The following is a 281,407-nucleotide window of genomic DNA, read 5'->3' as shown; positions in this document are numbered from 1 at the left end:
GTGCTCTTAACCTGTGAGCCCCAGAATTATCTCTCTTTGTTTGTTTTGTTTTGTTTTGTTTTTTGAGACAGGGTTTCTCTCTATAACAGCACTAGCTCCCGGAAACTAGCTCTATAGACCAGGGTAGCCGTAAGAAATCCACCTACCTATTTCTCCAGAGTGCAAGTGTAATGATTTTTTTTTATTACAGAGTGAAGTTGGACATTTATACATTTATTAGGTGTGTTACAGAGGGTTTAGGAAAGGGGAGAAAAGAAGAGACAGAGAGACAGAGGGGGGGAGAAGTGGGGAGAGGCAGAAGCTGCTTCTTCCAGAGGAAGATGGAGAAGACAAAGGCATCAAGCAGGGAGGGAGTGGGCATGGCTTGTCTCTTAAAGAAACAGAACAACCATTACAGCTAGGACTACAGGCATGCACCACCACCACCAGGCAAACTCCTAATATGCTGATTAGAGGTCTCTTTGTGGCTGTCATGATGTGAAACAGCCTCTGCATGATGACTCTCCTCTCTTTACACAAGAGAACCAGCATCTCCACACCTCAAGCCTCTCCTGCCCACAGTCTCCTGCACACATTCATGCCCAGCACCTTGCTGCTGTGTTCTTTTCATGATTGAACAACTTTGTCACTACTTATTGATTTTACACACCTGAGAAAATCCAAGATTGGAGAGATTAGTACCGATTTTAATGACACTCACAGAAGTTGTGATATAAAATCAAACCAGATCTCCATCCACTGAAAAATGGATAAAAGACCATGTAGTACATTTACACAGTATAATATGACCTCACTGGGAAGGAAGGAGGAAGGGAAGGAGGGAAGGAAGAAGGGAGAAAGGGATGGAGGAAGCAAAAAAGAGAAGTGAAAGTGAAAAGAAAAGAAAAAAAGAAACCTAAGAAACCTGCCAGTGAATGGATGAACAGGGACAACTCTTTTGGAGAAATTTCTGAAAGTGTTAACATCACTGTGAACAAAGTCGAGTTGCTGGGGAAGGTGCTCTCAGTGGCTCTGGAGAGAGAAAAGATAGATGAAGTGAAGAAGCAGGTTCTTTTTATTAATATTATTACTTTATAAATAATACCAACCCTAAGTCCCACTTCCTCCCCTCCTTCTACTTCCCTCCAGCTCATTCACACACCCTCCTGTCCAACATGCTCAAGCCCTAAGAGAAGGCAAGGCACCCTGACCTGTGGGGTGTTCAAGGCCCACCCCCCTACATCCAGGCTGACCAAGGTATGCATCCAAAGAGAATAGGATCCCAAAATGCCAGTACATGAAGTCATGAAGTAGAGACAAATCCTAGTGCCATTGTCATTGGCCCCTCAGTCGGCCCCAATTGTCAACAGGTTCTTACGACCTGAGTGCAGCAGATCAAGGGGATGGAGGACGGTATGAAGCTGGGAGAGACCAGTCGGAGTCCGGTGCTAGCCCAGACCCTCCATTATTTCACTTGACCAGACCCCAACATACACTATCTGTCTCTCTGGACCAGCGTGGAGATGTGGAAATAAAGACACAACTCACATGGCTTTATCAGGATGGAGATTTTCAGTGGTGCATCATGAAGTCCTGAGTTCACATCCTGAAGAATTCCTCTTGCTTTATTCTCCAAACAGCTTTTATATCAAAACATAAACTGAGTGGAAATACACCAGCATTCTGTTTCCTAGGTAACCAGGTGAATGGCTTTTGTCAAGTCCACAACTACCTGTCTGTTGCGGGAGGTCCTTCCGCTCCTCCAGCCAATAGCCGCCAAGATACCAGCCCATTGGGGCGTGGTATCTTTCCCTTTAAAAAAAGCGGCCACTTCCCTCCTCTCTCTCTTTACTTCCTGCTCCGGTCGGCGACTAGACTTCTTCCTAATTGCGTGCGTAGAGGGCTGTTGTCTGGGACGGTGATTTGTAAGTTTATTCCCTTTTAAATAAATACCACCCTATTAATCACAATTCCAAACTGGTGTGGGATTGTTTATGACTTGCGCCTTCATCTGGCGCCCAACGTTTGGTTTTAGAACCCCTCCTTCCCCCGCTCGGCTGCCGGCCGCCAGTTCGGCCGGCCGCGGCAAGGCAAGGCCTGTGCCTTGCGGCCTGTGCCTTGTGCGTGGAGCCAGCAGTTTAACATAAATCATCACGCAGTGGCTTTTCTTGCTGCAGTTCTTTATATTTTCCCTTTAGACACCTCAGATTGACTTCAAGTCCCCACGCAGCCTATCGTTTGCCTCGCTACGTGGATTTAAATTCCACAGGCCCGCGTAGTCTCTGCCCACGTGGTTTGCTCTTTTCTGAATCGTTTTCAAATCTCCCTTGCAAGCGCAGCTCTTAAGCGGAGCGAACCAGAGCACGCGGTTACTGGTTGCGGAAAGCTGCAACCCCTTGGGACGACACTGTCACGTGGAGGCATACACGGCTTCCGGGTTACTCTTCTCTACCCCTGGATTCTGGGTTTATGGTTCCGTGTACGGAATTGATTTAATTACATTTACTTTGTTGAGCAACTTGCATTTCCCAGTTTTTAACAAATACTAGGCGGACACTGAAACAGGACCCCGTTTTCGTCGCGACTTGGGAACAGCGCCACCTGCTGGATAATAGGTAATATGGCAGTTTTCGTTTCCAACATGAATTTTACTATTTTGACTACCAAAACAATGGGTTTTTTCATGCAAGGTTTATACGACTATGGAGATAACTTAATTTACTGGTTACTAGGTTTCAGTATTCTTTTGAATATTCTATTATTTAGGAAAAATATGGTCCTAAGAACCATACAATCTTTACCAGAAACTAATACAGGTCAGGAGATTCAGGATTCAAAAGCTTTGAAATCACAGGTGCAGAATGGGGACCAAAAAATTGATACCTCAGTGAAATCACTAGAAACACATGTAGCTCAGGAGATTCAGGATTTAAGAGAGACAATGATAAAAAGACTTGAAATGATTGAAGAAATTATTGGAGCTGGTGAACAGAGTAAGAAGGCACAAGGACAGGATACAATGCCACCACCAGCTATTAGATCTGGCTTACCCAGGGTTTTAGCGACATACCCTGTAATTCATTCTGACAAAGCGTCAACTTCTAAAGGCTCAAAGGGAGTCAGAGAAGCTAGATGGATGCCAATAGCAATGAATGATCTAAAAGAAATTAAGCAGGCAATTGTTACCTTTGGCTTGCACTCTGCATATGTTAAGGAAATGATAAGGACTTGGGCTTCTAATGCTAGAGCTACCCCCCACGATTTCCATCAGTTAGTGTCTGCAGTCTTAGATAATGGACCTTCCTTGATGTTTGGAATCTATTTCAGAGAAGAATCCAAACATATGGAACAGCAAGGAAGAGCAAAAGGTGTGGAGGTTTCCCAAGATCAAATTCTTGGTGTAGGAGAATATGCTGACCCACAGGTCCAAGCTCTTTATGATGATGAAGTACTGTGTTTATGTCACCAAGCAGCTTTAAATGCTTGGAATAGGCTACAAGATCCAGCAAAAAGGGTTGAATCATATACCAGAATTAGGCAGGGACAGAGAGAACCCTTTATTGACTTTTTGCAAAGATTAATTAAGGCTCTGGACATAGGGGTAACAGACCCAGAAGCTAGACGACTACTTCTTGAATCTCTAGCTTTTGAGAATGCAAACATAGAATGCAAAAATTACATGGATGACATCTTGTTATCTGATTCAAATAAAGATACTTTATAAAGGATGTTTGAAGAAGTAAAGAAAATCTTGCCTAGGTGGGGATTACAAATTGCCCCTGAAAAGATTCAAAGAGGAAATTCTATTAATTACCTAGGTTACAGAATAGGGTTAGAGAAAATTAAAACGCAAAAGGCACAAATTAGGCGAGACAGGTTAAAGACTCTTAATGATTTCCAAAGATTGTTAGGAGACATTTCCAGTCTACGACCAGCTGTTGGGATAACACCTGATCTAATAGTTCATTTAAACAAAACCTTAGATGGTGATAAAGATTTGAATAGTCCAAGAAAACTGACAGCTGAAGCAGAAAAGGAACTGACAATGATTGAGGAAAAATTACAGGAGGCACATGTGGATAGGGTGAACCCAAATCTTAGCTGCATCCTAGTCATATTGCCTTCCAGAATTTCTCCTACAGGGATTCTAATGCAGAGGGAAGATATTATTTTAGAGTGGATATTTATACCTAATAAACCAAGTAAAAAATTAAAAACTTATGTGGAAAAAGTCTCTGAATTAATTATAAAGGGTAAACTGAGACTTCGTCAACTAGCAGGTATAGACCCAGCAGAAATTATAGTGCCTTTTACTACTGAAGAAATAAAAAAGTTATGGGAAGACAATGAACCATGGCAAAGAGCTTGTGCTAATTTTTTGGGAGAAATTAATAGCAACTATCCCAAAAGTGGTAGACTTAACCTCATAAAGAGAACTTCTTGGATTCTTCCTAGAATTGTACGTGATGCTCCAATAACTGGAGCCCGTACATTTTATACTGATGCAAATAAATCAGGGAAAGCAGGTTATAAGTCAGATGAATTGAGTAAGGTGGAACAAAGCCCTTATAATTCTGTCCAGAAGGCAGAATTATATGCCATTCTTATGGTGCTAAGGGATTTTAAAGAACCTCTTAATATAGTTACAGATTCACAATATGCAGAAAGAGTTATCTTGCATATTGAAACTGCTGAATTTATACCAGATGACACAGAGTTGACTTCATTGTTTATCCAGGTACAAGACATAATCAGGAACAGGCTTTGTCCGATGTACATAACACACATCCGGTCCCATACAGGTCTGCCTGGTCCTCTAGCACAAGGCAACGCTGAGATTGATCAATTATTGATTGGAAGCGTGTTGCAGGCCTCAGAATTTCATAAGAAGCATCATGTCAATAGTAAAGGCCTAAAGAAAGAATTTTCCATTACATGGCAACAAGCTAAGGACATTATAAAGAGATGTCCTACTTGTTCCTTCTATAATCAAACACCGTTGCCTGCAGGGAGTAACCCAAAGGGTACTAAGAGAAATGAAATCTGGCAGATGGATGTGTTCCACTTTATGGAATTTGGTAAATTAAAATATGTACACCACACCATAGACACGTATTCAGGTTTTCAATGGGCTACTGCCCTGAGCTCAGAAAAGGCTGATTCAGTAATCACACATCTATTGGAAGTTATGGCCATCATGGGAATACCTGCACAAATAAAGACAGACAATGGTCCAGCATATGTATCTAAGAAAATGAAACGCTTTTTTGCTTATTATAATATAAAACACATTACAGGTATACCACATAATCCCACAGGTCAGGCAGTTATAGAAAGATCAAATCGTACTATAAAGGATATGCTGAACAAACAGAAAGGGACCGAAAATACCCCCAGAAATAGATTACATAATGCTTTATTGACCCTGAATTTTCTTAACGCTAATGAGAAAGGAACGACAGCAGCAGAAAGACATTGGATAATGGAAAAGTCTGCTGAACTAAATCAACCAATTTATTTCAAAGATGTGCTGACCTCTCAATGGAAGCCAGGAGATGTGCTACGTTGGGGAAGGGGTTTTGCTCTTGTTTCCACAGGAGAAGAAAAATTGTGGATACCATCAAAATTAATAAAGGTTCGATTTGAAGAGGAGAAACCTCTTGGAAAGGAGAAATGACAACTCATCCACAATGATGATATTCCTACAGGTGGTAAGAAAAACATATAGAATGGGGGCAGGGTTCTGTTCTTATCTCCACAGGAAAACACTCATCTTTGAAAAATTCAAGGGATCCTGGAGGTTTGAATACTGACAGATGGAAAAATACCTGCCCAATAGGAACTATCAAGAAAACTGAATAAGTTGTGTAAGTAAAATATACTAAACCATATTTCTAAATTTATAGAGCTGGTTTTGAAGTTGGACTCTGGCTCAGTCCCTCTCCAATTCCAAGCCTGTTGGTAAGAGAAAAAACCCAGAGTTTCTGGAGTTTCTGTCTCATGTCAAGAGCCATGATAGGGGACAGAAAGAAATATGAGTTTAGAAAACATCTTTGCTTTTCTTCATATCTATCATACTTTTCATTGAATATATCTATCATTCCTTTCATTGAATATATATATATATGTGTGTGTGTGTGTGTGTGTGTGTGTATGTCTATATGATTAATGTTTAAGTTTTTCACAATGAACAATGAGTTTTTCCTGAAGTGACATTTAAAGTTTCCAGGAAGAAGATGGGGCCCCATAACAACGACTCCACCTGGTTGATATGACGTCATGATACCGATAGCGCTACTACAAGACCTGTTTTGGGTACCAGCTGCACAAGACGATCCCAACTTGGTTAGCTGAAATGGTGCACCTCTTATACAACATTCTGGCCAGACCTGCACAAAATACTCAGAGACTATTTGCAATTTTAAAAGACATCGATCTTGAAATTTAACCATCATTTTACTTTCACAGGATCCCCCAGAAAGAACGTCGCCCCCATGACAGCTGGAAGTAACTCTAGAGGACGACGTCCCCTCTCCCAGTAAAGTTTGCCCTTGGGTTTAGGGACATCATTTAGGGGTTGATTATAAATTGGTATATGGTTGAGGGTTGGGGAAGGAATTTTATAATAAGCTCAGGGATCATTTGAAAAAAAAAAAAAAAAAAGAGGGATAATAGATTGGTACTTGTTGGTACTTGTGAGTTATTGTTTTGAGACAAATGTATTGGTATCGATTCTTATATATTGATACAAAGTGAAATTATATTGACTATTGTATGCATGCATGTTTCTACCTCTGTTTAAAAACATTTTTTATGTATTGACATATATTGTATTGATATATATTGTATATATTTACCATATTGCAGTGTACATTTCTACCTCTGATTAAGATATTTACATATTGCTTGTGTATTGATATATATTTACCATACTGCAATGTATATTTGTACATTGCTTATATTTGGAGGTCATTGTCCTCATTTGTTTCACAGTTATTTATTGTCTTAGTCTTTAAGTTAGATAGGTATTGAGAATTATATAGATCAATAGTATTCTAAGTTTGTCATTTATAATTAGACTAATCAGGTTCTTTAGATACATAGAGATTATACTCAGTATAGATAGATAATCTTCAACCTCTTCAAAGAGCTGTAGAAAATGGCCTTTAATCTAACTCAGAGTTTTGTGGTAGTGAGACACAATTGCTCCTGGCAACACCACTCTATTCCCGAGAGAATGTTGAGCACCAAAGACACTCCACCCGGAGCCTTTCTTCTTGGCTGAACTGGCCTTTGGGTAAAGAAATGCCCATACCTCAACCACTGACAGAAATACAGAGTATCTGTGAATGGAAAAAACAGGACTGTCATATCCTGCCAAGACAGGGTAAGATAGTTTTGACAAGTTTCTTGCCTTTGAAAATGGTGTGTCAGTTATGTTAGGCCTTAGCCAAAGTTGGTTGCTTCAACGCTGCAAACGTGACCTTGGGTGATTGCCCAGGTAGCTAGTTGTCTCTGTGATTTGTTGCATGTTTTAGAAGTTGTTTGATTGCACTTCCTAATTACTCAGGTAACATTATTTCCCTTCTCAGATCTTCGATGGGGTTGAAGACTATATAAATGTAGTTACTTTCGACTCATGACTTAGCCAAGCTATTTATTATATAAGACCTAAGCTAGTTAGAATAGGATATTTATTGTATATAATTTCATAGTAGGTTTAGAACTCTCTTACTTAAATAAAAGGGGGAGGTGTTGCGGGAGGTCCTTCCGCTCCTCCAGCCAATAGCCGCCAAGATACCAGCCCATTGGGGCGTGGTATCTTTCCCTTTAAAAAAAGCGGCCACTTCCCTCCTCTCTCTCTTTACTTCCTGCTCCGGTTCCGGCGACTAGACTTCTTCCTAATTGCGTGCGTAGAGGGCTGTTGTCTGGGACGGTGATTTGTAAGTTTATTCCCTTTTAAATAAATACCACCCTATTAATCACAATTCCAAACTGGTGTGGGATTGTTTATGACTTGCGCCTTCACCTGTCAGCTCTGTATGCTAGCTGTCACTTAGGTTTGAATTAGCATCTCTATGAGGTATCCTCCAAATTACAAAGAAAGGAGCAACAACATCTTGAACTTTTCTTAGGTAGGGAAAGCCTATTTGGTAGGCTACGTGACCATCCTCAGATAGTGACTATGGCTTTAGAGCTTGGCTGCCATACCATATAGAAATATGGACCTATATACACCAGGCACAAGACACCTTCACCTAATCCCCCAGTGTCCTGCAATCCCTGCCTCACCCAGTAAGGCTTTTCTGTGGTCCCTAACCTCAGCAGAGATCTGCATGAATCAGGATGAGTGTTGGGATCCTGCTGAGAGTAATAAAGGCCATTGCCTTAAAATAAAGGGCTGTTGTCCTTGATGGGGTGTGATTTCTTGGAGAAGACTCTGGCATAGGGTGTGAAAAGCTGGGCTAGATGATGACACAAGGGAAAATGGGGACAGGGACCGTGCAAGCTCCACTCCAGCACACCTGCCTGAGTGGGCTTTTTCCAACATGGTTTCTATAATAAATGACATCATTTCAATCAAAAATATTTTGAGAGATATCCAATTAAATTTAATGATACAGCCAAGCATGGTGGTATACACCTTAAAACAGAATTTTGGAGACACGGACAGCCAGCTGTTCGTGAGTTCGAGGCCAGCCTGGTCTACATAGTAAGTTTCAGGGCAATTGGGACTCTGTAGATAGAACCTACCAAGAAAAAAAAAAAAAAAACTCTCAATGATTCAACTAAAGTCTGTAACCTTTTGTAGTTGCTTAATTTTTATATAAAAATTTTTAATTTTTAAACTTTCTTCTATGTATATCATCATTGTGCTTGTATACTTCTTACTGCCTTCTCTAATATGCTTCTCTTCCCCAACTGGATTTCTAGTCTTCTCTCTATCTCTCTCTTTGTGTCTGTCTCTCTCTGTGTCAGTCTCTCTTTCTCTATCTCTCTGTCTCCTCTTGCTTATCTACAAGGTCTCACTATGCAGCACTGGCTGGCCTTGAACTTGCTCTGTAGATTAGGCTTGTTTCAAGCTCAAAGAGCTACCTACCTCTGCCTCCAAAGTACTGGGATTAAAAGAATCCACTACACCCAGCCACCTGTCCTTTGGGGCTGTCTCTTTTGTATGCAGGCCTTTAGTAGGTGAGCACCACTATGGGGTGCTCATGGTTGCCATGGCCAAGTCATAACCAGCAGACAGCGTTTCATAACAGTGCTGCTCTGGATCTTACAATCTTTGCCCCTCTCCTCCCAGTATTCCCTGAGTCTTAGAGAGGATGTAATAGATGTCACGTTTATGAATCTGGACTTAATGGCCAGGTATTCTCAACACTTTGAATACTTAGGAGTTTCTGTATTAACCATCCACCTCTGATAAGAAGTTTCTCAAATCCAGGCTGAAGCAGGACTTGTCTGTATAATCGTAAATATTTGGAAGGCCAAAAACAGTGTCTGTTTTGCAAAACTTAGCAATCTTAGGGTAGAACTCTATTCTTCAGCAAAGCATGTGATATTTTGACTATGTATGAAACTATGACTAATCCACATATTCTGTGGTCAAAATAAAGCTTCAAGTGTAGTTCCATGTTGTCTATGGAACCTTAAAATACACTGTAAGAGCAGACAGCACAATGATCTCCAATAAAATATTGCAAGTGGTCTCGGTGGCCCTGCTCGGTGCTCAGCTTGGTCTAACAGCTATGATAATTCCCACCACTGTCTTAAAACTTTTAATGACATTCTCAGTCCTCAAGTTTACTTTCTGGTGTAGTTCATCTTGGGAAAATGCACATCTTCAGATACAGACTTTACACTCAGCCTACTAAAGTTATCTGAGATTCACATTCGTCTGGGAGAGTAAATCTTTTCCTCTCGGGTGCATCAAACGATGCACAGTAAACAAGGTCGTTGACTTCATGGGTCACAAGCTGGTTTGTGTCCACTGGGAGGAAGAGTCCTGTCATCCTGTCCTTGATTTCATCATGGCTCCTGCTACTAAGTAGAGTTTCCAAGAACCTTCACATCTGTGGGATTCACAGGGCTGTGAGTGAGCCTCTGAGAGCAAGAGAGAGGTATGATGACCGCACCGCTCCTCTTCCCCACTCTGTCCTTTCTTAGACTTAGGATTTTTCTTTCATATTTCTTTTTCTCACGTTTTTCTCGCAAGTTAATTAAATTGTGTCTTCTTGTTTTTTTTAGCAATCTTTGTTTTTAATCCGTAATAGTTTCATCTTTTCCTCCTTTTATGTATTTCCATCTGTTCTAGATGAAGATTCAATTTCATGAGGATCATCGGCACTTATTTCTTTCTATAATTCTTTTTTTTTTAATTTATTTATTAAAGATTTCTGCCTTCTCCCTGCCAGCACCTCCCATTTCCCTCCCCCTCCCCCGATCAAGTCCCCCTCCCTCGTCAGCCCTAAGAGCAATCAGGGTTCCCTACCCTGTGGGAAGTCCAAGGACCACCCACCTCCATCCAGGTCTAGTATGGTGAGCATCCAAACTTTCTAGGCTTCCACAAAGCCAATACGTGCAGTAGGATCAAAAACCCATTGCCATTGTTCTTGAGTTCTCAGTAGTCCTCATTGTCCATTATGTTCTTTCTATAATTCTGAAAAATTGCAAAAGAAATTACAGCTCAAAGAAATTTGCCCTTTCACACAAACTTCCAAAACTTATTTCATAGATAATTATAATATAATCTTGTAACAAGTATTTGCAGTTTTGCAGTTACTATCCCCAACATTTTTGTTTGTCTGGTTGCTTTTCAAGATAGAGTTTTTCTCAGTGTAGCCCTAACTGTCCTGCAACTCGCTTTGTACACCAGGCTGGCTTCAAACTCGCAGAGAACCAACAGCCTCCTGAGTACTGTGATTAAAGGTGTGGCACACCACACACAGCAACAACATTTGAATCCTGATGCTGTCTCGACAAGGATTGATTGACTTTAGATTTACGTCTCATTCTCAGTTGTTTCCTATTACTCTGCTTTTGTCTTTGGATTCAATGCCCTATCGAAGGGTCCATTTTTAATTTCACTCTTAATGTCATTGCATCTTCAAACCTCTCATCCATTATCCACACATATTCTTGTCACAGAGACTCTGTAATTCCTTTCTTTTAAAAAAATTATTTAAGAACAACTAATTTACTTTTATTTCATGTGTATTTATGTTTTGCCTGTGCATACATCTCTGTGAAGGTGTCAGATCCCTGAAACTGGAGTCAGAGGCATTTCGCCAGCCCTGTAATTTGTTTTCATGATAAGGTTATTCATTACATAATTACTAATATGTGATTTCTGTTTTCAATGTACTGAGAAATACTTGTGTAATTTCTCTAAAATTCATAATTGCTACAGAAAAGGGCAAATGAGCTATGACTTTCAGTGTTGTTTATCACCCCCATCTGTGTGTCTGATAGAGACAGATCTGTATTTGTAGTGATTGTGCTATGAGAGTTACCTATCTTAAAGATATGAATGGTCTCAAGACCAGGGATACTGGAACATGCCTTTAACCACAGCACTCAGGAGGCAAAGGCAAGCCAGTATGAGGCCAGTCTGATCTACATAGTCTGGACAGCCAGGGAAACTTGGGGAGACCCTCTCCTCGTGTGTGTGTGTGTGTGTTTGTGTGTGTGTGTGTTAGTTATATAAATGGTCTCACTCAGACCACTTAAATGCTATTTCTCTCATGTCCTTTAGTTTTGTCAAGTATTGTAAGACTTCTTGAAATATCCCATTATATGCTTTCACTCTGTAATTTTCTAAGTTTGATATTCTGTATAAAATCACATGTCATAGTATTTCTGTACCTGATAAATTTTTAAAAATGCCATACAGCAGGGCTTTCATGGAAGGTTTATTGGAAGAGGAGAGAGAAGGGGCAGAAAAGGGGACAGAGAAGTGTTCAGAGACTGGTCTCAGGGGTCAAAAGTAGCAGAAGAGAGAGAGGGAGAGAAAGAGATGGAATGTGGGCAAGACCCACCATTTAAAGGGGAACATAGATAATGTACACAGGGGGTGCTCTAGTAGCTGCAGCTGAGGAAATATCCTTCAGGACCCCTAGGATAGGCCACTACAGATGCCTGAATGCTAACAGTGAAAGACCCCTGGAGCAGGGAGACTCTCACTCAAGTCTCAGGATAACACGACCCCCCAGGAACTCATGAGAGAGCATCCTTGCTGCAATCACACCAGGTTTATTGACAGGACAAGAACCAGTGCACTGGGGCCGAAACTCATTTCCCACACAGGGGTAGAATTCAACCCAAGTAACTGGGAGAAGGGATATTTAAGGGAAGAAACCATAACCCAATAACCCAAAAGGGGTAGGGGGACATCATTGGAAAATTCCAAAAATACTAGTGATAATCACAAGGGGGTAACTCCCTGTTTCTCAAGGTTATAATCTAACTCTTTGGTCAGCTAGTTCCTAAAACAGAATCACTGAACCAGCTAACCTAGATTTTTGGTTCTTCTCTCCCTGCTAGATTTTTGGCTCTACTCTTTCTGCTAGAGGGGTCTGAATTTATCCAGGTCCTTGAACTGTACCCAAATTTAAATTTTCTATAATTAAAGACATGGAAATACAAGGAATGCTGGGAATGAAAAGAATAGTCTTCCCAGTGTTGAGCACAGCAATTTGTTGTCCAATATCAAATGGTCATCCCTGAAAACATGCATGCAAGTAACATTATAGAGACTGAGCAGGTCGTATTTATGTACTTAGGAATTCCACACATTGTAGGGCCATCTTATACAGGCCCATATTTTTATATTATGGCGGCCAAATTTTTAGGCCACAGTTTGCACCTGGCCACACAGGAGGTGGTCACCTTGCCACCATCCTAAACAAACTGAAGCCATCCTAAACATTACCAGGATATGCTAATGTTGCTCTGCCCCTTCTTTGTAATTTGGGAGATCACCTAGAAAAGGGTGATCCTTGGCTACCTAGGAAACAGAACGTGAATGAACTTTTTGCTTGGTTTACATTTTTGTAGAAAAGCTGTTTGGAGAATAAACGCGTGTGAATTTTCAGGATGTGAACTCAGGATTTCATGAGGGACCCCTGAAAACTCCTCCCGATAAAATGATGTAGTTGTGTCTTTCTTTTCATGCCTCCCCGCTGGTCCAGAGAAATAATTTATGGTCCAGGATGGTCCCAGACCACAATACATACATTATATGAATGTACATGACAGCAATTAAAGAAAAGAGGCCATGAATTTGAATGAGAGAAAGAGAGAGGATACATGGGAGGATAAGGAGCGAGGAAAGAGAAGGTGAATTGATGTAATTACCTTATAATCTCAAAAGAAAAATATATATATTAAACATTAATAAGAAGATAAATAATACAATTTGAATGTAAAAAGGACATGGGATTGCTTAAGAAAGTAATTCTTTTCCCTTATCAGTATCCTTGTGTGGCATTATTTATTTAAGATGACATATTTCTGTTGGTTTGTTGAAAAACATTTTACTACTACTTTTAATCCATCTTCTGAAATGTTCATACATTTATACAATATGTTTGGATGATTTAGACCCATCACAACCTCCTACCCACTCCCCTTGTGACCCCCAAGTCATTCCATTTACTTATTTATTTGTTGATTTGTGTATGTGTTTATTCAAGGCAGGGTTTCTCTGTGTACTCCTGATAATACCAGAATTCACTCTGTAGACCAGGCTGGCTTCAAACTCAGAGATCTGTCTGCCTCTGCACCTGCCTCCCAAATACTGAGATTAAAGACATGTGCTACCACTGCTTGGCCATTTCTTTCATTTTATGTCCAGATGTTTTGCTTGCATGTATATCTGCAACCATGTGTGCAGTGCCTGAGAGGCCGAATCCCCTTGAACTGGAGTTACAGAGGGTTGTTTGCAGCTATGTGGTTGCTCCAAACTGAACCCAAGTATCTTGACCACTGAGCCAACATCTCTCCAGTTCCTTTGTCATTCTTTTTCCACCTAAACTGTCTACATGTTCATTAACATTAAATCTCATACAGCATATGCAATGTGGTAAAGAGCAAATATCTAATGTTCCCTTGAGAACTGGAGTTATGTGCTCATCAGCATTTACACAATGTAATTGTACCTAACAATGACCTCTGACCTGTTTGCAATTTTGTTAAATCATGGATATAATAACAGGTAGCTGGAATGTCATGCTTGAGTGATGATATATGCTACATTTGAAATATGATAGAAAAATCATACGTTTATGATGTGGGATTTTCCTCTGTATGCTGTGATTACCATAAATGAATAAAGACAACTGGCTGGGCCTGATAGGTTAGAACAGAGCTAGGTGGGGAAGACAGAACTGAATGCTTGGGAGAAAGATGGCAGAGTGAAAGAGAAGCCATGTATCTGGAGCCAGACGAAACTTTGGCCACTAAGGCACAGCCACGTGACAATACACAGATTAATAGAAATGGGTTAAATTATGTAAGAGTTATACAAGAAGAAGCTAGAGCTAATGGGCCAAGCAGTGATTTGATTAATACAGTTTCTGTGTGATTATTTCAGGGACAAGCTGCCGGGAACAAACAAGCACCCTCCTTGCTACACATTTAGTCTCTGTAGTACAATTTCAGCTTTGTTATTGTTGTTAATTTATTGAGCCTTTATGAAGGCTTATTGGCAAATACATACCACATTTGCACGTTTTATTATGACATTTACACATATCCACAAACGTGACTTTCATTATACTCTCCCATGGCTTACATCACTCTCCAACCTCCATTGCTTACACACGGCTAAGAGTTTCCCATTGGGTCTGTAAATTTCTCTACCAGATTCCACATGTGAGCACATATATGGTGTTTACCTGTGTGAGACTGCCTTATTTCACATAACATGATGACCTGCAGTTCTGTTCATTTCCTGGCAAATAATAGAAATGGTGACTGAAAATATATTTCTCTGAGAATGTGTTCAACACTGGGGCACGTATAGTAGCAACTGTCCCTTCGTGTTCTGCAGCTCTTCACAGGGACCGAGCTCCTAAACTGCTTCAGAAATTTGCTAATGACCGAGGACTGGACTCAGAGACAAAACCCAAGTGGAGAATCTACTTTGGGGGATAATTGTTTTTATTCTTTTTTTTTTTTTACATGTACAAGTGTTTTACCTGCAAGTATGTTTGTGTGGTATGTGCATGTCTGGGGCCCACAGAGGCCAGAAGAAGGTATCAGATTCTCTAAAATTGGAGTTAAAAATAGTAGTGAGTCCCCCAAGTGAATGCAAGGAATCAAACTTGGGTCCTCTAGAAGAGCCACTAGTGCTCTTAACTGCTGAGCCAACTTACAGCCCCTTTACTGAGAATTTAAAGATAAATACCTTGGGAGAGTGTTGCATGCAATCAAAACTGTAAAGATGTTTAAATATTCATGTTACTGTCTCTGTTTTACACAGTCTTCTTGGGAAAGATCAGACCTTTCAAACAGGAAAGAAGCCTCTGTCACAATCCCAGCACCCCCTGCTAGTCTCGGCTCTCCAGGCTCTGCTGGCTGCAGCAAGTGGAGCTTCCACCAAGATATGGAAAGTGCGGATATGTGAACGGGTCGCTCCAGCTGCTGGTTAGATCGAGGAGCATATTGGGGAAGATAAAGTGTTTTTCTTTTTCATCCCCAGAGATAACTCAGACAGACATTCTCCACAAAATAAAGAGGCGGGAGGGTGAATTGAAAGACCTCAAAAAGTAACTGAAACTCTTAAAGCAACAAGGCACGGAAGTTACAAGGAAGACAGTCAAAGATTTTGTACGGGGGGGGGGGGGGGGTGTAATTGTTCCTAACTGGGAACAAGCCAAGTCAGATTAAAATGAGAATGTTTGTCTTCATCCCCAGAGATGCTCTGAGGGAATCCCTCTGGAAGATTGGCCAGTAGGAAAGAAATAAAAAGGAGGCAGGAAGGTGAATTGAGGGCCTCAAAAGATAGAATGTGTAGAGATATATGTTTTGTGTTAATTGTATTGACTTTTGTGTTCTGGACTGGAGAAAGACATTTGATTCTGGGAACTGCTAAGAAAGGTATTTTGACTTTAAAGTACAGACCTAAGAATTTGATGCTTTGGAAAAGAGGTTCTGCTTTTGTCTCCACAGAGGATGAGAACCTGTGGATTCATTGCAAATTTATGTGGTTTGAATCACTGAGAACCCCTGAAATGTTGATGTAAAATACCCCCAAGAATGCAGCCCCCCTGCTCAGCAGGAAGTAGCCAGACAGGTTGATGACGCCCAAATTCCCTAAAAGATTGTTAAAGTGGAGCCCCTTCAATGGTTCCGGAGCAGGAGCAGTGAGCCTGCTTCCCTGAGTTTTGATCCTCTTCATGCAGCAGTTTGGATCCAGAGTGAGTGCGGCTGGGGCCAGAAGGCAGCTGGAGCAGAGCTTTGCCACCACAGCTACTGCTGCCGGACTTGCTCTCTCACAGACTGTGCAGAGGCTGAGACTGTCAACCAGCAGGCTGAAAGAGTCAGCAATGCTTTGGACGTTCAAAATGATCTTAATGAACATATTCGATCGGGCATATTGACCTTAAACCAACAAGTAGGTCTGGTTCAGGAGCAAGTGGACTATTTTGGACTTTTCAACAGTTAATCATGTTATATGTGTAACTCATGGCACTGTATTGCGTGCTTCTGTTACTGTTATGGAACTTAACGGTCATAGGAGAGGGCTTTGGAATATTGTTTTGTTAATTTTACCACCCAGTTAGTGCATGCTAGATGGTTGCAGTGCTGGTCTGGCTCCTTGGCACTGTCAGTCCTGGGGATACTTGGTTTAGGGTTATGTGTCTGGGTAGCCACGGACTGGCAATACTTTGGGGCAGGATGCCACCTAAGACAGGGAATATTGTGGGTTATTCCCCATTACAGGCAAGATATTATAAAATAAAATGGGCGGAGTTGTTGTGATCCAGCTGCCCTCACTCAAGCTGACTGACAGCAGAACTTCCTTGTGGTCTGTAAATTGACAAGGATGTTTGTGTTCTTTATGGCTGGTGAGTCTCTACAGAAGGAGTAGAGGTATAAAAGGTTGCTAGGCGAAATAAACCTTGCTGTTCTGCCACTTGAAAAGAAGCCTCTGTGTCTCAATCCCGGAACCCCCCGCCAGTCTCGGCTTTCAAGGCTGAGCTGGCTACAGCACAAACTTGTATATCCATTTTGGAAATCACTATGGTGATTTCTCAGAAAATTAGGAAACAATCTACCTTAAGACCCAGCAAAACCGCTGTTGGGTATATACCCAAAAGACACTCAATCATACCATAAAGACAGACATGTGATCAACTACATTCACAGCAGAATTGTAATAGCAAGAATCTGGAAACAATCTAGATGCCCCTCAACCAAAGAATGGGTAAAGAAACTGTGACACATTTACACAATGGAGAACTACACAGCAGTAAAAAACTGACATCTTGAAATTTGAGGGAAAATGCATGGATCTAGAAAAAAATGTTGACTGTGGCAACCCAGACCAAGAAGGACAAATATAATATGTACTCACTCAGAAGTGATGCTTAGACACAAAGCAAAAAAAAAAAAAAAAAAAAAAAAAAAAAAAACAGCCTACAGGTCACAACCTCAGAGAACCTAGACAACAAAGAGGACCCTAAGAGAGACATACATGGATCTACATAGGATGGTGAAAAAGACAAGATCTCCTGAGGAAATTGGGAACATGGGGTCACAGGAGAAGGTAGAAGAGGAAAGGGGAGGAAGGAAGGGAAATGGAGAAAATTTACAGTTAACTAAAAAAGCTTTGAAAACAGAAATGGTTCTTTGAGAACAATAAAGACTGACAAACTTGTAGCCAAAGTATTGAAATGATGGAGAGAAAAGAACAAAATTAATAAAATTAGAGATGAGGGGCTAGGGCTGGAGAGATTGCCCAAAGGCTAAGAGCACTGCTACTATTCCAGAGGACCCTGGCTTGATTGAGACCCAGGACCTACATGGTGGATCACAACCATCTGTAACTCCAGTTCCAGGGGTTCCACTGCCCTCTTCTGGCCTCTGTGAGCATTGCATGCATCTGCAGGAAAGACTTACTAAAAGCATTTAAACACATAAAATAAAATAATAATTTTTAAAGAAATACAAAAGAACCAGACAGTGGTGGTGCACGCATTTAATCCCAGGACTCAGGAGGGAGAGGCAGGTGGATCTTTGTGAGTTTCAGGCCAGCCTGATCTACAGAACACGTTCCAGGATGCCTAGGGATGTTACACAGAGATATCTTGTCTCTGAACAGAAAAGAAAAGAAAAGAAAAGAAAAGAAAAGAAGAAGAAGAAGAAAAAGAAAGAAAGAAAAAGAAAAAAAAGAAAAGAAAAGAAAGATGGACATAAGGAAGACAAAAGAACCAGTGTAATTACTTGTACCTTCTCAGATAATAGTGCAATAAAACTAGAAATCAGTAGCAAGAGAAATTGCACAAAGATGTGAAGGTTGAACAATACAGTTGTGAATGAACAGTGGGCCTTTGGAGACACCAACAGGGAAGTGTAGACTTTCCTGGCATCAGATGATAATGGCTGCGATAATTTCCACAGCTGCGTGAAAACTTTTAATGATTTCCTAGATTGTAAAGTTTCTTTTCTGATGTAGTTCAACTTGGGAAAATGCACACACATCTTCAGACAGAGACTGCATTCTTATTTAGTTGGTTTAGTCAATTACCATGGGATCCACATTGAATTGGGAGAGTGAAATTTTCCTTGGAGTGCATCAGAATGATGCACAGTTAACAAGGCCACTGGCGCCATCGATGGCAAGCTGGTCCATGTCCACTGGGAAGAAGAGTCCTCTTATCTTGCCCCTTATTTAGTCATAGCTCCTGCTAGGCAGCCTTTCCAAGACCCTTCTTGCCTATGATGCTTCGTGGCTGTGGGATTCACACTGCCCTGAACAAGACTTCGCAGCCTCAGCACTCAGAGTGAGAGGGAGGTATGGCAACCTTTCCATTGCTGCTCTCTTCTCCCCCACCCCCCTGTCTATAATCCCTACACTTTGTGTGTTTTGTTTTGGTTTTAGATTTGTATTTCCCATACTTCTCTGTCAGTTTAGTCTATATCTGTTATTATTTTTCTGTACAATACTTCTCTTGATCGTCATATACTTTTACCATTTTTTGTTTTTAATTTTTATTCATGTATATTATTGTGGGGTGATTTTCCTGCATGTATGTCTGTGCCCCACACGAGTGCAATGCCCCAGGAAAACAGTCAAAGATGTCAGATGCCCTAGAAGTGGTATTACAGACGATTGAGGGCATCTATGTGGTGTTGGTAATCAAAGCCAGGCTCCCAGGCAGCCAAGCCAGTACTCTTAACTGCTGAGATATCTCAAGCCCCCATTTTCCTTCTTTGTTAATACTTTTTCATCTGATCTAGTCAATGATTCAATCTCATGAGAATATTGCCCATCTATGACATTTTAGAATTCTACAATCTTTGGAGGGACGTTACATCTCATAGGATTTTGCACATTCCTCTTAAAACCTAGGTAGTCATAACATAATCTTTGAAGGTGCATTTGCCGTTTTCCAGACGCTGTATGCAGCACTCTGTCCGAGTCTCTGTCTTTCCTCCCGGACAACAGTGCAGTCTCACAGAGCAGTGCTGCAGTATTCCCTTCAAGGTGGTGGCCTTGGCTTTATGTTTCCTGTATATTTCTGTTGTTTGCTATTGTTCTGCTTTTATTTATTCAGCTCCTTTATTTTAGATTTCATCTGAAATTCTTTCAATATGTTTCCATTGTTTCCTAACATCTTTTATCTATTCACACACACATTTCTACAAGAGACACTCTACAGTTCATTTTCATACTGGGCTGTTTTCATTCTGTCATTGCCAAGATATTCGTTTGTTTTTAACATGATGGGAATTGGGAGTTTTTCACTTTCTTTTTGTGTGGTATATGCACGTATGTGACTGTGTGATCGCTTGTTCGTGTGTGTACAGGACAGACACTGACATCATGTGCCTTCCTCTACCTTCTCCTAATTTTTTTGAGACAGGATCTCTCATTCAGCCTGGAGCACATCAGTTGGCTCAATCAGCTGCTCGATGGGCTTCGGAGATCCACCTGTCACCAGCCTGTCTAACCCACCACACTCAACCTTTGCACCGGTGCTTGGTGTCTGAGCTCACTTTCCAGTGCTCGCATGACAAACACTTTGATCTCAGGGTCTCTCTCCAACCCTACTAAGTTCCTCTATAACACAGCATTATAGACATAAAATTTAGTCTAACAGCAAACTAGACCATTGATGACCCTTTCTTTGACATTGGTTACATAGTCACATTGGCTTCTCAATTCATAGGTCCTGATGTCAAACCATTGCTCCTTTACCATAACCGGGCTGTTTTGTTACACAGTTCTCCAGAATAATTTTTTAAGACTTTTTTATATAATTTATTTAATTTTTATTTTATGTCCATTGGGGTTTTGCCTGCATTCATGTCTGGATGAGAGTGTCAGATCCTCTGGAAATGCAGGTACAGACAGTTATGAGTTGCCATATGGGTGCTGGGAATGAACCTGGATCCTCTGAAAGAGCAGCCTGTGTCTTTACCACTGAACGATCTCTCCAGGTTTTCTAGATCAAATTTTGATATCTCATGTTCTCTTATATCTGTTCACTTGGTTAACTGCAAGAAGGCGTTGGCAAGATTTTCCATCAAGGTGGGCATGCTGACAAACACTTTGACTTCCAGCACTGGAAGGCAGAGAGAGGCAAGCAATCACAGTTCAAAACCAGTCCGGTCTACAGAGTGAGCTCCACGACAGTCAGGGCTACACAGAGAAACCCTGTCTTGAAAAAAAATTCCATCATATTGCCCCTGATCATTATGCCTCATCTAATGTTCTAAGCGTGATGATGTATAGGTGATATTTGTGTATTTTTATTTTCAAGTTAAGTTTTATGTTGCTGCAAAAGTTGGCTTATTGCATATATAAGTGTGTCCCCTTGGCACTTCTTTTGTGAAATATAGCTTATTTAAGGTGAAATTTTTCTTGTAGTTTGAAAATGTTCTTCAATTTTTTGATTTAGCATCTTTCTTAAATAGAATCAAATCCATATACAACGCAAGCAATACGGCAAAAACTAATGTTTCCCATGTTCACAGTGACACTCTAGCTGTGGGCTGATCATCACTTGCATAAGGGAACTTTATCCTCTCCATTGTGCTTGGTATATTTGAATTGATGGAAAATGGTGAATCTTTAGCACTCAGACAGAATGTGGATTTTTTCATTCTTCCTCCAATGTGCCAACATGCTGACGGTTTAATTCTCAGAAAGAAAAAAGAGAACACTTCCAGTTTTGCTCTCAGTGAAATTCAAATAGTCTATTTCAAATTATATGTGTCCTCTGTATTTTGTGGACTCTGAATGTGATTGAATTAAGATTATCGCTGTTATATTTCATAACATACATGAATTTTCACACAAGTGGATAGGTTATTTCTCTGTTTTTAATGCATCTATATATTTGCTGAGGTTAATTTTTACTATAAATTTATTTATGATAATGTGACACATGTATAAAATTAAGTATGATAACATTTATTTTAAATTTGTCACATGTTTTTACGTACACATAGCAGTTGCTCTGCTGTTTAGGAATATGCCTATTCCTCATTGTTCAAATGTCCTTTTCTTTTTTGCTTGTTTTTTTCCTTGTTTTTTGAAACAGGATTTCTCTGTGTACCACTAACTGTCCTGAACCTCGCTTTGTAGATCAAGCTGGCCTCAACCTCACTGACATCCACCTGTGTCTGCCTCCCACAGGCTAGAAATAAAGGACTGTGCCACCACAATTTGGCAAGTTTCATTTTTATTAGTGTCAAAAATAGGGAATGATAATCTTTTTAGATTCCATTTTCCATTGATAGCATCTTCCTGCGCAAGTCATAGTGTGAGTCTGTTTCATCTGGGTTCAGATGACAGCCTGGCATTTTATCCCAGAATTCTTATTCTTTGTGGGAAAAAAAATAGTAAAAACATGGCTGCTGGAGGGAATTTTCAGGACCGTGCTGAGTAACAAAATTATGAAAAGTTAGGGCATTTAAGGGGAGATACAGAGCAAGAAGAAAAGATGAGTAAAAAAATCTGGTGAACGGCGAGGAGAATGACAATCAATCCAGGATAACACTTGGGAAGATGTGAATGATGCAAGAAATAAATGTGGGTCAGCAAAAGCCATATGGCACAGTAGAGAAGAGACGTGTTTTCAAAGCTTAAAGGAGGGCGGGTGCGGTCTAACTATATAATGTGTGACAGTGGCAGACAATGACAAGTCATGAAACAAGTTGAACACTGATATAAGGCATAACTGGGATTGGGGAACAACAATATCTCTGTGTAGTGGAATTCATTAAGTAATTTAAATGTTGATCACTCATAATAAATACCTTGGCTATGGTAGGGACTCATGTCAGTGCAGAGATTTGTGGTGCATGGAGAAATTCAGACGGGCACACTGAGAAAAGTCTAATAGACCTTGTCAGAATAAAAGAGACTGCTGAGGAATTTACAGATGTCTACCAAAGAAAAAGGTTTCTATTTCAGGTGACAGAAAAAATTAGATCAGTGGAGGAATGGTTCTAAAATTGATATACAGTAAAACTCCCCCAAATCCATTGAACATGGGTGACATTACAATGCTGTCAAATTTAAGGTCAAACTTCATGAGTATCATGTCTTTGCTACTCTCTGTGTAACTGTGGACCTGAGATCTCTGCTTCTGCAACAGCAAAACAGAAGAATCTTCTAATGGAAATGTAATTCAGGTGTTGCAAAATATATAACTCTTTGTTACAGTGTTATCAGCCAGAATCAGCCTGATTGTTTTCATGACCAAATGTCACAGGAAGCACACTTTTGTGAAGATGTGCTCAACACTGTGGGAGACGCAGTCTCACCCTTGCTGTCACTGCGTGCATATCAGCAGCTCATCTCTAAGTTGTCAGCGAAATAGACAAAATGAAAAGAAATGCTTCAGGACGTGCTGGTTACCCTGTAAGGTGAAATGAGAGGCAGAGTCCCACATGGAAAGTCTGAGTATTTGCTCATCACTAAGCTACAGAAACGTATCTGCAGCCAAAACACTGACGTTCAAGTGCACATGTTACTATATATGTGTTAGAAACAAATATTGCTATAAACATGGAAACAATATCAACGGATGAAGGAAAATTCCTGGGGCTTAAAGGGATGGTTTCACAGTTAAAGACTGTTGGTTGCTCTTCCAGAGTGCCAGGGTTTGATTCCCAGGCAAGCATAGAGTGCACAGACATGCAGGCAAAGTGCCCATACACAAAAATACATAACTTTTAAAATTCTAATAACATACAAATTTGACTTTCACCTAGGTCAACACACCCTTCATCCTGACAAAACAGTGTTCAGGGTATCGGGTGGATTCCACTGCCTACTTTCCAACACTTTATTCTATCCTCTAAGATGGTCAAGAATACCTGGAACGCATTGCTAAGAGGTCATCTGTGGACCTAAACTTGAAAGGATTTGGATATTTTCCCAGGTGGTGGGGCACAGGCCTCTAATTCTGCCACTTAAAACAAAGGTCCATGGATCTCTGTGAGGTCAAGACGAGCTTGGGATACAGAGCAAATTCCAAGTTCTAGGACAGCCAGTGATACTTGGAAAAACCCTGTCCAAAAAGACAAAAAAGAAAAGAAAAGAAAAGAAAGGAGTTGGACATTTCATCATTTATCAGTTCTGCTCCTGAGCTGGCAATCATTAATTTTCCCACAATTGCCGTTTCAAAAATAGATTTATGATACAGTCCATTTACCTGTCACTCCAGGCCTAACACATCCAATGAACATCATGCTTATAAGTAATGCCGTCTTGGGGGTCTTTCTCATATCTCAGTTATGTGTTGGTGTCATAGGGAACACATCACTGTTCATTTTATACATTTACATTTTCTTCTTTAAGCCTCATTTTAAGAAGTTGATAGATCTGTTTTTCATGCACCTGACAATAGCTAATATGGTGACGATCATGTTCATTTTGATCCCGGATATCGTGGCATCCTTTGGAGTACCCAATTTTCTGGATGATGTTGGTTGTAAGATTGTTTTATGTATATACAGAATTTCCCGCGGTCTGTCCATCAGTATCACCTGTATTCTAAGCACATTTCAAGCCGTCACCATCACTCCCGGTAATTCTCAATGGGCTTGGCTTAAGCCCAAACTCTCAACGTGGACGTTTTCTTCCTTACTCTGCTCCTGGCTCATTAACCTGGCCATCTATGGATATATGGTTGAAACGGTAATGGCCAAAACCAATTCTACAAAAGTTGGACGTGTATATTTACATGCTTACTGTCAAAGCAGGAATTTGGGGAACCAAAATTCAGGACCATTTATAAGCATCATATCCATGTACGATCTCTTTTATGTGAGCATCATGATGTGGACCAGCCTGTACATGGTAATTCTCCTCTACAGACACCGCAAGAGAGCCCAGTATCTCCGCAGCCCAAGCCTCTCCAGCCAGCAATCTCCTGAGCTCAGAGCCACTCACAGCATCTTGCTGCTGGTGAGCTGTTTTGTGATCTTGTATTGGTTAAACAATTTCATCACCCTTTATGGGTTTTATGCACAAACAAAAATTCCAAGATTGGAGGCAATTAATGCAATTTGGGCAACATGCTATCCAACCATCTGCCCTTTTTTAATAATGAAGAATAATAAACTCATTTTGCACTTCACTTCTTCCTTTTCAGCACTGAGAATGACCTGTTTTCAACGTGCACTTCGTGGATGAACTGAACCCACACTTTCTCATCGTTTGAACACTTCTTAATGATTTCCCTGAGATGAAGAATTTGAATGTGGACCTCGAATACCCGATATGACCTAGTTATAACTCAGACATTCTGTACAATATTGATTCAATATTGTAATATTATAAAATTCAAGGAGCTAACATTTTTCTTCAATACAACTCTGTGTTCATGAGTTTAATAATTTCAGCATTTACTACCCACTCAAATTATGACACTTTGGGAAAAATAAATTCATTTTAAGTATTTTGAACAATAGTCTACTTCTTAATTTTTCTCTATTAAAATACTTCTAATCAAAAATTTAAAATACCCTTTGGAGCTAGGGTTGCTTTTGGTGGAGTGTTCTGTCCTAAAAAATGTCTTTTAACCATTGAACAAATAAATTTCCCTATCTTAACTGTTACCTAGCTAAGGTACTGCTGTGGGTGGGACTCTTTAGTGTTATAACTGACAGGTATACAAAGGATGTCCTAGTACCATCGCTGTCTTAATTTCCTCTTTCAGTATGCTTTTACTTATTTCTTTATTTTTGAAATTATGATATAACTGCAGCATTTCTCTTCCTTCTTTTCTGCCCCTCAAACCCTCCTGTCTATGCCTTTTTTTCTCTCTCAAATTCAAGGAATATTTTTTCATTAATTATTGTTACATACATGTGTGTATGTTTGTGTGTGTGTGTGTGTCCCTAATTGCATAAATACTACCTGCTCAGTCGCTATAATGCTACATGTATGTATGTACTCGGAGCTGACCACTTGGTATTGGATAACCAATTGGTGTGCTCTTTCCTGGGGATGACTCTTTCTCCACTCTTGACTTTCCGTAGTAGTGTACAGTTCTTTGTGTAGGATGCAGGCCTCATAAGTGTAGTCTTCACACAGCATCAATTAAATTTCTCTTTGCAACAATGGAGATCATTACAGAAAACCATAACCATTCAAAATACAGAAGGGGGGGGCTGGAGAGATGGCTCAGTGGTTAAGAGCATTGCCTGCTCTTCCAAAGGTTCTGAGTTCAATTCCCAGCAACCACATGGTGGCTCACAACCATCTGTAATGAGGTTTGGTGCCCTCTTCTGGCCTGCAGACATACACACAGACAGAATATTGTATACATAATAAATAAATAAATATTAAAAAAAAAAAAATACAGAAGGGTGAAGCCCAGTCCCAGTGGCTGTATGTGCAATACAGCTTCTGCACCTAAGGTTCAGGGAACATTGATGAAGGCAGGACAGAAGGTTTATAGAGCCCGTGGATGAGGGAATTGGCTATGGGATTGTATCACCTGAAAATATCAGACGTTGCGCCCATGGAGTATCATCAACCTCGTTGTTAATATTTGTTGTATTTTTTTCTTTTTTAAAAATATTTAATTGAAATAGAATTACATCACTTTCTCACTGCCTTTTCTCCTTCCATCCTCTCCCAACTACCTTTTCTCAAACCCTTACTTCTCATATCCTCCCATACACTCTCAAATTGATAACCAATTTTTTCTTATTATTGTTACATACACATATATGCATATGTATACATACATACACAAAAAGATATAGATACAATCTGATAGGGCTGTTTCTGTTGTTTCTATAATATTTCAGTGTTGACCATTCTGTATTGAACCACAAGGAAGGGGATTCGTCCCTAGGTGAGAATAATTTTGTCCATAGAGACAAAAGCACACAAGTCACCAAAACAGACATCCTACATATAAATCCACAAAGAAACAACCACTTGACTCACAAGAAGCCAAAAATGTAGTGTAGAAAGAAACAACCTCTTTGACAGTGATTAAATAAAGACTGATGATCCATGGGTAGAGAAAAAATGTTGCATTCAAAAATCATCCCCAATTAGATTTTAAAGCTTGAAACAGGACCCCATATTCTAAAAGCATTATAAGAAAAATAAGGGAAAGCATGCAGGATGTAGACACCGGAAATGTTTTCTGAATAAGACTCCAGGCCCTCAACATCCAATGTAAGCCATTGACAAACGTGATCTCAGATAATTAAAAAGCTTCTTGACAGCAAAGGAAAGTAAATGAAGAGATAGCACACAGAAAGAGACAAAACCTTTGCTAGCTATACAATTGATAGAGGATGTATAAAGAATAAACCAAGTTAGAAAAAACCCTTAAGGGGGCTGGAGAGATGGCTCAGCGGTTAAGAGCACTCACTGACTGCTCTTCCAAAGGTCCTGAGTTCAATTCCCAGCAACCACATGGTGGCTCACAACCATCTGTAATGAGGTCTGGTGCCCTCTTCTGGCCTGCAGGCATACACACAGACAGAATATTGTATACATAATAAATAAATAAATAAATAAATAAATAAATAAATAAATAAATAAGAAAAAACCCTTAAATAAAGATATCAAACAACCAAACCAAGGAATGAGCTACTAAAATGAACAGACAGATCTGAAAACACAGAAAAGGAAAGGTCAATGAGCAGCAGGGCAGTGGTGGTGCACACCTTTAATCCCAGTACTCTAGAGGCAGAGAAACGCAAATCTCTGTGAGTTTGAGCCCAGGCTGGTCTACAGAGTGAGTTTCAGAGCATCCAGTAGTACACAAAGAAACCCTACCTCAAAAAATAATGAGAATAATAAGTCAATGAGCATATGTAACAATAATAACTGAAGAAGACAAGATCATGAGTCTCAGATGGAGCTGGAGAGGAACATAAGAAGCGTTGGAGGGGAAAGAGGAAGGGCAGAAATGATGTAATACAACACGCAGGTAGAAAATTCTAGACAGAGATGAGGGGAGGATCTGAAATGAGTTGAGGGAAGAGAAAACATGATCAAAATATAGTGGATGAAAAAACTGAATTAAAAAGTTTGTTTATTGTATACTTTTTACATGTATATGTATATTTAGATGCATTAGCCATCAAGTAAATGCAAAACTATAGTGAAATTCATCTTACCCCAGTCAGAATGACGTCACTTTCTTCCTCCCTTTCCTCCTTCCAGACTCTCCCAGCTGTTCTTCCTCAGACCCCTCCCGTGACCTCCAACTCTCAAGTTTGTAGTTTCTTTTTATATTTTTACATAAATATGTGTGTATGTATACACAAATAAACAAGTGTGTGTGCCATCAGTACTTATATATATGGGAATATATACACACACACAACATGCAGACAGCCCAACCCCAGAAAGAAAACAACAGAAACTGATGACAGCTTGGAAAGGGATAGCTACCTTTTCCCAGGTATGCCCCTCCGCCATAATGGGTTGTCCAATGAAGAATGGCCAGTCTTGAAACCATGCACAGAAATAATAAACAACCCTTTAAATAAAAACTAAAAACTAAAAAAGAAAAAACGACATACTTTGTTACCCAACTGTAACATTCTTTGATATTTATCCAAAGGGCTCCACATAAACATAGATCATAAAATGCTTTCTGAAGCCGGGCACGGTGGCACACACCTTTAATCCAGGAATTCTGGAGGCTGAGGCATACAGATCTCTGTGAGTTTGAGGCCTGCCTGGTCTAGAGAATGCGTTCCAGGACAACCAAAGGTACAAAGAAAGCCTGTCTAGAAAAACATAGATAGATAGATAGATAGATAGATAGATAGATAGATAGATAGATAGATAGATGGATGGATGGATGGATGGATGGATGGATGGATGGATGGATGGATGGATAGAAAGAAAGATAGATGATAGATAGATAGATAGATAGATAGATAGATAGATAGATAGATAATAGATACATAGATGATAGATAGATAGATAGATAGATAGATAGATACATAGATACATAGATAGATACATAGATAGATACATAGATAGACAGACAGACAGACAGACAGACAGACAGACAGACAGACAGACAGACAGATAGATAGATAGATAGATAGATAGATAGATAGATAGATAGATAGATAGATAGATAGATAGATAATGCTTTCTGCAGAAGCATGAGGCCCGGAGTGGGATCCACAGCTCATAGGCACAGGGTCATGTGTTTATGGCTGCGGAAATAGGAATGTGAAGACATCAGGATTTCTGATCCTCCCCGGCAGTCAGAAGAACCGCACTGATGATACACATGTCTCATGGGAGACCTTGTCTCTAAAGGAAGGAGTGAAGGAGGCTCATTAAGGACACAAAGCTGGATAATAAGGAAGAGCTATGTGGGTGCTGACCCTTAGAAGTGAAATGGCTGTTGAAAATATGAACTCACAGCAGCTGTGATGACCTTCACAAAAACAAAACAATTAAAAATTCTTGCATGGGGGGCTGGAGAGATGGCCCAGGGATTAAGAGCACTGCCTGCTCTTCCAGAGATCCTGTGCAATTTGTAATGAAATCTGGTGCCCTCTTCTGGACTGCAGCTGTACATGCAGGCAGAATATTGTATATGTGGTAAAGAAATCTTGGGGGAAAACACCTAACTTAGGGTCAATCATGAGTCCTACACTTTAATAATAAGCTATTGATAGTTGGTGGCTTCTAATAGAGATAGACAGACATTCTTTACGACTGTGGCCCTAGTGAGTTGACCATTCTCCAGTGGATGGCCGCACAACCAGGAGCTTATAAACAACACAAATTGGAACCATCCAATATTTTAAGAGAATGTGAACTTGTAAGGAGTGAGTGAAAGATCTGGGAGGAGTTAGGGGAAGATTGAGGAATGAGGGGCTGGAGCCATGACTCAGTAGTTAAGAGCACTGGCTGTTTTTCCAGAAGGCCTAGGTTCAATTCCTAGCACCTACATGGGAGCTCACAACTGTCTCTAACTCCTGTTCCAGAAAACCCCACACCCTCACACAGACATAGATGCAGGCTAAACACCAATGTACACAAAATACAAGTAAATAGCTTTTTTTAAAAAAAAAAGAGTGAAGCCGGGCGATGGTGGCACATGCCTTTAATCCTAGCACTCGGGAGGCAGAGGCAGGCGGATCACTGAGAGTTCAAGACCAGCCTGGTCTACAGAGCTAGTTCCAGGACAGGCTCCAAAGCCACAGAGAAACCCTGTCTCGAAAAACCAAAAAAAAAAAAAAAAAAGAGTGAAAATGAAGATAATCAAAACACAAAATGTGAATTTTTCATCATAGATCCTTCATTGAGTAACTGATGGGACCAGATGCAGAGATCAACAACCAAATATAAGGCCGCACTCTGAATCGTGTCAAAGAGAGGGATGATGGAATACATGAGCAAGGAAGGTCAAGATCATGATGGGGAAATCCACAGAGACAGCTGATCCAAACTCATGGGAACTCACGAACTCTACACAGACAGCTGTGGGGCCTGCATGGGATAGAACTAGATCCTCTGCATGTAGGAGACAGTTGTATAGCTTGGTCGGTCTGAGGGGCCCCGGGCAGTGGGACCAGGGTCTATCGCTGGCACACAAGCTAGCCTTTTGGAACCCACTCCCTATGGTGGGATGCCATGCTCAGCCTTAAAGGGGGCAGGAGGGAGGCTTGGTCTGTCCTCAAGTTCTGTACCAACCTTTGTTGACTCTCCCATGGGAGGCCTTACCCTTTGGGAGCAGTGGATGGGAAGACGGCTGGGGGAGGGAGGTGAGGAGGGGAAGGAGAAGGGATGGAAGGGAGAACTGTGGTTGGAACATAAAATAAAATTTTAAAACAGAAATAAATTAAATTAAAGATTTAATAAAAAAAAATATTCTGAGGGCCTTGAGAGATGTCTTAGTGGTCAAGGGCACTATTTGCTCCTGCAAAGGATCCATTTTCAATTCCCAGCACCTAAGAGGTGGCTCACAACTATCTGTAACTCCAGTTCCAGGGGTCTGACCCTCTCTTCTGACCTCCACCAGCGCCAGGCAGGCGTGTGGGACACATATATTCATTCAAGCAAAACATTCAAATACATAAAATTAACAAAAAGAAAATATTTTTGAAGGGCTCAATAGATGGTTCACCAGTTAAGACCCCTTGCTGCCCTTCCAGAGGATCCAGGTGCAGTTCCCAGAACCCCACGTGGAGGCTCACAACAGCCAACAGTTTGTTTTTGATTCTTTGTTTTTGTTTTTGGAAAGAGGCAGCAGAGAAAGGACATGGAGTTGGGTGGGTAGGGATGTGAGGAGGATCTTGGAGGAGTTGGCAGAGAGGAAAAAGCATAACCGAATATATTGTATGAAGAAAATAATTTTTATTTTCTCTAATTTTTTTTTTTCGAGACAGGGTTTCTCTGTAGCTTTGGTGCCTGTCCTGGAACTACCTCTTGTAGACCAGGCTGGTCTCGAAGTCACAGAGATCCGCCTGCCTCTGCCTCCCGAGTGCTGGGATTAAAGGCGTGCGCCACCACCGCCCAGCAAGAAAATAATTTTTAAAAACCCAGCAGGGATGAGAGAGAGGCTCCTAAAGCCGCAGGCGTACACATGGGGCTATGGACTGTCGATGGCTACTGGATCAGGACAGTGGTTTCTCTATAAGAGAGTGGCCATTAGCAGACTGCCCAGGCCCTAGTGAACGGCCTCAGACCAGTGCGCATAGGGGCAGCACTGAGTGGATGAAATGAGTTAAGTTTTTTTTAAAGCACATGAAGTTAGAAGAGAGGTGTTTGGAGGATGCTATGGGAAGTGGATATGATCTAGATATGTTGTATGCAATTTTCAAAAAAATAAACAAAATGTTATTTCAAAAATCAACGAATATCAAAAACAGGCTTATGAGGAAAGATGACAAGGCTGGTACCTGGCTCCCACACGACATGCACAAGTGTGCACATGGCAGGAAGACCTGTAAGTATGGGGTTCCTGTCCAGCAGCTGCTCTCAAATAATCAGTCAGAAATTTCATATTAATTGTAAATGCTCAGCCAATGGCTAGGCTTGTTACTAGCTAACTCTCACATTTAAATTAACCCATATTTCTTATCTATGCTTTGCCATGTGGCTTGGTAACTTTTCTTAGCACGGCATGCCCATCTTGCTTTTCTCTGCATCTCCTCAAAACTCAGATTTCACCCTACTTTCTCCCGGCATTTTCAGTTTGTTTCTCCCGCCTATCTATACCCTGTTCCGCTATGGAGCCTGTCTACTAAAGCTATCATAGTGACATATATTCACACAACGTAAAGGAATGTTCCACACAGACCCAGAACTAATTGCACTGGTGCTAGTCATGGACATACCCCTGCTTATAGGGAAACCAGAAAGTTTGGTTTCACAGCAGTCCAGGGTCTGTCTCTTTTTTTAGACTTATTTTATTATGTGTTTTAGAGTTTTGCCTACACCACATGTGTGCTGTGCATCCCAGGCCAAAAAAGGGCATGGAATCCCCTGTAACTGGAATTATAGATGGTTGTGAGCCACCCTGTGGGTGCTGGGTTTTAAACCAGGGTCCAGTGCAAGAGCAGCAAGTGCTCTTAACCTGTGAGCCCCAGAATTATCTCTCTTTGTTTGTTTCTTTGTTTTGTTTTTTGAGACAGGGTTTCTCTGTATAACAGCACTAGCTGCCCCGGAACTAGCTCTATAGACCAGGGTAGCCGCGAGAAATCCACCTACCTATTTCTCCAGAGTGCAAGTGTAATGATTTTGTTTCAGAGTGAAGTTGGACATTTATACATTTATTAGGTGGGTTATAGAGGGTATGGGAAAGGGGAGATTGGGCAGACACACACACAGAGTTAGAGAGAGAGAGAGAGAGAGAGAGAGAGAGAGAGAGAGAGAGAGAGTTAGAGAGGGAGGGAGGGAGAGAGAGAGAGAGGGAGGGAGGGAGGGAGGGAGGGAGGGAGAGAGAGAGAGAGAGAGAGAGAGAGAGAGAGAGAGAGAGAGAGAGAGAAGAGGGAAGGTAAGAAGTGGGGAGAGGCAGAAACTGCTTCTTCCAGAGGAAGATGGAGAAGAAAGACTAAGGCTCCAAGCAGGGAGGGAGTCGGCATGGCTTGTCTCTTAAAGAAACAGAACAACCATGACAGCTAGGACTACAGGCATGCACCACCACCACCAGGCAATCTCTTAATATGCTGATTAGAGGTCTCTTTGTGACTGTCATGATGTGAACCAGCCTCTGCATGATGACTCTCCTCTCTTTACACAAGAGAACCAGCATCTCCACACCTCAAGCCTCTCCTGCCCTCAGTCTCCTGCACACATTCATGCCCAGCACCTTGTTGCTGTGTTCTTTTAATGATTGAATAACTTTGTCACTATTTATTGATTTTGATTTTACACACCTGAGAAAATCCAAGATTGGAGAGATTAGTACCAATTTTAATGACACTCACAGAAGTTGTGAAATAGAATCAAACCAGATCTCCATTCACTGATAAATGGATAAAGGCAATATAGTACATTTACAGAGTATAATATGACCTCACTGGGAAGGAATGAGGAAGGGAGGGAGGGAGGAAGGGACAGAGGGAGGAAAAAAGAGAAGAGAAGTGAAAATGAAAATAATTTGCATGCAAATGGATGGAAATAGAGAATACTATCCTGAGTGAGGCAACCCAGACCCAAAAAGATGAATATGGTATATACTCACTCATTAGTGGATTCTAGCCATAAATAAAGGACGTTGAGCATATAATTCATGATCCTAAAGAAGCTAAATAGGAAAGTGAATCCCCTCAAAAAAAAAAAACATGTAGTTATCCTCCTGGATATTGGAAGTATACAAGATATCCAGGCAAAAATTTAGAGCTTGGGGTTGGGGGTGGGACAGGGGTAAGGGGAGATGGGGAGAGAAAAGTGAGAAAGGGAGGATGGGGAGAGCTTGGGGGAATGGGATTGTTGGGTTGGAGGAGGAGTGGATATGTGTAGTAGGAACTGCGGGCTGTGTTCCTGTCGCCCCAACTCCTGGTTGCCTGGCTAGCTTATGCCCCAAAATAACAACACAAACTGTATTCTTTTAAACACTGCTTGACCCATTATGTCTAGCCTCTTCTTGGCTAATTCTCACATATTAATTTAGCCCATTTCTAATAATCTGTGTAGCACCCCAAGGTGCGCTTACAGGGAAGATTCTAGCCTATGTCCATCCTGGGTCGGAGCTTCATGGCGTCTGCCCTTGGGAGCAGCTGCATGGCATCTGAGCTCACTTCCTCTTCCTCCCAGCATTCTGTTCTGTTTACTCCTCCCACCTATGTTCTAACCTATGAGGGCCAAGCAGTTTCTTTATTATTTAACCAATGACCTTCCTCCATCATTTCCCCTTTTTCTGTTTAAACAAAAAAAAGGAATGCTTTAACTTTAACATAGCAAAATTACATATAACAAAACAGTTATCAAGTAAAAATTACAATATTTACATCTATTTTATCTTTATCATAACTAAGGAAAACTATAACTATAACTATTCTTCAACTCCATCAAAGACTCCAGAAAGATACAATATTACCTAAGCAAACAAGAAATAAGTAACTTTCAAACTCTATAAATGACAGAGACATCTCGCTGCCTTGACAGTCACCCAAAGTTTCTCTGTACCATTGGGGCATCCATCTTCGGCCTACAGGCCCATAGTTTCCAGCAGACATTTCCATGAAGCAGGAAATTTCAAAGGCAGTTCAGTCACTATCTGCTGTGTCCTGCAGAATGTCTCGTAGACTCTTTCATGAATCAGGAACCCTGAAAGATCATCTCACCGTTAGGTGATGGAGGAGTTACTTTCATTTAATAAAGAAACTGCCTTGGCCCATTTATAGGCCAGCCCTTAGGTGGGTAGAGTAAACAGACAGAATGCTGGGAGAAAGAAGCCGAGTCAGGGGTCGCCATGATTCTCCCATTCCAGACAGACGCAGGTTAAGATCTCCCCTGGTAAGCCAGCTCATGGTGCTACACAGAATATTAGAAATGGGTTAGATAAATATGTAAGAGCTAGCCAATAAGAGGCTGGAACTAATGGGCCAGGCAGTGTTCAAAAGAATACAGTTTCCGGGCTGGAGAGATGGCTCAGAGGTTAAGAGCCTTGCCTGCTCTTCCAAAGGTCCTGAGTTCAATTCCCAGCAACCACATGGTGGCTCACAACCATCTGTAATGGGGTCTGGTGCCCTCTTCTGGCCTGCAGGCATACACACAAAATATTGTATACAAAATAAATAAATAAATAAATAAATAAATATTTAAAAAAAAAAAAAGAAGAAGAATACAGTTTCCGTGTAATTATTTCAGGGCATAAGCTAGCCATGTGGGCGGCCGGGTGCTGGAGACGCAGCCCTGCTGCTCTTAGTACAACAGTTAGGCAAGTTCAGCAGTCCTCTCTCTGCGGGTTCTTTGTGTCCAATTTATGCAACAGTCCAGGCAAGAGCAGTTTCTTGCCCAAATGGCTATCAAACTCCATAAGGATCCTCTTCAATGCCCATCTTCCTCTTTAAGTAGATTGGTGCTGCCAGGAGTAGAGTGTCTCATTGTCATGAAAAGTCCTAAGTTATTAAAACATTAAATAGCATATTCCGTAGTCTTTGAAAGTTTTGAAGAATGTCTATCTAAAATATATCTATGTACATCTAGAAAATCTAACATGACTACAAACTTGACTATTATAGATAACTATTCATTAACAACTTATATACATAACGTTTTTACATGAGCTACACAATCACAATACCTTAATCAATATCAGAAATACATATACATATAACAAAATTGACCTTAAATTTAAATCACTAAAGCAAAATTCATATCAATGCAAATTATTCATACCTATATCATATCCCCCTTTAAATGTAAAAGAACATTTATAAACAAAATTTGGGAATATGGACGTAGTTATTTCTCTCCAAACTGCTTCCTTCTGAATGGGGGCGCTGTTAATCAGATATTTCAGGGTATAACCTGTGTGCTAGGTTCATCTCAGTCATCAATTGAGTGAAGTAATTTTTTGAAGGTGTTCACAGCAACCTTTCAGGAGGGCATGGTCTATCATACCATATTGCAATCCACAGGGTGTCATCATCTGTGAAAGCAAAAGAAGAATCTCTTTTCCAAAGTATCATATCCTTAGATCCAAATTCTGAAGTCAAGGTATTTTCAAAATATCTATGTTGGATTAGTTCAGTAGCATTTATAAACAAATATCTTTTAGCATCTGTTGCTCCTTCCTCAGCATTCAAACAATTCAAAGAGAGAATAATAGCATACAGTATCAAGATTCTCTGTGTATTTTCCATCTTTGTGCAGCTTTATTTTAACTCTATTTTGTTTTATTTTTACTTTTTGAGATAGGTTTTCTATATATCTTTGTTCTGGAATAACTCTGTAGACCAGGTTGTCCTTGAACTCTCAGAGATCCTTCTGTCTCTGCCTCCCAGGCATTGGGATTAAAGGCTTGTGCTACCACACCTTGAAGTCACAGAGGTCAATTTCCCTCTGCCTCCCAAGTGCTGGGATTAAAGGTGTGTACTACCACACCCAACTACTTTCTTTCTTCCTTATTTTTTACTTTTAAGAACTTTAATTTTTAGCCTGCATATATTTTTAACACACTGTAAATCATTTAAACATTTTCTTTGACTTTGAATCTTTCTTTTACTGTATATCTCTCTTTTTCTGACCACACGAGCCTTGAAATTACTGAGCAATATGGGTAGGTTTAAAGCTGTGGCTTTGATGGCTGGATCCAGCCCATTCCTTAGCTTTCCAGCCTCATGGCTGAGGTACCGGCTGTAGCCATGTTTATCACCACAACTCTGTGGCGTTTCAAGGTCCTTGCCAGCAAACAAGCTACAATACTCAAATGCTCTCTCTGTAGCTGACCTCCTGCCTCAGAGTCAGAGTTTGCCCTGGCAGGATGGACCAGAATGCCAGCATTTTAAAACAGCACAACTTTTTTCCTGCTACGGCTGAAAACAAACGAGCATGCAGTCAGCTTTTATCAATACCATTTAAGTGTTTTGTGGCAGGACCTCTTAATGAGCTGCAGGATTTTGCAGCTAAAGCTGAGTCAGGAAGCCTCTCTTAGATGAGAGCCCTTGCTTGCCTCTAGCAAGCAGAGCAGACCCAAGAAATTGCTGCTACCGAGAAAACACACTTGACTCTATTCTTTCCCAAGCCTTCTCAGGCTTTCTGTGGATGCAGTTATCCACATGGGCGCCATTCTGTAGTGGGAGCTGCAGGCTGCGTTCCTGCCGCCCCAGCTCCTGGGCCGCCTGGCTAGCTTATGCCCCAAAATAACAACACACAAACTGTATTCTTTTAAACACTGCTTGGCCCATTAGCTCTAGCCCTTACTGGCTAATTCTCATATCCCGATCAACCCATCTCTCACAATCTGTGTAGCACCAGTCTTACCAGGAAAGATTCAGCATGTCTGACCTGGTGGCTTGCTTCATCGTGTCTGCCTCTGAGAGGAGCTGCCCTGCATCTGCCCGGGAGAGGGGAGCATGGCGTCTGAGCTCACTTCCTCTTCCTCCCAGCATTCTGTTCTGTTTACTCCACCCACCTATGTTCTAACCTATGAGGGCCAAGCAGTTTCTTTATTATTTAACCAATGACCTTCCTCCATCAGATCAAAGGAAAAACATAGGACAGAACACTTGGGAAGAGAAGATGAATTCATGATATTGAAGTTGGGAGATGGTGGCACACACCTTTAATCCCAGTACTCAGGAGGCAGAGGCAGGTGGATCTTTGTGAGTTTGAGGCCAGCCTGGTCCACAAAGATAGTTCCAGGACAGCTAGGGCTACATAGAGAAACCCTGTCTAAGGAGAAAGAAAAAAAAAGATGATATTGAGAAAACTGGGAAGGTGATAGAAAGAGAGGAAAGAAGGGGGGAGAGACAGAAAGAAAGAGAACAGGAGAGACCCTATTATAAGTTAGAAGCTACATTAAGTATCCTGAACACTGGAAAACAGAACATTCCTATTGAGACCAAGCTGAGGCAGGAGGCTGCCCTTTCTTCACTACAATGACAGATCCTGAGACTCGGGGAAGAGTTTGCTTTCAGAACGGCAGCCCTTCACATACACCCTGTCAGGATCAGACAGAGACATGGGGATTCCTCAAGCTGCAACCCCATCACCCTCTCCTTTCCCATCCTCACAAGTTCTCAAGACATGCTCCTTTGGCCTAATCGCCTCTCAGCAGCCTCTTGGTGCCAGCCCCAGGCAGAGCTGGCTGGCTACAGTATAAGGCTAAAGGGACAAAGCCTGGCTCAGACTTATAAATCTTCAACTGCACCCTTGCCTATGGACTTGAACCTCAGTAATCAACAAGCAAGGGAGTCAGATATGAAGTGCACAGCAGCTGTCTGTGGCCAGTGATGATGGGACCGGAACTCCAGAGTAAAGCTCCCAGGTGGCTGTCACTATGTCACCTGCAGACACAGTGACATTATCTGTAAGGAGAGTCTGGGGTGTTTACAGAAGAGAAAGCACTCAGGTGCCGGTGCAAGGATTCAGTAGTAGCTGATGGTGATTAAGGGAGGGGGGCCAGAGAGAGCTCAGGAACAAACAGGATGTTTTGCCAGAAAATGCAACTTATCCTCAATATGAGCCCCAGGAGGAGAGGTAATATTTTTTCCATGTTTTCCTAGGAATAATGTCACACACCATAGAATGCACATGGAATCTGAGGATGAGTTCAAAGGTCGTGAACTGACTGACTTGGTAGCGGAAATGTCAAAACATCTGTGCTAGCTAGTTTTCTGTTAGCATAAAATAGTCATCTGAAAGGAGAAAACCTCAAAAGAGAAAATGCCTCTGCAAGACTGGGCTGTAGGGCGTTTTCTTAGTGACTGATGGAGGAGCCCATTTTGGGTGGTGCTACTCATAGACTTTCCGTCCTGGGTTCTATAAGAAATCAGAAAGGTAGCAAGGGTGGTTCCAGGAAGATGAAACAATGAATCTGAAATAAAACAAAAGGCTGGATGTAAGCATACAGAGCTATTTAGCTACCCTCTAGGGGATGCATTGGCAGAACTCATTTGCAACCCATCAGCTTCTTGCAAGTCAGTCTCTACTAGAATAGTGAGTGTGTGGACTTCAGTCACAGAAAAGGAAAGAAAGAAAGAAAGAAAGAAAGAAAGAAAGAAAGAAAGAAAGGAAGGAAGGAAGGAAGGAAGGAAGGAAGGAAGAAAGAAAGAAAGAAAGAAAGAAAGAAAGAAAGAAAGAAAGAAAGAAAGAAAGAAAGAAAAGGGGGTTAAGGCTGGAGAGATGGCTCAGGTTAAGAACTGGGTTCAGTTCCCAGCACCCACATGGCAGCCCACAGTTGTCTGTGACTCCAGTTCCAGGGGACGTGACACTCATGCACATAAGATAAAATAATAATAATAATCTACGTTTAAATCGTCAGATGTCCCAAAATGAATTTGGTAAATGATGTGAGGAAACTGGACAGCTCCCAGTCATCTTTCTGGAGTATCGTCAATTTTTCCATGAATTTTTTTCTATAACGCCTCCCTCACGCACACACCCAACTCAGTCTCCTCTTGTTGCTGTCTTTCTTTCAGTCTTTGAAACCTATCAGTCCGTGTTACTGTATCTCTACTCTCCATCTTTTCTCCCTGCCTGCCTTTCTATTCGTGTCGGTCTCTAGAATCTCGATGTCTCACCTTCCTAATCCCAATCCCTTTCTGTTTCTCTCTTCCTCTCGCTAAATTTTCTGACATGCCTCAGGTCCAAATGCTCTGACTCTAATGAATGAAACTCTTCCTTTCATTCAGACCTGTGTCCCTGTGTGTGTTCACTTATATTCACTATAACTCCCTCCTCGCATTCAGTCTCCGCCCTCACAAACTTCGGGCCCTTTTGCCCCTCTTGTTTCCGACTCTGTGTGCGGGTTTATCTGCCACCCTAATTCCTACCTTCATAACTATCTCGTTGGGTATTTGGTGTCCCTGTTCCCTTCCCACTCCCTCACCACAGAACCGGACAGCCTTTCCCAAACCAGGTAGTCTGGGCGTTACCCAGGAAACCACCAGATTTGGTCCCCCGGTTACCATGGAGCTCCGCTCAGTCCCACCCAGGTCCGGTGATGTTGCTTGCACACACGGAGTACCCTGCCAACTACGACTCCCAGAAAGCCTATAGCTGAACGATTTTCTCCGCAGCTCAAGAGGTAGCCGAGGTGGCGCCCCTCCTGAACCGGGGTTGCCATGGCGACCAGGAGGCTGACGGCGTCCTAGTGAGAACGGTGATTGGTGCAGAAACCTGCAAATCCCTGGGAAGGCCCGCAGAGAATTGACAAAAATGTGGTGGGGGGCATGCGCTGTCTGGAAGGCGGTGCAACCATCCGTTGCCCCCAGAGAGGATTGCGCACGTCGACGGGGCCCAAACGCCTGGATTTGAGACGGGGAGTGTGAGAAGAGAAGGCCAGGAGAGCGACCTGATCGTTACCAGCGCAATCCCCTGGGGACAGGAAGAAGGGTAGAAACGGAGGTGGGGTGGGGGAAGGGCAGAAGGGCTGGAGCTGCGCGCGGAGTAGTCTGGGAAATGTAGTCTGACCTGGAGGACGCGAACGGGAGTGCGCGTGTTTAGGAGCGCTCAGCCGCCCTCGGAACACTGAAGGGAGGCTGGGAGTCCCTGCACCGCAAAACTTCAAGAGGGGACTGAGATGGAGTGGGGACTACAGAGGGGAGTGGATTCTGGGGTTCCGGCTGCCCAGCTAGATCTTGAGCCTCGGCAGAGGTCTGAGAACTCCCTGTGCTGTCATTCGCCACCATTGCCACGGCGACAGATCTCTTAAGCACCCTAAAGTAGTGGCGCTTAAAGTAGTGGTAGACTTCTGGGAAATGTATTTCCGGACCCTCCTCTACTTGTTTAGTGGCTGTTCCAAGTTTCTCCTAGGGTTTCGAGTTGACTTGGCACCCTGAGGCGGCAGAGGTGTGACCCACAGAAATCTAACTGCCTCTAAGTTGATGCCACCCCAATAATAAATTCAGATTTTCACAAAGTCCCAGTTGCAGAAAGTATATTTGCAGGTGAGGAAACTGCAGACTGCAGAGTTCACATAGGCACAGTGGAATCAGCGTCTCGGACCTTCCTTGCACTGTTGCTCCAGTGATTTGGGGGCCTTTGAGGGTCCTCAGAAGTCCCCCCCCCCCGTTACCTCTGAAAGCCAACTAAATTAGAGCTGAAGAAATGGATGGTTGCTAAATGTGATGTTATAGCTTCAGGTGTTGGAGAGGAGCAGTGGAAAGGCGTTGCCTAAGAGAAGTTGGGATGCGGGATAAGGTGGCTATCTCTTTGAGACCACACTGGGAGGGGATGCATGTCTGAGATTGGAGAGAAAACATTAATAGGCTGATAGTGGGAGTCAGGGAGGAGGCAGCAGTGGTACTGATGCCCGGATGTAAATAAAGAGGTAACTTCTGGGATGAGGCTGCTGGTATAGAAAGGATTCAGGGAAGAGAAAAGAATAGGATTTAGGGAAAAACCTAAGCAGCAGCCTGTACTTAGAGCAGGAGAAGCTGCCAGACATTGCAGAGGCCCAGCTGGAAAGATCAGCAAAGCAAGTGCCTCTGCTGAGTTCCCACGGGTCTCTGGGATGTGGCTGGCCTGTCAGTGCCTGTTCCCTCACGGGTACTCTGTAGAGAAGGTCTCAGGGGCAAACAACACAACATACAGTAAGTACTCAGTAAGCATTCGCTGCCACTGTCTGTCCTTATTCCAGATGCCTCACACTGTTCCTTCCCTAGGGACAGACACTGACCTGAGACCTGATCTGGTACTCCTGATGAGACCCACTGTGCTGGGTTCCCCAGGCCGTGCACCCCCAGAAAATGAGCCTGTTGTGGTGAAGCTGGAGGACACTGAAGAGGAGAGAGAAGGCAGTCTGTGGGACCCGGGCCCTGAGGCTGCACGTCTACGCTTCCGGTGCTTCCGTTACCAGGAGGCAATTGGCCCTCAGGAAGCCCTGGCCCAGCTCCGAGAGTTGTGTCACCAGTGGCTCCGCCCAGAGGTACACTCCAAGGAACAGATGCTGGAACTCTTGGTGTTGGAACAGTTTCTAGGTGCACTGCCTCCTGAGATACAGGCCCATGTGCAAGGGCAGTGGCCAGGCAGCCCTGAAGAGGCTGCTGCCTTGGTTGACAGACTTCGATGGGAGCTGGATGGACCTCGGAAATGGGTGAGTCAATAGCTGAGTGGAAGGTCAGGGCTGGATCCTTCGTGTGGTTGCTCAGGATAGGAGCCCATACCTCTATTACCTGTCATACCCCAAGCTGGATGAGACAAAGGGTACCAGGCAGCCCTGTGCCAGCAGAGAGTCCTTTTGCTTTCTGCTTGGGGACAGGGAAGGGATGGGGGAGGACTTTGGAAGACCTACCCATTATGTATTGACCAGGAAGTCCTGCAGTAGAGTGGGTGCCCATGGAGCATGGGTTGTACTCAGCTCCACTCTGTCCTTCTTTGATGCATCTCTCTAGGTCACAGTCCAGGTACAGGGAAAGGAGATCCTATCAGAAAAGATGGAACCCTCCAGCTTCCAGCCTATACCTCACATCAAGCTCCGGACTCCAGAGCCTGGGGCTGAAACTCCCCCTGAGGCCATGCAGGAATTGCCAGTGAACCTTCAAATGAAAGAGGAGACAGAGGTGATGGAGAATCCAGGTGAGAGTAGACAAAGTGGGTGGGGCTTAAAGCCTGCCTGGGCCAAGCTGCCTACACTCCACTAAGCCAGGCTCTGCTAGAGGAAATAGTTCTAGTGTTGCCCCTGGCCTTCGTCTACCCTCCAGTCTAGCCGCCACAGCCCCAGTTTTCCCCAAGCATCATGGGACACACCGCCCCGGGATCCACAGAGATGCAGAGGCACAAACCAGCACTTGTCTCAACTGTTTGCCTTCTAGAAAGCCCTACTTGACCCCATTCCCAACTGGGTCATCAGCTACCCTGCCTTGTCCTTCCCAGCCTTGAGTTCATGCCCTATCGCCTTTGTGTCTGGAACCCAGCACCTAGCACTGCTAGGGAGGGTAAGAACTTTCTTGAGCTGCCTGACCCCACTCTATCTCCCCAGAACTCCTGGATTCTGGGCCTCTTCCTGCTGCCCAAGAGGCTACAGCTGCTCTCCTACCTAAGGAGGCCCAGGTGAGCCCTACACAGAATGTGAGCCACTCTTTGCCCTAAGAGCCTCTAATGGGTGGGTGGCCCAGCCAGGCATAGTCCAACAGTGACCACTGTGGTTGCAGGGCCATGGGACAGCACTGGACCAGACCTCTCCTCACAGCGACACTGAGCCTGATGTGGCCCCATGGAGTGAGGACCCTGTAGCCCTGTGGCAAGAGGAAGTAGGGGGCATCTTCTCACCAGGTTAGTGAGACAGACACAGTGGGACTGAGTCCTCCTCGTGATCCCCTACACCCACGAATCCTTGTGTCCCTATGCAAGACAGCCTCGTCTCTGCAGTAGGTCCTTTAGCATTCTCTGCCCTTGGCTCCTCCTGACTCTGCCCTGCATCATCATAATACCTTCCTGGAAATAGACCTTGTCTTCCCCCATACCCACATCCTGTGTCCAGTCGTGGCATTCTGCATGGCCTCCAGACTCTGGTCTGCATCTTGCAGGTTGGATACCAGAGCAGGGAAGTTTGGGACCTGGTGAGGAAAGCCTATTAGTAGATAAGGCAAAAGTAGTTCTGAGAACTGCTGAGAAGGGACCAGGACCCCGCCTCCTCTTTCTTGATTGACTTCCCTGTGTTAGGGCATCATCCTCTGAATTCTGGTGCAGGAGGTAAATTTTTGAGAGGTTACAGATCTGAAACCCAGTTGTCTAGTCCATGTTAGGTAGTTTATTTTTCCACACTGGGTAGGGAGCTCAGGGATTGGGCATGCTAGGCACGCACACTGTCACAGAGCTACACTCCCAGCTTCCCACTGCTGGGTATGGACAAGAACTCTACTACTGAGCCCTACTTTAACCTCTTGGTGGGGCCAGGTGTTTGTCCCACCATTGAGCCATGCTTTAGCCCGTCCTAGGTAGGAGTTTTACCAATGAACTGTACCCGCAGTCCCAGAACTGTTCTGTTAGACTCAGTCTCAGGCCTCTTTTGTTTAATTTCTGCTGTTGACGAGTCCTCTCTATTTGAAATTCACATATCTCCTAGTAGGGAACTGCCATGAGATGTTTCTTTGGAGCATGATGTGATGGTGTAACTGAGGCTCTTGGCCTCTGGGGTGGTTCTTCATTGTCACCACTTCAGCTTCCCACCCTGTCTTGTGTGTCATAGCACACATGTGGATGCAGCTCAGACAACTTGCAGGAGTCAGTTTTCTCTCCCTGTCACGAGGATCCTGGGACTCAGATTCAGGTCATCAGGCTTGGCAGCACACTGAGGCAGAAGAGAACACCCAGCAGTCTCTGGGCCTGACCAGCCCTGCTTGTGTTGCCTAGAGACCACTTTGTCTTCTTGGACCTGCCCCTCTCTTCACCACAGTTCCAGTCTCTTAGCTCTCCTGCAGGCACACTGGCACCAATGCTTCCAGCCCCTTAGCTGCTTCCTCCTTGGGCCGCTCTATTGTAGATAACCATACTTCTTGCTTTCAAACTCAATTCATCTTCACCTCCATGACTCCTGTCATGCCCCTTGGCTGTTTGACTCATCCTCCAGCTGTGACTTTTGTGGAGGCCAGAGTTTGGTTATTGGGAGAGGGTCCTGCTTTGTTTTGAGACAGGGTCTGCTATATCCCAGGTGGGCCTGGACCTCAATATGTAACTGAGATGGATCATGAACAACCGATCCTCCTGCCTCTACTTCCCAAGTGTTGGAATTATAGGTGCAGGATACCTCTCCTGGTTTAGGCAGTGTTGTGGTCAAAACCAAGGGTTTCATGCATGCTACAAGAAGTCTACCAGCTGAGACGAGTCACAGCCCTGTTGGTGATTTGGTGGTGGTGATTTGGTGGTGTCGCACGCACATGGGTGTGTGCATACAAAGGCGTGCATGTTTGTGTTTGTGCACACACTTGTACACCAGGAATTGAACCCTGGCCTTTTACACACACTAAACATGCAGTCTACTATGAGATCTATACATACTCCCAGAGATCTTTCTAATGCTTCATTATAACACCATTTTAAATGTTAACACCATGCCAGGGACAGCATTAATAGGCTGGTAACATGCAGATACAAATGAACTCACTAAAGACATAAGGCAGGGGGCTGGAGAGATGGCTCAGAGATTGAGAGCACTGGCCGCTCTTCCAGCAGTCCTGAATTCAATTCCCAGCAACCATGTGGTGGCTCACAACCATCTATAATGAGATTTGGTGCCCTTTTCTGGCCTGCAGGGATACATGCAGGCAGAACACTATATACATAATAAATAAATCTTTAAAAAAAAGAAAAGACACAAGGCAGAAGTAGTTTAATACATGGTGGGACCTCAGAAGACAAGACCGTAAACAGAGCCTGTCTCCACAGAGCCATTCCATGAGGCTGCTTTGGGTAGCAGTGAGTCGCCATGTGTACAGTGAAGCAGCATCTCCGTGTCCTGGAGCCCTGAGATATCTGCATTTGGGGTGTATCCTGGTTAGCAGCAGCATACATAGCCTTGAGACAATAATGATTTGTCTTATCCCGAGTCAGAAATGGCTCAGTGGGTCCGCCCATTCTAAACAGGCAACTACATTTTGCAGCCAGGGCAGTTAATCGTCCTGCTCAGATGTGGCAGCTTCCTTGCCCTGAACCCACCCTACCGTGAAGCAAAAGCAAGCTTGTTTCCCAATGTTAGACCAGCTCAGCACAGCATCCATAGTTAATACATTCGCATGGTGAAAACTCCAAAAGGTGTACAAAGAGTACACAGTAGAGTGCCCTGTCTGTGCCCAGCAGTCAACACAAGTTCTCGGTGCCTTCCGGAAAGAATTTGTATGCAAAGCAGACACAATCTAATCATGCATTGCATAACAGTGTGTTGGTCAACCCAGATCACAAATAGCAATTACCTTACAATATTGCCAAAGCTGGATATGGCTTTACACACCTAGCACTTGGGAGGTGGAGGCAGGAGGTAGGCAGAAACTGGAGGATTGCCATGTCTTCAGGGTCAGTTTGGACTACAGTGTGACATCTTGTCTCAAAAAGTTGTGGCTGGTAAGATGACTCAAGCAGAAAGAGTACTTGCTAAGCCTGGCAGCGAGAATTCAATCTCTGGGACCTACGTGGTAGAAGGAGAGAGTCTTTCCCACAGGTTGTCTTCTGACCTCCACATATGCATCATAGCATGCCCATGGCCATAGAGACACACACACCAAAAATAATTTCTTAATGTAAAAATCAAAAACCATTTGACAACAGCATTCTCAAGAATTTTCCCTTTGGTTAAACAACCTATTCCTGTGCAGACAGGCGCTTGTAACCTTATATAAACACACGTAGAGCCAGTCTAGATACCTAGTGAAACATTGTTTCAAAAGCACAAAGCAAACCACAAATGATAGCATCCACCCTTAATCCCCGGCACCTAAAAGAAGCAAAGGCAGACAGATTTCTGTGAATTTAAAGCCAATGTAGACTACATAGCAAGTTCAAGACCGCCAGAGCTACATAGTGAGACCTGTTTTGTTTTAAACCAAAAACAAAACAAAAAAGCAGAAAGATGAAAAGGCTTTTTTTTATGGGGCTGGAAAGATGGCTCAGTGGTTAAAAAGACAGGTTGATCTTCCAGAGGACCTGGGTTTGAGTCCCAGCACCCGCATGGTAACTTGAAATTGTCGCCGAGGATAAGGCTGGCTATTGTAGGAACTGCACACACGTGGTACACAGACACACATACATACAGGCAAAACGCCCATATACATCTAAAATAAAAAATTTAAAGACAAAAGGATCTTTTGTTGTGGTGATGGTAGTTTGGATTTTTGTGTTTGTGGCTTTTTTGTTTTGTTGTTGGTTTGTTTGCTTTTGTTTCTTGTTTTTGGTTGGTTTTCTCTGTGTAACCAGGGAGTCTTGACCGCACTATGTATCAAAGGCTGGTTTCAAACTTATGTCGGCCTTCTTGCCACCAAGAGTGCTGGAATTATAGGCATGCACTGCAAGAAAAGTTCAAAAAGAAGAAAATGTTTAAGGGACTGAAGATAAGCAGATAAAAGGACCAAGTTGGGTTCCTAGCATTCAGGTCAAGCAAACTGACAACCTCCTGTAACTCCAGCTCCAATAACCTTGGAGGTCACAGCGCTCACATGCACATTACACATACACATATATAGACAATTTAAAATAAAAATACTGGGACATAACCGGCCAGTTGGTGGCACATACCTTTAATCCCAGCACTCAGGAGGCAGAGGCAGAAACAGGTAGATCTCTGTCAGTTGAAGGCTAACCTGGTCTACAAAGTGAGTTTCAGGACAGCTAAGGCCATACAGACTCTGTCTCAAATAAAAATAGTATTTTCAAATGAACAACCCTGGGGCTGGAAAGAATAGGTCCCTCACAACCATCTGTAACTCTAGTTAAGGGAATCTGACACCCTCTCTGGCCTCCTCTGGCCCCAGGCACACACATGGTGCACAGACATACATATATGCAGACAAAACACTCATACACATAAAATAGGTTAAAAATTTTAATGAACAAACCAGGTAAAGCAAGGCATACCTTTAATCCCAGCACTCAGGAAGCAGAGGCAGGTGGATCTCTGTGAGTTTAGGACCAGCCTGATCTGCAGAGTGACAGCCAGGGATATATAAGTGAGACTCTATCTCAATAGGCTAAACAAATAAATAGAAAATGAACCAACCTTGCTTGGTTCACCAGGACCCCCATGGTGAAAGGAAAAGACCAAATCCTGCAGGTTCCCCCTGACCTCCACATGTGCACTCCAGTATAAGTACACGCACATACCAATATGTAGGCTAAAAATATATTTTAAAAAACTTGAGGCTTGGGTTGGAGAGATGGCTCAGAGGTTAAAAGCACTGGCTGTTCTTCCAGAGGTCCTGAGTTCAATTCCCAGCAACCACATGATGCCTTACACCCATCTGTAATGAGATCTGGTGTCCTCTTCTGGCCTGCAGATGTACATGCAGACAACAGACTACATAATAAATAAAGAAATAAATCTTAAAAAAAAAAAAAAAGCCTTGAGGCTAGAGAGTGAGCTCAGTGGTTAAGAGTGTTTATGGCTTTTCAAACACATTTCAGGATGTTCACAATGTCCTGGAACTCCAGTGCCAGGGGATCTGATACCCTCTGACTTCCTAGGGCCCTGAGTACAATTAAACTCATGCAGTCATGTATACATGCACATATTTACAAAGACTCTTTATGGGCCAGGCAGTGGTGGCACACACTTTTAATCCCAGCATTCGGGAGGCAGAGGCAGGTGGGTCTCTGTGAGTTTAAGGCCAGCCTGGTCTACAGAGTGAGTTCCAGGATGGCCATGGCTACACAGAGAAACCCTGTCTTGAAAAACAAAACAAAAAGAAAAAAAGAAGAAGAAAGAAAGAAAATATTCATGGAATCCCAAATGACCTCATTCCCCTCTTTTCATGCCATGTGCTTGGCAAACAGGAGTGGTCACAGGTCTTCACACAGCTCTGAAGACTCACTGTGGTCCACACTCACTCCCTTGTCCACAGTTCTTTGGATTGATTCTCATTAAATACTAGAAAACCCTGTGCATAGGTCATTGACACCAGGAGGAATACAGCTACTAAACAGGAATACCTAAAAGTATAATTCCTGGGATAGTGTGAAACACCGCTGTTTTGATTTGTGTTTTCAAGAAAGTATCTCACGTAACCCAGCTGGCCTTGAACTTGATTGCAGTAGATGACAACCTTGAACTCCTACCTCCATCCCCCAAATTCTGTGAATGGAAGTACTCACCTCCACACACTATTTTGATAAAAATTTCCAACCCAGCCTGTGTTGTACCAGCAATGCATACAAACACTTAACATGGAAACAAGGCTAGAGACATGGCTCAGCGGTTAAGAGCATACTGGCTTCTCTTGCAGTTCCAAGCACAAACATGTCAGCTTACAATTATCTAACTCTGGTCTCAGGAAATCCAACTCCTGACTTTGGCCTCCACAGGAACTGTAGCCACATGGTCTCACATGGTATACAGACACGCAGCCAAAACACCTACACACACACACACACACACACAGACACACTTATAAAAAAGGAAAAGATTATGGTAACAGGTTAGGAGATGTAGCTCAATGATAGAACATTGGCCTAGCACTAGACTTCATGGGTTCAAGTCCCATCCCTGGAAAAAAAAAAAAATGCTGCGACTAGGAAACAATGTGTCAGTGCAGCCCTACTGTGAATTTTTCTAAGCAGGGACTAGCATGTTGAGTGGAGCTTAAACAATTAGTTACATTATTTCTTGTTCACATACTTCCACAGTGTGGCTGTCAGCACGCTATGAATTGACTGAAGCTTCTGTAGTAATTTAATTATCCCTTAGTCTCTGGAGAGTTGTTAGCGTGGCTTTTGATTCTGGTTTCCTTTTGTACATTCTAATTTCTCTTACTTCCCTTTGGTGCCTCATGGATTTTCTGTCATTCATTTTGTCTCCAGCCTCAGTTGCCTGGGTGGACACCTCATCCCTCGATTAGCCTCATATCTTGGAAGCTCACTCTGTAGTCCATTGTGCCTCAGGCCTGCACCTTGGACGGCTCACTCTGTAGCAGGAACATGCTTCTACAAACAGCTCTCATGTTGATCACATGTAGGCTTGTGTTCGTCTCATCCCCAACCTCCAAACCTACATGCAATCCTCTTACTCTAGTATGTTTGGGCCATCTCAAGTGTGGCAAGTCCAAACCCAAAACTAAAGAACTGTATTCCCACCCTTACTGCTTCCAGTTGATGTTCTTCTGGTCTTTATTGAATCTACATTTTTTGCATCTTCCCAGACCCTCACTCCCCACCTAAACTGGGCCCCACTATCACCCACTTCCACAAAGAGATGTTAGTTTTCTCCCAGCGACTTAAGTCAAATCAGGAAAGCCTTCACACACACCTCAGGGAAATCTGTCCAGATACAACTGCCACTCTCATTTCCTGTCTGCCATCACCTGCCAGTTCCAGGCCTGTAGTTCAGTCTCCCAGAATTCGGTGGGTTAGGGCAGAAAGCCAGAGTCTCATGAAGGAATGGGTCCCCTTGTGCAGGGTTTGCGCTTCAGATGGACACGGCAGAGCCAGAAACGGTGAGCCCCCACCTCCATGTTCCCTGGGATCTCGACATGGCTAGCCTCTCTGGACAGATGCAGTCCCCCTCCCGAGAAGGTGGCTTTGCCCATGCCCTCGTGCTCCCCAGCAACCCGGGAGGTGAACAGGACCCTGCCTGCGAGAATCCCTGCCACGGTATGGGCCCAGCACTGGTGGCGACTCGCAGGCATGCCCCAAAGGGCCAGAGCCGGGGCCGCCCTAGTACCGGGACCGGAGCGGTGCGAGGCGGCCGCTGTGACGTGTGTGACAAGGTATTCAGTCAGCGAAGCAATCTGCTGCGGCACCAGAAGATCCACACAGGCGAGCGACCGTTCGTGTGTGGCGAGTGCGGCCGCAGCTTCAGTCGCAGCTCTCACCTGCTGCGCCACCAGCTCACACATACCGAGGAACGGCCTTTCGTGTGCCGTGACTGTGGCCAGGGCTTCGTGCGCAGCGCGCGCCTGGAAGAGCACCGGCGAGTGCACACTGGTGAGCAGCCGTTCTGCTGCGCAGAGTGCGGCCAGAGCTTTCGGCAGCGCTCCAACCTACTACAGCACCAGCGCATCCACGGTGACCCGCCCGGCCCAGCGCCACTCACCCTGCCCCTCCCGGGAGTTCCCGAGCCCCCGGGCCCCTTCCCGTGCAGCGAGTGCTGTGAGAGTTTCCCACGCCGTGCCGTGCTGCTAGAGCACCAGGCGGTGCACACTGGGGACAAGTCCTTCGGATGCGTGGAGTGCGGCGAGCGCTTTGGCCGCCGCTCGGTGCTGCTGCAGCACCGGCGCGTGCACAGCGGCGAACGGCCCTTCGCCTGTGCCGAGTGCGGCCAGAGCTTCCGGCAGCGCTCCAACCTCACCCAGCACCGGCGTATCCATACCGGCGAGCGGCCCTTCGCCTGCGCCGAGTGTGGCAAAGCCTTCCGCCAACGGCCCACACTCACGCAGCACCTGCGTGTGCACACAGGCGAGAAGCCCTTCGCCTGCCCCGAGTGTGGCCAGCGCTTCAGCCAGAGACTCAAGCTCACGCGCCACCAGAGGACCCACACGGGCGAGAAGCCCTACCACTGCGGTGAGTGCGGCCTCGGCTTTACGCAGGTGTCCCGGCTCACTGAACACCAGCGCATCCACACAGGTGAGCGTCCTTTCACTTGCCCCGAGTGCGGCCAGAGCTTCCGGCAGCATGCCAACCTCACCCAGCACCGGCGCATCCACACGGGCGAGCGGCCCTACTCGTGCCCCGAGTGTGGCAAAACCTTCCGCCAGCGGCCCACGCTCACGCAGCACCTGCGCACCCACCGGCACGAAAAGCCCTTCGCCTGCCAGGACTGTGGCCGCCGCTTCCACCAGAGCACCAAGCTCATTCAGCACCAGCGTGTGCACAACACTGAGTAGGTCAAAAACACCTCACTGTTGTTGTGAGACTGGCATCACAACAGGCCCGCTGAGGGCCAGGTCTTCAGTAGGTGCTCAATAAATAGATGATGCTTACTCACCTGCACGGTTCTTCTGCCCACCTCACGGCTGTTTCAGTTTGGGCATATTCTCTGCGCCATGGCCTTCCGTATACTTCCCAAGTAACCGTACCTACCACACCTGCTCTCTTGTGGGATATACTCTGTACCATACCTCTGGCTTATGCAATAGGTATGCCCGGCCTCAGATGGTAAAAAGTAGCCACACTCACACAAAAAAATTAACCAGGGTCTAGTCGAGAGATCTACCTGGGCGGTGGTGGCCCATGCCTTTAATCCCAGCAGTCTGGAGGCAAAAGCAGTTGGATATCTGTGAGTTTGAAGACAGTCTGGTTTACAAAGCAAGTTCCAGGACAGCCACAGCTAGAGCTGTTACCCAGAGAAACCTTGTCTCGACAAACAAAAACAACAAAAAACAAAAATGAAGGAAAGAAAAAAAGGGGGAAAAATGGGGGCGGCGGTTGGGGAGGCCCACCATGACTGCTGGGTGACGACAAAGGGACAAAGGGTAGTCCAGCTGGATGTGGTGGCACCCTAGCACTTCAGAGGCTGAGAAAGGACTACAGAGTTTTAGGCTAGTCTGGGCTACACCATAAGCTACTATCTCAAAAGCACACACCGAGTGTGGTGGCGTGGCACACGCCCATACCCCAGCAGATAGAAGGCAGAGGCAAAAGCACAACAGGTAGGTGAGAACATGTCCAGAAAAAAAGAAGCCCAAATACAACTATACAAATGTGGTGGTGTGATGGTAACCGGCTGGTAATCATTCCAGCTATCGCAGGACGCTGAGGCAGGTGAACTGCTAGCTAGTTCAAGGCCTGCTTAGCATACAGACCTATCTCAAAACAAAAACCCAGGGCTTATGGGGTTGGATGGGGTGGCTCAGTGGTAAAGCCACTTGTCATCAAACCTGATGACCTGAGTTTGATCCCTAAAACCCACATGTTGGAAGGTGACAACCAACTCCTGAAAGTTGTCCTCTGACCTGCACAAGCTGTGTGTGTGTGTTTCTGTTATGTGTGCACATGTACACACACGGGTAAAGAAATAAATGGGGGAGAGTCTTTAAAAGAGGGCTAGAAATGTAGTTTATTTTATTTATTTTTTTTTTTTTTTGATTTTTCGAGACAGGGTTTCTCTGAAGTTTTTGGTTCCTGTCCTGGAACTAGCTCTTGTAGACCAGGCTGGCCTCGAACTCAGAGAGATCCACCTGCCTCTGCCTCCCGAGTGCTGGGATTAAAGGCGTGCGCCACCACCGCCCGGCTAGAAATGTAATTTATTGATGGGTTGTTTGTCTAACATTCACCAGGCCCTGGGATCAATGCCTTCTGCTTTAAAGACCATTTTGTGAGTTGGAGAGAAAAACAAATCTTGGTTGCAGCTGAGAAGAGAGAAATGGACAGGAAAGAGAGGGAAAGAGGAAGACAGAAGCATGCCATTTGAGTCAGGGTCCCAGGAAGCAGGAAGGTTCAGCTGTGGTTGTCAGCAATCAGCTGGATGGGAGCAGCGGGGCTGGGGTTATCGGAGACAGAATGTCCAGAGTAAGAAGATAAGCACACTTAGGACTTTAGCGAGTATTCAAGTGGGCAGGCTTAGCAGTGAAGATCTCTGGCAGCTTCCTAGTGGTTTACATTTTTAAAGTAATGAACTCTCAAGGAGGTAAGGCTTTGGGGGGAGGAGCCACTCATTGCTCATCCTGTGCCAGGGTGATTGAGAATCCTGAGAACCTTCAGGGCCCTTCTCTCCAGAGAGCTAGAAGGCCTGACTCTGGGTAGTGTGTACACTACTACCAGAAGGGCCTTGGCTGCCAGGTGAAGAGTCACAAGGCCACTCTGTTCAGTCCCTGTGGCACCCTGTTTCTCAGAGCAGCACGTTGAAAGGCCTCTGTGGAGTCCCCGCCCTGCAGCGATGCCCAGAGGCAGGAACTTGAATGATTCCTCAACCTTTGTCAGGAGACAGGATCTTGTGGTGCCTTGATACTCTCACCACACTCCAGAGCCTCCAAAGGGATTGCCCACCTCTTGTGCTCTCCATCTTGTTAAGTCAATACCAGCAATTCCCATAACATCGTTTCTCTGTGCCCAAACCCACTGTCCATTCACTTTCCTCCTAACAGCACCCCACCCCCAACCCCTGAAACAGTCATAAGCAGAAAGTCAAAGCTTTCTTCCTACCAGCAGGATGGGCACTGAGTGAACATGGGAGGTGCCATGAGATAAACACCAGATTGGGAGGTTTAACCTGGAAACTCAAACATTTCAGTATTTTCTTGTCCTCATGGGTTTGCAACTAACAGGTACTAAGAAGGAATGAGTGAGACCCCAAATTGTGGAACACAGACTTCAGGACCAGTTGCTCTATCCTCTGGATTCTGTTCCCCTCACTCCAACCACAGGCCCTTCTACCATGGCTCTGTTCATAGCTCTACAGGGGTCTCCTTCACACTGGGGATTCTTCAGGAGTGCATTCTGCAAGAAGTGACAGGATATACAGCTGATGACAGTTTGCATGACCCTGGACACTTCGGGCCTGTTGTCCCATGCCATTTCCTCCTTTCAATAGCCACCTTCCCTTCCATCTATGACTTTGACACAGCTGCCCCTCCCATGGATTACTGGGGTGCAAGTAGTCAAAGAAGACCCATTTACCACAACTCATTCAGCTTGAGCCCTAAACCCAGGTTGAGGTCTTTCTCTGGGTAGTTGTCAGACCGGTTCTGGGAGGTCCCAGGAATACCATTTTAAGGTCTGCATGTCCAAACTGCTTCACTTGTTCCTGCCACTTCATGACACCCAAAACCAGGATCTAGCCTCAAGGAAAATAAACAAGCCAAACCAAGTCAGAGGCTGACCCTGCGTGACAGAGTGAGGGGAGGGGGAATCCCTGGTCCCTGTGACACCCTGTTGCCCTCCCACTGTGGGTTGTGAAGGGACAAAGACACAGCTCATGAGGCCACTTAGCAGCCTATGGAACACCTTTCATCTTACAGAGATATGGAGTCAGACCAAACTGAAATTCATGGTTCCAATGCAGAAAAGAATTTCAGCCCTAGCCAGTATGATGCAAAGGTGGAGATTTTATTAAACATATTGTAAATAAGCTTTAAGCATGAAAGAAGTGCTCAAAATGACTTAACCAAGTGTGGATGTGTTTTCCATGGAAAAATGAGGGTGGGGGGAATAGTGGATGTGGGATCTTTAAGTAAGAGTCTCAATTATCTTAGCATTAGCTACATAAAATACCTTTTAGGGTGGCTCTCAAATTACATTTCAAAGGGTTGCTAAGAAACCTAAGAAACCTTTTCCTACCGGCTCCAGACAAGCCTTGGATGAAATTATCATCTCATAAGGTAAAACAAAAGCTACTAAAGTGTACAGGTTCAGTACACGTCCTTGCCCTGTAAATGGAGTTTCTGGTGAGATTCCTAAAAATATTGTAGGAATTACAATCCCGAGTGCTTGCAATTAAAGACGTGCGCCACCAGCGCCTGGTTTGTACTGGCATTCTTGCTTATGCATGAAAAGAGGGTTCAGGGGCTGGAGAGATGGCTCAGTGGTTAAGAGCATTGCCTGCTCTTCCAAAGGTCCTGAGTTCAATTCCCAGCAACCACATGGTGGCTCACAACCATCTGTGATGAGGTCTGGTGCCCTCTTCTGGCCTGCAGACATACACACAGACAGAATATTGTATACATAATAAATAAATATTTAAAAAAAAAAGAAAAAGAAAAGAGGGTTCAGGCCAGGCGGTGGTGGCGCACGCCTTTAATCCCAGCACTTGGGAGGCAGAGGCAGGTGGATCTCTGTGAGTTCGAGACCAGCCTGGTCTACAGAGCTAGTTCCAGGACAGGCTCCAAAACCACAGAGAAACCCTGTCTCGAAAAACAAAAAAAAAAAAAAGAAAGAAAGAAAAGAGGGTTCAACCAGGCTCCAGGGTCAGAAGTTCTATCCCTTTCTCGGGTCCCCGTAATTTTCAGTGTTCTCTTCTACCTCACAGACCAGCAAAGATCCTGAACCAAACGCCTTTAAATCCAGCACTCAGGAGACAGAGGCAGGCAGATCTCTATGAGTTCGAGGCCAGCCTGGTTCACAGAGTGAGTGCCAGGACAAGTTCCAAAGATACAAAGAGAAACCCTGTCTCAAGAAACAAAACAAAACAAAAACCAAGAAAGATCCTGAACCAAGATAAGCAGACTTTAGAATCTGAGCAGCGGGGAAAGGACACAGGCAGGGAAGTGCTAGAACACTGTAGAACTGCAGGACTACAAATAGCCCAAGCCCATTTAGTCCTGAGACCCTGGGAGGGCCAGGAGGGGTGTACCTGTGAGCACAGCACTCTGAAAACTGCTGCAGGGAATGTGGGTTCAAGGTCAGCTTGGACTACCTGCTGAGTTTGGGCCAGGGATGGGTCCTGGGTGGAAGAAGAAAGGTAAAGCCACAAAAGCAGCATCTGTACAATAATCAGCATAAAGCTGTGCACCTGAGGAACAGTAAAGAGTAGTTCTGGAGTGATTGTCTTTCTCTGGGTCTCAGTGTCGGCTTGAGGTCAGGGCAGATGGTAGAGGCCAGGTTGGCATCAAACCCAAGCTGAGTTCCCATCCTTGGCCCCAACTTCTCTCAGCTTTTAAAGATAAAGTCAAAAAAGGCTGCTGGGGGTGGGCCACTGAGATGACAGAGGGCTGAACGGGGACTAGACTTAAAAGGTCAGGAGGAGAGGGTGATGGTGGTGGCCTTTAATCACAGCACTCGGGAGGCAGAGGCAGGCAGATCTCTGTGAGTTCCAGGACAGCCAGGGCTACACAGAGAAACCATCTTGAAAAACAAAACAAACAAAAATAGCTCAGGAAGATTAGGGCGCTGCCTGTCAGGAGCCATGTCCCCCCAAAAAAATTATTATAGGGAACATTGCCCTGAGAAGTTTGCAGAGGGCTCCACTTCCCAATTGTATTGAGAATTGTTTTATTGACAAAGCCTATCCCACACCCAAATTGTCTGTTAATAGAGAGCTATCTGTTAGCGGAACCCGCCTCACACTCTAACTATCTAGAGAACTAGGTGTTTCAACTTGTGAACTCCTGGCAGAGGAATCTTGACCTGACCGATCGTAACCTCTTGGCCTACGTTTGACCGGCTTGGACCACTCCCGTGCCCCAGCCCCCCAAGCTCCTCATCCAGGGCTATATAAGCTGCAACCATGACTCTAATAAACGGAGGCTTCGACAAATCTGCCTAGCCTCCTTCCTCTCACCAGCCCATGTCTTTCAGGTGGTACCTCTCCGTGACCCTGGAATAACTGACCAGCCAGGCAGGTTACAGACCCTAGTCAGAGTAACTCGCCAAGGCGGTCTACAGCTGCCAGCAAGGGTGTACAAAGTCCCAAATGTAGAATCATGGTTCATGCTTGGTGGTATGAATATGTCAGATGGCAAAGAAGGGCCTTTACTTTATAAAGACATAGTCCCAACCTGTTCTAGGCATGTTTTTCAAGCGGTGACCAGACCAGCGCAGAAAAGCCTAACATCCACCGTGGCTGCCTGCTGGTTTCCTAGATGACAGTCGGAAGTCACTGGCTCATCCTAAGCTATTTCCTTCCGCCTCCCAAATACCCTAAATTGTGACTGGATGTGAGCTGACTCAACCTAGGTCCGTCAGAGGCACAAGGTCACTTCTGCTGGTCTCTAGACCGCAGCTATGGACACTGTACCCACGTCCACCTTGGATCGTAAAACTACACGGCGCTCACTCTCTGTTGCACAGTAGAAATCTATTTTAAGGAACAAGGGCCTCGATGTCTTTGTTGCCTAGTATTCCCTGAACGCCTGAGCTCAATCGAACCTGATGCCTCTGCCTCCAGAAAAATAAGAGTTTTAAGCTAATTTACATCAATCGGAATCTGAGTTTGTGAAGGGATTAAGGGACTCAGACGTCCCTTATAATGCCTAGGCTCTGCCTTTGCTGAGTCCACAGAGAGCAAGATCCATTTTAGCCCGTTCCCGATGCGTTCCGCATAAGCGCAAGATTGGATGGAACCACCAAAAACCAAACGGCCACTACCCGCCTCGCTCAAAAAATGGTTGCAAGCACCGCTTCCTACTCTGCTGTGCATCCCAGGAAGTACCCGCTGAACCGCCGAATAGTCACCTCCACAAACGAAAATACCCGAGCTTAACCGAAGAAGACCGATCCCCAAACTCCAACGAGGAGCAACCTGAGGGCTGCAAGGGTTGCGCAGGCGCAGAACGCAACCGGGACAGGAAGAACCGAAGTAGGCAGGCGGCGGAAAGTGCCGAAGCGGCGGGGCGCCCGAGGCCGTTGCCAACCTCCGCATAGCAGCCGCGCCTGCCGCGGAAGCTGAGCCTCCACCGGTACCCTGCCACCGTCAGCGCGGCTGTCACCTCCTCCTTCCACCTCACCACAGACTCCTCGCAAAGGGAACAAGTAGGCGGGAGAGCGGCGGACCCGGGAAGGCCGGCGTCCTCAGCCACAGCTGGGCCCCGCAAGACCTGAGCGGAAGAGGGGGGGGAGAAGGGCGCGGGGGCCGAAGCAGGGGCGGGGCCGAGGATCGCCGAGTCCTCCCGAGCGCCTCCGAATTCACCCGAGGCGCTAAGCCAGGCCAGGAGCCGGACTACGGAAGCCGAGGCGGGCCGTGTGGTGGGCGCGGAGCAGAGCGGCAGGCCGGGCGGGCGGCGGCGGCAGCGGAGGAGGCCGCAGCAGCGGGTCCGAGAAGCGGAAGCGGCGCAGGAGGCGGCGGGGGGGCCGGGTGGCCGGGGTCCCGAGCCCCGCGGCGGCTGCGGCGGCGGCGGCGGCGGCAGGATGATCAAGCTGTTCTCGCTGAAGCAGCAGAAGAAGGAGGAGGAGTCGGCCGGCGGCACCAAGGGCAGCAGCAAGAAGGCGTCGGCGGCGCAGCTCCGGATCCAGAAGGGTAGGGGTTGGGACCCCGCGTTTGAAGTCAGGGACCGGGGTGTGAAAATGCAGCCTCTGAGGTGGAGTATCGGAAGTCAGGGTTCGAGGGTTGAGGTGCGGAACGGGGGTGCGGTCACTAGGGAGGGTCAGCGATTGGGGCGTTGGGATACTAAGGCCTGGAGTGTTAGGTACCCGGAATCTGTTAGGGGAAGGGGATAGTTTGGGAGTCAGACGGAAACTTTGCTTCACGAGGTATGAAGATAAGGTAAAGACTGTGAACTGGAGATAATTAGGAGACGGTTTAATATATTATATTGAGGACTTGTAGCCCAGGACTCAGGGATCGGGCAGGGCAGTTTTGAGTTGGAGGTGAAGGGGAAGGAGGAAAGGTGACTAAAAAATGGGAGTGAGGGTCAATTTAAGCTACCATGCTGGAAGTCTCAAGAGTCAAATGGGATCCGGGGTGTGGAATAACCCGGAGAAGAGGAAGGACAGTGGAGGTTGGATGGTTGATGAAAAGGGATGATGTAGTGTTGGAAGGGTCAGTGGTCCTTGAGTTAGGATGCACAGGTCACAGTAGTGAGTGGAGAGCATGATTCGAGAGCCTCGGATTTAGGTGCTCAGGGCTTCTTGGAAACCAGGGTTGTAGAAATGGAGGTTCTTGGGGACTGTGTTGTGGGAACTTGTGGTGGGGGATTTAGGAGGATAATAAGTGTTTTCCCTGTCCCAAGAGATGGGTACCCAGTTACAGCTGAAGATGCTTGTATGTGGGGTACTATGTATCCGGGAGAGTCCATGTTGAGATTGAAAAGTGGGGAGAGTGTATAGTACAGACAGAGATGTAAATAAAGCACACCACACAGATCCAGGAGGACTTGGGAGTTCTGACACCTGCCCAGACCGACCGCCTTTCTTTCACCTGTTTCCTCTCCCTCTCTCTGCTGCCCAAACCCAGACATTAACGAGCTGAACCTGCCTAAGACTTGTGACATCAGCTTCTCAGACCCAGACGACCTCCTCAACTTCAAGCTGGTTATCTGTCCTGATGAGGTAAGAGTAAAATAACATGGCAGGGTTCCCAAGAACAGACCAGGGGTAGCCCCATAGAGAATGGGGAACCCTAAGAGGAGGTTCTTAATTCATTCTCCCCTTCCTCTCCCAGGGCTTCTACAAGAGTGGAAAGTTTGTGTTCAGTTTTAAGGTGAGTCCCAAGTGGACAGAGGTGACTCTGTGGAGAAGCAGCAGGAGCTGAGGCATAGTCAAAACACCCATCTGTCTCCTTTCTCTTTCTCTGGGGCCAGGTGGGACAAGGTTATCCTCATGATCCCCCCAAGGTGAAATGTGAGACAATGGTTTATCATCCCAACATTGACCTCGAGGGCAACGTCTGCCTCAACATCCTCAGGTGATGGCACTGCCTTGCCTCTTCCTCCCCAGGCCTGCCTTCCTTGCATCCTCTCAGCCTTTTGTCTCCTTTATGGTCCGTGTTTCTCTGTCTTTTCATTTCCAAGTTGCCTTCCTAACAGCCCGACCTGGGCTTTCTCCATGGCCTGCCCTGTTCCATACGCTACCCCTTTCTCACCTCTCACTCTTCAGTGTTAGGAGCCTCCTATGGGCCTGACCTGTTTGGTACTAGCAGGGCCTGTGGCAGCCTCCCACTCACCAACCCGTGATAACCTTGATGCTCTCTGCCCACAGAGAGGACTGGAAGCCAGTCCTTACGATAAACTCCATAATTTATGGCCTGCAGTATCTCTTCTTGGTGAGTAAGAGAGGCATTTGAGGCTGAGGGTTTGTTGGCCATCTACCTACCTCTCTTGCCTGTTAACTTCCGCTTGTGCTGGCCACAGGAGCCCAACCCCGAGGACCCACTGAACAAGGAGGCCGCCGAGGTCCTGCAGAACAACCGACGGCTGTTTGAACAAAACGTGCAGCGCTCCATGAGAGGTGGTTACATCGGGTCCACCTACTTCGAGCGCTGCCTGAAATAGGGTTAGCAAATACCCATCCCTGCCAGGGTTACCAGCCCAGGCATCCCCTGCAAATATTTATTGGGGGCCCGGGTAGGGTGTGTGGGGTAGCCTTGGCTCCTGCCTTGGCCTTGCCTCTCCTTCCTGTCACCTGCCCCTAGTTATTTTTTTTTAACCACCACGTGATTATGGTCGGCGCTGCCTCCTTCCGACCTGCTCAGCGATGGGAAATGAATTGGCTTGTTTAGCGCCCCCCCCCCTCCCGCTGGGTGCTGTCCAACACCCCACTCTTGACTGTGGGGTAAGTGGGCAATGGGCCTGGGTCGCTGGGCCCAAGCAACCCACCCCACCACCACTGGAGGTCCCACCAGGCTATTAAAGGGGAATGTTACTGCATGGCCTCTGCCTCTTCCTTCTGTGGGTTGGGAGGGACAAGTGAGGTCCTCCAGCGTCTGTGATGAAGTGTGTGGCAACTGTGTCCTTGGGTTGAGTGGGACCACTCACTGGGATGAGGAGCAAGCAGTGGACCAATCGGCTAATTTTGGTTCCTGGCATTTACACCAACATAAAGAAGCTACAAATCATCTCCAGGCTTGCCCCTTTATGCCATGTGAGGGTCCACCAATTTGTCTCCTGCCAGTTTTCGCACTTGCTAAGATTTCCTGAATGAACCGCCCAAAGAAGGGTGTAGTATGGCTCTTCCAGAATGAATAGGCCAAAGGTGCCTTCCTGCTGCATTCCTGCTCGGGGTCTGCAAGGGTTATTAGGGTGGGACTTGCGAGTTCCGCAGAGGTGTGGGGCATTTTGCGCATGCGCCCGTTTTCTGGTTGTGCGCGTGCGTCCTGCCGCTTCCCAGCATTCCGGGAGAGGGTGGAACCTGTGACGTCAGGCCGTTTAATCCGGAAACGGCGGCGACGGCAGAAGCTACCGAACCGAGGGGCTGTCGTTGTTGGGGACATAAGGCTTTGCAGAGTAAGGGGCGTGACCCGGAAGCGGAAGCCCATCGCGCTCTCGGCTCCGGTGAGTGGCCCCTGCTGGGCCGCAGTCTCGGTTGGGCGGCAACGTAGGAGGACTTCTCGGCTGGGGTATCGGATGTCGCGCAGTCTGCCCGACCCTGCCCTCGTCAACGAGGTCCCCACCTCTGCCTGCCCTCGGTATGCAGGCTCCTCTACATCCCCAAGACCTGCCCTTCGTATCTCTGTCACGTCCTGGGTGTAGAATGCCACTTCTACCCCGGGGAGCCAGGATCCCTCATCATTGAAATCCATTGCCCCACCTTAGGGCCCAACTTCCACCTTATTATGTTTCAGAACCTACCCCATCCTGTTCTCCCTTGTTGAGGGGCCCCCACAACCATCCTCTCCTGACTAAACTTAAACACCTCAGCGTGCCCACTCACGTCTGGGTCCCTGGAATACTCCAGAACCACACCCTTAATTCTGCCCTACTGTCTAAAAGCAGGGCGGGCGGAGGGGGTGCGCCTGAGCCAAAGAAGTGGATGACTTTAGTTCTGGCCGTTCTCACTTCCAGTCCTAATTCTTTTTGACTACTCATGCATACCCCCAGTTCCCAGGTCCTAACCACTTACAGGACCCTACTTCTGCCTTTTGCCTGGGCCCCGCATCCTACAGCTAGGTCTGAAGTCTGTCCCAGGCACACTGGTGGAGTCCTACCACTATGGACCTGTTGTTTGGGCGCCGGAAGACGCCAGAGGAACTCCTTCGTCAAAACCAGAGGGCCCTAAACCGAGCCATGAGGGAGCTGGACAGGGAGCGGCAGAAGCTAGAAACCCAGGAAAAGAAAATCATTGCGGATATCAAAAAGATGGCAAAGCAAGGCCAGATGGTAAGTGCCAAGTGGTCAAGGGCTGGGACAAGGCAAGACGCCATCTCAGCCAATATTGTAAGTACGACAGTGGAAGAAGTTGAGTGAAGGGTAGAACAGGAGTTCCCTAGTTTGGGCTGTCTGGGAAGACTTCTTAATAGAAGTGCAATGAGTGAGCCTGCAGAAAAGCTAGCCTAAGAAGTGCATGCATCAAGCAGACAACAAATGGTAGCCATAGCAAACTGGGAGAGCACAATACCTGAGTGGTTGTGAGCCAAACAGAATAGGAGGCTGTAGTGTGAGCCAGGATGAAGGATTGAGTTAATGCGCCTTATCAAAAAGGCCAGTGAGAGCCAGGTAGTATGGCACATACCTTTAATCCCAGCGTTAGGGAGGCAGAGGCATGAGATCTGAGTTCAAGGGCAGCCTGGTCTACAAAGTGAGTTCCAGAACAGCTAGGAGGACTTAGACAGAGAAACCCTGACGCAAAAAAATAAAATTTCAAAACAAATGACCAGTGAGGATGGGAGGTGGGCTGGTGTAAACAGTTGGTTAGAGGTACCATTTCCTTGAGTGTTCCAGCAACATTAACATTTAAGTAAGGAATGAAAGCTGGACCTTGGATAGGTTGTGGTTCTAGAAACAGTCTGAGGCACACATAGACTCTGTGACACAGAAGAGTTAAGTATTTTGTTTTCTTCAGTGCCAGGGCTTAGACTCCAGAATATTGTGCATGTCAGGCAAGGCTCTCTACCAGAGTCCCTTGCCCAGGGCAGATTTTGGCCTAGTCTAGGAGTCAAAAGTCTAAGAACTGACTCTGAGCATAGAAGGGAACAGGGATAAGGACTAAGCCTAGACCTGCTGCCTTCCTGCACTTAAGGACCAGATTACAGAGATGCCTGAATAAGTGGATGTAGTGGCCCATGTCCCAGCATTAGGGAAGCAGAGACAGAACTGCCAGTAGGCTACTCTGAGCTATATACATGGCTGGAGTGATATCCCTGAGAGGAAGGTGAGATTTTTGAAGTGATCACTCAGGTTAGTTTCCATTAGTCTTCTTAAAGCGTAATCTCACAGCTTCATAATTTTTTCTCTTATCCACTCTGAAGGATGCTGTTCGAATCATGGCAAAAGACCTAGTGCGAACCCGGCGATATGTACGCAAGTTTGTGTTGATGCGGGCCAACATCCAGGCTGTGTCCCTCAAGATACAGACTCTAAAATCCAACAACTCAATGGCACAAGCCATGAAGGGTGTTACTAAGGCCATGGGCACCATGAACAGACAGGTTTGTCCCTCTCAATCTACTTTCTCATCCCCATTGACCTGCAGGCAGCTTACCCTCCCCATTCTTCCAGCTGAAATTACCCCAGATTCAGAAGATCATGATGGAGTTTGAACGGCAGGCAGAGATCATGGACATGAAGGAAGAGATGATGAATGATGCCATCGACGATGCCATGGGTGATGAGGAAGATGAGGAGGAGAGGTATGGAAAGTAATGGGAAGGCAGGGATGTTTTCCAGGTCTCTTACCATTCATAGCCCTCATGAGTTATCCTTCTTTCCTAGTGATGCTGTTGTGTCCCAGGTCCTGGATGAGCTAGGACTGAGCCTCACAGATGAGCTATCAAGTGAGTGTTCCAAATCCTTTTCCCCACCCAAAGCTCAGCCACAGCCCTTGACCCTCAATTCTCTCTGCAGACCTCCCCTCCACTGGTGGCTCACTCAGTGTGGCTGCTGGTGGGAAGAAAGCAGAGGCCACAGCCTCAGCCCTGGCTGATGCTGATGCAGACCTGGAAGAGAGGCTCAAGAACCTTCGCAGGGACTGAACAATTCTCCAAATGATGGATTCTACGCTCAGGGTCTTCACCCTGTCCCCCTCTGAAATAAAAGAAATTTGGACATAATTTCCCAAGGCTGTGAGTTTCCCCATATAATAAAACATGTAAGAGATGGGTAGTGGCAGCTCACGCCTTTAATCCCAGCACTCAGGAGGCAGAGGCAGGCAGATCTCCCAAGTTCAAGACCAGCCTGGTAGCATCCTGGTAATGCAAACCTCCATCTACCAACCCAACAAGGTTTGACCCATAGCTTAATACTAAGTTATAACATGCCAATAGATAGAGTGACTGTCAGCCAAACTGAATGGGGCTCAGCTGGCAATTGTCTAACCAGGGGTCATTGACAAACTTGTGTCAGGATCCTAAGCAAGAAGCAACAAATCAAATTCCTGCCAGGTGTGAATAATGCAAACACTCAAGAGGCAGGCAGGTCTTGAGTTAAAGGCCAGCCTGGCTTTAGAGTTCCAGGAAAGCCAAACCCTAGGGGTATAGGGACAAAAAGAAAACTCTGGAATCTTAGCATACAACCCACTTATAATACCAATAGTACAAACTGGTAGCTGAGTAGCTTCAGGTCCAGATTTCCTATCTGGTCACTGGGAAGCACATGGTAGCCTGAGACCTCAACCCAAGACTCATTAGAGATAGTGTACCAGTACTTCACTGTCAGAGGAGGTCCCTGGGGAAGTTTGATATGGTGGAATGCAGGCAGGAGAGTCCCCAAAACAGCCTGAGGCGTAAGCGACTCGGTGAAGTTTTTATTAAATCCACAGAAGTAAAAACCATTTTGTGAAGAGGGACTGGAGGACAGGGCCACCAAGAGCAGGAGTCAGGCCACCAAAGGAGGAGAGGGTATGGGGTAAAAGGACAGAGACCAGAGCTTGACGGGGCTGACCACAAGAGCTCCAGCTTCAGGGACCATCACCAGGGCCACCGGACAGCTCCTGAGAACTTAGGCTAGCACTGGGAAGGTTCAGCGGTGGTGGTTCTACCAGCACAGCAGAAAACTTGGTGTCACCAAAGGCATCATTCATGCGCGTCTCAAAGAAGCGCTGCAGGCCGATGATGGACTGCACATCCGCCTTGTCCTGGACCAATATAAGAGTACAATTGGTGAGTAGGTCCTGGCCTTTCTTCCTCCCCCGCCCCCACCCTCCCGCATTCATTCTGCAGGCTCACCTCAGTCAGCTTGTTGAACTGCTTGAACATGCGGCCCACATCTTGGGCAAACTCCTGGGGAGAACTATAAGGGGGTGACAGCTTCTCTTGAAGGCGAGCACGTATCAGGGTCAGGTCTAGGGTACCACCAGGCTGCTCCTGCAGGGAGACACAACATTGGCATGAGGGGATACACCACCACTTACTTCTTGACATCCCCAACCTCTCCTACGTTCTGGAACTCACCATGGAGAATGTAGAATCAGTAGCCAGCTGGTGCAAGGGGCGGCAGGGTTCATGGCAGAACAGGGCCAGAAGGACGCGCTCACATTTCTAGACGGCACGAGAGATGGCAGTTTAAGCATGGAGGGGGCTTCAGCCACTGGGCCACCCAACATCTAAGCATTCGGCCCTTACCCGCTGGTTGACTGGTGAGAGCTTAGCTACCACACCAGTGTTATCTGATCCATCCAGGCTAAGGCTTCCATCTTCCTCCTTTAGGTCAGGGATCACGTGGCAGAGTGAGCAACTCCACTCTTCCCTAGGGCGAAGAGTAGATGTAAATGATGACAAACACTCAGCTCTCCATGATCTATCTTGATCCTGCCCAACTTCACACATACCCTGGAACATCCTGCAGGGCAGGGAGGTGGCAATCCAGGTGGAAGCAAAACTCGCACTGGTTGCACATGACCAGGTCACCTGGCTTCTGGCAGACGCGGCAGATAGTGGCACTGTCATCCAGGATACCTGATCCCCCTACTGGGACTGAGGTACCCTCAGGAGCCACTACTTCCAGGCCTGAGCTAGTACTGCCACTAGGTGAAGCCAGGCGTGGTCCCTCAGTCCCAGGGCCTTCAGCCAGAGTCATCAACACAGGCTTGGTCTCAGGACCCTCAGTGGCAATAGGTGGGGCTCCAATAGCAGCTTCTGTCTCTTCTTCCTGTAAGACAGTTGAAGTGCTGTTACCAAATCTGCGCTAAGAGGTGTCACCGTCCTGTAATGGAAGACAGGCTCACCTTGACAATGGCCATGCCAGGCAGGGGTAGGGCACCAGGAGCTCCTGGGGGTACAGTCCCAGCCTGACCAGCTGCTGCTGCTGCAGCACCACGCTCAATAACAATCAGATTGTAATCCTCAGTGGTGTTTCCAGGAAAGACCTTGAAGACTGGTGGCTGGCTATCAGCAGTGAGATCCAGATCCAGGCGTTCAAGGCTCACACGTGGCACCTTCCGCATGAGGCCACTTACCTCTCCTCCCTCACCAGAGCGGGACCTGTAAGAACACATTGTCATGAGATCCTATGCATCCCTACCACACCAGTACTACACCCACCTACTCCAATGGGTTGCCATACTTACCGCTTCATGCCTGACACATGCGGCTCTGCACTTGAGTATGGATCATCTGCTCAGAAGATAAAGAGTTGGCAGAAAAGACAAACAGGGTACTCCCCAAGCCCTTCCAACTAACTCCCCAGGCAAAACTACTTACCTGACCCAAAGCCATAGCCCTCCTGTACATCCATGGGCTAGAGACAGAACAATGAATGTGTGATCAGTGGTTAAGTATGCCATGGCACCCTATGGCCCTCACCCTTTTTCTGGTTCCTCTCCCCAGCTCACCTGGTTGCTGCCAGAGCCTTGCTTGCTTAGGGGCCCTGGAGCTCTTGGAGGAGCCATAGGTCCAGGACCTGTGGAGTTTGTACCAGGACGCTCAGCCACAATCTTGCCTGAAAAAGAGAGAATCCTCAGTAGGTGCAATACTGCCTAGGATGCTCCCAGGTCAAGCAAGACAAACAACGTACCAAAAGCCTCGGCACTCTTGGTCCAAGCATTGAGATCCCACTGAAACTTCATTTCACCATGAGGCTCCACAGGATCCACAATCATTTTGAGAGCACGATGCAGTTGAAAATAGATCTAATGGGGCAAAAGGTAGCACATGAGCCCACTTGCAATTTACAGGGTCCCAAAGGTACTGAAGGGACCACCTAAAGCCCACCACTACACACCAGCTTCTTAGAAAGCAAGAGGGCTGTATTATTATCACTTTCCAAAGCCCAAGAGGCAAATCGCAAAATGTGTTCCTGATGCTTCTGGATTTTGGTCATGGTCCAGTGCTGGCGCTCCAGACGTTCCTGTTGCCCCTCTGTCACTTTCTGCAAGTCCAAAAGAACAGTGTCAGCTAAAATGCAAGACAATGAGTACTAGGCTCATTCTCTACACCCTGGATGGTGTCAGGTCAGCAGGGTAAGGCTTACCTGGGCATCATTAACCAGTACTCGGCCCCGCTTATTCAGCTCCTTCATGATCTGCAGAATGGCCATCTTGACATCAACCTGCACACGCTTCTGCACATCAGATACCTGGCGGATCCTAATAGACAAGACAAGTTAAGCCAGGAAACCTTGCCCTGGGAACCCAATAGCCTTGGCACCCACACTTACGAGCTGCGAACCTCCTTGGTGTTTTTCTGCAGTGTGGCATGCTTGTCCCCAAGCCGTTTCACCAGAGAAGCCAACAGTTTACGCTGGTTCCTCACTGCATCTTCCAAAAACTGGTACCTGAAAACACAAAAACGTGAGCCTGCATGCTCAACTTGGAAACGATGGCATCCACCTACCCAGCATGACTTGAAACTCACTGATGGTCCTTGTGAGCATTGAGCTGGCAGTCCCGGCAGGTCAGAGTGTCACAGCTCTCACAAAACAGCACAAGGGGTTCATGCTTGTGCACACTACAATAGACTGTGCGTTCACCATCTCGAGTCTTAGCAGGCCCTGGGAAATAGGAAGAAAAGCATGCCCTTAGCCATCTAAAACTTAAGCAGCAGACAAAACCGTTGTGACCATTTATTTCTAGTTCATCCTATAACCTAGGCCCACCTATTAAAAAACCTAGATCAACAACAAAACATTTTGCTCCCAAATGATCACACTATCCATCATAATGGATAACAAGCTTGTGAAGAAACTTACTATTTCCTGCTCATCTTTCTGCCTGCCAACAAATCATGCCTAACCCTAACCCTATATGGTGTTGATAGCTTTGGGTTAATGATGCCTGGACACCAAAACACTAGTACATAACTCCTCATTGTTAAAAACCTAATTACATTATCTGCACCCAGGAAAGATGACCACAAGTTCAAAGGCAAGCTTGAGCTACGTAAATTGAATTCGAAGCCAGACTTGTCTTTATGTGAAACTTAGCTTGAAAAGAGGCTAGACATAACCCAGGAAGCAAAGGCAGACAGATCTGATTTTGACACCAACCTGATTAACTCGTCAGCCAAAACTACATACTGAGCTATCTCTCCTCAAAAAGGTCTTTAATCCCAGCATTTGGGAGGCATTGGTAATCAAGATCACTGTAAATGTGAAGGTCAGTCTGGTCTAGGTAGTGATTTAAAAGATAGGAAGGGCTATACTGAAACCTTATCTCAAAATACAAAGAGCTGGGTGTGGCAACACACTTTAATCCTAGCCTGGGTCTACACAGTGAGTTAACGCTAGGCGTGGCAACACACTCCGTTAATTCTAGCACCTGGGAGATAAAGGAGTTGAGGCCAGTCAGTTCTACCAAGTTCCAGGGCAGATAAGGCTGTTAACAGAAAAACCATCTCAAAAAAAAAAAAAAAAAAAAAAAAATCAAAAAGGGTGGGGAGATTTAAGCATACTGGCAAAAGCCTTTTTTTTTTTTTTTTTTTTTTTTTTTTGGTTTGTCAAGACAGGGCTTCTCTGTGGCTTTGGAGCCTGTCCTGGAACTAGCTCTTGTAGACCAGGCTGGTCTCGAACTCACAGAGATCCGCCTGCCTCTGCCTCCAAAGTGCTGGGATTAAAGGCGTGCGCCCGGCGCAAGAGCCTATTTTAAAAATCAAGCACTTTGGAGCTATGGAAAGAACATCAAGAGTCTAAGGCCAGCCTCAGCTAAAGTAAGAATGTCTCACAAAAACAGAAAGTAACAGACTTATTTTATTAGTCCCTTTACTCCCCAATTCAGGCTATACTAACCAAGTCCAAACTATGTACTAGTAGAACATAAGTCAGTCAGGCCTTGGCTTCCTTAATGTCAGTGCTACCCACTGCTGTAGCCCTGATCTGTCCTGTAAGGGTTATTAAGTAGAACTTGCAGATCCCCTATCTATCCCTTCTGGCTTCTCATGTCCATTAACTTCCACTACCACCATCACAATGCCCTCTGGGGTGAGGGGAACTACCACACCAAAAAGCTTCTCCTAAGGAATCTAGACCAAGCCCATAAAACAAGACCTATTCCATACCCAAGTCACCATACACCTTAAAATCCTAGATGTCTGAACATGAGCCTTAAGGGAAGATGCTTAAGGCTCACTGCTAAATCATGCCAAGACTCACCCTCAACTGATGGCCCAAAAGCCTTACCAACCTGTAAAGAAACCCTTCCTTACAGAGCCCTTACTTTCCGAGCAGTCTAAAGTCAAGTGCCAGAGACCATCCAAATCCAGAGTCACTTCCATTTTGCTTTCACTAGGTACTTATACTAAGCTGTCTACCAGAAACCACTTGCTCTCTCCCAAGTCTTCCAAGACAATCTTGGCTCAATCCAATCCTTTGTATTGACTGCAACTCCTACACATATGTGGTGCTCGCCTTTAATCCCAGGGCTCTGGAGGCAGAGAGCAGGCTATCTCAAGAAGTTCAAGGCCAGCCTGGTGTACAGAGTGAGTTCCAGGCCAGCCAAGGACACACTGAGAACAATCTTGAAAATCCAAAGGGGGAGGGGGCTACACACATTCCCCTTGAGTATGCACTCCTGAAACCAGTAATTTTTTGAGTTCCCTGGAAACCCAGTTATCCAGTGAGCAGGAATTTTAGGCAAATAAAAGACGAAAGGGGGCAGCTCCAACAGCCTCCAGATTTTCACATACCTGTGGAGCGCACAGTGTGGTCCTTAGTGTACTTCACCCGCTGGTGGGCTTCCACACAGGTCTCACACAGTGGCTCAGAGCACTCCACACAATAGCTAGTGGCTGGGGCATTATCTTCACAGCTGGTGCAGCACTATGAAAGAACAGAGGGTTAAACAGGCAGAACCACCCAGCACACCCGAATTTACAGCCATAAAATGCAACCTAAAATTCATAGAATGAATTGCCCTCCCATAGACTGCATCCTGAACCAGCGAAGGAAGCTAGTGATAAGGCTCCGGAAAAGAACACGACCCCCTTCTCTCCCCCAGAACACACCTGGTTAGCATCCTGTGAATCAGAAGAAGCCTTGCTGCCACTATCACGCATAAAATAATTCTCCACGATGTCTTTGGAGTAGCACTGCTGCTTGCACACTGGACAATCCACCGCTGCTGAGACAAAAATGTGTGAAATACTGGACTCTCACCTAAGCTATGCCTCCCACTCAAAGGCTAAACCACAAACATTGTCCTTCCTTGACGTTATTTCCCCATCTCCTATCACACTCTGTATCTACCTCATGTCCAGACCAAGCCACACGCATCGCCCAGAGGCCAAGAGTCCGTTCCCCAGTAAATCACCAGGCCTGACCCTACCCGGGCCCCCCAAACTCTCGCACAGGCGCAGTCCCGAGCACAGGCTGCGAGGAGGGGGAGGGGCACCTGGCCACCCAGCACTCACTAGCGCCGTCGCCCGCTGCGCCGCCATCCCCCGAATTATTCGCTGCGGCCGGTGCGGCGGGACCCAAGCAGGCACTACAGGCCGAATGCAGGCAGGGCAGCAGTCGAGGCTCCCGCTCAGGCCGCAGACGTTCGCGACACACGCCGCAATGCTCCAGAAGCTCCTGCGCCTCGCCACCGCCCCCCGCGGGCGACGACGCGGATGCAGAGGCCGCGGCGGCTGAAGGGGCGGCAGGGCGCTTCTCACCGCCCGCCGGGCCCTCGCTCGAGCCGGGGCTGCCAGAAGCCGCCGAGGCCGTCGCGGCGGCCGAGGCCGCCGCAGCCGCAGCCGAGGCCGCCATTCACACGCCGCCGGGGGGTGGGGGGGCCGCCCAGGGGAGGAGGGGCACGGAGCCCGCTGCGCAGGCGCAAGAGCGCTCGCCGCCAACGGCCGGGCAGCCGCTGCTGCCGCGAGGCCGAGCGCCGCCACGCGTCTCCTGGGCCGACGCCCGCCGCGCCCCGGGCGCAGCCGCGATGCGGCCGAGCAGCCGCTGGCTACTGGCCTCTCTGCAGACGACGGCGCCACCCGCGCCGCCTCCTCCTTTGCTGCTGAGACGCGCGCCGCAGGACTTGCTAACAACCGCCCGAACGCGCGCCGCTCGCAGAAAGAGCCGCGGCCTGGAGGCGGGACAGAAATATCTGGCGCCGACGACGCCGCGCACGCGCGTTGAGCACCGCAACCCGGGGGCGGGGCGCAGGCAGATTACGCAGGCGCCAGTGCCCTCCCTTCTACTCGCGGCCGGCCTTCCAGGGCCTGTTTAGCGAGTCCGTGGGTGCGGGATTCACCAGCAGAGTGCGTGCGCGACGCCTCCCGGGAACAGGCACGATGCACCAAGGCTGACCTCAGTGTGCTCCAGCCTGCGAGTCGTGCAAAGCTGCACCGTAGACCCCGCCTTCTCAGCAGGCGTGGCGACGTCTGCAGCCTCAACCTGTCCTATAGTCGGGGAAGAGAGGCGGGACAATAGGGAGGGGGCGGGGCTACGGCGGAGCAAAGAGACTGAGCCCAGGTGGAGGGGGCGCGGGGTCTTTAGCAGGAAGGAAGTTCCCGCCGGAACGTGGAGGCGGTCTTAACCCAAACTTTTTTATTGTTAAACTCGGGAAGCAGAAAGTTGCCCAAGGTTTCAAACCGTAGATTACAAAGAGCTATTGAGAAGCCACTCTGTAAAACTCTGCCCTGTCCCTCGATAGCCCCTTCTTGTATTAGCCATCTCCTAGCCTGATTTTGATGGCGTTTTTTGGAGGTGGGCTAACTGAACGTTTAATGTAGAGGAATAAAAGCTGAATCAGATTGGTGAATCTTATCTGAGGGGAAGAACAGGACCTGGAATGAGGACCTGCCTGAGGAGAGGAGCGGGATCTACGATAAAGAATCTATTCTGAGGAAGAGGATAGCAAGATCAAGCGTGGCTAGAATCTCAGAAACAGGATTAGCATGAAAAGGGCAATCTGTCCCCCTTCCTATTCCACTCCCTGCTGAGGGTGAATGCCTCTGCTGCCTGGCAGTGCCATGAGGACCCTCGGGCTCTAGTCTGGGGCTGGACTACCGTGGACTACCACTCTAGTAGCTCCAGGGTTCGCAACAGCTGGAGGCCGCATCTTCGCGCAGGACCAGGTGTTGCCCACGTGGAAGCGAAGAGGCGAGGAGTGTCCCGCCACTGTCCCGGGTGGCCTTTGTTCCAAATCGTGCTGGGGGCCCAGGGCTTTGTCCCCGCCCCAGCCTTTGTTCCCGCAGTTCATCGTTCACCATTCGGCGGGCCACGCCCCCACCAGACCCAGACGCTGGACTCTCACTTCCTACCTCTGAAAATAAGGGCATTATCTGGAAGATGGAGAAGCAAGCGTAGAAATATTTGCGGAGTATTTCACAGCTCCACCCATAGCCGTTCTCCAGAATCACCAAGATAGGGAGCCTGTGAATCAAGTCTAACTAGACCACTGGAGCAGACATTAGGGTACCAGACACAAGTTCAAAACTGGTTTTGGTTTTTGGTTTTTGTTTGTTTGTTTGTTTGGGTTTCTTTTCTTTCTTTCTTGGTTTTTCGAGACAGGGTTTCTCTGTAACTTTGGAGCCTGTCCTGGAACTAGCTCTTGTAGACAAGGTTGGCCTCGAACTCACAGAGATCCATATGCCTCTGCCTCCCGAGTGCTGGGATTAAAGGCATGCGCCGTCAGCGCCCGGCTAAAATTGGGGGTTTTAATGAGTGGCAGAACACTTACCTGCCTATCCTGTGCGAAGCTCTAAATTGCATCCCCAGTGTTTAGAACCAGGGCTAGGGATGGAGGAGAATGGTGATGGAGGCCAGGAGATGGCTCAGCGAACAGACACACTTGCCACCAAGTTTGACCACATGAATTTAATCATTAATCACTAAGTCCCACAAAGTGGAAGGAAAGAACCAACTTCCTCACTATGAGACACAATTTGTGCGCACACATGCTCACATTCACAATACACACGCACACACACCAACAATAACAAAAGCAGTTGGAATTCTTTTTTTCTTTTCTTTTTCCAAGACAGGGTTTCTCAGTGTAACAGTCCTGAGTGTCCTGAAATTTGCTCTGTAGCCCAGGCTGGCCTTGAATACACAGAGATTCTCCTGCCTCCTGAGTGCTGGCATTAAAGGCCTGCTCAACCACACCCGCTACAATCTAAATATTTCAAAGAATTAATTGGTAGAAAGCATAGAAGTAACTATTAGACACTGTCCACAAACAGTGAAGAACCCTGTAACTAGAAATAGGTGCTAAAACCCACAAGGAGGACAGATACAGGTTGGAGCCCAGTGCATTGGTGGGTACCAGTGCTCCCAGCACTAGAGAAACAGACAGAACAGGAGGAGTTCAAGGACAGCCTGTGCTATGCAGTCAAGTCAAGTTGGGATACATACTACTCTGCCACAACAACCAAAAAAGTAAAAGTTACACACTGTTAATTGAAGCAGGTTTATACAGTAAATCTGAAGTCAACGTGGGTTACATAGTGAGTTCCGGTCAGCCTCCTCTACAGAATGAGGCTCTGCCTCAAAACAAAAGGATTAAGAGCTCTTGCAACTCTTGCCGAGCCCCAGAGGTCCAATACCCAGCACCCACATGGAGGCTCACAACCACAGGATCTAATGCCCTCTTCTGACTTCCCTCTAGCACCAAGCACAAATGTGGTACAAATACAAACATGAAGACAAAACACTTCTACACATAAAATTATTTTTAAAAAAAGAAAAACTCCAAATACATAAATAAAATAAAACGTAATAAATACAAAGAAAGTCAATGTATGTATATAGGACCCATCAGATAAACTCCGATAACTGGGCGGTGGTGGCACACGCCTTTAATACCAGCACTCAGGAGACAGAGGCAGGCAGATCTCTGTGAGTTCGAGGCCAGCCTGGTTTACAGAGTGAGTTCCAGGACAGCAAGGGATACACAGAGAAACCCTGTATGGAAAAACCAAAAAAAATGAAAGAAAAGAATACTAAAATCAGACAGACACCTGGACAGAAAGAAGGACACCAAAGCCTTCAGGATTACGTATGCCAGCAACTGCTCATCAGATTCCCAGGCTTAGGACATGTGAACAGCAGCATTGATTGTACCATGTTGCCTTTCCGTCCCACATGGAACCTTGTTTAATTATTTTTTAAGGGGCATAGGATGAGGAATCTTAAGCATTCATTTGGACAGAAGTAGCTAACAAACCCACCTCAAAATTCAAACATGATGGATGGAAAGGAGACAATCTATGGTGGCTGTGAAAGTCAACGCCATATAAATCAAATTAGCATTTGATAGTCTTGACTGTACTATGAGGAGAATACTCATTAAATCAGGTATATCAGAAACCATGCTCGGACTAGAGAAATGGCTTAGTGGTTAAGAACACTGCCTACTCCTTTGGAGGTCCTGAGTTCAATTCCCAGCAACCACATGGTGGCTCACAACCATCTGTAATGGGATCTGATGCCCTCTTCTGTCTGATGCCCTCTTCTGTCATGCCAGCATACATGTAAATAGAGCATTCATATCCATAAATAAATATTTTTTAAAAAGAAGCCATGCTCACACACCAGGCCAGTTTGCTGGGAAGGAAACCAGTGATGTCAGAGAGCAATCCCTAGCAAAGGCAAGCAAGCACTTCAACTACAGGACCAATCACACCACTCACATCCCAGCGACACTGACTGCAAAAGGCCATGACCAAATGCTTCCTAGGTTGCTAAATGAAATAAATTATTTATATACATATATTATAAAAAAAATAGCCAAGTAGTGGTGGTGGTGGTGGCACACACCTTTAATCCCAGCACTCAGAAGGTAGAGACAGGTGGATCTCTGTGAGTTTGAGGCCAACCTGGTCTACAGAGTGAGTTCCAGGATAGACTCCAAAACTACAGAGAAGCACTGCCTCAAAAATAAATAAATAAATAAATAAATAAATAAATAAATAAATAAATAAATATTACTTTTTTGGTATTTAATACCTGTAGTTCCGTTTTCTTTCTTTTTTTTTTCTTTTTGGTTTTTTTGAAACAAGGTTCTCTGTGTATACCAGGCTGGCCTTAAACTCAGAGATCCACCTGCTTCTGGAGTGAGTGCTGGAACTAAAAGTATACCACCACACATGACTTTTTTTTAGTTAAAATTTTCATATAAAGTATATTGAATATGTGATATATATATATATATATGCTGGTCAGTGGTAGCATACGCCTTTAGTCTCAGCCCTCAGGAAGCAGAGGAAGGCAGATCTCTGTGAGTTAGAGGCCAGCCTGATCTACAGAGTGAGTTCAGGACAGCTAGGGCTATTACACAGAGAAATCCTGTCTCGAAAGCCAAGTATATATGATTGTGTGTGTGTGTGTGAAGTAGACAAATAGAATGACAGAAAGGCAGAGCTCTCGCTCTCACTTTTAATCTCAACACTTGGGAAGCAGAAGAAGGCAGATCTCTTTGAGAGTGAGATCAATTTGGTCTAAATATAGTACAGGTCAGCTAAGGTTGCTTACTGAGACCTTGTCTCAAGGTTGGGGGGGGGTAGGAGGTTGGAGAGATGGCTTAGAGTTTAAGAGCATTTGTTGTTTTTGCAGAGAGCAAGGTTTGATCCCAGCACCCACATGGTACCAAACAGCCATCTATAGCTCCATAGCTCCAGGGGATCTGATGGCCTCTTCTGTCTTTCAGTCACCAAGCACACATGTGGTACCCATACACATAAAATAAAATTTTTTAAAAAATCTTTAATGTGCTGGGGGTGGTGGCGCACGCCTTTAATCCCAGCACTTGGGAGGCAGAGGCAGGCGGATCTCTGTGAGTTCAAGGCCAGTCTAGTCTACAAGGCTAGTTCCAGGACAGGCTCCAAAGCTACAAAGAAACTCTGTCTTGAAGAAAAAAAAATCTTTAATGCTAGCACTTGGGAGGCAGAGGAAGGCAGATCTCTTTGAGTGTGAAATCAGTCTGATCTAAATATAGTCCAGACTGTATATTATAAATTATAAATATGCATATAAATATGAATGAATAAATAAAATCAAAGCAGCCAGGTGTGTTGGCAGATTCCCAGCACTAGGGAGACAGAGGCAGGTGACTCTCTGTAAATTCAAGGCCAACATGCTGGACAAAGCAAATTCAAAAACAGTCATAGCTACAAAACAGAGGTCCTGTCTCAAAACAAAACAAAACAAAAAGGTACAGGGTGGTCAGGCGTGGTGGCACATACCTTTAATTCCAGCACTCAGAAGGCAGTGGCTGGCAGATTTCTCTGTGAGTTTGAGGTCACTCTGGTGTACAGAGTAAGTTCCAGGATAACCAGGGCTACAGAAAAACCCTGTCTCAAAACAAAACAAAACAAAACAAAAACACAAGAGAGAGAAAGAAAGCAAAAAAATTCACAGACGCTTGACTGTGACACAGCTGAGAGGTAAAAGCCTCAGGTCAGCAAGCACAACAAGTATTGCAGCCCACTCCAAAAGCCAAGGGGGAAAACGGTTTCATAAGGTTGTTCTCTGACCTCTGTGTGAACATTGTGGTACATACACACATACAACATCCATGCTACACATATACGTATATAGAGACATGTACATACATACGTGTGTCTTTAAAAATATCCACAGAGCCAGGCAGTGGTGGTTCGTGTCTTTAATCCCAATACTTGGAAGCAGAAGCAGGTGGATCTCTGTGAGTTCAAGGCCAACCTGGTTTACAAGAGCTAGCTCCAGCAAAAAAACAAAACAAAACTAAGCCGGGTGGTGGCCTTTAATCCCAGCACTCAGGAGGCAGAGGCGGGCGGTTCTCTGTGAGGGAGAGGCCCGAAACCAGAGCTAGTTCCACAACAGCTAGGACTGTTTCACAAGGAAACCCTATCTCAAAAAAACAAAAGAAAGAAGAAAAAAAAATCTGCAGAAAGAAGTTTGATCACTCTCTTAGTTAAGGTTTCTATTGCTGTGACAAAATACCATGATCAAAATTAACTTAAAGAGGAAAGTGTTTATTTCATTTTACAGCTTGTAGTCCATCAACCAAAGAAATCATGCCAGGAAATCAAGCCAGGTATGAATGCAGAGGCCTCAGAATTTCATAAGAAAAATCATGTCAATAGCAAAGGTTTAAAAAAAAGACTTTTTCACCATGTGGCAATAAGCCAAGGAAATTATAGGGAAATGCCCTACTTTTTCTTTATACAACCAAACATCACTGCCTGCAGAAAGTAACCCAAAGGTTACTCAAAGGAATGGAATCTGGCAGATGGATGTGTTCCATTTTGTAGAATTTAGAAAATTAAAATATATACACCATACCACTGATACTTATTCAAGTTTTCAATGGGCAACTGCTTTGAGTTTGCAAAAGGCTGATTTGATAATCACACATTTACTACAAGTTATGGCTGTCATGGGTATACCTGTACAAATAAAGACAGACAATGCTCCAGCACATGTCTCTAAGAAAAAGAAACAGTTTTGTGCTTTCTATAATATAAAGCATATCACAGGTATTCCACACAATCTTACATGGCAGACAGTTATAGAAAGATAAAATCAAACTCTAAAGGATATGGTAAATAAACAGAAAGGAATGATAAATACTCCCAGAAATAGATTGCGTAGTGCTTTATTATCTTTGAGTTTTTTAAATACTAGTGAGAGAAACAACAGCTGTAGAGAGACATTGGATAGTAGAAAAAACTATAGAATGAAATCAGCCAATATTCTTAAAAATGTACTGACCTCAGAATGGAAACCGGGACATATGTTACATTGGGGAAGGGAGTTTGCTTTTGTTTCCACGGGAGAAAAAAGCTATGGATACCATCAAAACTGATAAAGATTCAATTTGAACAAGAGACACCTCTTTTTTTTTTTTTTTTTTGGTTTTTCAAGACAGGGTTTCTCTGTGGTTGTGGAGCCTGTCCTGGAACTAGCTCTTGTAGACCAGGCTGGTCTCGAACTCACAGAGATCCACCTGCCTCTGCCTCCCAAATGCTGGGATTAAAGGCGTGCGCCACCACCGCCCGACAAGAGACACCTCTTAATCAGAAGAGATAATAGTTCACCAAACAGCATGGCCGTTTAATCTAAACTAACCTATAAAACTAAGAACTGCTTTTCATTTGATCAGATATAACTTGTCCAAAGAGAATCTCCCAAAAATTAGGGTTGGGGAAAGGTTTTGTTTCTGTCTTTTCAGGAGAATAAAGGTATCCAGCTAAGGGATCTGAAGACCACTGGACAAATGAGACATCTGAAGGAAAAGCACAAATTATCCAGAAAAAAATGTCCCAAGGAAAAGAGCAAATTGATCTATTGGTATGTCATTTCCAATAGGATAAAATTTCATAAATCTTCCCAATGTTTGTTTCTCCTGTTCTCTAGAGACATAATGCAAATGGTCTTTTTGTAGTCCCAGTCCAATTAAAGATTAAAGCTGGCCACAGAAGAGTGCTGTTCTGTATCCCCATGGCTTGCTCAGCTTTCTTTCTCTTCTTTTCTTATTTACTTTGCTTGTTTGTTTTGTTTTTCAAGACAGCATTTCTCTCTGCGCAGCCTTGGCTCTCCCTATCCTTGGAATTCTCTCTGTAGAACAGGCTGGCTTCTGACTCAGAAATCTGCCTGCCTCCTGAGTGCTGAGATTAAAGGCGTGCAGTTTTTTATATACCCCAGGACCACCTACCAACCTAGGAACAGAACCACCCACCTATGCTCTTTCTCTCATTCACTAATGTTACAAATGCCCCATGGGCTGGGTGTGGGGGTCCACACCTTTAATCCCAACACTCCCCAAGCAGAGGCAGACAACATTTCTGTGAGTTCAATGCCAGCCTGGTCTACAAAGTGAGTTCCAGGACAACCAGAGCTACATTATAGAAAGAACTGTCTGTTTCAAAAACGAAACAAGGTTTTCCTACAGGCCAGTCTGGTGGGGACAGTTTCTCAATTGAGGTTTCCTCTTCCCTAATGACCTCAGCCTCTGTAAAATTGGCATGAAAACTAGGCAGCACAACCACTCAATTCACCACTTGACGCAATGAAGCCATGGTTGCCTATCCACACTCTAAATAAGGAAACTAGAGAGAAAGCTAAATTAGAGTGCCTGAGTAGCGCGAGGAAACCCAGGGTTCTGTGTCCAGTGTTGGAGGAACCGGGTACAGGAACACACACTTGTAATGCCAGCAATCACAAACCTTGAATTTGTGGTTAATGTGGGCTACACATTAAATTCCAGACAATTCTCAGCTACATAGTGAGGTATGAGCTCCAAAGAAGAAACTTTAGGAGGTTGAGGCAGGAGGATCAGTAGTAGCTCAAGCTCATCCTCAACTGGAGGCCAACCTGGACCCTATCTAAAAACAAACAAAAAACCAGAAAGCAGTCATTAGCCCTTGGGGCAGGACAGTGGGGACAGAGGTAGGAGGATCACTCCCAAGTTCAAGTCATCTAGAGCTAAGGAGTTTGTAAGCAGTAGGTACCTTAGCCTGGGTTAGAGTGAGACCTTCGGAAGTTGGGGAGGGGTGGTGTGGTGGAGTTGGGTTCCTAGAACTAAAACTTAAAAATAAATGATAAAAAGAAGTGAGCCAGAAAAATTACTCCTTTTTTTTTTTTTTTTTTTTTTTTTGGTTTTTCGAGACAGGGTTTCTCTGTGGTTTTGGAGCCTGTCCTGGAACTAGCTCCTGTAGACCAGGCTGGTCTCGAACTCACAGAGATCCACCTGCCTCTGCCTCCCAAGTGCTGGGATTAAAGGCGTGCGCCACCACCGCCCGGCAAAAATTACTCCTTTTGTCACCACAATGTACTTGCTAAACTGAAGTCAAATGCACTCAGAGAATTTGGCACCAATCTTGCCTTCCCTGAGGGAACAGAATCTCAGAGACACATGGCACTACAGCTTGCGCACAGAACACTGCCTGACCATTAGATGTTAGAATGTGAAAAACAGCATCTTTTAACTTGCAATGAAATCCCTAAACAACAGGATTATCTGTTTATGTTTACTCAAGGAGATGCCCGGGGTATGTAGTGTCAGTGTGTAGAGGACAGTCAAGCTGGCAACTGCCTACACTAGGGCACACACTGGATGCAAGGGATTTAAAGACAGTGGTGGTGCATGCCTTTAATCCCAGAACTCAGGAGGAAGAGGCAGGCAGATGTGAGTTCAAGGCTAGCCTGGTCTACAGAGCTAGTTTCAGGACAGTTAGGGCTGTTACACAAAGAAACCCTGTCGAGAAGGGGCAGGCAGGCAAGGAGAGAGGCAGAGAAGCGCCATGGGCAGTCAGTACACCTACCAAAGGGTGCATGTCCTACATAAGTCAGTTAGGATTTACCATCCTCCATCAGTCCTCACAGAGGAGGCCGTAAATCTTTGTAGCCTGATGCCAGATCAGTGGCTTTGGGGCTTCAGTCAGACTGAAATGGGTACCACACCGAGGAGGTTTCCAGTTGGAAGGAACAGCTCCAAAGCTGGACGATGGTGACTATGAACTCACTAAAAACATTGCAAGGTTATCAGAAATAGTGGCACACACCTTGAATCCCAGGGCAGATCTCTGTGAATTCAAGACCATCCTGGTCTAAATAGCAAGTTACTGGATAGACAAAACTACACAGAGAGACCCAATCTAGAAGGGCAGCCAGGATTCTTAACCACTGGAGCTATCTCTCGAGCGCTGAGAGACCCAATCTAAAGCAAACAAAGAACAAGACAATGCAGGCAGGCACAGTGCCAACATTCGGGAGCAGGAGGAAAGAGGATCAGGAGTTCAAGGCTAGCCTCCCTAACATAGCCAGCTGCAAGCCAGCCTGGGATACATTAAATCCGGTTTCAAAAAGCTGGACAAAACCAGGCTGTGATGGCTCACACCTTTAATCCCAGCACTCTGGAGGCATTGGCTGGTGGATCTCTGTGAGTTTGAGGCCAGCCTGGTCTACAAAGTGAGTTCTAGGACAGAGGACAGCCTGAACTGGAACTGTAACATAGAGTAACCCTTAGAAAAGAAAAAAACAGCAGGGCGGTGGTGGCGCACGCCTTTAATCCCAGCACTTGGGAGGCAGAGGCAGGCGGATCTCTGTGAGTTCGAGACCAGCCTGGTCTACAAGAGCTAGTTCCAGGACAGGCTCCAAAACCACAGAGAAACCCTGTCTCGAAAAACCAAAAAAAAAAAAAAAAAAAAAAAAGAAAAAAACAAAACCAGAAACAGAGCAAACTTGATGTGGTGATGCACATCTTTAATCCTAACACTGGAAAGGCAGAGGCAGTCAGATCTCTGCAAGTTTGAGGCCGGCCTGTGTACCTGAGTCCTTGTTCTGGTGGAAATGCCATCCCAGCCCCGCCCCTCCCCCATCTTTCTCCCTAAACCCTGCTGCATCTCAGAAAGCCTGCCAAATGATGACTCCTCCCCCAGAGATGCTCAAGACCACTCCCACAGGGTACTTAAACTGTTCCCTAGAAAACAGACACGTGGTTTTCCAGTCTTTCTTTCCTGTCTCCTCTCAAGGAGACTGGAAAGTCATCTGGGAGTGTTCTATCCATTAAACCAGGGCTTTTTCTAAGGAGGTTTGATTTAGTCTAATTTGTATTGCTGCGACGGTGGAGAAGCTTATCAGAGTGCAGAAACGTTTTACTTGTCTTAAAAAAAAAAAAAGACAGTCATCTAAGTGATTAAAGACACCCTGTTGCTGAATTTCATGACCTGAATTGAGTCCCAGAATCCACACATAGTAGATAAAGAACCAACTCCTTAAAAATGTCCTCTGACCTTCACAGGTGCTTAGTTGCATGTATGGTCCATCACACACAAGCAAATAAATGTCGTTAAAAGTATATGTGTGTGTGTGTGTGCTCACATGCGTGCAAACATATATGTATATATACAAATGTTTCTTTTATATGTTAGTTTTTGCCACATGTATTTCTGTGCACCACTTGCATGTTAAACATCCAAGAACACCAGAAGAGGCCATTTCTCCAACCCTGGTGAAAAGTATTTTTATTTATTTATTATTTTATTTTTTGGTTTTTCAAGACAGGGTTTGAGTGAGCCACCATTGGCTAAAAAGTATTTTTAAATTTAAAAATATTCAAGACTGCCAGGCGGTGGTGGCGCACGCCTTTAATCCCAGCACTTGGGAGGCAGAGGCAGGCGGATCTCTGTGAGTTCGAGACTAGCCTGATCTACAAGAGCTAGTTCAAGGACAGGCTCCAAAACCACAGAGAAACTCTGTCTCGGAAAAACCAAAAAAAAAAAAAAAAAAAAAAATTCAAGACTGCCGGGCAGTGGTGGCACACGCCTTTAATCCCAGCACTCGGGAGGCAGAGGCAGGCGGATCTCTGTGAGTTCGAGACCAGCCTGGTCTACAGAGCTAGTTCCAGGACAGGCTCCAAAGCCATAGAGAAACCCTGTCTCGAAAAACCAAAAAAAATATTCAAGACTGCGGCTAGAGAGATGGCTCATCTTTTAAGAGCACTGTCTGCTCTTCTAGAGGATCCAGGTTCAATTTCCAGCAACCACATGGCAGCTCCTAACTGTCTGTAACTTCAGTTCCAGAAGATCTGACATCTTTATACCAAAGCAGGCAAAAAAATAATCGTAAAAAATATTCATGAAATCCCAGCACTCGGGAGGCAGAAGCAGGCGGCGGATCTCTGTGAGTTCGAGACCAACCTGGTCTACAAGAGCTAGTTCCAGGACAGGCTTCAAAACCACAGAGAAACCCTGTCTCGAAAAACCAAAAGAAAAAAAAAATTCATGACTAGGTCAGGCAGGGGTGGTGCTCACCTTTAATCCTATCTCTTGGGATGCAGAGGCAGCAGGATCTCTGAGTCTGAAGCCAACCGTAGTCTACAGAAAAAGTTCCTGGACAACCAGTGTTACTCAAAAAAATTCTGTCTTGCCGGGCAGTGGTGGCGCATGCCTTTAATCCCAGCACTTGGGAGGCAGAGGCAGGCGGATCTCTGTGAGTTCGAGACCAGCCTGGTCTACATGAGCTAGTTCCAGGACAGGCTCCAAAACCACAGAGAAACCCTGTCTTGAAAAAGAAAAAAAAATTCTGTCTTGAAAAACATTAAATAAACAAATAAATAAAGATTCATGACTGGGGATATGGCTCAGTAATAGAATGAATAATTGTCTAGCATGCATGAGGCCTTGGATTTAACACCTAGCACCACATAAACTAAGTTCCTTAGTTTCTGGAGAGATGGCTCAATGGGTAAGAATACTGTCTATTCTTCCAGAGGACCAGTGTTCTTTCCCAGCACCCACATGGTAGCTTGCTAGATCTGTAACTCCAGTTCCAGAAGACCCCAAGCTCTTTTACGGCCTCCAGAGGCCCCCAAGCATGCTTGTGGTGCACAGCTATACAAGCAGGCAAACACTCATAGATATGAAAAAATTTTAATTAAAAAGAAATTTTTTTTTTTTTTTTTTTTTTTTTTTTTTGGTTTTTCGAGACAGGGTTTCTCTGTGGTTTTGGAGCCTGTCCTGGAACTAGCTCTTGTAGACCAGGCTGGTCTCGAACTCACAGAGATCCACCTCGCCTGCCTCTGCCTCCCAAGTGCTGGGATTAAAGGCGTGCGCCACCACCGCCCGGCAAAAAGGAATTCTTGACAGGTATGTGGCCAAGCACTTGGGAGGCAGAGGCAGAATCTCTGAGTTTGAGGTCAGCCTGGTCTACAAAGTGAGTTTCAGGCCAGTTAGAGCTACACAGAGAAACCCTGTCTTGAAAGCTTAAAAAAAATTTCAAGTTTGGGGATTTGAGGAGCACATGGGAAGGTGACAGGTAATTCAAGGGTAGTTACCAAGACTTTATATTGTGTGACTACTGCCCAAAATCACCAGTCCAAAGTGATTTTAGATTAGTGAAAATCAGGGTAGAGCTGGGCAGTTTATGGCCGTGCACGACTTTAATCCCATCATTTGGGAGGCAGAGACAGGAGGATCTCTGTGAGCTTGAAGACAACCTGGTCTTCAGGGTGAGTTCCAGGATAGCTAGGCTACACAGAGAAACCCTGTCCAGAACCCCCCACACCCCCCCCCAAAAAAAAAAAAGAAAGAGAAAAAAAGAAAAAAGGAAAAGAAAAACAGTGCTGAGATTGGGGCTCAGGGGATACCTAAAAAAGACAAAACAGCAGGGGGTAAGGTCACATTCCTTGTTAACTTATGGATAACTTGAACTGAGCAAGTAAGCGGTGGGGTGGGGGACTCGCAAGGCAAGGACTTGCAGGAGGAAAAGTCAACCTTTGGATGCATGGTGCAAAGGCTTGACCAGTATCTACTGTGTGTGAAAATATCTTACCTCCGTCCAATCCCCAGATCCAGCTGTGAAATGGGAGCCTTGAGAGATAATTAAGGAAGGGCCCTTCCTTACATTATGGCCCTTGCCCAGGGCTACAGGAATGTTTTTACATATGAAAGCTCCTGTAAACCTCCCCCCCAAACACACACCCGCAGACCAGCACACATTCCTCATCTCCACCTCCCTTTGTTGGTCTTTAATCTTGGTCTAGGCGCTATTATTTTTCTGGTAAACCTTGGAGGCAAGGGCCACGACCTATTTCCAGCTTCTACGACTTCTGAAGCCATGTTTGGGTCTCCTGTGGTCTCCACACCTTAAACTGCAGTCCTAGAGGCTTTTCAGGGGGGTGCAAACTGTCCTCCCTCAACTCAGGAGCTCCCGTTTCCTCTCCTTTCTAAATTGCCCCTACTTGTTTGTACTTCCTTATCTTGCCTGGGTTTCCCCTGCCTCCATCCTGTCTTGTACCAGGAAGCAAATTCCATGGGGGGTACCGTTTAGTGTCTGTACCTGGGTGGAAAGGAAACAAAAAGAACAACGTGGGTGTCTGGATCATGGCGGATGGTCTAGTCCCTTAGGGTGGGGCTTTATTTGTGGAAGTAGCACCTGAGTTTTGGATTTTGCTACTGAATAGTTGCTATCACAGTGGGAGACACTAAATGAGGACCTGACTTGATGGAAAAGAGGAGGTTAGGATTCTATCTAGCGGGTCTACTAGTGTTCCAGGGCAAACTCCAAAGCTACAGAGAAACCCTAAAACAAAACAAAGCTGGGCGGTGGTGGCGCACGCCTTTAATTCCAGCACTCAGGAAGCAGAGGCAGGCAGATCTTTATGAGTTCGAGACCAGCCTGGTCTACAAGAGCTAGTTCCAGGACAGGCTCCAAAAATAAAAATAAAACAAAGAAAAACAAAACAAAGCAAAACAAAAGATGCTAATTAGCAGGAGCCCATCTAGCAACACCCCTAACTAGCATGGCCCAAAGAAGGAATAGCTATCTGTACACCTCCATCCCTTTTATTTTTTATTAATACTTTTTTTTTTTTTGGTTTTTTGAGACAGGGTTTCTCTGTGGCTTTGGAGCCTGTCCTGTAACTAGCTCCGTAGACCAGGCTGGTCTCGAACTCACAGAGATCCGCCTGCCTCTGCCTCCCGAGTGCTGGGATTAAAGGCGTGCGCCACCATCGCCCGGCTTATTAATACTTTTGAAGATCTGGTCTCTGTGACCTTGAAGTTTCTTCCCTTAAGTGACTGACCCATGCTGTCTGCTTCTTCCCTCCCTTCCAGGGCCTAGAATTTTAAAAATATTTGCAGGCCATGTAGTCTGATAAAGCTGTGTTCAGGGCCAGAGAGCTGGCTCAGCCTGTAAAGGCACTCACTAGCCGCCAGGCCTAAGGTCCTCTCACTTGGTGACATGGTGAAGAGAGAGAACTATCCCTAGTAAGCTGTCCTGCAGAACTGTACATATACACACACGTATACACAAAATATAAATGTAATTTAAGAAATTGTCTTCAAATATATGCATTATTCTTTTGTTGTTGTGTGAGATAGGGTCCGCTCAGTAGACCAGGCTGCCCTGGAACTAGCTCTTGTAGACCAGGCTGGCCTGGAACTCACAGAGATCCGCCTGCTTCTGCCTCCAGAGTGCTGGGATTAAAGGTGTGGGCCTTCTGGTTGCTGGAACTAAAGGTGTGCACCACCACTGCCCAAATACTTTTTTTTTTCAAAAATGCCTTCACAACTGTGATAAGGTCTTGAAAGAAACTCCACAAAAGTTTTCGTTCTTATTTTTTTTTTTTTTTAAGTTTTTCGAGGCAGGGTTTCTCTGTAGCTTTGGAGCCTGTCCTGGCACTAGCTCTTGTAGACCAGGCTGGCCTCGAAATCTCAGAGATCCGCCTGCCTCTGTCTCCAGAGTGCTGGGATTAAAGGCGTGGGCCACCACCGCCTGGCAACCACAAAAGTTTTCTTGAGGCTATTTATAGCTAGGTCCTCCTTTTTAACCCACCCTACATTTCCAGTCTCAACCCTGTCTGTCTGGTATTCAGGTCTCTTCCCTCAGGGCTGAAACCTTTGTGCTGTGGGTTGTTCTTGTTTTGTTCTCTGTAGCTTTGGAGCCTGTTCTGGAACTAGCTCTTGTATATTATGCTGGCCTCAAACTCATAGAGATCCACCTGCCTCTGCCTCCCTAAGTGCTGGGATGATGATGATGATGATTTTTGGTTTTTCGAGACAGGGTTTTGGAGCCTGTCCAAAGCTCTTGTAGACCAGGCTGGCCTCGAACTCACAGAACTCTCTCTCTCTCTCTCTCTCTCTCTCTCTCTCTCTCTCTCTCTCTCTCCCTCCCTCCCTCTCTCTCTCTCCCTCCCTCTCCCTCCCTCCCTCCCTCCCCCCCTCCCTCCCTCAGTACTGGAATTAAAGGAATCCCTGGCTGGGTTGTTTTTATTTGTTTTGAAGTTCCGCCATTGTCTTTTAAATTTATTTATTTTTGAGGCAGAGTCTCACTACTTAGTCCTTGCTGGCCTGGAACTTGCTGTGTAGAGCAGGTATCAACTCCAATTCATAGTGATCAGATGCCTCTCCTGGTTTCTCGCTGGGCTGGAGAGCCCAATTTAGCCTCATCTCCAGCCCTCAGATGATTCTGTTTTTTATGGTTGCTGTAACAAGTGATCAGAAACTGAGTAACTGTAACTAAAAGTAACATTCTTGAAGCTTACATTGGCAGGCAGGCAGGGGCTGTGCCCGAGGTGCTAAGGTGCTAGTCGGGTGGCTTTTTTTTTTTTTGGTCTTCTTTTTTTTTTTTTTTTTTTTTTTTTTTTTTGGTTTTTCGAGACAGGGTTTCTCTGTGGCTTTGGAGCCTGTCCTGGCACTAGCTCTGTAGACCAGGCTGGTCTCGAACTCACAGAGATCTGCCTGCCTCTGCCTCCCGAGTGCTGGGATTAAAGGCGTGCGCCACCATCGCCCGGCCTTTTTTGGTCTTCTGATACAAGGTTTGTCTATGTAACAGTCTTGGCTATTCTGGAACTCTCTCAGGCTGGCCTCCAACTCAGAGATCTGCCTACCTCTGCCTCCCAAGTGCTGGGATAAAGGGGGTGCACACACACACACACCTCTCCACCCCCAGCATCAGGTGGGGTCTTTTGTGAAGGCTCCAAAGAAAAGTCTCCCCCCCACACAGGATCTTTCTGAGTAACAGCTCTGACAGTCCTGGAACTTGCTTCTTAGACCAGGCTGGCCTCCAACTCACAGAGATGAGATGCATCTGTCTCCAAGGGCCGGGATTAAAGTTATGTGCCACCATCGCCCAGCTCTCCTCCTCCCCCTCCCCCCTCCCTCCCTCCCTCCCCCCCATCTCTCTTTCCTTTTTTTTTTTTTTTTGGTTTTTCGAGACAGGGTTTCTCTGTGGTTTTGGAGCCTGTCCTGGAACTAGCTCTGTAGACCAGGCTGGTCTCGAACTCCCAGAGATCCGCCTGCCTCTGCCTCCCGAGTGCTGGGATTAAAGGCGTGCGCCACCACTGCCCGGCCAGGGATGTCTTGGACAGCACTAAGGGTGCCTTTTTGGATGACTGCTGTCCTCTCTGACACAACTGGTCTCTGTTGTTTGGTGCCTGTCTACTTTCCACCCCATTTCATGAGCTACCCTCTATTCTGATCTGTGGCCAAGCTGAGGCATTGATTCCATAACCATTCATTTAGAGAGTAGTGGATTTCTGGGGGTCTGGGTGGGATAAGGTGGGAACACCAAATGAGGATGTTTCCCTGGGAAGGCGGGCCTGTGTTCTTTGGGCGACTACAGGGGAACCCTGTAAAGCGTCCTCATCTGGCTTGGGAGCATTAGAGACTCAAGAGAACCTTTTACTCCGCTTTAGGAGAAAAGCCCCCAAAGGAGGTCCAGGCCCTCAGCCTCCGGGTTCGTGCGCCCTCTCCAGTCCGGCTGAGAAAACCGAGGGCGTGGCCAGAGAACTGACTGAAGGCTCACACACACCAGTCTGGCGACGACGGAAGCGTGCTCAGGCCCACTGATCCCTGGCTCCTCCGCCATCCCAGCGTCTGGGGTTTGGTTTTGACGCGAACCAGGCCGGAAGACTGCCTAGTCTTAAGAGAAACACCGGAAACGTGTTCCCGACTATCGTTCCGCCTGCGCCGCGGCCATCGGTTCCGTTTCGCGGCCCGGAAGTGCGGCCTTCAAGTTGACAAGCAGGAGGCAGCCACTGCAGGACCTGGTGCCCGAGGAGTCGGAGGTGGGGTCCAGCGGGCATCCCTCGGTCACGTCCCAGAGTCAGAGGGAAGGCTCGGGCTTGCTGGGGGAGGGACGCCCGAGTGAGGATCGGTGCACGCGTGGCGAACGCGAGAGGGCGCTGCAGGATCGGGGCAGGGCGCGGGCAAGGCTGCAGAGGCGGGAAACAGTCGGTGTGGTCGTTGTGGGCCCGAAGGGGGCTCTGGCACAGGGTGGGAGAGAGACAGGTTGATGGAGCAAGGTGCATGGCATGGGAGAGGACATGGCGGCGAGAATACAGCAGTAGATGTGGTCGAGAGTGTGTCTTTGTTCTCGAGCATCCAGGAAGGTCCTGCTTCATCTGAGGAGTCAGAGCCCTCCGGGAAGCGGGGTGGGAGTGGAGGGTGGATTTGAGGAGTTTAGGACCTATGGGTTGGTACACAAGTTGAAAAAGGAGGCCGCTGGAAGAGGCAGGTGCAAAGCCTTGTCTGAAGAATTAATTCATCGTCATAGAGGACTCAGATAAACTAGGTTAGCAGGCTCCCTCTGGCTGTCGCGTGAGGGAAATGTCCGGAGGTGGGGGTGTGGTGGGACTTACAAGGTGACTTCCAGGCTGGTGGTAACTGGCACGGTGTAGAAGATGATTTGAGAGAAAGGGAGGAATCGGCCTGGCCAAAGGGAAGGACGTGTTTGTGTTAAGGATATAGAAGCGTTGAGTTTGAGTTCTCAGTCCTGGTATAGGGGCAGGTTTAATGGGGCCCCACTCAGGAGCCAAGGCCCCAGAGAGACGGGTGTTAGGGAGAGAATCCTGTATCTTGGTTCTCTCCCTTCGAGCAGAGTTGTATGCAGTCTGATCCAAATGTTATTCTTATTTGTTAAATAAGGAAACAGGCAGCAGGGCGGTGGTGGCGCACGCCTTTAATCCCAGCATTCGGGAGGCAGAGGTAGGCGGATCTCTGTGAGTTCGAGGCCAGCCTGGTCTACAAGAGCTAGTTCCACGATAGGCTCCAAAGCTACAGAGAAACCCTGTCTCGAAAAACTAAAAAAAAAAAAAAAAAAAAAAAGGAAACAGGCCCAGAGACCTGGAATTATCCACTTGGTGACTTACCTGGCAGATCTCAGCTTCTTAGCTCGTGGTGTGTGTGTGTGTGTGTGTGTGTGTGTGTGAGAGAGAGACGGGGGAGTTTCTTCCCTTTTCCAGGGCCTCAGTCTCGTCAGTGCCAGGATGATAGTCTCGGATGCATAAGAAATATGAGGATTGAAACCCAGTGTGATGGTTTTCAGCTTGCTGGTCTTTCACATCCCTTGTGTGTGGTTTCTTAGCACCTCAGGGCTCAGCTGATGTAAAAAGAAACAGGGCCGCAGTGCTTTGTTATAAGTAGTATTTATTTGCTCTCCTTGGGTATGAGGGACACTGATGCCCAGCCTGAAGAGGTGCTCCCATATTTGCCAGGAGGCAGGTGCATCCACCCCCACACAGCAGTTAATGGCACCTGCTTCTGAGGTAGTAGTCTTGGGCCTCAGTGGTGCTAGGATAAGAAAATCTGGCTAGGGGAGAATAGAAAAGAAAGAAAACAACCACAGAGGAAAGGGTCATGAGTAGCTTGGAGATGAGATAGTAGCTTATTGTTTCCTCGGGAGGTCATTCTCAATGAGATAGGGTAGCCAGTTTTGAATGGGAGTTACTGGCATTTGTTTTAAACAAGACCACCCCCTTGGGAGAAGGGCCGTCCTGTGATTTAAAGATATTAAAGTTGGGGGCTAGGTAAGTTCCCAGAAGGAGGCTAAACCTAAATCTTCTTTGGGGCAGAAAACGGGATATATATGCTGGTGTTGCAGGGATGGAGGGCATTGAAGAGTAACTAGGCCAGGAGTGCTGACGTGTTTTATGTGTTGGTTCAGGGACAGTGATGAGGGATGTATGAGGTCGGCCCAGCCTAGGGATGTGGTGCACCACTGGGTTCTGTGATAAGGATTAAAGGGACCAGGACATAGGATGACAGAGTCCTTAGCTGACAGCCCAACCCCCATTGTCTCCTCATCCCGCAGATGGCAGCGACCGAGGCTGTGCACCACATCCACTTACAGAACTTTTCGCGCTCGCTTCTGGAGACCCTCAATGGGCAGAGGCTAGGCGGTCACTTCTGCGATGTGACTGTGCGCATCCGTGAAGCTTCCCTGCGTGCGCACCGCTGCGTGCTGGCCGCGGGCTCACCCTTCTTCCAGGATAAGCTGCTGCTTGGCCATTCAGAGATTCGTGTGCCACCAGTGGTGCCTGCGCAGACGGTGCGCCAGCTGGTCGAGTTCCTGTACAGTGGCTCCCTGGTGGTGGCTCAGGGCGAAGCGCTACAGGTGCTCACAGCAGCGTCGGTGCTTCGCATCCAAACCGTCATTGATGAGTGCACTCAAATCATTGCTCGTGCCCGTGTCCCCAGCACCCCGGCACCTGCACCTCTGCCACCACCTGTGCCCCCTCCACTCGCTCCCGCGCAACTGCGCCACCGTCTGCGCCACTTGCTGGCGGCCCGTCCCCCTGGTCACCCCAGCGCAGCGCACAGCCGCAAACAGCGCCAGCCTGCACGTCTGCAGCTGCCTGCACCCCCAGCACCTATCAAGGCTGAAGGACCGGATACCGAGCCGGTGCTGACTGCTGCCCCTGAAGACAGAGGTGAAGAGGATGACGACGAAGAGACCGATGAAGAGACCGACGCTGAAGAAGGTGAAGGTGGCGGCGTAGGCCCGGGTGAGGGCCAGGCGCCCCTTGCTTTCCCCGACTGCTCAGGGGGCTTCCTTACCGCCGCCGCAGCTGACAGCGCACGTGAGGACCCGCCTGCATCCACTGGCATCACTGATTATGGTGGTACCGGGAGAGATTTCCTTCGGGCGACTACGGTGACCGAGGATGTGTTTCCAGATAGTTACGTGTCCGCCTGGCATGAAGCGGAAGGTAACGGGGGTCCAGAAAGTTGTCCGGTGGAAACCTCTGCCCCACCCGACTGCGCCCTGGCCGGGCCTCGCCCCACTGGCATGAAGACCCCTGGACCCCCCGTGGCTCTCTTCCCCTTTCATTTGGGTGCCCCTGGGCCGCCAGCGCCAACACCTCCCGCTCAATCAGGGCCAGCCCCTGCGCCCCCTCCCGCTTTCTACCCCACGCTCCAGCCAGACGCAGCCCCCAGTGCTCAGCTAGGAGAAACCGCGGCTGTACCTGCAGCCCCTGCTGCTCCTGCAACAGCCATCTCAGGCCCTCCTGTGCGCGTCCCCGGTGCCTCGGGTGCTGAGCAACCCGCCTATGAGTGTAGTCACTGCCGCAAGACTTTCAGTTCTCGGAAAAACTACACCAAACACATGTTCATCCACTCTGGTGAGTGTGAGAGGAAAGGAAATCGCCGTCTCTACTCACACAGATTTCTGAGCCCCTTAATCGTTGGACATTTGGTTCCTGGGTGGGATCAGGCACTTGAGGTGCATTGTTTTGTGTTAGCCTTAGAAGTCTAACTTAGTTTCCCCGTGTAAAGCGGTTGATTGGGAAGTGGGAACCTGCCCTTCCAAAGCAGACCTACTAAGGTCTTAGAAAGCTAGCTTTAGCCGGTCGGTGGTGGTGCACGCCTTTAATCCCAGCACTTGGGAGGCAGAGGCAGGCGGATCTCTGTGAGTTCGAGACCAGCCTGGTCTACAAGAGCTAGTTCCAGGACAGGCTCCAAAACCACAGAGAAACCCTGTCTCGAAAAACAAAACCAAAAAAAAAAAAAAAAAAAAGAAAGCTAGCTTTAGCCCGGGCTGGCCAGGTTAAAGGAAGTGTTGGTGGGGAACTGACCAGCTTCGGGGGTGGGAGCTGCAGGAAGCAGGAAGAGAGTTATGGTGAAGGAACGTGGGTTTATTTCCTATAAAAGTAGCTTATAATATGGGTCTGAGTAGAGAAGGGTCTGCGAGTGCCAGCCGGGTGTGAACTGGAGATGAAAAATCTTTGACGTAGGAGAGATCTGAGTGTAGCCCAAATGGGCGTTGTTCCAGACAGGAACCTTTTAAGGGTTCCTGGCAGACGGTGGCATAGGTGGGTTTGGGAGAGGGCTTCCTGGCAGAGTGGGATTCCAAAGTGGTTTCCTTGACAAGCAAAGGGTTTCTGACCTGACTCAGGAGGGGAGAATAGAGGAGTGCCTACCAAGGACAGGCTCCAGGGAGAGCAAGATGGACTAATGTATGTGTGGCTTGCTTTGTCGTCTGCAGGGGAGAAGCCACATCAGTGTGCAGTGTGTTGGCGATCCTTCTCGCTGCGCGACTATCTGCTCAAGCATATGGTCACACACACTGGCGTGCGAGCCTTCCAGTGTGCTGTGTGTGCCAAGCGCTTCACGCAGAAGAGCTCGCTCAACGTGCACATGCGCACACACCGGCCGGAGCGTGCACCCTGCCCTGCCTGTGGCAAGGTTTTCTCACACCGCGCACTGTTGGAGCGCCACCTGGCAGCTCACCCTGCACCTTGATTGGGATCCAGCTGTACACAGTGCGCAGGTGCAGTCAGACCCTGGGACTAGATCCACTCCACCGGAAGGCTCTTGCTTCGGAGTCTGGACTCTTTCTCTTCCCCACTCTCACCTGTTTTCCCTGGACTTGGGACCCAGAACCCTATATCCCTCCTACACATGCTTAGCATCTCTGGATGGGATATGGCAGGGTAGAGGATGGTCAGGGACCCTACCACCTCAGAGATCTAGACCATTTCCAGGTTGAGCTGGGTCCACAGACTCTTGGAACCTGATATGGTGTGATGTCTAGGGTTATCCTCTGCCCCAGTGCTGGGCTAGAATTCTCTGACCTCACCTGTAACGCCTGCGACTGTACTATTCTCGGCGCAGTTTGCCCGCCACTGTAAGTGAGCCGGGCAAGAGCCTGGAGATTGAAAGAACACACAAGAGACCTGGGTCATTCGAAAGGAGATCAGCCGAATGCCTTTTATTCAATTTTAGGGAAAACCTTAATACCTAGCTGCTGCACAATGGAATCCCCCCGCCCCAGGCAGGTGGGAAATTACCACGCCCAAGGTGAAGCTAATCACCAGGCAGGGCAGAGGGAGCACAGGAACAAACAGGATGTTTAGCTGGCTGACCAGAAACTGTCCTCAAGATGAAACCCGGGAGCAGGGGTAGACCCATGGGCCCTACACTCACCCTCAGTCTGGGTTTCCCTTTCCTCATTGGGCGCCTGTTCCTACCATGGAACTTTAGGATTCCATTCTAATAAAGGATGTTGGGCCAGTACATGCCTAGTAGGCTTTTTTTTTTTTTTTTTTTTTTTGTTAGCCAGTCTTGCACTTTATTGCCCTTCCATCAGGCCTTGACCGCATACTTGTGTAGCGGGTACAGCCTCTCCTTCCGCTGCTTCTCTGTGGTTTTGGAGCCTGTCCTGGAACTAGCTCTTGTAGACCGGGCTGGTCTCGAACTCACAGAGATCCACCTGCCTCTGCCTCCCAAGTGCTGGGATTAAAGGCGTGCACCACCACCGCCCGGCTCACATTGCAGAAATTGAGTCCCCCTTCCAACCAGAAACCTTTAAGACTCAAGGTTTTCCCTCCCCCTTTCTGATGGACATGAATGTTGGACATCCCACTTGTGAGATGCCCAGGAGGGCTCTTGGGGGCCAGGCTGCTGTGAGGACATTTGAACCCTGGATGTTGGACTCCCAGTACTAGAGAACCCAGAGTGAATTGGATGGCTGTGTCAGGTGGGTAGGAAGCAAGAATTCATAGAACCCAGGTTGCCTGTTGAATAAAGAAGGTGGCCTAGTGTCAAAGAAACCAGCATGATACCTGCTCTCAGCTCAGAAAGGCTTCCTCCCTGTCCCCTTCCCACCTCTGATACACTGATGTCTAACTAAGGATTTGGGGCAGGAGAAGCTCTAGCTTGGAAGGCCTACCTGCTTGTCTCCTGGGCCCATGGGGCTCTTCTGTGGCTGGGTGTCACAGCAGAGCTCAGCCTTCTGAATCCCAAGGCTCAATCCACAAGGACACCAGAAGTGAGGCAGAATCCCCGTGCTTCAGGCTCATGGTGGAGAACAGAAGTGTGTTAAATCCAGATGATTAAAGATGTTTTAAGTGTTTACTGAGCTGTTACTGTACCTGACAGTCAACAAGTTTCCCTTGGATAGTTCAGGCCAAGACCTGGGTTTCATGAAGTGACCTCAAGGTAGGTAATTGAGACACAGGCTGGACTTCTTATCTTACTGACTGGAGTTAGGCAGGTCTTTTTTTTAAAATATTTATTTATTTATTATGTATACAATATTCTGTCTGTGTGTATGCCTGCAGGCCATAAGAGGGCACCAGACCCAATTACAGATGGTTGTGAGCCACCATGTGGTTGCTGGGAATTGAATTCAGGACCTTTGGAAGAGCAGGCAATGCTCTTAACCTCTGAGCTATCTCTCCAGCCCAGGCAGGTCTTATTTTATTCCCTTCCTGCCTAGTTTCTCATGCTTTTTGTTTTCCTGAGACAGGGTTTCTCAGTAGCTATGGAGCCCATCATGGAACTCACTCTGTAGACCGGGTTGGCCTTGAACTGAGAGATCCTCCTGCCACTGCCTCCTGAGTGCTGGGATTAAAGGCGAATGCCTACTTTATTTATTTATTTATTTATTTATTTATTTATTTATTTTTGGTTTTTCGAGACAGGGTTTCTCTGTGGTTTTGGAGCCTGTCCTGGAACTAGCTCTTCTAGACCAGGCTGGTCTCAAACTCACAGAGATCCGCCTGCCTCTGCCTCCCAAGTGCTGGGATTAAAGGCGTGCGCCACCACCGCCCGGCCCTATTTATTTATTTTTATTTAATGTGTATTGGTGTTTTGCCTGCATGTATATCTGTGTGAGGGTATCACATCCCCAAGAAGTGGTGATACAGACAGTTAGTTGTGAGCCTCCATGTGCGTGCTGAGAATTGAACCCGGGTCCTTTGGAAGAGCAGTCAGTGCTCTTAACCGCTGAGCCACCTCTCCAGCCCCCTAGTTTCCCATCCTTAACAGACATGAGATGGAGACAAATGCTAGGCTTCAAGAGGAGGCTGGTTGGTGGTGTCCAAAGGAGGTGGAGCAGGCCTGGCGATCAGGCAGAGGGCTGGAACTGTAGGAGGACTCCCAGCCAGTAAGAGCTGTGTGGCAAAAGGACAGAGTTCAAGGGACAAGAGCAGTTGCTGATAGCACTGATCATAACTGACTTGGGGTAGGCAGATTCCCTTAAAGGCAGGAAGGTAGGACTTCAGAGCTCTGGACAGAATCGAGACTACCGCTGCACTCAGCAACTTCAGAACGAGCCAGTGCCATGGGCGTTTGGCAGAAACTGACCTTCCCGCTACTGTTGCTGCTTCTGCTGGTCGGCCTGCGGCAGCCCCCATGGCCAGCAGCTGTGGCCTTGGCCCTGCGCTGGTTCCTGGGGGACCCCACATGCTTTGTACTCCTTGGCTTGGCATTGCTGGCCAAACCCTGGATCAGCTCCTGGATGCCCCACTGGCTGAGTCTGGTAGCTGCAGGTGTTACATTAACTCTGTTGCCTCCACAGCCACCCCCGGGACTACGCTGGCTACATAAAGATGTGGCCTACATGCTCAAGATCCTCTCCTATGCCCTGAAAACTAGGCGACTCCTTAACAAGCAGCCTCCAGAGACCTTTGTGGATGCTTTGGAGCGGCAAGCACGGGCACGGCCTGACCAGGCGGCCTTGGTGTGTACAGGGTCTGGGGCCCACTCGATCACCAATAGCCAGCTGAATGCCAAGGCCTGTCAGGCAGCGTGGGCACTAAAAGCAAAGCTGAAGGAAGACAGCAGCCAGCAGGCCAGAAAGATTGTGGCCCTCTTAGTGCTTCCCTCCAAGAACATTTCTGCCTTGAGTGTGTTTCTGGGGTTGGCCAAGCTGGGCTGCCCTGTGGCCTGGATCAACCCACATGGCCGAGGGAAGCCCCTGCTGCACTCTGTGCTGAGCTCTGGGGCCAGTGTGCTCATTGTGGACCCAGGTGAGTGCCCTAGGGCCAGTGAAAAGGGGACAAGTTTCTGGGAGCTGGGCAGGAAGCCTTTGTTGTATCTATATCTGCCCCATGCCGTAAGGGTCAAAATGTTGGTTTACCTGGGAAGTAATTCTAGGGTTGCCGCTTTAAATATTTTCCCCTAAATCAGGTCCATTTGATTAATTATTTTTTTTGGGGGGGGGGTTTCGAGACAGGGTTTCTCTGTGACTTTGGAGCCTGTCCTGGAGCTAGCTCTGTAGACCAGGCTGGTCTCGAACTCACAGAGATCTGCCTGCCTCTGCCTCCCGAGTGCTGGGATTAAAGGCATGCGCCACCATCGCCCGGCTGATTAATTTTTTAATTGAAGTTTTTTTGTTGTTGTTGTTGCGGTTGTTTTAAGACAGGATCTCATATGAAGTACCGACTGTCTGGAACTCCGTATGCAGATCAGGCTGGCCTCGAACTCACAGAGTTCCACCTGTCTCTCCCTCCTGAGTGCTGGGATTGAAGGCGTGGGCCATGATGCCCAGCTTTATTTGACTAAATTTATATTCTATGAATTATGAGGTTCTTTTGTTCGTTTGTTTTTCGAGACAGGGTTTCTCTGTGTAGCCTTGGCTGCACTGGAACTCAATCAGTAGACCAGGATGGCCTCAAACTCAAGATATCCACCTACCACTGTCTTCTGAGTGCTGTGATTAAAGGCGTGTGCCACCACTGCCTGGCATTATAAAGTTCTTCATCCAGCAATGGAGGAACTTTTCTCTGCTACCTGCTTTCAGTCCCTGGGTTTCTGAGAGTCCCTTTTGACTTTGAAGAAAGCTGCGAGTTACCTCTCTTTTCCTCTGATGGTCCCTGCAGACCTCCAGGAGAGCCTGGAAGAAGTCCTTCCCCAGCTCCTAGCAGAGAACATCTCCTGCTTCTACCTTGGCCACAGCTCACCCACTCCAGGTGTGGAGGCTCTGGGGCCTGCCCTGGATGCTGCTCCTTCTGACCCGGTGCCTGCCAGCTTTCGAGCCCAGATCAAGTGGCGAAGCCCTGCCTTATTCATCTACACGTCAGGGACCACCGGTGAGGAGACTGATGTCCCTGCCCCCACCCTCCGCTCCCACACTCTGACCTCACTCACCTTGCCCTAGCACCAGACACCCAACCTCTGACTTTGACTCTGACCCCAAGTGCGCTACTATTTTGTTTGGATTTATGATCCCCCCCCCCCCCGCCCCCACTCTGAAAACCAACCACAGACTGGGATGTGGTGCTGTTCACATGTAAATCTCGGCACTCAGGGGTTGAGAGGCCAGAGAATGTAGAGTTCAAGGTGTGCACCTTTCAGTGGATTGCTTACTAAAATCAAAAAATACACACATTAGCATTTCCGTTGTGCAAGGCAAATTCACCAAGCATTTCCATATTTTTAAAAAGGAATACAAATTCAAGCTGGGTATGGTAATGTACGCGCCTTTATTCCCAGCTCTCTGGAGGCAGAGGCTAGAGGATCTCTGTGAGTTAAGGCCAGCCTGGTCTACAGAGCAAGTTCCAGAACAACCAAGGCTACACAGAGAATTCCTGTCCCGGAAAAATAAATAAATAAATAAATAAATAAATAAATAAATAAATGAATGAATGAATGAATGAGGAATGAAGGTTCTTTTTGACAAAAAGAAAGGAAAGATGGCCAAAAAAAAGGGAGGGGAGAAGGAAGGAAGGAAGGAAGGAAGGAAGGAAGAAAGAAAGAAAGAAAGAAAGAAAGAAAGAAAGAAAGAAAGAAAGAAAGAAAAGGCAGTCTGGGTTACATAGTCCAAGCTAGCTTGAGCCACAGAGAACGATATTGTCTCAAAAAACAAAGCATGCAGAAAAAACAAAAACAAAAAGATACTCAGTGAGTTTTCATGTTTTTTGTTATTTATTTATTTTTGTTTTTTGTTTTTTTTTTTTTTTTTTTTTTGGTTTTTCGAGACAGGGTTTCTCTGTGGCTATGGAGCCTGTCCTGGAACTAGCTCTTGTAGACCAGGCTGGTCTCGAACTCACAGAGATCCGCCTACCTCTGCCTCCCAAGTGCTGGGATTAAAGGCGTGCGCCACCACCGCCCGGCTGTTATTTATTTTTTTGGTCTCTTGCAGCTTTAACTGGCTTTGAGCTCCCTATGTAGCTGCCTCACCCTCAGCTTACCTCACTTTACCCAGAACAATCTCCATGTTTGGTCCCCTCTGAGAGGCTCGGCCGCAGACAGACCCACCCTGCAGTGGTGGTCAGTCTCTCTTCTTCCCCAAGCCTTACTGCTCCCTCACCCTCCAGGCCTCCCAAAGCCAGCCATTCTCTCACATGAGCGGGTCATCCAGATGAGCAAGATGCTGTCCTTCTGCGAGGCCACAGCTGACGACGTGGTCTATGTTGTTCTACCTCTGTACCATACGATTGGCCTCGTCCTTGGGGTCCTGGGCTGCTTAGAACTTGGTAAGTCTTCCAAGGACCACGGTGTGTTAGTGCAGGGCAATCGAAAGGTCAGGATTCTATACTATGCACCCTGACTTTGTTTTCCCCACCCCAGGTTGGGCCATTTAGCCCAGGCTGGCCTCAGACTTGGTATATAGTTGAAGGTGGCCTTGAACTTCTGATGCTCCTGACAGACGAGTACCGTCATGCCCAATTTTAGACACTTTTTATCTTTTTCATTTTCCTTGAAAGACAAGGGCTCAGGCCAGTGGTGGCCTGATTTTAATCCCAGCACTTGGGAGGCAGAGGCAGGTGGAGTTCAAGGCCAGCCTGGTGTACACAGTGAATCCCAGGAGGTGACTAGTGCCACTAAGCTCAGTACATTGCTCAGGAGGCAGAAGCTGAGAAGCACTGCAGATCAGTCTCAGACTGATTACATACATAGAAAGGCCTAAGTCAGCTGTGGCTAATAACTCGGTAGAAAAGACCGCCTGCTGCTCTTAACAGGTTTGCTTCCCAGTACCAACATCAGAGTCACTCCAACTCCAGGGGATCTGACGCCCTCTCCTGGCGTCTATAGGCATCCACATGCATGTGGTGCATATACATACACACATACATATATTCACACACATACCCATACAGGCATGTACACATAAAAAACAAATCTGCCGGGGGTAGTAGCTCATACCTTTAATTGCTACAGAGGCAGAGACAGGTGGATCTCTGAGTTCGAGGCTAGCCTGGGCTATAGAGTGAGTTCCAGGACAGCCAGGGCTACACAGAGAAACCCTGTCTCAAACTGTCCCCACCCCGCCAAAAAAAAATTCTTTCATTAAAAAAGCAACAACAAGGCCGGCAGTGGTAGCGCACGCCTTTAATCCCAGCACTTGGGAGGCAGAGGCAGGCGGATCTCTGTGAGTTCGAACCCAGCCTGGTCTAGAAGAGCTAGGGTTGTCACAGAAACCCTGTCTCAAAATACAAACAAACAAACAAACAAAAACAAGGTTAAAGAAAATGTTTTCTAGAGTCTCCATTCCCAAGGGATGGAGCCTAAGACCTTGAACAAGATAAGCCCCTTTCTAGAGAGTTTGGGGCAAGTGTCCCCTCGCTGGTGAGTTCTAGGCAAAAGTGAGCCAAACTCTTAACGCCTCGCTGGTAAATTTTAGGTGGTAAATTTTAGGTGCGTGGGTCATTTAGGTGAGCGTGTCATTACTTTGCTTTTGGAATGCCACGCCCAGGTAATCACATAGATTCTCTCAGCAACATGGAACATGATCACTTATTTTTTTCCCTACCAGGAGCAACCTGTGTCCTGGCCCCCAAGTTCTCTGCCTCCCGCTTCTGGGCTGACTGTCGGCAGCATGGTGTAACAGTGATCCAGTATGTGGGTGAGGTCCTACGGTATCTGTGTAATGTTCCTGAGGTGAGGCTCCTAGATTGAGCAATTTTCCAGATAAACGTGACTCAGAAGTAGAGTACAGGCCTAGCGTGTGTGAAACCCGACACCAAAGACAGAAGGACCCACACCTACAGGTCTCAAGCAAGGTCACCTCTTGACTACACAAGGGAGCTAACTTAGCCTGGGCTACACTGTCACATGGTAAATTCCACTTTCCATGTTGTTTTGTACTGGGTGCTTTGAAGGTCACCTGGGCAGGTGTGTCCTAGTTTCCTTTGTTGTGAGAGAGGAAAACAGCCCAAGGAAGAGAAGGTTTACTTTAGTTTCCAGTTCTAGGTGATAGTGCATCATTGTGGGGAAGTCAAGGCTGCAGGAATTTAAAGCAGCTCTTCACATCACACCCACAGTCAAGAGCCTCAGTAATGCATTAATGTGTGCATGCCAATACACACTTGGCTGTTTCCCCTTGGTCTAGTCCCACCTAGAATGACGAAACCTGCATTCAGGATGGGTTTTCCGAAGTCTGTCTGTCACAGGCGTGCTGCAAGCCAATCGAACTTCCGTAGTCCTTCACTAAGACTCCTTTCCCACTTGGTTCTAGATTGTATCACGGCGGCAAATTCACAATGGAGGTTACTCTACCTTGTCCAGTTTCAGTAGCTTCATTTGAAAACCATAACCAGGCGGTGGTGGCGCACACCTTTAATCCCAGCATTTGGGAGCCAGAGGCAGGCAGATCTCTGTGAGTTCGAGGCCAGCCTGGTCTACAAGAGCTAGTTCTAGGACAGGCTCCAAAACCACAGAGAAACCCTGTCTTGAAAAACCCAATAAATAAATAAATAAATAAATAGGAAAAAGAAAGAAAGAAAAGAAAAACGTAGATGAGAACAATTCCAATCTGAACCTTAACTAGCTCTGGATCTCAGTTTACAAATATAATTACTAATGGTAGATACTGGAATAAAAAGAATATCTCCTACCTGAAACATGAAATGAATTGATTATATAAAGTACCTGGAACAATGTGACTCAGGGTAAACACACTAGATGCTAGATGCTTTTATTTTTATAGAGCTGAGCTGCAGTCCCTAGGAAACCGTCTCTAGGCAATATGCTCCACTTCCCAGTCTCTCCCCACCCTTTCAGTTTCAAATCAAAAGTCCTATGAAAATCCGTCCTGATAAGATCCCTTCCTTAGGTAGGCACTTCTAGATAAGGTTTACCTAGAGATGAACGTCACCCCTCCACGGAAGCCCTTGTAGGTAATGCCCGCAGGTAACATTTCTCCTAGATCAGGCTCCTGGAGACTGCTCCCAGCAGTGTCAGCAGGTCAGATGCCTGCCGAGGGAAGAGCAGAGGGCTTGTTGTCTCTAGTTACTCCTCGCTAGGTAACTGCACATAAGCAAAGTTCCTCTATGCTGTCTGCAGAGATAATTTAGGTAGAGATGCCAATAATACTTTTCTTTTTTAAAAAATTAATTTAGGGGCTGGAGAGATGGCTCAGTGGTTAAGAGCATTGCCTGCTCTTCCAAAGGTCCTGAGTTCAATATTCCCAGCAACCACATGGTGGCTCACAACCATCTGTAAAGAGGTCTGGCGCCCTCTTCTGGCCTTCAGGCATACAGACAGAATATTGTATACATAATAAATAAATATTTTTTAAAAAAATTAATTTATTTATTATGTGCACACATGCCAGAAGAGGGCACCAGATCCCACCGTAGATGGTTGTCCACCATGTGGCCACCGGAACCGAACTCAGTACTTCTAGAAGAACAGTCCCTTACCCTCTGAGCCATCTCTTCAGCCCTACTTTTCTTTTAAGATGGGGCTGTCCCTATATAGCCAGGCTGTCCTGTAATTTGCTATGCAGCTCATTTGATCTCCAACTCATAATCCTCCTGCCTCAATTTTGTGAGTGCTGGATTATAGGTATCTCCAGCACCCATGTTTAACCCTTTTTTTTTTTGTTTGTTTTGTTTTCTTAGACAAGGTTTCTGTATATAACAATCCTGGCTGTCCTGTACTCCTGAACTCACAGAGATCCGCCTGCCTCTGCCTCCAGAGTGCTGGGATTAAAGGCGTGTGCCACCACACCTGGCCAATGTCTAATTCTTAAGTACCTCATGTCGATTCTATAAGTATAGGTCCCACCACTACCACTTCCTAGGTAATTCCCAAGATTAACACTTAAGATACTTTCTTCAGAAAAAGTTCTCAGCCATGCCTTCTAGGGCACCACCTTCTGACCTTTCTTGGGATGTCCCTGCAGCAACCAGAAGACAAGACACATCCAGTCCGCCTGGCAATGGGTAATGGACTTCGGGAAGAAGTGTGGAAAACCTTCCAGCAACGCTTTGGTCCCATTCGGATCTGGGAATTCTATGGCTCCACAGAGGGCAACTCGGGCTTAATGAACTATGTGGGACGCTGTGGGGCTGTGGGCAAGACCAACTGCTTCCTTCGCGTGAGTGTACTGGACTCCCAGTGTGATGGTGGTCCTGAGACTGAGCCCCCAGGACCTTAACCGATGCTCCCCATCCTCCATCCTAGATGCTGAGTCCCTTTGAGCTTGTACAGTTCGACATAGAGACGGCAGAGCCTATAAGGGACAACCAGGGCTTCTGCATCCCTGTGAGGCCAGGTAAGGAGGTCAGCAAGCCTTCTGTGGCTGTATGAGGGGTAGATACCTCCACCTCCTTGGCTGGAACAAGCTGTCCAAGGGCCTTTGGTTAACTTCTTCCAATTTATGAGTGTAAGTCCTCATGTAGCTCAAGCTGGTCTGGAACTCTCAATCCTTTTCCCTCTACTTTCCAAGTGCTAGGATTACAGGAATGTGCCACCATGCCTGGCCCAAAGTCTTAACACGGTGATAGGTCTGTAACCCTCACCTTGAGCTCAAGTCACTGGCCTGTCTGACCATCACTTGGGGACCCCTGTCTTCCAGAATCCTGCTTGGCCCAGCTCTCCTGCTTCAGTCTTATTCTGTTCTGCTGCATTGCTGTGTATCTGTTGGTTCCCTCGAGCATTCTGCAGGGGTCATAACCTCCTAGACATCAGTCCCTTACCCCACACTTCCTCTCCTGGGGTTTTACAAGTGCTCTGGCTTATCTTTCTTCCAATCCCCATTTGTCAGTTCCCCACCCTCGCCCTGTTTCTTATGGACACCCTGATGCTACCTTCTCTTTTTCAGAACTCTCCATTTTCCAAGTTTCTCTGTCTTTTTCATGGTTTCTCTTGCCTTAAGTGTGTCTCCCAACAACACATATTTTTTAAATTTTTATTTTATTTATATGTTATTTGCCTGCATTTATGAATTGCACCGTGTGTGTGCGCTTGGTGCCTGAGAAAGGCAGAAGAGGGTGTCGAATCCCCTGGAACTACAGTTACAGAAGGTGATTGTGAGGGACCGTGTGGATGGTAGAAATCTAACGTTAGATACAGCAGCCAGTATTCTCTCTCTTTCCTTTTCAGTTTTTTGAGAACAGGGTTTCTCTGTACACAGAGATAGCCTTGGCTGTCCTGGAACTAGCTCTGTAGACCAGACTCACCTTGAACTCACAGAGACCCACCTACCTTTGCCCCCAAGTGCTGGGATTTCCGAGACAAGGTTTCTCTGTGGTTTTGGAGCCTGTCCTGGAACTAGCTCTTGTATACCAGGCTGGTCTCGAACTCACAGAGATCTGCCTGCCTCTGCCTCCCAAGTGCTGGGATTAAAAGCGTCTTCCGCCACTGCCAGCCAGCCGGTGTTCTTAAGCACTGAACTCACAGTCTCTCCAGCCGTAACAGTACAATTGAGTTCTGCCTTTGGCCAGATGAAAAGTGAGGAACCAGCCAGGCGCACGCCTTTAATCCCAGCACTAGGGAGGCAGAGGCAGGCGGATCTCTGTGAGTTCAAGGCCAGCCTGGTCTACAAGAGCTAGTTCCAGGACGGGAACAAAAAAAGCTATGGAGAAACCCTGTCTTGAAAAATCAAAAAAAAAAAAAAAAAAAAAAAAAAGAAAGAAAAAGAAAAGTGAGGAACCTCTAGTATGGGCTGCTTCATGAGCTGGTAGGGTTCTCACTTAGGGCGTATTTGCCATTTATACCTCCAGGGGAGGCAGGACTCCTGCTGACCAAGATACTAAAGAACCAACCCTTTCTGGGCTACCGTGGTCCCAAGGAACAGACCAAGCGAAAACTGGTCACAGACGTGCGGCGTGAAGGTGACCTCTACTACAACACTGGCGACGTGCTGTCCTTGGACAGTGAAGGCTTCTTCTACTTCCAGGACCGCCTTGGTGACACCTTCCGGTCAGGCTTGGGTGGGTCGGGGTGTGGGGCTTCTGGGGTGTCCAGCCTCTCTAGGGATGGGTGTGGCCCTCTCTTCCCAGGGACAGAACATCTCTTCCTGGGGCTGGGGTCTCTCAGGGATGGTAGCATCCTTTTCAGGGGGCAGCCCATTCCTATCCTAGGGCATGACCTCCCACCCTACAGGTGGAAGGGCGAAAATGTATCCACGCGAGAGGTGGAGGGAGTGTTGTCGAGCTTAGACTTCCTACAGGAAGTCAATGTCTATGGCGTGCCTGTGCCAGGTATGGAGAATTTGCCTGACTTTAAACATCTTGTACCTTTGTGGGTAGGGGATTGTCATTACAAATTGGGGGTACTAGCCGGGCGGTGGTGGTGCACGCCTTTAATCCCAGCACTCGGGAGGCAGAGGCAGGCGGATCTCTGTGAGTTCGAGACCAGCCTGGTCTACAGAGCTAGTTCCAGGACAGGCTCCAAAACCACAGAGAAACCATGTCTCGAAAAAAACCAAAAAAAAGAAAAAAAAAAAAAAAACCAAATTGGGGGTACTGTTGGGGTACAGAGGGGTTAAGAATTACATCTAGTTGCACAGCCTGTGTGTAGAGCTGGCCAGCCGAGAGTGATCAGTGTGCTTTCCAGGGTGTGAGGGGAAGGTTGGCATGGCTGCTGTGAAGCTGACTCCTGGGCAGAATTTTGATGGGCAGAAACTATACCAGCACGTCCATTCCCGGCTCCCTGCTTACGCCGCACCTCATTTTATCCGCATCCAGGTGAGGGCGAGGTAGGAGGAGTGGATGGATAAGGGAATTGATGTCACAATCAGGTCATGATTACTGCTTTGCAGGACTCCCTGGAGGTCACAGTCACCTTTAAACTGATGAAGTTACAACTGGTGCGTGAGGGTTTTGATGTGGGAGTCATTGTTGACCCCTTGTACATACTGGACCACAAGACCCAGACTTTCAGCCGTTTAATGCCAGACGTGTACAAGGCTGTGTGTGAAGGAACGTGGAAGCTGTGACCACCTCACCAACTGCAAGGCTATCCAAAAGTGTGGGCACCAGCACTGGCCAGGGTTCTCAGCGTCAGCTTCACAACGTTGTCAGGTTTTCAGATGCCACGGCCTAGCAGCCCTTAGAGAATAAACTTGAAATGCATATGCAGAAGCCTGTGTGTGGATTTGAAGTAATAGATGAATGCAGCTGTTCAGCACTGCCCCTTCCCCCACCCGCCTCGCTCCTGCTCCGGGGTTCTCTGCCAAGGTGAAGAGTATGGGAGGAGCAGCTCTGAAGCTCCCCCAGTGACCGCAACTCTGGGTCTCTGTGTGTAGCCTCTCTGTACACCAGGCTGACCTTGAACACAGAGATCTGTCTACTTCTGCCTCCTGAGTGCTGGGATTAAAGGCTTCCATCACTATGCCCAGCTCCCTGTGTGTGGGAATGTGCATGTGAGTGCAAGTACCCATGGAGATCAGAGGCGTCAGATCCCCTTGGAGCTGGAGTTCAAGCAGTTATGGGTGGGGACTAAACCCAGGCCCTCCTGCAAGAGCAGCTTGTGCTCTTAGCCACCAAGCCATCTCTCCAGCTCCTCATAAGTTATTTTAAAGCCCAAGGGAAAGCCAGGCGGTGGTGGCGCACGCCTTTAATCCCAGCACTTGGGAGGCAGAGGCAGGCGGATCTCTGTGAGTTCGAGACCAGCCTGGTCTACAAGAGCTAGTTCCAGGACAGGCTCCAAAACCACAGAGAAACCCTGTTTCAAAAAACCCAAAAAAAATAAAAAATAAAAAAATAAAGCCCAAGGGAGTGACAGAAGTGATGTCTACCCTTCTAGTGTTACCAGGTGACTTAGGGTGACTATCAGTATGGTGAAACACCATGACCAAAGGCAAACTGGAGAGGAAAGGGTTCGTATGGTTTACACATCTGTCCATCATCGGAGGAAACCAGGGCAAGAGCCTGGAGGCAGAAGCTGATCAGAGGCCATGATGCACTTCGTGGCTTGCTCAGGACTACCAGCCCAGAGATGGCCCTCCCACATCAACCACTAATTAAGAAAATGATCTACAGGCTTGCCTATAGCCGGATTTCATGGAGGCATCTTCTCAGTTGTATCAAGTTGACGTAAAACTAGCTAGCACATTAGGCAGGTGGGGCAGGTGGGGTTTAAAGCCTCAGTGGCCTCTCATACGACCATAACATTCCCCTGTCAAGAATGAGAACCTAACATCATTAGGAGATGGGTTAAAATTTGGGAATTGAGATTGGCTGGTGGTGGCACACACCTTTAATGCCAGGACTCTGAAGACAGAGGCAGGTGGATCTCTGTGAGTTCAAGGCCAGCCTGGTCTATGGAGAGAGTTCCAGAACAGGCTGCAAAGCTACATGAAGAAACTGTCTCAAAAAACTGAAGAAAGAGGCTGGGCGATGGTGGCACACACCTTTAATCCCAGCACTCGGGAGGCCGAGGCAGGCGGATCTCTGTGAGTTCGAGACCAGCCTGGTCTACGGAGCTAGTTCCAGGACAGGCTCCAAAGCCACAGAGAAACCCTGTCTCGAAAAAAAACCAAAAAAAAAAAAAAAAAAAAAAAAAAAACTGAAGAAAGAAAAAAAAGAAAGAAAAACAAAAAATTGGGAATTGATATAACCTATGAAAACCTAGAGATCCACTTTTTGTTGTTGTTATTGTTTTGTTGTTTTGGTTTGGTTTGTTGAGACAGGGTTTCTCTGTATATCTCTGGCTATCCTGGAACTCACTCTGTAGACCAGGCTGGCCTCAAACTCACAGAGATTCACCTGCCTGCTCTGCCTCCCTCTGTGCTGGGATTAAATAAAGGTGTGTGCCACCATCGCCTGGCTATGACCCACTTTTAAAGGTATTCACTGGACAGGAGTAGGTCTCACTCTCATATACCGCCTCTGTGCAGGAATGTTAGTTTAGGAAGAGCACAGACAAGGAACCAGAATGCTCTGGCATCTTTGGCCTCCAGCGAAGACAGGACTCATGGCATTTCTGGCTAAGAACAGAACAGCTGTTTAGGGGTCTCTACTGTGAATTACATTTCTATCTCCTGTCCTCATCACCATGACTTCTGGAAAATAGGGAAAACTGTCGGGGGGGGGGGGCTGGAGAGATGGCTCAGAGGTTAAGAGCGTTGCCTGTTCTTCCAAAGGTCCTGAGTTCAATTCCCAGCAACCACATGGTGGCTCACAACCATCTGTAATGAGGTCTGGTGCCCTGCAGGCATACACACAGACAGAATATTGTATACATAATAAATGAAATATTAAAAAAAAGAAAACTGTCGGGGGGTGACAGTACTTGTGTGACTTGTGGTATCTAGACAGGATTGTGTGGGTGTCCTCAACTTAGAAATACTGGCCCTGATGGTGACTCTAAGAACCACAGGCTAACAGAATGCTGAGCCGCTCGCTCTGTAATCAGGAGCCGAAAGTGTTTTAAGAGACTCGGTATTGAGTGATAGGCATGATGACTTCTGCTGGAGTTGTGGCATAGCCCCGGGGCCAGTTAATGGGTGAACTCCAGACCAACTCTCCCCTACTTCTTCCCTGCCAAAGAAGTGTAACGAGTTGTTGAACATCCCTAGCCATTGTTCCCTGCACAGGAACCACAGTTGGTGTGGATGCACAAGGCATGGCCCTCCTGTCTTCTAGAAGGCCCGTCTACACCGTCCACACCAAGCCCTGGCTCACCAACCCTGCTTCTTACAAACTTTCTGCCCCCTCTTCTGTGATGTTTCCTCAATTATGTTGGGGGCGGATATGAAGGACCGATTTGGGGCTGAGTAACTCCACAATTATTTAGGGTTGAGAGCTGCACTAATCTGTGAATATAAAGACATTCATAAATGTCTTCATAAAAGTATTCAGAAGACAGTTTGACACTATGTTCTACCTGGAGCATCTACTACTATTACTAGGTCGTACAAGTTGACCTGCAACTCTAGTTGGCCTGATATGTGTCAACCTAGCAGGCCTCCAACTCATTGACTTCCACCAGCCTTTGCTTCCTGAGTGCTGGGCTTAAAGGCATTTACCATTTTTAATTAATTGATTAATTTTTATTTTATAGGCATTGGTATTTTGTCTGCATGTATGTCTCTGTGAGGGTGTCAGGTCTTAGAATTACAGATAGATGTGAGCTGCCATATGAATGCTGGGAATTCAACCCAGGTCCTCTGGAAGAGCAGTCAGTGCCCTTAACTGCTGAACCATCCCTCCAGCCCTTATTTTTTAAAAATAGATCTTTGATGTAGTGCTTATGGCAAATATTTGCCCCAAGTGATCTTTGTGTATTTTGGACAGAGTCTGACTACTTACCCAAGCTAACCTTGGACTTTAATCATTTACCACAGCCTTTATAGTATTGGGATTCCAGATATGTCTCACTGTGTCTGAATCAGAATTAGTCTCATATATATTAACATGAGACCCCCCCCCCCCGTTTCATTAAAACAATTGGGTTTCTGTACCTTTGCATTTCTTCTCTCATTCTTTTTTGTTGTTGTTGTTTTGTTTTTAATTTATTTCTTATGTATATAGTGGTCTGCCTGCATATATGCCTGTACTCCAGAAGAGGGTACCAGTTATTACTGCAGATGCTTATGAGCCACTGTGTGGTTGCTGGGAATTAAACTCGGGACCTCTGGAAGAGCAGCCAGTGCTCTTAACTGCTGAGCCATCTTTCCAGCCTTTTTTCTTTTCTTTTTTTTTTTTTTTTTTTTTTTTGGTTTTTCGAGACAGGGTTTCTCTGTGGTTTTGGAGCCTGTCCTGGAACTAGCTCTTGTAGACCAGGCTGGTCTCGAACTCACAGAGATCCGCCTGCCTCTGCCTCCCAAGTGCTGGGATTAAAGGCGTGCGCCACCACCGCCCGGCTTTTTTTTTTTTTTTTCAAGACAAGGTTTCTCTGTGTAGTCCTGGCTGTCATGGAACTCACTCTGTAGACCAGGCTGGCCTCAAACTCAGAGATCCACCTGCCTCTGCCTCCGAAGTGCTGGGAGTAAAGACCTGTGGTGATAACTGCCTGGCTTTTCCTTTGCATTTCTGGTGGAGAGAACCTGTTTCTAGGGAGGTGTGGTGCTGTCCATGGAAAGTGAGAACAAAAGGCTCAGGAGCTCATGGCTAGCCTGGGCTGCATAATATCTTTTCCAAAAAACAAAACAAAAATCAGGCTAAATGTGGTTGAGATATGCCTAAAATCCCAGTATTTAGGAGACAGAGATAGAAGGATTACTGTAAATTGGAGACGAGCCTGTTTTACATAGTGAACCCCAGGCCTGTCAGGGTTACATAGCAGGACCCTATCTTTTTTTTTTTTAATATATATTTATTTATTATGTATACAATATTCTGTCTGTGTGTATGCCTGCTGGCCAGAAGAGGGCACCAGACCTCATTACAGATGGTTGTGAGCCACCATGTGGTTGCTGGGAATTGAACTCAGGACCTTTGGAAGAGCAGGCAATGCTCTTAACCACTGAGCCATCTCTCCAGCCCCAACCCTATCTTGATAAATATATAAACAAATAAATCAGTGAGAAAATCTGCTTCTAATCTGGGCAGTCGTGGCGCAGGCCTTTACTCCCAGCACTCAGGAGGCAGAGGCAGGCAGATCTCTGAGATCGAAGTCACCCTGCTCTACAGAGTCAGTTCCAGGACAGCCAGCAGCAGGTCCATACAAGGAAACTTTGTCTCTGAGGAAGGAAGGAAAGAAGGGAGGAAGAAAGAAAATCTGCTCCTAGTAGATTTTTTTTTTTTTTTTTTTTTTTGGTTTTTTTCGAGACAGGGTTTCTCTGTAGCTTTGGAGCCTGTCCTGGAACTAGCTCTTGTAGACCAGGCTGGCCTCGAACTCCCAGAGATCCACCTGCCTCTGCCTCCCGAGTGCTGGGATTAAAGGCGTGCGCCACCACCGCCCGGCTCCTAGTAGATTTTTTAAGAAATGTATTGTACTGAGGTTGTTAAAATACTCTCTGGGGAAAAAAAAAACAGGGGCTGGAGAGATGGCTTAGAGGTTAAGAGCACTGGGTACTCTTCCAGAGGTCCTGAGTTCAATTCCCAGCAACCACATTGTGGCTCACAACCATCTGTAATGAGATCTGGTGCCCTCTTCTGGCCTGCAGGTGGAACACTGTATACATAATGAAAAAATAAATCTTTCCAAAAAAAGATGCTGAACTTCTTAATAAGTTTGCTTGACATACATAAGCCATCAGCTAACGTAAGCTCTCCTGGTCCCAGCTTTCCTGTCTTCTTTTTTCTCATTCCCAGTCCTCCCTCTCAGGGCTTTCTGGTTCAGGTTGGGTATGTACAACCACACTGTTTATGCAGTACTGAGGAGCTTTGTGCATGCTAGGCAAAACACTGCTAGTCAGGGTTATCATCGCTGTGATAAAACACTGACTGAAAGCAGCTTGGGGAGGAAAGGGTTTCTTTGGCTGACATAACCCAGGTCACAATCCATTCAGGGAAGCCCAATGCAGAAACTCAAACCAGGCAGGAATCTGGATGCAGGAGCTGATACAGAGATTATAGAGGGGTGTTGCCTACTGGCTTGCTCAGTCTTCTTTCTTATAGCACGCTGGACAGTCAGCCCACAGTAGTACTACCTACAATGGGTTGGGCCCTCCCTTGTCAATCACTGGGTTGGGCCCTCCCTTGTCAATCACTAAGAAAATGCTCTGTAGACTTTTACAGCCCAATCTCATGAAGTCATTCCTTTCAAATGAGGTTCCAATCTCTCAGATGACATAAAACTAGCCAGGATACTCTCCGAATGTGCCGCAGCCCCAACACACCACCCTCTCTTCCAAAAAAAAAAAAGACAACAAAGATTTATATCTCAGCTATGGAGGCTCTAAATTCCAGATTAGAACAAGGGCAGGGCAGGTTCCATGGCTTTCTCATCACCACAGATGGGTGTCTTCTTACATGCCTCTCGTGGTGAAGAGTGTTCCTCTTTTCATTTCTTTCCTTTTTTTTTTTTTTAAAAAAAACAGGGTTTCTCACATGGATAAAGAATATTTCTCTTTTTATTTCCTTCATTTCTTAATTTTTTTTTTTTTTTTTTTTTTTTTTTTTTTTTTTTTTTTTTTGTATTTTGAGACAGGGACTCTGTCGCTGTCCTGGGACATTCTCTGTAGACCAGGCTGGCCTCACACTCACAGAGAAGGCTGCCACCACCGCCCAGCTCATTTCTTTCTTTCTTTCTTTCTTTCTTTCTTTCTTTCTTTCTTTCTTTCTAAGGTTTATTTTTTTATTTTCAAGACAGGGTTTCTCTGTAGCTTTGGAACCTGTCCCAGAACTAGCTCTTATAGACCAGGCTGGCCTCGAACTCACAGAGATCTGCGTGCCTCTGCCTCCCGAGTGCTGGGATTAAAGGCATGTGCCACCACTGCCCAACTGCCCCTGGAACTTTTTATCCAAGAGAATATATAAATTGTTGGGTTGGGGAGATGGTTCATCTTTTATTTTGTTTTTCGAGACAGGAGGTGTGTAACTTTGTCCTGGAACTCTCTCTTTAGACCAGGCTGCCCTCAAACTCATCTTATTTTTAACATAATCCTTTTTTTTTAATTGATTCTGTGGGAATTTCACATCATGCACCCCAATGCTACTCATTTCCATCTCTCCATATCCAACCTTCACCCTTGTAGCGTACCTCCCAAAAGGAAATTTTAATTAATATTAATACAAACAAAAGAACAAAAAAAGCAAATAAACCCCCACAAAAACCCCACTTTACTCCTCTATCTTTCCCAAATCTCCATCCCCTCTTCATTCATCTTAGTGTCCTTGGAAGCTGCAGTGTGTCACACAGTAGACCCTTTTGTCCAAACAGCTTTACTTGCAAATGTTCATTGTGTAACAAGTTGTTAGGTTGGTCAGGTTCAAGGCATCTGACTTCTGGTACACCATCAATACCACCCTGCTCTGATGTTCTGCTCAGATATCCTACTGTTGCTCCAAGCCACGGAGATGCTTTGACTGTGGTTACAAACGATGTGTTCCAGAAGGTCATGCATGTAGATCTTGGGGTGGGTCAACTCAAAGCCAGGGTGTGTGCCTGGGTGGCAGTGGGACGGCTCATCTCTTAAAGGGCTTGTGGTACAAGCAAAAGGAAAGAGTTTGGATCCCCAGAATCCACATAAATGCTGGGTGGGTATGATGACTCCTTTATCATCCCAGCCTCAGAATTTGGAGACAATCCCGAAGGCAAGATGGCGGTGAGATGAGACATATCAGCAAGCTCTGGGTTTGATTGAGAAATTCTGCCTCAAAGAATAAACTGGGAGAATAAGGAAGATTCCCCAAACCAACTTCAGGCCTCCACACTATACCTAGATACATGTGCACCCACATATTCAAACACACACATACCACACTCATATACATGTGTGTGTGTGTATACACTGTTGTCAAACACTGCATTCTGTCTTTTGTTCTAAATTTATTATGACTAGAAAAATCCACCAAAAGATGATACCAATTTTATTTGTTTATTTTTAAATTGTTTTATCAGACAAGGTCTTCCATAACACAGGCTGGAGCCTGCTGTGGAGCTGAGAATGACCTTGAACTCTTGATCCTCCTGCCTTTACTCTACCTGCTGGGATTACAGGTTTGCACCATATCCATCTATGAAAAACATGAACTGTAAAAAAAAAAAAAAAGCCGGGCGGTGGTGGCACACGCCTTTAATCCCAGCACTTGGGAGGCAGAGGTAGGCGGATCTCTGTGAGTTCGAGACCAGCCTGGTCTACAAGAGCTAGTTCCAGGACAGGCTCTAAAACCATAGAGAAACGCTGTCTCGAAAAACAAAACAAAACAAAACAAAAAACCCCACAAACTGTACAACAATTAAGATGAATTAAGACAGTCTTCTGGCTGAGCAGTGGTGATGCACAGCTTTAATCCGAGCACTTGGGAGGCAGAGGCACTCAGATCTCTGTGAATTTGAGGCCAGCCTGGTGTACAGAGAGAGGTGTGTGACAACCAGGGCTACACAGGGAAATCTTTTTTTTTTTTAATATTTATTTATTTATTTATTATGCATACAATATCCTGTCTGTGTGTGTTTGCAGACCAGAAGAGGGCAGCAGACCTCGTTACAGATGGTTGTGAGCCACCATGTGGTTGCCGGGAATTGAACTCATGACCTTTGGAAGAGCAGGCAATGCTCTTAACCACTGAGCCATCTCTCCAGCCCCACAGGGAAATCTTGTCTTGAAAAAAACAACCAAAAACAAAAAACGAAAACAAACCCAAAACAAAACAACAAGAGTAAAAATTGGAACGAACGGCAGGACAAGAGCCAGGGAGGCCTTGTGTTGAGCTGCAGAGGCTCCTGGTCCCACTCAAGGATGTGACTGGCTTGTTTGGAGGTCTGCTATCAGGCTAAGTTTGATTGAGGGGAGCACTTTGTTCAGCAATCCCTGTGGGAACACAGTGGGGAAGGGAGCTTGCTGACTGATGTTTGAGGCCCTCCTCTCTTCCAGTTTCTCTTATTTACATTCCCCATAATAGTTGGCTTTAACGTTATCCATCTCATCACTCCCAGGGATGTTTCCAATCAGAGAAGCCCAGGACCACATCCCAGCTCTATCAATCTTCGGGTCAGTTAGGCAAGTGAGGGTGGGGAGGTATCTGAACTCCATAAGGTTTAAACAGGGTAGTATGGAGGAAGAAAAAGGTGAGGCTATCGTGAGGACTGGATAAGATTACAGAAAGACTCTGTGGAGACTCACAGTAGCTGGAATAGTGCAGAAAGACACCTTCTCCCTGGTCTTTGCCCAGTTTAGCCCAAGGAAAAGATGAGTGGCTATTACAGCAGCGGCCACCTGGTAAGTGTAGAGGGCCAGGTGTGAGCTGGGTGGCGTGGTGGCACACACCTGTAATCCCACCATTCAGAAGGTGTAGTAGACAGGTGAGGATCTGGGCTACATGAATTCTTGCCAAGAAAAAAACCCTCCAAACAACAAAACAACAACAAAAAGAGGGTCAGGTGTAGTGGTGCACACATCTGTAATTAAGATGCCACCAATGATGGGTGGTGGTGGCACACATCTTTATTCCCAGCACTTAGGAAGCAGAGACGGTGGATCTATGAGTTTGAGCACAGCCTGGTCTATAGAGTGAGTTCCAGGACAGCCAAGGCTACACAGAGAAACTCTGTCTCCAAAAGAAAAAAGAAATTCATCAAGGATCAAGAACTTAAGGCAGAGGGCTGAAGATATGGCTCAGCAGTTATGGTCAGCACTTGCTGACCCTGCAGGTGACCTTGGTTCAGTTACTAGCACCAAAATGGTGCTCAAACCACCTCTAGCTCTAGTTTCAGGGGATTTTATTCTCTCTTCTGACCTCTGCAGACACTGCATGCACATGGTTCACATAGACATAAAAAAGACTAAGGGCAAGCTAGACAGTGGTGGTGCACACCTTTAATCCCAGCACTCAGGAGGTAGAGGCAAGCGAATCTCTGTGAATTCAAGGCCAGCATGGTCTACAGAGTGAGTTCCAGGACAGCAGGGTTATTACACAGAGAGAAACTCTGTCTCAAAAAACAGAACAAAACAAAACAAAGCAAACAAAAACAAACAAAAAACACAAAAACAAAGCAAAACAAACAAAAAAAACTGAGGGCAGGCTTGGGCCTTATGGAGAGATCATCTCGGCTCTCCTCAAAAAACAATGTGAAGAGCAGATTCTGGAACTTGCTATAGGAAAAATTTAATGAATAGTGAAGTGATTTAAGAAATACAAGAAAATTCAAACCGTTCATGACCAGGTGTAGGAGGAACAGGGAAGGCATATATCCTCTGGACGTGAAAGAAGAGGCACATAGGAGCAGCTAGGAGGCACTCTGAGCAAGCATTTCAATAATGTTCTGCCCAATGGGACTACAGAGATGGCTCAGCAGTTAAAAGCCCTTGATGTGAAGTCATGAGGAGCAGAGTTCAAGTTCCAGCACTGGAGTTTGAATCCCAGCATGAACATCAACACATGAATAGGTAGAAACCCTGATACCCTCTACTGGTCTCCATGTGTGTGCGTGTTCTCTCTCTCTCTCTCTCTCTCTCTCTCTCTCTCTCTCTCTCACACACACACACACACACACACACACACGAGGAAGGAAGGAAGGAAGGAAGGAAGGAAGGAAGGAAGGAAGGAAGGAAGGAAGGAAGGAAGGAAGGAAGGAACTGCAGAGCAGTGAGCAATAATGGACAGTGTTGAAAACCCAAGCTTCTAGAAGAAACTTTAATATGCCCATCTCTAGAATTTATTTATTTATTTATTTACTTATTTTTGAGACAGAATCTCACTACATAGCTCCTGTCTGTCCTGGAACACACTATGGAAACCAGTCTGACCTCAAATTAATAGAGATCTGCCTACAACACCGAATCCTGCTCCATATTTCTAAATCTGAAAATGAAAAGTCTTTAGAGTCTTCGCCCAGCTGATGGTGCACGCCTTTAATCCCAGCACGCAGGAGACAGATGCTGGAGAGCTACAGGGAGTTTGCACTCAGCCTGGACTTTATAGTGAGACTATCTCAAACACACATACAGAGAATTTAAAAGTACCAACCTGGTACTATACAAGCCTATAGTTCCAGCACCCAGGAAGCTGAGACAGGAGGATCACCAGTTAGAGACCAGCCTCTACTACACAAGGTGGCCCCGTCTCAAACAAAATAAAATCTCCTGCCTCACCATCTGACCTAAAGATGGTGATCACCCTGGAATATATAAGGCCCCCCATGTCCTGCAAGTGGAAATCAATGATCCAACGAGGAAAAGAACTGCCCACTGCTGAAGATGGAAGAAGAAACCATAAGTCAAGGGCCTCGGGTGACCTCTGCACCTCCCAGGGGGAGCCTACTAACACCTTTGATCTAATGAGATCTATTTCAGAGTTTTGATGCTGAAAAATTAGTAAATAAATGTTTCGAGCCACCTAGTTTACAGACATAGTTAATAGGACACCATGCTCGGACAAATCATGAGTGACTGTCCGGAGGGTCACGGTTCTCTGGGCAGCAGGGAGTTGCTCTTTGCCCTCCAGTTTAATGATGAACTGACCAGTCGTGTGGGGTGTAGGTCTGACCTAGGGGCATGCATGGCCTGAGGCAACCATGTGTTGTCTAACTTCTCAGAAGCTACTCGCGCCCTCTCACGTTCCCCAAGGAAAGTCCCTTATTGTTCACCCAAGTCCAGGTTCAGGAATTCAAAGACCAGGGAGGTGGCGAGCAGTGCGTGTGGCCAGGCAACTAGGCAGGCTGGAGCGAAGTGGCTAATTGAAGTGTCTGTGCTCAGCCGCCCTGTGGTTCCCGTGGCTCGTCAGCCAGACACAAGGCTGTTGTTTTGATCAGTGGAAGCCGGAAGTTAGAATTCTTCCTCAGAAATTCTAGTTATAGACATAACTTACATTAAAAACCTGGCACGTTAGTTGAGGGTCACATGCAAGAGGATGAAAAGGCAGCTGTGGTTTTCTGTACCTTCCACGGAGACTTCTTTCTCCTGGTCACTGCAAGGAGGAACCTAAGGCAATTTCTGAGAATTACGAAGCAGGGAGCTCTCTTCCCTTGCTGAAGCCGGACCCCAAGACCCCAGCCATGGATTAGTACCGTCTGACCTGGCTCCATAAAGCAGGGACAGAAAGTGAACAGCCTCTTCTCATACTGGGTGGTTTGGCGTTGGACAGGGGATCTTCTTGGGGTTCCTGACTCACTTGGGGTGCCCCAGAGTCCTCCTCTTGGCTGGAGGGGATGCCTGGAGTGCCGCATTAGGAGCCAGGGGCTCCCAAGGTGAGACAGCCTCCTCCAGCTGCTCGCGGACTCTCTGGCTGATGGATCTTCCTATGAATGATCAGCTGAAACTTCCAGTCAAAACTGCACCCACAGTCCCGGCAGAAGTGGCGCCGCTGGCCTGCATGACTCTTGCGGTGGATGACCAGCTGTGACTTCCAGCTGAAGCTGCGCCCGCACTCCACGCATGCATAGCCCCGCAGGCCAGTGGAGTGCCCGATGGCTGGCTCCCGGTGCACCTGTGGTGGTCTTTCCAGGCCTGACCCACCCAGGTGTGTGCGATGGTGGATGACGAAAACAGACTTCCAATCGAAGCTGAGGCCACACTGCTCACAAGTATACAGCTTCCGAGGTGCAGGCCTAGCAGGGGCTTCAAGCAGTGGTGAGGGAGATAAGGCTGAAGGGTCCTTGCAAGGGCTCTGGGTCTCATCACTTGGAGAGGATGTGCAGGCTTGAACAAGCCCTGGACCTGCAATGGCTCCCACTTCTGGAAGATGGCTCCTGAGGGACTCCGGTCCTGCTGCATGAGCTGGCCTCAGCTCAGACTCAGCTTGCACATCTGGCTCTAACAGCGGCAGGCTTGCTGGGGTGGGGAAAACGTTCATTTGGGGGCTTGGTCACACGGGGACTTGCACAGAAGAATGGGGGTGGGTACCTCCTGGTAGGAGAGATGCAACCAGATGCTGGGTCACTGCACCCTGGAGCCCCAGTGGGGGGCTTAGCACATGCAGGGAGGCACGTGGAGGATGGGGCAGGGAAGACAGGGCAAAGAGCCATTGAACCTCACCCTGGGACACCACTGTGCCGTACTTCTCCAGCATCACGCCCCAGTACAGCTCTTTTTGTGATGAGTCCAACAGGCCCCACTCCTTCTGCAAGGATGTAACCAGTCACTGCCTCTCCCTCCCAGCCTCACATCCTATCCATCACTCAGTGGGTGACAGGTTACCTAATCTCCAACTGCAGCAGGCTAAGGACCAAGTCAAACTGGCATTTGTGAATACTGGGTCAGCTTTCATCTGCCAACTGTCCTCTCAGTGGCCTGTCATTGTGGGTGGGCTTTCAACAGACACCATGGCTGTCTCCATCCTTCTTCTGGTCACTAAACTGTGTGCAGGATGTGCTGGAAGGAGAGGAAGAGGCCAGGCGACTACCCAGGATTCAGTCACTTTCTGTCAAGACTGGTTAACAAAACCAAAACTTCCTTGGGGTGAGAAATTTCTTCTTTTGGCCTTTATTAGGGTGTGTACGTGTGAGACTGGGTCTAAGTAGCCTAGGTTGGCCTCAAACTCACTCTGTAGCTGAGGATGACTTTAAACTTCTGACTTTCCTGTCTCTACCTCCTGAGCTCTGGGATTACGGGTGAGCAGTACCATCCCCAGTTTATGCAGTGCTGGGGATACAGCCTAAGACCTTGTGCATGCCAGTCAGGCACTCTACCAGCTGAGCTACATTCCCAAAAACCTTTATTTTGTTTTGTTTTATTTTATTTTATTTAGAAAGAGGGTTAAGGAGCCAGGCATGGCGGGGAACACCTTTGATCCCTGTGCTCAGAGGCAGAGGCAGGCATATTTCTGTGAGTTTGAGGCCAGTCTGGTCTACACGGCTAGTTCCAGGACAGTCTGGGCTGTGTAGAGAGATGCTGTCTCAAAACAAATGTAACAAAACAAAAGCAAAAAGGTTAGGGCAGGACAACACCAAGGTTAAGATAATGAGGAATTTCAGGACCCTGAAGACCTGAGGCGGCAACCATGATAGAGAAGCCTCGGGAGTTTTGTGTCAGCTGGTTTAGGCAAGGTCTAAAGAGGGTGAGTTTGGTGGCAGGACAGGGGCTTACCTATAACAGCTTTCCCAAGCAAAGAATTTCTTGCCTAAAAGATCTACCTTCTTCCCTGCCCTAAGATCTGCCATATAGGTCTTGGTATGTTGGAAAAAATAACCCAAAAGCAAATCTGGAGGAAAAGGAAATGGATGCCACAGACAGGTCCATCTATAGGTGATGCTGGCTGGAAGTGAGAACACCAGAGAGGGATCCTAGAGGGGTTTCTTAATCTTGAAGCACACCTTAACTAGACATCCCATTGAGGAAGGGCGCTCCCACCCAAGTGGAGGGGCCAAGATCCCTACTCCCACTCCACATTAATTATGCACATTCAGGTGGCAGGGGCTTTACACTAAGGTTCCAGGTCACTGAACTTTGAGAAGAACAGTAGGAAGAACTTGAGGCACGTTCAGGGAGAATGTCTTGATCTGCTCTCAGGAATACAGGGCTCCCGCAGTGACAGTCTCCTTTCCACCTGCATACACAACAGCTGGCCCATGGCCCCTGGGTATTGCAAGCCTCTCCAGTAACTGGCTTCTCTGGAGGCAAGTAAGCCATGTCCACTAGTTCTGGCCACTCTGGACCAGGCATGAACCTCAGGCCTAAATCTTTTCCAATGAGAGACTACCAGTCTAGTCTTCAGCTCTCAGGACCTGCTGGGAGGGAAGTTATTTACTACTCAGAAGTAGTAAAACAAAACACAGGAATCACTGGCAGAGGAGCCTACAAAACCACAGGGCAGAACACGACCATAATACACTTCCCCTCCCACAGCCATGGCCTGATTTTCTTGCTGGAGGCTGCTTACCTGGATCCTTCCTGGATGGAAGGCTGTGGAGGCTGGTTCCTGGTGTCCAAGATGTCCCTCAGGCTTCTGGGCCGGAAGGAGAGGGCTTGGTGATACTGAGAAAGATAGGCAGATGGGAAAGAGTGTCAAGCTGCATTGGCCTTGGCCTGCCTCTGTCACGTGACACAGTGGGAGGTCAGTCTTGTCTCGTTGCTCCATAGGAATCCAGCTATATAGTTTCTCCAGGGTCCCCATCGCAGCTGGGGACATCCAGACTTATTTCAGGAGTCTCAACCCTGACACAACCTCTCTGAGGCTATCCCGCCCCACAACACACACACCCAGGGATTTGAAATTTTGATGCTGCATCCTCTCACCCATCTCCTGTCCATCAGCATTGGCTTCCTCCTTCACACCGCAACTGATCTGGGCAGCTCTGTCTAACCCCGCATCCTGTGCCGCCTCTGCAGGGCCTGCCTCAGAGGACTCCATTGCTACTGAGAGGTGGTGGCTCTCTGAAGACTCCTTTGTCTTCTGGACTGTAAGAAGCACCTTTGGCTTCAGGATGTGGGCTGTGATCTGAAGAGAAGCATGTCACAGGGGCTCTGCCTCCAATCTATCCCGCTAAGAAGCTAATGTCATTACACTCACCCAGCTCAGCAGCTGCCCAGGATCATGCTGCAGCCCCTCAACCAGGGCTGCAGCCTCCTCAGGGCTTCTTGGTTGCTGCCCTCGCACCCAGGCCTGGATCTCAGAGGGCAACACACCAAGGAACTGCTCCAAAACCAGCAGTTCTATCATCTGCTCTTTAGAGCATGTCTCAGGGTGCAGCCATTGGTGACAGAACTCTCGAAGCCGGGACAGCGCCTCTCGGGGCCCCTCTACCTCCTCATAGCAGAAACCCCGGAATCGGAGTCGTGCAGCCTCAGGCTCAATGGTGGTGTTGGAGTCCCTAAGGGATACGTGTGAGGGACCCAGAGGAGACGACATTCTTGTTTTGAAGGGTCTTTGGGAGCTGACAAGAGGGACCTACAGAAAAGGAGGAATGAGAGTGTCATCTAAGGCCAAAGACACACACCAGACCCTTCCTAGAAGTCAGAAAAGAGAACCCCGAGGCCAGGAGTGCTTCAAGGAAGGTCATGGGAGGTGCAAGCTTATAGCAGTTGAGACCTGGGGGATGCCTTGATGTAAATGCGTTGGGTGGAAGATGTCCATTCTAGGAAACTGCAAATGGCTGGCTCAAACATTTGGGTACAACAGAGGACTACTGGAAGATGAAGATGGCTCCCCCAGCAGACAAACCATCAGAAGGACACAGATAGGACCATCATCCAGGGTAACCTGAGGCTTCAGGCAGAAGGCAGATGAGGTTATGCTAACAGAAGAATTGGCTCTGAGGTCCAAATACATCACCTGGGACAGAGCTGAAAGCCTGGGTGCACTCTCAGGGGCCTATATAGGCGTGGTGACACTGCTCGCTGATCACAGCCTAACTGTGGATACCTCACGTTGCCCGTGAAATTCCCAAGCAAAAGACAAACCAAACAGCCCTGTATTGTGTGGAGTCACAAACTGGAACCTGCGTCCCAGTCCTTAAGAGGTTCTGGATTGAAACCGGCTCTCCTGGGGCACCTGTCCTGTCCAGGAGATCCTTAGAGTTGGGGATGTCGGAAAGGGAGGGTTCCGGTGTTTTGTGTTCGAAGGCTGGGGGGCGCTCCTGGAGCTCGGGGGAGCCATGAGAAGCTGCGCCTCCCGGCCAGGAGTGCACACACCTCTGACGCCTCCGGGCGCACCAGGAGCTCGGGGCACTTCCGGGAAGTGACACCGCGCGTCCCACCGCCACTCACAGAACGCCCCTCCTTGCTAGTTACCCTACCGGTCTGGCCAATCCTGCGCCTGCCCCACAGGCACGGCCCCCTCCGCTCGGACTACGTCTCCCGTGAGCCTCAGCAAGGACGACAGCGCGTTTCCAAGGCCTCTCACGCACGAGACGTTTCGTTTCTGTCCTTGAGCCCGCGGTGCCGCCGCAGAGTTCCGGGGGTACCCTCTTTTGATTTGGCAACCGTTCTGCCTTTGCACCCCAACCGAAGGACTCACCCACTGCGGACCGGACTGCGGGATAACCTCCTTGCGCATGTGCACAGCGGACCTGGTTTCTATTGGCTGGTGAGGTGTCCCGACCAATTAGAGCTGGCGCTCAGCTCCAGAAGGTATCGTCGCTCCGTGTGTCGCCTAGGTAACAGCCAGTGCACAGCCCTTGCCGTTCCCAAAGCAACACTGTAAGCGTCGCCCTAGGGCGGAGAAGGCCTAGGTGGTTGTTCCAGACGATCCCGGTAGGAGACAGTGTTGGGTGAGGAAGACCCAGTATGGCCTCTGTTACACCCCGTTAAGCTCCCGGGATATTGTGGGGGCAATAGGCCCATGGGGTGGGCAAGCGTTCAGAGGAAGTAACCATGTGATTACCCCCTGTACTCCAAATGAGGATGGAGGTTTCTATCTGAGATTATGGAACACACTCAACCTTTAATTTGGAGGCTGCAGTTAGACAAATTGACCTATATTAATTTTTGGGAAAAAAACTTTTAAAAAATAAGTTAATGGCTTTATTTGTTTGTCTTTGGGGAACAGGGTCTCAAAACCAAACCAAACAAAACAACAACTATTCCCGGCTGGCCTGGAGGTCACACAGATATCCTCCAGCTTCTTCCTCCTGTCTGCTGAGATTAAGGGCATGGGCTACCACACACAGCAGTTAACGGCTTTTAAATTGAATTGTATGTGGAGTTAGTTTTGTTTCCATATACCATGATATAATCATTCAGTCCTGAACTGGATGTGTTTATTCTAGCTTCTTCTGATTCCTGGGAACCCCCTCCTTGGCTGCCAGCTGCTGGCGTACATCTGAAACTCCAGAGCAGTTGTGTGGGGAGTTTGTCAACTCGGCTTACCAGCTGGATTGCCTTGAGAGATGAGATCTCTGCTGTAAGAGAGCTGAGAGGCCAACCTGGGGAATTTAGATCCTGCCTCAAAAAATGTTATGATTGCACTGGTCAGCCCAATATAACCATAATATTTAATGGATGATTGCACTGGTCAGCCCAATATAACCATAATATTTAATGGAGTTGGGACTAGCTCAATGGTTGTTTGAGGAGGAACAGGTATACCACAAGATTCAACCAGGTCTACCCTGCAGCACAATGAAGGCTTGGGAGCCAGCTGACCAAGAAGGTGAGCCCTAGAACAAAGGTGTTTCCAGGGGAGAGCTTCCTGGGAAGCCCCTTAAAACTCAGCCTCTCCCCACTGGCTGGTTGTGAGAATTACATCCAGAGAATCTGTAAAAGACCTCACCCATGGTCACCTACTGACCTTGCCCTTAGAGTAATGAAATAAAAATTATATGGCACAAAAAAAATTATACAGCATAATGTTTCTGAGCCCTCCTGGTATTACACAGCTCCATCCAAGAGGAGCTGAGTATGCCCACTGGGTATTACAGGAGGCCTAGCTCAGAGAACTTGCCCCTACAGGACCTTGGACATCTGGGTCCTGCACAGCACTCCTCCCTGCATGAACTATTGAGGTTTAGTGGACAGATTTCATTGGCAAATGGGTGGGACAGGTGTGTCTTAAGTACAGAGGACAACTGCAGGTTGTTCTGTTTGTGAGACAAGATCTCACTTTGCAGCCCCAACTGCTCTGGACCTTGCTACATAGACTTGCTTGTGTCTGTCTCCTGAGTGCTGGAGTTCTGGGATTAAAGGTATCAACACATCTGATACCCTCCCCCTTCTAAACTGTCTCAGTAGCCCCCACACTGGCCTCAAACATGCTATGCAGTCAAGTCTGGAACTCCATATCCTCCCAAGTGTTAGCGTCACAGGTATGCACTGCCATACCTGCAAGGATCCTGACACGATGGCACTGGAGCCTTGGGAGCAGGTCCCCTCACAGCACTGCCTTGGTCTTCCCAGTCTCCCCCTCCCACAGTCTGACCCACAAAGGCTCATCTGTCAACAGAGCCACTGCTCTGGGGCTGTCCCACTCTGCCCAGGCCTCCTGGCTTCCCCCACCCCCCTGTGGCCACCAAGGGGGGTACAGATGACCCCATCCTACACTGGGATGCAGATAAGCTGTATCTCTACCCTATGCCCCCCAGAACCCAGATTAAAGCCAAATCTGTGCTGATACTCCAATGGCATGTCTGTGTGCTCCATTTAAACTATCTGCATTGTTTAAGGTTAAAAACAACTATTACTGTTCATACAGATGTTAAAAATGTCAGTATAGTCAGGCACTGGTGGCACATGCCCTTAATATCAGCACTTGGGAGGCAGAGGCAGTGGATTTCTGTGAGTTCAAACAAAACAAAACAAAACAAGAAACAAAAAAGTCAAGATATCTCAATTTTTGTTTTTCAAGACAGGATTTCTCTGTAGCCTTGATTGTCCTGGAACTCATTCTGTAGACTTCGCATCTGCCTCTGCCTCCAGAGTGCTGGTATTAAAGGCATGCACCACCAACACCTGGCTAAGTTTTTTCTTCTTAAAATAGGGCCTCAGCCGGGCGGTGGTGACGCACACCTTTAATCCCAGCACTCGGGAAGCAGAGGCAGTCAGATCTCTGTGAATTTGAGGCCAGCTTGGTCTACAAAAGTTAGTTCCAGGACAGGCTCCAAAGCTACAGAGAAAGGACTTAAAACTATCCTTGAACTGCAGAGGTGGAGATTCTAAGCATGCATCATCAAACCTAGTTCTTTGTTTTGTTTTGAGACAGGGTTTCTCTGTGTAGCAGCTCCACTGTCCTGGAACTCACTCTGTAGACCGGGCTGGCCTGTAACTCTTCCTCCTGTGTTGCTGGGATTAAAAGTAAGCGCCACCATGCCTCCATTTCCCTGGTGGTGTGTCCTAAAGTCCAAATGGGGCCTGGTCTAATGAAGGCCACAAGAAACAAATCTCACCCACTCATAGGAAATGTCAAGTCCTCCCAGCTCAGCCTTCCAACCAAGGTGGGGACCACAATAGGGGCAGGTGTGTGTGTGTCTGAATGATGGCTAAGCCCAGCAGAAACTAGCAGTGCCATCTTATTTCCTCTAAAGTTACTGCACTTCAGGTGTAAAGGCTCATGTAGCATGGGCTTTGGAATGACTGATGACAGGCTTGGATGGGAATGGGAATGGATGCTGATGAGCAATCGGCATCCTTGATCCAGCTTACAGTGCTGAGAGCCACATCTTCCCTACCTGTCTGTTTCCTACTGGTGGGTTATGCCAGCCCTTCAAGCCTGGCAGACTGCAGGGAGCGGCTGTGAGAGTGCAGAAGTGCATCCAGACTCAGCCCTGGTTCTGTACTGCGCTCCAGGCCACACTACCTCTTCTGTGTCCCTTAGTTTTCTCCTTTGAAGCAGAGTCACAAAGCTGCTTACTGTGCAGCACCTAACTCATGCCTGGCAGTGAGCCTACCTGACTTTATTTGGATTCTGTTAGAGCACCATTCATTCATTCATCTACTTATTGTTTGTTTATGTGGAGTCTCACCATGTAGCTCTGGTTGGGGCCGGAACTCATTATGTAGACCAAGCTGACCACAGAGATACGCCTACCTCTGCCTCCCAAGCACTGGGTTTAAAGGCTTGTGTTGCTACATCCAGTTGCTATTTTTTTTTTTTAATGTATACAGTGTTCTGCCTGCACTGTATGCCAGAGGAGGGCACCGAAATACATTATAGATGGTTGTGAGCCCTTATGTGGTTACTGGGAATTGAACTCAGGACCTCGGGAAGAGCAGTCAGTATTTTTTAATACTCCCCTCCATTGACCCAAATCTTCCCTCTTCATTTTCACAGAGAAAGCCCAGGTTCAGAAACAAACCATTTATTTGCCTGAGGCTTGCAGCAAGGAAACTGTATGCACTGCACCCTGGGGGTGCATCTCCAGCTGCTAGCTTGAGCAGGCAGATTCCTCAGCCGTCTCTACCTACCACCTGCTCTTTTCCTCCTTTCTCTTTCTTTCTTTCTTTTTTTCTTTCTTCCTTCCTTCCTTCCTTCCTTCCTTCCTTCCTTCCTTCCTTCCTTCCTTCCTTTCTTCTTGAGACAGGGTTTTTCTATAGCTTTGGTTCCTGTCCTAGAACTAGCTCTTATAGACCAGGCTGGCCTCAAACTCACAGACGTCTGCCCGCCTCTGGCTTCCAAGTGCTGGGATTAAAGGTGTGCGCCACCACCCCCCGATTTTCATAGCCACAGTCAGGAAATACAGAAGTGGCATCAACATGAAGATGTCTGTGGGTTACCCACCTATTCTGGGGGCAATCCTTGTCTGCTCCACCAATCCCAGGGGACACATGCATACTGAGGATGCCTCTCCAGAATGGCTTCTTTCAGGGTGTAGGTGTGAACTGTGGCTGAACAGCAGATCTTGTCATGTGTAAATGGTACCAACTGGCAAGTCTTCCCCATACCTGGCTCACATAACAGGGCTTCTCAGTGGGTTTGCTGAGGACACAGGCTCTTCAACAGTGAGTGAGAGGTATTCAGAGAAGGCAGGGAAGGGCACAATTGTGGCCTCAGGCCTCAGCTAGCTTTGGGACTGCTGCCAGAGTCCAGGGTGGCCTTGGGAGGTGTGCCATCTAAGGATGCCGCTAGAGACCTGACTTGGGAGTGCATGCCGCCCCTGGGCCTCCGAAGGGCCTTCTCTCCGGTGTGGATCCTCTGGTGATGGAAGAGGGCTGGGCGCTCACGGAAGGCGCGGCCACACTGCGTGCACACAAAGGGCTTCTCACCCGTGTGAATGCGCCGGTGGCTGAGCAGCACTGCGCCTTTGGCAAAGGCCTTGCCGCAGTCCCCGCAGCGGAAGGGCCTTTCCCCAGTGTGCAGCAGCTGATGCTGTGTGAGGTTGGAGCTATGGCTGAAGGCACGGCCACACTGTGGGCATGAGAAAGGCTTCTCTCCGGTGTGCACACGCTGGTGCTTGAAGAGTGAAGAGCCCTGACTAAAGGCTGCGCCGCAGAGGGAGCAAGCATAGGGCTTCTCCCCGGTGTGTGTGCGCTCATGCTGGATGAGATGCGAATTGCGGCAGAAGCGGCGGCCACACTGAGCACAGGCATAGGGCCGCCCTCCCATGTGGATCTTGCGGTGCTGACTGAGGTTAGAGCCGTGGCTGAAGGCCTTGCCACACTCACTGCAATGGAAGGACTTCTCGTCCGTGTGGATGCGCTGATGGCGCACCAAAGAGGAGCTGTGTCGGAAGGCCTTGCTACATACCATGCATGCATAGGGCGTTTCCCCGCTATGGATGCGCTGGTGCTGAGTCAGATGTGATGTCTGGCTGAAGGCCTTGCCGCACTGGGTGCACTCATAAGGCCGCTCTCCCGTGTGGGTGCGCAGGTGCTTGAGGAGGTCTGAGCTCTTCACGAACACTTTGTTGCATGCCCTGCATTCAAAAGGTTTGTCCCCAGAGAGAAGTCCTGGGCCAGCCTGGAAGGCCTCCCCCAGCTTGTCCCATAGTGGGGACTCTGGAACACTGGAGTCTCTCTGAGATTCGAGCCAAGCCCCACTCATTCCACGTTCCTCCTCAGCCCCATGGAAGTCTGGGATACTTCGGAAGACTCTCCCTGGGGTTAGCTGCAATTCTGGCTTTTGCTGCACAGCTCCTCGTGGCTGCTTCTCTGGGGTCAGGAGGTCGGAGAAGGCCTTCACTCTGGATGAACCCTCTTCAGGAATCCCCACTGGGGAAGTCAATCGCAGGCTAACAGTTGCCTCATTGCTGCTGGAACCTAGCAGTAGCTGCTCCCAATAGATCACAGATACCCCTGTGGGTTTTCTCTGCAGAGATGGGGAGGCAATCTGGTGTCCCTCCAGGATTTTTACATCAGCGCAGGCACCAGCAGGGGGAAGGACACTAGTGGGTATTCCATCAGGACTGTCACAAGTGGCCCCTAGAAGTGCTGCATTTCCAGACGCGTGTCTGTCCCTTGCATTGTGATGGGATCCTGAAGACAGAGGAAAGATAGTTACCTGGGTCATCTGGCCAGGAAGTGACCAGGGCAGTCAGGGGGACCCTATGAAGTGAGTGTAAAAGGGCAGAGAGAAAAGCAGAGGTGTAGGCTGGTCCTGGCAGAAGTTGGCAGGGAAGAGTGACAGCTCTTGGCTTTCCTGACAGCAGTGGCCCTCCATGGTTGTCAGGAGTCCACAGTTTTGAATCCGAACTCCTTCAGTCAATAGCCTTTAAGATACCGTCCCACTTTGACCGTGGTCTCATGTACTATAAATGCAGATGAAAAGCCTTTGCAGGTCTCTTGGCTGCTGGATTCAGTTCCAGCTCCCAGTACACGCAGAGGACCGTGGATTCCTACTCTTTCTGTGAGTTTATCCTCAGACTGTGGAACTCTGTTGTAGGCAACATGTGTCCATCAGAGTTCAAACCTATTCTTGCTTCTGAAGGACAAATAATTGAACGCTCGGCCAAAGGTGTGGCTACTGATGTCTAGCTACTCAAAGACCAGACAACAGGATATTTGACTTAGGGCATGGTTACTAGGTGTTTTGAGATTTAAGGAGGTAATTACGCTTGTTTTTTCCTTGTATCATTGGGAGGGAAGTCTTTTGCCCTCCCCTTTTGTTTGGGATATAGAAGGGCTATGAATAATAAACTTGAGTCCCACTGGAAGCGCTCCTGACTCTACTGTCTTTTGCCTATTTCTTTCCTCAGTCCTCACTCCCCTTTTCAGGAATATGCAAACAAGTTGGGCCGGACCTGACAAGTGGTCAAGACTTTGCACTGGTTGGGGGGGGGGGGGCACTTTCTTCCAAGCACACGCTCCTAGCTGCTTTCTCCTTGTTGCTCATCTCTTGAGGATATGCACTACTCATCAATACTGTTTGCTGACCGCTTTTCCCTGGCACTATCCCCACACCACACAGCAGTGTCCTGGCCGATGCTGTGTCCTATGCCATGAACATCCCAAGCAGAAGTGTTCAAACGACAGCTGGGCAGAAGGAATGGCCCTACAGATGTGACAGTCAGTCTGGAAAGTCAACCCACACAGCACAGGTGAGGGAGGGCCTCAGAAGGAGTCATTTCCTGCATGGATGCAGCACCTGTGCCCTTTAAGTTTCTCCATTAAGGGCAGGAAAGGCCACAGGGTGAGAAAAGGATTCAGCAAGAGAAGGGAGCTAGGTTGGAGACAGGAAAAGAAGGTGTCTGTGATACCAGGAAGGGGAGAAAGGAGAATCCCACGTTGGCCCCGAATTCACCTTAGGTGGAGCCCAACTCACCAAGGCTGGGTCTCCTGTGGGTGCTCCTGCCTGGGCCTGTATTTGTCCTATTGGGAACCCAGGGTTCCTCGCCACGCTGGAGCTGGATGATCACACGAGGCCGAGAGACAGAGAGTCCTATGAAGGGAGAAGGAGCATGTGAGGCCAGCCCCAGTTCAGGACAGTCCAGCCCCAACAAAGAGCAGGATGAAGGAGGGCATGGATATCAACCTTGTAATCTATGTACCCAAAAGGCCACCACACAGGAGGACCACAGGCCCAGCTCAAGATTTCCCATAAGGAACCACTGGGTCAGCAGCTCCAAATGAGGGGTTAGAACCCAGGCAGAGAGAAGAATGTAGCCAGCGAGCACCTCAGGGATACAGGAGATGGCTGTGTTTATCAGACTGCATGTATTCAGGGCCCCAGCTTTCCTCACATGGCCCATAGATAGCGGACCCTACTCATAGACAGGTAGGGAGGAGAGGGGACAGTTGCAATGGCCCCCAAACCTAGTACCCTCAGCTGGCTGCCATACCTGGTCCCAGTTTTGCTTCCAATGGAGGATTCAGGACTTTACCTATGGAGTCTACAAGTGCGAAGTTTTCCAGCATTACATGGCGGTACAGGGCCCTCTGGGCTGCATCCAGGAACATCCACTCCTCCTGGGAGAAGTACACAGCCACATCCTCAAAGGCCATCAGGCCCTACAACAGCAAAAATAAGATCATGTCTATGCCATGGCTGTGTGAGGCAGGAACCAGCTCCTTGTCCTAATGGCTGTCTCTCCTTGATGTTTCTCAGACACTTATATTCCTTCCCTGTAGTACTATACTAGCTCAAGAGGCAGAGGCAGGTATAGCTCTGTGAGTTCAAGGCCAACCTGGTCTACAGAGTGATTTCCACACAATAGCTGAGTGATGGTGGTGACAAACACCTTTAATCCCAGCACTTGGGAGACAGAGGCAGGTGGATCTCTGAGTTTGAGGCCAGCCTGGTCTACAGAGCTGGTCTTTCCCACATCTACGGTAGTTCTATCCTCCCAGGTGCTTAAGCTGACCATTGGGAGAGTTCTTTACTCAAAACTGGTTCACATTCAAACCTGGCAAATCAGCTTGTCTAACCATAATTCAGCCACTTTAACCACTACTATTACTAATCTGGTCCAGTGCCTACCATCATTCCCATGGACTTTGGGGGATAATAGCCTTTGTTCTACATAGTGGTGCCTCCTCCATGTCTGTTCTACCCTCAGAAAAAGATAGAATGCTTTTAAAATCCTAACTAAGGGGCTGGGTGTAATGATGCATGCCTTTAATCCCAATATTCAGGAGGTAGAGGCAAGTGGATCTCTGTGAGTTAGAGGCTGGCCTCGTCTACAAAAGCTATTTTCAGGCCGGGCAGTGGTGGCGCACGCCTTTAATCCCAGCACTTGGGAGGCAGAGGCAGGCGGATCTCTGTGAGTTCGAGACCAGCCTGGTTTACAAGAGCTAATTCCAGAGAAACCCTGTCTCAAAAAAAACAAAAAAACAAACAAAAAAAAAAAAACCAGAAAAAAAAAAAAGCTAGTTTCAGGACAGGCTTCAAAGTGACAGAGAAACCCAGTCTTGAAAAACCAAAAAGGAAAAAAAAAGTGTTTGCTGTTTTCCCAGAGGACATGAATTCAGCTCCCAGCATCCACATTAGATGGTTCACAAGTGCCTGTTCCATGCTACAGAAGAACTGACACTCACGTGCACACCCACACACAAGTGCACATTATTAGAAATAAAAAATCTTTAAAAAAAATTCTAACTGGGAAACTGTCCAGTCTATGTTTAAAGCACTCCATGTCTTCCAATGCCTTTGGGACAAAGTCCCAACTCCTCTGCCTGGTATTTCAACACATGACCTCCCTTCCCTGTTCATTCTACATCTAAATTGCTAAGTTCAAGGCTGGGAATGTAGCTCAGTTTGTAGCATTTGCATGATATGCACAAAGCCTTGAGTTCCATCCCCAGGAACATATAAACGGTGCATGCCTGCAAATCTAGAACTTGGGAAGTGGAGGCAGGAGGGCCAGAAGTTCAAGACCATTCTTGGCAACATATCTAACTTGAGGTCAGACTCAAAAGAAGAGACACTGCCTTCAAATTATAAACGTCTCCCTTTTGCTTTTGACGTGTAGGTTCTTCCTTTTAACTTTCTTCCAGTCCTTAACCCTCTTGGGGTGAGGCTTCCACACCGGTCAGCCTCACCGACCTGGGCTACAATGTTGGAAAAAAAAACTGCTTCCCTCCCCAAAGCACAGCAAGAGGGTAAGCCAGGACGCCTGGTGGGTCCATGCAAGGATCCTTAAACTCACCAGCGCTGCATCTGTTGGTGGCCAAGTCGCCGCCGTCGGAATCTGTAATGGGGGTGGGGCACGGCGGGCAGAAGACCTGGGCATAGCCCGTCCCCGCCCACGGCCTCGAGCAGCCCGCCGGGACCTCAGTTTCCCAGTTTAGACAAGGACTTTATACGCCCAGAGGACTGCTGAAGGGTTGCAGCTAAAATGGAGAATACGTGGCTCCGGGAACGGCCCTAAAGGTCTCAACCGTCACCTACGAATCAATGGGGGAAACTGAGGCTTGGAGGAGGGACCGCCGGCTTGCAGAGCCGAGGTGTGCTGAGCCACGGCCCGAAGCGGGCAGCTGCGAGTACCGTCCTCACTTGCCCTAGTCTTGGTTCCCAAGAACCTCTTGGAGAGGGTAGAGTCCGCCCGGTTCCTCCCGCACCAATCGGGACCACCCCTGTGGCCCGAAGCCGGTCTGCAAACAGACAACCAAGACCGCCGGAAGCCCCGCCTCCCTGGCTCGCGTTGGCCAGTGCACACTACCGCTGCTCGGGTAAACGTAGTTCCTGCAGGCTTTCCTGAATGACAGGCGGTGCCTTCCCGGTAACCATGGCCACGGCCAAGCCTCTTTTCCCCTGGCGGAGTGCTGGAAAGAAATTGACGACCATCGTCAGATTTCGATGGGACCTGAGCACCAAAAGGGTTTGTCCCCTGGGTGGGTTCCCGCGCCCGGTAGACGTCCCTGGACAAAAAACAAACAAACAAACAAACAAACAAACTAGATCTTAGCGGTTTCCGGAGGCAGGCGACACTAACCAGGCGCACAAAAGAAAAAAAAAGGAAAGGGAGGGGGGGGAGGGGGAGGGGAGAGGAGGGGAGGGGAAAGAGAAAGCCCCCTGGAGTTGGGAGACTCTCACTCAAGTCTCGGGATAACACGACCCCCCAAGAACTCACGAGATACCGTCCTTGCTGTAATCACACGAGGTTTATTGACAGGAACCAGCGCCCAGGGGTAGAGGAGTTCGACCCCGAGTAACTGGGAGAAGGGGTATTTAAGGGAAGAAATCACAACCCAAAGGGGGTAGGGAAGGCGTCATTGGAAGGTTCCGAAAATATCAGTGATAATCGCAAGGGGGTAACTCCCCGTTTCTCAAGATTGTTCTCAAGATTATAATCTAACTTTGTGGTCAGCCAGTTCCTGGAACAAAGTCACTGAACTGGTTAACCTAGATTTTTGGCTCTACTCTTCCTGCTAGGGGGGTCTGGATTTATCCTGGTCTTTCAAAAGAAAGAAAGGAAGACAAGAAAGAGAGAGAGAGAGAGAGAGAGAGAGAGAGAGAGAGAGAGAGAGAGAGAGAGAGAGAGAGAGAGAGAGAGAGAGAGGAAGGAGGAAGGGAGGGAGGGGGGGGAGAGAGGGAGGGAGGGGGGGGAGGGAGGGAGGGAGGAAGCAGAAACTGCGCTCTGCAAGTCAGAGCAGCACCCAGAGAGAAACCCTGTCTTGAAAGAACAAACAAACAAAGGAAAATGGAAAAGGTGTATGTGTGCGCGCAAGCGTGTGCTGGAAAGATGGCTCAGTGGTTACCTGCCCTTCCAGAGGACCTGAGTTTAATTCCCAGTACCCACATAACTGCTCACAACTGCCTGTAACTCCAGTTCCTCACACAGACATACATACAGGCAAATGCACACCAGTGCACTTGAAATAAAGATTAAAAAAAAAAAAATTAAAGGGGAAAGGGCACAGCAGCTTTAGACCAGATCCAAATTCAAAGCCAAATCTGTGCCCGGCATGGTGGTACCCCCCCAGCACTCAAAAGGCAAAAGCAGGAGGATCCCTGTTGAACTGGTGGCTCACAACCATCTATAGTGGGATCTGATGCCCTCTTCTGGCAAAAAGTTCTATATGCAGATAGAGCACTTATAAATAAATAATTTTAAAAAAATGTCATAATAAACTGGGGGTGGTGATGCACGCTTTTAATCCCAGCCCTCGGGAGGCAGAGGCAGGTGGCTGTCTGTGAGCTTGAGGTCAGCCTGGTCTACAGAGAAAGTTCCAGGTAAGCCTGACCTGTTATACAGAGAAACTCTGTTTCAGGAAACAAAACAAAACCAAAAACCAGTAATTAAAAATTATAACGAAATCCACTACACTGTGTGCAGATTTTTTAAAATAAGAATAAAACTAAAAGAAAAAGTCAAGGCCAGCTTTGCTAGCCTATATTGTTTTCAGATCCTGGCGCAGACCGACTGTTATTCCTCTGCACAGGCTGCTTGTCCTAAGGCCACTTAGTTCTTGCCTCTTCCCACACATCACAGTATTGATTCTTCATTCACTTGGGATCAAAGTGTTTGTGAAACATGAGGTTTTGGAAGGGCAGGGCAGTCTTAGTGCAGACTGACCCTGTTGTTGAAGGATAGTAAAAGGTTTTCCCTGTATTGCACCATGTGATGAATCTTGTTTTAGGATTCTTGTTTTCCCTGTGTTGACTTCCTTAATTCTACATATGCTATCTCTCAAAATAAAGAAGTGTCCTGGGATCTTTTGTTCAAATGTGGGCTGGAGCAGTGCCCAACATATGGTAGGTTCTCAAACAGCAGGGGTTGAGAGCTGGATGTGTTAGTGTCTGAAATTCCAGTACTTGGGAGGTGGAGGCAGAAGGGGCAGAGTTCAAGGGCAGCTGTGGCAATATTGTGAATTTGAGAACAGCCTGGAATACAAGAGATAGTAATTCCCAGAACTTAGAAGACTACATAAGGAGAATTATTACAAATTTGAGGTCAGCCTGGAGTATACAGTAGGTCTGTATCACACATACACAAAGAGAGATGATGTGGGATTTCCCTCTGTATGCTGTGAATACCATTGATTAATAAAGAAACTGCCTTGGCCTGTTGATAGGGTAGAGTAGAGCTAGGTGAGGAAAACTAAACTGAATGCTGGAAGAAAGGAGGCGGAGTCAGAGAGAAGCCATGGAGCCCTGCCAGAGACAGACGCTGACACAATACACAGATTATTAGAAATGGGTTAAATTAAGATATAAGTGTTAGTCAATAAGAAGTTAGAGCTAATAGGCCAAGCAGTGATTTCATTAATACAGTTTGTGTGTGATTATTTTGGGTCTGAGTTGCTAAGCAGCTGGTAAACAAAAAAGCGGCCCTTTTTCTTTTTTTTTTTTTTTTTTTTTTTTTTTGAGACAGGGTTTCTCTGTGGCTTTGGAGCCTGTCCTGGAACTAGCTCTTGTGGACCAGGCTGGTCTCGAACTCACAGAGATCTGCCTGCCTCTGCCTCCCGAGTGCTGGGATTAAAGGCGTGCGCCACCACCGCCCGGCTAAAAGCGGCCCTTTTTAAAACAGAGAGAGAGAGCTGTTGTGAAATAATCCTTTTGAACACTGTGAAGATGTGTTTTTCTCATTGTTAATAAAGATCTGACTGGCCAATAGCTAGACAGGAAGAGTTAGGTGGGAGAGCCAAAGTGGGAGAACACCGAGAAGAAGAGGGGTCAAGTCGTCAGCCAGACACAGAGGAAGCAGAAGATGAATATGCTGTGCTGAACAAAGGTACTGCCACATGGTAGAGCATAGATAAGAAATATGGGTTAATTTAAGATGTAAGAGGTAGTAACAAGTCTAAGCTATTGGCTGAGCACTTATAATTAATAAGTCTCTGTGTGATTATTTGGGAACTGGCTGGTGAGACAGAGCTGACTGGCAGGACACAGAGAAAGTCCATCAACAGAGAAAGAGGGAGGGAGAGAGAGACAGAGAGAAGCCAGGTGTGGTAGCACATGCTTGTAATCCTAGTACTTTGGAGAAAGACTAAGGACAATCAATTCAAGGTAATTTTGAATATACAGTGAGTTAAAAACATCCTGAGATACAGGGACCCTGTCTTTAAAAGAGAAAGTGACCAGTGAGATGGCTCAGCAAGTACAGGCACTTGTCACGAAGTTGGATAGTTTGAGTTCTATCCCCAAGTAGAGGAGAGAACTGACTCCCACCACTTGATCTAACTTCTACAGTGCCAAAGCACATAGATACTCACACCCATTCCCACACAAAATGAATGTAATAAAATATTTTCTTTAAGGAAAGAAGAGGCTGGTTGTGGTGGCACAAGCCTTTAATCCCAATACTCCGTGAGGTCAAGGTCAGCCTGGTCTATGAAATATTTCCAGACCAGTCAGGGTTAAGTGGTGAGACCCTGGTGTGGGAAGTCCGTCTGTCTATGTGTTGTTTTGATTGGTTAATGAATAAAGGAACTGCTTTGGGCCTATAGCAGAGCTATAGGGGAACATAGCTAGGCTGGAAAAACTAAACAGAATGCTGGGAGGAAGAAGGCGAGTCAGGGGATGTCATGGATCTGTCACTGGAGATAAATGTGCTGGAACTTTGCTGGTAAGCCACGACAGATTAATATAAATGGGTTAAATTAAGATGTAAGAGTTAGCCAATAAGCCGGGCGGTGGTGGTGCACGCCTTTAATCCCAGCACTCGGGAGGCAGAGGCAGGTGAATCTCTGTGAGTTCGAGACCAGCCTGGTCTACAAGAGCTAGTTCCAGGACAGGCTCCAAAACCACAGAGAAACCCTGTCTCGAAAAACCAAAAAAAAAAAAACAAAAAAAAAAAGAGTTAGCCAATAAGAAGTTAGAGCTAATGGACCAAGTAGTGATTTAATTAATACAATTTCTGTGTGGTTATTTCTGTTCTGGGTGGCCGAAACAAACAAGCGGCCTCCTCCTACAAGACCCTGTCTCAAAAAGCAAAAGAAGGGGCTGGAGAGATGGCTCAGCAGTTAAGAGTATGGCTGTGCTCTCAGAGGTCCTGAGTTCAAGTCCCATCAACCAACCATTCATAGTGAGCTCTGGTGCCCTCTTCTGGCCTGCAGCCATACATGCAGTTAGAACACTATGCATAATAAATTAATAAATCTTAAAAAAAAAAAAAACCAAAAACTTGGAGCGATGTCTTGATACTTACTGATCTTGCAGAGAACCCAGGTTTGGGTCATAGCACCCACATCAAGCTTCTCCCAATTGTCTATAATTCCAGTGTCAAGGGATCCAACACCTGGCTTTCCATGTGCACCTGTACATGTGTAATGCACATAAACTCATGTAAGCACATGTTACATACACATAAATAAAAGTCATATGTTTTAAAAATAAAAATACAACAGGAAAAAAATACAACAGCTGAATAACAGCCTGCCTCCATTTTAGGTTTAAAAGTCACTTTATAGTGGTAAGGTTTGAGAAAGAACTTGGAGGAGGAATGGGCAGATGCACCAAAGACAGCAAGCCAATCATGAAAAATTGTGTGTTGGCACAAACGTATGCATGCTTGGAGGGCAGATGGGTCATAGAGTTCCTAGAACACCAAAGGATATGGTCCAATATCTTTTCAAAAGAAAAGGTATCTCCAGAGATTTCAGAGTTGGGGAACACACAAAATAAAGAGTCCATAAGGAAAAAAAAAAGTCATCTTACAGTAAAGAAAAACTAGGTTCATTCCTTCTTATAAGTAAACCTTTTTCTCTGGGTTTTTAAATTTTGTTTTGTTTTTGTTTTTTCAATTTTTTTTTTTTTTTTTTTGGTTTTTCGAGACAGGGTTTCTCTGTGGTTTTGGAGCCTGTCCTGGAACTAGCTCTTGTAGACCAGGCTGGTCTCGAAATCACAGAGATCCGCCTGCCTCTGCCTCCCAAGTGCTGGGATTAAAGGCGTGCGCCACCACCGCCCGGCGTTTTTTCAATTTTTTATTTGTATGTGTGTGGATGTTTTTGTTTTGTTTTAAAGATTGATTTATTTACTTATAATGTATACAGTGTTCTGCCTGTGTGTATACCTGCAGGCTGAAAGAGGTCACCAGATCTCATTACGGATGGTTGTGAGCCACCATGTGATTGCTGGGAATTGAACTCAGGATCTCTGAAAGAGCACATAGTGCTCTTAACCCCAGAACCATCTCTCCAGCCCTGTTTTTGTTTGTTTGTTTTTTGAGACAGGGTTTCTTCATGCAGCTCTGGCTTTTCTGGAACTCACTCTGTAGAACAGGCTGGCCTGGAACTCAGAGATCTGTCTGCCTTTGCCTCCCAATCACTGGGATTCAAGGTATTCGTCCCCACCACCTGGCTAAAGCCTGTTTCTCAAGGATTGGGCTGTGCACCGCCTGTAGTGTTAACTACAAAGGTTCTGTACTGGTTGTTCCAGGAATGGCAATCATGTCTTTGTTTCAGGATGAGGAGGTCTCTGCAGGTTCCATACAGGAAGTCAATCCACGAGAAGAGATAAGAATGAAACCTGTTACAGATCAACTTAGTCAACCTGGATCAGATTTCACGGAGTCTAATAACGGGCAGTTTATTCCCAATGTGTTTAAGCCTAGTATGGTTTGGGGAAAAGTTTCCTGGTGTAATACAATCACCATTGCACGAAGAAGTGTAAATACATTGAAATGTGACTCAGAATGCCATTTCTTCCAAGAAAATGGGTTCTAGAGATATGATACCCATAATTAGCTTAAGGGCCTAAGGGTCTGGCCTTGTCTTGGTGATTCAGATTACATAGAAGTCATTTGGCTATTAGCCACCTCTGGTCATGGATGTGGGAGTTTGGGGGAGTCTCTGGTTATTAAGGTTGTTTAGATTACTAGTGTTATAATTCTGTGACCTTCCCTGTCACTCGCTGAGGCAAGCTGATCTCAGGCTTCCTCTTCTCTCTCTCTCTCCTACCTCTGAAGAGGCAACCACTGCTCTCCCTTTCCCCAACCCTCCTTTTTCTCTCTCTCTTTTTCTCTTTTCCCTCCATAATCACCTTACCCTTATACCCTTCCCAATACCCACTAAATAAACTCTATCCAGACTCTCTCTGAATGGCTGTCTGTCTGTCTCCAATTGCTGTGGTCTCCCACCAGCCAGGAGACCTGACAGCGTCCTGCCACCATAAACCTTTCAACTAGCTACTTCAGGTCTTGGCCCTAGAAGCTTGACACAACCTGGCCCAACAGAGAACACAGCTCACCAGACTGTTAATCACTTCCAATTCTCAGCTTTCTGGATGGAAGAACAGGTTTTTCATCTTTCTCATTGAAAAGACAATAATTCCATGTGCTCAACATTCCTGGTTTCTCTGGAGATTTGTGTTGCAAGGGCCTTTGTGCTGTGCTCCCAACATCAGGAGGTGGTTATGACTAAGTTGTCATGTTTATGTTGTGGTCCTGTAGCCCCGCCTATCTTTCCTGCCAAATCCCCCATTTGGAAATCCCTTAAACCTCTCCTCCCCCAGCTGTAAAAACCTCGTCTTCCTCACATCAGGGGCTGCTCTCTAAAATCCTGATTTAGGGTGAGACAGTCGGCTGGCCTGTCGCAAGTCCACCTCTAAAGCAAAGCTTGTTTTAATGAGATAATCATGGATTTGGCCTTTATTCTTGAAATGTTCAGGTTTAACACAACCACAACAAAACAGTAGAAGCAGGCCTGGTGGTACAAATCTGTAATCCCAGCTATTAGGAAGGTTGAGGCAAGAGGATTACAAACTTAGTCTGGGCTGTGTCCTGAGTTCAAGGTCAGGCTAGGCAACTGTTTGAAAGCTTGCTTAGAGGGTCGGGGGGGGGGGGATGTAGCTCAGTGGTAAATGAGACAGAAGGAAGGAAGAGAAAGAACCGAGAGGTAATCTCTACAAGCTACCACAAGGTCTCTAGGATCTGCCTGAAAGGTATAACACTCTGTTTCTTTTCTGCCTTTTGTCTTTGAGATATTGTCCTTGTATGCTTTCTCTGATACTTTGGTCTTCCTTATTTTCTTTCTTTCTTTCTTTCTTTCTTTCTTTCTTTCTTTCTTTCTTTCTTTCTTTCTTTCTTTCTTTCTTTCTTTCTTTCGAGACAGGGTTTCTCTGTGTAGCTTTGAAATCTGTCCTGGAACTCACTCTGTAGACTAGTCTGGCCTCGAACTCACAGAGATCTGCCTGCTTCTGCCTCCCCATAGGATTAAAGGAGTGTGCCATCACCGCCCAGTGGTCTTCCTTATTTTCTGACGCTCCCCTCCCTGCTATGTCACCTCTCAAAAGGAAGGCTGTAGTGCTGGGAAAATGGGTCAGTGGTAAGAAAGAGTACTTGCTGTGTAATCAGGCAGACCTGAGCTCAAATACCCAGCACTGTTGTAATAGGAGCGGCAGGGCTGCTTCCCACCGCCACCCGGCTAGCTTTACCTGAAATAATTACACGGAAACTGTATTCTTTTAATCACTGCCTGGCCCATTAGCTCCAGCCTCTTACTGGCTAGCTCTCATATCTAGATTAACCCATTTCTAATATTCTGTGTAGCACCACGATCTGGTGGCTTACCAGGGAGATCTTAACCTGCGTCTGTGTCTGGTGGGCGAATCATGGCGACTCCTGACTCGGCTTCTTTCTCCCAGCATTCTGTTCTGTCTACTCCGCCTACCTAATTTTCTGTCCTATTAAAGGGGCCAAGGCAGTTTCTTTATTACTTAACCAATGAAACAACAAATAGAAAGATGACCCACCTCCATCATTTCCCCTTTTTCTATTTAAACAAAAAATGGCTTTCACTTTAACATAGTAAGATTACATATAACAAAATAGTTATCAAGCAAGAATTACAGTTACAATATTTATATCTATTTTATCTTTTATCATAATTAAGGAAAACTATAACTATAACTAACCATTCTTCAACTCCATCAAAGACTCCAGAAGGATATAATATTACCTAAGCAAACAAGAAATCCAAAGTTCTAGAAATGACAGAGACATCTCACTGCCTGACAGTCACCCAAAGTTCTTTTGTACCATTGGGGCATCCATCTTCAGCCTACAGGCCATAGTATTCAGTAGACATTTCCATGAAGCAGGAAATTTCAAAAACAGTTCAGTCACTATCTGCTGTGTCCTGCAGAATGTCTCATAGACTCTTTTATAAATCAGGAACCCCGAAAGATCATCTCACCTTTAGGCAAGTTCAGCAGTCCTCTCTCTGTGGGTTCTCTGTGTCCAGTTTATGCATCAGTCCAGGCAAGAGTAGTTTCTTGCCCAAATGGCTAACCAACTCCATAAGAAGCCTCTTCGATGCCCATCTTCTTCTTGAAGTAGATTGGTGCTGCCAGGAGCAGACGTATCTCACTATAACAGTCCTAAGTTATTAAAACATTTAAATGCCATATTCTGTAGCCTTTGAAAGATATGAAGAATGCCTATTTAACTGAAATATATCTATGCACATCTAGAAAATCTAACTAACACGACTACAAGCTTTACTATTATCGATGATTATCCATTAGCAACCTATATTTCCTAATTGTACATTACATTTTTAAATGAACTACACAATCACAATACCTTAATCAAGATCAGAAATACATATACACATAACAAAATTGACCTTATAATCCATACCAATGCAAATTATTTATATCTATATCATATCCCCCTTTAAATGTAAAAGAACATTTATAAACCATATTTGGGAACATGGGCGCAGTTTTTTTCTCCAAACTGCTTCCTGCTGAATGGGGGCGCTGTATTCAGATCTTTCATGGTGTAACCTGTGTGTCAGGGTCATCTCAGTCGGCAGTTGAGTGAAGTAATTTTCTGAAGGTGTTCACAGCAACCTTTCAGGAGGGCGTGGTCTATCATACCATATTGGGATAGACGCAATCCACAGAGTCTCATCCTCTGTGAAAACAAAAGAAGACCCTCTCCAAAGCATCATATCCTTAGACCCATATTCTGAAATCATAATACCCTTATATCCATTCTGGTTTAGCTTGGCAGCCCATATAATGAAATGTCTCTCTGCACTTAGCTCCTTTACAGTCAAAAATTTTAAAGAAAACACAATAATACAAAGAATCCAGACTCTCTGTGAATTTTCCATTTTTACGTGGCTTATTTTCTTTATTTTATTTTATTTTATTACAGGTTTGCACCATATCCATCTATGAAAAACATGAACTGTAAAAAAAAAAAAAAGCCGGGCGGTGGTGGCGCACGCCTTTAATCCCAGCACTTGGGAGGCAGAGGCAGGCGGATCTCTGTGAGTTCGAGACCAGCCTGGTCTACAAGAGCTAGTTCCAGGACAGGCTCCAAAACCACAGAGAAACCCTGTCTCGAAAATCCAAAAAAAAAAAAAAAAAATTAACCTGAAGCCAAATACTGAATAGATATTTTGATTCCATTCACCACTAATAATGATTTTGTTGGAGTTATTTTGATTAGGGCTTATGTCGTCTGCAAGTAAGAGAGTTCTCTACCTCTAACTGTCCCCATGGTATCAGTCAGCCCTTCACCTACCAGAGACGCAGGGCTCAGAGCAGAATTATCCCTGAGCTCCATGGACAGGATGGAGGATAGTCTTGTCTCTAGAAGTTAAGCACAGAAGCTGCAGGTGGATGATGACGTCCAAGTTGCCTCCTTTTCTCCAGTTTCCATTCCGTGTTCTGACACCTTGTCTTCAGTTCTGACACCATGGCATCAAGCCACAAACTCACTGTCAGTCATCTCTAGCACAAGGAAGCATATTAACAAAACTCTGGAGGTTGATAATCTGGGCTGTTACATAGGTGGCCTCTGTGGCAGAAAGGATTACAGTGGGCTAGGCCAGTAAAAGCACAAGATGAAAGGCAGAGGCTTGGAGCACTGAGGTTTTCATTTCCACAAAGGGACTTGGGAATCAGGCAGTAACACTCTGCATCCTTAGGGGCAATGTGAGTGGCAAATCAAGGTCTAGGCTTTGGGAGAGAATGAGGGGGCCCAACGGTGAACACACTAACTACTGGATGGGCTCCCTCAAAGCTTCAGAGGAGCGTCAAACCAGATGTTGCTGTGAAATCACTTTTAAATGGTGGCATTTAACATCTTTGACTATTCACAAGCTCCCTGGTAAGCTTTCAAATTAAATGTGACTCCAGGTATGGGTTTCCTGGAAGGCCTTGGGTGGAGAGAAATCCTGAGGGACTGAGAAGGGCCAGGTTCTAAGAGCAATAGTTGTTACTGAGCTGAGACAGGAGAGACTATGACGAGTGAGGTGCTTAGAATCCGTGTGACACACATTTCTAGGACAACTGGAAGATGGCTGGTGCCGGCCTTGAATACAGTCACTGGGACACAGGTATGGTTAAAAGAGACCATGTTCTATGAGAGGAGTCACGGAGGAAGACTGTTGGAAGAGGACAGCATTGGGAAAAATAAGGCTTTGTAAAGGTGGCCTTAGCAGGGCATTGTACAGGCAAAGGTGCTAAGAATGGATTTCACACATGGGTGCTTGCTGTCCCCAAAGTGTACGCTGCATCAATAGTAATGGTACTTCCTCTTCTGAAAAGACCAAACAGCAAGGGCAGCAGGTTATAGTATGGGCTCTTCTGGCGTCACTATGGAAACACCTCCCTGCATGGCTGCCACCTAATGAGCCCAAATGGAGAGAGTGGAGCGCAAGCTGGCATGAAGTGCTGTGCAATGAGACCAACAGGCCTTTAAGAGGGAAAAGCCGTCTCACAGAACTAGTTTCCAATAACTAGTGCTATATCGGCTTAAGACGTCATGTGGAGGCCAAGGGAAGAAGACCTGAACTTTAGGGGAAAGTAGAGAGTGGCACTTGGAGAGCATTAGAGCGCAGGAGTCAGGGAGCAGTAGCATGAAATGTTAGCATTGGGCCAGGAAGACGGGAAGGAGGTATGGCTACTTGGTGTCGGTACAAGAGAGCACAGCCCACTCCAACGGCCCTCACACCTGACTTGCATTCACAGGGAGTGACAGCCCTCTCTGGCCATAGCTTGGTTCCCACTATCCACGTTTCCCCCTTTCCTAGTCTGGAATGTGAAAGTAGAGATTCCTATAGAAGACCAATTGGTTTGTGAGAAGTCAATCCTAGGTGAAGGTGGTTCGTCCCATGACATACTATAACAGTGTAGTGCCGGGCGGTGGTGGCGCACGCCTTTAATCCCAGCACTTGGGAGGCAGAGGCAGGCGGATCTCTGAGTTCGAGACCAGCCTGGTCTACAAGAGCTAGTTCCAGGACAGGCTCCAAAACCACAGAGAAACCCTGTCTCGAAAAACCAAATAAAAAAAAAAAAAAAAAAAAAAAAAAAAAAAAAAAACAGTGTAGTGAAAGCCACCTGTGCAGTCAACCCTAGGTGAAGGTGGTTCGTCCCATGACATAATATAACAGTGTAGTCAGCCGGGCGGTGGTGGCGCACGTCTTTAATCCCAGCACTTGGGAGGCAGAGGCAGGCGGATCTCTGTGAGTTCGAGACCAGCCTGGTCTACAAGAACTAGTTCTAGGACAGGCTCCAAAACCACAGAGAAACCCTGTCTCGAAAAACAAAACAAAACAAAACAAAAAAAAAAAACAAAACAAAAAAAATAAAATATATATATAAAACAGTGTAGTGAAAGCCACCTGTGCAGTCAACCCTAGGTGAAGGTGGTTCGTCCCATAACACTACTATAACAGTGTAGTGAAAGCCACCTGTGCAGTTGTGTAGCTGGGGAGAACGGATCATGCAAAATAAACGCTCGGAGCCAGCCTTGGCAATTTATGTCAGTAGAGTGGCAAGGAGAAGCCAGCCATAAAACGGCCGGGTGATGGAAATGAACTCATACCGGGAGTCTTTCCGAGCTTCTGTCCCTCTCCGTAATGTTGACACATACCCAGAGGCAATGGTGGCACGCTAGGTCTTTGGCTGAGACCCCGCGACATTCACGCTGGGTGGGTGGCACGATGGTCAACGTCATCGGGGCTCTGGGGAAGAACTTGCACCGATGTCATGGAGGTTCCGGTTTCCGCGAACCAGGGAAACTTCCTTGCAACTACTTACTACCTGGTGACACAGCCCACTCCGCAGGGAGTGGTCGAAGTGGCTGATCAAACGACAGAAGTCCCGCCTCCTCGACGAAGGGGTCCAGGTAAAGATTCCTAGTCTATCATTGGCCCAGCGTCCCTTTGGCCCGCCCAGAAATTCCCTTCTGGGTTTTCATTGGCCAGAGAAGGGGTTTCTGGGTGATGTAGTCCATGTCACGTGGTCAGCGACATATCGCCTTTTGTCTCTCGATCATTGTGGCAACGACAGAGCGGAGCCGTGACGGTGTCTGGGAAACAGTGTGGCAGTGTCTTGAGGAGCCTGAGCCAATGAAACCTCAGAGATTTGGTTCAAATCCCGAAAACAGCAGTGGACGGGGGCGGGACCTCCGGTTCCCATATGGCCTCGGTGTTGCATCTGCAGCACGTTCCCCCCGGCAGCCCTTGTGCTGGACTAGATTTGAAGCGATGGACAAAGAATGCCGGGACCGGATATAGCGTAACTCACCGCTAGTGTGTCAGCCTTCCAGAGCCTGGGTCTTTCTTCCTCTGCAACCACGCGGGTGCTCCGTGCTTGGCTTTAGTTCACATGGTCCCGGGAGTCGGGTCTCCGATCTCTTGGGTGGTTTTCCAATTTAGGAAGACCGAGAACCTGAGCACCGACGTCCTCCCCTGTACCGCTCCCAGTGGAAGTGTGAAGTTCGACCAATCCGTACGAACCTGTCCAACCCCTGGGTTCCGATAGAGCTAGCTGGTCGCTGATGGACCCAAAATTCCAGTGAGGAGAGGGTGTCCCGGTTTTCGTCCAGAGATCCGGGACCTCATATTCCTGAAGTCTTGTAGGAGATGGTATCTAAAACTTTCGGCTTTCTCCTGTGTTTCTTCTGAATCAAAAAACCGCCAGCTTTGGGTGTGCGGCTGTGCCCATAAGCAAAAGATCATCCCAACTGGGCTTGTTGATTGTGGACATTTCTCATAGGGGGAAGGTTGAGGAGGACCATCAGCAGGACCAGTCTGAATTAAGAGTCTGTGTTAAGCACGCCTGCGACTTTATAGAGAGCAGCCTTAAATGCATTTTACAAGGAGCTTTTAAAGGCATAGAACACAGCAAAACTATACACCCTAGTTGGCAGTTTGCAGAGGGAAGAAAACCATCAGTTTAACAGAAGCCAGAAACGTGTAGTTACTGAGTTACTGGGGCATTTCGACCCTGAATCTCTAGAATGTGGTTGGGTACTTTCCCACAGGGCTTTTCACATAGCTGCCTACTGGGGAAGACTCGGGATGGTGAGGGTGGAGGTGGAAACAGGCAGGCAGTAACTACAGTAGTTTCAGTGTCTGCTTGTGGTGACTGGCAAGGAGTGCCTGTGGAATTAAACAGGTGACTTTGGAATTTGCTTAAGTTGAGCCAACTAGATTGCCTGATGTGGGTCTGTAAGAAAAAGAGATAGCAAGATTTACCCTTGTTTGGGGAATATAGAAGTTGGTGTAAGGGAGGAAATCATTGGGTTTTGTATCTGAGGTGTCTCAAACTGGAGACATCCAAGGATAGATGACATCCGTTATAAGCAGCCATAGGTTGGATTCAGAATAATGATCAAGAGAATAGACCTAGCTCAAAACAGTGAAACATAAGCTGGGTGTGGTGGTATAGGTTTATAATCCTACTCAGGAGGCTGAGGCAGGAGGATCATGAGTTCCAAGCCTTCCTGAACTACAAAATGAGTTTAAGGCCAGAATGAGTAATTTAGCAAGACCTTGTCTCAATTGTAAAGGGTTTGCCTAGCATGGACAAAGCTCTGATATTGATCCCCAGCATTGCTCCCCCTGCCCCCCCTCCAAAAAAAGATGTAGTGATCTCCTTGGGGAATGAGGGTTTTATCAGGCTGGTCAAGTAGCAGAAACAGAAATGGTCAGCCTACACTGAGTCCGCAAGCCATGGAGAGGAGTCAGTGGATCAGCCACTGGGCTGTTAGGAAGGACAAGGACAGCTGTGAGAGAATAACACCTAGCGAAAGCAGAGGTAGAGGAAGGCAGAGGGATCTGAGATCCGCTCATGGATCTGGGCAGCTGAAGGTGGAAGCAAGAAGACAGGAAGGAAGAGGCATTAACATGGAGGGTCAGTAGGTGTTCTGAAGATTGACACCCACAGGAAGAGAGCATGTGAATGCAAGTGTCCTGGGCCTTGTTGGAGGCTAACAGTTCTGGCTGTCCTGGAATTCACTTTGTAGACCAGGCTGGCTCCGAGTTCACAGAGATTCCCCTGCCTCTGCCTCCCAAGTACTGGGATTAAAAGTGTGGGCCACTGTCACCCATCTCCTGCTAGAGGCTTAATGGAGAAATGAGATCCCAAGATTTTCCATTGAGCGTTTTGCTTGTTTGCTTGAGACCGTGTTATGTAGCCCAGGCTGGCCTCAGACTCACTACGTGAGTTGAAGTTCAAGGACTACCTTGAACTTCTAATCTTTCTACCTTCATTTCCCAAGTCCTAGGGTTACAAGAATCGTTAGCCACCATGTTTAGCTCCAAAATTTGTGTTTGAGAGACACAAAGATACTGGTGTACTAGACCATAGTGTAGACACTACCCATCTACGCACTTGCCTATTCTTGGATAGGCTGGTCTGGATACTGTGGACTAGTAGGAGTTTGAAGGGGTGGTACCATGGATGTCAAGACTGATCTCTTCTGACTTGGAGGCTGAGTAAGATGCACTGTGAGTAAGCAAGAGGAGGGTGAGCTGAGCGAGTCCTGAGAAGAGATGCCAGTCATTAATGTGGCAAAAGGCAGAGCCACAGGGCCATCACCCGGGCATATCCATTTAGCCGTCTGTTTGACTTCAGCCATCCATTCTCCCTGCCTCAGTTGTCTCTTCGATGCAGAGCACAGTGACTTTCTCAGATGTGGCCATACCCTTCTCCCAGGAGTGGAACTCCTTGGTGCAGCCCAAAGGCACCTGTTCTACCTAGTGACTGGAAAATGAGCTCTTGACATTACTTGATTGGATCCTGGTTGTCCTGCCCCAGCACAGTGGCCTGCCTCTGATTGCTGCCTTTTCTCCATCCCAGGTTCAGATTACCCAAAGCCAAGTCCTGGACATTCTTCTCTCCCTAGTATCCATTGTAGATGTGCTAGGTTCTGATGCTCTGATTTGTACTTTCCTGTCTCTTTCCCTGTGCAGCCTCAAGAGCAGTCAGGTTTTTCTTAGAATAAGAAAAAATTATAGCCTGTTGGGACCATTTGGAATCCTGGCCTCCAGCTGCTCTTCCCTGCTAGAGATCTTTACTTTCCTCTGATTTGAGTTACTAAAGGCTGTGTCAAAGCTGTTTACCAGCTCCGCTTCACGAGCACGTGTTGCCTTGACCTTGAGGATCAGAGGATAAGGCTTTTACCTATTGGCCCACTTGACTGTTGGTTATATAAGCCTCCATGGTGCTACAGAATAAAGGGCTTCTTACCAGTGACTAGAGGTTCCTGTCTCTCTCTTTTTTTTTTTTTTGGTTTTTCGAGACAGGGTTTCTCTGTGGTTTTGGAGCCTGTCCTGGAACTAGCTCTTGTAGACCAGGCTGGTCTCGAACTCACAGAGATCCGCCTGCCTCTGCCTCCCAAGTGCTGGGATTAAAGGCGTGCGCCACCACCGCCCTGCGAGGTTCCTGTCTCTTGTTGGACTCTAGAGTCCAAACACCAAGGAGGAGTCGCCCCCAGAGACCACCTCTCACACCATAGCTGATGCAAAAGCATGAGGATTTTATTAATTCTGTCATGACAGGGCCCCTCAGCATTCGGGAAGCCAAGAGACCTCGAATAGCTGGCACAGGCTACTTTTAAAGAAGGCCACAGAAGCAAGGGGGGTTGTTCTTTGATTATTATGATATTACCAATAATTGGCTGGAGAGCTGTTGCCAGATCAGATGAGGTAAGAGGTCATTTTGACCCCGTTTCCCAGGGGACTGAATCAAAACCTACGTATATAGGTAATTGTTCAGGAACTGAATATGTGGATGTGTAGCTGTTAGGTACTTGGTTCCCAGGGGAGGAGGGGAAGCACTATGGCACGGAGGCTGAGAGGATTCAGAATTGTCAGAAATGGCTTCAGAATTGTCCTAAAGTGGAGGACCACCCCCATGTTCGAAGAGTCTTGTCACGTGTCCCACATATCATACTTCCTTGAAGTCACAAGCACCTATTACAAGAACCTGCATATTCCTGGAACTAGCTCTTGTAGACCAGGCTGCTGGCCTTGAACTCACAGAGATCTGCCAGCCTCTGCCTCGGCCTCCCTCCCAAGTGCTCGGGTTAAAGGCTTAAAGGCGTGTACCACCACCACCCATTGTTGGTTGTTGGTTGGATTTTCTTTGTAGTTTGGCTGTCCTAGAACTGGTTCTGTAGACCAGGCTATCCACGAACTCAGAGATCTGCCTCTCTCTCTCTCTCTCTCTCTCTCTCTCTCTCTCTCTCTCTCTCTCTCTCACACACACACACACACACACACATAAAATAAATCTCCAATGAAAATTAAAAATAAATAATCCAAAAAAAAAAAAATCCTGAATCCAGGTTACTGCCTGGGAAAAAACAATTTCCATCATGTGGTTTCCAGGGTTTGAACACGGGTCACCAGGCTTGGCATCAACTTGCTTTTCATGCTGAGACATCTTGAAAGCCCTGGAATAATTTCACTGGACTCTCATGGGTGCTCTATCTGGAGTGAAGAGACTTTTTTTTCTTTTCCAGGAAACGTTTACACCAACCACAGTTGCCCACAAGGGGCCCTCACTCTAGTCTTGGCGACATCCAGGGTTTTCTCCTGGAAACAGTAACAGAAATACCTAGCAGCCCCTCCCTGCACTTAGTCTCCAGCTGCCCAGAGATCAGTTTGATAATGTGGCCAAGGCTCACGCCATAAATAACATTGCCAGCACAGACTAGATTATCTGGTACAAAAGACTTAGTAGGCAGGCTATTCTAAGGCTTTGAGATGATCTCCCGGAATCAAGGGAAGGAAGGGCCAGGCCTCTCTGGAATGTGCAAGATTTGAGCGATCCAGGCCTGCAAAGTTAACCCTTTACTGACAGTGCTACACAGGACCCCCTGACTTCAGTGACCTGAGGACTCAAGGATGTAGGTGGCAGGTACAGTGAGTCACCCAATCTGCACAGTAGATCCTGTCATTGAAATTTCTGCATGGTCCGGTCACTCTGTCTCAAAAAGTGTTAGAATTGTATCCATAATCATTTGCTCTACATTCAAACAAACTGCTCCAGTGTATTAGCCCTCCACCTCGAGGACCGGAGAAGGCTGAACAAGCACATGATGACTTAGTGTTTTGACCTGTTGTTCACCTCTGTTTCTTCTGGGGTCTGGAAACCTCAAACCCCACAAATCCAGGGACCAGCCATCAATGGTCTCCGGGTTGTCATGGCAACACTGCTCCCAAGTTCCTAATTGGTCATCAGGTTTAGCGATGACCAATTATTATATTAATATAATTATATTATAATAATAATATAATTATTATTACAGTGAGGAATAAATGCCTAGCTCCTCAGTGGTGTCCAACATAGTATAGCAACGCCAGTTTTGAATTCTTAAAGGTTCAGCGAGGCCCTATCTTGGCCTTAACCACAAGAGGACCCACAGGATAGCAGGGGATCTTTATGACCATCCTTGAGAAAGTCTGGAAGCGCCTGGTAGAATGGAGCCTCTTGTGTCCCTCCCCTGACTTCAGGAGAAGAGAACTGGTGACAGGGCTTGGGAAAGGTCTTGGGAACTAGGGACTCCATGATCGTAATAGGCGAGGCATTGGCCAGACATGGTGGTGAATGCCTTTTATCCCAGCACTTGGAAGGCAAAAAGACAAAAAACAAAAGAAAAGAAAAACCTTGAGACACTGTGGTCAGAATGATAGATCTGTCTGCTTAGACCTCTCTTCTGCCTCCTGAGGTCTGGCCTTGTTCCCAAGATGTCCTGATGCTGCCTCTGGTACACTAAAAGAGCTCAGGAAATACTCACAGGTGAATGAATTCCCTGCAAGTGTCTTTTTGTCGCTCATTTTATAGAAGACCCAAGGGCACACTTGGGAGTCACTGAAGTTTCCCCCACCTTCTGGGATCCAAGGCACCATGACCTAGGAGGAGGAACAATTCTGGAATGAAGTGGATGAGAGTGGGTATCTGCCAGCACGGTGTGGGTGACAGAGGTCCAGGGTTCAGGAGAAGGACTGGGCTGGTGCGATGGCTCAGTAGGTAAAAGCTGTAGCCTAAATTCAGTCCTTTGAACTCACATGGTAGAAAGGGAAAATGACTCCTGCAAACTGGGTGGTGGTGGCGCACGCCTTTAATCCCAGCACTTGGAAGGCAAAGGCAGGTGGATCTCGAGGTCAGCCTGGGCTATAGAGTTCTAGAATAACCAGGGTTACACAGAGAAACCCTGTCTCTAAAATATTTTTTTCAGAGGCTGGAGAAATGGCTCAGTGGTTAAGAGCACATGTTGCTCTTGCAGAGGACCCAAGTTCCATTCCCAGCACCCACAACAGGCAGCTCACAAGTGCCTGAAACTCTAGCTTCAGGGAGCTGACTTCTCTCACATATATTTATTATGTATACAATACTCTGTCTGGGGGCTGGAGAGATGGCTCAGCACTTGAGAGCATTGCCTGCTATTCCAGAGGTCCTGAGTTCAATTCCCAGCAACCACATGGTGGCTCACAACCATCTGTAATGAGGTCTGGTGCCTTCTTCTCGCCTGTAGGCATATACACAGACAGAATATTGTATACATAATAAATAAATAAATATTTAAAAAAAATACTCTGTGTGTCTGACTGCAGGCCAGAAGAGGGCACCAGACCTCATTACAGATGGTTGTGAGCCACCATGTGGTTGTTGGGAATTGAACTCAGGACCTTTGGAAGAGCAGGCAATGCTTTTAACCTCTGAGCCATCTCTCCAGCCCCAATGTGTGTGGTTCTAAGACATGGTGTTAGGGGTAAGTTTTACAGTAGCCAGAGGAAACTAAAGCAGAACAGCCACTCTACCCCCACTGGGCCAGCCCGTAAAGCTGGGCAGTGGTTCCCAGTGACCCACTGCATTGATCCTAGTCCCTGTGGGTGACGTTGGCACCAGGTGTGAGCCAAGAACTGGTCTGGGAAGACACACCCTCAGGCTCCCTGATGTTCTTCCTCTGGCTCCCTACCTGGAAGCAGCCGCTGAGTTGCTCCCACAGGCATGCTAGGGCCCCTGTCAGCTGGGAGCTTGCAAGCCTACAGTGCCCATGGGCATTCCCAGGCTGCCTCTCGGTCATCCCTGATGTTGTCACTTCCCGGGCAAGCATTCTGTATCAGCCGATGCCTGGTGCCGAGGACACACATGTAAATAAACCACACAGAGCCTCCAGATACACAGAAGTCACATTTCATTCTGGAAAATGCTGCTCACCCTTAACACACATCATCTCATACCAGGTGAGGTAAGGCAGGGCACGGGGTTTCAGAGGTCTGTGGTCAGCCTATGCAGACTACTCTGTGTCTAAGCCAAGAAGTCTTTTGGAAAGACAGGAGCCACCTTCCATAGACATTGGAAAGGCTTCGACTTCAGCTGAGGCACAGAGGGAAGCCTGGGCAGAGCTGGAGGAGCCCTGGAGAAGGGGAAAAATGGGGGATAAAAGGGTTCAAGCGAGGACAGGACCAGCATCTCTCATATTATCTAGGGAGGACCAGGACCTCCCGCTTTGGATGTTTCTGTCTGAGCCACAGGGAGGCCTTGGCTCTCCCAATCATGATGACTACAACTGTCCCAGAAGGTATTGACTAGGTCCCAGAAACCAAAGTCTGGGGGAGACATCGAGACTCCCAGACCAGTTTGGGTTTTACTTCCCAAATGGGAAGCAGTTTTCAAAAATCACAGCCATCCCTAGCCCTAGCCAGGCCACCCCGTCCCTCCAAGACACAGTCCTGATCAGGTGTGCAGGTACTGAAATTTACAGACTGGCTGTGGGCAGCAAGGTGCACAATCAGAACAGTAAACAATTTTGTATTCCAAAGATGGGAGCCCCAGCCCCATTCTGGTGAGTCCAAAGGACGAGTGGGCCAGATCCTTCATCCCCAGGCTGACCAGGAATGTGTCTCCCTCAGCGGGCTTCTAACAGCATCTTGTCAAGGTGAAGGCTAAGGTGCCCTGACACAGCCCTGTATAGATGTCATTAGGGAAGAGGCCATCTAGACTTCCACAGAGAATCAGGGGTACCTCAACTAGACCTACACAGGGATGTAGTTCATAAGTAGCCGTCATTGGCCAGGGTACCTTCAGCTAGATGGCCAGGGGAATCAGAGACATTCTCAGCGGATTCCTGTAGAATGGTTACAGTAGTTTGAGAGAATTCGTGTCTTTCCAGTCCCCAATCTGGAGATTTCTGTTAATGCCCTCCGGGATGACACAGATATCTTCAGGCAGGGAGCCTGGGCCTGGAGCACTGAGGCATTTATTACTGTAGTTACACCATTTTCCCATCATCCTGTGCCTGCAGGTTCCAGCCAAGGTCAGTCTCTGTCTTTGGAGTTTGCTGAGGTGGTGTAGGAGGTGTATCCAGGGTCCCCTGTGACTCTACTGGGTCCTTGGCAGCTTCCTCAAGCTGTGGCGTGTCCTTGGTAGCCTCTGGCAGGGTATCATCCGGGTCCAGGTCAGGCTTTGTGGGGCGCGGTATCCAGATGTGGGTCCAGGGTGTTATTGGCGTGGGCCGTGGTGGTTGCCAGAAGCTAGGATCAGGGCCCAGAGCTACGACCTGAGGCCGTACAAGACCGGAGGTGGTGACATGAGGGATGAGGAAGAAGATGTAGACACCAGAGACAACAAGGCCTGCGGCCACCAGCACAGCCAGCGCCACTGCCGCGTTGAAGGCCCATGTGGGGCTGCTCAGGGATAGGCGACGAGACAGCGGGCGGCCAAGGCGCAGTGGGGGTGGAGGCGGCGGGGCACGCACGGTGCGGCTCTTGCGTGGCCCAGGAGAGGGCGGCGGTGGCCGCAGGTACAGGAGCCCACGGCGGCGATCGAAGCGCACGGAGCCCTGGCGTAGTGGTGGCGCGCGTGCGTCGCGAGGCAGCAGACCTGGCTGCGTGGGTAGAGCGGGAAGCCCCCGGCGCGGGGCCAAGCGTGTGGGCGCACGGCACATGGGGCAAGCCACTGCGTCTCCGCCACCCGCCGTAGCCAGCGACAGGCGTGCCAGGCACTCAAGACAGAAGACGTGGCCGCAGTCCAGGCGTTTTGGCAGCTTGAAAATGCCGTCGAAGGGTGACACACAGATAAGGCACTCCATGGGAGATGCGGGGGGCAGGATGGGGCTGTCGGCTGGGGTGCCATCGCCCTCCTCTTCTGCGTCCTCTTCTTCACCTCTGCTAGGGGACGTGGGTGCAGACAAGGTACCTGGGGAACCCGGGCTCGAGCCCTGGGAGGCTCGGTGGCGGCGGAGCCAGGGCAGCCGAGGACAAGGCATCCAGATTGTACCTATGGGGAGAAGAGCTCAGGTAGGGATCTGGAGGCTGTGGTCGCTTGACAAGATTTCAGGGAAGAGCCGGGCGGTGGTGGCGCACGCCTTTAATCCCAGCACTTGGGAGGCAGAGGTAGGCGGATCTCTGTGAGTTCGAGACCAGCCTGGTCTACAAGAACTAGTTCTAGGACAGGCTCCAAAGCCACAGAGAAACCCTGTCTCGAAAAACCAGAAAAAAAAGAAAAAAAGAAAAAAAAGATTTCAGGGAAGAGCAGGGAGAATGAGTAGGTTCAAGGAGGCAGAAGAGGAGCCCTTGGTTGGATCCACTGTAACCAAAAGTCTATAGACAAACTAGGTTAACCAACTGAAACAGTTTTAATGTTTTGGAGGAGTCATGTCCTTAAGGGAGCCACAACATCAAACCAGAATAGTACCACAGGAAACAATAGTTAAGACTCCAGGGCAGTGGTTCTCAACCTGCGGGTCGCATCCCATTTAACAAGGATTACCAAAGACCACAGGAAGAGATTTACAGCTCTTAACAATATCAAAATTAAAGGATCCCAACGCTAAGGTTGAGGACCACCAGATTTCAGAACAGTAACAGGTACCTAATAACTGAGAAGCAAAGAAACCCAGAGTAAGACCAAACCCCACCGTCAGAAATGCTGGCCAGTCTACAGGACACCTACCTGTTGATGCCCGTCCCTGTGGAGTATCCTAGCAAGTCCCTCCTGTTCTGACCCCAATCTTGGCTTGTCTGCTAGTAGCTTGTCAAATGCCCCTCCCTGGAGGCCACCTGACCTTGAGCCAGCCCTCTCCTGGTTCCCACGTACCTGTCAAACCCGTCTGGCTGCTTACCCCACCACCAGGCTCCTCCTACTAGGATGAACAAGTCTGATCTATACTGGATGCAGGGGTGGCCTTTCTGCCAAGCCTCCGCAGTTGGGCTACGGGGATAAGTGAAGCCTGTACACAAATGATGCTAAGGGAGGGAGCAAACTAGATCCATCATACCTTGACCAGACACATGGGCCATCTGAAACACAACCTCAAGACCATGCACCCCAGCCTTCTCCATCAAACTAAAGGTAGGAGCATCGGGTCCCATGCACCCTCAGTACTTGCTGGGTCTCAGCACTGGGCTTACACTCTGTGACCAGCAGTAGTCCTGAGAGCCAGGGAAATCAGATTTCCACAGGTAAACACAATACCAGGAAGGTGAGTATCCCTTATGACCATGGGAGGCCACCCACCCTATCCCCTCAATGACAGACAAGCACACAGGCAGGTGAAACTTTCCCAAAGGGCACACAGTTTATTAGGCAGCAGCTGGGAAATCAGCGGTTAGACTTGGCCACACGCTCCAGTTCATCCTTCTTCTTGATGGCATAGGAGTTGGAGGAGCCCTACAAAGGACAGGTGGTTAGCTCTGAATTGTGGACAAACACCCAGATGTCCAACCCACCCTGTGTGCCCTAACCCACCTTGGCAGCATTGATGAGCTCATCTGCAAGGCACTCAGCAATGGTCTTGATGTTGCGGAAAGCAGCCTCACGAGCTCCTGTGCACAGCAGCCAGATGGCCTAGAAAAGACAGGCAGGGTTCAGGTCACAAAAGGGTCCAGGTCCTCCCAGTGATCTGGGACCCAGCTCTACAGATGTCAGCCTTTCACTATATGCTGTTACCCAGATATGAGATACAAGGGAGCAGACATTCTACCAGATGCTGATCACACAGAGTGTAAAGAAAACATGGCCCTTACTAAAAGGCTTAAGAACTGGCAGCAAAGTGTGAGATGCTCTTGACTTCATGGTGCTCAGGCATCAGGCAATCAATCTTGTCCTCTCAAGTGGCTGTAACTACAGAAATGTGCCACCGATCAACAGGCTCATAAATGGATCAAGGTTATAAAAAAAAAAAAAAAAAAACCACAAACCTAAATCGCATGTTAAACTATATAGACTAGGAATGAGATGAACCAGACCTAGGAAGGCCGGGGCTCCACCTGCCCCATTACAGGGCAGAAATACAGGAAGGTTTCCTGGAGGAAATGAGGCTCTGGGTAAAACATGCAAGAGAGAACTCCACCCACTCATGCTGGTGGTTCCTGCCCCAGCCCTTCACAAGCCTCCGACACCTGATTCACTCTGCGCAGTGGCGACACATCCACAGCCTGCCGTCTCACTGTCCCGGCTCGCCCAATGCGTGTTGAGTCTTCCCGGGGGCCACTGTTGATGATGGCATTCACCAGGACCTGCAGAGGGTTCTGCCAGAAAGAGGGGCCATGAGTCTGCCATCCATTCCCAACTTCCCCCAAAACAAGGCGGCAGTGTCATAGGTGATGAATCGGGCATGTGTACCGTGAAGTTTTGCATGAATCAAGGGCAGTCTTACCTCACCAGTGAGCAGGTGGATGATCTCAAAGGCATGCTTCACAATTCGTACAGTCATGAGCTTCTTGCCGTTGTTGCGGCCGTGCATCATCATGGAGTTAGTAAGGCGCTCCACAATGGGGCACTGGGCTTTGCGGAAGCGCTTGGCGGCATACCGCCCGGCACTGTGGGGCAGGTACTTGGCATACTTCTCCTTCACAGCAATGTAATCCTGGGCGGCAAAGGATGAAGGGACAGTCAGTGGTAGGACCAGCCCCCAGATGGGCATCAAAGGAGACTGAGGAAGTGGCTCAAGGCATGGCATTCCCCTAGAAGGTTGGGAATGTGAGCCTTGAGCAAAAGAACCAAACAAGTGACTGATTAAGTCACTCACACACAAAGGGAAGAGTGCTGCCTCACTGGGCACACACCTCTACACCCCAACATTCAGGAGCCAAGAGGATCCCTAGCAGTTCAAAACCAGCTTACACAGTGAACCTTGCCTCAAAAAAGAGGGAAGGTACTTCTTTTAAAGGAATTTAAGTTTTGCACATTATGGAGGCTGGGGAGATGTCTCAGCATTTAAGAGTATTGGTTGCTCTTCTAAAGGAGCCAAGGTCAATTCTCAGCACACACATGACAGCTCACAACTGTAACTCCAGCAGATGACTCCCTCAGACAAAACACTAAGATACAGAAAATAGAATCACTTATGGACATTTTATCCAAAACAAAAGCATCCCACCCCTCTTTTTTGGAGACATAGTCTGTGTAGCCCTAGATGGCCTGAAATCCACTATGTAGTTCAAGCTGGTCTCAAACGCAGAGATCCTCCTGAATGTTGGGCTTTAAAGGCATGTGCCACCGGCTTGAGGTAATTTTGATACTCTGGAGCAAACACCCTGAGTGAGGGGAAGGCTGTCCTGTGCACTATGACACCTGATAGCACATCAGCACTTGGTAGATTATTCTGGGCCACATGGGGAATTCCAGGCAACAACTACATAGTAAGACTGTGTTTCTCTTTCAAAAAAGAAAAAAATAATTGCGATTCAATGTGACCTGTGAATAAAAATACATTTACAATCTCACCTCTTACCTAAGCAGTTCTTGGGTAGACACACATTGCAGTTGGGTGGTAGTTGGCCCAGCATGTGAAAACTCCTGGAGTTCAATCCCCAACAACACAGGAAAAATAAGATTGCAGACCTCCCCAAACAAACTCAAAAAGACCCACCAACAAGTCTGAATACGCTTTAGATATAATGCCTGGGTTCTATTGTGTAGGTTTCTCCTTTAGTTTGTCCATGCTGTTTGTGAAAGCTGGAGGACAATTCACACCTGTCAGTTTTCTCCTCTGCCTGTGGACTCCAAGGGTTTAGCCTATGTTGTCAGACTTAGTAGTAACTGTCTTTACAAGCAGAGCCACCACACAGGCTCATTCTGAGGTGATGGTGGCACACGCCTTTAATCCCAGCACTCGGGAGGCAGAGGCAGGCGGATCTCTGTGAGTTCGAGACCAGCCTGGTCTACAGAGCTAGTTCCAGGACAGGCTCCAAAGCCACAGAGAAACCCTGTCTTGAAAAAAAAAAGTTAACAAAAGGGACAAGTGGGCCTAAGGATGTACCTGAAGTCAGTAGAGGGCTTGACTTGCACGCACAAAACCCTGGGTTCAATTTCCAGCAGTGTGTAAAACTGGGTGTGGTGGTATATGTCTTAATTCGCTGCATGTAGGCAGAATGCAGAAGAGATTACCAGCTCTTTCCACCAGATGAGGGCTTTCAGGCCAGCCTGAACAATGAGACTGTCTCAAAGGGGGCATGAGTGCAAAGGCAGAAACAGCACAACCATTTAATTCGCACCTCTACCAACACAGCACTAATAGTACCCACACACCCGTAAGCCAACTGACATTTTGGGGGAGGGGAGAATAGGGGACACCTCACTATGGAGTTCCAACTGGCCTGGTACTCAAAATCCTCTTGCTGCAGCCTGTGCGCAGCAATACAGGCATGCACCACCACACTCAGCTTACCAACTGACTTTGTCAAGGATGCCAACACTGTTCAGTTGGTTAAAAGTGGTCTTTTCAACAAAGGATACTTGCCAACTGAATGTATATGCAAAATGATACCAAGCCAGATGTAGTGACACATGCCTTTAGTCACAGCACTTGGGGAAGAGGCAGAAGGATCTTTAAGAGTTCCAAGCCAAGCCGGGCGGTGGTGGCGCACGCCTTTAATCCCAGCACTTGGGAGGCAGAGGCAGGTGGATCTCTGTGAGTTCGAGACCAGCCTGGTCTACAAGAGCTAGTTCCAGGAAAGGCTCCAAAACCACAGAGAAACCCTGTCTCGAAAAACCAAAAAAAAAAAAAAAAAAAAAAAAAAAAGAGTTCCAAGCCAGCCAGGGCCACATACCCGAGACTCTGTCTCAAAAGCCAATGGACTCAGAAATAAAAAAAGAAATAAAGAAAATTATAACAACTGGTGGTACAGGTTACAATAAGGCATATATGTGGCCGTTCACTTATTGTTCTTCTACCTAATTGTAAACATAAACTGATTTCAACCTAGGTGTCATGTCTTTTTATGAACTGGAAGACTCCACATCTGCTCCCAACCCAACGCCAAGAAGACCACCGAGTTCCTTTACCTGCAGAGAAATATCGTTGATTTGCACATCATCAGTGCTCCATTTCCCGAAGAGCTTGATGTCTGGGGTCTCTGCCACGGCAGGTGTGGCTGTCTCCCACTCAGTCATTCTGGGGACAGCATGATGACAAGAAACCGTTATTTCTCAGCCGTCCTAGAGCAGTCACATTCCCCCAAGCAGGTGAGAGTAATCGCCACTTTGTGGAAAACTGAGAAGTTAAAATGGGACCCAGAAAGCTTTGACCATCTCTCCAAACCTAGGAAAACCACTGAGTTGTAGGAAGAACCTGCTCTTTACTCCGGAATCCAAGGTGTAAGTCCCGACAGTCACCAAGCTAAACAGCTGGTACACGGAACCCAGTTGGATAGCTCAAGAAGCCATGCGGGAACCTACCGGCACCTATCCCGTACATTTATAAAGCAACGAAATGCTTTCAGAGTTCCATCAGTAAAATAAAGGAATAAGGACCACAGTATGAACCGAGGGATAATCAATACCAATGTTTCAATCCTTGTCTGACTCTATGGAGAAGTTAAGGGCTATTATCGAGGAAAAAAAATGTGTACCGAGCAAAAGGATCATCGCGAAACTAGATTTCGGGTTGCTATATAACTCTAGAATCCAAGTGATTCCCCTAGGGTCCCGAGTGTCAAAAGTTCGAAAAGTCCGGAGTCTATACTGTACAAACTGGAGGCGAAGAGTAACCCGGCCCGCGCGAGTTTCCTGGACACTTTTCCGATGGGGGAAGAGGTCCAAACGGGAAGGCCCAAGCCGCGGGTCCCGACTGCGGGTCCCCAAACGTCCCTCAGAACACACAAGGCCGTCTCTTTGGAACTCCGGTCCCCTCGCAGCCTCACCTGAGGGCGCAGACCGGGCTTCTCGGTCGCTCGGCGTGGACCACGCGCCGTCCTAGCACAGACAGGAAGAGGCCGCGCGCAGCGGGTCGGCGCTTTTAAGTGAAGCAAAAACTTCCGGGTCAGAGGCAGGGACGCATGCGCAAAGGAATAAACGTGCTCATGGACCAATCCAGAGTTAGGATGAGACGTACCCTTTGAGCCGCACAGAGCATGTGCACTTTTAGAAACAGCGCCACGACCGTCTTCTGGCGGATGTCTGAAATATTTGCTAAGCTTTTAAGTCGGTGCACATGCGCAGAAACGTCCGCGAAACGAAGGCCGCCATATCTAAAAAGGGCATTCCACGCTCACAGCAAACAGGCTGCGAAACCAAGGCGCCATGGGCAGTGGGTTCCTAGCTAAGGCAGCCAGCTCGGCTCAGTAGTTCTCGACAAAATAGTGGGATCGGGTTCGGTGGGAACCACAGATCCGGGTTTGCAAGCACTGGCCCCACCCTCTACCCTCCGGGCGAGCCGTGCTCTGCGTGTCCCAGGCTTCCGGTATGGGACCACTTCCGTCTTAATACTCTGACTTCTCTTGTCCGGGGCTCTTTTCTCAGGTCCAATCCCAGACACGACAGACACGACACTTGGCCGCCAATCAGCAGCTGTGTGACCCCACCCACCCACCCAGGGGAGGGTTACATAGAGGGGAGTTCTGGAGGGTGGTGAGATTGTCAGCCTCTGGGCTGGGATCTCTCGGGTGACACCCAACGACTAACGATGTGGTGCTTATAATGGGGACTCATTGCCTGTAGACTCACTCCCCGTCCCCAGGGATATTTTTTATTTTTTGTTGTTTTGTTTTTTCGAGAGAGGTTTTTTGTTGTTTTTTGTTTTGTTTTTTTGATTTTCGAGACAGGGTTTCTCTGTAGTTTTGGTTCCTGTCCTGGAACTAGCTCTTGTAGACCAGGCTGGCCTCGAACTCACGGAGATCCGCCTGCCTCTGTCTCCCGAATGCTGGGATTAAAGGCATGTGCCGTCACCACCCGGCAAGACAGGGTTTTTCTGTGTACCCCTTGGCCGTCCTGAAAGTCACTCTGTAGACCAGGTTGGCCTTGAACTCACAGAGATGCACCTGCCTTTTCCTTCCTGGTGCTGGCATTAAAGCCGTACGCCACCCCCGCCAGGCTCAGGTATGTTCTTTTAACTTGGCTGATCTCTGTCTGCATTTTTGGCCTAAGGATAGAATGGGAAATAGTCACCAAACAGAAATAAGTTAACCACGCCACACAGGCCTCTATCCTCTTCCCCACCTCTGTGAACAGGTCAGGTGTGGGAGCGGATAGCTGGTGGGATAAGGTTTCCTTCTCTTGATTTCAGTGCGGAGGGAGGGAAATGAGGGAATGTTAGGAATCTTACCTAATGAGCCAGTCTAATGAGCTGCAAATTTTAAGGCTGAGCCCATATGGGCAGGTTGCGATGGGGTGTCACCCTACTTTGAATGTTCTCCTTGCGCCACAGTGGCTGATAGTGGATATTTTTAGAGACCTCATGAGAATTGCCTACTAGGTGGCAGAGGGTAGGTGAGGGGCTCCTGAATATGGCCCATAGGTTAAGAGAAATACTTCAGAAATTGATTTGCACAGGTAAAATTCACTTTGCTCAGGTGTTGGTGGGGCACACCTGCCACCCCAACATTTGGGAAGTAGAAGCAGGAGGACTGAGAGTTCAGGGCCAACTTCCACCATGTAGTGAGTTTAAGGTCAGTTTGGGCCACACGAAATTCTATTTCAAACAACAACCAAAGTGGTTAGACTTATTAATATTTTGAGACAGTCTCATTAAGTCGCTTGGCTAGCTTGCAAATTGCTGTGTAGATCAGATTGGCCTTGAACTCAGATCTGCCTATCTCTGCCTCTCAAAAGATGGGGTTAAAATATCCCTACAAGCCGGGCGGTTGGTGGCGCACGCCTTTAATCCCAGCACTTGGGAGGCAGAGGCAGGCGGATTTCTGTGAGTTCGAGACCAGCCTGGTCTACAAGAGCTAGTTCCAGGACAGGCTCCAAAACCACAGAGAAACCCTGTCTCGAAAAACAAAAACAAAAATAAAAAAAAATAATAAATAAAATAAAATATCCCTACAATTCAATTCTTTTCTTTCTTTCTTTCTTTCTTTCTTTCTTTCTTTCTTTCTTTCTTTCTTTTTGTATGTAAGTCAAGTGTGTGTTCATGGGGGTCCAAGGAGGCCAGAAAGGGTGATCGATCCTCTGGACTGGAGTTATTCATGGTTGTGAATGTTTTCTCGAGACAGGGTTTCTCTGTGCAGCTTCGGCTGTCCTAGAACTCGCTCTGTAGACCAGGTTGGATCAAACTCACAGAGATTCACCTACCTCTGCCTCCCAACTCTTGTGCAGTATCTATTAGAGAAGAGTTCTTGGGCACAGATTTAAGCCAACAGAAAGTTTTTATTAGCTGGCTGGTGACTAAACACTGTGTGTTTGGGATCCCAGTGTAGCCCCAAGCCTTCCTCAGGGTGAGCTTTTAAGCACAAAAGCTAAGCTGTATCCTGGGTTGACACACTTCAGCTAACAAGAACAGTTAGCCAGAAGCAGAACTGCAGAAGCCAGAGAGCAAGGTTAGAACATTTAGAGACTTTTCAGGAACTATGGACTTCGAGGGATTAAGTCTTTGTTTCTGTTTTGGCAGGTGGTGCTGTCTGTGTGCTGAGTTTTATGACCTGAATGGTTTTCCCATCATGGAGTCAGTTGTGCTAAGGTCTGGGGGGCTGTTACACCCCGCCCCTCATGGAAGGTATCAGGGAAGTTGGGTAGTTAGTTAATCTATCTGTGGATAGCGCTACATTCCTGCCTTCCTATAGTTTTCTATCTTACGATGGCTCCTCCTGGCTCTTGCTGATGATACCATGGGTGTTTGTTAAATCAGTAAGCTGATTTTCACCTGGTTTGAAATGTGTGGGTATTGGGTAAGTCCATCTACCTGGTAGAGACCAGTCCAGGCCTACTGAGTCCCAAACTTGGCCTTGCGTTCATGACAAACCCATCATCACTGTCCACTCTGGCCTGGCTATCGTTTGCTGTCAAGGGAGATGGAATAGTGTTCCCCTCCTCCAGAAAGGTCTGTTCCTGTTCTATAGTCAGACTGTGGACATGCCCTTTTTGAACTAGGATGTATGGAAGGATCTCATGTTGAAATCAGTCTGGATTTCTGATATGGGCCTTAAATCCAATGACAGCCTTTGTAAGAGGCAAAATCTTTGCCCACCAAGTAAGAAATTGGTAGCGCCACCATCCCTTGAAAAGGGGTGGGGAGGAGGAGGTATCGTGCTTGTGCTTGGTCATCCTCAGAGCTAAGAAATCACCATTTTGGGGAGTTGAGCTGAGCCCCTTGTAGAAATATTATACATTCTAGACTTGACTGTTTACAATCCATCATGCAGAGTTGGGAAGTGTCATAAGATCTCATAAGTAGATAGTTGTATGCAGCCTTAATTGCATGAGGTCTTGGAGGGGCTAGACTCTATAGGCCAGGAAGACTAGGGGAGGGAGGCTCCGTCTATTCAGCTATGGCTATGGGGAAACCATCCTCTCTGCTGAATAAAGACTTTTCAGGTGGGGGATGTTGAGAGCGGAGTAGCGACACCTCTGTAAGTCACCCATCACCTGTGCCTTGTAAGGAAACCCAGTAACTCACACTGGTTCCGCAGAGTGAACTTCGGTGGAGTGAGCCTTCATTTTCCATTGTAACATTAGCAGACTGAGTAGACACAGCTTACATCTTCCCCTTGGAGGGAATTTTAGTAGTAAGAAGGAAGGAGATGGGGAGAAGAGGAGGAAGGAGTGGATGAGCAAAGGCCGTGTGGCTGTAGAAGCAGAGACTGGAGTGATGCAGCCAACAAACTACGAAATACCTGGAGCCACCAGAAGATGGTTTAGTGTTTTGTTTTGTTTTGTTTTTGTTTTGAGAGGGTCTCTTTATGTAGCCTTGGCTGTGCTGGAGCTCACTATGAAGACCAGGCTAACCTCCAAATCACAGATCTGCTTGTCTCTCTCTCCTGAGTGCTGAGATTAAAGGACTGTGCCACCAACGACCAGAAGTTGAAATTAGTATGAAAAGATCCTTTCCTACAGCCTCCGTGGGGCACAGGATCCTACAATACCTTGATTTTTGAACTTCTGGCTTTCAGAACTCTGACAGAATAAATTGCTGTTATTCCAAACCACCAGCCACAGGAAACTGAGATACCTTAGAAACCCATCTCTGTCTTGTTGGCCTTTGCTTTCACCTCACTTGGAGAGACTCCTGGCAGCTTTGTGGCATCAGTCTGGATTGCCAGCCCCCCTCATTCATTGACCCCGTCCTAGTTGGACTCATTCTGTGGTAAACCCCTTACAGACTCTATGTAGACATTAGTAGTCTAGGAATCAGATCATTTACTCTTCGGGACAACATTATGACACAGACATCCCATTTTACGTGGCCATGACAGACTAGAGAAATGAAGTACTGGTTAGTCAGCAGAAGAAGGTAAGGCCTGTGAGTAGTGGAGGTGGCTGGCTCTAGAACATGGAGTCTCCTGTCTTACCTGGTCTGTCCTTCCTCCTGCACTGCATCTCCCACAGCTCTGTAGGTACCTACATTTGGTCCTTTTTTTAATAGACCTGGCAGGACCTGGGGAAGAATTTACTCTGTTCCACAACCTCTTCCAAGGATATTCTGCATATTGCATAATCATATTATTATTTGTAATGAGATCGGATGAGGAAGCAGGAACATTAGTCATGTGGTGGCAGTCTCAAGAGAACCTACCTCAAAAGAAGGTGGGAAGAGATATCTATCCCAAAATGGTCCTCTGATCTCCACATGTATGCTGTTGAATATGCATCCTTCCCCACAACAATAAAAACATCTTAAAGACATGCAAACAGGCAAAATGGGTTTGGTGAGATGGTTCAGCATACACCCACACAAGAGATTAGTAGATGTAATAAAAAATTAAAAAAAAAAAAGAATGAACCAATGACAGGCATCTCTGTTCCTCCTCCAGCTCCTCCAGCACAATTTTGTCTCCCCCTCTGTAGACTCCATGGTAGACAAGCTGAGCAGTCCCACTGCTCTGGGCCTACCAAAGCTGGCCTCCCATGTGTGGGAGCATACTTGTTATAGGAAAAGGACTTCAAAGCAGAGAATTGTGGCGTTCTGTCCTCTGGGCAGAACATGGCCATTGCCCTCAAACTGTCTCAGCAGCTATGATTACCAGGAGATTCTTTCTGCCAAGGAAATGGTTTTTTTTTTATGAGGCTACTCTCCTCCTAGAGGATTTATACACAGTTAAGAGGTTGTTTGGTTAAAAGAGAGATTTTCTTCAACAAGTTAACATAATTTTCTCATGCTTCAGTTAAACTCATGGCTTTATCAAGCTTCTACTTTTTTTACTTTTGTGGAATCGTTTTTGTTGGTGGTACCCTGTTTTAGTTAGGGTTTTTGTTGTGAAGAGACACCATGACCACAGCAACTCTTATAAAGGAAAACATTTGATTGGGGTGGCTTGCTTACAGTTTCAGAGGTTCAGTCCATTATCATCATGATGAGGAACAGGGAGGTGTGCAGGTAGATGCATTGCTAGGGCTGAGAGTGCTACATCTTGCAGGCAACAGGAAGTTGAGTGACTCACTGGGCAGTATCCTGAGCATAGGAAACCTGAAAGCCCACCCCCACAGTGACAAGTCAACAAGGCCATACCTGCTTCAACAAATCCACACCTCCTAATAGTGCCATTCCCTATGAGATTATGGGGGCCAGTTACATTCAAACCGCCACGTGCCCTATCTGAAGTGAGTGGATGTTTGGTCACCTCTTTCCAGAAACAGTTCACACAACACAGGTGCGCTCACTGGCTGCTCAGTTGCCTTCGCTGTAAATTGGGTCCACATGCAGGGTGGCTCAGTGGTACCGGGAAATGATAGGAGGAATGTTTGTTACTGGGGTGGTGATGGCAAATGGAATCAAGTCCCACCCCCACACTCAACTGGAATATTGGGGTGAAGAATGACATTGGCTGGGGATGAATCTCAGTGGTGGAATGCCTGCTTAAAATCTACCAGTGCGGGCTGGAGAGATGGCTCAGTGGTTAAGAGCATTGCCTGCTCTTCCAAAGGTCCTGAGTTCAATTCCCGGCACTCACAACCAACTGTAATGAGATCTGGTGCCCTCTTCTGGCCTGCAAGCATACACACAGACAGAATATTGTATACATAATAAATAAGTAAATATTTAAAAAAAAATCAACCAGTGCGAGGCTGAGGTGTGGCTCGGTGGTGGAGCACTCGTTCAAGCGTGCACAAGGCCTTGAGTTCCATTTTCATCACCGCCACCAGTAAAGCCCACAGGAGCTCTGGGCACTCAGGTTCAGGGGTGTTTGAAGATCTTAACTCTAGATCTTCAGAATTTGGTTGTGGCCCTGCTGATCTGGGTTCGTCTCTCTAAGCCCATTTTGCCTCAATTTTAAAGGGATAGAGTGCTGTAGTCTGTCGGCTTGGTGTGAGGGATTTAGTCTGTTTCATAGCAGGACCCTAGTGACTGATTTCCAAGCCCTATCCAGGGCCTCTACTTTGGAAGTATACTTGATTTTCTGTATTGGCTGACTCTCCCAATCGTGTCTAAGAGCCCAGGAAGAGGAGTTGTTCCTCCAAGATCATGCCTGATACCTTTATTTGTTTACTTATTTTGAGTCCTGGGGATGGCATCCAGAGTCTTTTTTTTTTTTTTTTAAATATTTATTTATTATGTATACAATATTCTGTCTGTGTGTATGCCTGCAGACCAGAAGAGGGCATCAGACCTCATTACAGATAGCTGTGAGCCACCATGTGGTTGCTGGGAATTGAACTCAAGACCTTTGGAAGAGCAGGCAATGATCTTAACCACTGAGCCATCTCTCCAGCCCGCATCCAGAGTCTTATGCATGCTAGGCAAACCCTCTACCACAGAGCTACAGCCACAGCCCATAGGATGGTGCCTGTATATACTGCAGGTATATACCAAACGTTCACATGTATGCTTCAGTTAACTGCCATCACTGGCAAGTGGCCCACCTTCTTTTTTTTTTTTTTTTTTTTGGTTTTTCGAGACAGGGTTTCTCTGAACTAGCTCTTGTAGACCAGGCTGGTCTCGAACTCACAGAGATCCGCCTGCCTCTGCCTCCCGAGTGCTGGGATTAAAGGCGTGCGCCACCCCCGCCCGGCAAGTGGCCCACCTTTGATTTTGGTTGTTGTTTCTCTGAAGCAGAATCTTCTCATCAGTACGTAGCCAAGAGTGACTCTAATGTACTTTATATTGGAAAATTGTCATGTTCTATTTTTTAATACAGTTTTTTAAAATTCAGTTTTTGTTTTGTTTTTCCAAGACAGGGTTTCTCCATGTAACAACTTTGGCTGTCCTGGAACTCTATAGACTAATCTGGCCTCGCATTTAAAGTCATTCACCTGCCTCTGCCTCCCGAGTGCTGGCATTAAAGGCATGCACCACCACCTCCTGGCAAAATGCAGGGTTTTTTTTAAAGATTTATTTTTTATGTATACAGTGTTCTGCTAGCATATATGCCTATATGCTAGAAAAGGGCACCAGATGGTTGTGAGTCACCATGTGGTTGTTGGGAATTGAACTCAGGACCTTTGGAAGAACTGTCAGTGCTCTTCATCTCTGAGCCATCCCTCCAGCTCTTAAAATGCAGGTTTTTTTTAAAAAAAATATTTACTTTTTATTTGCTTATAGGGAGGCATGTGTGGAGGTCAGAGGACAACTTGGGGGAAGTTGAGTTCTCTCCTTCCATTATGTAGGTTCTAGGGATTTAACTCAGGTTGTCAGGCTCGGCAGCAATTTTTTTAAACACTAAGTTATCTTGCTGGCCTTTTATGTGCTGTTTTAGCTCACTTAGATGGCCCTTTGACTTCAGGCCAAACATGTTTAAGTCATGTGTCCTCTAAATCCCTATCGTGGTGCAGGCTGTACTCCTAGGTCTGTATTAGTGAGAGGGAGAAACAGCAAGAGGGTAAAGGTACACGCTTTTAATCCCAGTACTCAGGAGGCAGAGGCAGGTGGATCTCTGTGAGTTCAAAGACAGTCTGGTCTACAGAGCAAGTTCCAGGACAGCCAAGGCTACAGAGAAACCCTGTCTCAAAAAACAAAAACAAAACAAACAACAATAAAAATATTGTATCACTAGGTGTGGTGGCGAACGCCTTTAATCCCAGCACTCCAGAGGCAGATGCCAGAAGATCTTTGTTGAGTTGGAGGCCAGCCTTGTCTGTATGATGAGTTCCAGGCCAGGCAAGGGTGCATAGTAAGACCCTGTCTTAGAAACCAAAATAAATAAAACAAGGGAAAAACAAAAAAGACAGAAAGTAAAATATTTCCAGTCTATATTATTATTGTTTATCCCATGATATAAAATGTGCATATATGGGAATGAGAGACAGGAAGTGTCCATGGAGAGTACTCAGCTCTTCTGAATTTTCCAGTTAGAAATTCCAAGCATAGCCGGGCGATGGTGGCGCACGCCTTTAATCCCAGCACTTGGGAGGCAGAGGCAGGCGGATCTCTGTGAGTTCGAGACCAGCCTGGTCTACAGAGCTAGTTCCAGGACAGGCTCCAAAACCACAGAGAAACCCTGTCTTGAAAAACCAAAAAAAAAAAAAAAAAAAAAAAAAAAAAGAAAGAAAGAAATTCCAAGCATAGCCGGGCGGTGGTGGCGCACGCCTTTAATCCCAGCACTCGGGAGGCAGAGGCAGGCGGATCTCTGTGAGTTCGAGGCCAGCCTGGTCTAGAAGAGCTATTTCCAGGACAGGAACCAAAAAAAGCTACAGAGACCCTGTCTCGAAAAAAAAAAAAAATCCAAGCATAATGGTTTCAGCAGGGCACTCCCTAGTTGAGTTTTGGGGATGTTTGTAAACCTCTGGTTTGATGGTATTACCTTTCCTTTGCTCTTCCAATCAGGTTACTTAAGTTGCCTCTCCAGGATGTTCTGAACACTCAGTTTGATGATGTTATCTGTCTGATGCTTCTCTCTGCTACTCACTGAATGAAAAAATGAGGACATGACTGCTTCTAGGTATGATGGAGAAGGCTTATTGTAAATATGGGGGAGATTTCAGCCATAGGCACCTGGAAGGGTCCACAGTGAACTGGGCCATGAGAAAAGGTGGGGTGCTGCGAAAGAGGAAGGAGAGAGAGAGGGAGCAAAGAGCACTTGGAATCCAGAGACCAAAACCACAAAGAGACTGCATGTCCAAACTGGCTGATTATATAGGGGTCAGACTGGGGAAAGGGAAGAAGAAGCCCTGCCCCTGGGAGGGAGAGGTTTAGGGTAAGGGTGGGGTGAGAAATGCTGGAGGAACCACAGGTACTGAGTGAGACTTGTCCAGGTTCCTTTGAGACCTAACACTCCAACCCTTTGTTGATGATAAAGGACTACTTCCTGCTGAAACTGGGGCATCAGTGTTGGGGTGGGGCAGGAAGGGTGGAATGTTGGTCAAATCCAAGAAGGGAGAGAGGAGGGTCATAGTAAATAGAGGAGTTGCCCACATTGTGGGACCTTGGGGTTTAGGAGGCTTGAGATGCCCACAGAGGGCATAGGTAACTCCAGGAGCTAGAGAGAGGACACTTACTTTACTGTGTTCGCCTGCATATATGCCTGCACATCAGAACAGGGCACTAGACCTCATTACAGATGGTTGTGCGGTGCCACCATGTGGTTGCTGGGAATTGAACTCAGGATCTCTGGAAGAGCAGCCAGTGCTCTTAACCTCTGAGCCATCTCTCCAGCCTGACACTTTACTAACACAAATAGGCAAGAAAAGGCAAATGGTTAGAGCAGGTGGAGGCAAGAAGCAGCTAAAGAGGTGGACTCTATCTAGAATTTGGAGTCAAATATAGTTGTGGTAGAAGCCAACTGAAACAAATGATATGTACTTGCCTTAGGGGAGTCGGATCAGGAGCTTGGTTTAGAGAAGCTGAGTCCTGGGGAAGGGATCTCATCTATGCCTTGTCTGGGTTTTAGCACCAGATGAATGAAGAATAAAAATGAGGACATGATCACACCTAGGGATGGTTGAGGAGAAGGACTTTATTGTAGATATGAGGGAGAAAACAGCCAGAGCATCTGGAAGGGTCCAGACTAAACTGGGATGTGCTAGGAGGTAGGGGAGGGAGAAGAGAGAGAACAAAGAGAACTTGGGGACCCAGAGACCAAGAACACAAAGATAAAGGGCCAGGGGACAAAATGGCTGAGATTTTATAGGAATCAGGGAAGCTGGGGGAAGGGAAGTCCAGATCATTCCCTGGGCTAGAGAGTTTAGTGTAGGAGGCTAGGTATGCTAGCCAGGGTAACTCTGTAACAGGTACTGAGAGATGCTAGGAGAACCTGCAACTAGAATATACTTTGATATGTTAAATAGCCATTTGTCCTGAGTTTGAGGCCTAACACGATTCCTTTGCTTTTCTTTGCTATATAGTTAAGAAACTTTCTCATTTGAAATCAAAAGCATGGCTATCACTTTATAGACCAATAGAACAATAATCTTGACTTCTAATCTTCCTCCATTTCCTGAGTGCTGGAATTACAGGCACATGCTACCATGCTCTACTTTATGCAGTGCTGGGGATTGAACTGTACATGCTAGGCAAGTACTCTACCAACTGAACTATACTCTACCCACAGCCCCATTCTTACTTAGGTCTTATTGAGACAGACTTGGGTAGCCTGGTCTGGTCTCAAACTCACTATGAAGCTGAGGCTGACCTTGAACTTCTGATTCTCCTGCTTTTCCTCCTAAGTATGGGATCTAGGTTTTATTGTATGCTAGGCAAACATTCTGCCAAATAACCCGAACCCCAGGTCCTCATTGGGTTTCTTTAACTTGGCACATTGCATTTATGGCTAGACCTTTCCTAGCATTTCAGGATGCTTAGCAGTATCTCTGGCTTTCATAAGCAAAATACAAGTAGTGTTGTATCACCACAGCCTCATATCTCCAGACACGGGCAATTGCTCCCTAGAAGAAAGAACTGTCCCCATGTTGAGAACCACAGATACACACACACACACACACACATATACACATACATACACTATACATACATACATATATATATTCACTTGCTTTTATTCAGGACACGGGAGTAAACAATATTAAAAATGTAAGACTAGCATCAAATGCTTGAGTCACGAACATAAAAACCAGGGACAATGGTTGTGGCCTTCCCTGCTCCAAAGAGGGTTGGATATTGGTAAGATGATTTAGCAGGTGAAAGGACTTAGCACCAGGCCTGATGACCTGAGTTTGATAGCCCAAACCCACATAGTAGAAGGAGAGAACCAACTCTCACAAGTTGTCTTCTACCTCTTGGGGTGCTCCAGGACACGTTAGTGTGCATGCCCTTGCTCCTGCTAAATAAATAAACGTAAACTGTAAACTACCTGTAAACTAAAACAGCCAACATCCAGAGCCTGCCATGGAGATGCATGCCTCGTCACAGTGTTTAGGAGGCTGTGGCGGGATCATGGTGAGCGTGAGGCTAGCAGAAGCTAAAGAGGGAGACTTTCAAAAAGCCAGCAAGGGGGCTGGAGAGATGGCTCAGTGGTTAAGAGCATTGCCTGCTCTTCCAAAGGTCCTGAGTTCAATTCCCGGCAACCACATGGTGGCTCATAACCATCTGTAATGAGGTCTAGTGCCCTCTTCTGGCCTGCAGATATACAGACAGAATATTGTATACATAATAAATAATAAAAAAATAAATAAATAAAAAGCCAGCAAAAAAACACAAAAAAACAAACAAAAAAGACCGTCCCTAGTGCCCAGGAGCAGTTTCCTGTTTGCTGTTGTGGCAAGTGTGACATAATATAAAACGACATGCACATTGTCTTGCAGCACTTTAGAGATGAAGACAGTGTTACTGGGGAAACCAAGCACAAGATTCAAGATGGTGACTTCCATTCACCTGGAATACTATACTTCCTTCAGCTTCTCCTGAAATTGTCGCTCTCCTTTTTATACTTTTAAAAATTCTTTTTAGCCGGGTGGTGGCGGCGCACGCCTTTAATCCCAGCACTTGGGAGGCAGAGGCAGGTGGATCTCTGTGAGTTCGAGACCAGCCTGGTCTACAGAGCTAGTTCCAGGACAGGCTCCAAAAAAAAGCCACAGAGAAACCCTGTCTCGAAAAACCAAAAAAAAAAAAAAAAAAAAAAAATTCTTTTTAAAAAATATTTTTATTTTGCCAGGTGGTGACGGCTCACTCCTTTAATCCCAGCATTCGGGGAGGCAGAGGCAGGCAGATTTCTGTGAGTTTGAGGCCAGCCTGGGCTACAAAGCAAGTTTCAGGATAGCCATGGCTACACAAAGAAAACCTGTCTCAAAAATTCAAAAAGAGAGGGGCTGGAGAGATGGCTCAGTGGTTAAGAGCATTGCCTGCGTTCGATTCCTGGCAACCACATGGTGGCTCACAACCGCCTGTAATGAGGTCTGGTGCCCTCTTCTGGCCTGCAGACATACAGAATATTGTATACATAATAAATAAATTTAAAAAAAATTCAAAAAGAAATTATTTTATATATGTGTGTGTATTTTGCCTGCATGTATGTTTTATTTACTGGCCTGGTGGCCATGAAGGTCAAAAGGCAGCAACTGATCCTTGGAATTGGAGTTATGGGTGGTCCTGAGCCACCATGTCGATGTTTGGAAATAAACTCAGGTCCTCTAGAAGAGCAGCCAGTGCTTTTGACCACGAACCATCTCTTTAGGATCAGCTTTCAAGATTCTGGTATAGTAGGTAGGTGTGGTCGTTATTGCCTGTAATTCCAGCACTTGGGAGGCAGGAGAATCAGAAATTCAAAGTTATCCTTGGTCACATAGTGAGTTCCAGGCCAGCCAGTCTCAAAATAACAAAATCCGATGAAGGCCGAAATCAAAGACTAAATGGGGGAGGGAGGCATTATTAGAATTGACGAAAGGGAGTTGGCTCGACCAGGTCACTCTGTCCAAGACCAGGAGAACAAATAGGGTTCACGCCGCCTTGGGGGCTTTACTTCTTCTTTACACCGGTTGCACTTAGAGTTATCAAGAGAACTTTGATGCTCAGTGTTCCGCACTACTTTTAGACCAGGCTTCAGATGGATATTTTAGTACTTTCCAATCTAACTTTTACCTGAACCTGGCAGGGGACTGGTATGCCGTTTCTGCGGTCACCATCTCCTTGATAACACAAGTAACTGTTCCACTTACGGGGGGTCGGGGAATCGCCTGGTCCTGTTGCCACAACAAACAACCCCTCCTCCCTCAATCAGTATACAGGAGGGCGTCTACAGGACTACATTTCCCACCAGGTTTTGCGCTGCCCCCTCCCCCCCAGGTCCCAAGCCCTGAAGACCGAAGGAGTGATGGTGGTCCACTGCACGTGCGGTTCCGTGCTGGCAGCCCCCATGATTATGTGGCATTCTGTTTAGTCCTGCTGCTCTGGGAACAAGGTTCAAAACGGGAACCTTCAGGCCCTCAATGAGTCCGCCACCCTCTCCCCAAACGTTGGTAGAGGCGCGAAACAGCACACTTCCGGCCCCAATCTTTTGCTCCGGTCTTGCCCCGTGTACAGATCCGTAAGTTCCTGGAACCTACTGTTGGGAGACGGTAATTCATGAAGGGAAGTGCCAGGCCTATTACTCGCCGTGGCCGTGGTGACCAACTTCGGGGTCCCCTGTCCCCACTGCTTCACCTGGTCTTTGCACTTGCTCTTTCCCTGGCGCCTTCTTTCTGCTTCAGATTCAACTACAATGTCCTCATTTCAAAGAGGCTGGAGAAACCCTCTATCTCCCTTCCTGCAAATTCTAATGCTCCTCTCAGGTAGATGGTCCTTTAAGTTCTTTGTTAAATGTTGTTTGTTTCTTGCCGGCACTTCCCTATAAAGGCAGGGTCTGACACCGTAGTTCCAAGTGCCCACGGAGGGACTATTGAAAAGACACACACAGGTGCAGAAGGGACCCTCATGTCCTGTGGTATCACTGTGAGTATACAGTAGGACAGACAACCTAGGCTTGAGCTTGGGAACTGTTGATTGGGGTAAGGTTGATCTGTGACCTAGACAGGTGGGGCTGCCTGGGACTAGGCACTTTTGTGTTAACCATCAGCCATCTGTGGTGCTCCTGTTTTACCCAGACAGAGTCGTGGTTAGGTTAGTGCTGGTCCTGGTAGCGTTGGTTTCCCTTGGTGCTTGCCTGCCGCTTCTGCTCAAGCCGCGCGTGAGAACAGCAGCAGCCGGGCGCCCCCTAGTGGTATAATCCTTGTGAAGACCTTGAGTATCTCCAGTCCTGGCCTCCTCACTAGTGGCCGAGCTCTCGTGTTGGCCTACACGTCTGGATTCTTCAGCTCTCAGTGGCAATGGGCATTGTGGGTAACAGGCAATCTTAGGTATTGGAATTTCTTAACCCTCCACAGCAGTCTGTGTTACAGCTCTTGGCCCTGGGTCTGAGAGCTTGGGCCTAAAGACCTGGCAGCTTTGTATTCTAGAGATCAGAGCCCAGTGGGTGCCAGCTGGCCTGAACTGTCCATTTCAGTATCACGGACATCTTGTGAAGAGAAGGCCTGTGCGTGCAAAATTCGTATAGCAGGGCACAGCTATACCATATACACAGGGACCAGGAACCCTGCAAACTGGGGACGGGTTCTCAGTCCTACCTAATTAATTGCCCTGCATCTAAACCTCTGTGGAGTAGCCGTGCCTGTGGGCCTGTAGTGTGAGGACCCCCCCCCCACTGATCACACAGAAGCAAATGCAATTGTTGGAGCAGCCAACCTGTTTGCAGCTTCCACCCATGTACTTTTATTGAAATTCTCCAGTTTGCAACTCCTCTCCTGGTGGTCTATGTTCTTGTGTGTGATAGTCAGTCAGGTGAGGCCACAAGAGGAGACATGGGAGACTCAGGAAAACAAAGTGTATTATGCTAATAGGTCTAGATACAGTAGCTCATGTAGATCCATGACTGAGGACCTTGTGAAGTCACACGTGTTTGTCAAGAGGCACGAGAGCCAGGGGATCCTCTTTCTGAGGGAAAGGAAGTCAGGCAGAGTAAACAGGTTATGATTTTAGGATTGGCAGAGTGCTGGCACCCCCTATGTCTACGGCACACAGGGATTGAGGAAGACTTGGTACAGCCATGTTTTGTTCTGACTACTGTAGCCAGGCTTATGTACGCACAGGGGCTCTGGGTGGAGGACAGTAGCTACCCAAGGGAGACCCTGGGAAGGGTCTGTGCATCCTGTGCCCTGTCCACAGCATGAACTATTTTGTGGCCTTGGGAGCGCTGGCCCGTGCATTCTGTAAGAAGCACAAGTACAGTGACGTGGTGAGAGGTTTAAGACAGCGGTGAATGGGGCCCCACAGCAGCAAGGGAGGGTCAGGTCAGAATGGCTGGGGAAGCTCCCCAAGGACATCTGCGGTATCAGAGGACAGAGGGCTTCAGGGCTCCAGGGATAGGCAGAAAGGCACACAGGTGGGAGAAAGTTGGCAGGCATGTGGGAGGTGAGGTGCAAGAGGAGGCCAGGTCTGCAGTAAACAGATAACAGGCAAGGAGTGGAGTTTGCCCAACAGGCAGACCAGTACTTTGAAACCACTTTTACATCACTGTGCAACCAAGACAAGCATTCACATACACAGTTGAGGATAACTAGAACAATTGCTTGGGCCGAAGTGACATGTATCCTGGCATACTTGTGCCTCATTCACCAAAGTTTGCTGAAAAGGTGACTCACCGGGCAACTTCCTATCCTGGAGTGACACAGTATGGCCGGGCAGCAGGAAGCGGGTGGGGATGGGATTAAGGCCGGAAGGAGTGAGAAAGAAGAGCCCTGATCAAAATCCAGTGGGAGACCACGAGAGCTCACGGAAGGTGATGCGGGAGGAGGGGCTAGATTAGAGATGAGCCCGAGGTGAATCCACAGGGCTGGAGTCTGGAAGGGAGACTGGGGGGAAGGGGGAGTAGAGACGATACTGGGCAAGTGTCAAGTACCATGGGCGATGAAGCCAGGGAGATCAAGAGTGGGACGGCATGGAGGAGGCTTCACCGGAGAGGCGGCCTCATAAGTGTCTTGGCGTTAGTATACACTAATGTGGTGGGGAAGCAGGGAGGAAGGCACCGAGTGAGCCTGGCAGGCATCCTTTCTAGGCTGGACAGCAAAGGAACTAACAAGAACAGTAGCCGTGTGAGAATGTGAAGCTCGGGCCTTCCTACCTAGAGGATCAGCTAGAGGTCACTGAGCCACATAGACACTCAGCTCTATTTGCTCTGGTTCCAAGAACCAATGCACATCTTTAGCTCAGGTATCTTTTCTCTGGGACCAGCCTGAGTAGGAGAGAAAAGGCAGTAGGAAGCTACTGGAAGTTTCACCGATTGGTCTGAATCTCTATGTTCATTAGGGGACTTCACCTGGGACCTCAAATGTAGAGGTGTTCCCGACTGGGTAACACAGTTATCCACCAGTGGGGTTCCTGGCTCCTGTGGAATTCAGGGTTTCTCTGAGGGAGGCTGTGCTGTGGTGCTTCCAGTCACTGGAGCACAGTGACATGGATCTTTAGGTGGACCATGAGAGCTGAGCTGCGGCTGAAGGCCTTCCCACAGTCACTGCACTTGTAGGGCTTCTCTCCCGTGTGCGTGCGCTGGTGCTCAATGAGGGAGGAGCTCTGTGCGAAGGCCTTTGGGCAGTCCTTACAGCGATAGGGCTTCTCTCCAGAGTGGATTCTCAGGTGCCGGACCAGAGCAGAGCAGTCACTGAAGGCTCTCCCACACACGTCACATCTGTAGGGCTTCTCCCCGGTGTGGATGCGCTGGTGCTGTGTCAGGTGGGTGCTCTGGCTGAAGGCCTTGCCGCACAGGTCACACTCATAAGGCCGCTCCCCGGTGTGCACCCGCTGATGCTGGGTGAGGTGGGTGCTGCGGCTGAAGGTTTTGCCGCACTCCTCACACTTATAGGGCTTCTCCCCAGTGTGAACCCTCTGGTGCTGCGTCAGGTGGGTGACTCGCCTGAAGGCTTTCCCACACTCTTTACACGTATGGGGCTTTGCTCCTGTGTGGACAACCTGGTGTTGGGCAAGGTGGGTGCTCCGACCGAAAGCCTTCCCACACTCGACACAGGCATAGGGCATCTTCTGAGAGTGGCTCTTCTGGTGGGCCTCCAGGGCTGATGTATTCTGGAATGTTCTCACACATTCACCGTATGTGGAGGGCTTCTTTCCTGAGTGTGTATCTGGAGGCACTGTTCCATAGTCATATAATGGGCCAAGTTTCTCCTCTGAAGAAGCCTTGTCTTGGGAAGGGAAGCTGGGCCATGTGTTGGAACTCTTTCCTGAGACGTCAGACCCATAGCCAGGCTGGTCTTTGGGGGCACCCATGTGAGACCCCAGGTCTTTTCTGAAATCCATCTCTTGGGCAGCAGGCTTCATCCAGAGTGCTCCTAGGAGCTCTGGCTGGCTCGCAGAGCTGCTCTCAGGTTTCCAAGTGTGGGCAAAGGTGGGTTTTGGGGAAAGGACTCCTGCGGCTGTTCCAGTGGCCATGTCTGGTGGGTGTAACTCGTCTGTGCTGCTCTGTTTACAACTTGCCTCTTCGTGTTGCGCTCCTGGTTCCCACCCTGGAATCATCCAAATCATACTGTTACTTCCCCGCCACACAAGCCTCTCTATCTGCCTGAGGCTCTATCCACACATTTGTCACACGGTCCCATTTCCAAGGGGAAGTTTCCCCTTCGGTGTCTTGAGTAAGAAAAAGGATTCAGGACTGTCCTCTTATGCTACCCTAAACTGCCATCTGTCTCGCCAAGGCTCCTGATCTGGCTAAAATGCCCAAAGGAAAACTTACGTGTGGATAAGATCTGAAAAACAAGAGTGGAGGAAGCTGGGCCTTGTCGGGTCCCTGTGCATCTGCTCCCGGCAGTCTGGGCAGGGCTAAGTTCTGTGAGTCCAGGCTCTGTCCCTTATACTCAGAGGCTGTCTTTGGGAACAGTGGCTGAATGAGAATCAAGCCAGATGCCTGTGACTGTGACTTCTCACAGCAGAACTCTAGGTAGACATCTGATTTGCTCCTGAAACTCCCCGATCCGATCCGAGTGAACAGGAGGCGACCTGCACTGACCCGCTCTCCACGGAAGCAAAGGGTACCTGAGGATACTTCATCTGGCAATGTCTACGGATGAGTCCCATGGATGAGAGTCAGAGCAGTATGCAATAGCTGTCCTTCCAGCCTATCCTTGGGCTGAGAAGACTCAGAAACAGGGCTCTAACCCCAGACTTTGAGGTGCCAAGTCGTCAATCCTTAAGTTTGGCACTGCCATCATCCGGACCTCAGTTTGTGATAGTGCTTGCTTGCCAGGGCCGCTGGCTTATGTCTCCAACTGCACTGCCTCATCCTTTCCAGAGGAGGTGCTTAGTGAGACTGAGCCCCAGGCACACCATCACAGGATTATGCATGGTCAAGCATGCCTTTAGTCCCAGTGGTCAGGAGACAGAGCCAGGAGGATCTCTGAGTTCAAGACCAGCTGGTCTCTAGAGCTTGTTCCAAGATAGTTCTACATTGTAGTTCCAAGCCAAGAGCTACATAGTAAGACTCTGTCTTAATAAATGAATAAGTGACTAAAATCAGAAGATTAGTAGAGATTCTGAGGGACTTGTACTTGCTCAGTTAGCTTGCAGCCAGACTGGGACTTACTCTGGAAGTTCCTGGACTAGATTGTACAGCGCTTGGACCCTTGCATCCTACCAGACGTCTCTGGGTTAGGGAATACATGTGTGGGTCTCCTTGAATGACAAGAACCCACTCCAGTTCAGGGCCATCTAACCATCCCTCAGATCATGTAGGCAAGCACAGGAAAGGCCACAAGAGGATACACAGGGATACTCATTTCTCTCCCCTCCCTCTCACTCAAGGCATTCAGTCATTTCATCTGGGCCAGGAGCCACACTTCCTTTGAGGAAGAGCCCCAGGCTCACTATGAGTTCCTGGGATTTGACGGTCCAAAGGCAAACACAGATCTGATTGGTTCAGTGAGCTCACACTAGACATTGCTTGCTGTTTTCCCCATCCACTTGATAATAAGTTAGGAACTGATGGACTACCTTTGGGGAGATGGTGATAAGCTAGGGATATAGCTCAGCTGGCAGAGTGCTTACCTATATCCCTAGTACCAGCATCTGAAGCTGGGTGTGGTGGCACATGCCTGTAATCCCAGCATCTTGGAAGTGGAGGCAGGAGGATCAGAAGATCAAGGTCATCTCCAGGTATGTAGCAAATTTGAGGTTAGCTTTGGTACAAAAGACCTCTCGTTTTTTTTTAAAAAAAAAATAAGGGGCTGGAGAGATGGCTCAGCGGTTAAGAGCATTGCCTGCTCTTCCAAAGTTCCTGAGTTCAATTCCCGGCAACCACATGGTGGCTCACAACCATCTGTAATGAGGTCTGGTGCCCTCTTCTGGCCTGCAGACATACACACAGACAGAATATTGTATACATAATAAATAAATAAATAAATAAATAAATATTTTAAAAAAAAAAAAGGGCTGGAGAGCGGTTAAGAGCACTGGCTGCTCCTCCAGAGGACCCGGGTTCAATTCCCAGCACCCACATGGCAGCTCACAACTGTTTGTAACTCCAAGATCTGAAACCCTCGCTGGGCCACTGGTGGAGTACACCTTTAATCCCAGCACTCGGGAGGCAGAGGCAGGAGTCTCTGTGAGTTCAAGTCCAGTCTGTTCTACAGAGCAAGTCCCAGGACAGGTTCCAAAGCTACACAGAGAGACCCAGACCTAAAGGAGATATGGAACATGAGAGCAGGTGAGAGCAAGCAGGCTGAGTATCAAGGCTCTCTGAGTGTATCTTCTTTTTTTTTTTTTTGGTTTTTCGAGACAGGGTTTCTCTGTGGTTTTGGAGCCTGTCCTGGAACTAGCTCTTGTAGACCAGGCTGGTCTTGAACTCACAGAGATCCGCCTGCCTCTGAGTGTATCTTCTGGATGCCGCTGTGTCTAAGCCCCTGACTCATAACTGTGTGGGATCTGGTCACGTGTACCCATGGCTTAGGTACAAAGGTGAGAATGAGCACCCCAGCAGCAATCCCTAACTAGAGCTAGCTTGGCCTACATTCCAGCCAGGCTGTGCCAGCGCTCTCTGTGGCCGACTACCTCCTTACCTGCTGCTCCTCCTTACCTCTCTTGTCCAGCAACTGAGTCAGATCCTCCACCAGAATGGCAGCCTCCTTTCCACTCTTTGGGCACTGAGCCCCGACCCAGGCCTGGATCTCAGGGGGCAGTGCACCCAGGAACTGCTCCAGCACCAGCAACTCCAGCATCTGCTCTTTGGAGGACGACTCTGGCCTCAGCCACTGGCAACATAGCTCTCGCAGTTGTGCCAGCGCCTGATGGGGGCTGGATGCCTCCTCGTAACGGAAGTGCCGGAAGCGCAGGCGTGCAGCCTCAGGATGGGCAGTAGGGCTAGGGCTGCATCCCTGGCTCTGGCAGAGGTTAGCTTCTTCCTCCTCTTTCACCTTCACCTGAAGGAAGCTGTCCTGTTCCCAGAGTACTGGGCTCAGAGGGCACTTGGGGATGGCCATTGGGCAGATGAATTCAGTGAGACACGGGATGGCTGGAATCTCAGAATTGGGTCTGTAGAAATGTTAGAGCTTCACTATCTGAAAAGAGGGAGAGGAGATGCAGGTTTGAGGTAGCCAGACTGGCCTCCAATTCACCATTCTCCTGCCTCATCCTCTGTGCATGCACTACCATGCCTACTAACTTGCTACTTTTTAGATCTATGTATTTGGGTCACTGAGATGGATTATCAGGAAAAGGTGCTTGCCACCAAGTCACTTATTCGCACATGGAAAAAGATGAATGTACAATGAGGACCCTAAGAGAGATATACATGGATCGAATCTACATGGGAAGTAGAAAAAAGATAAGATCTCCTGAGTAAACTGGGAGCATGGAGACCATGGGAGAGGGTAGAAGGGGGGGGGGATAGGAAGGTAAGGGAGCAGAGAAAAATTATAGCTCAATAAAATCAATAAAAAAATTTTAAAAATCAACTTGAAGTAAAAGCCTCAGGGGAAAAAAAGATGAATGTAATGATCATGGCAGTGTCTGTTCAGAGCTGAGGATGATGCTCAGTGGTCCCATACGTTCAGAATATACAACAGGGGCTGGAGAGATAGTGCAGCAGTTAAGAGCACTGGCTGCTCTTCCAGGGGACCTGGGTTCAATTCCCAGTAACCACATGGTGGCTCACAGTCATCTGTAATGGAATCTGATGCTGTAGGCATACTGGCATGTAGGCATGCATATAGATAGTGCACTCATACCAAAAACCAAAACAAACAAAAAAAATCAAAACAAAATACACAACAGGGAGGAACGCATTAAGCTCCAGCAGAGAATTTCAAAGCCATAATTACAATGATCTTGGTTAAATTCGGTGGGTCTCAAAACCAACACAGTTATGAATGTGGGAAGGTCTGTAAGGAGGAGAATAATGGGTGGGAGGAAGGCTGGGGGTTATAGTAATGAGAATGCATGTTGTATGAAATTGTTATCAAATAACAAATCCAATAAAGTTAAAAAAAAAGAGAGGGGAGCAGGCAATGGGATGGCTCCACAGGTAAGGGTGCAGGAACCACATGAGTGGAGGAAGAGAACTGACTGTTGTGTGTTGTCATTTGATTGAGTACCACATGTGAAAATAAAAAAAGTCTCAGGGGCTGGAGCGAAGGCTCAGCATCCACTTAGTGGCTCACAACTGTCTGTAATTCCAGTCCCAGGTCATCTGACACCCTCTTCTGGTTTTCACCAGGCATGCATCTAGTACACATACATGTAGGCAAAACACCTATATACATAAAAACAGAACTATAAAAACAAAGAATAAAGTAACTTCAACAGAGCTAAGGAGATGGCTCAGTTGGGTAAAGTGCTTGTTGAGTAAGCATGGCCTGGGTTTGGATCCCCATCATTATAAGAAGCCTAGCATGGCCGTGCAGGTCCATAACCCCAGCACAGAGGGGAGCAGAGACAGGCAGATCCCCAGGGCTCACTGGCTAGCTGTAGGTTGAGAGATCTGGTCTCAAAACAACAGTAACAGCAGCAGCAGCAGCAGAGGTGGAAAGTGATAGAGGCAGAATCCTTACGTCAACCTCTGGCCTTCATGTGGAGTGCACACACACACACACACACACACACAAATGAACTTATAATAAACTCAAGGGACATAAGCTATACTCCTATTTTAGGTGAAGACAGACAGAAAGAAAAGTCTCCCAGCTAGGGAAGGATTTAGCAGGAGAGTGAGCTGCAAATGCAAGCAAAACAGAGCCATGTCTCCTGTCTCTTATACATTACCCATTTCCTATCTTTCGAGCTGATAACCACATAGTGAATTATTCACTTTATCTGCTGTTTCCCTGTGGAACTATGTAACGAGACTGGCCTCCAGTCTTCATCCCCAGTGCATGTCCTACCATGCCTGACCACCTTGCTTCTTTTCAGATGCATGCATTTGGGCTATTGAGATGGCTTATCAGGTAAAGGCATTTGCTACCAAACCTGATGACATACATTTGATACCTAGGATCTATATGGTAGAAGGGAAAACCTGACTATTAAAAGTGTTGTGCTGTAAGAGAGACTTACATAGATTTAATCTACATGGGAAGTAGAAAGTAGAAAAAGACATGATCTCCTGAGTAAATTGGGAGCGTGGGGACCTTGGGGGAGGGCTGAGGCGGGGAGGGGAGAGGCAGGAAGGGGAACAGAGAAAAATGTAGAGCTCAATAAAAATCAATAAAAAATGCCCCCCCCCAAGTGTTGTGCTGTAGTATGCATGCATATAAAGAAATAAATATAAGCCGGGCGATGGTGGCGCACGCCTCTAATCCCAGCACTCGGGAGGCAGAGGCAGGCGGATCTCTGTGAGTTCGAGACCAGCCTGGTCTACAGAGCTAGTTCCAGGATAGGCTCCAAAGCCACAGAGAAACCCTGTCTCAAAAAAACCAAAAATAAAATAAATAAATAAATAAATAAATAAATAAATAAATAAATATAAAAGTTTGAGATCAGCTAGGTGGTGGTGGGGCATGCCTTTAATCCCAGCACTTGGGAGGCAGAGGTAGGTAGATCTCTGTGAGTTCAAGGCCAGCCCAGTCTACAGAGCAAATTCCTGGACAGCCAGGGCTACACAGAGAAACCCTGTCATGGAAAAAAAAAAAAAAAGTCAGCTGGGCAGTGGTGGCACACGCCTTTAATCACAGCACTCGGGAGGCAGAGGCAGGCGGATCTCTGTGAGTTCAAAGCCAGCCTGGTCTACAAGAGGTAGTTCCAGGACAGGCTCCAAAGCTACAGAGAAACCCTGACTCGAAAAAACCAAAGTCTAAATCAAGTGCATGTGTTTAAAGCTATACATTTTCTTCTAAACAGCTCTAATCGTATATCACATTTTTGTTAAGCTCTATTTACATTTTTATTTATTTGCGGCAGGATATCTTATGTAGCCCAGGATAGCCTTGATATGGAAATCTTTATGCTTTAGCCTCCTGGGTGCTGAGATTATAAGCATATACCACCATAGCCTACTTCATAATAATTTAGTTTAAAATATTTTCTAATTTCTGCTGTGGTTCTTTATAATTCAGGGTTTATTTGGAACTCTGTTGCTTATGACTAGGGGTGTGGTTTACTAAAAACTACTGAATTTTATACTTTGAGATGGTGAGTTTTAGGCTGGGTGTGGTGGCACATAGCTTTCATTTCAGGACTATGGTGGCAGTGGCAGGCAGAACTTTGAGTTCTATGCCATCCAGTAGTACATTGTGAGACTTTGCCTCAAAAATAGATAGATAGATAGATAGATAGATAGATAGATAGATAGATAGATAGATAGATAGATAGATAGACAGATAGAAGTTCAGCCAGGTATGGTGACACATACCTATAATCTCACTACTCAGAAGGTCAAGGCATGAAGATTTAGAGTTCAAGGCTATCCTGGGCTAGAGAGCAAGATTCTTTCAGCCCTAAATAAATAACTAAATGGTGGGTTTTGATTATGAGACTCTCAATAATGCTGGCTTTTTAAATTTATTTCTTTTCAGTCCTGGGCAAATGCCTTCTGTATGGCAGGCCTCTATACAAAAGACAACTCTGCAGAGGTTCTGCCCCCCTACCCTGCTTTATTTCTTATTACTCTTCACCACTTGGTGGATAGCACAATTGTATGATTATTTGTTATCCATCTGACATCACTGCAGTGTCAACACCTTAAGAGTTAGGGACTTTTCAGTCCAGGCAATGGTGGCGCATGCCTGTTAATTCCAGCACTTTGGAAGATGGAAGCAGGAGGATTACAACTCTGAAGGCTGTCTGAGCTACCTATCAAGACATGGCTTGTCCCACAAAAGGGAGAGGGGGGCAAAGAGATGGCTCAGCAGGTAAAGGTACTCACCATGGAAGCCTGCTGTCCTGAGTTCAATCCCCAGAACCTGCAAAAAGCTGGATGCAAGAGAATACATCTGTAATCCCAGCACTCTATGGCAGGATGGGAGGCAGAGAACAGAGAACCACCAGGAAGTTTGTGGGCCAGCTAGTCTGGAGTATGCAGTGAGCAGAAACAAGGAGACAGACAGAGAGGGCCAGCCAGCTTTCAGAAGTTGTCCTCCGACTTCCAGGCCCATCCCATAGCATGCACATGCCCACATCCACACATGCACATATATACCTACAAAATAATTAAAAACAAATAAGGTAGGCATGGTGGCACAGTCTTTAATCCCAGCACTTAGGAGGGAGAGGCAAACAGACCTCTGAGATTGAAGCCAGCCCGGTCTACACAGTGAGTTTTAAGCCAGCTTCGAAAAGAACGTGTGCGACACACCAGGCTGTTAATACACATTTTATGATGGAATAAAAGCAGTTCAAGTATTGGTGTGACTGTGTACACCCAGTGCTTGGGAGGCAGGAGGAACATTTTAGTCAGTATTTCAGACACAGAGGGTTTCACTCACACTTGAACTCAGTCACAAACCCACTGGCTCCGTCTCACAGCCCACCTACAAAGTCCATCAAAGAACTATTTCTTTCAGTCGCTTCATCAGTTAGTCAGTCACTCGACGTGATATACAAGGCCAAGATGCTTTAGACACAGCACAACCTGTCGGGCACATACGACCGGTCGGTCAGTCCCACTTTTTGTTTGTCGGTCTTACACTCGTCAGCCGTGCCACACTCTGCCGGTTCTTACTCACAGGCCGTCAGCTTCGGCGTGGGCGTTCGCAGCTCTCAGCCCTCAGTGCCACGGCTCCAGCTCTCACCCGGTCTCCAGAAGTCCCAGCAGACAATTCCGTGGATACCCTGATGACGAACACACAGGCGCCTTCATGCCCAGGAACCACAACTCCCAACATGCCTAGCTCAGGCGCACAGCCACAGGGTGTGTCACCTGGACTACAAGTCCCAGAAAGCACAGCGCCAAGTCCCTGGACCCGCTGGGAGCTGTAGGAGTGCGGGCTTGATTCGCGGAGGGCTCAGGGAGGGGACCGACCCTAGGTTGGTGTTTGTTGGGACAGAGTTGTCTGTGAGTAGTGGTTGTGGTTTGCGCGGGAAGTTGGAGGATGCACGGTGCAGGTGAATCCTCAGATGACTTACAATCATCTCACTGTAGTTCCCAGGAGTTTTGGTGCCCTCTTTTGGCTTTCACAGGCACGAGGCACACAAGTACTGTACAGATATACAAGCAGGCAAAATAGCCATATACATAATTTTTAAAAATCACATTTATTTGGTGTGTGTGGTGTATGTGATGCAAGTGAAGAGGTTAGGAGAGAGCTTGTGGAACTCAGTTCTCTCTTACCATGTGGGTTCTGGGGAATCAAACTCAGTCTTGGCAACAAGTACTTTTTTTACCCACATCTTGTCAGTCAGAGTTCGCTTTTTTTTTTTTTTTTTTTTTTTGTGCGGGGGGCATCCAGAGATTTACTCACATTAAACACAACTCCAAGGCCCCAAGCTATAACCTTCCCCAGTCTTTATCATTTTATTTGAATTTAACCAATCTTAGCCAACTAATACTTAACACGTAAGACAGTTCAGGGCTGGGATGTTTCAGAACCACGGACAGCTCCCAACTCTAGGCAAGGTGCTTGTCTCAGAGGGGATTACTGCAGGCATTTGTGAAACTGTTCGTGACCATGACTTTGCCCATTTCTCTCTCTCTCTCTCTCTCTCTCTCTCTCTCTCTCTCTCTCTCTCTCTCTCTCTCTCTCTCTCTCTCTCTCTCTCTCTCTCTCTCTCTCTCTCTCTCTCTCTCTCTCTCTCTCTCTCTCTCTCGTTTGTTTTTGTTTTTCCAGGCAGGGTTTCTCTGTAGCTTTGGAGCCTGTCCTGGAACTACCTCTTGTAGACCAGGCTGGCCTCGAACTCACAGAGATCAGCCTGCCTCTGCCTCCTGAGTGCTGGGATTAAAGGCGTGTGCCACCACCGCCAGGCGACTTTGCCTATCTTTGAGCTCCATACAAAGTAAACAGTGCACAGTGTAACAATCTGTGTAACGGCCTCAGCTTCATGCTACCAAATTTCATAAACGGCAATCACAGGTTATCTGTATGGGGACTGTGCAGACAACAGCAAGATACAAGCTGTCGAGTTAAGGAGAAAATCGCTAGTACAGCAGATCCTCACTACTCTACTTAGGGTCTTTTTCCTATCTGGAAAAGGGAGTAACGACATGGAAGACTTCTTGATCAGGCATTTAATATTGTGGACTGGGCACCACGCCATGAAACTCAGTCTAAGATGGACGATAACAAGTATTTTCTCATAATGTATGCAATGTGTATAATGTAGGTGGGTGTACTGAGGGATCTGCGCACTGCAGGGTGCTTCCCTCAGGACCCCGAATTGGGTGCAGACAACACCTAAAAACCATGGTCCAGCACAAACGACATGCAAAGAGATCCATTATTAACTTAAGCAAGACAGAGACAAAGTGGCTGAATCTGAATCTGCACACAACAGCAAATATCTTTGCACATGTTAATTTTAAGAGAAAAAAGAAGAGGGAGGTCTGTGTTACAATGAGTTAGCTCTGATTGGGTATTTTAATTAGGTTAGTCAAAATGATGAATTTTGATTGGTGAACCCTAATGTTTTGTTGGACCTTGATGATCAGTCTCAGGAATGAGTCAGGCATAACAAAGTGGTCAAATAAGGAAATAGGCCTCGGTGGCTAGCATCAGGAATGTAACCTACTGGCTTAACAAAGGAGAGAAGGGCGATACGTTTGCCATGCTCTGGCCTGTGTTTGCCACGCTTGGGTGTGCTAGAACACTTCATGTACTACCTGTGTTTTTGGATGGGAGAGGAGAGACTCTGAGGTTGAAAAACGAGTTTATAGCTCAAAGAATGGATAGTAGAGGTCAGTAAGCAAGAAAGTGGGTGAGCCTAGAATGTATGGGAAGGAAGATGGATTTGTTCTAAATCAGGGGCCTATGAGTTCTGGCCTAGCTAAGAATCCCCACTATTGCTTTTTCTTTTTTTGAGATAAGGTCTATAGAGCCCTGGCTAACCATTCAAGATCTACCTGGAGTACTTGACTGCTGGCTCTAACATCCTGGGCTTCTTGTGTTTGGCTGGCTAATAAGGGAAAGGACAAAGGAACTAGGAAGTCTGTCTGCATTCTAGTCTTTTCACCTTTAGTGTTACAGAGTTAAAGCTGTTTCACATGCAACTTCTTTTGTTAAATGAACACACATTTAGGTGTAACCAGAACACCTATGACAAAGACACACTGTGGTTCCTACTCATAGGGAAATTCTGGCAGGATGAGGCAGACCATAGTGATATTTTATGTTTTATAAGTTAAGCTTGCCCGAAGACCAGAAGGTAAAACTAAGCTACAAGAGTCTAGGCAGTGACATCACACACACTGAGTTCCAGGATTTGGAAAACAGAGGCAGATAGATCTCTGTGAGTTTGAAGTCACCCTGGGCTACATAAGATCAGTGCAGAAATGGATCCAGGTGGTAGTGGCTCATACCTTTAATCCTAGTACTTGGGAGTCATATGCCTTTAATCACAGCACTAGAGAAAATATAAGGTTATGTCTTACTGGTTTCCCTTAAGATGTAGACTTCTTCCTCATTAATAATGGCAGTCTCCACTAAGGCTCTGATTTTTATTGTGCCACAAACCATAGTGGATTTTTTTTGAAATTCTTATTTTTGAGAAACCTTGTACAAATGATCTGCATATGAACAAATAAATCCTCTGGATTTCTCCCCAGTAGGTTTACTGAGAAAACATTCATATGATTTTATAACTGATGAACTGCCCTCCACCCTTTCATACCCTCACAGGAAATGTATAGGAAACACCCAGGCCCCTTTGAGAAAAGTTTGGCAAAATAATTGGATAGAGGGCACAATGTTATAATCTTCCAGCAATAAAGCTACAATAAATTCATTAGGGAAAATGCTCAAAATATAGGAAAAAGCATGCTACAAGAGATTGAGAATGAGAAGGGTTTTCTCATTCTAAACCTTTAAATGAGAGATAACTGCACACAAACACATCTATGTTGTAGATTCAAAATACACTGTGTGTATGTGTGTGCATAAGTATTTAAGACAAAATTATACTGGCGGTGGTGATGAACACCTTTAATCCCAGCACTCATGAGGCAGAGGCAAGCAGGATCTCTAAGATTGAGGCCAGCCTGGTCTACAGAGCAAGTTCCAGGACAGCCAGGGTTAAACAGAGAAACCCTGTTTCAATAAACAAAAACAAAATAAAAATTTCAATGAAAAGTAGCAAAGATCATCTTTGGATAGTTGAAGCATGAAAATTTTAAATGCTTTAAAAAGTTTCACATTTTTTTGTGCATTTTCCAAGTTTTGCTATAATGAATTTGTGTCATTTTTATAAAGAGATAGAAACCACAAAGTTCCTCTAATTTACAGTAATTTCCCTGAGAATCTCTTTCAAAGTATGTACAAAGAAATCAGTGGGGCTATCATTCCTGGATGTGAACTGAAAAATGAAAATTGTTGGTTGTTCTGACTTCACTAAGCCATAACTCAGCCACACAACCTCCACCGTGAGAAACAGGACTGGTTTTGGAGTCATGGTGATGAGTATGACGCCTGGCTTCCAGAGTATTGGTATTATGGTATGACCGCTGGTGTCTCCCCCCATTTTCATTTGCTTACCTAGACTAAACATTTGATGGAGCAGTTAAGGAGCTATAGGTAAAGGCGGTTTCTATTTCTCAGAGTCTGGCTCACTTCCTGGGTCATTTTGTGCAGTGCCATCCCTGTCATCCGTTTGCGTTGTCAGTGGTAGCTGGGATGAAGATGTTTATATGATAAAGGAGTGATGAAGCGGAAGGGTCAAAGGCATGTTTTCTGGCTTCAGTGATGGGATGGGAGATAGTGATATCCACGAAAGGGACTGGGAAGCAGACTGTTGGATAGAAAAGGGCCGTTTTCTTCAGGGTAAGCTGGGTATATGAGATCATGGTTTACCTGATGGAGCCAACAGTCATGTCTACATATGAATCTCAGAAGTCAGGAGCAGAGGCTCAGAAATAGGGCGAACAATGCAAAGCCAGGAGTGTGGATGCTACCTGGGGAAGGTGTAGGCATGGCCCCATAGACCATATCACCAGGGATGACCCCATCCCTTGGAGTGGGAAAGAGAAGACCAGAACCTGAATAGGGTTATGCATTTCAGAACCAAGGGGGCAGCCTGCTGCCACAATGCCAGCAGCCTCAGGTGAGAGGTCCTGGAGATGGATGGCAGCACCCAGTGGTGGGCACAACAGATTTTGTGAAGCAGCGGGTGAGAGGCCTGAGGTGAAGGTCTGAGGAAATGGGAGCACAGGTAATTCTTTCAAGGGACTGGAAGAGAGGTGGGCAGTTTATCAAGTACTTCCTAACGGTTCTCTTATCTGTATCCATCAGAGGTTAGGGATGCTGAACACTACCCTTCCTAACCTCCTCACTATGATGGATGGCCCCAGGACTCATTCTTAGCCAACAAATAAGTCGGTATATGACAAAGGCTTGTGGGAAGGCCTTTCTTTGATGGCCAATATTCATCTCTCCCATGATGTTTCAAAGAAAGGCCTTCCCAGAAGTGGATGCTGCTTTGTACAAAGTCTACCTTTTCCTAGCATTAACAGCCGAGAGGAAGCTTTCCAATAGTCCTCTTGCAGAGACTTCATGCAAAGTTTGGGATGGGGAGAGGAGCTTTGAGAACAAAGGGAGTCACATGACCGTATGCTCCAACCCACACTTGAGCAAGCTCAGTGGTTTGAGACCAAACCAGAAGTCAGTCCACCATATCAAAAGCGAGGAGGATGGATTGGATCAGAACATTTAAGTTACTCAAGTAACAAACAAAAGACTAAGAAACAACACAACTAGATTTAAGAAAGAAACCAAAAACACTGCATAGATTATGTTTAGAATAAAACAAATACAAACTTTATGAAGCAACCAGGTACATCTTAATACTGGATATTTGATGGTATCTGCTAGATATAAATAATATATTTTTCTTGAGATGTAAAAGAATAACTTTTCCTAATATTATTTTTGCCCTAGTTAAGAAGAGTACAGTCAATAACCCCAGAACACTGCTTTCATTCAAATTCTGGCCCAGAAGCACTACCCAAACAACATGGCAAAACCCAAAGAAGATGGCTTAGTGCGATTATGTGAATGGCTTTGTCTGCATATATTTTTGGAAATATATGCAGAGAGATGAACAAAAAGTTCTCTGGGATGGATGTGAAAACAATACAGGGAGGGATGGGGTGAGGAGATGGGTGGGAGATCCAATGAAAACATCATTCATCTTTTAGAATATCCATTGTAAGTGCTAAAAGATTACACAGAAAGATAAGGGGATTCTTCACCCCAAATATAAGCATGGCAAAATGGTGAAAGATTTACTAAGCACTACTTTATATATATATAAATTCATGGCTCTATTTGTTTTTTCCTTTTTTTTTTTTTAAAAAAAAAGATTTATCATTTATTATGTATACAGTGTTCTGTCAGTATGCCTGCAGACCAGAAGAGGGCACCAGATCTCATTATAGACAGTTATGAGCCACTATGTAGTGGCTGGGAATTGAACTCAGGACCTCTGGAAGAGCAGTCAATACTCTTAACACCTGAGCCATCTCTCCAGCCCCTCATGGCTCTATTTGTTAAGAACAAACACATGATTGTTAATACAGCTTTGTTCAATTTACAGTTTAGAAAAGGTGGGCTATTGTTCGTGTCTCTGGTACTGGGGATGAACTCAGGGCCTTCTACATGTTAGGAAAGTGTTCTGTTACTGAGCTACCTAACCCTCTGGGTCAAGTTTATATCAAGGCTTCTCCACCTTAGTACTACTAATATCTGGAGTAAGAAAATTCTTTGAGGAGCTGCCCTGGGCACATAAATATGTCGAACAATATCCTTGGCCTCCACCCGAAAGCCAGTAGCATCCTTCAAGTGGCAGTGACAAAAATGGCTCCAGACATTACTAGATGTCCCGCGAGAACAAATTATTGCAGATGGGCACCTCTGACTGACAGCGGTATCTCACGGTAGTGGTTTATTGCAGATGGGCACCTCTGACTGACAGCGGTATCTCACGGTAGTGGTTTACAGGGGAGCTGTGACTCCTTCACAGAGTGCTGTGGAATGCTGTGAATACTTCTCTGTCAGATGACTTACTGAAGTGAGGATACATGCTGTGAAGTACAGAACTGAGTCATGTGTGACGTGTGAGAAAAGTGAACTGTGAGTTGAATTCACATAGAAACACACATTACTTTGTGTATATTTCGATTTAGGCAGAATTTCCCACAAATGCAATAGTACTTTGGTTTGTCCAAAACTTTCATAGGAGTTCATCACTACTCTGCAAAATCACTTTGGGCACAGCAATGTCCCTTATGGTATTTTTGTAGACAACAGTGTGCCTCGCAGCAGTCTGAAAGTTACAGGTCATTGACCTGGTGAAAACGGGCCCACATAAGGACATGGCAAGATACCACACTGACTCAGTACATATCATTCTATTATAAATTAAATTAGCTATGTTTTACAAAAAGGGGCCATATGTTATTTCCACACTATGACTGTGTAGAGGTTTTATTACTGGTAAACTCATTTTAGGGTAATGGAGAAAACATCTTAAGATATCTATTGTTGCCGGATATAACGGCACATGGCCATGATCCTAGAATTAGGGAGGTGAAGGCAGAAGGATCAGAAATTCAAGGTCATTCTTGGATACATGGTGAGTTCAAGGTCAGCCTGGGCCATATGAGACCTTGTCTCAGAAAAACAAAGAAAAAGTCTGTTGTTAAACAGGAGCCCAGTTTGATGCATTTCAGAATGGCAAACCTCAAGTGTTTGGGAAGCACCACTTCCTTATGAAGTCATAGGTCACCACTGACATTATGCCATCTTCTCTTGCCACCAATACACTGTGTGGACTTATGTTGTACCTAATAACTCAACAGTTATCTGAAGAGTTTCCTTCCTATGTAGATTCTCTGATGTCAAATAGCACAGAATTGCCCAGTGACGGTTCTTCCACTCCAATAACACGCACAGGGTTTTTCTCCTGCATAATTTCATGAAGGTCAAACAAGGCCAGTGCCCTGCTTGCTTGTTCTGTCTTTGTCTGGGCCACAGGGATCTCTCTTGAATTTGAGTGCGGATTCCGAATAAGCTTTGAGCCCCGCCCACAGGGCTGTCCTCGTCTTCGGTTACGACCATGTGGTTCTTCCTCTCTGTTGTGAGTTATCTGATGTCGGATGAGGTGAGAACTCTGAATGAAACATTTCCCACACTGACTACATTTAAAGGGCCTGTCACTCCGTTGAGTTCTTTCTTCTTGACTCAAAGGAGGGTCACAGCTGAGGGTTTCTGTCCACTCGTGCTTTGTTAAAACTGGTGTCTGCTCAAAGATCAGCCTCTGTCGGCACTCATAGGGTTTCTCACCAGCATGCTTCCGCTGATGCTGGGCCAGGGAGGAGCTGTGCCTGAAACCCTTTCCGCAGTGATTACACTCATACGGCCTCTCCTCAGTGTGAGTTCGCAGGTGCAAGAAGAGGCAAGTGGTCCGAGAGAAGGACTTCCCACACACACTGCAGGTGTACGGCTTCTCTCCGGTGTGTGTTCTCTTGTGTCGCCCTAGGGATGAGTTCTGATTGAAGGCCCTGCCACAGTCCTGGCACTCGTACGGCTTCTCCCCGGTGTGGATTCTCCTATGGACTGTGAGATGTGTGCTGTGACAGAAACATTTCCCACACTCGGCACACTTATAGGGCTTATCTCCAGTGTGGATGCGCTCATGCTGAACAAGAGAGGAGTTCTGGCTGAAGGCCTTCCCACATTCTTTGCATATATAAGGTCTCTCTCCTGTATGAATCCTCTTGTGCACTGTGAGGTGTGCATTATGGTTAAATGACTTTCCACAATCAGTGCATTTATAGGGTTTATCTTGAACCTGACTTTTTGTGAGTTCTGTAATGGGCACAGTCTGATCAAAGGTTTTCTGGCAGCCACTGTCATCAAAGGGCTGTGTTGCTGGGGAGTCTGTATGCTGACTAATTAAACTTGGGTTATGTTTTGAATTTTTAACTTGTGAGCCATTAGTACAGCCAAGTTCTTTTCTAGAATTATCTGATGATAGATCTGTGTTTAAGTTAAGAACACAGGTTTCCTCAAGTCCAAGACTTTCACAGCTTTGACTATGAATTGATATTTCCTTGGGGCCTTCCAATTGCCCTAAGTTACTCGGGTCCTTCTTGGTCCAGTGGCAATCACTTTTCCGATCTATCTCTGTCACGGGATAACAAGAAATAGCCACTTTGAGCCCATCCCTTTCTTTAATGGGGGATAGTTCCTTCTCATGAAAGCCCTGCTCCTTGAGTGATGTGTGGGCTTCAGGTCCAAGTATCCATCCTGAAAGAACAAAGAGCTCTGAGTAGTTAAGGGGAAAACAGAAGAGGGGCAGGTTCCTAATACCCCGGAACTTTGTCATTAGTTTCGGATCTTAACAGCCCGCTCTGATAAGTGCTGAGTCTCCTCGTGACACTACCCCTGCCCTTAACCATAGGTTCACTCTGTGGGCAGGCACTGGAAATGAATTAAAAATGTACCAGTTTCTCGCAGAATTTTGTTACAACCCATCACAAACCTAGTGCCCAAAAGCAACACTGCTTACCGTCTTACAATATGAAGTGCTAAAATCTACGTCAGCAGAGCTGTTTTTTCCTAGAAGCTCCACAGAAGGACACAGTAGCAGTATAGCATCTTCAAATCTCTCAGTAACCGCTGCTTCTGTTGTCACATATCTTTTCTTGCTGTGACCTTCTTGCTTTTTATAATTACTCTTTTGATTACATTGGGCCCACCTGATAGACAAGTGATTTTAGGGATTAGGAATTAGACTTAATTGAAGAACCAAATGCTTCATTTGGTTGCTCACCTTTAACATTAAATATGTGTGTGTGTGTATACATACACAAACATACATGTGCCTAAGTGTATGTGTGTGTAAGATGTCCATGCAGGAACTCACCGAAGTCAGAGAGGGCAATGGATCCCTGAAACCTGAGTTATAGGTTGTTGTGAGCTAACTTGGGTGTTGGCAACAGAGCCCAGGTCCTCTGCAAGAGCAGTAAACGTTCTCAGTTGCTGAGCCATCTTTCTAGCCCATCCTTAACACTCTTGAGGCCTCATTCAATATCCATCTTATCACACTAGTGTCCAGTCAGGGCCTGGGACCTACAGATGCTAAATGTTCAAAACATCTGTCTCAGTGATATTGGAGGGATTCAAGGGAAAACCAAGAGTCTGGTCATAGGAGAAGAGCTGGAGAAACTGAGGCTTGCTGGGTACCAATCCCTTTACCGCCTTTGCACAGACACAAGGGTTTTAGTAAAATGCAAGTGATTCCACACAAAATTTTATATTTGAAGGCAATATGCTGAATGTTATATAGTTTATGGAAATGTTCTTATTTAAAACAGCACATGTACACTAGGTATACAAAGAAAATCAGAAACAGAAAAACAAACAGCAGCAACATCACAATTTACATACATTTATGTCCAAAGCAGCACCATTTTTTTTTTTTTTTTTTTTGGAGACAGGGTTTCTCTGTAGCTTTGGAGCCTGCCTTAGAACTAGCTCTTGTAGATCAGGCTGGCCTCGAACTCACAGAGATTCGCCTGCCTCTGCCTCCCGAGTGCTGGAATTAAAGATGTGTGCCAGCACCACCTGGCTCAGCAGCACTACTCTTAATAGCCTTAAAATGGAAACAACTCTATGAATTGATGAATGAAAAATTGAAACATTAGTGTAGGGAATATAGGTCAGTGGTAGAGTACTTGCCTAGCATGGTGAGGCTCTAGGTTCAATTCCCAGAACTACAACAAACAAACTAGCAAATAATGGTCCATCTATTAAATGGACTATTTAGTCAAAAAAAGGAATGACGTGTGAATATACACAACAACATGTGGGAACTTTGAAAACATTACACTGAGGAAAGGAAGCCAGACACAAGTGTCACAGACCAAGAGTCCACTGACTAAGAAAGGCCCCAGACAAGCAAGTTCATAGACAACCCAAATGAATGGTTGTCAGGATGAGGAAGATGGTGGCGGTTGCTAGGAGGCAGCTTCTGTGGTGACAGCTAAGGCCTGAATGTTTGTGCTCTCCTAAGATGTGTGTTTATGTCCTAATCCCTGCTTTGATGGTATTTAGAAATGGGGCTTTCAGGAGAATTTGATCTTGAAGGCAGAGCCCTCATGATAGATTAATGTCCTTTTAAAATGGGACACTGGAGTCCCCCACTTCTGAGGAGAAGGCAGCTTTTTATAGGTGAGAAAGGGGCCTCCATCAAGAACCAAATCAACTGTCAGCCTCCAGAACTGTAAGAAATAAATGCTTGTTGTTTAGACCACATGGACAATGATGATATGTTCTGGAAGTAGATACTGGTGGTGCACCATCTGTGAACACACGCTGACCCCACTGGATTACACTGCTGGTGCACCATCTGTGAACACACGCTGACCCCACTGGATTACACTGGTGGTGCACCATCTGTGAACACACGCTGACCCCACTGGGTTACACTGGTGGTGCACCATCTGTGAACACACGCTGACCCCACTGGATTACACTGGTGGTGCACCATCTGTGAATACACTCTGACCCCACAGGATTACACAGGAGGTTTTTTGCTTTTGTTTTTTGTTTTCTGTTTGTTTTGCTGAACCAGGTGTCACATCCAGGGCTTCATACATACAACCTCCCCTGCCCCCAGGCATGGTTTCTATGTGATAACAGCCCTGCCTGTCCTGGAACTTGCTCTGTAGACCAGGCTGGCCTCAAACTCAGAGATCCACCTGCCTCTGCCTCCAGAGTGCTGGGATTAAAGGCATGCACCACCACCGCCTGGCTCCAACTGAACTTTTATCTCTAATTTTAAATGGGAAAGTTTTACGGTATATGAGTCTTAATAAAGTTGTTACCAAAACCCTTTCCTCCACCCTGGCTACCCACTGCACACCATGCCAACCACTTCTGATCATAGACTGTGATCTCCTCCCCTGCCTCCCATTCTCATTGACGTCACCTCTTCCCTCAATCTGTTCACTGCTGGTTTCCTTACCATTCCTTTCAACATATCCCATGCTCCTTTGCTTATGCTGCCTTCTCTGCCTTTCATACATCTCCAGACAGCTGCTGGCTTCACTGTTATCTTCTAAAAGAGGCATTCTTGTGTGTCCTGGGGGCACTGTCTACCCCTGTGTTTCTCAGACACATTTTTGTTTGTTTCAACCATCACCTCCTGGGGGCTGGAGAGATGGCTCAGAGGTTAAGAGCATTGCCTGCTCTTCCAAAGGTCCTGAGTTCAATTCCCGGCAACCACATGGTGGCTCAAAACCATCTGTAATGAGGTCTGGTGCCCTCTTCTGGCCTGCAGGCATACACACAGACAGAATATATTGTATACATAATAAATAAATAAATATTAAAAAAAAATGATGGAGGAAGGTCATTGGTTAAATAATAAAGAAACTGCCTTGGCCCATTTATAGGCCAGCCCTTAGGTGGGTGGAGTAAACAGACAGAATGCTGGGAGAAAGAAGCCGAGTCAGGAGTCGCCATGATTCTCCCACTCCAGACAGACGCAGGTTAAGATCTTCCCTGGTAAGCCAACTCGTTGTGCTACACAGAATATTAGAAATGGGTTAGATCAATATGTAAGAGCTAGCCAATAAGAGGCTGGAACTAATGGGCCAGGCAGTGATTAAAAGAATACAGTTTCCGTGTAATTATTTCGGGGCATAAGCTAGCCATGCGGGCGGCCGGGTGCCGGGGACGCAGCCCCGCAGCTCCTATTACAACAGAGTGGCGCCCAATGTGCTAATGAACTCCACGTAAAACCTGAGAGGGCTTTAAAAGGACACAGAGAGAATTTAAGACAGATTTTTGCTTTTTGTGGGTTGTGTGCGGCAAAGAAATTGTCCTGACTCAGCAACAGGAAAAAACTGGCTGTTTTAAAATGCCGGCTTTTTGGGCTGTGCCTCCATCGTGATCTCTGTCTGGCTCCTGCGGGAGACAGAGTCTTTGAATGGAGCATTTGGAGTAAAGTGCTATGGCTTGCTTGATGGCAATGGGGACTGCTGTGTGCCTGGAACTGTGTGTGACTCAGGGGCACCAAATGGTTCTGATGCAGGAGCAGCTCAGCTCTGCCATGTGGAACTCTGCTGGTCTCAGGCAGGAACTACCGTAATTACCATAATAACAGCGCAGTTAAGGTTTAGTCTGGGCAGGACACAGGCAGTACCATAATACCTCTAAATGGTGCAACTTAGGTTTTTAAGAACTGCTTAATATTTTAAAAAATGCTCCTGGAAAAAAAAATTACAGATTCACAATAAAACAGATTCAGACATAAAAAACCTCTATGGGTCACAGTGTTGGATGAATGTACGTAGGCTTGAGAGAGAGGAAAAAATATATATAGAGAGAGAATAATATTAATGCCCTTAAAAAAGGGGGATAAAGTCTTTAAAGAGACAGAGTACAGATAATTATAGATTAAAAGAAATAAAGAAAAATAAGCCACGTAAAAATGGAAAATTCACAGAGAGTCTGGATTATGTACATTGTGTTTTCTTTAAAATTTTTGACTGTAAAGGAGCTAACTGCAGAGAGACATTTCATTATATGGGCTGCCAAGCTAAACCAGAATGGATATAAGAGTATTATGATTTCACAATATGGGTCTAAGGATATGATGCTTTGGAGAGGGTCTTCTTTTGTTTTCACAGAGGATGAGACTCTGTGGATTGCGTCTATCCCGATATGGTATGATAGACCACGCCCTCCTGAAAGGTTGCTGTGAACACCTTCAGAAAATTACTTCACTCAACTGCCGACTGAGATGACCCTGACACACAGGTTACACCATAAAAGAGATCTGAATACAGCGCCCCCATTCAGCAGGAAGCAGTTTGGAGAAAAAAACTGCGCCCATATTCCCAAATATGGTTTATAAATGTTCTTTTACATTTAAAGGGGGATATGATATAGATATGAATAATTTGCATTGGTATGGATTTTAAGGTCAATTTTGTTATATGTATATGTATTTCTGATCTTGATTAAGGTATTGTGATTGTGTAGTTCATTTAAAAATGTAATGTATAATTAGGAAATATAGGTTGCTAATGGATAATCATCGATAATAGTAAAGCTTGTAGTCGTGCTAGTTAGATGTTCTAGATGAGCATAGATATATTTCAGCTAGATAGGCATTCTTCATATCTTTCAAAGACTGCAGAATATGGCATTTAAATGTTTTAATAACTTAGGGCTTTTCATGACAATGAGACACGTCTGCTCCTGGCAGCACCAATCTACTTCAAGAGGAAGATGGGCATTGAAGAGGCTCCTTATGGAGTTTGATAGCCATTTGGGCAAGAAACTGCTCTTGCCCAGACTGTTGCATAAACTGGACACAGAGAACCCGCAGAAAAAGGACTGCTGAACTTGCCTAAAGGTGAGATGGTCTTTCGGGGTTCCTGACTCATGAAAGAGTCTGCGAGACATTCTGCAGGACACAGCAAAAAGTGACTAAACTGTCTTTGGAATTTCCTGCTTGATGAAAATGTCTGCTGGATACTATGGGCCTGAAGGCTGAAGATGGATGCCCCAATGGTACAGAGGAACTTTGAGTGACTGTCCAGGCAGCGAGATGTCTCTGTCATTTCTAGAGTTTTGGATCTCTTGTTTGCTTATGTAATATTATATCCTTCTGGAGTCTTTGATGGAGTTGAAGAATGGTTAGTTATAGTTTTCCTTAATTATGATAAAAGATAAAATAGATATAAATATTGTAACTGTAATTCTTTCTTGATAACTATTTTGTTATATGTAATCTTACTATGTTAAAGTGAAAGCCATTTTTTGTTTAAACAGAAAAAGGGGAAATGATGGAGGAAGGTCATTGGTTAAATAATAAAGAAACTGCCTTGGCCCATTTATAGGCCAGCCCTTAGGTGGGTGGAGTAAACAGACAGAATGCTGGGAGAAAGAAGCCGAGTCAGGAGTCGCCATGATTCTCCCACTCCAGACAGACGCAGGTTAAGATCTTCCCTGGTAAGCCAACTCGTTGTGCTACACAGAATATTAGAAATGGGTTAGATCAATATGTAAGAGCTAGCCAATAAGAGGCTGGAACTAATGGGCCAGGCAGTGATTAAAAGAATACAGTTTCCGTGTAATTATTTCGGGGCATAAGCTAGCCATGCGGGCGGCCGGGTGCCGGGGACGCAGCCCCGCAGCTCCTATTACAACAAAAAAAAAAGAAGAAAGAAAGTTCCAGGGCTGGAGAGATGGCTCAGCAGTTCAGAGCACTGACTGTTCTTCCAGATGATCTGGGTTCAATTCCCAGCACCCACATGGCAGCTTACAATTGACTGTAACTCTACCTCCAAGGATCTGACTCCCTTGCACAGCATACATGCAGACAAAATACCAGTGCTACATAAAGTAAGAATAAATAAATCATTAAAAAAAAAAAAACCATCACCTCCTGATATTGTTATTCATTCCTCTGACCCCTAGATGACTGAGGCCATTTTATTTTTTTGATGCTACACTCTTAGCATCAAAGGCATTATGTGGGTGAGTCCTCAGGAATCTTTGCTGAACGGGCTTCTGAGCTGATACTATTGATACAGCCTCAGGCAAACCCTGGTCCAGACCAATGTTGTCAGTGGGAAAGAGGCTGAAGAAGACCCAGTGTCAGAGACCTTAGGCCACTGCTGAGGGCTGAGCTGCTGTAACCAGGTCAGGTCAGCAACAGCTGAAAGCATCAATGCTGAATTCACCTGGGGTCCCCACAGATCCAGCCACCCCACACCTCAAACAAGCGATCCTGCTGTTTAGGAAGTCACAGTGGGAAATGGTGGGAAGAGGAAGGGTTGAGGCGATAGTTCACCAGGTGAGGTCAAGTAACTATAAGAGGGAAACAGTAAGAAACAAAGCAAGTTGCAACAGGAGGGGGTGGGATCACCTCCACGGTTACCTAGCCCACCAAATCACATGGATGCACTGGGAAGGGGTCATGAATGAGCACTCTTTTCCTTTAAAACAAAAGGGAAATTGCTCTCTTGTTGAAGACAGTGTGTGGTAAGCTGAATGTGGCCCCTTGAGGACAGCCACACCCCAGTCCTTGGACCCTGTAAACGTGTGATGCTACATGGCAAAGAGGATATTGTAATAAAATTAAGATATTTATTTCTGTGTTTGTATATGAATGTATAGCACATTTGCGCAGGGGTCTGAGGCCAGAAGAAGGCATCAGATCCCCTGGAGGTAGAGTTACAGGTTGCTAGGGAGCTACCTGACATGGATGCAAATTCAGGTTTTTTTTTTTGTTTTCGTTTTTGCTTTTTTTTTCCCCCTTAACTGGTGAGCCATCTCTTCAGGTCCAAATTAAGAATCTTAAAAGTGTGCGATTATCTTTATATTCTAAATGTCACTAAAAGGCTCCACATAGGAAAGGCAGGTGAGCCAGAGACGACCATGTGACGATGGAGACAGAGCTGAGTATGTGCTCTGAAGAAGGCCTCATGAGTCATGGCATCTGGGCAGCTCTAGACACCAGGAGAGACAAGAACTAGAACTTCGCCACAACTGCCAGGAGTCGGGCTTGATGCGCCCCTCGGACCCCTACTTCCACAGGTTTGAGAAAAGACATGAATGGAGGGGGCCGACAGGGATGACAAATGCAGCTGGGCTTTCCTGCGGAGTTCTTGGGATTACAGGAATTCCCTATCATAACCAGCCAAATCTTTTTTTCCCACACACTTTGCCACAGTACTTTGCTACAGTAGCTGTAGAGCACCTATACGGAGTATCAATGCAAAGTAGTTTCCACTTTAACAGAAAGCCTTTGGTTTCTAGAACATTTATGATGGCTCAGATATTAAGTTCTTCAAACTCTCTGTAACAATTCTGATACCACACCTGCCGTGTGAGCCAAACAGGCAAGGCTCAGTTATTTCAGAACCTAGCTTCCGTGACAGCCTAAGCCCATCAGTGAAAAGCATGTGTAACGGATGAGCAGGTTTGCTCCTAACAAATAAGCAGGAAGCAGCATTGGCAACAACCAATAAAAGAGGGAGAAGTGGGTCTTGCCGCAGACTCAACTGAGAGTGAGGGTCACAGCCCATCACAGAGGTAAAGTGTTTCTCTGTAGCCTAGGAAGGCACCAGAAGCATTTGAGTGCATGTATCTGCAGGCTGCAGCCAAACCATACTCATTTCAGCTGTCAGCACTCCAGTGTTCTGGTCCCATCTAGTTATGAAACTTAGACCTTTCCTACCCATTCTCCCCACTAAACAGGGCAGGACAAGCACAAGGAATCCAGTCCTGACTGAAGAGTCTTGAGACAAGAGGATAGAAATCCGGTGCTGCTGTCCCCACCACTTCCCTTCTGCTGGAGCCACACTGTAACCCTGAGCAACACAGAACCGTCAGTCCCAGCAAATCTCTAAGATGCCAAGGCAGCATGAGCACCAGCTAAGTCAGAGGTCCGGCTATTTAAAAATCATACTTTCCTTTTCTTCTGAGCTTCTCTTAACATGGCTTTAAGGATTTTTGTAGCAGGATCTCTATCTGTCTGTTTGTCTGTCTGTCTGCCTATGTATGTATGTATGTATGTGTATGTATGTATGTATGTATCCATCCATCCATCCATCCATCCATCCATCCATCCCTAGCTTGCCTGGATCTCATTACATACCAGGATAGCCTTGAACTCACAGAGATCCACTCGTTTCTGCCTCCCGAGTGCTGGGGTAAAAGGTACCACCATGCCAGGCCAAGTTTTTAATACCTCCATAGAATCTTTTCTGATAAGAGACTAGTAGAAGGGTGTGAGGAACAGGTTTGTAGAATATAATACGAAAGAACTAAATGGAACACTGGGACAAAAGCAAGGCGGAGGATGCTGGGAAGGCTGATGAGAAAGAGGTGGCCTAGAAAGGAAGATGGAGCAGAAACACAAGCGAGGCAGGGTCTCACTGCTGGAGAGGAAGAACGGCTTTGGTGAGCGCAGGAAGCTGAGGCCATGGGACACCTTCCAGAAATGCATGACAGCTGGCCAAGCTGACAAACTTAGAGACGTCTCCTCATAGGCTGGCCCTTGGGAGTATTAGGGAACTTAGATTTGGGGAGGGTTCCCACCACCCTAATCGGTAAGGAAAGTTCACTGCTCTACTGTTGGGGCTTATTTCAAGCACCAGAATCATGGTATGCGCAAGGCAGAGGGTGCCCGCAGGAGAAAGCCTGTCTTCCTCTTTGGAGACAATGGTCCTCATGGACTACCATAGCTCAATGCTGGGGGAACTGAGCACATCCTGTCTGACTCCACAGACTGAAGAGCTGGAAGCTCATGCCTGGGTCCTTCCAGTGGCTCTCAACCTGGGGGTCACAACCCCTTGGCGGGGGGTATTGAATGATCCTTTCACAGGGGTTGCCCATGACCATTGGAAGTATTAGATCTTTACATTATGATTGTTAACAGTAGCCAATTACAATTATGAAGTAGGAATGAAGGGGCTGGAGAGATGGCTCAGAGGTTAAGAGCATTGCCTGCTCTTCCAAACGTCCTGAGTTCAATTCCCAGCAACCACATGGCGGCTCACAACCATCTGTAATGGGGTCTGGTGCCCTCTTCTGGCCTGAAGACATATAGATAGACAGAATATTGTGCACATAATAAATAAATAAATAAATAAATAAATAAATAAATAAATAAATGAATGAATGAATGAAGTAGGAATGAAAATAACTTTATGGTTGGGCATCACAACATGAGGCGTTAAAGAGTCACAGCATTAGGGAGATTGAGAACCACTGCTCTAGACGTTGCCTCCTGAAGCCTTTTCCCTTCATGGGTTTTGCTCTGTATCTTTGGCTATAATCAGTCAGAACTGTGAGTAAGAAAGGGATGCTTCCAAGGGCCCCGAAACATCATTCTTTCCAGAAGTGTTATCTCCAGTGGCCTCCTGGAAGCTCCTAGGTGGGGGCACCCACTTGGTGGGGTTCTTACCTGGATGGCAGGCCCGGGTGCCTCCTCTCTCTGCTACCCAGAGCTCAGCACCTTGCTCTAGCTGGGAGATAACTGCAGGTTTGGGAAGATCAGGACCTGGAAAGAGGAAAAGACCCAGGAGGTCAGAGGCTGCTGTGGGGCAAACAAGCCTAGACTACAGCTTGGGTTCTTGCCCATCAGGACATGTGGGCATCATCTAAGCACACGAGGGGTTTGCCTGGTGACAGAGAGGGCAGCTTCCTCCCAACAAGTGTATCCTTCAGCAAATGAGGACTCTAGGTTAAGTTAGAGTCCCATACCAGAGGCCCACAAACGCAACTCAGTCTAAGAACTGGGCCTTACCCACAGAGAGAAGGTGCCCAAAGGTCTCCAGCATCACATCACGATACAGGGTCCTCTGGTAAGGGTCCAGCTGCCCCCACTCCTCTTGGGTGAAGTCCACAGCCACATCTCGGAAAGTCACTGGCTCCTGAAACATCACATGTATTCTCGATTAGTCGGACCATCTACCTCTGCGGAAGAGGAAGGATGGGAGAAAACAGGCAGGCATGGGTCCTGAAATAATGTACACTCTGTGTGATGTCCCTCAGGCCTCACAGAGAGCCTATAGGCCAGTATAGGTAAGTATGGCTTACCATGGCAACACATGAGAGCTCTCGGCGGGATCAATAGAGACAGCACAGCTGACCAGACAGACCTGGCTAGACCAATGACATGCAGGTTTATGACCTAAAGAAATGGTTACTAGGTTTTTTGTTTCTTGAGTATGTTTGTGAGTGTTCGAGTGCATGCATGTGTGTCTGTGGAGGTCAGAGGATAACCTTGGGTGGTGAGGTCTTTGCCCTCCACATAGTCTTTTACTGATGACCAGGTCACGTCAGCATTATCTGTTACCTGATCATCACTTTCCACCTCCACCCCACTTTTTTTTTCCCCTGAGTCAGGGTTTCTTTGTGTTGCCCTGGCTGTCCTGCAACTCACTCTGTAGACCAGGCTGGCCTCAAACTCACAAAGATCTGCCTGCCTCTGCCTCCCAAGTGCATGGATTAAAGGTGTGCGCCACCATGGCCAGGCTTACCCCACTTTTTCAGCTCAGTTCTCGGTCTCCAAACCCAAGTCCAAGTGGTTCTTTCCAGCCCTTTACCAGTTCTTCTCAACACTTTCCCTCCCTTTCCATTTGCACGTGTGTGTGGGCACACACGAGGGAGAGTATGCCTGAATATGTGCACGCCTGGAGGCCCAATGTTGATGTGAGAATCATCATTTTCTCTACCACCTTATTCACTGAGAAGGTCTCTCAATCAAATCCAGAGTTCACTGATATTGTTAGTCTCAACAGCCATCTTACTTTGGTGATCCCCTGTCAGTCCATCCAGTGTTTATATGGTGTCTGGGGATCTGAGCTACAGTCCTCACACTTATGCAGTAAGCACTTTGACCACTGTGCCATCTCCCCAGGACCCTTAACATAAAACAAAACAAACAAACAAACAAACAAAAAAAAAAACAAAAAACTTTTTTTCTCCTGAGACAGGATTTTAAGTATCCTAGGTTCGCCTCAGACAGGTTATATAGCCAAAGATGACCCTGACTCTGATTCTCCTGTTTTACCTGCCAAGTGCTGGGATTGCAGGTGTGGACAGCCGAGTTTTTTGTTTTCTTTTGTTTTTTAAAGTGGCACCAGGGCTTCACTCGCTAGGCAAGCGCTCTTCCTTCCAGCCCCAGCCCCAGCCCTGAACACCTGAATGACGCCTGGTCACCTTCCAATAGTGGATGGTTGCTCCCCAAGGACATCCAGGTCTCCTGAAACTGGTGAGAGTCAGGACAGTAACAAGGACTTTGCGGATGGGATAAAGACACCAAGACAGTAGCTGTCCTGTGCCATCCACGTGGGCCCTAAATGTACTCACACGAGAAGTCAGAAGGCAATGTGATCACTTAAGCAAGGTGCTACATTGCTGCTTTGAAGCTAGACAAAAGGCTATAAGGCAAGGAGTGCCCGGGCTGTAGCTCTTCTAGCTGGAAAAGCTAATCAACTGATATCCGCCCCTGGGAACTTGGGAGAAGTGTGGTTCTGCTTGGTAGTGCTCATTTTTGACTTCTATCTCTAGACTGTACCTTTTTTATTTTTTTTATTTTGAGACAGGGTCAAGCTTGGTTTTAGTTTGTCATCTTTCTGCCTCAGTCTCTGATGTGGTACTGGGATTATAAGCATGCGCCACCGTGCTTGGCTTACAATATACGTTGTCTTTAGCCAAAGTGTGTAGGGACTTGTAATGGCCACAAGAAACTAACGTCCTGGACCTCAAAGGCCTCTACTTTTGGTCCTTGTTCCTGTGGAGGCTAGCCTCTAACATGGCCCCTCAATGATATCCTGACTTGCATGCAGCCATGTTGACTTGTAGAACAGATAGGATACTATGGAAATGATAGTGTGAAGTTCAAGCTGAGGTTCTAACACAGCTTCTACCTTAACCAGCTCCCGGGTCACCATTCCACAGGAACCCACACACTGTGCTGTGTGACCTCAGTGCTTCCATGGAGAGGCCTACATGGAGAAACACAGTCCCCCTGCCAACAGCCATGCGAATGAGTCATCTTGAAGGTGGGTCTTCTGGGCCCAGTCAAGTCTCAAGGAGTAATTGTTAGGCTGTCATGGTGACTGTAACTTTAAGAGCCTAGGGCAGGTCCATGAATTCCTACCTATCAGAAACAGTGAAGTAGTATTTACTAAGGTCACTACATTTTGTGTGTGCTATTTGTTACGTGACAACAGATGAAATACACTTCTAGTGTCTTTCATATTGCTTATTCCCTGACAAACTGACAGCTAATGACTGTCACCTGAGGCTTGACTGGGGCTGGAGAATCCACCTTCAGCATGGTTCATTCCTATGGCTGTTGACAGGTCTCAGTTCTCAGTTCTCCACAATGGTCACATTTCATGGAAAACTAAGATAACACAAATCTGATAATCTGCAATCTAAGGCTATCAATAAACCCATTTTGCACACCAAGTGTAAAATAATGCAAATCTCCCCTAAGCACCAAAAATCCCCCCCCAAATACATAATTTCGAAGTTGCAGAACTTATATATGAATTGATTTTGGCTTTTGCTAAGCGGACCGTGGCGAACAGAATAAGCAGCCAGTTTGTCTACAAAGTGCTTGAACTTTGATGACCAGAAGTTAGACAAACTGGCAAACACTGTCAGCCCTGCCTACCACAGTTCTCCCACGGCCCCGCCAAGACCCCTTGCTAGTTACTCCTGTTTTTCTAACTTGGTGCCTGTGCCCCACAATGTTGTGTCTTACTTACAAAATAAGGGCTTCACAGTGTGGAGATTTCCGTCTGTTGATTCTACGTTTTAGGACATGTCCTAAGGACAGTACCCGCAATGTGGGTGCTTTGTAACGCTAGCCAGTCACCTGTCATCACCGAGAAACATCTCTCTGGACGTATGGGAAGGTATTGGCCCGAGAGGGCGTAAACCCCCGCGTGGGGTCTCTCCTGTGACCACCCTCCTCTTCCCCATCCCGTAACAGGGAGACAGGAGGTGGGAGCATGGGTACTGGACAGGGTGGTAGGAGTTGGGTTGGGGGCTGGGTTCAGACCTGGGCTTGGCGGCTGAGCTACCGCGTTCGCTTCCCCCTGTGGAAAAAGGGCCGCAGGTTACAGGCCAGTCTTTGGGGAAAGCGGGGCGGAATCCACTCCGTTACTGTTACCTTAAGTTGTGCTGCTTGCGGTCGCGAGGCCATCGCCATTGTTGCGGCTTGATCCTTTGGGTCCATCCAGAGCGAACAGGTCAGCAACAGACGTCCAAGGCGATTCCTAATCTAAAGTGCACGCCCGTCGTAGAGACCACCCAACCAGCCCTCCCGCTGGACAATGGCGGCAGTGCCAGGGACCCCGACACTACAACTCCCAGAAGGCCACGCGCTGAGACGCAGCACTGGACCAATAAGAGCTACCGCCAGCCCAACGTTGGCCAATGGGGAAGTCCTGTCCTCTGAAACCACCCACAGCTGTTGACTAAGGAGCAGGTCCCGGTAACTGCCGAGCCCAGCTTCCATCCCTTACCTACGGGGCGGGCATCACTCGGTCCCGGTTACCCTGAAAATTGTCCTCCTACCCTGATGACTGAGTTTAGAGCACATATACATCTGAGCAGTGAGGGGAACGTGTGACAGCAAGGTACTGCTGTCAGAAAGTTGGTCAATCTGACCTGCTGCAGGAATTAAATGCACAAGAGACCCTGGGATTTCTTCTTTTTATTCTGTATACTCCGTTTACACTGACACTTACCTGAAACAAAATTACATGAACATTTAAGAGTTTTCTTAATGTAATAGCCCTCGAAGGACTAATGACTGGAAAGGGGAAAACGAGACTTCCCAGATTTCGTTTCTTCAGGTAAGATGAATATCAATTGAAGGTGTAATTGTTACAGATCGGATGGAAAGATATCCTGGCAGTCAGGAGCCAAGGAATACCAGAGAGTCACGCCACACAACAAACTTCACACAGATTTATTGGGAGGAAAAAAACCCAGGAGGATGGCTGCCTCTGCTTAGGCAGGAAACAGCAGAGAACTGAGCAGAGGCCAGGGTTTATATAATTGTTTCTTGATTGGTGGCCCGACGGTGGAACTTTTCAGGGTGATGCTTTCCAGGGTGGGGACTGCTGGCATTTCAAGTTCAGAGCCTGGGCTTTTACTCTGTCGGGCAGAGGACTGGGTTAGAGTGTTCTGTGGGTGGAACATGGCGCTTGGAGGTTCTCAGGAGAGGAGCCTGGCCACTCGTGTGCCTTGATCCTTGAGGGACTTACGAAAGGTGCATCCATAATCCCAGAGATGGAGGCAATAAAATCCAGGAGTTCTTGCTTGGCTGCGCAGCATGTTGAAGGCTACACTCTTAGGGGTGGGGGTTTGGGAGATGAAGAACGAAAGAAAGAAAACACACACACACACACACTTCTTTTTTCAAACTAAGAACTAGGCACAAGTAGAAAAGAAAAGGGTCAAGTGTGGTGGTGCACACCTTTATTTAAGAGGTAGGCAGAACTCTTGTGAGTTTGAGGCTAGCCTGGTCTACATAGTGAGTTCCAGGCAACTAGGACTATATAGAGAGGCCCTATCTCAAGAAAACCAACCCCCCCCAAAAAAAAAGAGAGAGAAGAAAATGGGTACTTGCTAGTCCTCACCAGCTGATGTTGTAGTGGGAAAAGACAGAAAATAAACTACACCCTTAAAGAGACAGAGAACACCAGGTATGAAACAGCAGGCTCTGTGTCCCCACCACCCCCAGTACTGAATATTGAACCTAGGTCTTTGTGCATGAGAGGCAAGTGATCAATTGTGGAGTTGTGGTCTAACAAATGGCATGTTCTGAATGACATCCTTTAAATCCCATCCTCCCGTCTCTATCTCTCTGTCCCCAGCCCAGTTCTTTCCTTTGTTCTCTTCAGTCTCCACATAAGTAAGTGGGCAATGACAATAGTTTTACAACTGGTGCTCAGGGTCTGGACTGGGTATTTCTTGGTTCTTGACCCATTTGAAACAAGGACTTACAGAAACCAAAGAAGTAAGATAATTTTATTTGGAGCAAGGTGATATTATAGGTTTGTAGGATACACTATTCGAGATTGACAGTGGGTTATATGAGTGAAGAGTTTCAGCATCCAGATTATTGTTCAAAGCTTCCATTTATGGGGCTCAAGAGAAGGGGTGCTGGTTACTAGGGATGTATTTTGGGTGATTAATCTTTTCATTTTCTCTACTGTGCATGTCCCTTCTATGATGCATCTGATTTTAATCATATGTGTGCCCAATTATGTATAGGCATAAGGTGGCAAATAGGAGGTTCTCCCTAAATGTTTACAGCTTTGCCTTCTTGTGCTGCATCCAAAGCTAGTTCAGGCCAGATTGACTCAGGTATGTTGAGAATATTCTTGAACTTTGAACAGTACCAAGGGCAGGGAAACTTATACCATTGTTCGGAGATGGAAGTGTGTGTATCCTGATGTAGACAGAGGGGGGTTTGAGGTTCAGAGGTGTGTGTGTGTGTGTGTGTGTGTGTGTGTGAATAGTATGAGCACCTGAAAGACCTAGGTTGCTAAGTGCATTATTACAAGAGGAGTGTGTGGCTCTTTCCTTTCTGCCACCGCCATGCCATCCAGACTGAGGAAGACCCGGAAACTCCGGGGCCACATGAGCCACGGCCATGGCCGCATCGGTAAACACCGCAAGCATACAGGAGGACGTGGAAACGCTGGAGGCATGCGTCATCACAGGATCAACTTCGACAAATATCATCCGGGTTACTTCGGGAAGGTTGGGATGAGGCATTACCACTTAAAGAGGAACCAGAGCTTCTGCCCGACTGTCAACCTGAATAAACTGTGGACGCTGGTCAGTGAGCAGACCCGGGTCAACGCTGCCAAGAACAAGACTGGAATTGCTCCCATCATTGATGTTGTGCGATCGGGCTACTACAAAGTTCTGGGGAAGGGAAAGCTCCCTAAGCAGCCTGTCATCGTGAAAGCCAAATTTTTCAGCAGAAGAGCTGAAGAGAAGATAAAGGGTGTTGGAGGTGCCTGTGTTCTGGTGGCTTGAAGCCACTCAGGGAGGCCAATTAAATGCTAACACTTTCAAAAAAAAAAAAAAAAAAAAAAAAAAAAAAAAAAAAAGGAGTGTGTGAAATCCCAAATCAAATGGAGGCCTCAGGGCACTAAACTGTCTCCCATGCTTGCCTGCCTCAGTATCAGGCAAGGTGCTAGTTTGAATGAGAAGTTTCCCCATGGTTTCAGGCATCTGAACATTTGGTCTCCAGTTGGTGGTGCTCTTTGGGGTGCAGCCTTGCTGGGGGAAGTATTAGACCAAGGGCTGTGGGGTTCTGTGCAACCACCATAGCCAGCATAGTTTCTGAGTAAGCAAAAGGTTGTTCGGTTCAACATGACTAACTAACTAGCTGGTGTTGGTTCAAACTTCAGAAGTCTACCCACACACAACTGATTTTTAGGCATATTTGAGCACAGCTCGATTTGGTGATACTGTCCTGGTAATAATCCTGACCAGGTGGCTTGAGCTTGATGGAGCTCCTGAAGAGAGTAGAGCTGCCATAGTGCCAGTAAAATATGTTGATTTCTCTAATTGGGTAATAGCCACTCAAGGTTTTGGTGGTGCCTTTCATACTGCAGCCGCCATTCAAATAATTTTTCAAAAAGGACCTTTTTTTGAAAGCAGAAATAAAGGACATTGAGAAAATGTGTGCAAAAAAAATCTAGTCATCCCGTCCCTCACCTTTGCCCATGATGTAAAAAAGGAAAACATTGAGTTAAGGAATGTTGATCCAAACTTGACAAGGATAGTAAGCCTTTAAGCTCATTAAGGGGGTAACACCTAGCCTTAGACTCAAGGAAGATGGGAGACTGACTCAGGCAACAAAATAATGAAACAGGCTCAAAATCAGTATCCAGGCATTCGGGGGAGCAACAGGGTCTAATGCAATGGGATTAAACTTATTAGCTTTACAGACAAGACCATTCTCAGGTATTGGGCATCCTAAGTCAAGTGTACATACTGAAAAATAGTCCTTAGAGCAGTGGTTCACCATCTGTGGGTCAAATATAAGATATTTACATTATGACTCATTTTAGTAGCAAAGTTATGAAATAGAAATGAGTTAATTTTATAGTTGGGAGTCACTACAACATGAGGAACTGTATTAAAAGGGTTGCAGCATTCGGAAGGTTGAGAACCACTGCTTTAGAGTCATTCTAGACATTGGGGCCATTCATTCATTTATTTGTCAAGAACAATGGCCCCACACTGGTCAGTGTCTAATGGCCCACCTTTACAAGGTATTGGAAGCCAACTGGATTCTTTAAAAAGTACTGATGTCTTAATTTGGACTCACAAAGATTCTTCTGGCACTGATCAACCTTACATTGTCTCGGGACTTTTATTATAAAATTTGTGGGGAAGAAATGTATTACAACAAAGGCAAGCAGTAATTACCACTGCTACTAATGAATATCCTAATAATTATAATACAAGAATTGACATCCAAACAGCCTTATAACTGCAATGGATCTCTGATGACCTAGTGTGGATTGATCAGTGGCTCCGTCATGGCAAAAAATTAAAACAGGCCCAACTTCAAGTAAAGGAATAATTGCAACTAGGACATAAAGACACAAAGACACAAAGACCCTTCAGTTAGTCCTTGGAACTCAACTATTTTTATAATTCATAAAAGGGCGAAGAGTAACTTTTTTATTCAAGACAGGGTTTCTCCGTGGAGCCCTGTAAGTCCTGGAAATCACTCTGTAGACTAGGCTGGCCTTGAACTTAGAGCTCAGCCCGCCTCTGCCTCCTGGAGTGCTGAGATTAAAGGCGTGTGCCACCACTGTATGGTTCAAAGAATAAATTTTGAATGTTACATGATCTCAGGGGCATTCATATGACTATGAAAACAATGGTGGCCCTATGATTCCTCAAGAACATTACGTTACTATGGTTGGCATAAAAGACTGCTTTTCCTCTATTCCTTTACATCCTGATGATAAGGAATATTTTGTATTCTCTGTTCCCACTTTAAACAATCAACAGCCATTGACCTAATATCAGTGGAAAATTTTATCATAAGGGATGAAAATTAGTCCCACTATATGTTAATATTATGTACACAAAGCACTTAAGATGGTGCTGATTCAATTTCCTGAATTACTGGTCACTCATTATATGGATGTCATTCTCTTCTCTCACTCATTTAATCGATACTTAAATAAGTGCTTGATTTTCATGGTATTACATAAACTAAAAGAGTAAAATTTAAACATAGCTCCAGATAAAATACAAAAACAATCACCTTATAATCATTCAAACAACAACAAATTTGCCCTCATCCTCTCATCTTAAAACTTCCCAAACGCCAGGCAATTGTGACTCACATCTTTGATCCCAGCACTTGGGAGGCAGAGGCAGGTGGATGTCTATGAGTTCGAGGTCAGTCTGGTCTACAGAGCAAGTTCCAGGACAGGTTCCAAAGCTACACAGAGAAATTTTGTCTCAAAACACAAACAACACACCAAAAAAACAACAAAAACTTTGCAAACAATGTGCTCTTGACTACTTAGAAGAAACTTTGGGCCATGTTAATTGGGGGACATTCTTCTTTGCCCTAATACTGCTAGAGATTTGATTCTGTTCTCTAACTTACTGTCCAGAGACTTTTGGTTAAATTCTATAAGAATATAACACTTGAAGTAGAGTAAGTTATTAGTTTATTAAATACTGCTTCTGCTAAAGTTGCAGCTATAGAATCAATGCCTTATTTCCTCATCAATTATTCATCCTTCCTGTTTATCAACAGGTAATAGTGTTATAAAAATTTATGCATGTCATAATTCTCTGCATTGACCCATAACTCTTTATTTGCAAGAAATTATAGACTTGACAGTGATGGGAAGAGCATGTCTTAAAGAAATTACTGATAAAGAGCATATAGATTTAATCTTGTGCCATTAAATAAAATGCAGGCTGGTTATGTGCCCCATGCTGACTATAACTGACGGGTAGCATCAGCATGTTACTTAGGATCCATAGAGAATTATTAACCTAAAGATCTCTTTTTAAGTTATTTTTGAAGATATCCCATGGATATAGCCTAGATTTATATCTAAAAATGCTACAAAATTCTTTAAAAGAGAGGGTTTCTCTGTGGTTTTGGAGCCTGTCCTGGAACTAGCTCTTGTAGACCAGGCTGGTCTCGAACTCACAGAGATCCGCCTGCCTCTGCCTCCCAAGTGCTGGGATTAAAGGTATGTGCCACCACCGCCCGGCAGTCATTGAATATTTTAACTGACTTTGCATATTGTGCTCAAACTACTTTTCTTTTAGGAAGTGCAGACTTAAGCCTAACCCTACCACTAATGTTATTCCATAATCATTTCTCTTTCAGATGTCTATATAATAATGGCCTCAAAAGTTTTCAAAACTCATTTCCATGCTCATTCTAATCTGCCAGGTGTCCCTTAACATCCACTAATATTCTAGCTGATGTGCTGGCTTCCTTCTCACCAGTAATACTTTCTTTTCAGGAAGCTCAAACAAAAAAACCTCAAGAACTTCCTCGCCTTCTGTTCTTTCACACTACCGTCCTCTACTGGTAGAATTAATTCTCAAGGGTTAAAAATCTAAAGCCATTTATTAGTATCTCAGAATTTGGATGTTTAAAATATGTTGCACACACCTTTAATCCTAGCACTCAGGAGACAAAGGCAGGTGGATCTCTGTGAGTTCAAGGCCAGCCTGGTCTACAGAGCGAGTTCCGGGATAGCCAAGGCTACAGAGAAACCCTATCTAGGAAAACCCAGAAAAACAAAGGTAAAAAGTTTATATAATGGCTAATACTTCTCCTAATATCATTGTTGCTTCTGCTCACAGGGTTGAAACAACTTCGAATGACATTAATCATTTATTATAAACCCTTTCCTTTCTAGGACTCTCTTTACAACTCAAAACTAATAATGGTCCTGCTTATACTAGCAAATGTTTTTTTTTGTTTTTTTGCATTTAGAAATATTTTTATTCTCAAATGAGCTCAAAGGATCTGCAAAATGCTTACACAGAAACACTGTTTACATAATGCAAACAAGAAGTACCATTTCTTAATAGACGTGGAAAATGAAGTTTAGTAAGTCAGGTTATAGATGAATAAATTATATGTGCACTGATAAAAGAAAATTGTAGCCAATACCTCTACTGTGTTATATGAAAAAATCTTTGAAAATATTATATACATAGAACAGGAAAAATTGCTTGCTCATTGAGCTTAGATGTTCTGACTAGCAAATGTTTTAAGGAATTTTGCAATTTTTGGAACATGTTACTAATCACTGGAAAGGATATGAAAGGTCCTTTCTTCCCCACTGCTTCAAGAAATTGGTTATTTCCTCGGTAACTGTTAACTATTTGTACCCTAATTAGGCTGTGTATGTGGAGGCGTCATTCCTAGTGTGCCATACAGCTTTCCCCACTCTGATTTTTCACGTGTGTTTATGTGTACTTGGATGTGTATGACTGCATAGGCATGGGCATGCGTGTGTGTCTTTGTGCATGTGGGGCCCAAGGTGGAGATTAGTCACGCGGGATACGAACAGGGATCCCTGAGGAATGAAAGGAGACAAGAGACACGAGAAATGACGGCAAGACAGTATTTCTGATCAAGCTGTTCCGTTTATTATTTCCTCAGAAGCTGTTATATAACAAACGGGCAAAAGGGGGGAAGGGAAAGGTGTCAGGGGAAGGGAAGGGTGTCAGGAAGCTCAGATCTGCTGTAATTCCTGTCCGGAGACATCCCCAGCTGATAAGTAAATACTGAGGGTCTGTGATTGTTGACTAACCAAGGAGAATGCTAATGATTCTGGAGCCTGGTGCCTGCAGGTCTCTGCTAGGAGGTAAGATGCCAGGTTGATTTCCTAGACCCTGCAGATAGGATAGAGGTAAATATTTTTCTTGTGAGCTTAAGATGGCTGTAACCAAAATGCAGATCTCAAAATACTTTGAGATCAAAATTCTTTGCTTTCGGCACCTATGATCTCATTTCCACCACAGTCAATGAGGGTTTCTTGGTCAAACCTAGCATTGACCAGAATAGCTAGCTTCCCTTGGGTATAACCCGTCCCGCCTTCCTAGGCTGGAATTACAGAAATGCCACGATGCCCACAAGGCACTGAGGTGGGTTCTGGGGACCCAAAGTCTGGACCCAAAGCAAGTGATTACACACCCCACTGAGCTCTCTCTCCAGACTTTTCCATTCCTTCCTTTTTTTGACAAAGAATCGGTCATTGACCTGGCTGTAAAGTGATTCTCAGGGACCTGTCTCTCTCTACCTCTTCATCACTGATGTTACCAGCATACTCTACCCCATCTATCTTCTGTAAAAATAAAAAAGCAAAACAAAACATGGGTACTGAAGATCAAAACCAGGAAAACACTTTGCTGGCTGAATCTTCTCTTAAGTCCTTTAATTTTTGATTAAATTAGTGGGTTATATTAAAAATAGCTAGCTATGTATTTCATTACTAGGCACCAACTTCCCCATGCATGGGTTACATTAGTTTGAGTGTCCTGTGTTCTGTATAAAAATATCTTCCAGCCGGGCGGTGGTGGCGCACGCCTTTAATCCCAGCACTCGGGAGGCAGAGGCAGGCGGATCTCTGTGAGTTCGAGACCAGCCTGGTCTACAGAGCTAGTTCCAGGACAGGCTCCAAAGCCACAGAGAAACCCTGTCTCGAAAAACCAAAAAAAAAAAAAAAAAAAAAAAAAAAAATCTTCCACCCTACCATAATTCCTGATCCAGTTTGTTGTCTAAGTGAAAACATTATCTAGAGGGTAATAATTAATGTCCTTGTTAGTTCTTAGAGAAAGCCTTTTATAGGGAGCCTATACAGAACTTCTCAAATCACTTTTACTGCTTGTAAAACCGAAGGTTCAAGTTTCCTGATACTGAATTCTGTAAAGTGGTATGAAGCATGAGCTTGGTAATAGTATGGATTCTAATGTATTCTAATTTCCAATGTATATGGTCATTGTACTCTGAGAATGACACACATTTCTAGCTTAGGGTATGGCAATGGAGTCCTTCATCTTGATTGATCATAGTTTATTGCCCATTAGTTTTCTCATGTTGAATAAGGGATGTACTAAAACTGAAAGTTTCCCCAAGTTTTTACATTGATAGGACTTTTCTTTAGTATGAATTCTCTTATGCCTTGTAAGTTGACACTGTTGAATAAAGGCTTTCCATGATGGTTACATTCATAGTTTCTCTGCAGTATGCATTCTTACGTGTTTACCAATGATCGCCATTGCTGAAGTTTCCCCCACAGTCATATATTAACAGGTTTTTTTCTCCAGTATGTGTTCTCTGGTGCTCAACTAGTCTAGTGACCACTGACTAAAGGCTTTAACATACATGTTACACTGATTAAGTCTTATCTCCTCAATGAGCAATGAGAGAAAATCCCTGATTGGAAGACTTCCCACAGTTGAGTGTGGTGGTGGTATCCTTTTTTTTTTTTTGTTTTTTTTTTTTTTTGTTTTTGTTTTTGTTTTTCGAGACAGGGTTTCTCTGTGGTTTTGGAGCCTGTCCTGGAACCAGCTCTTGTAGAGGTAGTATACCTTTAATGTTAAAATTTGGGAGGCAGATATCTGACACAGAGGCCAGCCTGGTCTATAGAGTGAATTTCAGGATAGCCAGGGTCACACAAAGAAACCATGTCTTGAAAAACAAAAGCAACAACAAAAACAAAATGCAAACTGAGCAGTGGTGGCACACACCTTTAATCCCAGTACTTAGGAGGCAGAGGCAGAGGCAGAGGCAGAGGCAGAGGCAGAGGCAGAGGCAGAGGCAGAGGCAGAGGCAGAGGCAGGCAGATCTCTAATGAGTTCGAGGCCAGCCTGGTCTACAGATGAGTTACAAGGTAGCCAAAGATACACAGAGAAATCCTGTTTTGAAAACCAACTCCCTAAAACAAAAATGCATTCCTATAATGACTACACCCATAATGCTTCACTCCAGGATGTGTCCAATGATGTTGAACAAGCTGAGATTAATGCAGAATTTCCCACAGTCATAGTATTTATATGGTTTCCTTCCAAAATGAGTTCTTTAGCTGGAAAGAAGGTGAAAACACCTAACAAAGGCTTTCCCCCCACACTAAATACATCACAATAGTTTCTTTCCAGTGTGAGTTCTCTCATGTTCCATAAGGTAAAAACTTCCTGTGAAGGCTTTGCCAGAGTGAGTATATTTTCTTAAGAGAGGGTTTCTTTGTGTAGCCTTGGTTTCTGGAACTCACTCTGTAGAGTAGGTTGGCCTCAAACTCACAGAGATCACCTGCCTCTGCCTCCCGAGTGCTGGGATTATAGGTGTGTGCCGCCACCGCCTGGCTTAATTAGTGCATTTTAGGATTGATTTCTTCCTTGTATGAACTCATAAATGCCTAATGAGTTGAGTGATTAAAATGAAGGACTTTTTGTATTGGTTGAACTCATATTGCTTTTCTCAGTGTCTCATTTATGTGCAATGAAGTAAGAACTTTGACTTTTTTTTAACTTTTATTTTTATGTGTCTGGTTGTTTTCCTTATATTATGTCTGTCTACCATGTGTGTCCCTGTTTCCCTTAGAAGTCAGACATGGGCATCTGATCCCCTGGGACTGGATTTTAAGATGTTTGTGAACTGCTGTGTAGATGCCAGGAATTGAATCCAGGTCTTATGCAAAAGCAGACTGTGTTCTTCATCCCTAAAGGACTTTCTATAGTGAGAACACTTGTAGTATAAACTCTCTGATATACAATAAGAATAGAGTTCCATCTAAAGTGTTTTCCACAGCCATAACTATTATTCTGTTTTTCTCCTATGTGAGTTAGCTAATGCCTAGTAAGTTTAGAATCTGGGTGAAGGAGTTCCCACATTGATTGAGTAGTAGAACTTCTCTCCAGTATGAGTCCCCCGATGTACATAAAATAAGATCACAACTCTGGCTGAAAGATTTCCAACACCAAGGTATACTCATAGGCCTCCCTTCACCCAACTGTGTGTTAATTTGGTCTTTAACAAGCTTAGAATGATAGCTGAATGATTGCTCACACTGATTACATGACCGTGTCTTCTTCACTGTCTGAATAGCCATGGAAAAGACATCAACTCTCTGCTTCTACCCAGATGAAATCACTCTAGGATAACTTCCTTCCATATGTAAAAGATGTGAGCTCTCAGGATGGGCTTCCATATATTCTCCATATACATCTCAAAGCCTCACTTAAGATCATCCTGTGATTAAGGAGCTTTCCATATTCCTCATAGTCATCCCTAACCTCCATGTAAATAATTCTGTCATGAAAAGGGAAGGAGGCTTAAGAGTCACCATGGAAGTGCTGAGGAGATGGCTCAGTGGTTAAGAGTATAGTCTACACTTCTAGAGGACCTGGGTTCAATTCTCAGCACCCACTTGATGGTTCACAACTATCTTGTACTTTTTTTTTGATGCACAACTGTCTTAACTCCAGTCCCAGGGGATTCAAAACACTCTGTCCTCCATGGACATTACATGTACATGGTTCACAGATATACATACAGGCAAAATGTCCATTCACATAAAATGATAAAATAATTTTTTTAAGAAGTCACTCCTGATTGTCTATTTAAAAAGTTTTAAAATTCTCCCTTCAATGTTTGCAAGTTTACTTAAGCAAGTGCTCAAGCCCTTGGGTATCACAATTGGTGCTTTTCACGGGGCTTCAGACCTGTCCAGACTTTGTGAATGTCACTGAAAACCAGAATGTTTACTTTTTAACTTGTGAGTTGAGCTTCTAATAATGTATTCTTGTGATAGAGAGATGACTCAGTGTTTAAGAGCATTTGCTTTTTCATAGGACCCAGGTTTAATTACCAACACCCACATGGCAGCTCACAGGACAAGTACAGAGCCAGAGGGAATGGCAACAGAAGTACCAGGTGGGCTTCCTGAATCAGACAGTGTTTGCCTCAGCCTTTGCTAGCCTTTGTTAGCCTTTGCTAAAAAGAACACATATTTTTATTTTAAATTTTATTTTATATGTATAGCTGTTTTGTTTGCATGTGTGTCAGTACACAATGTGGGTGCATGGTGCCCTTGTATCCACTGGGAGTTGAGTTACAGAGAGTTGTGAGTTGATATGTAGATGCTGTGAATCAGACTCCAGTTCTCTTGTTATTAACTGCTGAGCCATCTTTCCTAACCAACGAATACATTCTTAAAAATTTTATCTTTATTTTCTGTATATGTATATTTGTACACCATGTACATGCTTGATGCCCAGGGATGCCAGGAAGAGGGCATTGAATCCCCATGAGCTGGAGTTATAGGTGGTTGTTAGCCAGTATGTGAGTTATGGTAAGCAAATCCAGTTCCTCCTTAAGAGTAGCAAGTGTTTTTAACTACTGAACCATCTCTGCTGCTCCACTTTGGTGGCACGAATGAGAACATTCCCCATTGGATCATATGTTTGAATGCTTAGAGCCCAGTTAGCAGAACTGTTTGGGAAGGATTCAGAGGTTGTCTCGTTGGAGTAAGTGTGGTTGGAGGAGGTTTGTTACTTGGAATGGGTGAGTAGAATTTGGGGTTTCAAAAACCCACACAAGACCCAGTGTCTCACTCTCTGCCTGTTGCCTTTGGATCGGGATGTAAAACTATCAGCTACTGCTCCAGCACAGTTCCTGTCTGCTTGTAGACATGACGATTATGGACTAACTAAAATTGAAATGAATGAAATCAATTAAATGCCATCTTTTAGAAGAGTTGCCCTGATCATGGTATCTCTTTACACTGATAGAAGAATAACTAAGACACCCTCCCAATCACTTCTTAAATTTTTTAAAAAAATTTCCAAGACAGGGTTTCTCTGTAGCTTTGGAGCCTGTTCTGGAACTAGTTCTTGTAGACCAGGCTGTCTTTGAACTCACAGAGATCCGCCTGTCTCTACCTCCTGAGTGCTGAAATTAAAGGTGTGAGACACCACCACGCAACAACTTTTTAATTTTACCTCAGCATTACAATACTAACTTCAAGCCACCCTGTCCACTACCCTCGCTCTGGCCTTTAGGTGAAGGTTGGTATAATAAACTGTTATGTAAGAAACTGTCTCAGGACAGAGAGACCCTGTCTTGAACCCCCCCCCCCCAAAAAAAACTGTCTCATTGCTCCAAGTATTTCATAGACTCCAATCTTATTGTGCATGGATGTTCCTGTTGCATCTCATGTCAAACCCATTGAGTCAATCCTACTCTAATTCTCTTTTGGGTATCCCCAAAGGTGATTTATGAGCAGACTAAGAAGCCTCCTGCTTGAGGAGAACTGTAGCTTGGAGATAAGAATGCAGAGAAAGGGAGTTATCTGCCAGCAGATACTGAGCACCTGAAACACTGTTTCTTCCATCTTTCTTGATCCCACGTTAGGATTAAACTTCAGTCTTCCTAGGAAATATAGCACAATGTGTAGGAAAAAGGGACCAATCTTAAGGCATCAAAGGAGGGACATGTAGCCAGTATGGAGAGTATAGGGCTATTTGTGTTTGATAGAATGTGGATCTGCATAGCCCAACAATAAGACAGTTTCTGCCTCACACTCAGCCTCACTAAAGATTTCATCTATTCAAATATCATGATGTTAAGACAAAATTGGGGGCTGCAGAAGTTGCTCAGTTGTTTAGAACACTTGTTGCTCTTGCAGAGGACCTGGAGCCAATTCCCAGCACTCATGTGGCTCACAACTGACTGTAATTCCAATTGCAAAGGATCCAATGTTCTCTTCCCACCTCTCAGCACAGAGTATGAATGTGGTGCACAGACATACATGCAGGTAAAACACCAAACATATAAAAATATTTTAAGAAACAAAACCAAATATCTTTTTATTTAACTAAAAATTACTTTAAATTAATGTGTCTGTGTGGGGGTATGAACACATTAGTGCTGATGACTGCAAAGGTCAGAGGTTTGGGATTCCCCTTGGAGCTGGAGTTACAGGTGGTTATGAGCTACCTGATGTGGAGGTTGGGAATTGAACTCAGGTCCTCTGGAAAAACAATAAGTGCTCTTAACTGATGAAGATATCTCTCCATCCACAAACCAGTCCATTGCTTTAGTTTTGTTTTTGTGAGTCTCAGTGTATATCCCTGACTGACCTTGAACTCAAGAGAGCTACATGCTTCTACCTCCCAAAGTGCTATGATTAATGGCATGAACCACCAAAGATCATTTTTGAATTACTTTTGAATCACTTTTGAAAGTCTTAATTTTGCCAGCATCTTAGAAATTCTAACACATCGAGAAAAATGCCTTACCAACCATGGGCGCCACCCCCAGGAGAAAAGCTCTTCTTTCCTCTCCTGCTTCTTTTCTTCTACTCCTTCTTTTCTTTTCCTCCTCCTTTTCCTCCTCCTTTTCTTCTTCTTCTTCCTTCTTCGCATTCCCCCTTATCCTCTTTTTCTTTTCTTCCTCCTCCTCCTGAGACAGGGTTTCTCTGTTTAGTTCTGGCTGTCCTGGAACTCCCTCTGATGTTGGATTCCTCTCTGTATGCTGTGAATACCGTTGGTTAATAAAGAAACTGGCTTTGCCTGGTAGGGTAGAACAGAACTAGGTGGGGGAAACTAAACTGAATGCTGGGAGAAAGGAGGCAAAGTCAAAGAGAAGCCATGGAGCCCTGTCGGAAACAGAGGCTGAAACCTTGCTGGTAGGTGACGAACCTCATGGTAAAATATAAAGTAATGGAGATGGGTTAATTCTATGATGGAGGAAGGTCACTGGTCAATAAAGAAACTGCCTTGGCCCATTTGATAGGCCAGCCCTTAGGTGGGTGGAGTAAACAGAACAGAATGCTGGGAGGAAGAGGAAGTGAGGCGGACGCCAGATGCCATGCTGCTCCTCTCCAGGGCAGCTGCGATGGAGCAAGCCACCAGGTCAGACATGCTGAATCTTTCCCGGTAAGACTGATGCTACTCAGATTATTAGATATGGGTTAAAGCAAGATATGAGAGTTAGCCAGAAGAGGCTAGATATAATGGGCCAGGCAGTGTTTATATGAATACAGTTTGTGTGTTGTTATTTCGGGGCATAAGCTAGCCAGGTGGCCAGGAGCCAGGCCACAGCTCCATCTACAATTCTAGATGTAAGAGATAGCTAGCAATACGCTTATGTAATTGGCCAAGCAGTGATTTAAGTAATACAGTTTCTGTGTGGTTATTTCGGGAGTCTGGGCAGCCAGGAAACAAACAAGAGGCATCCCTACTACATCCCTCTATAGACAAGTCTGGCCTCAAACTAAAGATCCGCCTGGCTTTGCTACTTGATTGCTGGAATTAAGGGCATGCACCATCATGTCTGACTTTGAAAGTTCTTTTTTAACCTCTTGGGACAAGTAAAACTTAATTAAAAGCCTGTGATCTAGGAAATCAGAAAAAAAAACCCTACCTCCAGTTTCCAGAAGTGTCATAGCCATGACCATGGAAAAGATCTTACTTTGGTTTCTTGCCAGGTACTCATGTTAGATGAAGCATGAATAAAGGGTTGAAACTTCTGTTTGAGGTTTCCTGCATTTCTAGTCACTGTCTCCAAACGAAACGATGATCAGGTAAAAAGTTCTGGGTGAATGGCACTCCCACACTACAGGTTATACACACACACCCTCTGTATCACCCAGACAATTTTCCTGTGGATTTTTCAAGTCTCATCCCTCACAATTAATGGGTCCTCATTGGTAAAGTCTCTGGAGAACCCATAAATAACAGAATCTACTAGCACTTCTAGAAGCTTAGCCACATTCATTCTTTTATTTCTTTGTTCTTCAACATAAGACCATGGCAAATGAGTTGTCTCCAAATTCTCTGTTTCTTTTATTTCTTGAGATGGTATGGAGTGAACCCAGAACTATACATATTATAGGCAAGCACTCTAAAACTAAGATATATCCCGATTCTTTTTAAAATGTATTTTTATTTTTAAAATTATTATTTTATGTGTATGAATGTTTGTCCTGCATATGTGTCTGTGTACTACCTGTACTCAGTGCCCACAGAAACCAGAAGAGGGCATTGGTTCCCCTGGAACTGAAGTCACAACAGATGGCTGCGAGCTGCCATGTGGGTGCTTGGAGTCAAACACAGGTCCTCTGGAAGAGCAGGCAGTGCTTTTAAACACGGAGGCACTTCTTCAGCCCCTCTTCTTCTACTACTTTTTGCTAAAGAAGGTGACACAAATGAAGTCCTCCACTACCACAAATTATGCTATCGAGCTTCCAGAGTTTGGAGAAATTGCAGGGTTAGCTATCTTGAATGCGATGAATGAACTTCATCTCAGGAAAATCACCTTTCTGATCATGGTATATTCTTTTCCGGGTAAGTACCTAGTTCTTCTTGTTGCTTTTTAAAAAATGTATTGTTGGACTTGGTGGTGGTATTGCTTACCTTTAACCCCAGCACTGAGGAAGCAGGTAGGTTTTTCTGATTTGAATGATAGCCTGGTCTACACAGAGAGTTTCAGGAATCTAGGACTACATAGAACCCATCCCAAATCAAAACAAATGCATTGGTGAGTAATCACATGAATGTTTAAATATAAAAACTATTCATTCTTTCTTTTATTTTTTAAATTTTTTTTTTTCAAGTCAGGGTTTCTCTGTGTATTTCTGGCTCTCCTGGAGCTCTCTCCATAGACCAGGTTAGTCTTGAATCTAGAGATCTGCTTGCCTCTGCCTCCTGAGTGCTGGGATTAAAGGTGTGCACCAACACTGCCAGCTGTAGTTTTATTCTTATTTATGGACAAATTTTACTTTAACCTGGCAGCATAGTCCTATGCACCATGCTTTTGAAAGACAATTATGTCATTGAGAATCTTCATAAAACAAATTAGCAACTAGAAAAGTTAGTCCAAGTGGATGTGTGACTCAGTAACCTAGAAGTTGATTTTATATTTATCAACTCTTTCAATGTTTCTATCAATTATATAGTATTCCAAGGAACAACTTTCCTCACATTCAGTTTAAACTATTCATCCTCTTATCCTTGTAATACATTAAAAAAAATAATTTTAGAACTATCTGCAATAAAGAAAACCATCCGACAGCACTTGGGAGGCAGAGGCAGACTGATGTCAGTGAGTTGGAGGCCAGTCTGGTCTACAGAGTGCTCCGGGGGCTTTCTCCACTCAAGCCAGTAGTGGCGTTTCTCTTCCATATGAATTCTCTGATAAGCAATAAAATGAGAACTCCAAATGAAGCATTTCCCTCTTTGATCCCACTATTCACACTTCTCTTTGGGATTAGTTCCCTGTTGACAAATAAGGGCAGAGCCTTGGCAGAAAAGTGTATTATACCGATGATACTCATTAAGACTTCTCAAAATCCTATTTACTTTAATTTTCCTTATTTTTGAAAATAGATTATTTCCTCACATATTATATTCTGATTATGGTTTCCTTTTCCTCTACTCCTCCCATTTCAACCCCTCTCCCATCCTATCTTGATCTCTGAATGCTGTCTCTCATTAGAAAAGAACAGACGAGTTGGGCATGATGGTGCATGCTTTTAATCCCAGCACTCAGGAGGTAGAGGCATGCGGATCTCTGTGAGTTCGAGGCCAGCCTGTTTTACAGAGTGAGTTCCAGGACAGCCCAAGATACACAGACAAGCCCTGTCTTGAAGAAAAACCGAGAGAGGGAGAGAGAGAGGGAGGGAGGGAGGGAGAGAGAGAGAGAGAGAGAGAGAGAGAGAGAGAGAGAAAGAGAGAGAAAGAGAGAGAAAACAGGCTTCTAAGAGATAATAATAATGATGTCACCCCCACCTGGGGTAGCCTTCCTTGCCCTCCTGTTCCCACCCCCCGAGGCTCCCAGAGAACTTCCCCTTCTAACCTTACTCTTCCTCACTCGTTGCTTTGTCCTAAATGCCAACTCCAGCAGACACCCCCTGCTAGCCCTAGGTCTGTATTGACAGATGATTAAAAGAAATCCCACACTAGCTCAGAATTGAGAAATAGATGGCTATTTATTTAGGGGTAGACTCACAAATCAGAATCCTCTGTTTGAACGTAGATCAGAAAATGAAACCCGCAACTGGAACAGAGAGGCCAGAAGCATGCTCTATGTCAGCAAAAATAGTATAAGAGGCCACGCCCCAGTGGACGGGTCACCACTAGCTGTAAGACTTCCTACAGCAGGTCTGCTCCGGCCAGGGTAACAAATAGACTGCTGGTGGATCCACACCTCTCCTTCTGTTCCTTCAGATCCAATCCCCCAGTCTCATCCCCAGTTCTGTAGCAGAGAACCTGCTGCAGTCTTCCTTTCCTCTCTAATACCATCCTGAATAGACCACAAAGATCTGCTCCCCCAAATTCCTTTCCCCAACTTATCCCATTATCCAACGATTCCATAGGAATTCCCGGGGAACACAGCTGCCAAGGGGGCCAGGGAAACAGGCAAGACATTCACCATTCCTTCCTCCACTCCAAATCCAATCCCTCAGTCTCATTGCTAGGTTAGCAACAGAACACCAGCCGCAGCCTTCCTCTTCCCCATGACACCCACATTTCCTATGGGTCCCACAGACCATCCCTTTCTAGCCTCCCCAACTTTATTCTAGCCCCCAAAAGGTTGGCAACTCCTGCTAGGGAAGCAGGTAGGCTGCCTGTAGGTCTTCCCCTTTCCTTATGCTCCTCTCCCATCTGCAGCACTATAGCAGACCTTCTGGGATGACTTTTCTTCACTGTCTCCCTCCATTCCTGTGATCCCCTTTAGACCTCTAACCTATTCCCGTTCTAAGTGTCAGCTCCCAGTACCCAGAAACACCTGGAATCCACAGTGACCACAACTATCAGATCTGAATAATATTTCCTAACAGGCAACACACAGTCATCACATTCTCTAAAAAATACAGAGAAAACAGAAACAAGGAACAAAACACCCTCTCAACATAGAAAAATCCAAAAATCAGCACCTAGACATATAATTACCCCAATCCCAGATGCCTAGACTCTGGTATAAAAATACAATAAAAAACAGCCAGAGCAATAGGTCTGCACTAGAGCCCAGCTATCCTACTGAAGCAGGTCCCGAATATTCCGACATATCTGGAACACAAGAAAAAGACCTTAAAACCGCATGTATGAAGGTGATAGAGGTCCTTAAAGAGGAAATTAATAGATACTTTAAAAATCTATGAAAACACAAACAGTGTAAGGAAATGAATAAAATTGTTCAAGACCTGAAAATGGATAAGGAATCAATAAAGAAAACCCAAATTGAGGGAATCCTGGAAATGAAAATTTTAAGCATTTAAACAGGAAGCACAGAGGTAAGCGTCACTAACAAATATAAGAGATATTAAAGAGAGAATCTGAGGCATTGGAGATAAGGTAGAAGTAGATACATCAGTTAAACAAAATGTTAAATCCAAAAAGCTCCTGCCATAAAACATCCAGGAAATCTGGGACACTATAAAACGTCCAAACTTAAGAATAGGTATATAGGAAGGAGAAGAAACCCAGGTCAAAGGCCCAGAAAATGTTTTCAACAAAGTAATAGAAGAAAAAGTTTCTAACCCAAGGAAGGAGATGTACATAAAGGTAAAAAAGCATACAGGACACCAAATAGATTGGATCATAAAAGAAAGTCCCTCACAGCATAATTACCAAAGCACTAAACATATAGAAAAACAACAATAAGAATATTAAAACCTGCAAGAGAAAAAGCCAAGTAACATAAAGGCAGATTTATTAGAATTACACTTGACTTCTCAATGGAGTCTCTAGAAGCCAGAAGGGACTTGACAAATGTGCTGCAGACTCTAAGATACCACAGAGTGTGGTTGGTAAGATGCCAACCCAGAGTACTGTATCCAGCAAAACTTTAATCACCATAGATGGAGAAAATATGTTCCAAGATAAAGCAATATTTAAACGATATCTACAATACCAGCCATACAGAGATGAAAGAAGGAAAACTCCAACCTATAGAGGTAAACTACACCTGTGAAACACAGGGAATAAATAATCTCAGATAAACAAAATCAAAAGAAGGGAAACATACAGACCACCATCAACACCACCACTAGCACCACCAGCACCACCACTACCACCACCACCAATAACAAAGTAACAGGAATCCAGAAGCTGGTGTATCTCTGAGTTTGAGGTCAACATGGACTATGGAGTGAGTTCGAGGACAGCCAGTGCTAGCCAGAGAAACTCTGTCTCAAAAAACAAAAACAAAACCAAAAAATCACACAAATAAAACAAAAAAACCCCAAAAACCCAGGAATCAACAATCGTTGGTCATTGATATTTCTCAGCATCATTGGTCTCAATACCCCAATTAAAAAGACACAAACTAACAGAATGAATGCAAAAACAGGATCTATCCTGCTGCATCCAAGGAAAACCACCTGAACATCAAGCAGAGACATCCTATCATGGTAAAGGGTTCAAAAAAAGGACATTTCACGAAAATGGACCTAAGAAGCAAGCTGGTGTAGCCTTTTTAATATCTAACAAAATAGACTTCAAACAAAAAATAACAAGAGATATGAAATGATAGTATATACTTATCAAAGGAAAAATCTGTCAAGAGGACATTTTGATTCTTAGCATCTCTGCCCCCAAACACAGGGGCACTCATGGTTGTGAAAGAAACACCATTACAGCTTAAATCACATGATGTTCCTCACACACTGATAGTGTGAGACTTCAATCCCCACTCTCATAGATAGGCCATTCAGACAAAAGCTAAACAGAGAAATGCTGGAGCTAACTGACAGTATAAATCAAACGGGCCTAACGTATTTACAGAACATTAAACACAGACAGAAGAATATATTTTCTTCTCTGTATCTCATGGAACTTTCTCCAAAACTGAAAGACACATACTCATTCACAAAGCAAGTTTCAGTAGATAACATCATAATGACACCCTACCCTATTTGACCACCACAGACTAAAGATGGAGATCAACAACAGAAACAACAGAAGGTCTACAAGCTCATGGGACCTAACAACTCTCAATTGAATGAAAATAGGTCAATAAGGAAATACAAAAGCTTTATAGAATTTAATGAAAGTGAATACACAGTATACCCAAACTTATGTGACACAATAAAGGCAGTTCTAAAAGGCAAGTTCACAGCACTAATTGCCTACATGAAAAAAACCCTGGAGAAATCTCATACTAGCAACTTAACAGCACACCTGAAAGCTCTAGAATGAAAAGAAGTGACTACACCCAAGAGGAGTAGATGGCAAGAAAAAATTAAATTCAGGACTTAAATCAATAAAATACAAACAAACAAATACAAGGAATCAATGAAATAAAGAGGAATAAGGTTGACAACCTTTTATCCATGGTGTGGAAAGCCTTTCTGTATATGTGTTGCTTTTATTGGTTAATAAAGAAGCTGCTTTCAGCCAATAGCTTAACAGAATATAGCCAGGCTGGAAGAAATAATATGTAGAGAGAGTAGGTGGAGTCAGGGAGATGCCATGGAGCCACCTCAGGGGACAGACATGCCTGAACCTTGCTGGTAAACCACGAGCCTCATGGTGAAATATAAAATAATAGAAATGGGTTAATTTAAGATGTAAGAGCTAGCTAGAAATATACTTAAGATATTGGCCAAACAGTATTGCAAACAATATAGTTTCTGAGTTTCAGGTCTGGGTAGCTAGGAATGAATGAGCAGCCTCTACCAATATATCCAAATTAATTAAAAGGAGAAATAAGAATATCCAAATTAATAAATTAGAAATGAAAAGAGGGACATAAAAGCAGACACCAAAGAAATCCAGAGAATCATAAGTACATACTTTAAAAGCCTGTACTCCACCAAATTGGAAACTCTAAAAGAATTGCATAATTTCCTCAATATATATAACTTACTAAAGTTAAATCAAGATAACTGATTTATATAGACCTATAACTCCTAGAGAAATAAAAGCATAATAGATGATAGTATATTTCAATTTTGCCAGATACAAATAGACTAAATATTGTAACTGTACTTTTTGCTTGAACCTGTTCTGTTATATGTAATTTTACTATGTTAAAGTTAAAAACTTCCTTTTTATTTAGACAGAAAAGGAAAGATGATGTTGGATTCCCCTCTGTATGCTATGAATATGTTTTATTACCATTGGTTAATAAAGAAGCTGCTTTGTCCTATAGCAGGTCAGAATGTAAGCCGCTTGGAAGAGATTTATGTAGAGAGAGTAGGAAGAGTCAGAGAGATGCCATTTAGCTGCTGAAGGAGCAAAACACCAGAACAGAACCTTACCTGGTAAACCAGTCTTGTGGCAATACAAAGATTAATAGAAATGGGTTAATTAAGATGTAAGAGTTAGTTAATAAGAAACCTGAGCTAATAGACCAAACAGTGTTGTAATTAATATAGTTTCTGTGTGATTATTTGTGTCTGGGTGGTCGGGAGATGAAAGAGAAGTCTCCTTCTACAAAACAGAATTCTACCAGACTTTCAAAGAAGAGTTAATGCCAATGTTCTTCAAATTATTCTACAAAATAGAAACAGAAGCAACTTTGCCCAATTCATTTTATGAGATCACAGCCTAATACCCAAACCAGGTAAAAAAAAGCCAACAAAGAAAGGGAATTATAGACCGAGTCTTGAGTTGCATGTGAAAGCAGCTGAGCAAGCCACGAGGAACAAGTCAGTAAGCAGCACTCTTCCATAGCCTGTTTTAGTTCCTGCCCTGCTTGATTTCTGGCCTTGGCTTTCCCTCAATGATTGACTATGATCAAGGTGGTTGTGTAAGATGAAATAAACCCCTTTCTCCCTAAGCTGCCCTTTTTATCACAGTAATAGGAAACAAAGTAAGACTCTTGCAGAACTCCCTCTTCCTTGTCAAGTGAGCCTAATGACTGAGAAGTTGGGCCCAACTGGGAATCTTTAGCTTCTCTTTGAGACCCTGAATGTGTTATCTCACCTCCATCCCAAGGCCCAAGTTGGGGAATCCCTTAGGTCAGCTGGACTCCATTTGATTGTGACCACAGTTGCAGGGTCTATGTTGAAGTCACTGACTAGACCAGAGGTCTTTTTTATTTTTATTTTTTTTTTTTTGGCTTGCTGGCCTATGGTGGTTCTAAGACTGGATTTCAAAGAGGCCATCTAGAACTCTTTGAGTTACAACAGAACTGGAAGAAGCCCCAGTCTGGCAACACAGTGACCTCTGTCTTGGAAAAGAGGATAGAAACTACCTTCTGTCATTTGCTAAGCATCACTCACAAACCCAATGAGAGGGGAATCAGACTCCCTTCAGCTTTTGAAGGGAAACCAGTCAGGTCATGGAAAGCTCGCTCTGGGTAGGAAGATCCTCAGTTGTGTCTGCCTTTACCTTAAAAATCTGAAGGTTAAGACAGGAAGAGGAAGGCAAGGGAGGCTGTATGTGTGGGAGCTCACAGGCTCAATGACAGGAGATTCCAACTTGACCCTAATTTCTATCTGTGATCTTGAAAGGCAATCAACACATACAAGGCCCAGAGTCTAAGCTATATTAGAATGGCCCTAAGTGTTCCATTTTCAACTCTGTCTTCCTGGTTGAGTTCCCAGAAACCACTGAACAGTTAGGAACCATATGCATGGTCTCCAAATTTACCCACCAAATAAAATGGCTGTTGTTTTCTGCCACCAATTCAGAATTGCTCATTACATAGAACATAGGCAAAGCATATTTCCCAAGCTGCAGGTTGCAACTTCTGATCCAAAGTTCTCCTGTAGTTCATAATTTCCCATCTCTTGACAGCTCCTGGCTCCTCACCATTGGAGAGGCTCACCTTAGTATTATGGATCCAGAAAAATGAGATTCTTAAGTTTTGGTCTCTAGTCCAACCACTTGTTTCATACTTGGTAGGCAATAATATGAGGTAATTTACCAGCTAACACACCTTTGGGCAAACTTAAGCCCCATTTCAAAAATATCAACACACTTTATTAGGTTGTTGAAACAAACACCCTGTGTTAATAACTGCACTATGACTGATGTGTGTGAAATGATGAATGGACACTTAAAAGAAATCCCACACTAGCTCAGAATTGAGAGATAGTTATTTATTTAGGGATAAACTCACAAATCAGAATCCTCCGCTTGACTGGTTGAATCATGTGCTTGACCGGAAGAGCAGCCAGCAGAAAAGGAGGAAGGGGAAGGAGAAAAGGGACGACCCGGATTTTTCATCCACGTATATAGTGTAAGATGCCATGCCCCAGTAGGCTGGTACTTACAAGCCGAAGGTCTTCCTACAGCATGTGTACATCCTTGTAACTCATTTCACATACACTTGACCTTACAGCATATACTTCGGTCCTGTCTCCAAGTTGTATTTGATTCAGAAAAAGGTGAGGCATTCACTCAAGACTGGCATGATTATATATGCTCTATAGGCCAGATCCTAAGGGCTCTGGTGTATGTGTGTGTGTGTGTGTGTGAGCATGCATGAGCATGCTGGAGTTGAACTCAGGGCTTCATATATGCAAAGAACATGCTCATACACTAGGCCACAACTCCCGCTCTAGAATGTTTTCAATGTCATAAAGAACTTAGGAGAGCAATGTGGAAGGAACCCTGGAGAGCGGATGAAGTGGGCTATATGTGATCTGGAGATTTTTTTTCAATATAGTATTTTTATTATTTGTGAATTTCACATAATGCATCCTGATCTCACTTGCCCTTCACCCTCAAGACCTCCTCCCCCATAAAAGAAGAGACAAAAACCAAGTATGTTTTTAATTATGTGTGCCTGTATGGGAATGTATTAGTGCAGGAGCCAAAGTGTTAGATTCCCCCTGAGGCTGGGAATTATAGGTAGATTTGAACCTACAAAGGTAGATGCTAGGAACTGAACTGGGGCCCTCTACAAGAGCAAGAACTTTTAACCATCTAGCCATCTCCCCAACCTTGAACAGTTGTTATTTTAGTCTGATTGTACAGCACGACATACAGAGGACAACTTGCAGGAATCAGTTCTCTCTCCACCATGTGGGTCCTGAGGATTCAACTCAGATCAGACAGTTTGATAGTAGGTCCCCTTTACCAGTATTGTTAGTTTTTTATTTTTTTGACCTGAAGATTTTTTTTTTTAAATCAAATTTGAAAGTGGGCATCAAACACATGCTCTGGTGTTGCTAGTGTTTTGTTGTTTAACAGAGATGAGCAACTAGCCAGGGGAACTTCTCTCCCTCAAATGGTCCTTTAGGCAAGATGGTAACATGAAGCCAGAGGATAGCCCCACGTATCCCTGGATTCACTAGGGACTTCTAGACCTTTGGGCCTCCAATGATTCCTGCTGCCTGCACACTGAACCATTCCATCACAATAGCCTCAAGAAATGATCTATTCCCCAAACGTACCTGGAACCTGGGACCCAAGGACTCTAGCCTTAATAGATCTGCTACAACTGTATGATAAGCCCCCTCCCCCCCGAGTTTCTGTGAAACAGTCCTGGTTGTCCTAGAATTTACTTTGTAGAGTGGGGTGGTCTTGAACTCAGAGAGCCACTTGCCTCTGCCTTCAGAGTGCTGGATTAAAGGTGTTCACCACCACTGCCTGGCAAAATGTTTTAATTTTGCTCATTTAAGCATCAGATCACCATTTCTTAAGCAGGCGTATTAGGGTTCTCAAGGGTAACACAGCTGAGTCTTTTCATTCTCTCTCATATGTATAAATATATACATACACATACACACACACACAGAATTATTAGAATGACTTACAGGTTGTGGTCCAGCTAGTCCAACAATGGTTGTCTACCAATGGAAGGTCCACCAATCCAGTAGTTGTTCAATTCACAAGGCTGGATGTCCAGTTGGTCTTCAATACATACCAGAATTACTAGGTAAGCTCTAATACCAGTGAAAGCATGAATTGGCATGAGAGGAAGGAGGCAGAGAGCAAGTTTCCTATGTCCTTTATGTAGACTGCCAGCAGGTGTGGCCCAGATTAAAGGTAGAGCTTCCCACCTCAAAAGATTTAATTAAGAAAAAATTCTTCACAGATGTACCCAGGGGCTTGTGTTTTAGTTAATTCCAGATGTAGTCAAATTGACAACCGAGTATAGCTATCACAGCAGGAAACACAAATTTTAGAGCAATTATATTTATTTATATATATTCTTTTGGATTTGTCACTCACATACTTTATTCTGTATATAATTACCAGTGCAGTTTTTGGTTAACTGGGTTTTAAATGTAGGAGCATTTTCATGTTTCATATTTTCTTTAATGGCTAAATGAAGCAATTAAGAACTCCCTGATTGTTTCACCTGCTGGGTGGTGTCCTGAGCGGTCCTTTAGGCATGGGACTCTCCTGCAAAGTCTGCAGAGTGCATCTCAAGGCTGGAAAGGCACTAGGGCTGCAATTTGGACTGCTTCTTCTTGAACCTCATCCCGTGTGTTTTCTGATGTCCAATAAGGTGTGAGCTCTGAGTGAAAGCCCTCCCACACTTGGTGCACACATATGGCCGCTCCCCAGTGTGAGTTCTCTGATGCCTGGTAAGGTGGGAACTCTGGCGGAAGGCTTTCCCACATTGCTGACAACGGTAGGGCTTAGCCCCAGTATGAGTTCTCAGGTGCTGAGAGATGGCTGAGCGATCATTGAAGGTCCTCCCACACTCTGAACACTCAAATGGCCTCTCTCCACTATGAATTCTATAATGCTGTGTGAGGGAGGAGCTCTGAATAAATGCTTTCCCACAGGCCCTGCACGTGTAAGGCCGCTCTCCTGTGTGGATCTTTTTATGGACAGAGAAATACCTAGCGTTCTGGAATAGCTTACCACATTCACTGCACCGGCAAATCTGGCTCCCCTTGTGAATCTTGATGAAGAATATCTGCTGAGCATGCGGGCTGACAGCTTTCTGACAGCTGCTGCCTCTCCTGGGAGTCCCCTCTTCAGAACCTTTGTGGTAAGTTTTCACATGGGGGCTGCATTTGATGGACGTGTTGACTTCCCTGCCTTCCCCTCTTTCAGAGGTCTTTAGGTGAACTTTTATATGGGGAGTGCGTTTGATGGAAGTACTAATTTCCCCGACTCTTCCACTGTTAGAACCCTTCTGGTTCATTCTTACAGGTTTCATGGAATTCTTGTTTCCCTGCATTTTACCCCCTTCCCAGCCATTCTGGATAATTTTTACAGGTGAAGCCTGTGTCAAGGAACTGTTCCTGTCCCTGACTCTTCCTGCCCCAGACCCTGTCTGGTAATTTTGTATAGATGACCCTTGTGTCATAGGATTGCTGCTTTTCCCGATTTTACCCCGCTCAGCACCTTTGTGCTGTATTTTTGGAGATGTATCAGGTGCCATGGCATGGCTCCTGTCCCTGACTCTACCTTCAGAGCTAATGGTTTTCTGGTACACTTTGGCAGGTGTTGTAAGTATAACGGGATCTCTGCTGTCCCGAACTTTACCCTGTCGGTGGATTTTTATAGAAGGACCATGTGTCTTAGAATTGCCGCCATCTCTGACTTGCCGCCCCACAGAGCCCTTTTGCTGTTTCTGTATGGTTGAATCTCGTGTCATAGAAATGTTTTTCTCCTTTTCTTTTCTCTTTCCTGTGCCCTTCTTGTTAATTTTTACATGCAAGTGCTTTCTAGGCAGAACGTTGTCAAGTGAGCCCTGGCTTGTATGAAGCCTAGTTTGCCCCTGAGACTGCTGGCTTTCAGAGAGCTCTTCCTGAGGGAGGTCTTTTTTCTGTACAGGCTCGACCTGATTTGATTCTATGGTATGAATTTCTTGGACCTCATCTTGAGAGATACTTTCAAAGACAGTGGACTGAGCACCATTCCTTGAGAAATCTTTTGGCTTTGGGTTGTGAATTGGTTCTACCACAGAACTGGGGGACTGTGGAGTTAACTCTTTGTTTCCCAATGTAGGCTCCCACCCTGAAAGAAATCAAAAGATAAGCATGGTGGAGTTAAAAGTGCCAGAATGACAGCATAACAAACAGTATTAAAAAATGACATTACATCCTCTCCTCAGACAGCAAAACCAGGAACAATCAAATTGGTGGCCAAGATACTGGGTGAGGGCAAAGTGATTCCTCTCATTCCCCCAGGCAACCTGAACCTGAGGCTGTGCACCCAAGGTTCCCTACCCTGCAGGGTCACAGGTCCAGATAAAGGTCCTGAACCGAGTGTGAGACCCGAGAGCACAGCCGCTCCTGACAATGAACAGAGATGAAGTGTGTACCCGAGGGGACCCTGTGGCAGTCTAAATGTAGGCACGGACTTACCCACAGAGACCAAGTTATCCAAGGTCTCCAGCATTACATCACGATACTCAGTCCTCTCCATGGGACCTAGCAGTCGCCACTCCTCCTGATTGAAGTCCACGGCCACATCCTGGAAGGTTACTGGCTCCTATATTGTTATACAAGTTTGGTGTTTGTCAAAGGGGGCAGAAGAAAGGCCACTGGGAAATTAACAGGTAGGGACTCCTTTGCTTTGGTGGTTTGCTCAGAGACAATGACTTCTCCAGTCCAAAAAGAGATCCACAGGGTATTTCTCTAAAGTAAAGTCTGGGTCTCATGCTGGTAGACAAAGCCCATGATTGACAAAGAGCTCTACGTGCAATAAGTAAGCCACATCAATCATTGTAGCATCTGTATCAAGGATGCACTGTCTCCTTCTAGAACAGCTTGTCCCCTAGAGTAAATCCCACAAAAAGATGCAGTTCTTGCCTTTGTGGACAAGTCTGACCTATGTGGAGCATTCACCTATGCTATGTCAGTATTTTTTTTCCTCTTTTGGTTGAGACAGGGTTTCTCTGTGCAACAATACTAGATGCTCTGGAACAAGCTTTGTAGACCAGGCTGTCCTTGAACTCAGAGATCTGCCTACCTCTGCCTCCTGAGTGCTGGGGTTAAAGATGTGTGGCACCACTGCCTGGCTGCTATGCCAGCTAAAGATTCTGAAAGGAAGATTCCTCCACTTCACCAAGTTGCCTAGATTGGGGAGGTAATTTGCCCAGACGGAGAAGAACCTACTTTAGAAAGGACAGAATTTGGAGCAGCAAGTTTGGGATTAATCAGTTTCTTCCAATTCCCAGGCAGCAGCCTTGCTTGAAGCCTACTCTAGACTGCTCATTACATGAGAGTCAACAATTTCAATCACATGTCTGAGTCAATATAAACCATGTACACAGCAAACACCATTAACTCATCCCATATATACACACCATACCTTATGGCTGGCAGGGCTAATCCTGCTGCATGCATACCATCCAGTTTGTTCTGAGGCAGATCTGAACTGTGCCTTTCTATTCTTAATTCCTTAAGAGTGTTGAGAACAGCCGGGCAGTGGTGGCACACGCCTTTAATCCCAGCACTCGGGAGGCAGAGGCAGGCGGGTCTCTGTGAGTTCGAGATCAGCCTGGTCTACAAGAGCTAGTTCCAGGACAGGCTCCAAAACCACAGAGAAACCCTGTCTCGAAAAACCAAAAAAAAAAAAAAAAAAAAAAAAAAAAAAAAAAAAAAAAAAAAGTGTGTTGAGAACAAGGGCTCTCTCATTCTAACCAGGGAACAGGGTGGTTCTTACAGGCTGCCTGTGGTTGCTCCGCTTTCTATATCCATCAGTCTTGGTTCACTTACTCCTGCCTTTTGCTTTCTTTATGGTCAGGTCACAATGTCAGGAGCAGGACTGCTCTTTACGCTTTGGTTGTTTCAGAACTCCACTCAGTCCTAAGAACTCAGAAGGTTGAAACTGCCTATCAGTGTAGAAGGGGTCATCTTACAGGTGCGAAGCTGTAACCTAAGTTTCTTACTTACCTCAGGTGATACAATAGCTGGTAAGGTGGCCACATCCTTCTTCTCCTCTTTCAGTCCATCAGTGGCCTCATTATGGCAGGCAGCCAGAGCTGGAGGAGACGTCACATGTAGGGATCAGTGGGGTGGCAGCCCTTAGGCAAGCAGAACTGCCAGGATCTGCGACCCTTGAGCTGTGCATATACATGTCCCTTGAAGGTCTATGCTGACCTCTTCATAATGGATAACTAATTCCCATACCTGGAATGGCCCAGACTCTCACCCTGCAAAGACCACTAAGGGACTGGTGTTTTCGTTATTAAAACCTTTTATTGCCTTCTACCTCCAGCTTCTGTTTCGGGCTCTGGCTTTCAAGGTAATGGCCTTACACTTTCTTAGTGGTAAAGTCTATTTCTAGCCTGCAAGCCTTTATCATGCTTGTGTGGCTGCCCTTCCCTTCTGCTGCTTTGCAGAAGGCTCTTTCTTTGGCCACAGGTTGTGTACCCATTTTGTGCTTCTGTCGCCAGTACTAACAGCCCTCCCACAGACTCCTTCAGGTCTGGTCATGCTCCATGGGCTTTGACAGTACCGAGTCTACTCCACCCAGCATGGGCACAAATGTGACTCAGATTGTTGGTCTGTTTTGTTTTGTTTTTTTTTTTGGTTTTTGTCGACTTGACATGAACTAGGATCATCTGGGGAAAAGGAACCTCAGTTGAGAAAATGTCTTCTTCACATTGGCCTCTGGGCAAACCTGGAGGCATCTACTGATTAATAGAGTAGGAAAGCCCAGTCCACTGTGAGCAGTGTTATGTCTAGACAGGTGGCCATGGGAGATAAGAAAGGTAGCTGAATGTGAGCCTAGAGAACAAACCAGTAAGCAGCATTCCTCCATGGCCTCTGCTTCAGTTCCTGCCCTGACTTCTCAGTGATAGACTTTCCTCTTGTCCATCAGGTCTTAAGTTCAAGTAGAGAGGTGTTGGCTACTGTCAAGGTGTTTGTGCCACTACCACAGCTTAGATTTATAGTACCATGCTGTCCATTGTTGTGGTTTCACTTCATGGTATCACTTCCAAGATATGGGGGACTTTCAGAGCTTTTGCTGGAACATTTAGGAAAGAGACATCATATGTTTGGAAGCCTTAATGAAGCCAGCTGAAGGCAGTCAACTGAGATATGCGGAAAGGTTAAGTTAAGGTGCTTATCCTAGAGTTAGAACATCCTTGAATTCTTCCAGTATTTCCTTCTTGGAGCCACTTTTAAGGTGTTTTTTTTTTTTTTTTGCATGACACCAAAGAATCCCAAGTAGTACATTGACCACAAATAGTTTTCTCAGGGTCCTCTGTGGAAGGTCAGGTCGTTAGGTTGTAACACGTTAAACATAGGGCAAACTCAGTTTCATCTCATAAGCACTACTGCTTGTTTGACGTTTGTAATTGTGGTCTATGTGCATGTGGGTATATGTGTGTTTGATGTTTGTAATTGTGGTCTATGTGCATGTGGGTATATGTGTGTTTCGGTGCATGGAGAGGTCAGATGAGGGCCTCTGGTGTCCTGCTCCATCACTCTTTGCTATATCCCATTGAGTCATGACCTCTCACACTCAACTTGTAGCCAGGGCAGCAATCCCCAGTGACCTTCCTGTCTCCATCTCATCTAACAGTGTAGTTACAGGCATGCATGACCATAACCAGATTTTTTTTTTTTTTTTTTTTTTTTTTTTTTTTTTTTTTTTTTTTTTTTTTTTTGGTTTTTCGAGACAGGGTTTCTCTGTAGCTTTGGAGCCTGTCCTGGAACTAGCTCTTGTAGACCAGGCTGGCCTCGAACTCCCAGAGATCCGCCTGCCTCTGCCTCCCGAGTGCTGGGATTAAAGGCGTGCGCCACCACCGCCCGGCCCAGATTTGTTTTTACTGTAGCTTCTGGGGAGTCAAATTCCAGTTAATGGTTGTTAACTGCACCCTACCCCCAAATTCTGGGGATTAAACCTAGAATGCAATGCGGTCTAGGTTAAGTGTTCCGCTACTGACGACAGCCCCAGCAGTTTTCTGTTTTGAGGCAGTCATGATAAGTTGCTCATACTGGCCTTGAACTCACTTGCAGCCCAGGCAGGCCTTGAAGTAGAGACTTGACTTGACCTCTTGAGTATCTTAGATTCTAAGCCTATGTCATTAGGTCTGGCAAAATATATTAAGGTTTCAGAGACGAGAGCTCTAGCATCAGTCTCACTAGCCTAAAGTCAAGACTCTCACAGGAATATGTTCTTTTGGATAAGGGAAGAACCCATTCTTTACCCTTTCAACTTCTACAGGCTACCCAGAATTCTTAGCTCATGGCCTATTGGCATTCACCCAGCCTCCTTTCTTCCTCATTCTAGTCCTAACAGGTATCAGTGACAGAAGCAGCCTCCATAAACTCCACCAGTATCCCGACCTTTCCACCACCTTAGTACTGTCATGTGTCTTACTTGTCATAGCACATCTTTCTGCAGGACCACAGGCTCAATAAACTACAAAGAACTGGAAGGCTGGCTATGTGTCAGGGGTCCCAAGAGAACAGGGGGAGGGGAAGCACTGTATTTGAGCTTCCACTGAAGCCCATGAAGTTTTTGTTTGGGAGAATAGGGCAGGAAACCAACCACTTCAGATTTCTTAGCTTTGACCTAGTAACACATGGAAGACAGATTTTGTGGTCTGGAGTAGGAACAAGTCATCTTTAGTTGGCTTGTTCCTCCACTACTCCTCATTCCTTCACAAAGCCTTCATAGAGAAGTTTCTCACCTCACCCTTCCATGAGACTCACCATCTTTCCGAGACATCGCGGTCCTCTTCTTCACCAGAGCCACTGCTGCCTGGCAATCCTCTGGGTGCTGGGATTCTACCCATACCCGCAACTTCTCAGGCAGTGCATTCAGGAACTGCTCAAGCACCAGCAACTCCAGGATCTGTCTCTTTGAATGTGTATTGGGCTGCAGCCACTGGTGACACAGCTCACGAAGCTGAGACACAGCCTTCCGGGGATCATCTGATCCTTTATACTGGAAATGTCGGAACTTCTGGTGAGCGACTTTCGTGTCAGCCAAATGCTTGCTTGCTTGTTGAGCTGGCTTGAGGCTACTTGGGCTCAGGTCTTCTCCATTTTCAGGATAGAGGGATTGAATCAGGGCATTCCGGGGACCAGCCACATCCTTGTTCAGTGTAAGGACCTCAACAACCTTGATCTTCATCAAGGGATTCTCATCAGGAAAGGAATTTATTTCATGGTCCAGAGAAGGCCCAGAAGATTCTATAAGTCAAAACCAGAGTGAAAACTAGGCAAGGTGGCATACTCCTGTAATTGCTATTCTTGGGAGCCAGGGGCAAGAGGGGATCCCTGGAGTAAGAGTCTAGCAGAGTTTACATATTCAGTTCTAGGCCAACCAGAGTCACAAAGACAGACTTATCTAAAAAACAAAGACAGAGTTGAGTGTGTAGCTCAGTTGGTAGGGAATTACCTGGCATTTGGGAAGCAGCAATGCATTAAAACTAGGCAATGAAATGCACACCTGTAATCCCAGTACAGAAGAGATAGAGGCAGAAGGATCAGAAGTTAGAGGTCAACCTTGGCTACAGAGCAAAGTCAGGCCAGCCTAGGATGCTTGAGACCCAATTTCATATACACGTTTTAAGGAACAGAAATACTGTTTTATTCAGTATGTAAGCAGCTGGCTTTTTTTTTTTTTTTTTTTTTTGGTTTTTCAAGACAGGGTTTCTCTGTGGTTTTGGAGCCTGTCCTGGAACTAGCTCTTGTAGACCAGGCTGGTCTCGAACTCACAGAGATCCGTCTGCCTCTGCCTCCCAAGTGCTGGGATTAAAGGCGTGCGCCACCACCGCCCGGCTCAGCTGGCTTATTCTTATATACAAAGAACTATTATTAAGTTACATGCACTGCAGCCTATCTGTATAGATTACCCCCCTCTCATATAGATTTTTAACTTTTGTTTTATTTTGTACATCAGTTGTTTGTATATCATTGTTTTTATTTTGTCTAAAAAGAGAGAGAATTCATGCTCTACATTTTCCCTTCTCCTTTCTAAATTTTCTTTCTTTGCCTAGGGCCTAGCACACACTCACCAAGTGTTCAACCACTGAGCTATAACAATGAGAACTCACACTTTTTTTGGAGACAGGGAAGCCAACATGGTTGGCCTTGAACTCTATGTAGTAGAGCAGGACTTTAAAATTCTGATGTTCTACTTGCCTCCTGAGGTCCAAGATTACAGGAATTCACAGCATACCTGGTTTATGTGGTGCTGGGGATTCAGCCCAAGGCCTTGTGCATGTTGGGTAAATAATTTGTCAGCTGAGCTACACCCCCATCCCTTCCTTTTGCTTTTTATTTGAGTCACTAAACTGACTGGTCTTGAACCTGTGATTCTGCCTCAGCTTCCCAAGTAGCTGGGATTATAGCCCTATAACTCCAGGCCTAGCTATTTGTTTCTTGCTTAAAATTTTTTTTTTTTTTTACTTTTTCAGAGTGATGTCTGCCCTTCATCACCTCCCAAATTTATCTGCTCCAATGCTTTGTTCATTGATTTTAGAAATGTATTCGAGACTGTCCAGTCACACTTAAGAGAATCATAACATACATATTTGAGACAGACAGACGGATGGCAAACAAAGGTCCTAGAGAACAAATACATGGAAGATGAGAGAAAATGTGCTCTTTACAAAAATCAACCAACCATCAAACCATGCAAACACACTACTGGACGAGGCTCTAGCCAAAGACATGGCCACTCTAGATTCTGGTCTCTCAAACAAATCAGTAAGACTCTGAGTCCTCAGAGGTCTTTGAAACATTTTCTATCTCAAAATTTCCCTTTACTCTCTCAAAGCCTGGACTCACACTGAAATTCTTTCTGAAGACATGCCCTTGTTTCTTGGGATTTCTTCTGCTATGTATTCACTCGGTAGTATCTTTCTAACCTCCAAGCAATTCACTCTATTAGCCAATTGGAATGGATAGAATTATAGTAATGATTGCTCTCATTCACATCATTTAATATTTAAGTCAGATAACAGAATTAGAGAAGTCAGAAATTGCTTGACTACAGTTATAAATTCGTGTTATTCAAAGTTTGTACAGGGTTTGCACTTTTATGACCTCTGACATTTTCCCTTTCTTATTCTCTGTAGTTCTTTCTATTGAGCATCTGTTTCATTCTCAGAAAATGTAGGGGTTCAAGCTGATGATTTCCCCATAGAATACATCTAAATGGTCTTTGCCCATATGAGTCCTCTGATCCAGAACACAATGAGGACTCCTACTGAAGTTTCCCACACTGTCATGCTTACAGGGATCCCCATCGGTAAATTCTTGAACCTTCAGTGGCTTCCTACCAGCAATGACTTTCTTCAGACTACTGCCGGCATGACTGTGACAGCAAAGAGAGCTGCACGAGGAACTGGTTCTACGTCACGCACATTTTTGTGGCTTCAGAGTTCTCAGAGGCTATTATTTGGTATAAGAAAATTTCCAAACATAAAATTGTTATTTTTTCTGGGGAGGGGGATCTCATGTGAGTTTTCTACAGGTAAGACTAACTTAGGTCAGAAGCTGTTCCTGTTCCAATTGTATTTCTAGGCTTTCTTTCCTTAGAGTGAGTTCTCAGAGAGTGAATATTGAAAATATTCACAGAAACTCTCTACAGATTGATATCTGGTTTTAGTCTTCTAATAGTTAAGGAGGTCCAAGCTGAGCTAAAATTGGGCTTTCTGATACTAAATACACTGTACATTTTTTTTTTTTTAAACACACACACTATACAAAGATCTCAGAGAACAAATACATGAAAGATGAGAGAAAAAGTGTTTTTGGACAAAAATCAACCAGTCACGCAAGCACTGTACTAGGCTTTAGACAAAATGTATGTTCATTCAAGATTCTAGACTCTCAAACAAATCCATAAGGTACCGAACACTCAGAGTTGTATATATGTGAAATTCCTTCATTTTCCATATATTCTAAACTTTCATATAAATATTTCTTTCATTTTCCATGTTTGTTCATTTTTATTTTCTATGTTTCTTCTAGCATGTAGACATCCTCTTAAGCTATTCAAAAAATTAAACCCTGCAATATCTGCCTTTTTCTCAAACAAAAAACACTTGTTTTGTAATTTAAATTCAAATATATTTATAAACCCGTTTATTGTTTGAAAGTGTTGCCACAATCAAATTTATCAGGTTCAAGTCACACCTCTCCCCCCCCCCCCCCCTTTTGTTTTTTCTATACAGGGTTTCTTTGTATAACAGTCTTAGCTGTCCTAGAACTTTGTAAACCAGGCTGGTCTCAAACTTACAGAGATCCACCTGACTGCCTCCTGAGTGCTGGAATTAAATACACGCACCAGCACCACCTAGCTCCTGCTTCATTTCTTAAGTTGACAATATCAAATTTTGGGCTAGAGAGATGGCTCAGCAGTTAATAGCAATGGCTGCTTTTGCAGGACCTGGGTTCCACTCCTAGAATACATATGATGGGTCGAAACCACCTGTAACTCCAATCCCAGGGAAAAGGATGCCCTCTTCTGGCCTCTGTGGGAAATGCATGCACACAGTGCACAAATATATACACAGGCAAAATACATGCACATAAAAGAAAAAATTTAAAAAGAAAAAAAAAAAGTTTTTGGAGGTTGTCCTTTGATTATAGCTTGTTCATTTACTAGTTAGTCTCTTTCTCTCGCCTTCCTTTCTTTATTTCCTGACAGGTTCTATATTACATTGGTAGACTAGAATTCATAGATCAGCCTTCCTCTGCTTCCCAAGTGATCTGATTGAAGGTATGTGCCACCAATGCCTGGCCAAAAATCTCTGTTATGCATCGATTTTCTAATGATGAAGACTAGTTAACATTCAAGCCTTTCACTTGAGGGACATACATGTGCTTTTCTGAATGACCAAAGAAAGACAACAGCTGAATATATGAGCTCCCCCCCTCCCTTTTCAAGACAGGGTTTCTCTATGTGTACCCTGGTTGTCCTGGAACTCACTCTGAAGACCAGCCTTGAATCCACAGAGATCCACCTGCTTCTGCCTCCTGACTGTGCCCCAACATCACCCAGGAAGCACAACCTAATCCATTTTTTAACACATTTCCCCATGCAGTCAAAGCTTTCTTGAGGAAGAATGACATTTACCTTAAGATTTATCCATTTTCTCATATCACTTCAACAACCACATTCCATGATGTCATTCTAGCTATGGTGGAAAACTGGAGAGGCATGCAAGCTGAATTGTGAAAAACAATCCCAGCTTTCCATTTAATCTCTGTTCTGTGCATCAATAAGCGGCACAGCACACCACTGTTGGGAGACTAGAGGAGACATATTATCTCATTTAATAGCAATATCTGACATTATAAAATCTCATATTTTTATTTGCTATCTGGACCTCTTGAAATTCAAACAAGTGCATTTGATTAGCTTAGCAAACCTTCTCGGCTGTGTCTAAAGCTTCTGTTCATTTCTAAGTTATTGACAGCACAAGCAGAGGCACAGCACAGTTAAAGAACTTTTAAGGTGGATGGTACTGGGTAGTTCCTTACCTGATTAGCATAAAGGTTTACTTAACACTATGTCATTATGGAGAGAGAAAGAAAAACAAAGGTTTTACTTCTCAAAATAGGTTATACCAGCTTAGTCTGTTTGTGCGGACCATAGCAGCAGGACCAGGACCTGTCCCTGGCACTTGAGCTGTCTTTTTGTAACCCATTCCCTACGTTGGGACGCTTCACTCAGCTTGGTCCTGCCTCAACTTGATATGCCATGCTTTGTTGACTCTCATGGGAGGCCTTATCCTTTCTGAATGGAGAAGAACGAGGAGGAACAGAATGGGTAGAAGGGAGGAGTGAGGAGAGGGAACAGGAAGGGAGGAGGGAAGGGAAACTGTGGCTGGTATGTAAAATAAATAAAAAAAATAACAAAATAGTTCATACCTTTAAAGTAAGTTAATTTCAAAATTTCAGGTTATGTTTTCCTGGCAATACAAGGCTGGGTATGTAGCCCCATGGCAGAAGGCCTGTTTAGCATATAAAAGGCCATAGCATCAGGCTCCAGAACCACAGAAAGAATGCTTGCAGTACACAGAGTACAAACAAATAGACACAGAAAATCCCTTCAGGCTTCCTTCACTCATATGAATTCTCAGTAAGCTGTTCACTTACTAGGTTCACTGGGTCTGCCCTTGAGTCATACACACTCCTTAATTATCCCTAAACCCCTCGATGCTACCAAAGCTTCCTTCCTTCCTCCATCTGTGTCCTGCCACAGCTTTCCTCACAAACCAGCTAGAGCGAGCTGTGAGAGGCCATGTCACACCACTGCGCAACAACAAAAGCCGAAGTCCCGCACAGTTAACATGGCCCGTGTCTTCTGCCAACCTAACCTGCACATATTTATATTCTGGTTACCTACTCCTAGCCCCAAAATATAGTCCAGAGAAGGGGTGTGCGAAGTCAGTGACTGCAGTCCCTTTGGCTAATAATCATCACCGAAGATGGCACCAGATGGAGATTGACAGGCGAATAGTGCCAGAGGCAGTGGCTCTGATGCTATTCCCACCAGAGCATTAAAAAACCAAGAGAAGCATCCGGTAGGACATGGTGTGCTTTATGCCCAACACTTAAATAGAAGATTTGAGGACAGCAAAACCAGTGACTATCACCTCGTCATTCATGAAGAGTAACACAAAGGTAGAACCTTACAGCGAGGCACTTCTTAGATCTGCTACGTGACCACTACCTGCTCAAAGGAGAAAAATCACTTTGACCACCCTGGAAGATTCTGTAATGGAAATAGGAAGTATCACTTTCATTCACTTCTAGCACTAGATTAATATTTATTCATTCAGATGAATGTTGATGTGAAACTAAGCTGAATATAACATCATTCTCATCAAAACCAAGATATCTTCCCATTAGGTTAGACCAGTTTCCCACTCCTTACTTTCAGAATCGCGATGTGCTCAAATATGTGATGATGCAACTATGAAATTATCTAAAGCAAAGACAAAATTAACATAGGGCTGAAGACATGGCTCAGTGGTATGGTGGTTTGTAGGAAACTGATACCTATGGGCTTATGTGTTTGAATCCTTGGTCCCAGTTGGTGAATTAGAAGTTGTGGCCTTGTCAGAGGAGGTATATCACTGGGGATGTTTCCAAAGTTCATGCCGGTCCCCGTCAGCTATCTCTCTGCCTCCTGCTCGTGGATCACATGTAAGTGCTCAGCTAGAGTTCGAGCACCATACCTGCTTGCCTGTTGTCGTGCAACCCACCGTGACGGTCATGGGCTAACCCTCCAAAACTGTTAGCAAGGCCCAAATACACGGGGTTACAGAGTTTGGAGTTGCCTTGTTTGGTTTCGATCTTTTTTGGCCCAGTGTTTCCTTACTTTTCCCCTTTTGGAATGGTCACATATATTCTCTGCAATTTCTGTGTGGAAGTATGTAACTAGCTTTTTAAATTTAAAGGGGATTCCAGGTAAGAGTCTTCCTTGAGCCTCAGAAGAGACTTTGAACCGCTTTGTTTTTATTTAAAATTTTATTCATTATTAAGTACTTTGGTGAGTGTATGTATATGTGTGTGAAAGCAGTACCCTCAGAGGACAGAAGAGGGCGTCAGATGCCCTGGGACTGGAGTTACAGATGGTTGGGAGCCACCATCATGTGGGTGCTGGGGATTGAACCTGGGCCCTCTGCAAGAACAGTCAGTGTTCTAACCACTGAGCCATCTCTCTAGCCCCCAAGACTTTGAACTTTTAAAGTGCTGAGACTGTGAAAGACTATGAGGAGTTTTGAACTTGGACTGAATGCATTTTGTATTATGATACTGCCATGGACTTATGGGGCCAGGAAGTAATATATCCGAATATTTTGTTCCCAGTTGGTGGAACTGTTTAGAAAGGATTAGGTGTGGTCTTGACAGAGGAGCTGTGTCACTGAGAGTAGGTTTTGGGATTTCGAAAGCCCACGTCATTCCCAGATATCATGAGCTCTGTCTTTCTGCCTGCTTGTGGATGAGGATGTAAGCTCTCAGCTACTACTCCAGTGCTATGTCTGCCCACCTGTTGCCATGCTCCTCACCATGATGATCCTGGACTCACCTTCTGAAACTGTAAGCAAGCCCTCAACTAAATGTTGTCTCTTATAAGTGGCCTTGGACATGGTCACTTAGATGTTCACAGCAACAAAAAAATAATTAAAACACCAATGTTTAGAGAATTTAGTGGGATAACAGATTCATCTGAACAACCGTGCAGGAAAGGACTAACAAGAACAGGTAACAGCAACAATATAAGTCTAATCAAATTTAATGTATGTGCTAACAGAATATTGTCAACTAACCCTAGGCAAGGTGGTATTATCCAAAGGACTAGATGGCCAAAAAAAAGTTGTTTTTTTTTTTAATTACAAGGGGAATGAGAACTTGTTGAAGTTCATTAATATACAATAAAATGTGCCATAATGCACCACCAGAGAGGAAAAGCACAAAAGTTCAAAGCAAAGAGCACAGAGGAGGCTTTTATACTATGACAATAGTCATTTAGTCTATGGAAAGATGGGTGTTCCCAACAAACAGAAGAATGAAGCAGTATATGGGGCTGAAAGAACTCATGTCCACCAGGTACAAGTGAAGCTCGATAATAGAATAACAACAAAAAAGTAAAAAATGCCCGAATTCACGAAAGTATGCAGACAATATGCCTATGTGGTTAAAAACTTAGAAGAGAAATAAAAAGAGGAGTCAGTGTGGTAGTGCACATTTGTAATCCCAGAACTTCTAAGGTAGAGGGATGATCAGGAATTCAGTTAGTAGCAGGTTGGAGACCAGACCTTACCTCAAAACAAAACAGAAAACCAAAGCAACAACCAAACCTCCTACCGCATGAACCCCAAATACCATAAGTCCCACCCCAAATAAAGACTGAGGCTGCAGATGTTAGTTCAGTGTCTGCGTTGCTTACTGTGTGAAAGACCCTGGGCTTAATTACCAGCACCTTGAAAACAGTGACTGCGCATTGGAAAATATCCTGTCCTAATTACAACATGCTGCCCGAGTTCCCGTGCTCTCCACCGCTTAGAAGACATTAGTCTCAGAACAATCCATAGGCCCATCCCTTTTGGGAACTCCCTCATGCCTGGCTCTCACCTGGACAGGTATCTTGAGGAATTTCTCTCTCCACTGGCCAGAAGTCTTCTACTTCTTCTAACTGAGATATCACGTTTGGCTTGGAAAAGTGATGTTCTGCTCAGGGGAAAAGAGACAGGGCTTGGGGAGTCTGCTCTGAGAACATGCTGTCCTGCTGGAACAGTCTCTTCCTTCCTGACCCTATAATAATGACCTTAGGACATAATGACTTTAGGCCTTGGCAGTGACAACTACACATCCATTCCTTTAGTTGGATTTCTTGGGTTTCCTTGACAGCAGAGGAACCATAAAGTAAAAAAGGGAGATTGCTCAATTGGGGGACATTCTGGGGAAGCTTTTGCTTCTTTGCTAAATGTGACAGCCGAGAAAGAACTGGTCAGGTCAATCTACTTTGCTTGTTTCTGCCTAAACATAGACATCAAGCATACAGCCACAGCTATTCAATAGCTAGAACAGAAATCTTCCTAAGAACCACTAAGAAAACAGTCTTTGATGATACCCGTGAGCTGCTGGACACCGGTATCTCATACATGGGAAGTGTCTTAAAAGTTATACTCAACTGTCACTGCAGCTATAAATAGCCCTTATAGGCTCTGCCCAGCGTTCAGGGGATCGGATGTATGGATTGGATAAAATACCTGAAGTTACACTCAAAAGCTGCCTTTTTCTTTTCTACCAAGCTCTCCACTGCCATAACACTTCCACTCTGGTCTGTCCAGGATAAGCCCAAGTGCAACCAGTTCACAGGAACATGTTTGCAGTTAAAAAAAAAAAATGGGGGGAGGAGGAAGAAGGAGGTAGAGTCAAGAAGACTGGCCCTCAACTTCCCATCTTCGTCCTTCTCCACCTCTGGAGTGATGAGTTCATGTGCGCACCACCCACCCGAAGCCCAGACAGATCTTTATCAAGGTGGAGGCTGCCTTACCCACTGAAATCATGTTATTATAGTTCTCCAGCATGATTTCCCTGTATAGGCACTTCTGTTGGAGGTCCAGCTGTGCCCACTCGTCCTTGGAAAATGTCAGTGATACATCTTCAAACTTCACAGAGTCCTAAAACCCACAGAATGTTGTTCAGCCAGGGGTCTTCCTCTTCCACAGGGCCACGAAAATGGGAAGGCTGACCAAGATGACCCAGCCACATTCTACTTGTCTCATCTCAAGTTCCTTTGAATCCTCGAGCAAATCGCTCTGACACTCATCAGGAGGACACGTGGGACCTCTAGTCTATGAAAACCTTTCCATTTCTCATTAGCCAGGGGATAGGACTCTTGGTTCCCATCTACACCGTTTTTCCTTTTATTGTCACCTTCTCAAAGCAGTTGCTGAAACTAACTAAATACGAGCCTATCTTCTCACACTCGTCAGTTTCTCCCCCACACTCCCAGCTTTAAAAAAAGCAGAAAATAGTTTTAAAGCTCTGGCGAGATGGCTCAGTGGGTAAAGGTGCTTGATCCCAAGCCTAAGTCTGATCTTCAGGACCCACACTTTGGAAGGAGAGATGCCATTCGGAAAGCTGTCCTCTACACGCAGGTGCATACCCACACACAAAACAGATGTAACAAAATTTATTTTTAGTTGAAAAGCTTCAATCTCGCCTGTAGAATCCCCAGTTCAGAAACTGGTTTATTTGTTTCTTTCTTTTTCTATCTAACCACCCTGTTGGACAGCGAGGCAGTCCTTCACCTCCTCCCGGAAATCTAGGGTATTCGAGAACAGATGTCTCACCACCAGTCGCCCCCATCTGGGGCAGACTCAAAAGCTGAAAACAACCTCTACTCACATGGGGCCACGTTGTTGGAAGCGTGGAGGCCATACTCTTCTCCATGTTCTCTCGAGGGAGTAGGCTGGGTGCTGAGAAAACTGAAGGTGGAAGGAGAGTGAGGAGGGCTAAGGGCTGTGCTCAGAAGCTCTTTCCACCTCTGCCCTTAACCGGTGCCTCAGCGGACCACCCCCCATAATGGAAAATGCCCAGTGAGTCCTCTCCCCTACTCCCACTCGCCTACGAGACAGGTTCCCCTCTAACCGCGAGGGACAGATCTTCTGATGTCCTCCAATCCAGAACGCGGTTGGTGTTCTTAAACAGTGTACCACATCCAGAGCGCGATAGCTACCTCAGGCTCCAGATCCACGACTACACAGATCCTTCCGTGCCCGTTGAAGTGGAGGCTCATCCAAAGCCGGCTGGGGGCTCCAGAGGGTGTAAAGTAATAAAACAAAAGACGGGTGCTGTCCCCGACGGGCTTTTACCGCAGGACTCACAGCGCGTGCTAAAAGACACTATGGCGTTCGCGCGTCGGTCGGCCCCGAACTGCGTCAGCTTACAGGTCCGGACTACAACTCCCAGACGCCCCCGCGGGCGTCGAGCGGCAGTAGTAGTCAGCGCCGTCCGTCTTGTTGGCCGCGAAGCTTAAGTCCGTAGAAGTGTTGTTGGCGGCCAGAGAACTAGGAAGAAGCCTTATAAGGAGGACACTAAGTCCCTGAGCCCCAGGACCTCTGTTCACCGAGACCGAGGATAGGAGAGAGTCGAACTTACTAATTGGAGTGAACGAGCATGGAAAAACCGGAACGGGCAAGAGGTGGGCAGGAAGTGCTGGTCTTAGGGCACAGGGTAGTGGGGAGGAGGTTCATGTGTGTGTGGGGTGGGGTGGGGTGTGGGTGTGGGGTTGTGGGACGGACAAGGGATGGGCAGGAAGTGCTAGTCTTAGGGCACAGGGTAGTGGGGAGGAGGTTCGTGTGTGTTTGTGTGTGCGCGCGCGTGTGGGGTTCTGGGACGGACAAGGGATGGGCAGAAAGTGCTGGTCTTAGGGCACAGGGTAGTGGGGAGGAGGTTCGTGTGTGTGTGTGTGTGTGTGTCTCAGTGTGTGTGTCTCAGTGTATGTGTAGTTGTGGGCGGGAGGTAGGAGAAGGCAAACTCATTTAACAATTTCGTGAGGGGGAGGAGAAAGGATGCAGTCTTGCCTAAGGTTCACAAAGTATAGAAACAGAAAGTCAATAGGCATTGGAATTAAAAACTTGCCTAAGTTTCTATGAGAAGACAGGCGTCTGCGCCCGGATTTCTAGAGTAGGCAGGGCTGAATGGTCTCGCAACTTAAAGGTGGCATGTGTGGAGACTTGGTGAACATGAACTATATGGTGGGCCATACTAAATGTCCCCTCCAGTTTTCCCCTGCAGAAGAAGGGATATGGAGGAAAACTAAAATTTCCCTCAGCCCCAGGGAGACTAAATGTCCACACAGGGTCTGAAGAGATGCGCTGTTAATGGTACCCTACACATAGGGAGGATGCAGGTCCTGGTAATGTCGGTGACCTGTGATTAGGTTTGCTCCTTGTGATCGACTGGATCATATCCAGGAGCGGGGGGAACCTGAAGTTTGCCCCTGGCCATAATCTGGTATGTTTTTTAACTTCTTTGACAGCTCAGAATGACAAAGAACTCTATTGTATTTCTTATACTATCTAGTATTCTATTCCTAGGGTCTCTTCATATTCTGTTCTGACTGATGTAGTCTTGTCTTACTTGGGGTCCAGATACTCTGATGTTCTCTTCATGACTAGAGACTACTGACCTATCCTCCTCCACCCAGGGTTTGTGTTTTCTTTTGAGGTTTCTAAATAAGGGACTCAACAACACTGTGTTTATTTGTGGTTATGTTGCTTGTCTTTTTTTTTTTTTTTTTTTTTTTTGAGACAGGCTTTTTTTTCTTTTTCTTTTTTAGTAGCTCTGGAGCCTGTTCTGGAACTTGCTCTGTAGGCCAGGGTGGCCTCGAACTCACAGAGATCTGCCTGTCTCTGCCTCCCAAGTGTTGAGATTAAAGGCATGTGCCACCACCACCTAGCTATGCTGCTTATTCTTTTTTTAAAAAATTATTTATTAAGTGTACAGTGTTCTGCCTGCCTGCATGTCTGCAGGCCAGAAGAGGACACCAGATCTCATTACAGGTGGTTGTGAGCTACCATGTTGTTGCTGAGAATTGAACTCAGGACCTTTGGAAGAGCAGGCAGTGCTCTTAACCACTAAGCCATCTCTCCAGCCCCTGTGCTGCTTATTCTTATGACCAAAGTACACTATACATTGTTCTTAATTTTTACTGCAGTTAATTTGTTTTTGTTTGTTTTTCTTTTTTTTCTTTTCTTTTCTTTTCTTTTTTTTTTTTTTGGTTTTTCGAGACAGGGTTTCTCTATAGTTTTGGTGCCTGTCCCGCGGCTAGCTCTTGTAGACCAGGCTGGCCTCGAACTCCCAGAGATCCGCAATTAATTTTTGTGTATTAATATCAACTCAGAGATCATGCTATGTTTATTCTGATGGTGATGGACTTTATATCTTTTTTTTCATTTATTCATTCATTCTGGGTCTCATATATCCCAGACTGTCTTCAAACTCTGTAGCCTCAATTTAATTCCTCTGCTAGAATCAAAGTTGTGTACCATCCTAGTGGGAAAATTTCAGAATCAGTGACAGAAAACAAGGTATAGTAAGAACCAATGATTCATAAGTTAACACTCACATGTGTATGCACAAAAACTTCAATAACTTAAACAATATTGGAATAAAGGGATTTTTAACAGTAGAGTCATAAAAATAAAATGTGAGATCCATTTATTGGGACATGCAGAGGACCTCTTGTCCTATTTGAGGGTAACTTTTGAGGTGCCTGAGTAAACTTAAATGGATGAAAATGCTTGTATTCTAGAATTAGAAGCCAGTGTCACTTCTTCCCTTCATTACTAGATTCAATAATATTTCCAGTATTAATGCAACAGAGCTTTGGAGGGACTTGGTATCTTGGGCTTTGTTTTGTCCTTCCCCTAAAAATGTAAGGGGAGGAGGGGAGGAATCTGCTCCTCCCCTACATAGGAATGATTTGGATTGGATTCAAACTCAAGGAGAAAAGTCCATGGAAATTACTTGTTCAGAAAGTGTGTGTGTGTGTGTGTGTGTGTGTGTGTGTGTGTGTGTGTAAGGGGAACCGGGGAACCATCTTGACAGCCCCAGCAAAAACTTTTGATGACTATATTAGAGTTCTTTAGAGGAACAGAACGGATAGAATGAGTCTGTCTTTCTGTCTATCTATCCATCTGAAGGATGGTGTGTGTGTGTGGGGGGAGAAGGCAAAGATCAAGAGCTTCCTTCTCTGTCCTTTGTGTAGATTGCTAGCAAAAGGTGGGCCAGATTAAAGGTGGATCTTCTGACCTCAAAAGATCCCAATTAAAAGTGGACCTTCTCACTTCAAATGAATTAGTTAGGAAAAAAATCCCTCACAGGTGTATTCAGCCACTTTGGTTTTTAGTTAATTTCAGATGTAATCAGGTTGACAAACAAGAATAGTCATTATAATGACATTAGACTCTCACAAACAATTCAGGATAATTTCTCTTTCTCAAGATACTTAACACAGTTCCATCTGTAAATTCCTGTGTGCCCATGTGAGCTAATGTGCAGACATGCTTATATGGGTTAATATAGTCTTCAGAAGAGAAAAGGGACATCATTATGCCCACCATAGGGAAGTTGTCTTATATAGACATGCTTAGGTCGCACTGAGGGCAGAGATTTGGATTTGAGCAAAATCTCAATGTCCAGGGAACACTCAGGAAAAAAGAACCTTGGCAGAAAAGCTTACTGGGAGTGCTTGAAAGGAGAGATGGATTTCCGTGGTAGGTAAGGAGAAAGAAACACTGATTATTTCTTTCAAATAGGAAGGAAGACGACATTTCAAAGGATTCTTATTGAGTGAGAGGAGATCTTTAGGGTTCATGTGTGAGACCATTTTACTCATCCCTTTTCCGGGTACCCTATTAGCAATCCATGGATGAGGATGCCCGACAGTTCAGCAGCAGGGGTGAGTCCTCAGTGTAGCCATATGAGTTCTGTTTCCATCGTCACTGTGATTAACCCACAGACTCTTAGTTACCCTAATCTGAGCCACTCACTGAAAGGTATCTTGATGGCAATTGGGTTAAATCAGCACAGATTGAGAAGCCTGTCATTTTGATTAAAGATTTGGAAAATATATTAGGTTGAAAAATGACCTCTAAAGATGTCAGGTCCTGATCCCTGTAACCTGTGACTGTTATCCTCATGAAGGACCAGAGACTTTGTAAATGTATTAAATGTGTTGTGATATGGAGATTATCCTGGATTACCCATTGTAGTCAGAGGCAAGCAGAGAGATTTGAATACACACATACACAAAAGAAGGTGTCGTTACCACAGAGGCAAAGGTTGGAGTTATGTACCCATAAACCAAGAAACTAGAACAACCACCAGAAGCTGGTAGAGGCACAGAATTTGTTCCTGAATAGTACTACTGATGCATCAGTGTGATGCATAGTCCTGCCGACTCCTTGATTTCAATCAGCAATACTGATTTTATACTTCTGGCTTCCAAAATACAAGAATAAATTTTTACTGAAGTTTATCTCTTATTTTAAGATATTGTAGTAATGGAGTTAAAGCAGCCATAGGAATGCAAAATAAGTACATTCTATCTTTGCAGGCAGCTATAATGTAATTGGGAGCTAATTTAAGAATGACCAATATATGGGCTAGAGAGATATTTAGTAGTTAAGAGTGCTTACTGCTCTTTCAATTCCCAACACCCGCCTTGTGGCTTATACTTGTTTGTAACTCCAGTTCCAGGGTATCAGACAACCTCTTTTGGTCTTCATGGGGAGGCATGCATGCAAGTGGGTAAAATACCCATATACATTAACAAAAAAGGATAATTAGTATGAACACAGCCTAGGGAAAAGATGGAAATTGAGTGTTTGGAGTGATTGCTGAACTGCTAGATCACACTGTTGCTATAGCTATATTGGTGATCTAACTCTCTAAGCATATAAATAAAAAATTATCTGATGGTGTCAGTCTGAGGTGGGCTAGCTATTAACAGTTACAGAATCTCACTCATACAAGTGGCAGATCCATTTTTGTGTTTGCTTTTGGTTTGGGGTTTCAAATTGAAGCATGAATCTCTGTGTCACATTAATTGGCATTTAGTTTTAAATATCTTGTTATTTTAAAATTTGTGTGTGTGTGTGTGTGTGTGTGTGAGAGAGAGAGAGAGAGAGAGAGAGAGAGAGAGAGAGAGAGAGAGAGAATGTGAATGTGAATGTGCACATGAGTACAGGTGCCTGCAGAGGCCAGAGACTTATTCCCTGGAACTGGAGATTGTAGGTAGTTGTAAAGTTTCCTTGGGTGCTGGAAAGTGAGCGAACCTGATCCTTTGCAAGAACAGTATGCACTGGTAAACACTGAGCTAGCCCCTAAAGACTTATTTTATGTGTATGTGTTTGTGTGTTTATGTGCACATGTGGGTGAAGGTGCCCTTGGAGGCCCTAAAGCAGGAATTTGTGAACAGCCTAGTGTGGATGGTGGGACCTGCATTCCAGCTCTCTGATAGAGATAAATGCTTCTAATTGCTCAGCCATCTCTTCAGCCCCGGTATCTAGTTTTAAAATGACTTGGCATGGCAGTGCACTCTTGTAATGCTACTAGCACTTGGGTCCTAAGGTAGAAGGTTGACAAATTCAAAGTCAGTTTGAGTTTTAGGCTAGTCTGTGATACATAGTAAGCCCTCACCTCAAAATAATAAACAGTTTTTAAGCCAGGTGGTAGTGGTACATATCTTTAATCCCAACACTTGGGAGGCAGTAGTAGGCCTATGAATTCAAGGCCAGCCTAAACAGTCAGGGACAGCAAAGGTTATACAGAGAAACCCCGTCTCACAAAAACCAAAATCCAACCAAACAATAAAACATAAGAAGTAACGGTTTTTTAAATGGATATATGGGGGCTTGAGAGATGGCTCAGTGGTTAAGAGCAGTGCCTGCTCTTCCAGAGGACCTGGGTTCCACTCGTAACATCCACATGGTGGCTCACAAATTACATAATTCTAGTCTCAGGTCATTTGACGCCTTTTTCTGGCTTCTGGGGGCACCAGGCAGAGATACATTCAAGCAAAACACCAATACATATAAAATAAGAAAAACATGATGTTTTTAAATATATATATATGTGTGTGTGTATGTATATATGACATAGTGTATATATATAGTGACAAATATAAAGTCCTCGTCTTTTCAGGTCAATGAAATTAATTTTTGAGAGTGTTTCATGTAGCCTAGGTTGACTTCAAATTACTGTGTAACTCAGATGACTACGAACTCCTTAGTCTTCTGATCTCCCATGTGCTGACACTAGAAGCCTGTACTGTAATACCCAGCTTCAATGGATTTTCTGAAAATCTGTTTTTACTTATATGTATGTGTGTGTGCCTGTATGAGTTTGTATGCACCTCACACATTTGGAAGCCCATGAAAGCCAGAGAAGTTGGGTCCCCTGGATCCGGAGTTACAGGGAGTTGTGAACCATTAAGCATGGCTGTTGGAAATGGACTCAGGTCATCTTCAAGAGAAGCAAGCGCTGTTATCTTCTGAATCATCCTCCCAAATCCCCTCAATGGGTTTAAAACATAGAAATGCATATGTGTCTATCACATAGGTAGCAACTGTACACCTTCAAAAACCCTGTACTACCCGAACAGTATGAAAGAAACCACTATCATGATTATCCCTCATTAATTTTTTGCTTTTCTTGCATCTGGATTTTTCATTCATCAATGTTTTTAAGTTTATGCTAGTTCCTGTATCAGTAGTTCACTCTTTAGCTGTTTATGCTAGTTCCTGTATCAGTAGTTCACTCTTTAGCTGTTGTGTAGATGTACCACATTTTGTCCCTTCGTTTTATTATTTAAGGTCTTTGGAGTGCTCATATTTTTTCCCCTTAGGACTAAAATGTCTATGGACAGCACCTCTTTTAATTGCCTTTTGGGCCATGGCTCACATATCATTATGAGTTATTTGTTATGTTCCCTTAGGGGAATTTCTCCTGGAAAGAAGATAGTTTTTGAATTTTTACCAGCTTGAAAATATTTACTGTCATGTATGATTGCTATTTTTGTCAAGCACAAAATTCTAAAAGTAGTGTCCTTTTGTTACCAAAATCCTTTTTAGGGTTTCTTCTTTTATTAAATTTATTGAGTTTTTCAATTCATCTTTATGTGTGTTTGGCCTGCTTATATGAATGTGCACCACATGCTTGCTTGGTGCCTGTGGAGGTCAGAAGATGGTATCAGATCCCCTGGAGTGGAGTTACAGGAGACTGTGGGCCACCGTGTGGAGACTAGCACTTGAACCCAGGTCCTCTGGAATAGCAGCCAGTGAACTTGACCACTGAACTACCTCTTCAGCCCCATGATTTCATGCTGTGTTTATTCTCCATTTTTCTGTAAGGGCTTTTGGTTGAGCTTATCGTTATTCATGGCATATGAACACTATAAAGCAATGGTATGCCGGGCGGTGGTGGCGCATGCCTGTAATCCCAGCACTCAGGAGGCAGAGGCAGGCGGATCTCTGTGAGTTCGAGGTCAGCCTGGTCTAGAAGAGCTAGTTCCAGGACAGGAACCAAAAGCTACGGAGAAACCCTGTCTCGAAAAACCCAAAAATAAATAAATAAATAATTAAAAAAAGCAATGGTATGTCTTTTCTTGGCATATGAACACCATAAAGCAATGGTATGTCTTTAATTCTGATTAGATATTGGCAGTCCTCTTAGGACTAAGAAGTTGCACACCTAAGTAAATAGTGCAATAACACTGATAACACATTGATAAGTTATTATAATCTGTCTGACTTGTTTGCCATGAGAACATATAGAATATACAGGGGAAATTGATGGTGTAACCTCCAGCCCTTTTCAAATATTTTAAAAATCACATACACATTGATTCTGAAGAATATGCTGAGGAATATATGGTATCTGTATGGATTTTCAGGGTTGGTGATTTTCTGAAAGTCTATGATGAAGAAAGCTATGTTATTTACAGCATTTGCATGAAAGTTGATTATCCATTGCAGTCATTTTATCAAACATTGGACATCAGATCAGACCCTTAGTCCCATTAGGTTTGTTTTTGATGTAAAACAAAGGGACATGTAGTAAAAGCTGCTTGTCTGTGACTGAAGGAAGCCATGTGGGAGTCTTCATGCATTTAGGTAATGTATTTGTTCATGGTCCCCAAATCACTTTAGCTTTTCTCCACCTTTATGATTTATCTCTTGGTGCAGGAAGTCCTTCTGTATATCTGTTGCTTTTATTGGTTAATAAAGAAGCTGGTTTCGGCAAATGGCTTAACAGAATATAGCCAGGCTAAATGACATCTGTCTGTCTGCCTGCCTTCTATCTATCTATCTATCTATCTATCTATCTATCTATCTATCTATCTATCTATCTATAGAAATAGTAGGCAGAATCAAAGAGCCGCCATGGAGCCGCCAGAGGGGAAAGATGTGAGCTGCTAGCTGGTAGGCCATGAGCCTCATGGTAAAATATAAAATAATAAAAATGGGTTAACCAAAGATATGAGTTACCTAACAATACACTTAAATGATTGGCCAATCAGTGGTTTAAATAATGTAGTTCCTGAGTGGTTATTTTGAGTCTGGACAGCTGGAAAGAAACAAGCGGCCTCCTACAACAACCTCTAATGGCAAATAAAATGGGATTTTGACTCTACTTCCACGTTGATCATGTCTGATGAGTTTCTCTATCAAATTTCCTGGTTTAAAATAAAAACTATGTCTTTAAAGTTGTACCTTTAATCCCAGTACTCAGAAAGTAGAGGCAGGAGGGTGAGATATGAGGGTGAGCACTTTGAAGTCATTCCCTGCTACATAGTGAGTTTGGTGTTATCTTTGGATATGTGGAACCTTGTCTCAAAAGAAAATTAAAGCTTCACTTGAAAGATAACAAAATCAACTTTACTTATAGAGAGCTTTGTAGTAGGAATCCTCCTACATTGAATACCCAGAGCAAGAAGCAAGAACACCAAGAAGCTTATGTTCATTGATTCCACAACATGGTTCTCTCAGTATGAGTTCTCTGATGTTGCCTTCAAAAAGCTGAGTGTTGTCTAAAGCCGTTTCCACAATGACCAATGACTGCCTCCTTCAGTGTCCCTCCCCAGTATATATTTCATGATGCTAGAGAAGAACAGTGTATCCACTTAGAGCATTTGTCTGCTATATGACTGTTGAAATGTACTGAAAGGGATCTTATCCTGGGAAAGACTCTTCTACACTTAGCACACTTAGAAAGTCTGACTCCCGAGAGTTCCCTCACAGGTCCAAACGGCCGTGCCTTGTGTAAAAATGTTTTTACATTTATATGAATGCTATCCAGTATGACTTCTCTAATGTCAAAGTATACTTCATGAAGAGATTTTTTTGTTTTGTTTTGTTTTTACTCTTGGGATGACTCTAGTGTCCGCCACTGGCCATTCTGTTGAGTCAAAGATGGTAGGCGCTCTGTATAGCCATTACCATATTCCTTACATTTAAATGGGCTCCTTCTCCAGGAGTTATCCTGCATGTACTGAGGTTTGTGTTCCATCAAAAAAATTTTTTGGTGCATATATTTAATTTACATGATTTCTAAAAAACAAAAAGACACCAAGAAAAAAAAAGCTGTTGTGGTGGAGCATATCTGTAATTCCAGCACACAGGAGGGAGAAGCAGGAAGATCAGAAGTTCAATCTGTGAAATTCAATATATTAGTAGTAGTCCAGTATTCTCTATTCTCTTGCAGTATATGTAGTAAATGATTCTGCATAAAATAAAATTCAGTATATCACATTCTTTTTTCTACTGTAAGATTCTGAAGCACTTGGGAGGCAGAGGCAGGCGGATCTCTGTGAGTTCGAGACCAGCCTGGTCTACAAGAGCTAGTTCCAGGACAGGCTCCAAAGCTACAGAGAAACCCTGTCTCAAAAAACCAAAAAAAAAAAAAAAAAAAAAAAAAGAAAAAAAGAAAAAAAAAGATTCTGAAAGTTGGATAGTGTATAGTCCCTAGGTTGTCACCCCCCCCCCAAAGTAGGGTTCTAATAGAATCTTGAATGTTTTATACTCCCAGTGAATTAACTTTTACAAGTGGAGGGTCTTGGAAAAGGATGTGTGTGATTAGCTTTTTTGTGAAGTTGTATTTTTAATTATGTGTATGTATCTTTGTATGGGTACATGCATGTAAGTCCAGGTGCTAGAAGAGACCAGAATATAATATCAGATCCTCTGGTGCTGGAATTACAGGTAGTTATGAGATGTGGGTGTTGGGAACCTAAATTGGGTCTCCTAGTAGAGCAGGAAGTGCTCTTACCTGCTGACCCATCTGGTGGCCCCTAGCTTTTAAAGATGTTGCCAGGTTATTTTCTGAGATGACCAGTACCAATTCAGTTTCCCATGAGTAGCCATGGAAGATTGGTAGCTCTTTTAATTTTGCCAGTCTGATAGCTCAAAGTGTTTATTTTGGTTATTTTATTTTTTAATTTGATTTTTATTTATTGTTGGTATACATGTATGTGGAAGTTAGTACAATTTTATGGAGTCAGTTTTCTCCTGCTTTTACATGTATTCTGGGGAATGTCCTCAAGCCACCAGACTTGCATGGCCTGTGCACTATTTGCTGGACCGTCTTTCTTGCCTTATTTTTGTTACTCTAATTATTATTTCCTTCTCTATAAAACAGCCTGATCAGTTTTTCATATATTTAGTAACTGTTTTTGCTTTCTCCTTTGATTTGACCATTCAGAGCCTTTCAGTCCATTCCAGTCTCCATTTGTTGAAGCTCTGTTTTCCTGTTACACGTTAATGTCTTTTATCGTGTGTCTGTTTTCTTTGTACTTTTATCATTCAACGCTAGGAACATACAGTTCTTCTGTTTATACATAGTGTACTTTTTATGACATCTATGGTACTTCTGAGAATATGTTTAATATATTTGAAGTATATGAGTGTATTATATGACTTGCTGCTTTCAAAAAGAAATGCCTTAAGGGTTTGCAAACATTGATACAGTGGACTATTTTTGCAATATGGTGAGACGATACAATATGCATTCTCCAATATGCAAATTGATGAAAATACATCAAATTGATAAAAACATATATTCTATAATGTTAATATATTAAAACACAAAGCTCAGCATTGGTGTGTATTTCAATGGTAGAGTGATTGCCAAGCATGTTCAAGGCCCTAGATTCAATCCCTAACATGTTAATAAAACAATTCCAACATGCATTGGAAGCACTTAAAAAAATCTGTTTTTCAACATCGTTGATTTGTACATTTTGCATTTGGTTGGTAGTCAAAGATAAGCCTGTTTGGATTTGTTTCTACTATATTCATTTCTGTTTGTTATTTTAATTCCAAATCAAATCTATATTGAGGGGCTCCCTGCAGTTATCCCAGGCAGGGAAGCAAACCCAATAGAAGACGAGAATGAAAACCTGATTCAGACTGACTTTGTCAACCTGGGTCAGACTTTGGGGAGACAGACTAATGGCAGACAGTTCATCGTCTTCATTGTCAGCTTATTTAAAACACAGTGCAGTTTGGGAAAAGGTTTCCAAATAAGTCAATCCAATCAGTTCAGTTCCAGGGGCACAATAAAGCTTAAGGTGTAATTACATAGAGACTCTTTTACAAAGTACATGTGACCGTGAGGGTGTATTCTATAGCTAAAGGGCTAGAATCCAATGTGGTCTCTGTCTGATATCATAGAGGTCAGCCAACCATAAAAGTACGCATGACATCTTCCCTAAGGATGGGTTATGATCCAGGGAGGTCAGAGTCTGGGATAATCATTCTGGGGAGTTAGGGTGAGGGCTTTCTCCTTCAGGTAACAAAACAGTCACCAGATCATTAATAACCAGATCACTCTCAGCTTTCAAGATGCAATACAAATATTTGGTTTTTATCCCGGTTATTGAGGAGACACCCCTGTGTGATTAATATTCCTGATTCTCTTAGTGCTTCTTTCTGAGTAGAAGGACCTTCATGATTTCAACATAATATTATTTTAGCTATTTTGTTTTATTCTGTTGTTGTTCTTTCTTTTTGTTGTACAGGATGTCCTATAGTCCAGGCTTTAAACTCCTGATTGATTTGCATCCACATCCTGATTGCTGAGATTACAGAAATGCCTTCAAATGTCCAGCTTTTTGTTTGTTTTCCTTGTGAATGTTCCAGTGTCTCATGAATTAACTTATTTTGTTTTATTAAGTCAGGTCTTCTGTATTGTAGGCCATGATGTCCCTTGAACTTCTAATTCTCCTGCCTTCACCGCCCAAGTGCTGAGACTATATACTACCATGCCCTATTTAATACTTTGTTTGAAATTTTCCACCTTCCCTAGAAAGAATATTTAAAGCTTTGCTTTTGAATTTGATATTTTTTCTTTCACTTCACCATCCAGCCTTCAGAAACTTTTGTTTGAATTGTCTGCTTACAAATTTGAGATTCAGGCTGTTCAGTTACAGAGAGCTTTCCATTCTAACTGCAGTTCCTGGGTTTGCTCATTTGATTTGGGTTAAGGGCATTCGCTATCTCTTATCTCTTATCTTATCTTATCTCTTACAGCAGTTGTTCTTCCTTGGTGGTGGTTTATGGTGGCTGGCTTCTCCCCGCTGCCCCAACAAGGTTTCTCTGTGTAGCAGTCCTGGCTATCCTGGAACTTGCTTAGTAGAGCAGGCTGACCTTAGACTCACTGAGATCCACCTGCCTCTGCCTCCCAAGTGCTAGGATTAAAGCCATGTGCCTCCACTGCCCAGCCTGCTTTCTTTGCTGGTTGCTGGAGCCTTGTTTTTTAATATCCACAACATTGCACACTCTTATTGACTGGGTCATGGTAAATGTCAGGCCAGCGAGCGTGGTAGCTGCACACAAACAGCCATTTATTCTTCTGGGTCTTCCCGCGCGCCTGATATAGGCGCCTTCCTCATCAATGGAAGAACAGCCTATCTTCCCTCTTTTGTTCTGGCTCAGCTCTTTGAAGTGTGTGCAGTTCAGTCAAGTCTAAGATGTCACAGAAAGGCAACCTCTCTCAAAGGAGAACACATATCTAAAGTATGATTCTGGGAAATTCTTAAGTTTTTTTCCCCTTCTGCTTAGTTTATGAAAAAAAGAAAATAGTTCTTGTTATGGTTCCCTACATCAAATACTTTTCTTAGGTTCACTTGGATACTTGTTTAAATAGAAGAATGAGTCATGGGCCATTGTATCCCCCTAATCCCCATTCAAGAAGCCACCTTCTTAGAAAACCCAACTCCAGAGAGAAGTTCAAATGTAAATGGAAAGAGAGAAAGACAGGTATAGTTTAGGGAACATGTAGTTTAAGTTGATGTAGAGTTCAGTACGTCCAGTTGAAGCAGAATATAAAGAAAAGGAATTGGACCTTCCCTCAGGAGGAGCCCTCCCCAAAGCCAAGGAACAGGCCGAGACCACACGGATGCAGATCGCAAGCGGCGGCAAAGTCTTTCGGAGGAGGACTTGCGCGCCTGCAGACTGGGAGGAGGTCTTTTTATAGGAAAGAGGGCAGCAAAAGCAAGTTTACAGAAGCAGAAGCGTGGTTATCGGAATGAGGCGGTGGGGGGGGGGGCTGAATAGTTTTTCCTCTCCCAGCATGGATGTTTGGCAGCAGACATCCTGCTCTTATCTTATAGATATCCTACTTTGCAGTTATCCTGCTTTGTAGATGTCCTATCTTATAGATATCCTGTTTTCCTAAGCAAATGGGATGTTCTCACGAGAGTAGGCTAGCTGCTGATCCTGAGAATCTTTCAAGCAAACAGGACGTTCTCCCGGGAGCATGCTAGCTGCGGGTTCTGAGGAGGGGGTCTGTAGGGTCTTTCAATAGTAAGGGGCCAGTGGAGAAAAAGGAGACTCTGGGAGAAGTCTCGTCAACTGAGAGTTAATAATTCCAGCACAAGTCACCAACTGCTGTAAAAGTTCCCTGTGTAGAGGCTATGTTTACTTTACATAGAGGTGTTTTCAAATGAAAATGTTAAAATAGGAGTGAGCCATGGTTAAGGCCTAGGGACATAAAACTTCTGAGTTTGGCCTTACTCCTTCCCAGACATGAACCTGCAATTTTCTATTAGCCATGAAGACATGACCAAACTTTGTTTACAGTTAAAAAAAAAAAAAACTGCTATGAAACTCTTGTGACCTAGGGTTTACTTTATCAGTTGTAAACTTTGGTGGACATTGCAACAAAGATCAACAGTGTCCTTACATGAACCACTACTCAAATCAAAAAGTAAAACATTAACAACTCTTTCCCAGGCGATCTCCCAAATTACAAAGGAGCAGAGGGACATTAGCATATCCTGATTCTTTGTTTAGGATGGCGACAGCTAGGCGACCACCTTCTGTGTGGCAGGTGCAAATTGTGGCCTGAAATTCTGGCCGCCATACAATGTAGAAATATGGGCCTGTTAGATCTGGATGGAGGGGGGAGGACCTTGGACTTTCCACAGGGCAGGGAACCCTGACTGCTCCTGGGACTGGAGAGGGAGGAGAAGAGGAGTGGGGGGAGGGGGAGAGGGGCGGGAGGAGGGGGAGGGAAATGGGAGGCGGAAAATTTTTTTTTCAATAAATAAATAAATAAATTAAAAAAAAAAGAAATATGGGCCTGTATAATATGGCCCCTATAGGCCACAATTTCTAATCTTTCTGAAATAGACATTCAAATATATGTGCCTATGGGGGCCAGTTATTCAAAAGACAACAGTGGTGCATTCCAGCACTAGGGACAAAGATGTGGAAAAATCACTTAAAATCTGAGGTCAGACTTAGTGACACAAGACCCAATTATAAACAAAAGCTCACCACCCTAAAATAACTCACTAATTTTTTTATCTGTGTTTTATAGAAGTATGGTTTTGGCTTTTTAAAGGCCAACTGGTTCTCTCTGGCAAGTGCGGGGATCACAGTCATGCTTCCTCCACCATGCCCACTTTGAATTTTTCTAAAAGTCAGAATTCTGTACATTAACATAAAACATCGAGAACATTTATTTCCTTTCAATACAGTTTCTACTGGTTATTACTGATTTTTAGCTACTGATTAAAAAACATTTGCTAATTTTCTAGAATCCTTAGCTGTTTTTAAAATTGTTTTTAAGGATACAGCCTGGGTCTGGAGAAATGGAGAGAGAGGTTAAGAACTCTTACTTCTCTTCTGTAAGACGGGTTCAATTCTCAGCACCCACATGGCGACTCAATCATCTATAATTTCAGACCTAGGGGATTTGACACCTTTTTTATGGGGGGGGCACTGCATGCACAAGATGCAGATATATGTGCATGCAAAACACCTATACACATAAATTTTAAAAAATAGCTTATTTCCTCCTATGATTGTCAATAAAATAGGTGTATTTGGCTGAATGCTAGCATTTTCCCTTTAAGCGTATTTTTGTCAAGTTATGTAGTAAATAAAAATAAGACTCTATAACAAAATCTTAACATGGGGAGTACGTGGAAGAGACTATCTTGTATCCAGAGGCAGCCTCTCAATTGTAAGGTAGAAAATGAATATCCGTGAGTCCTCAATGACTTAGTTATATCTACGTAAATAAAGGTGAGGAAACGTTTCTTCCTGATCTCAATGCCTTGGGTGACAGGTCCAGGTAGTCTGTCTGGCCAGCTGCAGGGACCAGCGAACAGTGCAAAGCTCTTAACCTTGCTGCCAGAGGGGGTGAATCTCCAGGATGCGCGTGAATCCCGGGACCGGAGTCCGCGCATGCGCGGTCGCCGCGAACATGGCTGCCGCCGACCAACAACAGTGAGTTCTTCCGCGCCTTGGCGCCGTTCTATGCTTCATCTTCCCCGCCGAGTGTTGTGCGGGTGGGAATCGGGGGACGGGGGGAGGCTGTTGGCGGGGGTGGCGTGCATAGCGTCTGCGTCGGGTTTCACGGAGGCCGTGGGCGTTTCGGGCTCTCCGGGAGGGTGTGGCCGGGATGCTGCTGTCCTGGCGGGTGTGCACGCCCCCGGTCGGAGAGGTCCGTCCCTTTCTGGCTGCTGTGAACGCTCCTCCTCCGAGCTGCTATCGGTGAGGTGGTCCCTGCCCTTTCCTCCGTGGTACTTAGGAGCCCGGTGTCCTTGTCTCGAGCCCGGCCCTTCCGGAGGTTTTGCCGAGATCCTTTGGGCCCCCGGGCCCCCCGGATCTGCCGGTCTCGCGCTGAGTGGGCTACTAGGCTCAAGTGGGCGGGGATGCTTTCCGTGGAACCTCCTAGGTAGTTTTCCTTTTCCCTCCACTGATACTTGCAAAGTCTCTCTGTCTCTCTCTGTCTCTCTGTCTCTCTCTCGTGTGTTTATATAATGTTTGTAGTCAGGGAGGTTCCCCCCACCCCCAGGCGCTTTTTAGCTGTTTTGCTATCTCTTCCTTGGTTTTCAGTGGTTTTATTTTCCTGTAAAAACACGCTTTTGTCCATCTCCCTTCAATAACTTCCCTCTGTTCTTCCTCTGCCTTCTCTCAGCTTTTGTAATTTGAAAGATTTCACACCACAGCTAAGTTGCTGGCAGGGTTTATTAGATCGTGACTAAACCATCCATCTAGATTGTTGAGTTACTAACGTTTTGCTACATTAGCTTTTCTTTCTCTTAAAAACATGTCTAATGCCGGGCGGTGGTGGCGCACGCCTTTAATCCTAGCACTCGGGAGGCAGAGGCAGTCGGATCTCTGTGAGTTCGAGGCCAGCCTGGTCTACAAGAGCTAGTGCCAGGACAGGCTCCAAAGCTACAGAGAAACCCTGTCTCGAAAAACTTAAAAAAACAAACAAACAAACAAAAAAACCATGTCTACTGTGGTGTGATACGGTCATATATTAATATAGTGTGTGTGTGGGGGCTGGATTACTAGAAGTAATATAGTAGATATTGTGAGACTACATAGTGAAGATTCTCTTTAAAATATGAGTATTTTTATCTTCCACGAGCGCAAAGGAGCATAGGTATTCTACCAACCTTCCAGTGGCTACACCACTGAAAAAAATGTTACTCTTGTGGTGGGGTTATAGAGACTTGGTGATTAAGAACACTTAACTGCTCTTCCAGAGGACACGAATTTGGTTTTCAGCACCCAAGTCTTGAGACATACAGTCACCTGTAATTACAACTCCAAGGTACCCATCGCACCGTTTCGACTTAAGAGAGAGCATCCAACATAGATGGCATTCACTCATATGAACACACACATGCACTAATAAAAATAAATCTTACAAAAAGGAAAAAGAAATGTCTCTATCTTTGCCAACAACCCTTAAATGCCCATTATATGGCGATTACTTGCATATGTTTTATTTTTTAATTTTTGTTTTTTTGTTTTTTAATTTTTTAACTTAATAAAAAAATGACACATACTGAGTTTGGAGGAAAAATGTCTTCTTTCTCTTCCCCTTCTCTTTTTTTTTTTTGTTCATTTATTTTTTTTATTGAAAAAAAAATTTCCCACTTCCTCCCCGCCTCCCATTTCCCTCCCCCTCCTCCCGCCCCCCTCCCCCTCCCCCCACTCCTCTTCTCCTCCCTCTCCAGTCCCAAGAGCAGTCAGGGTTCCCTGCCCTGTGGAAAGTCCAAGGTCCTCCCACCTCCATCCAGGTCTAGGAAGGTGACCATCCAAACTGTCTAGACTCCCACAAAGCCAGAACATGAAGTAGGATCAAAACCCTGTGCCATTCTCCTTGGCCTCTCGTCAGCTCTCATTGTCCGCCATGTTCGGAGAGTCCGGTTTTATCCCATGCTTTTTCAGTCGCAGTCCAGCTGGCCTTGGTGAGCTCCCAATAGATCGGCCCCACTGTCTCAGTGGTTGGGTGCACCCCTCATGGTCCTGACTTCCTTGTTCATGTTCTCCCTCCTTCTGCTCCTCATTAGAACTTTGGGAGCTCAGTCCGGTGCTCCAGTGTGGGTCTCTGTCTCTATCTCCATCCATCGCTAGATGAAGGTTCTATGGTGATATGCAAGATATTCATCAGTATGGTTATAGGATAGCTTCATTTCAGGTTCCCTATCCTCAGGTGCCCCAATGAACTAACTGGGGACATTGCCCTGGGCACCTGGTAGCCATTCCAAGTTCAAGACTCTTGCCAACCCTTAGGTGGCTCCCTTAACTAAGATATGAGTTTCCCTGCTCCCCTATCCAACCTTCCTTCCCCTTCTCTTGTAAGTAAACATTCATGTTTTTTTTTTCCTTTGTTCTGAGCCCTTGATCATATGGTCTGCTCAGTCCAATCCAGACAGTTTTCTGCAAAGAAACCTTACTGGGATGAACTTGGTATGTTTTATTTTTTAAAAATAGTTTTGATTCAAGATTCATTTCAGGATCGTGTGTAGCATTAAGTTCTCCCTCCCTCCCTCCCTCCCTCCCTCCCTCCCTCCCTCCCTCCCTCCCTCCCTCCCTCCCTCCCTCCCTTCCTTCCTGTTTTTTCGAGACAGGGTTTCTCTGTAACTTTGGAGCCTGTCCTGGAACTAGCTCTTGTAGACCAGGCTGGCCTCGAACTCACAGAGATCCGCCTGCCTCTGCCTCCCGAGTGCTGGGATTAAAGGTGTGCACCACCACCGCCTGGCTCTAAGTTGTCTTTTCAATCACCTTCAACTGTTGACGCTAGTTATACTCTATGATGGTTTGTAGTGTTTTGACAAGGATTTTTTTAAAAAGACATAGCTGGTTATCTTGTCGGGTGTGCTTCTGTTCAGTTCACACTGACAATAAATTCTTCTCTTGTTTTGCTGATAGTTACCTGAGTAAAATATGTCCTTGGAGCCATGTCAGGTTGGTAGTGGCCGGTCTTTGATCAATGTGGTTAAAGTGCTTGCTGCCATGAGTACATCATTCTTAGGGGTGCTAGTTTAATTCTTTGTTGCTTTTTTGATTTTCAAAAGCTCAAGATTCATATTACTTGTTTTCATATAGTCAGACATTTCAGGGTTTTTTTGGAGTATGTTTTGTGTACTCCATTATTCAGAGAAACTTCTTTATCCTAGTAACTTGAATAACTCTTTAGCTCTGTATTTTGCTTTATGTCTTTCTTGAGTCTGTATTTTACCTTGTGTGTGTGTGTGTGTGTGTGTGTGTGTGTGGTTTTGAACCAAGCACCTTGTATGTGCTAGGCAAGCACTGTCCTTGAGCTACATCTTTCATGCTTATTTTAATCATTTCAAGGTTTATGGAGATCCCTCCTCCATAAGTTTTTTCTCTGTCATTTTATAAACATGTGTGTGAGAATTTGTATGAATTAGGACTTAATTCTATTTTTCCCATCTGAAAAAGCAGTAAAAGAAATACACACTCTTGTCCGGCATGGTGATGCCTGCCTGCAATCCCAGCGCTTGGGAGAGGAGCAGTTCTACACAAGCTAGCACAGTCTCCTAACTGTCATTTCTTTTTCGAATTTTTAATGTGCCAGCTGAGCGTCGGCCAATAGATCTGATCCTCGTGGACTCTACACTTAAAAAGCAACAGTAATAACAAAAACTTGTCTGTGTGGGCATACCCTGTAGTTTATCCTCTTAAGGTATGCAGTTCGGCATGAGACAGGGTCTCTATGTAATCTTGGCTGGTCTGGCGTTTGCTGTATAGACCAGGCTGGCTTTGAACACAGAGATCCACCTACCTCCGCCTTCTGGTTGCTGGGATTGAAGATGTGTGCCACCATGCTTGGCAATTTTAGAACCTTTTCATCAGTCCCCCCTTCCCTCCAAAGAAAACCCATACTCATTAGCTACCACTTTTTTTTTTTTGCCTCCATCTCTTTGCCTGTAGCTTGTTTGTATGTTTTAGAGATTCCATAGAACTAGTTCTAGAATCTGTGTCCTTTGTGTCTGATTTTTTTGACTTAGGAATCATCTTCAAAATTCATGTATATGTTTTTTGTTCAGTTTTGTAGTTTTGTAATCCTCTCTGAGTTTTTATTTGTTTCTTCAGTGTATTTTGTTTTGGATGTCACAAATAATATTGTGAACCTTTTTTTTTTTAAATGTATGTTTTTCTGTCTTGTGGAATAGTTACATAGAAACAGAACTGATCGTAGCATCTTATTGAATATGAAGTGAAACCTCGTGTTGCTTTGATTTGAATTTTTCTCATGGTTAGTGATATTGGGCATCGTTTCTTTTATTTATTGTTCATTCACAAGCTAGGAAGTGACCCCTTTCCCGTACCTGACAATGGTTTTGGACTTTCCAGACTCCGGGACTATGAGCCATGAGGCTGTTGTGTATTTGAATTCAGAAAGCGATCTAAAGTAAGATAAGAAAGATCTCTGCTTTGTTCATTTAAAAATGTGGGTTGTCATATTTATTTATTCAGGGGCAGGGGCAGGGCATGGTTTCCTTTCAAGTGTGGATTATAGGTGTGGACGTGTCTCTCATTTTATTATTGATTTCTGAGTTCTATATATAGTCTAGATACATTGTCTCTCATCTGGTGGGTGACTTTTGACTTTGTTGGTTGTATTTTAGGCTTTGATAAAATAAGTATTAGTTATAGGTGAAATTAATTAAAAAATTCTTTTTTTTTTTTTTTTTTTTTTTTTGGTTTTTTGAGACAGGATTTCTCTGTGGTTTTGGAGCCTGTCCTGGAACTAGCTCTTGTAGACCAGGCTGGTCTCGAACTCACAGAGACCCGCCTGCCTCTGCCTCCCAAGTGCTGGGATTAAAGGCGTGTGCCACCACCGCCCGGTTTAAAAAATTCTTAAGGTACCCATGTACAGTCTGAGCACCCATATGAAGTCTCAGAAATATCTCTACCTCCAGTCCCAGAGAATCAAGACATTCTGTTCCCAGTGAACACTGTGTACATGTGGTACACAGTTACACACAGACACTAAGGTAGTTCCCCACCCTCACAAGACAGTCATGAACTGAGTTTAGGTTGAACTTGTCAGACCTTAAATTTTTTACTGTTTATTTTAATTTTATGTGTATGGATGTTTTGTCTCTGTGTTAATAGGTGGTAAAAGTATGATTACATAGAAGGCCTCAGATTTTACATGTTCAAGCATGTTTTCCACCTTCTTTTGGTAAGGTGGCAAAAATGATGGCCAAGCTTGAGTTTCTTTTTAGTGGAAGTACGAGGTGCATATTATGTTGTTCTGGAGCGCCACTCAGTGGGGATTTATGGTTCATCCAGATGAGTGTAGGAGCAGTAGATAATTGTGTTTTAGCCCACAGAGCCATTCTAGGAACACCACACTTTACCCACAGCTGCACATGTGGTTTTGTTATTCGTATTAGTATATACCATCTATTTGTCATGAAAATCCTTCGCTAAGGTTGAGGTCCCCATGACTAATTAACCTGCTACACAGTATACTTTAGGATATCCAGGAATTCATCGTTATTACTGTTTCTGATGCTGGGGCTGGAACACAGGGCATTAGACAGGCTAGGTCGGCACTCTTCCAATAGCTCTGTGGTCTTCTTTTTTCACTATAAGTGTTAAAGAATAATACTTTCTGTCCAAAAACTAAGTTGACTGCAGCCTCATTTGTCACATTTTGTGATAATAGCATTTTTATTCTTTTTACTTAGAGGTATTTTCTTATTTTTATCAAGGTTTTAGATCTATCCATCACTAAAAAATAGTTTATCATGTTAACACTTTTTCAAAGAAATACAGGTTTTTTTTTTTGTTTTTTTTTTAACCTTTGGTTTTATTGTATTTGGTTTTCTTCTGTTGACTGGTTGTTAGCTTGACTGCACACTATTCCGTAGACTGGTCTTTTATGCTGTCGTCTGGCCTTTGCTCAGTATGTTCTTTGATCTGGTTTGTGATCATGTTAAGCAAATGTTTCACATGTGCTTAGAAAACATTTGACTTTCAATGTACATGGCTTTTCAACCAGCTGTTTGATAAGGCTAGCTACTGAAAATTTTTGCTGCTTGTGTTGTCCAGCAGTTTTTTTTTTTTTTTTGAATTTCCAGTTTTCAAAGGAAATAAGCCTTTTGCTGTGTTTGGATATATTGATTTCTTCTTCCTTTTGAGGATGCCTTATCTGTTTGGTTGCATGTTACTACTGTTGTATTGTACTGTGATCTTTATCTGGCCAACACTTGATCTTGTTTTTTTCTTCTTTTCAGCATTGGATTTATCCATTTCTCTTTCTTTCTGGTCCCTCCTTTCTTTAGTCCCCCTCTTTCTGAAGAATGTCTTTGCTTTTCTGAATTTGTTTTTATTTTACTCTCAACTCCTGAATCTTGGCGAACCTGGTAGTTTTCCTTTAGTACTTTGAAGGAAACTTTCCATCTCTTTTCATCTTTCTACTTTGCTATTAAGTAATCGTGACCAATCATATTAAGTTTCATCTTTACCATTACTGTTCTGTCTTTTTCCTTCTTTTCTTTTAAGATTAGTGCATAGAGGGCTGGAGAGACAGCTCAGTGGTTAAGAGCATGAGCTGCTCTCCCAGAGGACCTGGGCTTGATTCTTAGTCCTTACCTGTGACTCACAACCGTATGAAACTCCAGTTCCAAGGATCCCATATCGTCTTCTGGCCTCTGCAGGCACTAGACATGTATGTGGTACACAGATATGCTTGCATAGAAAGCACCTATACATATAAAATAAAATATTGAAAAAAAGATCATTTCATAGGTGTGTATTGATAGTCACTTGTTCTTATTTTCTGAGGTAATTATGATTAGATTTACATAATGAAAGGTTTACATTTTATTAGTGGATACCAAACTATCCAGCTATGCGACTGACTAATTTACAGTTTTTAATGAACATGTGTGTAAATCTGAGCTTTATGTTACCATATTTCTATCTATCTATCTATCTATCTATCTATCTATCTATCTATCTATCTATCTATCTATCTGTTTTATTTATAGATAGGGCTTTACTGTGTAGCCCCCCTGGCTAATTTGGTATTTTTTTTTTTTAAGATTTATTTATTATGTATACAGCATTCTGCCTGCATGTATGCCTGCAGGCCAGAAGAGGGCACCAGATTTCATCATGGTTGTGGGGAATTGAACTCAGGACCTCTAGAAGAGCAGCCAGTGCTCTTAACCTCTGAGCCATCTCTCCAGCCCCTGATTTGGTATTTGTTATATAGAGTAGACTGACCTCATTCTTATGGCTTTACCTCCTAAGTGCAGCATTTACAGCACTGGTTTATAGGTCTATGTTTTCTCTTTCCTCATATGGTAAGCGTTGACTTCCGATGAGGGGCATTGGTGATAGAGGACAAAAAGGCAGTGACCAAGATCGTATTTGAGAATGAACAGAGATGTCTGCCTTCCCTTCTCCCATGTACCAAGTTAATTATTTTTGTTTTATTTATCCTTACATGGTATTCCTTTGACCTGTTCTCTGAGAGTATTACAATGTAATGTCACTTCTTTTGAACCTGCTCTTAGCTTCAGCCTTGGCACTCCTTCGAACTCCCTATTTTACAGATATAAATTTGAAAAAGAAAACAAGCAAAACATACTTTAGCTCATTATCATTTTTCAGTTTCTCCCAAATGTATCTGTTTCCTTAATGTGTCTTTTTCTTTCTTTTCAGTATGGAACATGAGACTGAAAAGTAATATCTCAGAATGTTTCTGAAGAAGAAGAAGAAGAAGAAGAAGTTTCCTTTGAGGTAGAAATGGAAGGATTTAAAAGAGAGGGATTCTGCTTCCCCATTTTAGGTGACAATTGGGACTGTGAGAACCAGGAAAGAAATATGAGGCAGTCTCCTTTAATTGATGAGAAAACAGGGGTCCAGGAAACAAATTATGATGATCTTGGTGTGGGGGAGCATTTGAGTACAAATCCAACCCTTCTAGAATCTCAGAGAGTTCCTACAACAAATGGCTTTCATGTTCATAACTCAGATATTAAAACTTTTGATTGTGATCAAACCTTACATAGTTGTCCCCAGAGTTATACAGCTAAGGAAACTGGTGATGGTGATATTTGTGAAAAAGCCATCTATCCTTCCATGGAAGTCACTCAACTTGCAAGAAACCAAATGAAAGACAAACCCTATAAATACACAGAAAGTATTAAATCTCTAAACCACTTTACTACTCCCCTTTGTGACAAAAAAATTAAGAAAAGAAACAAAAAATTTTACAAAGGTAAGGACTTTGGGGACATTCTGGCCCTGAACTCATCTCTTAATGAAAAAAGAAGTCATTCCATTGAGAAACCCTTTAAATGCACTGAATGTGGCAAGTGCTTCAAACGGAACTCTTCTCTTGTTTTACACCATCGAACTCACACTGGTGAGAAACCTTATACCTGTAATGACTGTGGAAAATCATTCTCCAAGAACTACAACTTGATTGTACATAGAAGGATTCATACAGGAGAGAAACCCTATAAATGCAATAAATGTGGGAAAGCTTTCAGTGATGGATCAGCTCTGACACAACACCAGAGGATTCACACAGGTGAGAAGCCTTATGCCTGTCTAGAATGTGGAAAAACTTTTAACAGAAATTCATCCCTGATTTTGCATCAAAGAACTCATACAGGGGAAAAGCCGTATAGGTGTAATGAATGTGGGAAACCCTTCACTGACATCTCTCACCTTACGGTACATCTACGAATCCACACTGGCGAGAAGCCTTATGAGTGTAGCAGATGTGGAAAGGCTTTCCGAGATGGCTCATACCTCACTCAGCACGAGAGGACACACACTGGAGAGAAGCCTTTTGAATGTGTAGAGTGTGGGAAATCCTTCAATCGCAATTCTCATCTCATTGTGCATCAGAAAATTCATTCTGGGGAGAAACCCTATGAATGTAAAGAGTGTGGGAAAACGTTCATTGAGAGTGCGTACCTCATCAGGCATCAGAGAATTCACACTGGTGAAAAGCCCTATGGTTGTAACCAGTGTCGTAAACTCTTCAGGAATATTGCTGGACTTATTCGGCACCAGAGGATTCATACTGGTGAAAGGCCTTATGAGTGTAATCAGTGTGGTAAAGCTTTTAGGGATAGTTCCTGTCTGACCAAGCACCAGAGGATTCACACTAAAGAGACTCCATACCAGTGTCTGAAGTGTGGAAAGTCCTTCAGGCAGAACACTCACTTGGTAGTACACCAGCGACTCCATAACAGGGAGGGTCCCAGCCAGTGTCCTCAATGTGGGAAAATATTTAGGAGGAGCTGGTGTCTTGTCCGACATCAGAGAACACACCTTGAAGAGCAGCCCGTGGAAGCATAATTAATGTTGGCCAAACTTTTCTTGAATGAACAGAGGAGAGGTGTCTTCAGATATGACTTCCCTTGTTAACAGAAAAGAATTTGAGTATGAAATATCCTATAATCCCATTAATTCTGTTATTAGGGAAACTCCTGAAGAGAGGGTTGATTGGTAATCAGTGTAGAAAGGCTTCAGGGATGTGCAGACACTGAAATAGAGCACCTGGAAGTGAGGATGGTATTTCCCTAAGAATCTGTGAATGCATTCAGTACGTAATCAATAGGAGGCATTCTTAATAGTATCATCTTACTGTATATAGGCAAGTGCTTAGTAGACTCCAAGCTTGTAAGTGTAATTAGGAAGAACACTTTTGTCAGGAGTTTTTACTGTCTTTCCTGTTTCAGCAAAGGCATAGTGGTGAGAGATCTCACACACACCTCATGACAGCCACAGTATATAGTTGAATTTGCTGTTCGAATGCACTTGTGTTTTATTGTGCTGTCAGAACACTGAAGACTCATTTAGTGAGCTGAAACTGGACATAGGAGTTGTTTGTGATTGAAATGAAGTTTTCCCTTTTAAGACTAAAGTGCTCTCCATGATGGAAAGGGCTGCTTTTAAGAAATAGTATCCATTGCTTTAGTTGTTGAACAAGCAAACATTGAGTTGTTATATTTCATTTATCTCTTGCCTTCACCATTGATGATCATTTAGGACACTAATTTGTTTAGAGTTAAGGTCATTTGAAGCGAAATCTGAAGGTTTTCTTGCAATACTAAAAATGCTTAGATCATTACAAAAGAAGGCATAAAATAGATTTATTATTATTATAGTCATGTTAAGAATATTCATATTAGGTTAGCAGTGGGTGGAAAAATTTAATGACTTTCTTAGGAGACTACATTTGTATAATTTTTCCTTGTTATACATTTTATATAACTGATAGTGTATATAAAAGTGAAGCTAAAAGGAAAGATATTTGGTATTTTTCATGGACCTTTGCCAGTGAATAGAGGCCAAAGATATTGTTAGACATTATAAAGGCTAGATCATGGTTACAGGAAGCTGTAAGCATCTACAGGTGTATATAGACAGAACTTTCTCTGAAATCAGCGCATCCTGAGCCTAGAATCATTTCTTCTGGACCTTGTATTATGAAGATTATGGCATTGTGGAGGAAGAGGCTTATCAGTCTGAGGATAGGGAGGAGAAAGTTAAAGAAAAATCTGGAATAATCCTAGCATGTCCTTTCTCAGTTCACTGCTGGCTAAATGAAAGCTAGACAATTTGTTTGACAGCTTCAAAGTCCTGTGAGCTGATTTGGTAATATTGACTTGATCCTGTATTTTCTGGTTCCTATGGAGGGAGACTCATAAGTCTATTTTGAGATGATTAAAGCTGTTGAGTAGATTGATAAGGAAGTCAGACATCTCTGTATGGATGCCTTTCTTTCACAGGAAGAGCGGTCACACAATGGAGATGGAGAGGTAGTGGTTAAGAGCACTTGTTATGCTTGCAGAGGTCCTTGGTTTGGTTTCTTGCACCCACATGGTGGAAAAGCTATTGGTGCCTAGTAGATAGAGGCCAAAGATACTGTCAGACTCTTACAAAGATAACCCTGGAACAGTTAATTCATCTCAGAATATTAAGAGTGCTGAGATTGAGTTATATATATTTCTTTTGTATACTTTTCAACCTCATCATTTGAAAAATTGGTCTCATGTTCCCATGAGATACAGTCATGTATAACTTACAGATTGTCTCTATAGAGCAGTGATTCTCATCCTTCCTACTGCTGAGACTCTTTAATGCAGTTCCTCGTGTTGTGGTGACTCCCAGCCATAAAATTATTTTCATTACTACTTCATAGTTACTTCATAACTATAATTTTGTTACTGTTATGAATTGTACTGTAAACATGTTTTCCAGGGGTCATGACATACAGGTTGAGAACTGCTGCCGTCTAGGTTAGATGTCTCAGTAAGACATGAAAACTCCTAGTGGACTCACTCAAGGGCTGGACACTTGGTGTCTGTTACTCTCAAGTAAAACATGAATGTACCACAGTGTTAATGTTAGCAGTGTCCTTGCTTTTTGAGTCTGCATTCTAGATTCTGGAATAGGAAATTAGCACCAGACCAGCGGATGGTCTGAGAGCATGCACCCCAAGGAGGTGTCAGCTATGAAATTGGAGTGAGTCCACATGGGGTTTGTGTGATGTGTGAATTGTTTCCCCTTGCTCTTTTCTAAAAATATTGCTCTCAAATGACCAGAATAATTACTGTAATGAAAATAACTACTCTATAGAAGATGGATACTTCTGACTAAAGATGGAAAGGTGAGATTTGAATTGGGAGAGTTCCAGATGACTCCTAGTGCAGCCTGGGTGATTGTTGATGTTAGGCCTGAGAGGCTGGGGAGCAGGACGGAGAGGAGACTGTCCTGGAACTCTGACTGCTCTTTGGACTGGAGGGGGGGGGAGTGAGAGGAGGGGAGGAGGTAAAAATTTGTAATAATAATAATAATAAAAGGAAAAAAAAGATAAGTCCCATTTAATCACCCAGGCCCTTAATAGGCAGAGAATGTTGACTGGAATCAGATGTAGAAAGTGAAGGTAGAGTATTTCAAAGAGTGAACATTTACTTTACTTTTTCTGTCTTTGATGAGCTTTTAATTTACCCATTTCTGGCTTTAATGCTGGAATGTCCACAATGTGGGTAGCTTCTGGAAGCCAGAGAGGCAAGAAAATGGATTCTCCCCTAGAAGGACCTATTCCTGTTCTTCCTATTCTTATTAGTCTAGTGTAAGTGAATTGATTCCAGTCTTAAACGGAGAGAACTGGTGTGTGGTTTTAAGCCACAGTGTTTGTGATAATTTATTGTATAATCTATAGGTGGTGTCCCTCACTAGTTCTTTTAGATGCCTGACAGAAGTGTTTTGTGTGTGTTCTCTTAGCCAGCAAGTTAATAAACCAACCCCTTCCACTCCATACCCACAAAAAAAGTTTAATAAGGAAAAAAGAATTCTGTTGGCTCTGGCTTCTGTCCTTTCACCATTTTAACAGCCCTGATTTTTAGTCCTGGTTTAGAGAATTAAATCCTATGAGGTGTGATGGCACACACCTTTAGTCCTAGCACTTGGGAAGCAGAGACTAGCAGATCTCTTGTGAATTAGAGGTCAGCCTCGTCTACCTAATGAATTCCAGGACAGCCAAGCTACAAGTGAGACCCTGACTGGAACAACAAAAATCAATAATAAATTAAAAATAATAAATTAAAAAATTAATAAATCCTGTGAATGAGTAGAAAAGATAAAGAGTAGATTTCCCTTAAGTTTACTCCCACTCACCCCCACCCCCACCGACTTGGGTGGCCAAGAAGGTACATTTAGCATCATAAAGCTTGTGTACAGTCTAAGAATGCAATGTCCAGAGCTGATTTTGGGAGCATTTATAATTATGGCCACTGTCTTAATAGTTTCCATTAACCCACATCGTTTTGATGCTAAAGTTATCAGTGCTCCGGTGTGGCTGCAGATTGTTCATTAGACTGGCCCAACGTCATGTCTCTTAGTTCAGCAGCTGCGTAGAGTACTGCAGTACTGTCAGAGTTGCTGCTCCAGCAGAAAGCTGAACGAGGTGTTCACAATTGAGCAGGGGAGGTAAACAGGTATGTATCATGTATCAGATGGTGGTTGATGCCTGGGAGAACAATAAAGCTGAGAAAGGGGATGGGATGTATGTGTTGTATAGAAGTGATTACAGTTCAGAAAACAGGTCAGAGAAATCCTCACTGAGATGATTCCTAATGACCTACCAAATATGAGGGAAGGAGCCAGTAGTTACTTAGGGAAGAAATATTCTTACAGAGGCAAGAACATACTGTATTTGAGGAACAGCCAGGAGACCATTGTGATTAGAATGGATGTGAAATGGGGCCAGGGATGTAATAGAGAGCCATTAATTAAAATACTGTTGCCAGGCCAAAACTATGATAACTGTATAATTGTTGAAGGTACTCTCCCCAAGGATGTACTGCACATCTCCAGCCCTGTGAATTTAGGCTTGATCATTCACTTCCTTTCACAGTGAAAGGCAATTGCATGTGCGTCATGCAACAAGAGGTTAGGATTTGGGGGAAGAAACCTTCCATCATGTCAGTTACAGGCGGGAGCCGTTAAGCCGTAAATGGAATTTCTTTATGAGCAGTATTTAAAGAAGAGGGTTTATTGTAGAGGCAGGTGTAGAGAACAAAACTTTGCAAAAAAAAATTCATTTGCAAGAAAACATCTGTGAAAATAAATGTTTTCAGAATTAAGAACAATCAAATCCAAGCAGAAGAAAGTAACTAATATATATATGCCTGTATCTAGGCTTGATAACCACAGACATTCAGCATTAATGGTCATTTCTGATAAACTAATATTCAAGTTTTAAAAATTAAGTGTTCTGTTCAGTGGCTCTTAGTATTCTCTCTTAAGGTTGTTCAATCACCTCCATTCTGTAATTTCAGTACATTTTTCATTAACCACAGGAAAGACTTTTGTACCTGTTAGCATTTTTCTACTCCAAGACCCTGGCAACCACTGATCTATTTTCCATGTGTATTTGAAATTCTGTACATTGCACGTCCATAGAAAAATAAAACATATGACCCTTTGCCACTAATTCATTTCATTTAGCATATGTTTTCAAGGTCATGTTGTACTAGAAATCCTTTTTGTGGCTGAAAAATATTTCACCATATGATTTTTTTTTTCGAGACAGGGTTTCTCTGTGGCTTTGGAGCCTGTCCCGGAACTAGCTCTTGTAGACCAGGCTGGCCTCGAACTCACAGAGATCCGCCTGTCTCTGCCTCCCGAGTGCTGGGATTAAAGGCGTGCGCCACCCCACCCGGCCTTTTTTTTTTTTGTCACCATATGATTAAAACCATATTTTGTGTATTGATTGATGGACATTTCAGCTTGTACTTTTTGACTATTAATAATGTTGTTTTGAACAAATATACAAACTCATGTGCCAATACGTTTTCAGTACTCTTGGGTAGATCCTTAGTGGAATTGCTTGGTCTTTGCCTTTTGAGGAACTGATGTCAATATCACTTGAACTATTTTATGTTTCTACCAGTGATGTATGACTGCTCTGACTTCTTACCATGTCCTTACCAAATTTATTATTTTTTGCTCTAATGGTGTGAAGTGTTATCTTGTGATTTGGGAAATTTTTTTATATAGTTAAAATCGATACCTTATCCCACAGGTCAGCATTTTTTCCTGAAGGGCAGCAGTATTTTAAACTGTACTGCACTGCTCACCCCTGTGGCTGCAGTGTGGAAGTAGCTATTGATGATTTGTGAGCAAACCAGTGTGGATGTGCCCAATAAAATTTTATTTATGGACTCTGAAACTTGAATTTCCTGTCATTTTCACTGTGGAATACAATTAAAAAGCTGTTTAGCAAAATAAGCAAGACCTAGTGATGTTCACCTGTAACTCTCAACACTTAGACGCAGTGACAGGAAGATTGTCACAAACTTCAAGTCAGCAAGTCTCCAAAATGCAAAACAAAACTATAAAAACATATTCTTTGCCCAAACACACAAGATCTGGACTAGCATAGACCCAGGTGTATAGTTTAATAACCCCTGTTCTAGACAAATTATTTAAATGGAAAAGCAAGAGGATGAAGCTTCTGGTTGAGACTATCAAGCATTTTTTGGCAAATATTTTTTAAGTGAAATGAATATCAGAGAAATGGATATAGTAAATTTAAGAATTCATGTGCATCAGAAAGTTCATATTGTGTAAGTGAAAAAGCAGGCAGTAGAGAAAAGACCATTGCATGTCATAGAGCCAACACAGAAATAAATTTATGGCAGTGTCCAATTTCATGACATGAAACAAAATCCCAAGATACTTTATCTGGATGGGTAATATTTGAAAACAAGTGTTGACAAAGCCGTGACGACAGGCACTTTGCATTTTGCTTAGCACTCTGGAGTCTTTTATGTGACTATATGTTCCCAGAAACAGCTGCAGTCCTAGGCCCTGGCCAAGAAGTTCACAACAGTTTCTACTTAAGAGGA

The 281,407-nt window shown here is 45.5% G+C and overlaps 16 protein-coding genes and 1 non-coding gene across 36 annotated transcripts; 8 read left to right on the top strand and 9 right to left on the bottom strand.

The window, feature by feature from the left end:
* The first annotated feature begins 23,902 nt into the window (after positions 1–23,902).
* LOC130870328 (vomeronasal type-1 receptor 4-like) lies at positions 23,903–24,859 on the top strand. Its single transcript, XM_057763006.1, has one exon. The coding sequence runs from the start codon at positions 23,903–23,905 to the stop codon at positions 24,857–24,859; it is 957 nt and encodes a 318-aa protein (XP_057618989.1).
* Positions 24,860–40,019: 15,160 nt separating this feature from the next.
* On the top strand, positions 40,020–51,312 carry Mzf1 (myeloid zinc finger 1). 4 transcript variants are annotated; one of them, XM_057761818.1, is made up of 6 exons: positions 40,020–40,183; positions 41,455–41,885; positions 42,184–42,367; positions 42,771–42,841; positions 42,943–43,063; positions 49,886–51,312. In XM_057761818.1, the coding sequence occupies exons 2-6, from the start codon at positions 41,493–41,495 to the stop codon at positions 51,310–51,312; spliced, it is 2,196 nt and encodes a 731-aa protein (XP_057617801.1). In that variant the 5' UTR covers positions 40,020–40,183; positions 41,455–41,492. The 4 variants fall into 4 exon arrangements, with proteins under 4 accessions (XP_057617801.1, XP_057617802.1, XP_057617800.1 ...); XM_057761819.1 differs by having other exon boundaries at positions 40,020–40,195; XM_057761817.1 differs by lacking the exon at positions 40,020–40,183 and having other exon boundaries at positions 40,892–41,885.
* A 6,314-nt stretch (positions 51,313–57,626) lies between these two features.
* Ube2m (ubiquitin conjugating enzyme E2 M) lies at positions 57,627–60,663 on the top strand. Its single transcript, XM_057761878.1, has 6 exons — positions 57,627–58,316; positions 59,253–59,347; positions 59,460–59,498; positions 59,599–59,702; positions 59,996–60,059; positions 60,148–60,663. The coding sequence occupies exons 1-6, from the start codon at positions 58,208–58,210 to the stop codon at positions 60,286–60,288; spliced, it is 552 nt and encodes a 183-aa protein (XP_057617861.1). The 5' UTR covers positions 57,627–58,207; the 3' UTR covers positions 60,289–60,663.
* A 150-nt stretch (positions 60,664–60,813) lies between these two features.
* Chmp2a (charged multivesicular body protein 2A) lies at positions 60,814–64,001 on the top strand. 2 transcript variants are annotated; one of them, XM_057761874.1, is made up of 6 exons: positions 60,814–61,287; positions 61,899–62,112; positions 63,201–63,380; positions 63,451–63,581; positions 63,664–63,725; positions 63,796–64,001. In XM_057761874.1, exons 2-6 carry the CDS (start codon positions 61,945–61,947, stop codon positions 63,921–63,923), a joined length of 669 nt encoding a protein of 222 aa, XP_057617857.1. In that variant the 5' UTR covers positions 60,814–61,287; positions 61,899–61,944; the 3' UTR covers positions 63,924–64,001. The 2 variants fall into 2 exon arrangements, with proteins under 2 accessions (XP_057617857.1, XP_057617858.1); XM_057761875.1 differs by having other exon boundaries at positions 61,282–61,421.
* Positions 64,002–64,673: 672 nt separating this feature from the next.
* Positions 64,674–71,204, bottom strand: Trim28 (tripartite motif containing 28). 2 transcript variants are annotated; one of them, XM_057761808.1, is made up of 17 exons: positions 70,728–71,204; positions 70,323–70,438; positions 70,005–70,137; positions 67,740–67,875; positions 67,543–67,659; positions 67,357–67,471; positions 67,108–67,254; positions 66,901–67,015; positions 66,719–66,825; positions 66,588–66,624; positions 66,455–66,500; positions 66,113–66,368; positions 65,717–66,036; positions 65,511–65,634; positions 65,340–65,426; positions 65,115–65,252; positions 64,674–65,023 (listed from the first exon to the last, which is right to left on the bottom strand). In XM_057761808.1, exons 1-17 carry the CDS (start codon positions 71,065–71,067, stop codon positions 64,847–64,849), a joined length of 2,511 nt encoding a protein of 836 aa, XP_057617791.1. In that variant the 5' UTR covers positions 71,068–71,204; the 3' UTR covers positions 64,674–64,846. The 2 variants fall into 2 exon arrangements, with proteins under 2 accessions (XP_057617791.1, XP_057617792.1); XM_057761809.1 differs by having other exon boundaries at positions 70,323–70,435.
* A 17,349-nt stretch (positions 71,205–88,553) lies between these two features.
* Zbtb45 (zinc finger and BTB domain containing 45) lies at positions 88,554–94,016 on the top strand. 3 transcript variants are annotated; one of them, XM_057761847.1, is made up of 4 exons: positions 88,554–88,792; positions 90,817–91,486; positions 91,574–92,128; positions 92,992–94,016. In XM_057761847.1, exons 2-4 carry the CDS (start codon positions 90,817–90,819, stop codon positions 93,246–93,248), a joined length of 1,482 nt encoding a protein of 493 aa, XP_057617830.1. In that variant the 5' UTR covers positions 88,554–88,792; the 3' UTR covers positions 93,249–94,016. The 3 variants fall into 3 exon arrangements, with proteins under 3 accessions (XP_057617830.1, XP_057617828.1, XP_057617829.1); XM_057761845.1 differs by having other exon boundaries at positions 90,817–92,128; XM_057761846.1 differs by lacking the exon at positions 88,554–88,792 and adding an exon at positions 88,936–89,298 and having other exon boundaries at positions 90,817–92,128.
* Positions 94,017–96,072: 2,056 nt separating this feature from the next.
* Slc27a5 (solute carrier family 27 member 5) lies at positions 96,073–105,900 on the top strand. Of its 2 annotated transcripts, none has more exons than XM_057761824.1 (10): positions 96,073–96,508; positions 97,613–97,822; positions 99,050–99,208; positions 100,489–100,613; positions 102,862–103,056; positions 103,143–103,233; positions 104,684–104,882; positions 105,066–105,163; positions 105,519–105,649; positions 105,724–105,900. In XM_057761824.1, the coding sequence occupies exons 1-10, from the start codon at positions 96,073–96,075 to the stop codon at positions 105,898–105,900; spliced, it is 1,821 nt and encodes a 606-aa protein (XP_057617807.1). The 2 variants fall into 2 exon arrangements, with proteins under 2 accessions (XP_057617807.1, XP_057617806.1); XM_057761823.1 differs by having other exon boundaries at positions 96,073–96,760.
* A 10,238-nt stretch (positions 105,901–116,138) lies between these two features.
* Positions 116,139–122,446, bottom strand: Znf446 (zinc finger protein 446). The gene is given in 7 exon segments (XM_057761884.1): positions 116,139–118,284; positions 118,489–118,573; positions 120,332–120,426; positions 120,688–120,889; positions 120,962–121,339; positions 122,187–122,380; positions 122,383–122,446. Coding segments are annotated over 7 exon segments (1,623 nt in total). The 3' UTR covers positions 116,139–117,679.
* Positions 122,447–126,132: 3,686 nt separating this feature from the next.
* On the bottom strand, positions 126,133–143,903 carry Znf324 (zinc finger protein 324). 4 transcript variants are annotated; one of them, XM_057761836.1, is made up of 8 exons: positions 142,179–143,903; positions 140,211–141,019; positions 136,851–136,958; positions 132,417–132,615; positions 131,904–132,141; positions 130,098–130,266; positions 129,581–129,697; positions 126,133–128,295 (listed from the first exon to the last, which is right to left on the bottom strand). In XM_057761836.1, exons 5-8 carry the CDS (start codon positions 131,985–131,987, stop codon positions 126,878–126,880), a joined length of 1,788 nt encoding a protein of 595 aa, XP_057617819.1. In that variant the 5' UTR covers positions 131,988–132,141; positions 132,417–132,615; positions 136,851–136,958; positions 140,211–141,019; positions 142,179–143,903; the 3' UTR covers positions 126,133–126,877. The 4 variants fall into 4 exon arrangements, with proteins under 4 accessions (XP_057617819.1, XP_057617818.1, XP_057617821.1 ...); XM_057761835.1 differs by having other exon boundaries at positions 140,836–143,903; XM_057761838.1 differs by lacking the exons at positions 136,851–136,958; positions 140,211–141,019; positions 142,179–143,903 and adding an exon at positions 132,828–133,099.
* An 8,364-nt stretch (positions 143,904–152,267) lies between these two features.
* On the bottom strand, positions 152,268–154,166 carry Rnf225 (ring finger protein 225). Its single transcript, XM_057761864.1, has one exon. The coding sequence runs from the start codon at positions 154,164–154,166 to the stop codon at positions 153,171–153,173; it is 996 nt and encodes a 331-aa protein (XP_057617847.1). The 3' UTR covers positions 152,268–153,170.
* A 1,286-nt stretch (positions 154,167–155,452) lies between these two features.
* Positions 155,453–160,151, bottom strand: Rps5 (ribosomal protein S5). Its single transcript, XM_057761877.1, has 6 exons — positions 160,045–160,151; positions 159,188–159,296; positions 156,558–156,767; positions 156,301–156,429; positions 155,648–155,746; positions 155,453–155,569 (listed from the first exon to the last, which is right to left on the bottom strand). Exons 2-6 carry the CDS (start codon positions 159,293–159,295, stop codon positions 155,501–155,503), a joined length of 615 nt encoding a protein of 204 aa, XP_057617860.1. The 5' UTR covers position 159,296; positions 160,045–160,151; the 3' UTR covers positions 155,453–155,500.
* Positions 160,152–174,925: 14,774 nt separating this feature from the next.
* Positions 174,926–185,449, bottom strand: Zscan22 (zinc finger and SCAN domain containing 22). 2 transcript variants are annotated; one of them, XM_057761853.1, is made up of 3 exons: positions 185,351–185,449; positions 180,271–180,751; positions 174,926–177,709 (listed from the first exon to the last, which is right to left on the bottom strand). In XM_057761853.1, the coding sequence occupies exons 2-3, from the start codon at positions 180,671–180,673 to the stop codon at positions 176,631–176,633; spliced, it is 1,482 nt and encodes a 493-aa protein (XP_057617836.1). In that variant the 5' UTR covers positions 180,674–180,751; positions 185,351–185,449; the 3' UTR covers positions 174,926–176,630. The 2 variants fall into 2 exon arrangements, with proteins under 2 accessions (XP_057617836.1, XP_057617837.1); XM_057761854.1 differs by lacking the exon at positions 185,351–185,449 and adding an exon at positions 184,552–184,604.
* A 5,182-nt stretch (positions 185,450–190,631) lies between these two features.
* Positions 190,632–207,641, bottom strand: Znf8 (zinc finger protein 8). Of its 2 annotated transcripts, XM_057761840.1 has the most exons (5): positions 207,489–207,560; positions 207,378–207,414; positions 204,105–204,231; positions 203,763–203,858; positions 190,632–194,077 (listed from the first exon to the last, which is right to left on the bottom strand). In XM_057761840.1, exons 3-5 carry the CDS (start codon positions 204,136–204,138, stop codon positions 192,648–192,650), a joined length of 1,560 nt encoding a protein of 519 aa, XP_057617823.1. In that variant the 5' UTR covers positions 204,139–204,231; positions 207,378–207,414; positions 207,489–207,560; the 3' UTR covers positions 190,632–192,647. The 2 variants fall into 2 exon arrangements, with proteins under 2 accessions (XP_057617823.1, XP_057617822.1); XM_057761839.1 differs by lacking the exon at positions 207,378–207,414 and having other exon boundaries at positions 207,489–207,641.
* A 2,288-nt stretch (positions 207,642–209,929) lies between these two features.
* LOC130869591 (60S ribosomal protein L27a-like) lies at positions 209,930–210,406 on the top strand. The gene has a single exon (XM_057761879.1). It carries the CDS (start codon positions 209,930–209,932, stop codon positions 210,374–210,376), a length of 447 nt encoding a protein of 148 aa, XP_057617862.1. The 3' UTR covers positions 210,377–210,406.
* A 13,146-nt stretch (positions 210,407–223,552) lies between these two features.
* Positions 223,553–223,713, bottom strand: LOC130870621 (U1 spliceosomal RNA). The gene has a single exon (XR_009056762.1). It is a non-coding gene; the product is annotated as a U1 spliceosomal RNA (small nuclear RNA).
* A 9,737-nt stretch (positions 223,714–233,450) lies between these two features.
* Znf274 (zinc finger protein 274) lies at positions 233,451–250,581 on the bottom strand. Of its 5 annotated transcripts, none has more exons than XM_057761810.1 (8): positions 250,400–250,581; positions 250,069–250,148; positions 249,212–249,338; positions 248,287–248,382; positions 239,896–240,378; positions 237,121–237,209; positions 235,588–235,714; positions 233,451–235,237 (listed from the first exon to the last, which is right to left on the bottom strand). In XM_057761810.1, exons 2-8 carry the CDS (start codon positions 250,111–250,113, stop codon positions 233,706–233,708), a joined length of 2,499 nt encoding a protein of 832 aa, XP_057617793.1. In that variant the 5' UTR covers positions 250,114–250,148; positions 250,400–250,581; the 3' UTR covers positions 233,451–233,705. The 5 variants fall into 5 exon arrangements, with proteins under 5 accessions (XP_057617793.1, XP_057617794.1, XP_057617795.1 ...); XM_057761811.1 differs by lacking the exon at positions 250,400–250,581 and adding an exon at positions 250,312–250,331; XM_057761812.1 differs by lacking the exons at positions 248,287–248,382; positions 249,212–249,338.
* A 155-nt stretch (positions 250,582–250,736) lies between these two features.
* Znf329 (zinc finger protein 329) lies at positions 250,737–280,722 on the top strand. 3 transcript variants are annotated; one of them, XM_057761850.1, is made up of 2 exons: positions 250,737–250,864; positions 273,693–280,722. In XM_057761850.1, the coding sequence occupies exon 2, from the start codon at positions 273,777–273,779 to the stop codon at positions 275,343–275,345; it is 1,569 nt and encodes a 522-aa protein (XP_057617833.1). In that variant the 5' UTR covers positions 250,737–250,864; positions 273,693–273,776; the 3' UTR covers positions 275,346–280,722. The 3 variants fall into 3 exon arrangements, with proteins under 3 accessions (XP_057617833.1, XP_057617831.1, XP_057617832.1); XM_057761848.1 differs by lacking the exon at positions 250,737–250,864 and adding an exon at positions 265,887–265,967; XM_057761849.1 differs by lacking the exon at positions 250,737–250,864 and adding an exon at positions 266,136–266,234.
* The last annotated feature ends 685 nt before the right edge of the window (positions 280,723–281,407 follow it).

Source organism: Chionomys nivalis, chromosome 2 (assembly GCF_950005125.1).
Source record: "Chionomys nivalis chromosome 2, mChiNiv1.1, whole genome shotgun sequence".
Lineage (NCBI taxonomy): Eukaryota > Metazoa > Chordata > Mammalia > Rodentia > Cricetidae > Chionomys > Chionomys nivalis.
This window is presented reverse-complemented; position numbering and strand designations above follow the sequence as displayed.

What these genes read in the sequence shown, in the direction of transcription:
- LOC130869591 (XM_057761879.1), top strand. Translation starts at nt 209,930, where the DNA reads ATGCCATCCAGACTGAGGAAGACCCGGAAACTCCGGGGCCACATGAGC.
- Slc27a5 (XM_057761823.1), top strand. Translation starts at nt 96,073, where the DNA reads ATGGGCGTTTGGCAGAAACTGACCTTCCCGCTACTGTTGCTGCTTCTG. An exon ending in CTACACGTCAGGGACCACCG is followed by an intron (nt 97,823 to 99,049) that starts GTGAGGAGACTG and finishes CTCACCCTCCAG; the next exon opens with GCCTCCCAAAGCCAGCCATT. An exon ending in CCTGGGCTGCTTAGAACTTG is followed by an intron (nt 99,209 to 100,488) that starts GTAAGTCTTCCA and finishes TTTCCCTACCAG; the next exon opens with GAGCAACCTGTGTCCTGGCC.
- Znf8 (XM_057761839.1), bottom strand. Translation starts at nt 207,554, where the DNA reads ATGGACCCAAAGGATCAAGCCGCAACAATGGCGATGGCCTCGCGACCG. An exon ending in CGCAAGCAGCACAACTTAAG is followed by an intron (nt 204,232 to 207,488) that starts GTAACAGTAACG and finishes GTGATGTTTCAG; the next exon opens with GAGCCAGTGACTTTCCGAGA. An exon ending in CACCCGGGCCTGCCATCCAG is followed by an intron (nt 194,078 to 203,762) that starts GTAAGAACCCCA and finishes TTGTTCTTTCAG; the next exon opens with GATGGATACTTGGACCTGAA.
- Znf329 (XM_057761850.1), top strand. Translation starts at nt 273,777, where the DNA reads ATGGAAGGATTTAAAAGAGAGGGATTCTGCTTCCCCATTTTAGGTGAC.
- Rps5 (XM_057761877.1), bottom strand. Translation starts at nt 159,295, where the DNA reads ATGACTGAGTGGGAGACAGCCACACCTGCCGTGGCAGAGACCCCAGAC. An exon ending in CACTGCGCAGAGTGAATCAG is followed by an intron (nt 155,747 to 156,300) that starts GTGTCGGAGGCT and finishes TGTCTTTTCTAG; the next exon opens with GCCATCTGGCTGCTGTGCAC. An exon ending in AGCTCATCAATGCTGCCAAG is followed by an intron (nt 155,570 to 155,647) that starts GTGGGTTAGGGC and finishes TGTCCTTTGTAG; the next exon opens with GGCTCCTCCAACTCCTATGC.
- Ube2m (XM_057761878.1), top strand. Translation starts at nt 58,208, where the DNA reads ATGATCAAGCTGTTCTCGCTGAAGCAGCAGAAGAAGGAGGAGGAGTCG. An exon ending in AGTTTGTGTTCAGTTTTAAG is followed by an intron (nt 59,499 to 59,598) that starts GTGAGTCCCAAG and finishes CTCTGGGGCCAG; the next exon opens with GTGGGACAAGGTTATCCTCA. An exon ending in GTCTGCCTCAACATCCTCAG is followed by an intron (nt 59,703 to 59,995) that starts GTGATGGCACTG and finishes CTCTGCCCACAG; the next exon opens with AGAGGACTGGAAGCCAGTCC.
- Mzf1 (XM_057761817.1), top strand. Translation starts at nt 41,304, where the DNA reads ATGTGGCTGGCCTGTCAGTGCCTGTTCCCTCACGGGTACTCTGTAGAG. An exon ending in TGGATGGACCTCGGAAATGG is followed by an intron (nt 41,886 to 42,183) that starts GTGAGTCAATAG and finishes GCATCTCTCTAG; the next exon opens with GTCACAGTCCAGGTACAGGG. An exon ending in AGAGGTGATGGAGAATCCAG is followed by an intron (nt 42,368 to 42,770) that starts GTGAGAGTAGAC and finishes CTATCTCCCCAG; the next exon opens with AACTCCTGGATTCTGGGCCT.
- LOC130870328 (XM_057763006.1), top strand. Translation starts at nt 23,903, where the DNA reads ATGAACATCATGCTTATAAGTAATGCCGTCTTGGGGGTCTTTCTCATA.
- Rnf225 (XM_057761864.1), bottom strand. Translation starts at nt 154,166, where the DNA reads ATGCCTTGTCCTCGGCTGCCCTGGCTCCGCCGCCACCGAGCCTCCCAG.
- Trim28 (XM_057761808.1), bottom strand. Translation starts at nt 71,067, where the DNA reads ATGGCGGCCTCGGCTGCGGCTGCGGCGGCCTCGGCCGCCGCGACGGCC. An exon ending in CGCAGCGGGCGACGGCGCTA is followed by an intron (nt 70,439 to 70,727) that starts GTGAGTGCTGGG and finishes TTTTTGTCTCAG; the next exon opens with CAGCGGTGGATTGTCCAGTG. An exon ending in CTGATTCTACATTCTCCATG is followed by an intron (nt 65,253 to 65,339) that starts GTGAGTTCCAGA and finishes GTCTCCCTGCAG; the next exon opens with GAGCAGCCTGGTGGTACCCT.
- Znf274 (XM_057761810.1), bottom strand. Translation starts at nt 250,113, where the DNA reads ATGGAGAAGAGTATGGCCTCCACGCTTCCAACAACGTGGCCCCAT. An exon ending in TAATAACATGATTTCAGTGG is followed by an intron (nt 248,383 to 249,211) that starts GTAAGGCAGCCT and finishes TCCCCTGAGCAG; the next exon opens with AACATCACTTTTCCAAGCCA. An exon ending in CGCGATGTCTCGGAAAGATG is followed by an intron (nt 237,210 to 239,895) that starts GTGAGTCTCATG and finishes CGTCTCCTCCAG; the next exon opens with CTCTGGCTGCCTGCCATAAT.
- Zbtb45 (XM_057761845.1), top strand. Translation starts at nt 90,817, where the DNA reads ATGGCAGCGACCGAGGCTGTGCACCACATCCACTTACAGAACTTTTCG. An exon ending in ACACATGTTCATCCACTCTG is followed by an intron (nt 92,129 to 92,991) that starts GTGAGTGTGAGA and finishes TGTCGTCTGCAG; the next exon opens with GGGAGAAGCCACATCAGTGT.
- Znf324 (XM_057761835.1), bottom strand. Translation starts at nt 131,987, where the DNA reads ATGCCCAGGTCTTCTGCCCGCCGTGCCCCACCCCCATTACAGATTCCG. An exon ending in CACCAACAGATGCAGCGCTG is followed by an intron (nt 130,267 to 131,903) that starts GTGAGTTTAAGG and finishes TTGCTGTTGTAG; the next exon opens with GGCCTGATGGCCTTTGAGGA. An exon ending in CCACAGGAGACCCAGCCTTG is followed by an intron (nt 128,296 to 129,580) that starts GTGAGTTGGGCT and finishes CTCTGTCTTCAG; the next exon opens with GATCCCATCACAATGCAAGG.
- Chmp2a (XM_057761874.1), top strand. Translation starts at nt 61,945, where the DNA reads ATGGACCTGTTGTTTGGGCGCCGGAAGACGCCAGAGGAACTCCTTCGT. An exon ending in TGGCAAAGCAAGGCCAGATG is followed by an intron (nt 62,113 to 63,200) that starts GTAAGTGCCAAG and finishes TCCACTCTGAAG; the next exon opens with GATGCTGTTCGAATCATGGC. An exon ending in TGGGCACCATGAACAGACAG is followed by an intron (nt 63,381 to 63,450) that starts GTTTGTCCCTCT and finishes CCATTCTTCCAG; the next exon opens with CTGAAATTACCCCAGATTCA.
- Zscan22 (XM_057761853.1), bottom strand. Translation starts at nt 180,673, where the DNA reads ATGGCCATCCCCAAGTGCCCTCTGAGCCCAGTACTCTGGGAACAGGAC. An exon ending in TCAGTTGCTGGACAAGAGAG is followed by an intron (nt 177,710 to 180,270) that starts GTAAGGAGGAGC and finishes GGATGATTCCAG; the next exon opens with GGTGGGAACCAGGAGCGCAA.